Below are 232860 nucleotides of genomic sequence, written 5' to 3' on the forward strand. Positions count from 1 at the left end.
TTAAGCCTCTCGTCCGCTTTTCAGATGTCCTGTACTATTCAGTGCCACAATAAAATGTGGCTGCTCCATGAGAATAGAGCTCCTGCGGAAGAAGCAACTTCAGGAATGTCTGTTTAAGACAGAGGTGTGCTTGGGAAGGCAGGGGAGGGAGAGCAAGGGACAGGGACGTGGCTGCGGCCAGTGCTGCAGGTATTCGTGGCACCATGTTTCCCACAGAGGCCTGCAGTGTTTGCTACCCTTTTTAGGTGGCGCTTTTATAAACCAGTTTTGCTGCTGCCTCCTAATTGGGGGCTGGTGCACCCTCCTCCTTTGCAATGACTATGAGAAACAAACCTTGACCGGGGCTGTATACCAGCAATCACATGGGATGCTCTCAGACTGGGCCATAAAGATTTCTCACCCTCCAGCCCTGGGTTGAGGAGAGGGAGGAGCCAAGTTCTGCTCCCATCATCCTTTCCCCATGTATTTCCCCACTGCTTCCTTATTTACTTTTTTCCCCCTACATTTTTCTCCTTTCTGTTGTACGGTGAGAACTATTTCTGCTTGGTTTTATTGTGCCTTTCTTTCATAGAGATGCCTTTATTCAACTGTCATTATTGTACTCATCTCCTGTCCCTCAGCACACGGGGAAACAATCTCAGTGTGCATACTGGTGGACTTCCGCCTACCAGTCAAGTATTTTCAGTCAGTTTGAAGAAAAACACCTTATAATTTCAAATGGAAACATCACAATTTAAAAAATGGGAGAGGCGGGGAGGTGAAACGTACTTTCTTCTGTTCAGAAATGGGAGTGCTGTGGAAATTTTTTTACGAACTAAAATTCCATTTTTGGCCCTCTCTGACAGTAAACAGCTTTGATCTTAATATCTGTGCATTCAGCATGTCTGCAGGCCTACAGCAAAGTGGATATTTCTAAAATCCTTTTGAGGAATAACAAAGGGATAAGTGATCTCTATACATCCAAATCAGAATGTTACTGAATAGTGAATGTTATGAAGATTATATATTTATGCATTCTCCAGAGCCTGAGCCTTTGCATTGTGCTGTGTTATCTTGTGAACCAATTTGGAGAACAGGACCACAAAGCAGAGCTACTTTCCCACCTGAGCTGCCATTGAGATGATATTCTAATAAAAAAAGGCATAGGCTCGAGAGACTGTATGGATAGAATTTAAACCTTACCTATTTTTTTGTTAATATTTGACAGAAAGACACTTTTATGTCAATAAAAATAACTTAATTCTAAATCTCTCCACTTGTCAATCACTTAACATACTTTACATGCTGTAATGAACAGTGCCTGCTCTAGAAGTCTTTTAGGTCAGTGATAATACCCTAGCTGACTTCACTGGGCTTTCTGTGAAAGATTCTGAGTAAACTAATAAATAACAAATTAGTATCTCTGTTTCAGAAACACTAATTTTATTGGAATGTTGTTACTTGTTAGTCAGATCCTGAGTTCACAATTGAGTTCACAGTATCAGTTCACATTGAGTTCACAATGTCAATTCACGATTTCAACATTTAGTTAAAATTTTCCATTTAAAAGCACAGGTTTATGGCTCTGCTCTAGCTATGTTTACTTTTTACTTGTGCTAGGGAGCTACAGAGCTTGCACACTGGGCGTCCGCAGGCGATACCACACTATGGCCTAGCGTTGCTGCAGCACATGGTGTGCTGTGGCCATTTTCAAGATCTCTGGCTGTGAGATATTTCAAGGTGAGATGGGAACTGAGCAGGAGGCTTCTGTGTTCATTCCTGGTCATTAGGCTGACCTTGGGACTCTGGGCAGCCTTGTTGTCCCAGCCCTGTGCACTTGGAAAGGTTCTTTTAATTACCCATTACATCCTTACTATAGTGAAAACACAGCAGAAGATCCAGTTTAGAGAACTTCTGTGGCTAGAGAAGAATTAATTTGGTTTTCTTCTCGCAAATAATTTTACTGACCACCATTTAAGGCATAAAGCGAAGGCCAGAGCACAAAATTGGAAGACGGGTTTGCAAGCTGTTAAAGAACTCTGACAGATACTTACATCCGATCTTCTTTAATGTACACAGAAGAAGAAATGATGATAAATGTTCCATCAGCCATTCTGCTTACTGTATCATTTGGAAAGTGATTAATTTCCCATTTTCTTGTTATCTGTCGAGGGCTTATTGACACTGTTGGTGGCAGATGTTTTTTGTTTTAAAATCATGAAGGAGGTTGAATGATTATCCTTGCTGAGCCTTATGTTGCTCTGAAAATACCAGTTGAGTATGAGAAAAAGCAGTAACGTTAGTCACTTGGGTGTAGAATGGCTGACAATCAGGAAATTGAAAACTACTGCTACTATTAGATTGTAATAGCTCATGAAATGTGTACTAGACATTGAAAGGCAATCAAGTAGTCAGCATCATCCACCAAAATGCAAATTACCAAATGACGATGAAAGGAAATCAGATAACAGACACAAGGTTTTTCCTGGAGAGTAAACTCTGGACTTGAACAGAACAACTGGCACCATCAAGAAATGGAAGAGAAAACAGATGCATTGTCTTCTTATTTGAGGATTTTATCATAACCCACTGACTGGGCCCTTGGTCATCTGCTATTTATATAAATTATATTTTAGTAGTGTATAATGTAATGGCAGCATGTTGGATAGATTGAATTTTAATTTTCATCTGTGTTTTAATCACTGTGCAAGCTGGAGGTCTTTTATGCTTCAGCAACATTTAGCTACAATGTCTTTTTGATGTTAAAAAAAATAATTTCTTAGATCATACCGCGGAGCAGAGAAGACAGATCCCAGCCCCGCTACTGAATTCTTAACAAACAACTCCTGTCTGTCTTACTGAAGTTAGATGCGTTTTGAAAGAGATCACTTCTCCACCCTCGAGAAACTGGAAACAACGTCAAGGTCTGGCAAAGCTCCTGTGAGAACCTAGACAAAACATGTCCATGGTAGCATTGTAGGCTTTGGCTCCATCCTCTCTCATTAGAACAGAGCCTTCATTCACATAGCCAAGAATAAAAAAAGACCAGTTTTGGCTAGAGCAGCATGTCTGAATATCTGTATGCTTGCAGCCTTCTTCACTTGTAATAATCTTTGATGTCCTTATTGAAAACAAAATGAATAAATGGCTTTAGAGCAGTCTACTCCTTTGCAATAATCTTAGCATTGCTTTTTACCGAATTAACAATGACCCTCTTTGATAATTTATGTGCCTAGAAGAGGAACACAAATAAGACAGCTTTCCAGGTAAATATAATAGACATGACATTTAATATCCTGTCTTTGTAATTTTCAAGTTATTTTTGGTGCGTGTACAATAGAATATGTTCATTCACAGAAAAATGAGTGTGCTTGTAATAGAAAATCAATTGCTATTAAGGCATCTCCTACCAATCATTAGCATGTGAAGCTTCATTTTAAAATTAACAAAGCTGTTCCCAAGGGGAAGAATCTTAAGCAAATAACTGCTTATTTTTTGAAACAGATGGTAGCTTTTTGTGTCACAAGGTGACTGTTGATTTTAGCCATAATGACTGCCCACTTAGACTGAAAAAAAAAAATTCTTCATTACATTTTATGAAGTTTTCCAAGAGATGTGCCAATCATGATGAACTGATATTGCCCTACCCTGGATTAGAAAGAGAAAAGGGGAGAGGGAGGAGAAGAAACTCTACACCAGCACACACAGGACAGTTTATAGCTCTATAGTTGTAGCTTGTCATTTAAATCTCTATCGTATGGCCATGTTATTCTGGACAGAACATTGCCTCAATCTGTAATATTTCCTGGCTTGTGTTTGCTGTGTGCCTACTTACTCCGTTTCCATGCAATGTGACAGCAACATCTGTATTTGCAGTGAAGAAACCGTATACCATCTCCAGTATGGCTTTTCTCTGTTTAGAGAGAGGCTTGAAGCAAGCCTTCAAGAAAAAACTGCCCAGTCTGCTCTGAGGTGGGGTGAAACCTCAAGATCACAGAACAAGATCACAGAACATCCAAGTTCTGTTTTGTCAGTTTCTAGAGGTAAAATCCAGATGTCATATAGCAATTTCAATCTTTTTGTGATTACACAGGTTTTTAATTTGTGGTGTGAAAAATACTAATCCTTGTTTTCTTATGGGCTTGGTTGAGTAAGGAATTTAGCTTGCATAGTTTTGGAGTGGGTATTTTTTCTTTATAACAGCATATGATACATCTGAGGTTGTATGTTTTTGTGGCTAGTAGGATTCGACTACAGAATCTGAAGTTTATTTCATAGAATGACTAATGTGTGAGTTTTGATGTGAAATTTCTTTCTGTTCTGAAGAGTGCTCTTTTTGTTTGTTGTTTTTTTTTAAGCACTGCTAATATGAGACTTCTGTTGAGGGAAAAAATAGCATAATTTTTGCTTGAAGGCAAGAATATATAATGGCAATTTTTCCCCCTTTAATCAGAACCTTTGAGAGAACAAGAACAGCACATTGAAACAGAGGATGGACAAAGAGGAGTCAGAATAACTAGCGGTGGTAAGTTGCTTTCATGACAAGGATAAATAGTAAGGTACCTGGCTAAGGCCTTAAGAAGGGCTAAAGAATAAACCTGATGAGTCTTTCTATGCCTGAGAGGTGTAGAAGACTCAAGTTCATTTCCTCCTTTGGGATGTTGTCAACATGAGCCTTGGCAAGACACGTTGACTAATTCTGGAAAAGATCTACTTTCATTTGGCTTCTTGCATACACCATTCCACTCTTAGAAACACCATTCTCCTGGAGCCTAATCCTGACTCTGCCAAATCACAACCAGCTTTATTTTTTTACCTGAATCACCCCAAAGCACCTGACCCAGAAGTGCTGTTTTTTTTAGATAGGGTTGAACAGCTCAGCACCTAACTTAACCTAGTCCACTTGAGCAGCAGAAAGTAGCTGCTTCTCTGCCAAACTTATTGGAGCTGCTTTCACAGCTGTCGTGGACATAACCAGAGTTCATAAAGAACAGTTAGCAGATTAAAAAAATATAAAACATTTTGGAGGAGGCTCCAGGTGACATATGTCATGTCTCTAGCTTGAACCCATCACCAGTTCTGGTTTCAGTATCCAAAACAAGGTACTGGAAAGTTTGAGTGGCAGTAGTTTCTAGGTCTTGGTCTAGTTCTTGTCTTCTGTTTCCCATCAATAAATAGGGTCATTTGCCTACCTTATGGGATCCTACAAGGATAAGCATGAGATTGTGAAGCACTCAGACATTGTAGGTTGTAAGAGAGTGGCTGGGGAAAGAATATCTGGTTCCTATCATGTGTTTGACAGTATTATGTGGCCTGCTGCAGCTACAGTCCATACAAACTAAATGTGAAATTATCAGCCTTGCTGCCAATGGCCAGATCAGCATCTTTTCTATTAACACTTCTCTTCCTAGTGCTGTTTCCCAGTGCTTGCCAGGACATGTAGTAAGATTACTTTTTTTTGAGTCTGGATGGTCTGGAAGCAGAGTGAGGCTACAGTAATAACAGTGGGTGAGGTCTGGACATTGAAAAAAGAGAATGACCAATCCAGGTAGACAAGACTTGATTTTATTAATAAAATTTGTATTTTCCTCTTTGAGGTGACAGTTACAAACTTTGGTTCAAAAATAAAAGAAAATATGAACAGCAAGAAGTTGACTTTTGAAATCTCACTTTTACATGTATAAACGTGCATAAGAAAATACCAGTTGGAAATGAGCCAGCAGAAACTAGTACTATTTAATTTAACAATTTATAAGAAATAGAAACAAACATTTATTTTCAAGTCTTACATATATTATGAAAAATAATTACAAAAGGATTTGTGTTGTAAAGCTAAAATGTAATTTCTACTTCCAACTACCTGAATAAAATGTTCAGAGGGAAGGCCAAACCAAATATTTTTTGTGAGATTTGAATAGCAAATTGTAACAGTTTGGGTCAAAGACGGCTCTGGAGGAAGCAGTCCCCTCGTATGTTGCTTAGCAACTATGTAGAATCACATGACCTAGACATATTGCATCCCTGGCCTTCAGGTGAAATAACAGGAAAAAATAATTCATATTAATGGGATGGGCAAATATTGTATAGGACCATTCTGTGGAACTTTTAGTATCCAGTTCAGGACGCAAACATCCATCATTGCTTACATAAAAATCCAAGTAAACACTGCAAAAATCCATAAATAACTGTTTAGAATCCAGTTTTAATATTTATGCAGACCAAATAAGCACAATGGAAACAAATTCAGATGAGATTAAAAAAAAAAAAAAAGGAAAACTATATGACTAATTTATTTCACACAGATTTTTAACAGCTCTCTTACACAGAAGTTGTTTTTTTTTCTTACATATTTTCCCCACCCAAAAATATAAACTAGTTTATTTTAGGTATATACATGTATCTTATGAAATTCTGGAATTAGAAGAGAAAATAAAAAGTCTGAGGTATAGCACCATGGAACACAGCACGTTTGAAGGTGCTTTCATTATTGAAATTCATCATCACAGAGTGAAACCAGCAGAAAAGAGTTGTTTGAGTGTGCTGCTCAAGATCTTCCAGTTTTGCCACCTTAAGTTTTTTTGGCGACTTCAAATAACAAAGCTCTTCAACAACAATATATACAAAGGGATTTTATTATTAATCAGAAATGGAATTGGCTTCACTGGCAATTACAGCTTTATGTTTTCAGAATACATACACAGTATTGACAATGTAGTTTTGTAATTATAAAATAAGAGCCAGATGCAATTCAGAGACACATGCAAGTTTTGGAAATGGACAGAGAAATAACAGTATAGTACTGTACATAGAATAATTACAGTTTATTAAACACTTTCTTAACACCTCTTTGTTGTAATGGAAGGAGCACCATGTCGTTCGTTTTTTTACAGCACCAAAGGAATCCAAAGGGGGGGTGTTCCTAAAGTAAGCCCTATGTTGTCTGTCTGTGCCACAGCATCTTTGCAAAATAAGTTTAAGTCATGTGATTCTGGCCCTACAAGGGCAACAATTACTTTCTAGTTAAGACATACATACACAGCAAGACATATTTTCTATGCCATCCTTATTCAAAACTTGCATGTGGCATGAAGTGGGTTGGTAGCACCAAAGTGCAACATTTCTGTTGATCTGATTTTGTCTTAAGCTTAACCAAGGAAGCAGACAGGACCGACCTCAAATCCAAACTTCTGGTTCTGATCACCAAAGTCATTGATCATCACATCAACTATAGGCACTTGGTCTATTTTGGGTGTGTTGATTTCGATCACCGTCTTTGCATAGCCCTTTCTTGACTGTTAAAAAAGAAGCAAAAAAAAGCAAACATAGTTATATATCAGAGCAGTAAGCATGTGCTGTAGATCTTCATAGGTTATCTCTGAAGTGTAGAATTTAGAAATTATTGCCCCCCTCATGCACCAGATACTACAAACTCTAAAGTTTATGTTTTGTTAGGATTTTATTTTTAAAATGTGACATGGAATGTTTTTGATTTTAGAAAGAGATCAGCCCATAGCTTTTTGACTTACTAAAATAGGCCTACAAATGAAAAATTATCTAAGACATTTAATGTTTCTTAGAGAATTCTGAGTTCACGTCTATACTATTTAATAAATAATAATATTCTCATAGCAGTGTGCATGTCTTCCTTGTGAAGAAATCACTAATTAGCTCTGAAAGACAGAAGGAAGATTCATTTCCAAGAAGAAAGACTAACCATCTCACAAAATATTACAGCAGCTCTTTGGACATGAAAGAAAGTAGTAGTCTGACAGGACTGCCAGGTGATGCACTTAGAAACCAGGTTTGAAGGCACACCTAACAAAGGCTCTCTACCTCCTCTAAATATCATCCAGCCAAGTCATCATGTTAGTTATTAGGACTGCACTTCGTTCAGATGGTCTCTTATATCTTGCTGAGACCCCTTTCAGCTATGCCAGGGTCCTGGAGTTTAGATGAGCATCCAGGCTGGTAGATCTGAGTGTTCTCAGTTTAGTGACACAGTTACACCCTAAATCACTTCCAGCTCTCTCTGGAGCTCTACACTCACCCACTGTGGATAACAAAAGCAAAATAAATATGCAGGACATACAGAAAGGCTGACATGAAGCAGTTATGTATTAGAATCTCATTACTGAGAGGAGAAGACTTCATTTACCTGAGCTGCATCTCTGTCTCGGAGCCAGGTATATATCCTGGCACCTTCAGGTCTCTAATTCTCTATCACTGACTTCTCAGGAACTGCCTTCAAAATGCTCCCATATCAAAACCCCAAATAATTAATGAGGCTTCAACTGTCACTGGCTCCTTTGATGGCTTTGTTTCAAAGTGTTGTACAAACCATTGTGTTTCTGAAAAGAGGTAATGGTTGCTATGCCTACAAAGACCCTGCTGGAGAGGTGGTCAGAGAGCTGACGCATGTTTGGACAGTTCCAGGGGTTTTAGCTGAGCTAAGAAAGGATTCTGAAAGGTACAGTCCACAAACTTCACCTGGCTTTGACTACCAAAAAATGAGAAAAAAGTCACACATCAAACTGTGCAATTAATTCACTATATTTGGGTACATACATATGGCTTAGTTCATACATGCTTTTACTGTATCACTAAATATTCTGTCTGCATATGCCTTGATTTTGAGTATAAATATATTCTGCTGATGGGTTGCCTCCCCTGATTATGGTTTTTTGCTTCTGTTCTTCTCTTATTCTGTGCTCAGACTAGCAGATAGTCTAGTTTCAGCACATTGGTGCTGACAGCCTGTATCCATACCAGGTTTCTTCCATTTCTGTTGCTTGGCTTATGGGGTTTTTTTTTTGGTACATATATGAAAATTAAATAAGGGACTAGTGTCCTATAGTTAAGAATCTACTAAAAGGCAGTCTATTACAAATAAAGTGTTTAGAAAGCTTTTCTCAGAAGCTGTGAAAAAATGAATTTGTTTGATTTCTACTTTAATTGACAGGTTGGTTTGGTAAAGACTCTTCTGAACCTCTACTTACTGCACAGCCGTCGTGAAGAGCTTTGATGTAAGGATTGTTGTCATAAGACATTTCTTCATCATTTGATCCTAAGAACCTTAGCGCTTTGTCATAGCTGTCAGATGATGCATCATGCCAAGCTGCGGACTGATGACAGTTGTAAGTGAAATTTTGTCTGGCAGAGGCACTCAGTAGTTTAAGGAATGTCATTTGGACCATATTAATGGAATTGCCTTCAACATCCAAATAGGAAAGCTGGAAAATTGAAGAAGTTATATGAATATTTATCTATTTCCTTTGTTAAAATGTAAAACAAAATTATTGTTGACAAAAGAACCACATAACTGTCCTTAATAAAAAAATCAACCAACATATAACATTCTATGGAGTTTTAAAGTTCAATAAAGCTATGACTCAGTAAATAGATTTTCATGTAGCAATATATTTAGGATGAAGAGCTAATTATTTTAGCTTCATTCTAATGGGAAAGACAGGGAATTACTCCTACCATATAGTGTAAAACAGCAGAATCTCTTTGGGAATCTGTTTTTAGTTAATTATAGAGTTATGTCAGCCTGCAGTCTCATCTTTGCATACTCAGTGTATTTCCAGTTACCTAGAATGGGGCAGGGGATCTGTGATCCAGCTGCTTTACTAAGGTTCAGTGGTGATATGTGGTCTGCCAGAAGCCAGATCCTCACCATCAACTGTGCAGGTGACGATTGGGATCATTGTGGGACAGTACCAAGTGGGCTCCTGCTGTCTAGTGGCAAGAGGCCATATAGCTGCTCTAATATTTAGGGCAAAAAGGCTGGCGCTGAAAAGTCTTTCCATTATCTAAATATTTATAAAATTCCTTGGGATCTGTTGATCACTGATAACATGTACTTGATTTGTGAATAACTGTTACATTGCAGTGACAACTTACAAGTTTGCCTCGCTTAAATTCACTAAACCAAGATCCTGGATTCTCCTTTGGCCATGATGAAATTCTAACCTGTGTGGTAAAACAGCAGAGATAGAAGTATTTAAAACATATGTTAACAGATACAAAGGTTTTATGTCACCTGGGACAAATTTCACATCGGATAGTAAAGAATGGTTCTTTCTGAGATCTCAGCCTCTTTAAAGCTCTAAAATAGGATGTTTTTCTTGTATAGGATGCCATCAAATTAGTGACTTTATATGGAATCCAAGGTGATAGCTTATAAAGAGAGCTAGTTCTATTTAAGGGAGACTGTTGTTATCTGTTAAGATTCAGGTAAACTGCTGGTATAAATTGTTCCTGTGAAGAGTGTCTACATTAGAGTTTTCACTGGTGTTGATACTGATAGATCTCTCTCATTTAGGCAAGCTTTTAGAAAGCCTTCCTCTACACCATATGCCCCATCAGAGGTAATTTATAACAATGAGTGAGGATACTGTTAATACATAGTGTTTTACGTCTGCTTTGCATAGGTATAAATGAACAGACATAAATGAACCCACAAGAGAAACACGGTAAGGGTTTAGCTTCTAGGTGTCAAATGCTAGATTATGTACTTTAACTGGCTGCACAGCTATGTTGCATTCTGAAATACAACTTAATGAAACACTAGCAAGCAGGTGCATAGATTCCCTATCTAAGCAAAAGAGTGAAAATGCTGTTTGTTAACTCTGTGTACCATTTTACCACTTCATTCAGATTTATGCAAATTTCAATGTAATCAGAAAGACAGACATATGAAAATGTGACAGTGTAATTATCCTGTTTAGTTCAACAGTGCAACAGCATAGTAGGATCTGTTAACAGCCATCTGAAAACACAGATTGGTACTTACTCCTTCAGATTTCTTATCTGGGTAGATGCAAGTTTCCCCACCTGCTGTGAAATTGCAGTATACTTTGAAGGAGTCTCCAGAACAGCCCTGGTTAGGATCAATCCAATATTCCCCTAAAAGAAATGAGAAAATATTTGCCTTATATAGTAGAAATGGTATTTGGAAGATCCAGGTTTTACTGCTCCCTAATGGTCCTCCAAAGTCTGTAGCAAAGTTATTTTATCTGAATGATGAGAAAGCAACCCTTTCTTCTCTGCCTTGTGATTTGTTGCTGCTGTTGTTGTTTATGAAAGATAACACCGGTCTAATTTTATCTGCGTCCTTGTGGTTTTGTCTAATTTTACTGCAAACCATGACTCTATTGCAGGATGCTGCTGAGGTTTTGGAGGAACTGTGGAGATCTCAGTCTAGAGGAGGAAGGACACTATGTGGGAAACATACATTGCAGGTCTCAACAGTTTGGCCATTTCAGTATTTCAGCTAGAAGGATAATTTGTGCCTGTGGTGGTAGCACTCTCAAAAACAGAGCAGAGGCAGCCTTAGGCAGAAATAAGCTATAGCTTAGGTCAGAGAGCAAAATCTGGAGTAATTTGCATACCTATCTACATAAAAAGGTGGTTGCACAGGGCTTGGTGACGTTGTAGCTCACACAAGTACCTAAAGCTTCCATTGGGAGAGATATACCTCAAGCAAGGATGTTTTTTACTACTGGGTTATGAAGCTGCAACACTAGTGAAACTTCAGGCTGCTTTAGTTGATAAAAACATCTTAACTAATGCTTGGTTAGATGACATAGTGGGAAAGACAGTTAAAACTTGCATGAGGCTTCCCATAGTTCCAGCAGTCCTACCAGACTGGCACGATTGAGAATTCAGGCCCTAAAATGCTAGGGTGAATGAAGGCTCGGGATGAAAAAGAGAGCCACAGTCAATCCAAGGTCCATTAAAAATCAGCGCTTTTTAAAATCTACCATTCGAATTATAATGATGATTTCTGTGATGTGGGTCCTTATCTCCAGCTAGTTTCACAGCAGGACAGCAAATGATTTTCTAACACTACTATTCTAATCCAGTTTCAGGTAAATAGTGGAGGTTTCAAAGAGGCATGACAAATGCTTTCACCAGTTCTGTCTTCTGAATACAGGGCACAGACAAAGCATTTATGGTACTTTAAAATTCTATTGCTTCAGGCTGTATTTATTGAAAACAGTCTTTCCTACCTGTAAGTCTTGTCCCTGGAGAATTCTGTATTTTAATGAATGCATTTACTTTTATTTTAGCCAAAATAAGATTACTTTGATATGAAGAAAGCTCCAAATAATAAGCAAATACTGGTAAATGAAGAAGGTGAATGTGTTCTATAAAAAACATTCATTATTATGGAGGTACTGAATTGTAAAATATGTACTTTTCATATAGCACATACACTGCTTAACTACTCCTCAAGGCAACCATCTGTTTTTATATATCTAGAGTGAAAGCAATAAAATATTATTAACTGTCAAAATCTATTTTTCCTCCCATTTAAAACCAGAAAAATATTGCTTTGAACTGGGAAAAATATCCATTGCAATCGAAAAAAAAATGAAAGGATGAAAACTCTGTGAAGGTTGGCTTTCATTTAAACCTTTCCAGAAGGGTAAACTCAGTTAGAAAAAAAGAAGAAAACAGCAAAGAATAATTACATCAAGATAGTTCTTCAGAACACAATGTCTTGTTCATACTGCTCTGCATTTTATTAAGGTAGTACTTAGTAACATTAAACAGTATCAGAGAAACTTGCATGTCTATTTGCTGAATGATATAGAACAGTGGTCATGCAGTAGAACAAATTATTGTTTCTAACGCTAAAAGAATAGGAAATTTTTTGAGAGTCATAATCATAATTAATCTGATATAATACAAATGCTATTTTTTATTATTATGCTTAGCTAAAGTATACAGCTACTAAAATAATTCTCGTTTCTTTTAAAAGAAGCTATTAGCTATCCCAGCATGCTGACATTTGTGATTTTACTTTGCATTGATCTAAATAGCATCAATCTTTCATCTCTCTCCAGTTTGGATAGTTCTGGAAATGCAAGGCTCACCTTTTCAAACTATAACTGGTTTTTTTTAGCACTTTTTAAAGTTTTAAATCTAAAACCAGATCAGGTTATGTATTTAAATAATTTTGGCTTTTACCAAGACAACATCGCTTACATTTTCTAAACTTTTATACCTGCAAAAATTGATTTAATGAGACTGTATTAACCATCTAACAATAATTAATTATTCTGCCAAAGTATTTTAGCAGATCATAACTTCAGCCTTGTTTGTCTTTGTCATGCAATATTAACATACCATCTGGGAAGTCTGGGTGGCAGAGTTGCAAGTCTTTGCAAGTTCGGGCTGGGTTATTCTGAGTGCCCATTGGATACTTCATGTGTTCAATGTCTTGCTTCAGTGAATTCAATGAACCAAAGATCTCTTCCATGCCATCAGAATAATCCAGAATATTATCACCAGCATCAGATAACATGTAATCAGGAGATCTTCTTGTCTTTTTGGGTGACTGGATTGGCAGTGGCTGGATTACCTCACCTGGAGGACCCTGAGTGGAAAACAACATATCTGCTTACCTTTTCTGTTTGTTTTTCAGCTGCATAAATACACAGAGGAAGACCACAGAATGGGGCTTGGAGGTGCTTTGAATAGGCTTTCTTCAGATTCTTTATTTCTTTATTTCACGTATTTCCTTCAGATTTATGCCTATGTGCTTTGATTTATGTGCAGAAAAATATGATTGTAGAAGGCCAAACCATTGTTGTACTCTAAACTCTTCCCACTACTTTGCTGTTTGGGGAAGAGTGTGCTGCCCTCACATAAGTTAAGTGTGCAGAACTGACTTGCGATTGTCTCTTTATCCCTGGCAATTCCCTAAAGTAGAGGCATAGCCTATAACAAATGAAAACTGTGGATGTTTCTTATGATAAAACTTTAAAATTCCACTTGGGGTCTATAAAGCAATACTTTATTTCAAGAAATTGAAACACTTCATTCAGATTTGGACTGTTTTCATTTTAGATTGTTATGATATGAAAAAGAAATAGTAGAAACAGAAGAGTATTAACAGGGGGAAACCAAAATCATTCCATTTCCTGTGCTTCAATATAACACATAAAATAATTATTGTGAGGGGTTTTTTTTGTTTGCTTGTGGGGGCTGTTGTGTTTGTTGTTTTTTTTTTAAGTTTCTGATGGCTTTTTCAGTGCGGACAATGTATTTCTGTGTCTCGTGGATCTGTGTTTCCTGAAAAATGAATTTTCAAACAATCATTAATATTTTCCTTATCTGCAAGTTCACAAATGGTGTTTTCTACCCTTGTAAAAACAGGATCATCATGTCAGTGTAATGTGTATGCATGTCAAAGAGAGTTCTTACTTACTGGTGGACCAGGTGGACCAGGTAACCCACTGTCACCCTTTTGACCAGCAGGACCCTATAAAGCAATGAAAGAAATGCAGTGTTGACCATGCTACACAGTGTTAAAAAATAACACACACAAAAGTTAAGTAAAAGAACAAAAAATATGGAGGAGAACTACTCACACTGGATCCTTTGGAACCTTTTGGACCTTGGGGACCCTATGGGCAAGAACATAGAACTATAGTTGGAGTATATTCCACACAACACGGGAGTGTTTTGAACAGGAGGACTGGATGAAATTACTTACAGGTAAACCAGGAGGACCAGGGGGTCCGAGTGGACCAGCAGGACCAGAAATTCCCTAAGAAAGAATAAGAGAATACGTACAGAAATAAAGTATTCTACATACTGGACTGGATTAAAAAAATGCATATCTATGCCAAAAGGTAGTCCTACTACGCGTCCAACCCTGACGAGTATTGATTTAGGCCATTTGCTAGGGTCCAAAATAGTTTCTAAGTCTAAAGTATTATATGACAGTTTGAGTTTCTTGTAGTTGTTCTTACACTGCATTACTTATAGTCACAACTGTATTCCCCTTCAGATGGCTTGGAAACCTCACTTTTTACATAGTGCCTTAAAACATGACTTAATAACTAGGAGAAAGGAAGCTACTTTGGGTAGTGCAGTTAATAAACCTGATGAGATTTGTGCTGCTAGTTTTATCTCATCCCTAACTTAGGTGTATGTGTTTCCCTCACCTTCTGAATCACTCCATGATCTCGTTTTAAGCTGTTTAACTTCACTGTGTTTGTACAATGCCTAGGAAAGTTTCAACCTCTACTAGGAGGCTCTGGGTGTTACATGTTTATAGCAACTTTATGTCTCTCAAAAGACTAGAATATGTACTTTTGCAGGGAACTTGAATGAAACCAGAAGTATATTTTACTCACTGCATCACCCTTGGCTCCGGGAGATCCCTGTGGGCCAGGAAGACCCCTATCACCCTTTTCACCCTGTTCTCCTGGAGGTCCAATCAGGCCAATCAAACCAGGATGTCCCTAAACAAGACAGATGAAAATATAGTTAAAACTCTCTCTACAAAGTAAACATGCTTTGCAAACACACAAATTAGAGCTTTCAAATGTCATCACTGTTGCTAGATAACAATTAACCTGAAAACAAATTATTCTGAAAGCATATTCATTGTCGGTCATTGGCCTTTAGACTTGGAGATTATTTGTAAGCTGTGCCTGCTTATTCAGTGAAAGACATCTAAGTGCAACATAGTCCTTGCTGACACTGACACAGAAATAACAATACCTGTGGGTACAAGTTTCATACCAACTTTCACATTTAGATGCTATAAGCATATTACAGAGTTTCACATTTTTTTCCCCACATGTAATATAGCTGTATAAACAGCTGATCCAAGCACATACACAAAACCTGAAATTCACAATCATATTCATACCTTTCTCTATACAGTTTTTCTCTGAGAAACAAGCAATCAGTAAATTGTTGGGACTCCATTAGAAAATGCTATCCTCAGATGTCTCAATCCATTATTTCAAAAGAAAGTATTATAGCTGTTAAATATTTACATTTTGTTGTTTTAAAGTAAAAATCTTGAATACTTTTCATTTCTACTTACTTTGTTTTTGTAAAACCAACAGTTCTCTTTACATCCATGTCTTTGGGATTTTCATTGCAAGGAAGAATCACATGGTCAATATATTACCACAGAGGCAGTAATCTTTTTCTTTCTGTGTATCTCCAGGATATCAGATCTGGCTTAAAACTTCATGATTACTATTAAGGCTATGGGACACTGATCGATAGACACAGTAAGTTGTCTTGCTTTCTGATACAAAAACCTTAGTGTTTCTGCTAATTTTATACAAGACTTTTAGACTGGATCAAAATTACAAAGGCACAAAAAACAAATAAAGTATACCTTCTCTCCTTTGGAACCTGGGTCTCCTTTCAGGCCAGGCAAGCCAGGTGGACCCTAAATAAATCAAGGGAAGTAAGATTAAAATAAGTTTTAACATACTGCACAGATCATGTTTTCTTGAAATATTATTAAAGGCAGTGTAAGTCAAAGTACAGAGTCATTCAGTGGCTGATGGTTGTGATTGATGGCATGTGATTTAGGGCCCAAGATAAAGTTGAAATATATGTTTAAAAAGGCATAATGATGCTACTGTAGCATTTAAATTACTTTATAATTAGAAATCTATAAAGGATTGTATGATTAGAAATCTATGAAGTAGAGGGTCAACTAAGTTCTTAAAGAGCACTGAAAGCATCTAGTGAAGCAAATGATATTTAAAAAAATATTCAAATAATTTTTTCTTGATTAGCCTAATTTTGCTTGTGGTTACATTATATGCTTTCAATCATTACTTCCACCTTAATTGCTGTACCTTATTTTAGTTGCTTATTTTAGCCCTTTCTTTCATAAGACAGTGGAAAGTATCCTCTTAATTTGTTTTCTCCCAGTTTACTACAGCTCAGTAAGGTTTTTGCAGAATATAAATCAGGTTGCTTATAATAACTGCTCCTCAATATTGTTTTGTTGGAGAACTACCTCATATTTTGTTTCAGCACTCGGGGTGTTGTCTTGGGATTATGGTTTCCTTGACTTGACACCTGAAATTCCTGTATGACCATGAATAATGCATTTAAATCTATATTTTCTAAATATTCAAGTCTTTTCTACTCAACATTGCAAGCTTACTTAATGTGATAGATCACATTAAGTGTGCTAGCTCCACTGACATGTACAAGCTTATGGTCCTTCATCACTTTTGTAGATGTGATTAGTTACACAAATTACTTAGGTTTTGCTATACTAGTCTGGGCAATCCTAAATGCTTTTAGGAACTGCCTTAGTCTCTTTGGGCCTCCACTCCTCATTTGTTGCATAGGGATAATACCCCTACCTTGCAGAGATGTTAAACTGATACCTTTTTAGGTACTTACATGGTTCACATCATATAAGCAGCTTACAATTTTAAATTTGCACTTACAAGCCATCCTTTCTGCAGCAAAGTAACAACATACGTTACTTTATGAAACTGAGTAAGAAATGCTCTTTATTCTAAGTTTGATTTGCAGTTGTCCCTAAACATTACTCCATGAAGCTAGATTTCTGTAAACAGAAACATGCTGGGGCAGGAGACAGAGCCGTGAACAACCAACATAGGGTCAACAGAACCATTCTACAAGCCCTTCCATATTTTTGGAGTGGGTGTGGGGAGGGGACAACCCAAAACACTCATTTTTTTCAGGTGGTTCCAATTCCAATGTAAGCTAATGCTTAGAGAATCTATTGGAAAAATCCATTGCAGTGTTGCTACCTGGGAAACTACTACGAAGGATAAACACATTCACGTGGATAGGTCTTACTTTCTGCACATCCCTTGCAAAAACCACTGAATAATTGTGTTATAACTTGACACAAGCTTCTTTTCGCTGACAGTGGTTTTTTTTATCTTTACTGGGGTCATAAGAGCAATCCATTAAAGATACTATTTTACCAATAGTCAAAAATATAGCTGGATAGATGACACAGAAAAAGATTATATATGAAGCTTGTTAAAATCTCCTTGGTTTGTTTTTTCTCCAGCTTTTTTTTTTTTTTAAATTATTTTAATGCTTATTTATAATTTTAGAAGAATTTTGAGGGATTTCAGAAATCTTCTGAGGTTCATAGGAATGGCAGTGCTGGTTTTGTGTAATTTGTACAGAATGAGGTGAAGAATTCAGGCCATGCGGTACATATGCAAGCACAGAAAAGGCATTCATTTCTCAGAGGCTATTAATCTCACACTGAACATGTATGCATTAGGTGTAGAGCTGCTAGACTAAGTCAGTATCTCATCACTACTAGTCTCCTGCTGGTGGTGGACATCTGCAAAGTTATGATATGGATAGCAGTAGTAAGTGACCTTTTCAACCTGGCACAGAGTCAAAAGTGCCATAACACTTCATGTACAAAATATTATTCTGTGGGTATCCTTTCCATCTCTACTTCAGGGTATCATTAGATGCAAAAGCCTAGGCAAATACATAATTCATGAATGAAAAGTGAATTTTTTAAGCTTTTGGAATACAGAATCAGACATTTTCACCTGCAGTGTGTTGTGCTCTACTGCAAATCTGCTTTCATATTCTTCTCCTGATAGCAATCTACTGCGGAGGGACGGAGGGGAAGAAGGGAGAACTAACCTCAGCAACTTTTACGTACAAACTTTACTTTCTTAAAATCCAAAATAAAGTTTAAGTTAGAGCAATGCATCTAAAACAAGTTCTTGTTGAGCTGACAGGAAGCCTGTGCATTTGGGAGCATATAGTTCATTAATACTCAGCTTCAGATTTGAATTGAATTTTTAAGCTCTCAAATGTTGGAAAAGAGATCTTTTGATTATGTATTTGGAGGCTTCTGGTGACTGACATGTGGGAAGGGGATGCTTATTATTGCTGAATAATTGTTTATTGGCTTTTAGATTTCGGCACAGAATTGTAACTGAGGAGATCAGTTTTCAGTTCCCTGGTGCATTTTATTTGTAAATTGGGCACATCGTTTAAAAACTATGGTGGTGGCCCCATCATAAACTCTTTGGAGAGGAGAGTTTTTTATTATGGGCTTATTTATTTATGTCCATTTAGTAGAATGTTAAAATGAAGGGCAACAAGGAGCTATAGTGTAAGGTTTCGTCGGCACATTATTTGCTTGCTCATTATTGTTTTCTAAGGGACAAAGAAAATTATATGTAGGTGCCATTGTAATACCATCTATAATTATATACACAGAAGTGATCGATAGATATACCTATGCACCAGATCACTGTTCATGGGGGGGGTGGGGTGGGGTGTGTGGAATCTTTCTAGTGTGTGGGGCATAAAAATATATTTTCTGAAACTCGTTGCTTATAGGTTAAGAAATTGCATGTTTGGAACATTTTTGGAAAGGTAAATAGTTACCAAAATACTTTCACTCATGAAAGTGTTTCAGTCAATGAAAGAAAAGGCAGTTGCTCATGTTCACATATGCACATGAACATGAAAGATTTGTTTAGGGTAAAAGTCTTAATTTATGCAGCATTTCAGTTTAAATTCCCCATTTTTCCACTTTCATTTTTATATACTGGAAAAGTCTGATACAGAAATTTTATAGCTGATGTACAGACCCTGAGTTCTCACTGGGGAGGCAGCACTGCTCTTTGGAAAGATTTTGAGTTCACATATATAGCTTAAGTGCAAAAACTTTCAGTACTAAGGCTACCCAAGGACCCATATCCTTTGTATCCTCTAAATCCATATAGGAAAAGGAACAGAGGATTTCCTTCACACTTCCTACTCACAGCCTTCCTTTTCCCCTTTAGGAACCACATAATTTCTGAAGTAGAGGATAGCTCCTTATTGCCCTATTCTCCTAAAGTAATCTGATTGTATATGTTGGCATAGTTAATCTTCTGGCCAAAATAACAGAGTGGATTTTACTTAGGATGTGATAACACTACTTGCAAACTGTAAAATGCCTTGAGAGTGTAAGACTTGTTTATTTTTTTTCCACCAAACTACAATAGTCCGTGTTTTGTTTCGAAGCTTTTTATTCCCAATGTGTCACTCAAAACTGTGATAATAGAGGTGAACTCTACTTCAGTGAGTTTGGAGAGCAAGGGATACGAGATCTTTCCACTAAATTGGATCACCTTTGCTTGACATGTAAAGAATTAACCTGCTGGCCATATAGTTTAGATTTGAATTTCTCCACATAATGCTGAATAAGAACACCAATACTGTGCAACTTGTGCTCACAGTGCTGTTTTTTCAGCTTGTTAGAAAAAATGCACTAAAATAGCAAGCGTAAATAGAAGCAATGATACAATTTGATAATATGTCATCTATAAGCTTCCCTTGCTTTAATCGTGTTATTAACACAGAGCAGAACTGTGGTATGCCCTAGGTGCCCTAGAAACTGGGAGCTTGGTTCATTCAGACCCTTTTAAACACTTTGGTCATGGATTATATTTTCTGGTACTGCCACAATGAACAGACATGCTCGTTTTTATGAAACTAGCATGTTTTCTTCTTTGGTAGAAGTCCCCTTTTGGCCCGACTTCTGATTTAATTTTTTCTTTCTCTAAGGAACAGATATGATCTAAACTTTTACCCTGTGAATAATGTTTTCCTAAACTAGCAGTCAATAAAACCAATGGATGTACAAAATTTATGACTGCTAAGGAAACAAAATGGTTTAAGGTATTAAGCTTTGCTGATGTGGGGACAGAAGTAGATTTTTTGACTGTAAGTTTCATTCATTTTATTTTTATTTTTAATTCTATTCAAGGGATTTCAAGAATTGGGTTTTACACTGCCTTATTCCACCTTTTACCTGGTATAACTCAGCAGCGTTCAGCACAGCTGCCTACTAAAGGAGAGCAGTAAAATGAAGGCAGTCGTGTATCAGATTTTACCAGCACAGAAAAACAGTGACTTTGTGCTAAGAACTGACTTGAACATTCATTTTTCTGTAAATGCACAGACACGTTAATGGTATATTTTAAAGGGTGCTTCTTCTGTTTTGGCACTGAAAGGAAGGGTACTCACCAGAGGCCCAGGAGGGCCATCCTGACCTGGTGCTCCAGGTAGACCTTGTTCTCCCTAGAAAAAACATAAAGTTTCCTTTACCAGAGGTTATACAAGAAATGCAACATTTAAAATATTATTATATGCTCTGCTTACTTACCACAGGGCCAGGAATGCCCCGGAGACCCTCTGGGCCAGGTTTTCCTGCAGGTCCCTGTGGACCAACTGGACCTGTTTTTCCAGGAGCCCCTTCTGCACCAGGTTCACCCTAGAAAGAACATAAGCAACAGGTCAGAGAGGAAGAGCTGACTAAGCTTGGCACTGTAGGGGTATACAAGCTGTAAAGTGAGAGCAAAGTTTCCTCGCTCCATTTTTTAAAAGCTATTCTAAAACAGTGTTCTGCACAGGATGGTTTTCTGAACAAAATTTTGATAGCTTCATATAAAGATGTGGTGCCCGCAAAGCATGTTCATCTTGCTTTTCTGCAGGGGTGAGCTAATTTGGGCCTGCACTGGTAAGAGTCCACCATGTACTCCATTATGTATTGCTACTAATTCTGGGTCTTAATTTGAATTTTACAGTTTACTTATTATTACTTTTATAAGTTTCACACTCAGTGCATGATAAGCACTTTACTTTTCATTTATATATAGTTTACATTTCCATGCTCCAGAAAAAAATCTTGAATGTATTACCTTTGCACCTTTTTCACCTTGTCTGCCTTCAGCACCAGTTGCTCCAGGAGGTCCCTGTAAAAGATGGAGACTGAGCTCATAATCTCAGTTTTCTAAAATATTACCAGTGAAAAAATTCTGAGAGTGCAATTTCCTCTGTATTAATAAGTAGTAAATGTTAACAAAAGAACATTAGATTTCTTTCTTGACATTTTATTCACAGGATAAAAATCCTAATCTGTCATATCAGCTCTTTTTCCCTTTATAAATTTTTCTGGGATTTTAGAATATCTAAGAATATATAGAATATATAGAAAGAATATATCTCACCTAACACCTCTGATATGATGAGGTTAAAAACAAATAAACAGCTTGGAAAAAATCAAAAGGAAATCAAAAGGATATAAAAGGAAAAGAACAATACTAATTTACATATACAATAACAGTTTTAAACTTGCTTTGCATTGACTTCTGTCTATTCACTGTAGTTTATCCACTGATTCCAAAAGGGCCTGTCATTCTACAGTACACAGAATGGCATGTACTTCTTTATTCCCTAAGTCAAGGATGGGCTCAGTAAGCCTTTTTGGTTACATTTGGACAGCCAAAAATCCATACATGTCTTAATATTATCCAGTAAATATGAAAGAAAAAAAAAAAATCACATGACTGGAGGTTGTAAGGAATGAAATAGACACACTGACTACAAATAGGTCTTGGTATCAGGTTTCCTGCTATTGCTCTACAAAAGCTCTGTTTGACTAAGAAGATAGAACTCGGTACTGCAGAAGGACGTAGAGATGGGATAAGGTTCAGGTGAAGGCCACAAAACAGGAGTCGCAGTCATCTGGCAGCACTGTGACTACCTATTGCTGATGTCACCCATCGTTCATTTTCTTAAGGTTTCAGTGAAAAATAAAAACATATTTTTCTCCTCCAAAACATTACGGGCTGATTTTCAGGTCAGGGAATTAATATTCACAGCTTCAGTTATGAACAGAGCAGTATCTAGAATCTAATGTACTCTTTGAAAATGTTTCTCTTATATACACACTTAGTTTAGAAAAGAGGCACTCAAGATAATGGACCACCTGTTTTCCTGCAAGGTTAATTTTTAGCCTGGGAAATGTCTTTCTTACAAGTAGCTATTTCTTGCCAACCAATGAGCAGCTTACAGCAAGAGGAAAGAAAAGTGACTATGATCAAATGCAAGGTGATTTTCTGAATCTATAAAACTTACTCACTAAGACTCATCTGTTCATTAATGCAACAAGCCGTTTGTTATGTAGAAATTAAAAAAAATGTTCTAAGGACCAGCAACAAGAAAAATTCAATCACTTCCATTTATTTACTGCTTTTTACTTCATAACAATAGACAAAAAAATGCGGGCCCCTAAAAGTAAAGCACTAAAACACGTTCTTAATTTTACAGACAAGAACTGTTCTTCCAGTCAAGCATCTACCTGCATGCTTTGTGAGCTCAGGGCTTTAGAACAGTTTGACCTAACAGCAATTTTTTATACTAGAGTTGAATGTAGCCCAAACTTTTTATAGCCTGATATATTTCACCATCCACTACTATTGGCACATACCTTGAGCAACTCCACCAGTTTTAATTTAATTCCTGGAAATTTACATTCATTTTATAACTATTTACATAGAAGTATATTAAGATCATTCATTTGCTTCTGAAATTAAGCTTTCTCCAGGGTGGAACTGAACATCTGCAGTACTGTATGAACCTTTTGGCCAACAGAGATAGTTCAGGCTTTCCATCAAAGGTAATGCAAAATGAATTAAATTACCCACACTGGACTTCTGTCATTTGTTGTGGGTATCAACAGGTTGTTTTCTTTGGTATTTTTAAGAGCTGTAAGTGGTAAACGACTTAGTTTTACCTCTTCAAAATACAGAGAAGCTAGTGTGGTCCAATTGCTGACTCTTTGAAACAGGAAGAAATTTAAAACACTACTGTTCCAATAATCATCTCTGATGCATATACCCCTTGTGTAGGTTGTAACTGGTTGGGTGGATCGCAGTTTGCAGTGATAACAAGAAAAATGATTAGCAGGTCTATAAATAAACTCAGGAACATTTTAGAAACAGGACTTTTTTTTCTTAAATGAATTAATTTACATGCCCATTGTCTTTACTGCTTGAAAATTCCTTTTACTCAAGTTCCCTTATGGATGATAGTCTACCCTACCTAAGAAACTGAAAAGGGTTGAGTGTGGTAGTTTGTATTTGAGAAATATGGTCTCTGCATAATCTAGAAATGCAGCTGCAACTTGAATTAGCAGGGCTAAAAACATTGTGATCGCTAAATTACAAATACAATGAATCATGATTGCTAAACAAAGGGGGCTCATTCATTATCAAACAGTGCCAATGCTGCACCAAACACAAAGCAGCTAAATGAACTGCTCTTTCTAACAGGCAGTGATTGCTGGCATGGCACACACGGTGCTTCCACAGAGAAAGACTGCTAATTATTATTTATTTCACCTTCCTACACTTGAGTTGTTGGAGTGTCTGGTAAATTTTAACTGACAGAAAAGATCTCAATAACAATAATTTTAAACTAATGCATGGCTCCCCACCCTCACCACCCTGGCTACCGTGCTGATTTTTATGATCATTACACTTCAAGTTTGGACATACTGCCTGATACATTTTAGGCAGAACTGAGAAGACAAAAGAACTCATACAGAAACAAACTTGTCTTCAGTTTTTGTTATGTGAACGTATTGGACATTTTTGTCTGCTCTTCCATATTTCATAATTTCATTAAAATAATTTAAGCTGTTGTTTATAGCTGCCTGTCATCTGACTAAAAACATGATTTCCAACACAGAAAACTATTACCACATTTCATCAGTCTCTTAAGATAGGAACCTGCAGTATTGTTAGGTGTTCTGTGCATTTTCAATCAATAGAGAAAATCGGCTTAATTTTTAACTGGTGTGTGTACCCTGCTGAGGCAGCATGACGCCATAGCCAAAATGGAAAAAATCTCCTTCCTAGAAACACTTCCTTTTTTTCTAAGTTATTCAACTTTGTATATAAAGGCAACTAACCAAATAAACTTTTGCTTCTCAAAATGTAGAGGCCAGCTTTGTTGCAGTATTGACATCTGTTCTTGTATTGAAAGCAGACAGTATGCCCTCCAGTTTAGAACAAAAATGTATCCTAGTCTTGCACTTTAAATTCTGTCATTTTTAGATTGATATATGGAGCCTCACACGTATGTGATCTAGACATTTAATTGACTCTAATAAAGAAAACAGCCAAACAGCAGAAAACACAGCTGAAGGGCCTAGCACACTGAAAGATCGAGAGGAACATAAGCAAGAAGTACTACCTGTGTTGATTTTTATTGATTGTATATGTTATTTGTTTTAAGAATAAATGTTGTTTGATGGTGTCTTTTCCTCATGCTATATTTAACATTTGTCAGATAGAAATCAATTAGTTCAAACTAGAGATATTACCCAGTGCTCTATGGGGAAAAAAAAAAAAAAAATCCCAAAAGTATGTGCAAAGAATTAAGTTTCAGAAAAAAATAGTAACAACATAACTGTAGAGTGATTTAGTCTTTGTATCTACATTTCTAGATAAGCAGGCATTGGATCAGGAGGCCTTTTGAGATGTTCCAGTTCTCATTGATCACAATTCACTTATCTCCTACATTGGAAGGAGAGCTGGAAACACTACACTTCTTCAGAAACGCAGTCTTCACACAGTATGCTGTTGGTCAATACTAATGCTATTATGAGCAACAGGAAAGCTGTACAGCTGAGAACTCTCACTGACAAGCCCATAGCAATTTGTGAACTCCTTGGTTGTCTTAGATTGCTCCAACAATAAAGTTAACTTTATAACGCAGTTTTTGTCTTCAGAACATTTAAGAACACTTCGGAACCCACATCTGTCTGTGAGGTTGGCAAGTTTCATTCTTCTCTTTTTGCAGACAGAGAAATTCAGACGGCAATATAAATGTTTAACATGCATATAATGGGAAAAGAATTAGAAAAGGGGTTCCTAGTCCCAAAGCTGTACTAGACTATTTGTCTGTTCAGCTTGGAATGTAATGTACATACACATAATGCCTCAAGTTTTCTAGAGAATCCAGGCTGATTTCCATCAATGGAGAACTTGTCAAGGGATTTGATGATGGAAAGCCCACAGTGAGAGGAAGACGTCCTGATGAAGAGCAGCCATTCTCAAATCAGACAGAACTGGTAAGGCTAGAGTTGGGTCCTGGATAGCTAAGAAGTTAATTCAGTGATCTGCTGTGGGCTACTTCTACCAAAAAGCCTATTGTGCTGGATATTTTTATAAATTTAAAGTAAATATGACAGCCGATGAAGTGGTAGCCATTGTGTCTAGCCTCTGAAGTCTTGATTTGGCAAGGTCCTTAAATGGGCACTGAAATCTGCAAACTGAAACAAATGCATGTTTCCTAGCAAGCCTGTAGGCTATGTTGAATCAGGAATACTAGGAAAGTTGATCAATTTTTCAAGTAGCTATAACAGATTTCTTTAAATAGTATAAGTTTACTTTAAAAGTTCTTTCATTTGCATCATAAGGCTTTGATGGCTTAACATAAAAATATAATTTTTTGAAACACTATATTTAACTGCTGCTAAGCATTCTTCAGAAAGGTGATACAAAACTGTTAGCATTGGCTGACTAGAACTCTAAGTTTAGCAGTAAAATATTATAGTTTATTGCTCAAGTTTTCCCATCTATAGTTATGACAGAACATATATATAAAATGTATATTATTCAATTGATAACTTCGTTTTCTGTTTGACTTCAATAACAATTCTGACATGCTTTTACTTCTACACAATTCTCATTCACATTCTGCAATCAGTATTGCATTAGCTGACTATTTCTGCCTAAGAAAGAGTAGGAAATGCTTCTGAGTACACTCCTTTTATTTTAGAACTATATCCTTTTTGGGGGTTATCAAGTATAAGAAAACTTTTTTAAACCAAGGGAAATATGTTTTCTCCAAATCCTTCCAACATTTACTGCTATATTTTTGTTGTTAGTATCTTCTCTTATTAAAAGTTATAAACCAAGACAGAATTTATACAGAATAAAAACCTGTCTTGACTATCCCAAGTAAAGCAAGGTGTATATATATATTCTTGTGTATAGGAAATATTGAGCATAGTCCTTCACTTCATTGACAAGATACTGTTTAAAAGAATTACTATTTTTAAAATTCATTACAGGGCATTTTATCACTGAATTCAAAAATAGAGTTTAGTCAATACTAAACTAGTCCCTGAAAGTCTGATCCAATTAATATGTATTTTTAAATCAGTTGGTGTTTTGGGCATTGATCCTCTCTTGCACTGAACTGGAGAATCTGGTCTTCCATTTGTTAATGATAAAATCACTTCAGCTATGTTTCCCGTGATAGATTTCATAGCTCTAATTTTCTAAACAGTATGTGCACAAATCCATGCTAGATTTGCATGTGCAATTACTATGATTACTTGCACCATAACTACATAGATGTATAAAGCCTTCTGAGCATGTATTTATCTGATCTGGTACACGCACAGATCATTTCAGAAGTCAGGATCTGTAAAATATTAATTATGATTTAATGAAAATTTTAAAAATATAAGAATATATGTAATCACTTTGAGAGACTTTATCAATGACTGTAACAAAGTTTGCCCTTCGTAGATGATGGTTTTGGCCTATAAATATATATATTTAATCTAGTCATTCATCTGAATATAGGACTTCATTGTGAAGATACTTTCAGTTTTATAAGGGAGAGACCAGTGTATCTGTGGTATTAGGACTTTCTGAAAGGCAGTGGTGGAAATATTTTTTGAAAGAGCAATTGTTAGGTCTGAAAAGTAATATATTAGGGTACACATTTTGTGGATTCTCTAATGATCCATTTTTGTTTCATCCATAGATTTAACCTTTTATTTTGATTTAGACTTGAACTAAGTGGTCATTAGCATGCCTAGTCAATTTTACCTTTTCCGAGTAGGAATCGGGAACAGGCTTATTGTTCTGACATGTACTTCCTAAGTGGTATTTCTTAAAAGAAATTCACCATATTGCTTGTCCATGAGACCCTTGCTCAGTCTGCAAGGCTCTGGTACTTATTGTCAAAGCCTTTAGAGCACCACAGTAAAACAGTTTTGGTATTTGCTTATCTCACCAACTAATAGTAATCCTATTGCTGTTACCCATCAATACCTAGGAAAAATAGTTTATTCTTGGCCTTCACTTGCTAGTTGAATGTCACTGTAAGTATGTGTCTGTAGCTGAAGCCTCTTAGATACAATGGGAAAACTCTATGTCCTTGTCTTTCACTAGAATTTGCTTCCCAGGGAAAGCTGGGGGAACCTCTTTGTAACCGGCAATACTAGACACAGATTGCTCAAAACTCTGAAACCTGCTAATAAACATAATTTCATAAGACCAGGCAGTGAAACTGAGTTCAGGTCAGTTCCAAAATACAGGGGAAGAGGGGAATGAAAATGAGTAACAGAATAAATAAGGAGACTGTACAGTTGAGGAGTTCAAGGGACTAGATTTAAAGGTATGAATCCTGAGCTCTGCCAGCTTGTCATTTCAGAGACAGAAAAACAAAAAATGGGGTGGAATGTCGCTTTCTAGTAGTATAGCCAGAGCTGCACCTCCATAGACAGTGTTATTACTACTGAAATGGTATGTCCTTCTTAATCTGGATGAAAAGACACTTGTTAGGGCTTTCAGTTGAAATTGATTCTACCATAAAAATGCTCTTCATTAGTTTTCACCAGTTGTACGTTCATTCTGACAGCAAAGTATGAAGTGTTCAATCCTTCACTGTTTCTCTCTGGTATAATATCAATACAATACAGACTCTCTACAAGCTTGAAACATTCAGGTACTCAGGTAATGTAGAATCTGATTCTACAAAATGTTTTCTTCAGAATTTAGGAATGGGATTACTTGGCAATATTAAGCCATACATTTTCCCTAAATTGGAAATGTGTCAAGCCACAGGTGACGTGATATTTGTGTTTCTAAAGTGTTTTTTTGTCTAGGTACAATCAGATACAATATATCCGATCTGTTAGGAATGAGCTACTGCCTTTCTGTATAATAAAGCAGGAAGTTCTAATCTGATGTCAAACAAACATACTAATTGCTAATATTCAACAGAGACATATTTCAGTTCTAGTGATAAGGTTGCTAATGCTACCATAATCATTTACAGTATTATAAATGTTTTGCAAGTTGGTGGAGCAAATCGATTATTGTGTAAAATAGATAAAACTAATTAGGCATGTCAGTTCACTCAAGCCTATTAAATAGAGCAATTTAACACATTTTGTTAAATAGCTCTCACTTTACATTTAATGATGCCCCCTCCCTTGATTTTTAAAGTTTAAAAACTGCATCTAATTGCTCTCTGAAGCAGACCTAAAGGTTGATGCATCTACTACAGTTCTGTAAGTGTAACATTATTTACTGGTTTTGATTAGCTATATTTGTAAAGCCTGTGAAGCTTCAAAGACTTTAGAAATAATGGAATGGCTTCATAAGTTACAGAAATGTCTGCTTGTTAATTTTGCATGCAGAGGAGATGACATAGATTTGCACAAAAGCTGCATTGAAATTATTTTATTTCAGAGGCTAAAGACACCAAAGCAGACATATTCTTCCTGCTCCCTGCCAGAAGTCGGGTGCCTAAGGATGATGTCTTGTATTACTCTCATAATCACTCACTCCTATTAGCAGCAGACACTGAATTCACTTGGGTGAAAAGAAAAAGCACATTTATAGATAAGGCAAACATTCTTCCCTAGGTATTTTTGTTCCCATGTTCCATGTAGCCCATGTTAAAGGGTTTTCCCTGCTGTTCCCATTTTTTCATTTCTCCCATACTTAAAAGAAACTTCAAACATCATATATGAGTCTCACAACATGGAAAACAAGTAGCTGAAATTCTCTAGAACATAGTGTCTCAGAAAGAGAAACGTACAAGAGAAAATGAGAAATTACTTACTCTTTTTCCAGGTGGACCAGGTGGGCCAGCTTCACCTGAAGGACCTGGTGGACCCTGCAATGGAAAATTATAAGCTCAGTGGTAACAAAGGATAAAGTTAATATCTTTAGTAAATGCAACAAACATCTGCAATATGTTGGCCCCTTTCAATGGACAGAAAGTTTGTACCATAAATACACACAGAGAAGTATACCTGCTTATTCAACAAATCCTTTCTTAGGGTGGTTTTTTGAAATTTGTAACAGCTTTTGTTACTGTACAAAATGCAACCGTTCTATTTTTCTCTTCCTGATTGCAACAAAACATTTCAGACCAGAAAGTGGCTGCACAGAAGTAACACACAGTCTTAGCCTACTGCCTAACTCCATTATGAAGTTTTGTGCTTTCTCAGGTGCTGAAGTTGTTACTTTTGCTAAAATTTTTCACTTACATCTGTCAGTTAGCTGCCCCGTGGGTGGCTTTCTCTTGAAAAATCATTTGTGCACTGATAGCCATTTGGCTACTCCATCTTGGTAAACTCTGATACTCTTAAATATTTCAGGGTTGCTGATCAGTTTGATAAGCTTTTCTTCAGGAACACAACACTCTAAAAGTACTTACTGTTAAGTAAGATGTACAGATACTAACTTCCTGTAGTTTGCAGGTAAACCCAGTTTATAACTTACTTCTAAACATATGTTCATATATTGTTTGAACATACATTCAAAAATGCTAAAACATAGCATTTTTTATTTTCAAACTGTACTGTATAGGATAATTCCCTGATAATCAGAACTTCCAGAGCTAGAAAGAGATGTTCCAAAATGGAAACCCTATCTTTTTGCAATAAAAAAAATAAATTATAGTTTAATATGGGAATTACAGAAATATAAGAACTTTGATGCTTAATATGGGTATTGCTCAGACACTTCTTAGCTTTCTTGAAGGAGAAGCATCAAGGCTTTGCTTAATTTGATCAGGTCAGCTAGTGAAGATTATTTGTCTGCAGCATTCCTTTCTTATGCTCAGAGTTGATCTATTTTTAGTGCTCCTCAGCAGCTCCAGCACAAATCCTTAACACATCATTTGTTTCTACTTCTAAAAGAAATTGAGCTCTTGCTTCTGATTGTGACTATAACATGGGCAGTTGTATCTCTACAAGGAAATAAATAGATATTTTTCAGTATAATGGAAAAAACATCCATTTAGAAAATATTTTTAAGAGTATGAATGTATAGAAACCACTGATTCAGCAAAAGACACTTTCTTAGCATAGGAGAGAACATGCAGCTGAAATAAAATGACAGAAACAACTCACAGGTTGACCAGGATCACCATCTTCACCCTTCTCTCCACCAACACCATCTTGACCCTACAAAATTCACAGGAAAATAAACAAAATACAAAATTCAGCTAAATTAAGTAACTTAGTTTCATATACAAATACAAGAGGTCTATTTTTCCACAGAGCATTTTCCTAAGTTTCAAACTAGTTTTCAAAACTTTTTAAAGATTTCTAAACCATTTTTAAGCCTTAAGAAATATATGAACAGAAAAGCAACAGATCTTACAGGCAAGACCTCATCCCCAGACAAGGAAGAGGCAGGGTTAACTAGAATTTAGTGCAAACCAAGATTAGGACCTAAAACTGTTTTTTAAGTATACTTACAGCTGGACCAGGTTCCCCAGGGGGACCAGGATCTCCAGGAAAACCAACTGGGCCCTAGATAAATCAGGAAAAAAACCAAGGAATGTGTCATCCATTGACAAGCAGGTAGCAATCATCACAAATATTTCATAGAATCATTAAGGTTGGAAAAGACCTCTAGGATCATCTAGTCCAACCATCAACCCAACACCTCCATGCCTACTAAGCCTATTTTATGGAGTATATAATGAATTTAGTTCAAATGTAGAAAATTATATACAGTTCTATATGTAGCACAACTTCAGCAGTGCTTCACAGTGCTTTGTGTTAAAATTATTAAGCTCACTTACTGGGTTACCCTTAGGCCCATCATCACCTGGAGGTCCTTTAGCACCTGGTGGTCCAGCTGCTCCAGGTGGACCAGCCTCACCTTTTTCTCCCCTTTCACCTTTTGGACCCTGTAGAAAACATATGAACACAAAAATGTCATCTGGAAATTGAATGGCTATAAAAGGTTACAATGGCAAAACTGTTTTTCAGACCTGGGCAATGTTACTCATCAATGTTACTCATGTGAATGGGAAATTAGGACCTCAGCCTCAGATTGGAAAACCTGTGAATGTCAGGTCAAGTGCCAACATCTGCACCCAGTTTGCATCAATGCATTCAGAGAGAAAAACATGCATGTCAAAGTTAATACTTTTGGAAGAAAAAATAGGTACTTAGGAAGTCTTCAGCTTTGTCCACTAGCTGTTAGTACAAGATGTGGCTATAATTATAAGGAAACAACTTGCATTTTAAAGGTGTAAGTTCTTCACTGAAAGTTTAAAGAAAATGTACACAAGTACTCAAGTAATCTGATTAAATGCTTTCTAAAGTGAGCACTACAAGATACCTTAGTTCACTGTAATAAAGGTTAATAATAAGACAAACCCAAAATACTCACAGATGTTCCAGATTCTCCAGGAGGTCCAGGGTTACCAGCTTCTCCAGGTTCACCCTGTAAATGTGTGAGGATAAATTGATGAGTCATTAGGGAGAATATTTCTATGAATTTACTTCTGTTATTACATATTCTTCTCATGCTTATTCAAATGAACAGCTTACAGGAGCTGTCTTTTATTTGGTCTACCTAAAGGGGGTTGAGTTACATATGGTTTTGCGGAACCGGAATCTGAAATTTTAGAGAGAGCCAGGGAGACTAACCTTCCTTTTGGGCTTTGGAAGATCTTCCCCTTTATTATCCCATATATTGCAAATTTCCTGTTTGTCATCTTTCTTTCTAGTCACAGAAAAGCCAAAGAAGTATATTGACTGTGTATGTTTTTTCTCTAGAAGATACATTTTGCCTGGAAGCAAGTTTCTACAAATAAGAGCATGCTAATTGGAAATGTATGTCAATGGAGTGAAGGTATTATTTCTATAGCTACAGTTAGAATAAAAAATTATATAAAGAAAAATGTGAGGATAAAATAAGAGCATAACAGTTAGTAAAACTTTCACCACAGGCCACAAAGTTGTACGCTATGTATTTACTGGTGATAGAAATTGTTTAGTAAAGCAGATGGCTTTGAGGATGACACCATATGAAGAAAATCTGTGCAAGTCAAAGATTATACACTATTAAGTGAATGTTTAAGTTAATTTGGTCTCTTTTTGAGCTAATACACAGTACTGGCTCAAAGACTGTCTCTGCAATTGTTCATTTTAAAGTTTATTATGACTGATTATTTTCTAGCTCAGTGGTCTGATAAATAAACCTTTATAGAAAACTACTCCATTAGTAGAATATTTAGCTATTAGCATCACAGACACACAAATCTGTGAAAGGATAACAGAATCTGCTTTGTGATTGTCATGGAGTGCTGAGATAAGAACTATATATTTTTATTCCAAAGGATTTCTCAATGTAACTGCTATTGGGGGGATTTTTTTCCCCACATGTATATTTTTCCAAACCAAATGAACCTTGCTAATAATTATGCCTATAAACAAGAGTACTTCAGTGCTGAAAATGCATTTCACCCAATCCCCTCTACTGAACTCAAACACAGATTTGGAATAAATTTGTGTATCCTTCCTATCCTGTATGACCTGCACGCCCCTCTTCATTCTATGACAATTCAATTAATACAACATGTGTGTCTGTCATTTCCACGTGGACAGTATAAAAGTATAAATCATAAAATATGAATTTTAAACAAATCTTATGGTGTAGATACTGAACACTTTTTCATAGAAGCTAATGGCAGCACGATGACCTCACTGGATCCAGAATTTTGCCCAGTGTAAATATTACATTAGATGAATGGAAGAAGATCTGAGTACCCAACTGAATTCCAAAATAGGATAATTAACAGATTACCACAATTTTAGGAGCAATATTAAAATGTCCTTTAGAAAAGGCTCTTCTAAAGGGTGAATTTGCCTTTAGAAACTGTGGTATGTTTTATTAGACATACTTAAATTTGCAGTAATGTTAAAAATCAATGATCCCTCTTAGTATGTAATATTAATTTGCTTCTGTGATACAGCATTCATTATTTAAAAAAAAAAGTCTACTGGATACTTCAGATCAATAATCATTAAGTATGTTTTCTAGGAAAATTAATAATCTTCACTTCCTTATCCTCTGCACAGGGTTTACTGAATCTGCAGCGTCATTAGTATTGTTTTTTGTCCATGTCTACTATCAAGCAAATTAGATTTATGTAGCAACAGAGAATGAGGTCTGGAATTAGCAAACAAATTGATGTTATTCAAGTTAGTAGATATATTATATCTAACACAGTCCACAATATAGACCCCTTCAACAGTAGTCCCCATTGCAGGACTAACTAACTGAGTGACATAAGAACGCTAATTGTGCCAAGTCTTGCCTGACAAGCACTTGTGCCAGTGTAATCCCCTTCTAAGCTTCTCAGAGAGTAAGTTCTTTTTCTGCCTTTCTGCCAAATGATATTGTAATTTATGATGATTCACATTTGGTTTGTAATCCACTCTTTACCCTTCCCATTGACAAACACATCTTCATTTTATATCATGCAACAAGAGAAAAGATGGGTTTTCTCTGACATATTGACCTACACTTGGGGACAATGGGAGAACATTGTGCTCCTGGGATCTCAGGGGTCTCTGCTATAGCACGCCTGTTGAAATTGGCAGATGCAGGCAGCCTGTGTGAGCTCTGTGGATAGTAACTCCCCAAATAAGCAGCAGTGTGGAAGACAGCAAAATTGGAAGGTCTAGGAAATGTCAAGATGTTCCCCTTAAAGGGCATCTGTGAAAGATGAGACCAGTTAAAGTTTCATCTCACATTAATACTTTGAAATCATTGCTCTGTTAAAAAATGTGACTCTTCCCTGTATGCAGTCCTTGTTTTTTCTGACACTGATTTTTATATTCCAAATATTAGGAACTATGGACGGTTGTACTTGTTTTAGACAGCTGTTAAGGGAGTTAAACAATGTTTTGATAGAGAAGATTTGAGCTGATATATATTTACAGAGTGCATATTTATAGCTAAAAACTGTGCAATCTGTAGGTTATTGTGTGCCCTTGTCTTTCTTTGCATTTTTGGCAAGGATGGTATTAATTCAGAATCCGATGCACCTTCTCCATGGGAAATATCTCATGTTCTTTTGGGAAATAGATTTTATGATCTAATAACAGATTTATTCCAACTCTGGATTTTTTTTCCTCTTTTGTTATCAGGTTAGATCTTTTAAAAGTTAGTGTGGTCTTTCTTAGGCAAAGCCTTCCTCTGACAGAATTTCAACAAGCAAAGACAGGAATTCTAAACTACAGAGAGTCATGTTATTTCATGGACATGTCTAATTCTGAAAAACTCCTTGGATTAAGCAAGCAGAATGATTTGTATCAGGCTAAGGACAGTAGTTTAAAAGTCCTTTGTTTTTCTTATTATGACCATTTCTAGACAACTGTCCATACAAAGCACAGAGACAGAGAGATAGTGGATGGAAGGCTGCCACCTTTTGGTTAAATTCTGGGACGTGGTGATTTATTTTGTAAGAATGAGAGGCAACTTTGCAACTGACTGGGTTGTGAAAAGGATTCAGTTACACTTTCTCTCCTTTTTGCCATCCTCACAAAACAGAAAAAAAGAGAAAAATTGTGACTCTAGAAGACAATCCCTTTTCACATAGGTATGCATATGTGACTGTGTTATATATGTTATGGCTCTGTGCAGAGATAAATTTAATCAAGAGAGAAATTCTAAAGCTGTGCCAAATTTTCTGGGAGGGCTTACGTTTACAAGCATGTTGGAGAGATGGAGAAGGATGAGAAGAGATCACAGTCAGTGAGTCATGTAAAGTTCTTAAAAGTAATTTGTTAGGACAGATATTCAGGTAGCATAAACTGTCATATACACATCTTGATTAAGTACCTTAGCAATTGGCTGCACACAGGTGTGTGGAAAAATGATATGCACACATAAAGATCTCTGTGCAAACTTATCAGACATGTTTTTAAGCTTAGGGCCAGAATACTCAATTGATTTTGTCCTCTCACTTCTATCTGCAGTATAAATCAATGACTGATTAACCATGTAAACTATTGATTCCACTTGTTTACTGCATTGGACTCCTTATTAGTGTACTATTTAAAAAAATATTTTAGAATGATATAATAGGAAGGAGTATAAACCCAGATGAGTCTAGTGGTTTTCTAACATCAGACTTTTTCATATAGCAAAACAGGTTTAAATTCTGAGAGCCTACAGAAAGAATGCTTAGGTTGTGCAGACATTCATTTTGGATTACTCATTGACTCTTCCAGTTTAACACATGCTGTGGAAGGGAGAAAGGGTGGAAGAATGGCACAGTACTCAGTCCAGTTATCACAGATTAGCCTAAATTAGAAAGGCACATTTATATTGTTAGCCTTTCTGGAAGAGAAGTGTGAGGTTAATGTTACTTGCTCTTTTTCCTCTCTGTGCTGTAAATTCTTAGGTGTTGTAAAACATCTAAGGCCTAGTTTTGAGAAGTCATGAGCAACTTACTGGATGTTTAGAATACCAGCATGTTAGGCCTTCGATATCAAATTAGAGATAAGCATGTGTTGGTACATTTTGTTTTTCCACTTTTTCTTAATTATAAGCACAACAAAAAGAATAATCTCTGGGTGGAAGCTGGATTTAAGTGCTTCTGGTTGAGTGTAAGTCTTAAGACTTCTAGACCGCTCCATGGAGGTTACAGGCATTAATAATGCAAAGCTACATGCACATTTGTACTGCAGATGTCTTTGAACATTTAGGCGTTTGTGTGTGCAGCAGAGGAAACAACAAGCTAGTTAAAAATACATGGCACTGTGACAAAAATTGTTTATAATTTGCCAGAACATAAGGGGGCTTTGAAACCCCAGTATTAATGACAAAATATCTCCTAGTCTAACCATTCAAATATGAAAGTGAGCAAATCTATTTCACTCCCCAACAGTGACAGGGAGGACTCCAAAATGTTTTTCCACACTCTACAATCAGCACTGCATTGCATTACCTGTAGTATGATATTTCTTTCCTGAAAGGGATGCAGAGGCCAAAGCATGCTGACGTAATAAGAAAAACATTGGGGAAAATATATGTGGGAAGAAAAGGAAAAGAGAAAATGCATGTTTTGTTTAAAAGTGTGAACTGTCCTCCCATTGTGGGAACTCCTTCTGACAAAACAACTCTGTGATTTCTAAGCTTGCAGAACTCATTAAATGGAACTGAAATTAAGAAGGAAGGTGTCCTAAGCAGGAGAAAAACTGGCATGTACTAAAACTTGAGAAGGAGGAGGAAAGTAATTAGAGGAAATAAAAACTTCCAAAACAACATACTTGGAAGCTTCTCCCTGTGAATGCAGAGAATATGGGAAATAAGCAAGAGGAAATAAAAATTAAAACCAGTGATAAACAGTCTGAATTTCATGTTCTTGAATTAAATTACATGGGCTGATTATCACAAATAGGGATTCTAAATCACATAGAAGAGTCACAGGGAGAAACAAAGGAGTAAGGAGTTCAGTATAAGTCAATGTTTTTACAAAATGACTGGAATATAATTTGATCATGAAACAATAAAAATTAAAGAGGTGATTGAAACCAATGGCAAAATTCCTGTTGACTTCAATGGGCCACAATACTATATAAGGTGGGGGTTTTTTTAAAGCAGTGAATATAATGGGTGCTACCCTGGATGTAGCGTTCTCATAATAATCGTTTTTCTCAGTACCCTAGTGGTCACAGGAAGAATTTTTCTTCCCACAGTGCCCATTTTTTTCTGTATTCCACTGACATACAGACTCTCTTTTTCCAATAACTTTTTTGCCATCTCTACCAACTCTTACGTTCAGACATGTTTTTGGTACTCTTCCCAGAGAGAAAAAAAAAATCCTGCAGCTCTTCATGACGTCAAGCTCTCTTTTAAGACAGGCTAGAGGAACAATGTCACAAAATTGGGAGATTAGAGGGAATATCCTTGTTAATAATGCAGTCAAGCAGGAGGAAATAATGTTTTGTATGTCTTATGCAATTATGGGTAAAAAAGATTGAAGACACAAGAATGCCACTGCTACGAAGAGGTGTGTTGATGCTCAGATCCTAAGAAACAGGGAATGCAACGAAGCACTGTCAGCTTAAGACATGACAGTGCTACCATGAAAAAAATACGGTATAAAGTTAATATTTTCATCTGCTTGGGCTCAGTACCCTTTGATCTCAAAAGATGAAGAAAGGAGACAAAGTAGCATATTTTTCCATCAAGCCATATATTATATTATGTTATTCTAGTACTCTCTTCACCACATCCCAGAGCACTGTTAAGTGATTTATTTGACGGGCATGTAGAAAAAATCATGAAACATCTGAAGATTCTATTAAAAGAATAGTTTGGTCATACTGATAAGAAGTTGGTGATTCCTTTTGACATGGCCCTAATATAAGTAAGTGAAGGGTTATTTAAAGAAAAGAAATTTTAGCGACAAAACTAGACACATAACCAAAATTTTATGGTAGATGTCAACAATACTGAAGAGCATCATAAGAAAGATCTTTTGTTATCATAGAGGAACAAGAAGAACAAGAAGCTTGTGAGATACTGTAGATGAACTGCAGATTTTCTTTTTTTTTTTTTTTTGTTATTAGTCATACAATTGATCCTGGGAAAACAATGGCAACTTCCTTATCTTGTGAACAGAAAGAATATCTAAAAGCTCTGTGAAGCGGAGTGACATGCTTTTGGACAGTAATCAAGAAGAGGATCATGACAAATGTAAGGGATTTTGATTGACCTGGTACTTGAGTCATTACTTGTAAATTCATGGATCTGATGGATTTGTACTGGTACACTGTGTCAAAGAGAATATGTGGATAAATGAAAGGGAGAAGAAGTTAAGACTTCTGAAGTGCTGAAGTTCAGTAATAGTGTATGAGGAAGATGAGGGAAAAGGTACCTGTGCATTTAATTATCTGATAGGACAGGAAGAAAAATGGAAAACTTGCTTCACATTCTGAAAAGTTATTAATACTGTGAGCTTTCTGAAAAACTAGCAATACTGACATTCCTAGGGATGTCTTTTCTAGGATTCATTGACATCAGCGTTTCATTGAATACATATGATATTCTGTGGCAAATGTTTAAATAGTCAAGAGCAATCTACATAGTTTCTCAATAAGTTATTTATACAGTGGCCTGGAATATATTTCTATTCTCTTTCCTTCATCTTACGCTCCTTTCAAAACCTTCTTTCCAAATCCAAAGTTAAAGAAAAAATTCATATTAAATCTGTAACATTACAACAAAATGCTTTTAGGCTTACACGCATGATATGGCTGAGGTCATCTAACTTGTTAAAATAAACATAAATAGGAATTTCAAGAGACTCTCTTTTGAACTTTGTGTTTGCTCAGCATTTTATAATAGTTCACACTGGTGATTCCAATAAATCACACAAAAAAGCCATTATGTCTATTGCATACAATATTTTTGTTTTAAGAAAAAGGAAGATATTATTTGACATGTTCTTTGGGTAAGATATGAAATTTAAAAAAAACCCACCCCATATACTGGTAGGAAATTTTCTGAATAGAGAACTGAAAATAGCAATGAAAATAATTTTGATGAATGAATGTCATATAGCATCAGTCTTGAGTCAGGTTTTCAACCAGCACAAGTCATCCTCAAATCTTTGACTTTACTGGAACTGTATCTATCTGTATGAGGAACAGATACATATTGATGCTTCAGGTCTGCTTCACCTCACAGATATGTTTACCACTGATACATTATATAATAGCTTATATTCTTAACGTTCCAGATAGAGGGCTATATGATATTCTAAGCTACACCAGTATAAAGTGAAAAACACTTGAAGCCAATACTGTTACTGTAGGCATCAAACTATGTAGTTAAGGAAATCACCATAATCTTACTTTAATCCTTCACCTGAAAACTATGTCTTCTACTCCAAAGCTCTTTCCTCTGATTGTTAAATGTTTTTGTGATGTAAAATGTGAACTAAAAAGACCAACCATGGTAAATCAGCCATTAGGAGTATAGCTAGATCACTATTAACAATTACTAGGTCAATGAAGGATATTTCGGAACTGTAATATATCTACATAGCTCTGAAGAAGAATCAAAATCTATATTTATATTCCTATTCCAATGTTTTCTCTTACTAGGAAGATATTACCAACACTCACCTTTTCACCAACACCTCCAACAGAGCCAATTGAGCCTGGGGGGCCTTGAGGACCCTATAATGATAAAAGATGTTAGTTATCCCAAATATAGGTATTCCAAATATAGTGCTTATTACTGAATTACTGAGAGAAAAAAAAAAAGGTTAATTCTTACATCAGCTCCATTAGGACCCTGGGGACCTCTTGGACCTGGAGGGCCAGGTGGACCCTGTATCAAAGAGACAATTTGATATAGTTACAATCATAAAGAATAAGTCCAGTGGGGCATTTTTGGCCAATGAAAAATAATATACTCAATCTGTAGAGGACTTGTAATCTTCGCAGTGGTACAGAAACAGCAGGGCCAGATTGCTGTCCATTGCATGAGTTCACAAGGTGACAGGGGATCCAGGTTATACAGCACCTGAGCTGGAAATGATCTGATGCTTAGGACTCCTGAGTATTGGTTTCCTGCACTGTATTTTCCCTGCAGGTTACCTGCATACCCCTTCCACAGTGCAAAGACCCTGGAGTAGCTTATCTGTCTGGTAACAGCTATGTGACAGTACTGCACCATGGTGCCTACAGATGGGCAATAATAAAGCATCCAGGCTTGGCACAGGGTGTTGGAGGTAAATGTATACTGTAGATAGCTTGCATTTCAGTCAGGAACAGCCCAGAAGGCATTCTGTCAACAGTGTAAACAGTTGGAAAGTGTAATCTCAAGATTACCCAGAGAAACAGAGTAAATATAGCCAAGTAGTGTTTACCATCTTCTGCCCTGCAATTACCTGAAGCTAAGGTACAATGCCCTGAATTTCAGAAAAGCAGCTCCAAACTCTCTGGTGCAGCGGTCTCTCCTTTTTCTCTTTCTTTCCTGAACCTGCTTGCCACTGTCCTGTCTCAGACACACATAGCATCTGCTTTGCTACCTACTCTTCAGAGTATTTTCTCAAGTTACATAAATCTTGATATTAAAGACGAGGAGATAGATGTGAGAAAGCAAAGTAAAGCCCAGGGAGAATTTATGTTACACAAAATGTTTCATACTCAGGCACCAAATGCAGGAGTAGCTTATCAAATTGTGAGCTACAGAGAAAAGACAATAATGCACAGAAGATATTTGTGGCCTCCACAGTGACCAATAGGGAAGAAGTCTTACCATTGGGCCCACATCACCATTTTCACCCTTTTCACCTGGTGGGCCAGGCAGACCCTAAAACACATGGAAGAGTAAAGAAAACTGTGAGTAGGGTACCTGGAATGCTGAGTTATAAATCAATATGAAACAATATAAATCAGACCTACATGTGAAACTTGGAAACTTGGGGGGGTGGGGGAACAAGAAAACAAAACCTATTTGCATTAAAACAAAAAAAAAAGGATTTTTTTATATTACAGCTAGTGTATAGGTAATCCTAGGATGTTTAAACCAGGTGAGGTAGAAAATTTTTTTAAAAAAATCAGACACAGAAATGCTAGGGTGGCTGATTTTAAAAACACTGCCATCATTATCCAGACCCCAGGTGGGCATTTGGATAATTTGATTTATGCTGTGATACATATATAAGTGAAGAAAACATGACCAGTGCAGCACAATGAAGTGGTATGCAAAGATGTCTAAGCTACGAGTACTGGAAGCTGTATAACTGCTTTAGTAAGGTGTCCAGTGGAGGTAATAAATCCTGCTGAGAGGCATTGCATTGCGTTATGCAAACATATCCTGAGAAGCAAAGCGTCCAAGTTTGACTAGTAACAAACACCAAGAGAAGGAAACTGTAGCTGATGCTAATACTGATACCTAGTATAATGTTACCCCAGCTAGAAACACTGTCACCACTAAGCTGGGCATTCCTAAATGTAGGATCAAAGCTTGGCTTCTATAAAAACCAGATCCCCTGGACCTGGAGTCAATAGCATTATATTGACTTACATTGCATTAAGATATGGTTCTAAGTTTCACCTCCTGGGTTCTGCTACTTTCAAAGTATGTATCGTACTATAACTAACCAGATTAGAAAGCACAATTTGCCATCTTTGCTACAAAGCTGTATAAAAAAGTATGAAGTATAAACTTAGCCAAAACTATATCCATTCCTCAGCTGCCCTCCTACTTTGACACAATGTGAACAGTAGAAAGACTTCTCAAAATTCAGAGATATACCTTTTCTAAAAATGATGTATGTCTCTGTTGGCTACTACTGAAAAAACTTGGCTGACCTGTCAGTGCATTGTGGTTCTTGTGAAAGCCTGTTTACTCTTAGATAATCAGCATGAAAAAAGGCAGCTTTAGTTCATGTGGTGACACAGTGGTTTTTCTATATAATCCTTGCTTATTTTCAAAAATACTAGACTGTATTCTATTAACATGGAAGCCCATACCTGATAATACTATCTTCAGTAATATGTATTGATTACAGTATATGCTGAGTAGTAATGCCAGGGTTATGGTAACAGGTAGTTTTATTACTTTCTAACTTTCTTTGTGTTTACTTTTTGTAACCTTGTAATAGTTCAACAAATGAAATTTGAATTGACTTTAACCTTTTCCTTCACTGTGAGGAGTTTTAAATAACAATTTCGTGGCTAATTGTTCTAAAGAGTGATTAGAGCAGAAGCCTAGACTTGGACTAGATGACTCGTCTTTAGAGAGATGAATCTCACCTCAAATAAACTAGATCTTCCAGTTGCCAAGTCCACTAAGTTCTACCCCGTGAATATAAAAAGACATTTAGCTTAAAAGTTGAATGCTCAGCTCATTCAACTGCTCATTCAACTGCTTGCAGAGGAGGTATTTATGAAACTTCAAAGGCAATTAAACATTTACTTGATATTTCTGTCTTTGAAAAGACTTTGCAAAGCCATTTGGTGAACTGTTTCAACATGTAAAAACTCCAACTGATTTCAGTGAATCAGTATTTCATGCATTATTGGACATGGTATTTTGGGAGTCCTTTCAGTTACTTTTGGCAAGAAGTATTTAAATGTCATATTGTCATTTAATATTTCAAAATTTAAGTAAAATTGCCATAAATTGACTATAAGATAACATAGATAGGCCCATAGAGTTTTTCAGATTTTCTTTACTTTCAACTCCTTTTGTTAGAAAATTCCTTATTTTTAAAAATACTATCAAAATTAAATAGCAAGGAAATTCACAATTAAGGTAATAAATATTCAAAATTACCAATGTTCACTTTTATGAACAAAAATACCTTTTACTTAATTTCCAATGTAATTAATATCAGTAGAATTGAACTGGAGTTAGTGTGATATAGTTACCATGGAATATTATATACAAGACAGAGAAAGTTGTGACTCCCCAAGAGTTCATAATTACCATGAGAATTGCATTACTGAATAAAAGAAACTCCTGATTTCTCAATGGTACTTCAATACCATTAGCATATATGGGATCTCAGTCCATGGACCAACATATCAAATTAAAATCTTAATCAGAGAAATAAAATTCCTCATTTGAAATATTTCATTTGCGTAAGTCTCAACCTAACTGATTTTTATATTTATGTAGCTTAGTGCTCATGAAATTTAAAATGTGAAGGTGGACTTTATTGAAAAACATCAATTGAAACAGTATCCTAGATCTGAGAAAAATAACAAGGATAATTTTATTTCACTCTCTTTAAAATAGTAAAAAACTTATCAAATCATAATAAAATTTAGGAATAATTTTTTTTCTGAGTTATTTCTGAAAATAAAGATGGTTTCAATTTCAAAGGCAATATGAATCTACACAAGACGTGTTGGTGCAGTAATGAACTGTTTATCTTCATGGAGGTTTGCAATATTTTATAAGCTTCATTGTAAGTTTCACGAACTGCATTATGTATTAGAATTTAAAAAATGATAGGTACAGGTTAAGGTTTGGCTTAGCGAAAGAGATGAGTCAGTTCATGCATGGTGGATAGAAAGGAGAGATACTGTTTAATATATTCAAACACAATTGCTATAATTTTCCATTTTTTAAAGAGAGTATAGATGATTCATATTACAGCTTAATGCATGGATTAGAAATAGTTTCAAAGTGCTGTGTCCTCTAATGTTAATGACATGGAAATGAATCAAAGGTCCTAAACGTCTTGTTCTTTGTTTTGCTATATTTAAGCAAATTAAATTTTTGAAAAAGCAGGATTTTTCAACTGTAATTCTCTGGATGCAGCAGTGAGAAGCCTACATTTTACTCTATGCTTGCTTTGTGTTTTTAGACTCACAACAATTTTAAGAGGAAGAAACATGAAACTATAGGAACCTGCCAATGATGGCAGCAGTGTATAAGCATGATAGAGTTCTGCTAATCTTTCGGAACACAAGTAGTGTCTGTGATGGTATCACTGAGAAACACACTATGTTGCCAAAACCTATTGTGAAAAAACAGTAAATGACTAGGACGTGTTAAATACTGCTCCAGGTTGAATCTTTTATTTAAAATGTGTATCTCCAGTAAAAAGAAGTGCTCTTGTTAAAACAGAAATTGTTGGACTCTATAAATGAATGAGTTACTGAATGAAATTCTAAAGCCTATGGTAGCCAGGAGTTCAGTTTCAGAGCATCTTACCAATCTCCTTCAGCATTAAATCTTCTGTTTATGGATGAACTCTATGAATATGGGTTCTTTCAGTTCTTATTAACTGATGCTATCATTTATTTAATAGAAGACAATACTCATTCAGTTTCTGACACAGAAATTGGGGTTTTTACAGGTGGAGGGTAAAATAATAAAGGAATTTACCTGTAAGCCAATAGGGCCTGGAGGGCCAGGGAAGCCTCGAGGACCTTCATCACCCTTTTGCCCAAACATCCCTTGCTGACCTCTTGGGCCTGGCTCCCCATCACCTCCCTATTTGGAAACAGCGAAAAGCAAAAAAATCACAGGTCTGATAATAACAGAAAAAGCTCCACTGAAATCACTGGAAAACAAGAGGGCTCAGAATCACTCCTAATGTCTTTACAAATGCATGTACACCACCTTGATTGAATGAAATGTGTTATACAAACAGAATACCAGCATATGCCCTTGTTTCATGTGGGTCAAATAATACTGCATATCTCACAAAAATTTTCCCCGAATACCTCTTCTCTTTCACATCTGTATAAACATTCTAGCTGTTGAATATCTACATATTAGTAAATATGAGTAGCATATAGTTCTACCAGTCTTCATAGTAGAAGAATTCAAAGTGTTCTAAATAAAAACAAAAATAAAAATCAATCCACCTGGTATCAGGTGGATTTTAAAGAGATAATCTCTTTTAAATGCATCTGGTACCGAGCTGATTTTACCACTGACTGTCATACAAACCACCAAACAAGTTCACTGAAAGGATGGGCCCCATTTACTATTTACACTATTTAATTTTTAATAATTCCTTCCAATTATTGCCCTGCTGTAAATCTGAAATAAAATAACAGCTATGCAGGCTTACTTACAATAAACAACTGCATGTAAGAGGACAATGATAGAACTGTTAATAGTGATTTCAAATATATTCCTGAGTAAGGAGCATGCAGTTCAAAGAACTAAGTATCAGATGAGTTATGGCAAGACTGGGGTTTGCTCTGAATAAGCTACTTACAGCTATACCCGGAGCACCAACAGGACCCTGGAGACCTGGTGGACCCGGAGGACCCTGCAACGAGCAAACATCCAAAAGGAAAAGTTAGTGATTATGGCATCTGGAATGAGATTACAAACAAATATAGGGCCAACCCTATTTGCATGATCAAGGTCTATTAAGCATTTCTACATTTCTCCATAGAGAATGTAGCATTATTCACAAGTCTTTTCCATTCAGTACAAACAATCATTATTTGTTTATCCCTCAAAGACTCAGATTTGCACATCTATGATAGACTTAATACTGGCATTTATTGAAAGCACATTTGTAATGTTTCAGAATATTTAAAATAGATTCCCATGCAAACATGAATCAAAATGAAGCATCATGTAACAATCTATCTTTAAATGGAATGCTTATTATTTGGATTAGTTTTTATGAAATTGCAAATGGTTTTTGCAACAGCACAAAGCTTATTTTGACCTCCAGGAGACATAAAAAAGTTCTTGTTGAGCACTGGGATATCTTTGATATTAAGTCTCTTTTCAACAGAATGGCAAAAATATGTCTCTGAGAGGAACTTCTTAATTTTTTCAGTCTCCTTACAGAATAATAACTTTCTAAGTTATATTGTGCATAATTTAGAAGTCAGTTATGCAGATGTGATGTAATAAAGATATCTAACACTGAGAGTATGGGAATGCAAGATACTAGTTTATGATGGGGTTAAAATTATGCGCTAGGTTGAATCTGGTTTTTACACCAGCTAGAGAGATTAGACTGATAAAGAGTGACGCTAAGAAAGCATAAAACCTTACACCTGGCAATGGCTGAATTCTAGTCTGCTATTTCAGATTACAAAGAAGTTGTCTGCAGTTTCTAGGCTGGGAATTCTAATTTAGCGCAGAATAACACTTAGATTTAAAGACCTTGCTAGGGCTAAAATTATATTATTCTGTCCTTTATAGGGAGATTAGGAAAAGGGACTATTTAAATCTTGTAGTCTATTTCTTCCTCTGGGTTCTATGTATATTCTAGAGTATCTTATTTTCTAGGGAGTTTGAAGTGTCAAGCTATGTATTTTTTCTATTTTATAATTTTTTTTCATCACATACCTGATGGCAATAGATGAAGTAAAGCCTTTTAGCCTCTATGGTGACATACCTAAATGAAAGGACTCCTAAATGAAAGGGCTCCTGTTGACTGGGAGGGTTACCATGAGAAGGGAATTTAAAATGCATGAATTTAAAAAAAATCATATTGGAACGGATTGCTTCTACACTCTGCAGGATGCTTCTACCCACTCTTTCATTTTATGGGGCCCAGAACGAGATCTACACATTTTAAATATCATTTAAATACTCATTTTGATATAATGTATTGTTGGAAGGTACTTTACAATTGATTAATGAGAAGTTATTTGGACATGTGGCCAGACTCTTTTTTCCATTGCTCTGGAGGGCAAATGGAGAGATACTGATCAGAATCAGGAGGAGAGAATCTTCAGTTAATAAAAGCACCTGTGGTAGAAGTGGAGGTTTTGAAGCTCAAGAGAGGATGTACATCAGCAATAAAATTGTGCTGTCCCTAGCTAGGATATGGCAACATAGTATTTTTTTGTTAGGCACAGTATCGTTAAACCCCCAAACATAAATCCTTGTTAGTTTCAACTGGGACTTGAAGATGTTTCCAGCTCTCCTTAAATGGGAAAGAGGGATCAGTTCTTCTTTGCTCAGGGTCCTTGCTGTGATTAGGATCTAAATGCCCACCAAGGCTTTTGTGGGTGTCTAGGTATTGTCAATATCTATTCTTTATGTCCTGTGATTTCAGAACTAGGTACTTACTTCCTCTTCAGAATCTTTCAGAGGTGACCAACAAAGCCTTTCCTCCCTGCCCCAATATACATCTGTCAGCATGTTGAAAGGAAAGCAGATTTGAAATAAACATATTCTGAAATTGTCAGGGTTGAATGACTGCAACTGAGTGCAAATAGGATTCACTACACATGACTTCAAATGGGGTAACATTCACTTCAACTAAACAGGCCTGAACACTGAATCCTGTATTTCAAGGAAAATGTATTACATTTCCAAATGCCTTAAACCTTGAGACTGAGAGTACAGGATACATTCTCAAATGATTACGCTGCAGACACTTTATTTGTAAAGCAGGTCTGCTGGAACATGCCCAAATACATTAGTACTCACTATGGGAACTGTGGTCACAGTCTAATGCTCAGCATAACTAGCTATGCTAAAATGGTCTGAAATAGAAAAGTGCAGCATGTGTTTTTTCTAAATTTCTCTGATGCGGAAGCATCTCTAATGAAGAGGCATGTCAAAGGGGAAAACAGAAGGATATGCACGTGATCACATGCAAAGCCCAAAGTGGAACTGGACCATGACCTGCTTCCTATGCTTCCTCTGCCCTTTCCTTTAAATCCCAGATATTTCTGTGTACACAGGGCCTGTACTGTAATGAACCTCTAGGTGGACAAAGAGGAGCTGCATATATCTCTATGTATCCCACAGCTGGTTTACAACTACAATAGCAAATTGATTAAGATGGATTTTCAGTTAACGGGAAACAAGTCCATAGTTTGAAAACTGACTTTTAAAAATGTTTTAATTTGGTAAATTAATTCTACCGAGTTAATCAAAGCATTCAGCTCAGATTATGCAAGCGTAATTTTAGTTTGAAGCAGAATTTGTTTACACCTTGGTTACATGTATGTTTCTTGGAAAACTGGGGTTTATAGTAGAAGTGCTCTCTCACTCATGTGTATAATATTACATTCCTTGTGTTATCAGGATATTACAAATAGTTTATTATAGCACTTGTGATTTTATCTGTTAAAATAGGATTGTGAAAAGTATGTGTTTTCTGCACTGGAAAATGCAGAACTCTTTCTCACAAAATAATTGAAAAGGACAAGCTTATCCTTAAAAACAAAACAAACCCTTGTCATTTTTTTGCACATTTCGTCTCCACATTTTTTCCTATGAAATTATCATAAAACTGTGATTTGCTTGAATTTGTATGTATCCTCCTATAAAACATCATCTGATTATGTGTAAGCCAAAAATTTGGTGCAATTTTTAGAAGCAATCTACGTTTATGATCCTCTATAAGTTGTTAATCATAACAAGCACACAATGTTTTCAAGATAGTGAATATGCTTAGTTATGAATACCCCCCTATGTTGAGTTCTGAACTTTGCTAACTGTGAATATTGATGAAATATAATAATTTAAAAAAATCTTTCTGCAAGGAAAATTATTCAAATAAAGGAAATTAAGAATGTAAGGAAATTATAAGGAATATAAGGAAATTATTCAAATAAAATTTATCTTACTCATTCAGCAAACCAAGTTTCTAAAATTCAAATTATGCAAATAAAATTCAAATATTCAAGTCTATCTTGAAATTGAACAGAAGTGACAACAAACCTTTTCTGAATTTTTGGGAAAGAAACCAAAATCAAACAGAAGAAAATAATGCTAGTTTTATTCTTTCTAGCTTCAAATTTTACAATGGAAAAAGCTTATTTTTATATTTCTGGTCTCAAGCAAAAGACGATGTACTTGAACTTTAGAAATAATTTTGAAGACAAAAACGTTTCAAATTAAATCAGTAGAAGCCTGATTAGTCCTAAATTCAGTAATAAGCCTAGTGATAATATTTGAAAACTTGTATAAGCCATTTCATCTGAGGTCTTCGCTGTTCTGAAATGTTGCAAGCAGTTAAGTGTTCTCTCCAAGAACTAGATATTCTTTAAAAATTTTAAAACTATGTTAGTAGATTTCTCTACTGAGTCTTCATATTCTTCATCATTATGGCTAAGAAGCTAAAGCTGGGTATGTTCACACAATCCAGTCAGTGAACTTAACTTAAATACAGTAAGATAATGTATGTATATTCTTGTTTTCTCCCAGTTCAAATGTAGAATGGATGAATTAAAATGATATAGGAAGGGTGCTTAGGAATGCAGTTTACCTATGTACTTTTTAAGGATTCTGTAAACTCGAGAAATATGAGAAATACTAAATATATCCATGGCTCTATGAGTACAAACCTCTAGTGTTGTGTTAAAACTCAACATTATTTTGAAGAAGCATTTTGAAAGTGTGTCTTTGTTTCTGTTCATTGATGTAGCGAGGCTACCTGCATACTTCATGCATGAATACTTTTTATTTATGAAGAATGTAATGGACAAAGGATTTTGCTACTCACGTTTTCTCCCTTGTCACCTTTACTACCTTTCTGACCCGGTTCACCAATTTCACCCTGTAATTGAAAGTTAAAGGTTAAACTTACTGTTTAAAATGGTCTCCTTCACACTTAGCTGAAGTCAATATCACAGTATCTTTAAATGTTCCCTTTGATATGATTATTCTGTGTTTTATGCTGCTGCTTCAAGTGTGAAGGCCTAAACGGGGCAATTCTGCATCAATCAATAGTATGTCATATTAATCCAGATATTGATTGCTATACTGCAAAGGGCAACAAGACCTGGCTTTGAAGTATAGTGCAACTGAGCTCTAAATAAAGGAAATTGTATTCCTCATGTCACCTTCAATATGAACTTATAATAAAAGCACCCTGATTTACAGACTCATCTAACTGTATGTGACTGAACAACTGCTTCTCACTGTAGTGCACAATATTTCAAAACTTTAAAATTATTCAAATCATCAGGAAACCATGTCAGAAAAAAATGTTTTCTTTATACAGTAATAAAAGACAATTAAATTAAATCACAGAAAATACTCTCTGTGGGATAAATATCACTCATGCATCACAAAAACGAACCTCAAAGTCTTTACCTTTGCCCTATGCTAACTAACAGAACTGTGCTGGATCAAGCAAACATGCAAGATGATCCTGAAAGGTGCCATGTCCTAAATTCTGCCAGAAATCAACAGAATCTCTCTGCTGCGAACTTATTATTTTGACACTCTCAACATATCAACAGTGGTTCCAAATCACCATATGTTACTGAGAACATTTTATCTTACTCATTCAGCAAACCAAGTTTCTAAAATAGGCAAAAATCAATTTTGACACCATCTGCCTTGATTTATTTTGCCACAATTTCATCCTTGTTTCTTTGCCAGGATAAATGTTAGTCTACTAGTTCTTGAACACAAATCCTAATGTCCCATGGCATCTGTCCCTCAGACACCTGATTATAGAAGGGTTTTTTAGTTTTTTTGCAGTGGGTGGAGGGAGTTTGGGGGACACAGGGCTACGAGTTGCTTCATCACCATATTTATTGTGAGGAAAGCTACAACCAGAGAACTGTATTGACAGACCTTCTCACAGATGCACTAATACCAATTATAATGATTCACCTTGTCACCATCTTCTCCGGGAGAACCACTAGGACCAGCAGGACCAGGAAGTCCTACAGGACCCTGTACTCCATCACGTCCAGCTGGACCTTGAGGACCTTTTTCACCCTGGTTTTGAAGAAAAGGAAGTGATCCACATTATCACAGGAGACTAATGAAGATTTCAGTACGGGGATTCACGTTACCAATACAGAATTTTAAAAAAACCCCACCAAAACCAAAAAACAACAGAAAGGAAACTATAACGGGAAGAGAATGTATCAGAAAATTATACTAAAGTAATAATGGAAGCCGATGACAAATACACTTTTACTCTAATGCACAGTGGCTGGGTACAAAGTTTTAATGAAAGACTGATTTGACAAACTTTTTTATTATATTAACTCCCTGCTGTGATAATAACAGGTTTAACCCTTCTTGGTTGTTAGAAGGTATGACAATAAATGTTTTACTATTTACTTAATTGTAAATATAAAAGGAGAAGGTCAGGTATTCTGAGGGTATGTTTAATAGGCAAGTACTAGAGTGGGTAAAAGTAACATTCTGGAATGAAAAGTCTGTGATAGTTTTATGTGACTCTGTGATTACTTACCGGAGCACCCTTCTCCCCTGCAGGGCCTGGAGGACCCTGAGGTCCAGGACGACCTGGTAGCCCAATTGGGCCAGCAGTGCCTGCTGCTCCACGTTCCCCTGGTGAACCCTGGAAATAAAAAAAAAATTATAAGAGAATTCTGATTTAGCCCTAACAACTGTTAGTGGTTTTCATGACCCAGGTCAACAGAAAAGATACCTGTTATTCAGTGAGATTCCAGCTGGTAGAAGGATACACTTTCAGCATGTGTACAAGTAAAGAAAAAGGCTGAATGAACTAACCTAAAGTTCACACTCAATGGTTCATATTCAATACTAATTTTAACTTTTTTTTTTCATAAATACCCTTTCCTGTATTTGTTCATCATAATAGGAGTGTGCTTCAGCCTGTTTTCAAGAACTTTTTTCCCCTCTGTGTTTCCAAAATATATTAACATACCACTTTGATGAAAGAATATTCACCATATTAAAATACAGAACTAACCCACACCACAACCCAAATTTTTTGTCAAGTTTTGTGCTGTACATTGCTGTGTTGATTGGTATGTTTCTGCATTTCAATTCACCTGTGTAAAAATCTATTGAAGTGTAATGCCTAACTTGATGTGTCATACAGAGGAGGCTTGGATGTACAGGTATCTTTAGATAAGCACAGAAAACGTTAAAAATCTAATATTGCAGATTAAAGGGGAAAAGACACGTCCTATCTGTGGAAAAAACACTGGAATTGTGTATTCTAGAATATATTTTTACAGAGAACAATAGCAGAGAGGAGTAATTTTTACTTTAATACCAATAAGCCTCACTTTTAAATGAGTCATATCATTGTCATTACTGTATTCCTTTAATTGTCTAAATAAGGTTTTTTTTTTCTATCTGAAACTACCAAAGCATCCATAAGTGAAAATTTATTTTCTAATTCCCTGTCAGTTCTTTCTTTTGAAGCAGTGTAGGGCTTATGGCTGTTGCATAAAAAGCCAACCTGTCCTTTAAATATGTCAATCTGACACAGAGCCAAGGTCCATAACCTCTCATAATTTGAGCTGTGCCTTTATGGTTTCTGCTGGATTGAGCTAAGTAGACAAAATGGAGAGAGTGACTAGGTATGTAAAAATCTGCAGTGCTCTAAAAACAAAGAGGTACCTAGGGTGGACTAATTTTTTCCTGTCTTATTTATTGAACTTTCTAAGAATACAGGTGGCATATACTTTCAAGTAGTGCTGAAGGGGAAAAAGGAAAGGAAACAAGGTGTTCTGGTACTAAAAAACCTTGCTAAAAGGATACAAGGGAGCAGATAACAGTATAGATTAGAACTTCTACTCAAATAAATGGAATTTCAGAATCAAAATGTTAAATTTTGGTCTATCCATATTTGTTTATCATTTAGTCAAAAGCCACAATGTGGAGTACTGATTTTAAATCCTTTTTGCAAGCTGGGTTAATTTCCAAACAGTGATCTATAACCAAAGTCCTCTGTAACTCATAAGCAAAGAAATGGACACCTGTTCGGAGGCACATCACAGAAAGAAATGACAGGGAGCAAAAGACATTTACACTCGAATTCCTAATATCTCCTTGATCATACAGGCAGATTCTGACCAAGTATTCTTCTGTATTTGTGAAATGGATTCATGATAGCACAGGGGAAAAACTTCCTGTGTCTTGATACAGAGGTTAACTGCCATCTAACCTGCTTCTTCCTGTCTCTCCACAAGAGTCAACATGTGCAGGGAGACAGAAGCAGGATGCTCTCCTGGGTACAGGCAGAGCGTGGAGAATGGTGGAGCTTCTTTGTGCTTTTTTGCACCGTCACTGGCTGAGAACTCTGATAGAAAATCCAGCTTTGCCAGTCGTGATACTTGGAGGATATCAGGACTTTGCCAGTCCTGATACCTGAGGATTCGAGATGCTGTACATCCTTCCTGTGTCCTGTAGATAGGGCAGCATGGGAACAAAGACAACAGAGTATTCTCTTCCATTATATTCTACATACGAGCTAGTCTTGCGCTTACAAGTCTAATGGGAAAAACTATTTCACTAAGAGCAACACAGTTAACTTTAAAATTTGTGGACTCACTGGAAACTGACAAGCAAAGAAAGCCGTCCTCTCCCTCTAAATTTCTATATTTTCACAATTTTACAGCATCCTTATTTTCTGTTTTTTTTTAATAATTTACAATTTTTGCATCAATAGAGCACTGTTAAAGGTTTGTTTGCTGTATAGGAATATTTCTCCAGCTTTTCAGTTTGACACCTACAAGATAGTTTGTAACACTTTAAAGTTATTGATAATTTCACTTTTCCAACTGATATACTGGAAGTGGGTTGATACAACATGGAATAGATAAGTAATATGTGTTGTAGCCTGAGGCTCTGAATATCCATGTTTTTTTCCATGTTTAAGCAAGATCAAATTTGCTGGCTCTTGTAACACTGGAATTTTAAGATGCTTTCACCTATGAGGGCCCAATGTTTTGCTTTTATTCATGGCATACTTTTCCTGGACTGACCCTGTTAGCATAACTGGTACTAATTCCATAATAAGGTGCTTTTCCCTCCAGATAACTGTGGCAGAAGAGAATGCAGAGTGGTTGTTCCAAATATTTTTGCAAATTATCTCAGTAAGATCTAATTTTGCATGAATGTTCAAAGAAAGTATTTGTGCAGGAATCATAGATGACTTTATCCTTCCAGGTGCTGTTTTTTTTTTTTTTAAGTCTGGGTGGATGCGTAAGTTTCAGTCCTATATCTGTTATTTTACTTCCTAAGACTTCAGTGAATTCAGCAAGAAAAATTCACTGCCCTGGAGCCATACTACCATAGTCTCTGATCCTGTCAGCTCTCATAAGCTAAACAATTTTAGGTCATCTAATCAGTAGGATGCAAGAATAGAGAGGAAATAAAATCCAAATAGCTCATAGATCTTTCCTATATCAGACAGCAGATACAGCCAGTGGCCATAATTTCTAGTAGCTCTTTTTACTCAGCCAACTTTTCACATTTATCTTTGCATGATTTTTATTTGTTATACTTAAATTTCACAAGAGTTATGAACAGGAAGTACACTTGCTGTTTTAAGGATCCTCTCATTTCTCTGTAAGAATGGCCTCTGATCAAAGCAGAACACATTAAATTATAGTCACAACTCAGAAAAGCATTTTAGGCAGCTTCTTAAGTCTGTTCTCTCTTTCTATGTTTATTATCTTTTTTGTCACTCTGTCCCACTATGAAACAATCTCCTTATATTACTAAGCTCCTTGTTAACCTGTGGTCTTGCAGTGGTACTCACATTCTGGAATCTTTTTATTAATTTGTGGGGGGGTTTAAAAACTTTTGTACAGAATGGAAGTCTCATGCTTTGTCTTGTATTTCTCTTATACAGACTATAAACTCATTAGTAACCTTGTTTTTATCTCTCTTTCTGTGAAGAGATATGTAATTACAGCTATCGTGCACATTACATAGTAGCAGTAATACTTTTTACTAATGGTTAACAAAATGCTCAACAAGTGAAGATCACCATGACTGAAAAATGTTATGAGATAGAGGAAGATAGCTCCAGAGAGCTCAGTACTGATAATTGGGTAGCCTACAGCTGGCTTATTCTGAGTCCAATTTGGGCATCCTATTCGTAAATGAGCTAACAGAAAATGACTGATTGACATTCCGAAGAGCTTTCTCTCATCAGCATTCAGCATTCCACACAGTAGTATGAGAAGGGAAGAAAACAAACAGCAGACAAAGACAGAAGATAAAAGAGAACTGTTAAAAAAAAACAAAAACAAAACAAACAAAAAACCCACAACAAAAAAAAAGAAAAAACCCCCTTGCTCTGGAGTGCATTCATGCTTCTCTTTCTTTTGTCCAAATCCCTCTAAGCACAGTAATTGGCATGCACAGTATTTGGAGCAGTCATTTGTCTGGTATGCTTGCAGATGTATGCACTAGCCAAATAAAGCTTATAATTGACTATATATGCTAGTTAGAAGCAATTGGTATTGGCAGGGAATTGGAGGAAAATCATCCAGTGGCATGAATTCTCTTCCTATTATAAATGGCAAATGAAGACTCCATTATAATTACACTTCTGTGTGTACCCTCTGTTGGCTAAAAATAGATGGGAAAATATTTTAAGACTATTTGATGCTTGTGCTATAGCACAGTACTGTGAAAAAAAGCAAGCTATTGTGGTTTAATTGTGGCCCTTGCAGATGCAGAGAAACCCAGTATTAAGGGCACCTATGCATCTTTTTTAACTGAAAAACACTTTCAAGATAACAAGTTAGTAATTAAATATGAAATAGAAAAAAATCCCCCTGAGGACTTCTGGAATACTCTCAGGTCGGCTTGGTGCTGTTTGTGCCTCAAGTGTGCTTGCACTACAGTGAACTCAAAGTACATTGAAAAAGAAAACTGTTTACCCTTCAAACTCTCTTTCCAGTCTGCCATTCCTGCTACACTACATCTGTTTCTCAAAGACCAGAAAAACAATACGCAAAAAATTCTGAGCTTCCTAAGTGATTCTGTCTATGACTATGTTTACCTTAGCAGGAAGTGTGGCCCCAACAGGAATGGATTTATAAAGTGAAGAAGCAGTTGGTACTGTGCTCCTGACACCCATACTCTGTATTTCTGGACTATACTTCACAATAATTCTAGTCTGGCACTGAACTGCCATTAGCTGGTATGTATTAGAAGCACTCCTGGAATTTCTCTTCCAATTTAATCTCACATGAAAGGAATACCATTCATGAGCTCCAAGAGATCTCCATGATTTGAACAAAAGGATGGTAAATGGCGATGATTGAGACATTCACCTCAAAAAGGCTGTGATGTTTTGAACTAAAACACTAATATATAGACACCCTTTAAGAATTAGAAAACATGGATCATCTGAATTTAAATTCAAACACGTGTATTTCAGAATATGGACAACCATCACTAAATAAGATAGGTGCTTTTGCCTCACAACCTGATACATATTTATGAGAAACTATGATAGTAGTGGCACAGCTATCGTGAGCATCCTGTCTGGGAAAGTGGGGTGTGTTAAATGTCAGGTATGCTTGTGCTGTCTGGTTTGTGCATACTCAGAAGAGTTCTGGTTCATTGCACCTGAACTGTCTGCTTGAGAGGTTAGTCTAGCCTTAGGGTCTCCTTTAACAAAAAATGAAGACATGACCTTTAGATTGAAGAGACTATTCTGGTCTATGCTTTCTTGATTTTGATTCATCTTTTCTTCTAACAGTTCAGGTTCTTCAGATGGGGTGGGATGGTATCCCTTTTGACTCTCCCTCCTAGCTTCCATCCCATCCCATCCCATTCCATTCCATTCCATTCCATTCCATTCCATTCCATTCCATTCCATTCCCAGCTACCTGGTTTGGTGCCTTTTAGGAATGTACGTGTACTGCATGGTGTTAAGAAGAATTGTAAATCACAAATGCAAGTTCTTGATTTAAAGAACAGAAGCTTAAAGGCATTAAGAATTCAATAATTAATTTTAAGAATTCAAGTACCAAGTATTAAGAAATCAAGAAGTAAAGCTTAAAAGTGTGCTACAGCAGATCTTTTCCAATAATGTAGAAATAATCCAAAAGCAAGAACCTTTATAATACATTGGGTTTTTTTCCTCCCTGTTTAATGCATTCTAAGCTCAATATGAATTGCAGGGACATAAGAGAGCTTTATTGTTGAAATACATAGAATTTCAGTTCCTCCATTATTTTTTTGTCTAACAGGAATAGTTGTGCTGATTATTTTTTTACTTCAGTTGTACTGAATGAAAGAAATAAGTTGACAAGATGACTGTCAAAATCTACACAATTCACATTTGGGAATAACTGTACCATGTTTTGAATACCAGTGCAACCTTGTAGAACTTCCTTGCATAAAAAATGACAACAGAAAATAGGTAACTTTAAGCATATCCTACTTCAAATACCTTTCAATGGATAACTACCGGAAACTGAAGTGGAAGAGGCAGCAGAGGTATAAATAGTAAAAGTCCAAGCATGAAACAAAAATCTAAATGTAAACAATTGTTAAGCACAGGACCATCTAGAAAAAGCCTAGTCACAATACTCAAGGGAGAATAATTTACTGGTTTTGAGGAATTAGTACATATCACTGCTTTTCTCTCTATCATAATCATAAAGAAAAACAACTACAACAACACAAAAAGTTGGCAAATACATTTTTATGCCTATGTTGAGCTTAAAATGTTGAGAAGGAATATTACTCCATGTCATCATTTTACATAGCTGTTAATAGCCAAGCAAACATAATTTGTAATAGTTTCACTGATCCTGTCTATAGGCATGGTCCACACAAGAAGTACAGTAAAGGTAAAGTCTTCAAAGGAATGGATGGTTTTTTGGTCATCTCATCTTCTAAAATTCTTAAGTAATTGTATAATGCATCATTTCTTTACATATTCATAAAATGGTATTGTTAATAAGCCATTCTTATATTCTGGCATGATCTATTTTCCCATGGATTTCAATAGTAGATTGCAAGTTGCATGTTACTATTTTCCAAAATAAAGATTCTTTTTTACAATGCTCATCATACTTTCTCAAAGTTCTTAAGCTTGCTCTACAATTTTTTCCTTTTCCTACAGAATCTAAACTTTCATTGAAAAATATTTTTTTCAATGTAGATACTGTGGCAAAAATAATGGTATAGTATGCCTGCTGCTATATGATTCTCTGTACCAATTTCAAAGCACTTCAAAACAGGATCAAGATGTGTTCCCTTCTTTAAGTATGTTGAGGTCTCCAAACTCTGAGTGAAAAATCTCAATAGATTCTGAGAGGACTGTCTTCAAACTTTTCTTTTTTTAAGATAGCAAATAAATAAAAAATTGTAAAATAGTGGTGGAAAGAAATAGGCTATGTGACATTTTCCAACTATACAGAAATTACTGAAGATGAGTGGAATATTTATCAGTTTTATTCTTTATGTATGAAACATCCTGCTATCCCAATCTAAACAAAAAGAATCTGTTTTGCAATGAGTTAAAATGAATCAAAACTTACACATAGGCTCATATATGGTTCAAAATATTACATGCAGTAATAAGGGTGCAAAATAGTGATGCCACATATTTAAAAGCTAGCTTAGGCTATGCAGAACACCAGCAGTATTTTAAACATTAAATGGGTCAACTGTATAAATGAACTGCAGTTGTACAAAGGGAACACAGCTGTATTGGGTTTGTGTGGAAAGTTTTTGGTAGCGGGGGGGCTTCTGGGAGAAGATGCCAGAAGCTTCCCCTATGTCTGATAGAGCCAATGCCAGCTGGCTCCAAGATGGACCCACCGCTGGCCAAGGCCAAGCCAATCAGTGACGGTGGTAGTGCCTCTGTGATAACATATTTAAGAAGGGGGAAAAAATTGCTGCACAAAAGCAGTCGAAAGAGAGGAATGAGAACATGTAAGAGAAAAATCTCTGCAGACACCAAGGTCAGTGAAGAAAGAAGGGCAGGAGGTGCTCCAGGCGCCAGAGCAGAGATTCCCCTGCAGCCAGTGGTGAAGACCATGGTGAGGCAGGCTGTCCCCCTGCAGCCCATGGAAGTTAACAGTGGAGCAGATATCCACCTGCAGCCTGTGGAAGACCCCACACTGGAGCAGGTGGATGTGCCCAAAGGAGGCCGTGACCCCGTGGGAAGCCTGTGCTGGAGCAGGCTCCTGGCAGGACCTGTGGTCCCGTGGACAGGAGCCCACACTGGAGAAAGTTTTCTGGCAGGACCTGTGACCCCACAGGGGACCCATGCTGGAGCAGTCCGTTCCTGAAGGACTGCACCCTGTGGAAAGGACCTATGCTGGAGCGGTTCATGAAGAACTGCAGCCCATGGGAAGGACTCACGTTGGAGAAGTTCGTTGGAGGACTGTCTCCTGTGGGTGGGACCCTGTGCTGGAACAGGGGAAGAGTGTGAGGAGAAAGGAGCAGCAGACGCAACATGTAATGAGCTGACCACAAACCCCATTCCCTGTCCCCCTGTGCCGCTTGGGGGGAGGAGGTAGAGAATTCAGGAGTGAAGTTGAGCCCAGGAAGAAGGGAGGCTTGGGGGGAAGGTGTTTTAAGATTTATTTTTTATTTCTCATTATCCTACTCTGATTTGACTGGTAATAAATTAAATTCATTTCCCCAAGTCAAGTCTGTTTTGCCTGTTACCGTAATTGGTGAGTGATCTCCCTGTCCTGATCTCGACCCACAAGTCTTTCATCATATTTTTTCTCCCCTTGTCCAGTTGAGGAGGGGGAGTGATAGAGCAGCTTGGTGGGCACCTGGCATCCAGCCTAGGCCAATCCACCACAATAGCATGAGTCCACTATCCACTACCGATAGATTTTCCACTATGGAAAACCTCTTTCATCAATAACTTGTGTAAGTGGCAAGTATAGAGCAACAAGTAAATCTCATACCTACTGATAGCAGAAGGCTTCAGATATTCACAACCTTCACATTTCTTGAATGTTTATTAGTATGGATAATTAGTAGAAAATAATTATTGATCACTTTGAATGACATACACCTGTCTGCTGTTTTACAGACTGCGTTGATGAAAACATCACAGCATGTAAGGAAGAAAAAAGGTTACTATGTAATGCTGTTTATATTTCCATAAAATTATTATGTTTACTTACAACTGGGCCAGGTGGGCCTTGAGGACCTTCCCCTCCTTTCAGACCAGCTGGACCCTAAAAAATGGGGGAGGGAAAAAAAAGGCTCATCTCTTGCACTGGAAAGTTCAAGAGTTATTTTTGCAACACTTGTAATAGGAAGAATGTAAAAATCCAAAGACAAAAAACTGAATAAATTCCTTATAAAGCAAATGATATTTAACAATGTTGGATGCTTGATGTCTGTTCTCCTATTGCATTCATTTTTAAGCACTGTAGAAGGTTCCATGAAATAAGAGTTAATCCATTGTTTCTTGTATTTAGAAATATCATGTCAATTGTTCTAGTGCTTATATCATACCTGAGCACCTGGAAGGCCTCTCTCTCCAGGGAAACCACGAAGACCTGCTGGTCCGTCTTTCCCAGGAATGCCTTGAGGGCCTGGGTCACCCTTGGAAAGATATTATATTTTGATTAAAAAAAAAAAGTTTAAAATGCTTATGTTAGTCATTAAATGAGTGATGAAAATGAAATACCAGATCCTAGTTATAGTAATGATAAAAAAGATTATGCCCCCACCTATTCACCCACTAATTCTTTTAAGATTTTCATTACAGTAGTCTATCAATATAGTTAAATTTATAACCAGCTTTGACAAAATACAGTATTAGTTATAGAATATAAATAGTGAAAAAACACAGCAAGCCGTAAAAATATGTTTAAAGATACATTCATTAAAAATTTCAATGCCCATTTAAAATGGAAGATTGAATAGAATTACATAGTAAGTAGATAAGCAATATTTTTGTTGTGCCCCAATGGTGGCCAAAAAGTAAGAAAAGAGCTAAATTTGGTCAGTGAAATTCTGCCTTGTAGCCAGTACTACACATCCTACTTTACAATTGTACAATTGTAAGATGTACAAATTTCCACCTTGGTGTGAACATGTCATTACTATGTCCTTCCACAGTGAATGTGTGGTATATGTAAACTAGTTTTTTATTTTTTATTACAAAAATACTAATTATTGGCTCAAGAGAATTCTCATTATTTCAATGGAAGCAGACACAGCTCTAAAATTGGAATCTTCTAGTCTTCAAAATCCTTCTGGGTGAAACATGCTAATCATGATTTTATATTGTATGTTCTGATTTTATTCCATATGTTCTGCAAGATGATTTGAACTGTGAGACTGTCAGCAATTTATCTGTCCCTTCCATTTTGTTCTGCAAAGCCACAATCATACCTTAGCACCTTCTTTTCCTGCAGCACCTGGGAGGCCTTGTTCACCTGGTGGGCCAGGAGGACCTGGATGACCTCTTTCACCAATTGGGCCAGTCTCACCAGTAGGACCCTAAGCACAAAAGCAGAACTTCAGTCACCTCAAGGTATTTAATGTCATGGGGTGGGGGGGGGGGAGGGAAGGAGAAGCGATTCTTAATATCCAGCTGTTATGAGTATCTGTTATTAAACAATATTACCATTGGTTAGCATACATTCCTCACCTTCCCTCCAGGCAAAGCTGACTTACAAAATATCTTTGTCCTATAAAATAAATCTTGCATTGCATTCTGCCTGCAGACATGTCTGTACAGCTTCCAAAGAGTGAAATCCTGACCTTGCTCCTTAAGCAATGAAGCTTTAAAACACAGTGTGTACCCACGTATGGGAGGAGGTTACAAAAAGGACACGGGAGGTAAACACTGTGTGTAGTGTTGTTTTTCTGAATAATATGAATTGGAAGGTAGGAGAGTTGAAAGTTATCTCTTCAGATTCACTAGCAGAAAATTTTCACTGAGGGAATTACCTAAAAAAGCTCATGTAATCCAAATGCTTGATTTTGTTGCAAATAAGTAAGATTAGATCAAATGAAATTTTGATAGTGAATCTCTCCACAATCTAAAAGTGACAGAAATTTGGCCTCTGACAAGAAAGTCACATGTTGTTCTTTCTAAACTATTTCATGGTAGAGAACTCTGCCTTCTTGACTTCTGTAAACCACCAACTTCATAATCACATGAGGAAAACACACAAAAAAGGAAGTCGAAAGGTAACCCCAACATTTGCATATTTTGTGGAATCACTAATGATTACTAAGTACACCTTTCTAAAATTGTTATGCATCATTTGTTACAAAAGTTAATATAACCATCAATATGATCCTTTTAATACAACAAAAGCAACTGCCTTAGCCATAATATAAACATTAAACATTGGTCTTCTGAAGTTAACTATGAAATTAAATTAGGTACCTGCGGGCCAACAACACCACCAGGACCAGGAGGACCAGTTTTTCCTTGAAAACCCTGTGAAATAATTATAGAATACTATGTGACCCAGGACAAGATATAGAAGAGCAAAATTCATATCTGGGCTGAAGAAGAGAAATGTCCATGTGAGAATGACAATGAACATGTGAGATGTTCCATGTCACACATTCCTTCTCTTCAGGAAATAAAAATGAGAAATTCTTTTTTCCTGTGTATACTTAGAAGTGAAATACTGATTAATCTTTCTTGTCTCTATCAGTTCAATCTCTCTGAGGTGGTACAGCAGTAAAAATTCCAGTCAATTTTACAGGTCTCTCTAGGTGAACTTGATTAGGTGAGTCTGAATGCATAAGTGATGCAGCTAAAAGACAGCTGAAAATGCATTTTTACATATATACATTATGAATCATAAAGCCAGACATACAAATGCTTTTTAAAGAAAGACACAGATGGTGGATTAAGTTGGAGGGGCATTAAAGGGGAGGTTAGACAGAAAGAAAATGAACAGAAATAGAGATCCAGGGAAGATTAAGGTTATACAGAGATGGTAAAAAAGGCAGCATGAGTGCCACAAAAAGAATGGTGTTAATGAGAAATTGATATGATGGCAAAAACTGGGAAGCAGAGAACAGAAAGGAAATGTTTTTGGGACAGTTTTTCAGAACACTGGCAAATTTTACAGAATTTTCATTTTCTAATCCGTGGTCCCAGACTTCTGTCCAAAATTAGCCAATAAGCTGAATGACAACCTCACTTTACAGTAGCACTGTTTAATGTATCTTTGAAAGGTGCTAAATTATTTCTTTCCAATATTGGAAGTGTGTTGCTGCATAAAGTTAGGAGAGTGTACTCACTGCTGTATCACATCTAGGGTTCCACATAGTATCCCCTGCCTAACAGCCTATATCTGTCTCCTATTCTGCTCACCTGTGCAAAAACAAAGGTGTCATCTGGCCCATATTTCTTATAAATGTTGGGCCCTGCTCAGCATTCCTCTGGGCACACAGTCTCACTGACAGTTGCCCCATTCCATCAGATCCAGTTTAAGCTTTTTTTACCTTCCTCAATCTGATTCTCTTCTTGCTGCCAGCCAGACATTTATCATGGTTCAGATTGGCCCATAACTGTTTAGGCACTCTCTCTCAGACCTCTGAAATGATCCAGATTAAAAACAAATACAAAAGTACCCCTTTGCTCTAATGACTGAAAATCAGAACTGCTACAGATGGAATCATTCATGTGTCCCTTCCTGTACACAGTCAAAGCTTCTTCTGAAGCCTATTCTAAGGAAAGACAAAGGAATGTTGAATATTACCCATTTCCTGAAAGTACCTTCAGAAGACTTGCTATTACCAGGTTTGCAGAATGCATTGATACTTTGCAGTATATTCAATGATTCTTGATGCTAATGATGGTTTTACTACTCTGATTTCTCTCTTATGTCACCAGCTTATCTATTCCTACAGATTCAGATTTGTAAAAGAAGTAATAAGCAACGGAGATTTCAGCAGCAAATACTCAAGATGATCTGAACATCCCATGGGTTCATCTAAAATATTTAGTATTAAAAAATTCACACTAACGTCTCATGCCTGTGTTTGTAAGTGCCTGATTAGTCTCCATTTTTTTGTTATTTTCTGTGAAAGAAAATTTAATAAAACTGTTTATTGTAGTAAGAAGGTCCTTGATTAATTCTAATAGATGAAACAGTTAGTATATTTCTATTTTATCCTTTCACAGGCATGAAACACTAAATTCTTGCATAACACCAGACAATCTAACAATCTCTGCAGCTGATGCCTCCTGCCAATCTGAGATTGATATGACTGAAATTGATAATCACTTCTAAGGAGGAACTAGCTTAATATTTGTTTTCAGTATCTAGTTTATTCCTACATTTATATTCCAAATTATTTATCATGATATTATCATTCCTATGTCTAGAATTTCAGCAAACAATGGCAGTTCTTCAAAGTGCATATGGCTTACTGGGGGAAGAAGCTGTAGCCTTTTCTCCACTAATACTTACCTCAGTTGCTGTCAACATATGCTTATTATTCTATAAGCAAGCTGCAGAGTGCAATCTGGGAATCTGGCTCTCTAATTTGTTAAGCTTGAGTATGTCTCTCAGCCTAATCCCCTAATTGTTGTAATGCCTACATGCACCACTGAACTTTAATGAGATATACGCCTAAATAAGAAACAGAATTCTTAAGACCCGGATTTACCAGTGAGTGCAATGAACGTTTTCTGATTTATACATTTTTAAAAAATCTGGAATGTAAATATTCATTAAAAAAAAAAGTCAGCAAGTCTACTTTTTGTTTTTTAAAAAATCTGTTTTTCTACCAAAACATATACATGAGAACCCATGGGGGAAAACTATTTTTAAAATAATTCTGGCCCAAGTATACATATAGACAAGGCAGAAAACAATGCTAATGAAAAGCTGCATTTTCTCCTAAGTTACTCAAGTTTTATATCAGTCTAACCCTACTAAACCCAAAGGGGATACAAAATTAGAGAACCATAGTATTGACTGAGCCCAGAGGGACCTGGTCCAAACATCACACAGTAGCAGAGTCCATACTTTCATTGTATTTTGCATCTTTCATTTCTAGTCATGAGTGAAATCAAGAAATCATAGAATCATAGAATGGTTGAGGTTGGAAGGAACCTCTGGAGGGCATCTGGTCCAACTGCCCTGCTCAAGCAGGGCCACTGAGAGCTGGTTGTCCAGGAATATGTCCAGATGGCTTTTGAGTATCTCCAGGGATGGAAACTCTGCAAACTTTCTGGGTAATCTGTTCCAGTGCTCAGTCACCCTTTCAGTGAAAAAGTGCTTCCTGATGTTCAGATGGAACCACCTGTATTTCAGTTTATGCCCATTGCCTCTTGTCCTGTCACTGGGCACCACTGAAAAGAGCCTGGCTCCATCTTCTTTACACCCTCCCTTCAGGTATTTATATACTTTGATAAGATTCAACCTGGGCCTTCTCTTCTCTAGGCTAAACAGTCCCAGCTCTGTCAGTCTTTACTCATAGGAGAGATGCTTCAGTCCCTTAATCATCTTAGTGGCCCTTTGCTGGCCTCTCTCCAGTAGCTCTCTCTCTCTTGTACTGAGAAGCCCAGAACTGGACACAATAATCCTGGCCTCAGCAGGGCTGAACAGAAGGGAAAGATCACCCTACTGCAGCCCAGGATACTATCAGCATTCTTTGCCATAATGGCACATTACTGGCTCATGTTCAAATAAATAAGAATAAAGGGAAAACAGTAACTGTGCTTTTTCTTATCAGACTAAAGAACAATTTTGAGCTTCCTCCATTCTAAACAATGATTCAAATTCATTCTTATGGTACACAAGACTAATCTTTGCAACATTGCAAAGAAAAAGAACAAAGAAGTAGTCAGTAATGTTTCTTTCACACACAAAAAAGCCACTATCATTGCAAAGCATTACAATGCTACAGTAGTAGCAGAAGAAAATACAGTTTTTCAGAATGATGTGTTACTCCAAGCTCTGTGCTCCTCCTTCCAGCAGTGGAAGTGACTCAGCGGTCACTAACAGATTTCCAGTGAAGTTGGAACCCAAAACACATTCTACATGCTGAGAAAATTTCTCTCTAAATTCATTTATGGCTTTCTCTAGCTCTAAAGAATCTGAGTAAGAATTTTACTTTATTTCAGTGGGATATGAGTAAGGTTTTGGCACTACAGAAGTAGAGAGTTTTTTTAAATAATTCCATTAAAACTCTTACATGTTAATTTTTGCATTTTGCTGCCAGAATTTACTCATTGTGATTCTTAGGAGGATTACATAGGATATAGTTTCAAAATTTAAGATTTTTTTCACAGGTTGAATAATTCCTGATCCTACTTTCCAAAGCTGTTGGCTTTTGAGTTTCCTAGCTGCTTACCATTAATAAGACTTTTTATTATGTTATTATCTATGTTACATGGCATTCAGTGAGAAAAGAACCATATAGTAATTGCCTGACAATTCCTTATTAAAAGTGAGATCTGAGTATTAATGTCTTTTACTTCTATTGACTATTTAAGCTCATTGTGATGTTACTAACTGGGCATAGCAAAGAATAACCTCACTCTTGTAGCATGGAAACAAAATAAAGCTTTCTCATGCCTAACCTACCAACCATAAGAAAATTACAGTTGTATAACCTCTTAGTCCCAGCCTCTTCCCCTTTTCTCTGTTGTCTCTGTTTCTCTAGGTTTGATCACACAATCATGGCCTTTGGAGGTTTACAACACTAACACAGTAGAGTACATTTACTTACAGTCTCACCCCGCTGTCCTGGGTGCCCAGGCAAGCCGTCTTTTCCAGGTGGCCCCTGAAATTGTAAAATACATAAATCAAAGCATTTCTTAGCCATCCTTAATTCTGAAAAAAAGTGTGCAATTAGCTGCAAGAATCTCTGATCTCTGTTTTTTCTAGACTAGTCTTCAGTACAGCTTAACTGCTCCTCTATCAGCTAACTATGATTTAAATAATACATTTTCCTTGTGTCCTCCCTGATGTATGTATCCATTGCAAATGTTCAAAAACGTATTTCTGTAAATTCAGAAATCGTGGAAAGTCCCTATACTTCCCTTCCATTTTTCTTTGCTTAATGACCCAGTTAGCACAAACTAAGCATTACAGGACTATTTGATGAAATTCAGGTTTTGGCATTGGAAATAAAAATAACAAATGTATGGGTGAAAAAAATCACAGGTCCTTTGATGATTTTGTACTTACGCCACATGAGCAAAAACACACTAGAAGAGCAGTATAACTACTTCAGGCTGCAGCTCAAATGTGCTATTGCTTGTATACATTTCTGCTACTAATGAATGTCTCCTTCCTCTTAATTTTTTCTTCAACGAATCAATTGTTAAAAGAAAACATACACCAGCAAAGTAATATTTTGCCTAAACTCAGTCTGTCACCTGGACATTGGCATCAACATACTAGAAGACTTGCAGTTTAGTATATTATGCTGAATGTCATATGAGCTGCACCAATGATCATTTTGAATATGTAAGTTCTTGTCTTAGCCTTAAAGCTCAATAAGCATATTTGTAATCGATACATAAACCATCCCTTAACTAAATCTTCAAATACTAACTTCAGAAACATTGTATGAAAAATAACATTCCTGTTGTTGCACATACTTAATTAAAAAGATACTTACAGGAGGTCCCTTTGGTCCAGGGAATCCAACAGGTCCCTGAGGCCCTTGTGGTCCCTAGTATAAAGGCAACCAAACACATAAAGTTTTACTCTGGCTGCCGTGACACTGGATTGAAAAGTTTGCTTCAATTATAAAATATATGAACTTCAATTATAAAATATATGAACTCTGCAGATAACGTCTGGTTATAAGTATAAAGCCTCAGCTCCACGGCCATAAATATTGGTAGCAACAATTCACATGCATAGACATTGGAGGGGATTTCCTGAAACCAATGCTGCCTGTGTAGGAATGCAGTAAGAAAAAAGAAAAAACTACTTATATAAAGTATGTCTGCATCTGACCCTTGAAACTGTGCATAATAAAGTAGGAATCAACTGTGATAAGAAACATTGTTTTCTGTGTTGCATAAAAACATGGGAATTAATTAATAGTCTGTGGTCTTTTTAACTTTGAGTCCAACATTCATCATTGGCAGTTCTTACACTCTGACAATATTTCAAGACAGTAGAACAGTGCAACCTTCCAAATAGAATAAGCTTTCCAGAGTTACCAGGGACTAAATACAATATTCTTGCCATCATGAAAAATAGTTGTCTAAAGTTGTCACCAACCAAAACGGAGGCCAGCTTTTAAAATTTAAAAGCTTATCAAAAGATTTTTTTCCTGATTAGTTTTTAGTGTGCTAAGTCAAAGAGTAGCAACCTGAAAAACCTTATTTATTCTACATGGTCCCACAGCACAGCCATGTACCCTAGTCATATAGTGCAAGACTTTATCCTATTCTACTTGGCATATGATGTCTGGTTTTGCTAACACATAAGCTGTCAAAATATGTTCGAAATGTTGGTTTGAGGTTTGATGCAAAAGACTTGAAGCAGGAGGCCACATCCCCCAAATTATGCTACCCTTTTGCTCCTCTGATAAAGTGCCAACTGTTTCTGAGTTCCATAAGCCTCATTCCTTAGAGCCCAGGCTCACTTCCAGAGCATGGCTTCCTCCTGCAGTATGTGAATGTAGCTGTGGGAGAGGATCCCTTGCACCCAACCTAGGAGAATTTGCCCTTAAGTGAAACTTATTCCAGGGTAGACTTTGATTATACTGTAATACTAAATCTGAGTCAACTAAGAAGTGCTAGGTAAAGGAAGAAATCTTTATGATCTTACTGCACTATCCGTCATTTTTATTATATCTTCCAAAACAGGTGTAAGGTTGTTTCTGAAACCTCCATAACACACAAATATGTTCCATATGAGGGTTTGTTTTTTTTTTTCATTCTGCTGTCTCTGTGAACAAATGACCTTTCCTCATTTGCTTCTGGGTATAACATAAAGCATAAAGTTTTCAAAAAAATTGAGGAGTTTTATAGAGGAAAACTATTAAAATTGACTCAGCTACCATACAAAAATATGAAAGAAATTGGTGTCTCTCAGGAATTGGGTTATAAGAGCACAACTCAAAGTTTTACTGTTAGTTGCACCTTCTTTCTCATAAATTCCCACTGTACTTTGATTCCCACATCTTGAGGCTTTTTAAGGAAAGTAGATTTGCTTTTTTTTTTTTTCACAATATTGTTTGCAGATTTCAAGCCACTAGACTGATGGATTATGTGAGAAAAAGCACTAGAATACTAATAGCATGTTATCAAAATTACATTTTCTTTTTTGTCATTAAATTTCATTTTAAAAGTCGCTACACAGGACAGATTATTTAATGTTTACATGTCTGGTACCTGACATAATCTCAGCGGAGTAGAAATGACAGTTTTATTCTTTGGCTGAAATTCACCCCTACTGGGAAGCAAATAGATACCTCACAAGTGATATGAGATGTGGTGCTCTGCAATTCTTCATCTGTTCACTCTAATCAATTTCTCTCCAGGGATGCCTTCATCTTGGATTGATCTGCTCATCGTTTTCAGTCCCCCCACAGCTTCTCTTCCTCATAACCTCTTGGAGCTGTCAGCAAACTCCTCCTTCACAAGGCTCTGCTATTCACCTTCTGGTAGTCTGCCTCTGATGTTCCCCCTCAGTGTAAAACAACCTACAGTTCCTTCCTTGGACTATGCCTAGTTGTCTACATCCAACATCCTAGTTAACTCATTCCTCTCTTGAATCGCAGCTTCCTGCCCCTGTGTCTCTCTCTTACTTGCCACATCATTCCTGTTTCACCCAAACTTTCCACTTATTCCCGCTGTCCATGTTCCACTTGGTACATTGTATTTTGCTTGATATAGAGGTACTTTCAACTTCTTACTGTTGCCTTCCTTGGAGTGTTGCCTTCCACATGTACTGGCTACGGTCTAGTCTTCCAGTCCTCAGCTTTCCTTCTGTTCTATCCTACTTCTCCTCCTTACTGCAAGAACCACTGTCCTGCTCCACTAACCAGTCTCTTGGACAGTTAAGTAATAATCTGCTTCAGGAATGAAAGAGCTAAAATTATGAGTATGGAAGGTTTTTAGTAAACTAAAACTTTTGTTTCCAGTGTACTGGGTATTAATTTTTTTGGCATATGCTTTCACGGCTTTCAGTCAAAATGAAAGGAATCCTTTTCTTAAGCAGAAAATGTGACATTAGATATGCAGGCATGTGCACTCCTGTATGTGTGTATAGCAGACAGATGTTTATTAACACTGTACTTGCTAAGGATAAACCAAACAAAACTAACCTTAATTGCTTTCTGCAGACACACAAACTGAAAATTTGAGATTTCTAGCACACAGTCACACTATGCTCTTGTTATCATTAGTTTTATGGATGTCCTTATCTCCAGTAATCAACTCAATCAAACCATGTGGTCTGATCCTATGGCATTTTTCCTTTTTCATTTTGTTTAGTCATTCTAGCAAAAACAGTTTGCTGTTCTTAAGCTTTGCAAAAATACTTAGGCAGAAAGCACGTCCACTTAAACTATCTGAGTTGGTTTTCAAGTGCTGCTATTACAAATCTGATTTATTAATATTGTTTTTCTATATACTGATGTGTAATGGGCTGACTGTATATTGGATTTGTGTATTGATTGGTAATATAACCGCAAGCAGAAAATTTTATGTTAGCAAGCACAATAGGATTTCTCAAGCATGCAGAAAGTAGGTTGAAGGGAATTCTTAGCTGATCAGAACAAAAAAAATCATCTGTTTCAACAAAGAAGCTTCTGGAGATGGCTTGAGTGATTTGTAAATCCCATAAACAAGCTGTACGCTGCAGTAAATGGGGCATTCTTAGGAGCATAGGCTGGTAAGTACAACTGTAATTTGCATGGATATATAGAAAATGCATGGATATAATACAAAGTGTGTATGTATTCTCTGCATCCTATTTGTAGAAAACTGAGCTAGAGATGAAAGAAGCTTTCAGCAAATTTCAGCTACCTCATTCATAACTTTGCGTGAAAAGCATCATTGGAATTGAGGTTTTGTTAGTTCTGGTTACTCTGGTTGAAGAAGGGCAAAGACACGAGAGGGAGAACTAAAAATAAAACAACCTTCCCACCCTCAAAGCACGCTGCTACATAGTGGGAAAAACAACATGTACATAAATAGCTTTCACATACCCTTTCACCTGGTGGGCCAGGAGGACCATCATTGCCTGCAGTACCCTAGAAAGGAAAGACAGCATGTTCAAAGATTAGACCTCTATTTTATTTAAAAGAAACAGCCTGTAGCCTATCTATACAGTGTGCTTAACAATTACCTTTGGACCTGGTTTGCCAGTGGGACCTCTGGGACCTCTTGAGCCTCTTGGACCCTGTCAATTTAACAGAGGTGCACTTGAGGATAATTATTGGATACTATAATCAAATCCAAATAATTCTTCACAGTGTAGTGGAAACAATTAATATAGGAAAGCCTCTAAATTGCAAAGGAAAAGTACATACTGTTGGTCCTCGCTGTCCTCTGGGGCCTGGTTTGCCATGTAATCCCTGTAGAGAAAAGTTCACAGAAATCACCTTAGCAGACACTGTATTTGTGAGATAAAGGCTTTTTTTACTGAAGTGGGGGAAGAGTGCAACTCCCTTAGGTTTAAATGTTATCTTTAAATATCTACTTTGCATTTCAATTTACAGAATCGTGGTCCTTGATAAAATTGATTATCTTTCTGAGGGCACTGGGACTTGTAGCTAAATGTGCTAAATTTGCTTCAGAGTCAGATTCTGTCATAGGCATTAGAACATTTTAAACTGCTTTAAAATAGTAGTGAAGATGGCACACAACAAGCAGAGTGCCTCTGCAATAGTCTAGAGGACTTGGCATCATTTCCAATGTAATAATAGCCTTGAAGACAAAGTTCCCAGGTTCCCATGGACAGCTCCACAGGTTAATAGACCAAAGAAAGGGCAAGCCTCTTTTTTTTAATAACAGAAATAGGAAGTGTAATACCTACCAGGATTCTGCACACTTGCACAGAGATACAGAACTTGCCAGAATACTAGCCCTTAATTTTTTTCTTCAATATATCTCCTAATCATACTCAACAGATTTCTTTCCTTAGGCTTGGCGTTAGTACTGCTGTGCATCTAATGCAAAGAAGCTTAAAATTCAATAGAGTATTCTTCAGGTAGAAAAAGAAACCTGATGACTAGTACTTTCTAATCTCTGAGGTAAACACAACAGCAACAGAAAATCAGCAGAGATGTTTTAGCTTTTATTGGAAACCAATTAAATGCACACACCTGTTTTCTTGAGGGTTTTCTTGTGTTTTTTTTTAATATTGATTTTATTTCACTTATCAAAATAAAAATTATGTGCTGTTCTTAAAGTGCTACACAGCTTGTGAACTTCTCAGGGACAATGACTGTCTTTCCTAGTACCATGGTAGTATAAAACACACGATATCCTTTTAGGCAAGATTAATAATAATACCTGATTCACATTGCAAAACCAGCAGTTATTGTCTCATTGATGATCAGCATAATACTTAAGTGTGCATGCAGTTTGATGGTATTAATTACATGGTAAGTACCCTAGCTGAATTGAAAGCTTTATGAAGGCCTGATAATGGATCAAGACAATTAGATTTTTGTAATTTTAAGAGTGCTCTTTGATGTTATCATTTTGCTTGTTTTTTTAATCTGATATCTTGATTAGCAGTCATGTCTCATTTTTCCCAACAAGGATGAACTGAACATTGTTTTATTGCTTGTGTCTGTCTGTAACAACATATCTTAGCTCAAATAATACAAGAACAATTTAAACCATACATAAGCAACGCCAATGCAATTGGTTTTCATATATTTCATCTTCAAATCATGAATTTCTGCTTGCTTTTGTGCTGCAAATTAAAATGGATTGTTAAGAACAATGACATACATTACTTCAGTTTGACTTTAAGTTGCTATCATCTATGAATTCTGACTCATCCTCTTAATTTCATCATCTTTCTAACAACACGTTCTGCTATGTTCAATTGAGCTTTAGAGACAACAGCACAGTGACCTTCTTTCTAACCTATATTTAATTTTTACAGTTTGAAGAATATGCATAACAGATTTTCCCTCACCTGCTTCAAGTAAACAAAGCAGCAAAAGCTGTCATTTTACATATATTTTTTAATATATGTAATAGTACATGTTCTTCATCTTGTCTGGTATATTTTGCATTTTCAAAGCCCAGCCTATAAAGAACTTTGTGGCAAATCAGAATAGTTATGAAATACAAGTTGAATTTCCTTGAGGGTAAATTGCATGGTAGTAGGATAATTCATGGGATACAGGAAAATAGTCCTTGCCAACTCACTCAGCTATACTGTCAAAAAAGGTGCTTCAGCAAAGGTGATTTCTTGTCTCTTTTTCAGATATATAATTGTGGTAGCATATGTAGTGAGAAAGTGTCTGAGTCCCTGTATATTTAGATTAATACCTTAAAGAATGAGAACTAGTGTCTCAGTATGTCCTGTTTTACATAACTGCAGAGGTTCATCTTAAGCGTGAAAAGCCTGTTTTTATAGTACTTTAGATAGTAGCTTGTATCCTTAGGTTTCAGTGACTTCCCATAGTACTGAGTTCCTAGAGTTAATTAAGTGTCATGCAAGCATGAATTATCATACCCTTGCACCTTTCTCTCCATTGGCACCTGGAAATCCTGGGAAACCAGTTGAGCCCTAAGTAAGAAATCAATGCAAATATCAGAGGATATCAATAGCAAAACAGTAGTATAACCAACATTTAATTTATATGTAAAGCACACCTCCAAAGTCATGTACATTGTACACGTCAAACTTGCAAGTGTGACAGCTCTGATGAATAGCTGCAAATTAACTTACCATAATGCCTCAAGTCCAGAATGCATTAAAAAAATCAATGTATAGAATGGACATTATTTGTCATCTTATTAAACAATAAAGTATACATTAAATCTGCACCATTTTTAACAGTAGGAAAGAAATTATCAGTAACAGCCCACTAGAAATAATTGTATCATAATGAAGAGGAACAAACAAGGCCTTGTTGCCTCACAGTATAAGAATTCTTTTACAAAATAACTTCATTCAAAATAGTTGTAAGGTGTTGCCACATCTGAACAGTGGTCCTCTATTCACTTTACTGAGCTGTAAATTACTTCAGGTGCTTTATTCACTGTAGGCTGACCACCGGCTGGTTTCATTTAACTGATACATGCAATTTGTACATGTGCTTATATGCTCATCTTGTAAGCAGCATTTATGGGGAGATTGATTCTATAAATAGAAACTGCTTCCAGGCATTATTCCTGCTTCTTCTTTTTTCTCCCCTTTCTTCCTGCTAACTGCCCAGTCTAATCTGAACAGTACTATTCTTTATTTCTGGTATACAGGTCCAGAGGGACAGCAGACTTGTTACCTGCCAAGGTGTTAATTTGTCATAAGGGACTTGGGGTCAAAGAGGTGATAGACATGATAAAATATACTTTTAAGTGACTAGAGATGAAAATCAAAGCAGTGTTTGGTTTGGTCAGCCACTAAAACTACTGGCCAGACTCCCTCCTGTGATAAAGTATCTATATCTGTGCAGCTTGCTATTAGTATTTCAGTGGCAAATAAAATGCATATAACAAAAACTTAAAATAGAATTTCTTGGTGCTCTTCTTTGAAATGTCAGTAAGTATTTTTTCCTGTTTTCTCTTTTTCTTACTTATGTTTTCCTTTTAATGAATCTTGTTTCACGCAGTCATTCCAATTATCCATTAATGACTTAGGGGCAGTACAACTTCACTGACACTGATTCTAATGAAAACCTGATTGATATTCACTGGTGGGAGAAAAGTAAAAGATTTTCTTTTCATTTTTTTTCTTCCTTTCTTTCTTTCTTTTTAATTCTTCACCAGTTATAACTTAAAATGTGAATAAAACTGTGAAAATCTACTCTGTGAAGCCCAAGCATGTTCTTTATAATTAAAAGGCCAGATGAAAAAATGAACTCTAATGATCAGTCATTAATAGGCATGACTTGGTTGTAAACATCTTATATATACAGTACTTTTTGTAATTGTGTTATTCAAGAGGGACTGGACAGGGGAAAAAAATATAGTGAAAATTATCAGATAATGGCAGTACTAAGAACAATTCTCAGAAGAAAAATAATGAAAAGTAAGTAAGTGACAACAAAAAGAACAGTGTGAACCTTCTTGACAATACTGGGACAAGATTTCTTATTTGCTTTACACAGCTAATATGTTTTTCTGCTGCTTCTTTTTTTCTCTCTCCCTTATGTTAACTTGAACTGGACTGTGAATAAGTTTCAAAACAAGTCTCTAGTGAGCTGATGTATTGTAGCTGTTAACGCTCTTGCTTGGAAGTTTAAGTGAAAAATTAGAAGAGCAAACAGTGAATTCAGCTTGAGAACTATTTTCAATTTTAATGTGATAAAAATTTAATGTAATGAAATTCTTGATCAAGTCTTTGCTGAAAAAAGAATCAATCAACTTTCATTTGAAGTGTTACATCATTTTTGTTCTTAGAACTGAATAATGTAAAACCTATGTGATCTTACTTTTCAAAAGACTGTTCTAAAGGAGAACAAAAAGACAGACTGAAATCTCAGACATTTGAGTTAAGAAACAGAAGCAAAAAATCATGTCTCTCAAGGTGAATAGTTTTCATGAATACTTTCCATAGATGGTTTTGATATTTTTCACTAACGCAGAGTGTTCAATGAATAAGCATTCTTCAGGTAGTTCATTCACTTGACTGAAAAGGGCTCAAGTATAGGCCAGAGTCAGAAAAACACTTTGCTTAGCCAGCCAGGAAGTTGTATTTCTTCCAAAAAAATCATAATTTCTAATTTGAAAATAAAAATAGATCCCAAAGTAGAGCACAGTTGAGAGTTTTACTGCAGGTTGATTGTTCAGCTGTGTAGAAAGGGTAAGGGATTCTTTTACTTGCAATATTTCCCTAGATGAGTCATCTTTGAGACAGTCTGGAGATGCAATGTCTCCCTAATGGTCTCCTCTACACTGGGAAATGTCTGTAGAATTATGTTTTTATACCATTTTTTCTTTCAAATTAATTTAGCGTGCCCATTTCCTAAAGCTGTGTTAGGATGTCCTTTTTAAAAATATGTTTCATAGAAATGTTTAAAAATATAAGCCTTCACTTAAACCAGAAGCCACCTATATAGTTTTCTATTGCAATCAAAACATAAAATATAGCTGAAGGATAGACGTAGGCATATGAATCAACTAAGGTTGAGTTTTGTCATGTTTGTCTTAACAGAAGCAAAAGGAAAACATGATGAAAATTGTAAATTATATGTTTCAAAGAAATATGGCTTCTTCTGTGGAAGAAGCAGTAATGACACAAACGGAATCCTCGTACCATACAGAAAATCCCCATCACTATCAGCATCCATTTAATGATCAATATAGTGCTCATTCTCCTTCAAGCATATCAGCAGTTCCTTCGTTTTCAAATTGCTTAATGCATGCCAGTCTGATGCTCACACAAAAACACAACTCATGAGAGGACAGCAAAGGTTTGAAGGCAGTAGAGTTAAAAAGAGGAAAGATAGTGCTCCTTAAAGAGCCTGCCTTAGGGATCCAATGCTTTTAAAGATTTTACTTCAGAACATGATTGTCAAGAAAGAAAAGGTGAAAAATGGCCCTTGCTTTGATGCCCACACCCTGCTTCCCCAGACCCACAAATACAATAACTGCCACCGTGACTAATGTCAAAGCACATATGACATTATGTGCATATGTGTCAAAGCACATATGACATTATGACACAATGACAGCTCATTTGCAGCTCACCTTTGGACCTTGTCTTCCTGGATATCCTGGCAATCCGGGTACACCAAGCTTACCCTGCAATAAGAAGGCAGTGTTAAATTTTATTTTACCCTCCTTAGTAGTTCAGCAAACTTCTATAGAAAATATTTTTTCCACAACTTAGAGTGATGATACTTCATGGAATATAATATTCAAGTAAATAAATTTCTCATTTTAGCTATTAATCACCAGTGGGCTTAGTTCCCTAAACTTAAATAAAAATTCCACTCCAATGAATGAGTTCAGCAGAGCCAATACCTCAATGTCTTCTTTTTTTCACCCATGAAGTGCTGTGTAGTGATGTGGGGCTGAGGTCATTACATTATTAATATTCTCTAAGAAATCAGTGTGTGTTAATAGGTTTAAGTGAGAAGAAATCCTTTTTAATTTAAACTATGTGATGGCTGCTTTGTTTTCCACAGATTTTTCATGAATAAGCATTTGAAGAATCAACTTTTTTCTTCAATAGTTCTAAACTGTTTGAGACCATGATAAATCATACCCCACTGACTATTTGCTGACAATAGATTTGTCAACAAATATTTCCACCTTGCTATGTTCAGAAAGGACAACAGGATGAGTAGTCTGATCAACACTGACATTAACCATTCCTAGAAATGAAATACAGTACCCTACCCCATTGAGTTGGTCTCTTCAGACCTCTAGAGGATGAATGATGGTTTGCCACTTTCAAAGGCAAGGGAAAGCAGTTTCAGTCTTTGAAAGATGGGAACTCTGGGGAAGAATTTGCCTGTTTGCCTATTCTAAACACAGTCCACATTCCAGACTATCACATTTTGGAGAAGATCTCAATGGAAAATATGTGACTATACAATATAATATGGTACTTTGCAGTAACCTTAGACAAAGAAAAAGAGGAAGGAGAGACCTGTATGGGAAAGAAAAAGAGGAAGGAGAGACCTGTATGGGAAAGGAAATTTGCCAAAATAAACATGTCAGTTCTTAAAAAATGCAGTACATGAATAAAGATGTTGTGTATTATCATATTTATGTAAGTGCATGTGTCTGAGAAATTATTAAAGAAGAATTCTTTGATTTATGAAAATAATTATAATGCTGCCAGTTATGTGCCACACTGAAACAAGCTGCACACATTATAATGATTGAAATGTTTTGCAGCATGACAATGCATCAAACTCTTGCCAAATTCACTGAAAGTTTTGTGCCTGATTTTATGATTAAGCAAGCCCAGTTGCCTAGGTTTTGCGTCTGGATACGGATGGTTTTTTGATTATAAGCTCTTTTCTGATATGTTCCTCATTTTTTTGGCACCACACTTGGCATTTTCTTTACTAAGCAAATCCAGCCCTAGACCTACTTGGGAAAGAGAGTTTTCTTATCATGGGATCAGTTGAAGGTAGAGAATAGAAGACTACTCTGGTACTTTCATTACTATGGAAGAGTAGTACCTTTGCATTAAATAAGTCATAGGAATGACAAGGGAATAGGACATTGATAACTGGTCTTACAGGCACTTCCCTAATATTGTGGGGAGATCTAAGAGTTCACAAAGATTATTCTAGTCTTTGTGCTGAAATAAGTATCACAGGACCATCATCATAGAATTCTCCTCTGACCCACTCTGTTTTGGCCAAGTATCCCAGAATATCCACAGAAGATGATTGACTTTCAATGGGCAAGAAAAGGTATAAATATTTGTAGAAAAGGGGAAACTTTGGGTCTACAATTCCAAGCCCAGCTAACAGTGTTATCAACACCAATAATTTTTTCAAATATCTTCTGATATTTAGGACTTCAGATTCTGGACTTGTGAGACTGTGAAAGTCCTATATATGTCATAGTGAAGAAGAAATGCTTGAAATCATGAACATTCACATTGAGTAATTTGAATAAGAATTAAAAATAACTCGAATTCATATTTAAAAACTAACAACTATAAAAAAAGGTTTATTTTGTTTTGTTTTGGTTTACTTTGGGTTTTTTACTTAGGTTATAAAGACTTGAGAAACAAGGATTATTTTGTAGATGTCCTCAGTCAATTAATTATTCTGCAGATATCATGACAACAATACACATTTTTGTAAGATTCCGAATATTCTTACATTTTTGTCAGGTCAGCGTTACTGAAAACAACCATTGCCATGAAGCATACAGTTCTTTCTGGAGAATGCAAATATATTGTAGGTGAAGATAATATGACCCTTATTATACCAGATTGTTTTGCTGATCTAGTTAAAACTGTGTATACTGGCTTTCTGGTGTGAACTCAGCCTGCATTCATGTAGGAGAATTGTTTTGAGTTTCTTTTTTTGTATGTTCTTTGATTCATGACCTAATGAAACAATTCAATGACCTAATAGCTGGTGAGACATCTTGCAAAATTGTGGAGAATATTAATTAACAAATAGTTCCCAATAGTTAAGTAAACCTGAAAATAAATCTTTTTTGTAATGAGTGAACTGAGGTTTTGGATATATACTTTTCTAAGAGTTTATGAATGACATTAGGCTCAAATTATAACCCTAACATCTTTCTGAACTTCTACTAATGACATACTTGCAAAAAGTAGCAACTTTTGATGAAAAGAGAGTTTGTTCCCAAGTTTGCTGAATACATTTTTTTCTGCCTGGCAAAACTCTGAGCTGTGAACCTTGTTACCTTTTTAGTAGTACCACATGCTTATTAAGATTTCAATAAATACTTTCAAAGACTTTATATAGAAAAAAAGACAGAATAATTAATCATGATGTCAGATGGGATGTTGCTGGAAAATACTAACTGTTCCTATTTTAAAGACAGCAAAAGTGAGAAAGAAATGTAAAATGCACCTTCTGTGCTGTTCTTTTCATGACAGAACTAGCATTAAAGCCACAGTTACCAAAAAATTTAAAGGGAAATATTTGCACTAGTATCTTCTCATTTTTGTGAAATATAGTATACACATTTCTGAACCACCATTTTTGTTTTATTTTATTTTATCATTCTTTCCCAGTTATCCAAAATGCCACTGCTGAAATCACCTTTCTTTTCTGATGCTCTCACCCAGTGAAATATGGTACCTGCACATGCATTCCTCAGCCTCCTTTCCTCCTCCGTATCAATCTCAAGTGTTTTTTGTTGAGGTCAGGATTCTACAGAGATTTGTACTTATCTTTGTGTTTGTTCTCTCCTGTATTTCATATCACCCTCCTTTTTTCAGTCATCCCTTTTAACAGCCCCTTTCACTTTTGCCAACCCTATTTTGGATTTTTATTCAGGATATGTTTTCTGTTTAAAAGAATCTTCATGTCACAATTTGTCATAATATGACTGTGAATATTAATTCACTCTCCAGCAGCATCTTTATCCTCCTTTGTGCCCAACTATTTTCTTTGCATCATATTTTCTTTAGCTGGTGTGCACTGTATGTGATTTGGGATAAGAATTTAGCTGCCTTACCTGCTGAGGAAGTATTATAATGCCTTTTTGTATACTTACAAAATAATGATTCCCAACACTTGTTCAAATGTGAACTCCAGTGGTCTGCTGTAGTAGTGTCTCGGTAGTTACTGTTCGGTAACTAAAGATTTTGCAGATCTGGAGGCTTGGTTTTTTACTGATGAAGATCATGGGCTCCATCTATGTTATGAGGCAATGATATGTTTATGTTGATATCTGGCTACTGACCTTTTCCCCAGCTGGACCAGCAGCACCTGGGTCCCCAGATGGACCTGCTCGACCTTTTGGACCTTCTGGACCATCTTCTCCTCGTGGACCTGGCTGACCAACTTCTCCCTAAAATACACCACCTTATAAATATGGAACAATTGCCTTTATGCATATATTAGAGAGACTACCTACAGTTACTTGAAAATAAGTTTTCAGTAAATGTAAATAGAGATTAGAATCATAGAATCGTAGAATTGTAGAATCATAGAATCATAGAATGGTTTGGGTTGGAAGGGACCTTTAAAGGTCATCTAGTCCAACCCCCCTGCAACACGCAGGAACATCTTCAATATCAGGTTGCCCAAAGCCCTGTCCAATTTCCAATTAGGAAAATACCACTGCTTATGTTCATTATATAAATGCAAATACATATAAATTAGGCACTGAATATTACTTTCACAAGTGTAAGAGCCCAGTTGCCTTGCCTTAAGAGAGCTGCATTTGGAAACTGCGTATTCTTATTTTTCCTTCCCTAAATTCTTGTGAAGGCACCAGTCCATAGAAAGAAAAATGCCTGTATCTAAGTACTTATGTGGATACCATCTTCACAGTTATTTATGTATACAGACAACAGATAGAGGCCAGGAGCCTCTTGTGAGAATTTTTTTTAGAACCTCCACAACACTTCCTATGAAAGGAAGTAAGTGCCCATTGGGCTAAATAAACAACATTTTGGCAGAGATCTGCAAGATGCTAGGTTGGAATGGAAACATCTTTATCCTGGATAGATTAATTTTCCTCAGGCAAATACTGGAGATCTTGGAATCTGGAAAAGGAGATTCCTTAGGAAGAAGCTTAGTGAAAAGGATATTCTCACCCTCTTTATAACTGTGCCATTGTTGATTCACAAGAACCAAATCTCTTCCTCAAATCTGTGCATGCACAGGGAATAGAAATAATTTAAGCTACTAGCTTTTATTTTACTTTTGGTTTAAATTTGTTTGTTCACTTCAGTGATCCTTTCAAAATAATAACACTTAAACTTTTTAAGAACATATGGGCTCTGAATAAATGCTTACCCGGTCACCTTTAAGGCCCATGTCACCTTTAAATCCTGGAAAACCGTCTTCACCCTAAAAAAGGCAGAAATGAATGTAACAACTCTTAGTAATAGAGAGGATTTTTTTTGTTTTTCTGCAGACAGAATAAGAAAATATATTCACTACAGATTAAAATAATTTGCATAGATCAAGTGAGAACTTCAGACACCAGAAAATCTAATATGACTATTGCTATTTTAGAGAAAATATATCAGTGCACTATACAAAATAACCTTTTAGTTTGAAAGTTCCTAATAACAGCTGTTTAAAGCTGTTTAAAATCTGTTTAAAGATAGAGACAATATAAATCTTCTGTTTTATTATGAATTGTCTTGCAAAGTCCTTTCTTATCTCCTAAGCTTTTTTTGATTATCACTCTTTTTAATAAGGTCATCCATTCAATTGACTAAAAAATTGGTGGCAAATTATTCAGTGTTATTCTTTTTGATAGCAGAACCCCCCTTTTAATTGATTTTTCTTTTAAATTAGTGTCTTAATAGTATCATGAAAGGAATAAAAAAATTGGCTGGTTGTGACATCTTAATTAAAAAAAAGACATATATTAATGTTCATAACCTAAAAGAAGAAGTAGTCATTTCTATATAGTAGTTCAGTGTCCGGCAATACTCAGCCCTGCCTACTCTCATTGGCTGACATGATTGAAAGGAAGTAGAAAAACCAATGGACATTAAGATTGAATCCATATACAGTGGCAAAACAGGTGCACATTATTGTTATTCCTAGTAAGAATTACTTATTTGCTGCCTGGTAAATTCTGGCAGAGAATTTACTCCAAGCATTTTAATAGGTCTCCATGCTGAAGTACAAGCAGACAGTACTCAGACAAATTTCACTTAGACCTGTATGAGTTAGTTCAGATACAAACAGAAATCTCCAGAGTTGTTCAGTGGAGTTGTTCATGACTTGCTCTAGCATAACTGATCAGCTTTTGGTTCCCTCTTTCTTAATCTAACTCATCATACAACTACTGTTCAATATCCAGACAACAAAGATTATTGACTGCATTTTTATCTGATGCTTAGTTATATCCTGGGAGCAAAGGTCTTTGTGATGAATGAGCACATGGTAAAATGTTTTACTGTGATGCTGTTAGTTTATATGCTGAAGTAATACTGCTGACTTAGAATCTGAGCAATATTTGGACTGTCAATAGAGCCAGGAAAGAGTGATACTGTGCTCCATGTTACTGAAAAAAACCCAAGAAAGGCCTTCTATTTCATCTTCACTTTGAAAAAGAAGCTTGCATTTTGCATTCCTGGGCCCACAAAAGCTTTATCTTCTCCTTGATCAGCAATTGAGACAGATTGCAAGGTTAAAGCCATTTTGACTCTGTTCAGAAGTAGTCATGCTGCATGCAACAAATAACCCTAGAAAGGGTGATAGAAATAGATTTGCTAGTGGTAAACAGCTCAAAATAGGTAAGGAGACATTGAAATTAAGAAAAAAAAATAATCAAACAAGCAAATATAGTTTCTCAATAGTATGTGTTCACGTAAAAAAAGATGAGGTAACCCATCATGATTCATTGAAAAAAATATACTAAAAGCCATTATAAAAGCAGGTTTCCCATGCTTTCTAGATTGTGAAACTAAGCTTTATATGGTCATCTTATATAGCATAAATTAAAATTTCAAGATGGTTTTTCTTAAAATTTAGAGAGAGGTGAAAAAGGCAGAGTGCAGAATACATGAAAAAAGCTTTAGTTGTAAACGTTGCTCAGTTATGGCCATGGACAGTAATAATTATATGAGAACACTTTGCAACATATCAGCAAGGACTGACCATGTGCCAGCTACTGACCAATGGTTGCCAAATGAACCGAAACTTTTCTTTAGCTTTCACAGTGAGGTTCCAGCTATTGAGATCTACAAGAGGTTGATTTTATTCCATGTAGGAGGAGAGAGCTGAATGCTCTATTTCCTCTTCTGCTGTTAACCAAAAATAAAATAGCTAAAGAGTTCTAGTCACATTTACTGGTCAGTACAGAGATGGACCTCCTCTGATATCCCTGGGACCCTTCCAGATCTACAGAGGCTTTCCTGAATGATCAGTTTATTTATTTCTGTCTCTTACAGTGCTTTGCCCCATGTAATGGCATCTGAATAATTTCAGCAAAAAGGGCCTGTGTAAGAGACCTTTAAAGCACTGTGAGGACAATCTATGAAATATCTTTGTGTGACCTTTTGAGGTATTCAGTAGAGTTCAGTGTCTTACAGCAACTGTGAGATCAACTTTTAGGAACACAGAAATATTGTGGAGATGATGCTCATCAGTATTAATTGATACACACACATATATACACACATATATTAAGCTTGTTTATATGTGATTCCTGTATTTTGTCCTAGCTAGATATTAATCAATCAATAAGGCGCAAGAAAATATGTTTTTTTGAACTGTCCAGTCTCCACATGTATTAAACACACTCTTTTTCAGCTTAGATTTAATGAGCAACTCTAAAATGAGTACTCAAGACTAGACAAACTGTGGTTTAGGAAAGCCTGAAAATGTGCAGCAACTCTTGGCATCTGAGCCTGAAGGAGAGATCTCTAGTGCTAAAATCAAGGCTTTTTGGCAAGTTAGTCTTCTGCTTCAGAAATAGCTATATATATATATATACACAGTAGCCACCAGAGCCACAAGGCTGAATTTGCCTTTGTGGTCAGGAGGTATGACTGATGGTGTTTGTTATCTGTCTCTCATTCTGAGTGCTGAGGAAAGTGGGAATTTAAACCAATACTGGCTGTAGTTTCAGCTACTGCAGACCATTAGAAGTCAGTAGAGATCGCAGTAGTTGATGTTTGCTCTAGTAAGAGCTCTACGTACAGAATTAATGGTATCAGGGGATGTAAAAGCTACTTCACATTCATATATATGCATCTGACTGGGGCTGTCCATCACTTTGGCAAAGCCAAAGATCTGGGACAAAAATACCTGGAACCTAGAAAGCCATTGGAAGATGTACACAAAAAATACAAAATCTAGCCTACAGCACTATCAAAACAGATAAAATAATACTATTATCACCACAAATCTCTCTGATGCACAAGCTTCTCAGTATCCACTATAGTATCTATTAACAAAAGAGAGGACGTCTAATTCTCTAATTAACAGTACCTTAGAGAGAAGTTACTTAAACTGGTGTGAAGAGGATCCAAAACCATTCTAATAACTGAAGGTTTTATATTCACTTTGTACCAGTGTAAATAACCACGAAGGTCACTGATTTATGAATTGGGCTTGGTATGTCCTTAGGGTAAGGCAAAAATAAACCCACTGCTTCAAGAGAAAACACAGTGCAGTGAAGGAGACAGAAGATGTTGCACTGAAATAAGGAACACAGAAAAAGGGAAAGGAATTAAATGCAGTCAGATTTACCTTTTCACCTTTGGATCCCTTGAGACCACGGACCCCATCAGCTCCCTAAAGAAAGAATATAAAGAATTACCCACATGCATATATTCAAACAGGGGTGGGGAGAGGAATCCAGTAATTAAATCCTACCTTTACACCACGAGGACCTGGATAGCCAATGGGACCCTGAGGACCTGGAGGCCCCTAAAATACATTGGAGTAAAGAACCTTTGTTTGTACAGTACTTGGTTAGCAAGCAGTTCTCTTCTGAGTCTAATCCTTGTTCTTTCACTATAATGCAGCAGTCCTGTGTGAGACATCAAAATAACACTGGGCTGCCTGGTGCTAAGAAAAGTCATGGCATCACAAAGCACCCTTCAATGTCACTATAAAACTATTACTAAAATTATGAATTTGGCTCTACTTGTATATTTGGAAAACATCTAGCCACAATATAAATTATCTGAAACAATGGTAGTTGGAAAATGAAACAAACAAACAAAAACAAACAAAAAGACACCAATTAGAAACCAGTGGTGTCTTACTGGAGAAAATGTATATGTTAATTATGATGATGACCCAAGTCAAAAGTAGAGATCAAAATAATGGTAATAATAAATATCATGGTCTTTAAAATGAAGAGATTCCAAACCTGAAAGCTAAAAGGCTCATGGTGCTATCAATACTGATTGGTGTCTGGATGCTGTTATTTAGTGTTTGCTGAGCATTTTAAAGATGCTTAATTTCGATACTATACAATCTGCTGGCAGTGTCTGAAGAAACTAAGTTCTGTAAACAGTGGAAGCAAGGAAGCCTGGAAACATATGTATCTCTATCTGAGGCTGAGCTACTTTGTTGATTTTCCGATGTCGGAGATGGACAGATAACAAAATCTTTCCCTAATGGGGCCATTGATAAGGTATTTTTCCCCTTTCCAATTGTGTCTTTTCACAAAACCTTTAGACTGTTAACATCTCTGAGAAATAAAATTTTCTATCAAATTTGGCTGAAATTGATCAGTAAATTCAAAAGGCATAAGGAACAACTGACAGGTGGTCACATACCTGTACTTCCAAAACATAAATGCTCTGTGTAAGCTGTATTTTCTTAAGACATCAGGATAAAATCTACAAACCTCTAACAGATAACAACATTTTGGATAAATAGTAATATGCTGGTGTCAGTGGAATTGTACTTTCTGAAATGTCCTTTTCATTCATTCATCCTATTTATCCAGAATACAACCTTTTAGTATTGCCACTGAAATCAGTACTGCAACTGAAACTGATTTCAGGTGCTGTAAAGGGTGCTATTCTGGATAAATAAGAGTCAATATTGAGCAAGCAGGACACTCTGAAGAGCCCCAAGACCCTTCAGTGCTTCATAAAGAAATAAAGAGATTACTTTTCACTGTCACTGACTTGAAGGTGACCTGAAAAATAGAACGTGTATGCATGCATTTGTAAATCTTCAAAAATAAGGTCCTGAAGAACCCTAGTGGGTACTCTATACAATGGAATTGTAAACTCAAAACTATTTGCAAGTTATCTATATGAAATGTGTGCAACTTTTATTGATTGCCATTCTGTCAACTCCACAATCAGTTTTACTTTAAAAGAGTAATCTCTATATTACTTAGAATCTCTATAATATTTAGCATATAATAAATATGTTTGCCTGCACACAGATGCTTTGAATGTGTCATGGGTTTTCTGTTATCTTCCTAAATAGTTCTTGGAGCAACAAATGTGTCACAAAGCTGAAAAACTGCCAAAGGTTTTCTTGAAAGCTATGTAAATAAATGGAAAAGTTTTAAAACTCACCAATGCGCCTTTATCTCCAGACTGACCCTCTTTGCCAGGATGACCCTGATTTAAGAGAAATGTAACTGATTTGGAATATACTCATTTTTTGGTAGTGACATTTTATCATACAACTACACTTATTTAAACACTTGACTTTAGGTCACTAATCACCCTTCTTCTGTATTAGAACACACACACACAAAGTTTTGAGGAAAGATTTTCATTTTAATACTGATTTAATTTACATAACAAAGTAAAAGCTGGACAATAGTTATGTTAATGTTTTTAGGAATATCCTGATCACCCCTTCTGTTTAGTTAATGTTTCAGCAGTAAGAGGTTTTTAATGCAAGACAGTCTCAAATTTGATTTTGAAACAAGCAGGGTGATTAATATTACAGCATGAAGATATTCCTAAAATTATTTAAAAGATTATGGAATTTATTGCAGAAGCCAATAGAAGGCTGATCTGGTTTTAACAGTCTATGTCTTTGTTTTAAACTGTGACTTGCTTTTAAAACAAAATAAGTTTATGTCTTAGTCTTTGTTCTATATCACTGACATTAATACTACAGTGCTCCAAACATTAACCGATCCATTGTTTTTCTTTCTTACAAAATTTACACTAAAATGCTGCAAAATTTAAAGGCAATTTAATGAAACTAAAGCCTAACAGAAGATTATTGTTTATGAGAATCAGTCAGGAATCCTTTTTCTACTGATGTTCATCAGTCTTATTAGAGGAGCATAGTAAATCTCTAGTTTTGCCAAGTATGTGGTCCCACATAACATGTAGCCAGTTACTAAAACCATTCATGTTTTGGTGTCACTGACATCCCAAAATGTTTTCAGAGTGTCAAATATTATATGACTTTGATATGGCTGTTAATCTTATATGACAAACCCCTGGTGCTTATATTCAATTTTCTAGCCTTGGAAAACAGTTTAAAATATATTCTTTATTAAAAGAATTATTAAAATAAAAAATATTTGATACTTGCTTACCAGTGATTGTTAATTTTCCTTTAAAGTGTTTGTCTTACTAACACTGAATATTTGTTATTTGTTTTTCAAAACATACATTTCCATTGTTTAATCCTAATCTCCTAGAATATGCTTTCTTCTGTACAAAATTTTAAATCTCCATCCAGCATCAGAGGTCTCTGTAACATTAAATGACTTTAAAAATGCTGCTATTAAAGAGCATATTGGTATCCCTTTAGATGTCCAGTAATTCCAGTACAATATACCACTTTTAACAATGTCTTGTCTTCAAAATAGAAGGACATTTCCTCATATAGAAATGAAATGAAATAGCATAGGAAGACTTTTCCTGATCTCCTGAAAAAATGCTCTTGAGCTTTCACCTGATCTTAACACAGATATCATGGGAGCAGTTATAAAGCTCATTGCAATCAGGAAGGTACTGCTTATTGCCTTCAATCACTGGTGTAATTCTGTGGTTGTAAATAGGTCATGTAAATTAGAATGGACTTAGTTTAACCTGCCTCTCCTGCCCTTCCTCTGAACAAACCTACGTGTGCATGAGGGAGATAATTTTGGGTAGGTGTACTGGGTGTGGCTGGGATGGAGTTAATTTTCTTCATAGCAGCCCATATGGTGCTGTGTTTAGGATTTGTGACTAAAAATGTGTTGATAACACACTGGTGTTTTGGCTGTTGCTGAACAGTGCTTGTACAAGGTGGAGGTTTTCTCTTTGTCCCGTTCTAACCCCTCAGTGAGAAGGCTGGGGGTGGGAAAAAGCTGGGAGGGGACACAGCTGGGACAGCTGTCCCAAATTGACCAGAGGGATATTCCATACCATATGATGTCATACTTAGCAATAAAAGCTCAGGGAAAGGAGAAGGAAGAAGGGGACATTCATGGTTATGGTGTTTGTCTTCCCAAGTTACCCTTATGTGTGCTGAAGCCCAACTTTCCAGCAAGTGGCTAGCCATCTAGCCACTTGTTGGAAGTAGTGAATGCATTCTTTATTTTGCTTTGCTTGTGTGTGTAGGTTTGCTCCACTTATTAAGCTGTTGTTACCTCAACCCATGAGTTTTCTTGCTTTTGATCTTCTGACTCTCTTCCCCCATCCCACTGTGGGAGGAGTGAGTGAGTGACTGGGTGGGTGCTTAGCTGCTGACTGGGGTCAATTCACCACAGTAGGGATGTACATCAGGTACAGACCTGTGCTAACACCTGATTATCTCTTATGGCATTTCCCCCCTGCTTTTAAGGTTTAACAAGATGCAGATTTTAAAATAATGCTTAGGTTTGGAAATCAATATTGTTCCCAGCATGCAGAAAAGGATAAGGGGGAAGGTTCAAATGTTTAGACAATGATTCAAGATATAGACTTCCAGCTGGACTACCATTGCATATTAACATTCTCCATGAAAATGGTACTTTGGTAGGTAAAAGAGATATTGTGAGAACCCTGGGTACAATTCTGTATTTGTAATATAAGCATCTATGCAGTGAAACCCCTGCAGTCAGTTCTGTTGTTCTTATCCTAGCAAAACCCTGCTAAAAGTCAGGTTTAATAACAGCAGATTTAACCTAAAAGAAAAATTGTAAGGGAAAATGGCATGGGGAGGAGAGAGATGGTCTGACAAATCACACTGACTGTCTAATGGATCTTGGTGATATAAAAAGATGATGTTTTTGATGCAAGAAAACTGCTGTGTATGAATGTCATTATGAACAATGATTCCATTTAAGTTTAATGCCTGAACTGTGAGCAATCCTACTCAGGTGGTTACAGTCTCTGTTCATGTGAGTGAATGCATCCTCAGAGCTATGCTGAATTCCTTAGTGATCACAAGATTCTAAAGTTTGCCTTAGGTCTGTCCCAGTGTACACGATGAAAGAAGAAGCCCAGAGATGTAATATGCACCTTAGGTCAGGAAGCAGAGAAAGATCTAGTCTATTCTATGTATTTTTACATAGAAAACAAGTGGTGAGCATTTTTACAGATGATTTGCTTTGCCATACTGACATAGTAGGACTACAGTGAAACAGTATCTAGTCATTTGTGTGTCAGTTAGGTTATTTACACATCCCTGCAGATGTTTCAGATGCGTTTCATCATCTGGGACCACATTTTAAAACCCCACAGCCATTTTTAGCAGCTGCTTCAAAAATGTAATTCTCTTAACAGCTCAAATGATACAGGGGTTTTAGATGGATTTTATAATGCTCTTGCCAGCTAGGACTACCAGTGCTTTTACTCTGCATTTTCTTTTTGCAACACAGGTATCCAGAAATATTTATTACTTGGTAAAAGTATTTAAACAATCAAGGGATGAAATATTTGGTTACTTACAGGAGGCCCATCAGAACCAGGAAGGCCAGGAAGGCCAGGCTTGCCTTGAGGTCCCTAAATGCAGTAACAGAGACACATCTTAAGAACAATAGCGAACATTCTATCATTTGCTAGGATGAAGGAGGATCATCCTTGCTGAGGACTGGTATGTCCTAAACCACCAAACTACTTTAAATCTTTTTAGTATTTTAATCTCTGTTAAAACAACTGGCGAACACACCCCAGGTGTAGAATAGCTATAAGAATAATAATAATAATTAAAAAAAAAAAAACAGGAAAGAAAAAGTAAAAGAACCCCCACCCATATCCAATACATTTAACTCTAAGAGCCAAGGATATAAAATCTAGTTATACCTAAATCTCTTGATATGGATCTCAGGGATAAACCAAAAATATAACAAAATTAAGCCCATAAAGATACTATCATACAATATATAAGCGCAAGGCCAGTTCTTACAATCGTTAGCCAATACAAATCACTCATATTTTTCAATGAGGTGCTTGCCTGAGAACAAGCTTCAGGAATTACCCTATGAACATGCACACACACAGTGCAAGGTGGGAAAGAATTCTCCAGTGTAAAAAATCAACTATTATTTGGAATTTCAGGAACGAAAGGATTCATCGTATGAAAGATACAAACAAGATCAAGAGGCAAAGAGTACAGGTTACAGAACCCCAGTGGTCATAGCTGAAACGCATGGTACGTCTTTGTGAAAGTCTCTGGAATGCGTATATTGTGGACCTTGCCTATTTTGCTGGAATAATACTTCTCAGGCACACAGGCAGGTAAAAAGCATGTATATTGTTTCCTGAAATCTCCTTCAATTTCTTTCAATTAAAGTATACACTAAACAGTGACAGGAAGCAAAGTCAGAAGAATCAATAGAGCAGGAATTCAGCAAAAAGGGAGAAAAGTAAAATTACCATAAAATTCAACAGTGACATTTTTGAAATTAACAGAAGAAATGTTTCAAACCACAAGAACATTTACAAACAGATCAGGAAAAAAACACCAAGTGACACTACAGTATGGCAATTACACTGCAGAGTTATGTCAAAATATAATCCTTGAAAAAAGAGAACAGAATCAGACTTGAGTAGGTAAACCTTTGTTACAAAAAAAAGATTAATAGAAATAATTTTCACAGCTTCCTGTGAAAGTAATTAACATATAAGTACGCACTGTTTAATATTGTAGATGGGATTCCGAAGCTAATAACAGAAAATTAATCCAAAATAAAGGGAGGAAATTATGCTTGTGAAAAAGTGTATATGAGAGGAAAGCCAGGCCTCCATTGGTTATTCATTTACTTGATGATTTCAGGAAGATCTTCTAATTTTTAGATCTTAGGTTACTATTCTGTAAAACATAGCAAAGCCTTTAAGCACATAAGCAAGTTGTTGCACAGAACTGACTGTGAAATACCAGAATAATGCTGTAACTTACTTTTTCACCAGGAGGTCCAATAGGACCTTGCGGACCAGGAAGCCCCTGTTAAAAAGAAACCAGTGTGAGAAACCAGGGAGAACAATATACATACATTCACCCTACTAAAGGTCCCTCATTAATCTGTTTAAACACACTGGCAAATGTAAGTGGCTTTTTTTCCCCCTTATGAGTTAGATCAGGAGTTTTGTGTGAGCCTTTTGCACAAGCCACTATTCTGGCAGTAGGTCTGTAACAAGATCCTATTCAGAACCCTCCTCCAGGTGTGGCCGTTCCTGCCACATTCCAGGAACACTGAATGAGTCATTTTTCTCCTGAATGAAAAATCCCTCTGAAAGCTTACTTGAAAACTCTGCTCCCACTGCCCTCGGCACATTTGCAGCATTATTTATAAAGTCCTTGAAGCTTTATCAGTTTTGCACGTGAAAAGCTAATCTTTTAGTAATTTCCATTTATTAAACATTTGCTGCACATTACATTGTATTTCGTGAGAGTTATTTTACACTTACTTGTGGGCCTGGGATTCCTTGCTGACCAGGAGGTCCTGGTTCCCCTTGAGGACCCTACCATGCAAAAAAATACCAGGGCATTAGGTTTGCATTTCTGCACTACAGATCTTCATTGTCAGGACTAAAAGGAATACAAACTCATCTTTGTTCCTCCCTCTTTAAAGTCTACCACCAGCTTTCTATCCAGTATGATATTTTTTCATGCTAATGAATACCATGGCCCTTTCTTTAATAGAGAGTCACAGCCCACACATAGGACCTAAGCACTGGAGTCCATGGTGCTAAAGGAGCTTGAGAGAAAGCATGGTTAGGCCTTTTGGTTGAAAACTAATGGAAGGCTTCTCTTTCGTGTGTAAGATCATAGTGAATCTGAATATCTCGACAGAAAAGTTTAATTAAATGGAAGGGATGGCATAGTGGCAGGGACAAGACAATGTGGAAAGGATTCTTAGAATATGCTCCCTTTTTAATTCCCAGCTGACTTACTCACCATGTTTCCTTTTGGGCCTGAAGGTCCATCAACACCTGCAATGCCCTACAACAAACAATATAAACATGAGCAACTTTCAGCGCACTTCTATTTTTCTTCTGGAAATTGCAAATACGAAACAGTTCATACGTACAGGTTGTCCAGGGGGACCAGGTGTACCTCTGGGGCCCAGTAATCCCCGTGGACCCTGTAAGAGAAGAAACACTTATTAACACCTGCATGACCTTCTTTGAACAAAGAGAGGCCCAGGAGCAAGACTGGGCAAGGAATGTCATAAGGAGTAGGAAGGATGAGGGGAAGGCAGCATGGGGGTTGAGAGAGAAAGAAAGAAAGAAAGAAAGAAAGAAAGAAAGAACAAAAGAAAGAAAGAAAGAAAGAACAAAAGAAAAAGAAAGAAAGAAAGAAAGAAAGAAAGAAAGAAAGAAAGAAAGAAAGAAAGAAAGAAAGAAAGAAAGAAAGAAAGGAAAAAAGGAAAAAATTCACTGAGAACAGATTCTCCTGAAGGCCACCATATGTCTGAACAGGATGTCAGTGGAAGGGCCAGCTTTGATTTAGCCACTGTATGGTCATTTCAGAGAATGGTAGGAGATAACTATTTATATTTCCTGATGCAGAACATTGGCACAGCATCTTCCACTAAAGTTTCAGCTGTGTCTTGGCCTGAAGGTCTGACCTGAATAGTAGCATACATGTTTGTATTCCTGTCTTTAGAAAACATGATGGTCTGTCATACTCTATACTTCTATTCTAAGTAGTATAGAGTGCTTTTATCTGTAGTGAAGATCCAATAAGCAGTGTTTTTATCTGTAGTAAAGATCCAATAAAAAATTAAAAATTACTAATAATTTTATTATAATAAATGTGAGGCATTCTGGAAGCCAAAATCAGATTTTTTCCTCTTACCCCTAAAAAATTCCACAAAAGACCAAGGGCTATTCTCCTAAATAAGGTGAGCAAGATTTGGTCTATAACATGATCTTTTGGCTTTATACTATGTAAATGAAGATTACTTTTCATCATTTGTGTCATCATTCATGTCACGCTGCTAAAGTAGGCAGGACTGAGTCTCCAGTCTCCTCATGTACGATATCGTCACAAATCACTAACACTCTGACTCTGTAGCAATTTCTTCCTACTTTGCGAGTAGGAAGCAGTACATCATACATTTAGGGTAAAATTCCCCTTTCTGAGGCTTGAGTTCTTGCCTGCAATGCAGAACTCTGCTCTGCAGTGACAGCACCTGCAGAATTCCAACTGACAGCAGTGGAAATTCTGTATGTGAAACAAGTGTAAAAATACACAATGAAGCACAGTAGTGTGAAAAAAGAGGAGAAGCCAGGCCTTATTTTCTAATAAATAGAAGTTTGGAAAACATTTTCAAAGCAACAGGGACTTGGTTATATTCTCATGTATCAAGGACTGCAGTGACTGATTTTACACAATAGGATAGAAAATAGCCTTTGTGATTCTGGAAGTTGTGTATACTTGGCTGGATATATCCCTGCCTTAATTCTAATCCTGTAAGTAGTGTTTCACCCCTAACAAAACTGTTCATTTGTTTGCTTTTCAGCCAGAATCAGTAATCTCTGTATACGCACATACGCAGTAATTTTTATACCTGGAATTCAGAACAGTTCAATAGAAAGGAAAAAAATCTGTGAGTTACTTTTGTTTGTAACAGAAACAGAAGAATAAGAAAGCATTGCTTACAGCTTCACCTGGGAGACCTCTTGGTCCAACTTCCCCATCTTCTCCCTATTTTTGTATAAAGGGAATAGAAGTTTTAGAAAAAATGAACATGTATCATGACCATATTCCCATTACATGAGGATTCACTCTAGATTTTACTGTATAAACAGCAACTTACTCTTGATCCATCTTCACCAGGTAAGCCAGGAGGTCCCTGTGGGCCACGGTCTCCCTGTAGAATAAGGAAAGTCATTAAAAAAATACATCTGTTGCTGGCAACAATAATGGATGGGAAGGGAAATGAAAACAAATGTGTTAGCTGAAGTCTGATGTGTCAAAACATGTCTTGACACAATGATACAAATCTGTAGCTTATAGTACTCAGTAAAGTATTTTATTACATTAGTATACAAACTAATGAACATTATTGAAACAATGAACTATTTGTGTTTGTAAAACTTCACTCTGTAACTCTTCTTGGCCCCAGAACACACATAAACTACTGCTACAAAAGGCAGTGTTACCCGCATTTTTCTTTGTCTCATTGGCACCTTCCCGCTCCCCCTACACAATGTGTTACTGCCAGTAAAATAAGGCATGTATACATGGGTCAGAAGTTAATAAACCATTTGCTGGGCCGTGGAATATACATGGTGAAGTGCACTGACCACCTTTCAGAACCACGCACCCTGGCACCAGTCATTGAGAGCCTTGGGACTGATTTGTCTGAGGCTTTGGAAGGCAGCCAGACTTCCACACTTCCCCTCAGAGGCTGGGGCTTTTCAAGTCTATATATGCAGAGCCTCAGCAGATTCTGGACCATACTTTTAGGATTTATTTTTCTTTCCCCATTTCTAAAGAGAACTAGTGTGCTGCATGGCTCAAACACCACTGACTGACCTCTTTCTGGGCAGCGGGTTTTTAGACTGTGACTTCCTTCTGGCATTGGACAACAACCAAGTATTCATGCTGTTTTCCTTAATTTTATCAGTGTCTCCAAGGAGCCTGACCACTGCTGTGGATCCTAGCAGAGATATATGGAGTCACTCTTTAGTGGCTCTATTCTTTACGCTTTCAAACTTTCCTAAGGAATTTTAGCTAACTTGCTCTGTTACCCCAGAGCTATCTAATATTACGGATGTCAGGATTTTATCCTACTGCCTTTCTGTCCTCTATAAGTTGGAGTCAGCATGGGAGAGAATGAAATTCTATGAACTGCACTTTCATACCTGTAAGATTAATTAATATAGAAATTTCTATATTTTGCTAAGTTTTGGAATTACTCAATGTGATCTGCTGGTAGAGCATGTGTTTTTCTACATGCTAAATGACACTCCTGAAAGATGATCTGTGCTCTGTCTTCCAATTAATATCCAGGTGAAGATTGACTTAATTTTTGAAAAATATTGAAACAGTTCATCCCCTCAAGGGCTACCTTTCTTGTCTTGGAATCACATGGCACTTAGAGTTAGTTTAGGAGCTTGTGTCCTGGTATTGTCATGCAGTAAGAACAAAACTTCCTATCATTATCAGCATTCTCAGTTCTTCAGTTCACTAATTCTTTCCTTCAAATGTTCTGTTAAAGCCTGAATTTCTTTTTCCTTAGACCTTTTCTTGTAGTATATAGTGTCTTGTTTTTATACTGGAGAAGAGTTATGCATCTAGTAAATCTAAATAATAAAAGTTCAAAGTCATAGATATTGAGGCTAAAAGGAATATTACACCATGTGGTCTGACCTCCCCTACACTGGAAGTCAGAGAATCTCATCCAGTAACTCCTGCCTGACAACTTGTGTTTGACAGTGGCATAACCTCAGACAGACATCCAATTTGCAACTCATAGTTCAACTATGACTAATTCTAAAAGCAGTCCTAAAACTTCTACTCTAAAGTTATAGGTTTTCAACATCAATTCTCTTACAGCTGAAATATAACTACAACAGAAAAAGTGTTTCTGTTATCTTTCTTTCTGTGCTCTTTATTGCAAGCCAAAGAGAACTGAATATTTGCATTATATACTGTCAGTATGTATGAATCTGAAGAGCTACAGCTATCTGATCTGGCTTTGAATTGAGCTGCTTTCAGAAAGATCATAGTTTGCACTTTTACAGAAGATTTCTATAGAAACACGCGAATGCAGTGATTTTTAAAGAGTGGGATGAAAGAAATTATGAAAAGAAGTCATTATTTTCATTACTATTTTGCAAATTACAACCCAAACGTATTCTTTTATTTTAGTTTTTTCATTTGTTTAGGAAATCTGAAACGAATAGAATACTTGCAAAAAAAAAAATTAATTTCTTTATGACTTGGAAGGTCCCGCAGACAGACAGTTCTAGTATTCCAGGTTGGAAAGCAGACACACGTTCCCTGACCGAAGCAGTTTCTGCTCAGCCTTCAAAGGGTGAAGTGGTGGCAAGAGCTTAATGTCTAGCGCCCTCTGCTGGTCAAGCTGGATTTCCATGACGTGATGCGCTGACTGCTTTACACTCTTTAAGTAAAAGGGAATGATGAAAGAGGATCAAGACATTTCTGTTTGACACTAGAAGTTCTTTTCCCATTGCAAACAGAACTCAAAATAGTATCTTTAGATGCTATTACATAGAACTACATTACAGGCCAGTAGCCAAGACAGTTGAGATTTTCTGGGAAGCGCAGCAAGTGCGCTAACCCGTTGAAAGGTGAGAGCTATAATCATTCCTTTGTCATCAAAGTTTAGCACATATGGGAATGGTTCTGTTGACATTCCCACTCACTGTTTCTTTTACGGTGCATTGCACTTACCAGGACAACAGTAAGGGAGGTACATTCAGTAGAGTATGTTGTTACTAGCATCTACATTAGGGGTATAATTTAAAGCAGAAATCCCCTGCTGTGATTACTTCTGCACTTTGTAGGGAAAGATGCAGTCTCATCCTACAGATTGGTATGACATAAGGAGCAAGTACATTAGTTGTTTTAGAGATTACTTCAAGTTTTCCTAAGTTATCTGACCTGACTTTGATCTTTCTTTAAGCTGCAGTTGTTGGAATAACCCATGCTAAACAATTCAGTTTGCAATTCAAATATTCAAATGCATTTTTTGAGGAAGCTTCTCAGCAGGTTAAAATTTGTCATGCTCCTGATACAGAAACTTCATGCTAATTTCCTTTTCCTTTTACTATTTCCTTTAACAATCACTTTAAATCCAACAGGCAAATTCCTTTACTAAGAAAAATTGGAGCAAAACCTAGCTGAAGATGTGATCTGAATTCTGAAAATATATTTAAATCATTAATATATAGATAAGTTGATTGATTGATATTACTAAAATGTTTAATGAGGAATACATTACCTGACAATATAGATATTATTCTGTAGTGTGAAAAGCTGACATTCTGTTTTAACTTCCCCTGTAGTTCTTAGTGATATTCTTAATGAATAGTGCATTATTTCTGTGATGGTATCAATTTGTTGTTGTATAAATATACATGTTTTTCTTACCCTGTTACCTTTGTCACCAGGGAGGCCAGGAAGACCATCAAATCCTCTGTCACCCTAGGAAAGAAGAAATCACAGTTTTAGTAAATGACTATTCCATTCTGTATTACTCTGAATAAATTGTGCTTTCCCTCTAAAAGTTAATTTTTACCCTGGGTTGTATGTACACTTTTGTTATTGAATGAAACACATGGAGGGGAGCACGTAAATCAAACTCATAAAATTTGCTTCTATGCATTAAAGCAAGAGAAGATGCCACACCAACTTTTTCACTGTGCTGTAATTATGCTATTTATAAAAAGAAGTCTACATTGACATGAAAAGCTTGATTCTAGCTGCACTTTGCAGTTGCAAAACTGACTTTACTATTATTGATACTCTGTAACTAGAAACTGACTCAGAGGGATAGGAATCATGTGCCAAGAATGAAGTTACTTCAAGGTCAGACTACTAGCCATTACCATTAATTACCATATTTTAAATGGATGATTCATTCTCAGCTCTTGCATCTGACCCAGGTATCTGAAACCCCAGTATTTTCACTTGAGAGAAGAATTTTGGGTTGGCCTGGAAGAAACTGTGGTACCTGCATAAAATCTGTCTAGCCCATTCCAAGACTGAAATAAAGCCTCAGGTCTCATTATTATTTACCTTTGCACCAGGTTCTCCTGGCATTCCTCTGGCACCATCAGCTCCAGGACGTCCCTGCAGAAACCCAAAGGGGCAAACATTTGAAAATGCAGTGGAATCAGTTATTATTTAAATATATTTAAATAGAAACTATTTACCCAGAGCAGGATTGATCCATACACTACCTACCCTTTTGCCAGCTTTTCCACTTGGACCAGGGGCACCTTGAACACCACGAGGACCCTGAATTTAAAGAGTGTAATTCTTAGAATCACATTCATGTCAGCAAAAAGCTAGTTAAACATCTCACCTTAAGAACAAGATAAGATTTTTTTATACACAAAGCTGCATTTTTTCCCGGGAGATGGATTCTGGTTTCCAAATTCCCATTAGTTTTAATACAACATGGGCATCCAAACTGGCCTTAGCACTACCAATTTTAACACTAGTTTTCACGAGATGGCACTATACATGGCATAATTGGTCCTTTTAACACAAAACCTTCTTACATTCTTTTCATGGCTTTGAAGATCTCAGTCCTGTGGTTTGAAAACCCTTCTTCCTCTCATGCCAAAATTATTTTAGTCACATAATAATTATTTGATGAAAACTAAAGAGTGCTTATTTCAGATCCCTAACTCATACATAAACATGAGTTGTGCTGGTAAACAGCTCACATGCGGTCTTAGCTTTACACAGCACAGTTTTAACTAGATGGAGACCAAATTACCCCAGACTGAAAAACCTAATTCCACTTTTCAAACATATGTAACTATCACTGATGACTGTGTGGGCATATGTTTCTGTAGAAGCTTTCTCATCCCCCAACCAAATGCATCTTCTTCAGGTGAAAATAGCAATGGTAAGGACTAACCACACAAAAATACTGAGTAGGAAGAGAAAAAATACTAAAAATGTAAGTAAGGAAACTGGAAGACTGACCAGCTGTTCAGAGTGCTATTTTGTTTAATTGCTTTATTTTTCTTCTGCAAATATCCATGTGGAGTTTTAAGACAGGCACTTAATAATGTAGAAAATCCATGATACCACTTGAGATCTGGCAAAATCATTGTTCCAGAGACTCCTATCATGGTTTCTTTAAGAACCCCCTATTAATTTTAGGTTTAAGCTGAAAGATTTCAATGTGTTTCAGTGCTCTTTAATATCACTGCACAGGAGCTGATATAATAGTAACCTGAGAAGAAAACCATGCATTGATTCCTAAAGACTTATTCTTGCTATGTCATGTCTTTCTTGAAAATATCCAGTTTAATTACCAACTAAATTCAACCTCTTTCACCTTATGAGATCTGATAAGATCAGAGCCCAAGGTCATACAATTGCAGACTGACATATTTAACAGAGAAAAGAGCCTGAAGTGACAATATTAAAACAGGTTTTCAACTGATGACACTCTACCTGTGATAATTGCTCTTTGTTATATCAAGATTGTTACTTTCATATTTCAAAATGAACAATCGAGCTATTGCATTTAACTAGGATAGTATTGTAAAAGCTATTTTTCTTCAATTGCACGCAGAAAGCATATAATTGATTGATTTCTTCTAAGCGATATGAATGCATTTTCTTAAAGATAAACAAGCTCAAGCATAACAGGCAATATTATTGTACCTGAGGACCTGGTTCACCACTTTCACCCTTGGCACCTGCTGCTCCAGGTCCACCCTTGATGAAAAAAGCAAAACATATGGTGTAAATATACAAAAACCTTTTTAAATTAATGTTACTATCTATTTCTATACATTAATTACAGGGAGAAAAAACAAACAATCCCTTATTCATTAGGAGGTGTGAATTCAGCATTTGAATCTGCAGATATACCCCGATATATCATTGTCTAGACAGTGGGCCTAACTGGGCCAAAAATCTTTCTATTACCAAAGAAAACTCCCATCGACTTGAATGGGATCAAATATAACCCTTTGTTCTATATTATATTTGAGAGCTAAATATGGGCCCAGTAAAAACATAAGTCATGCAAACAGAAGTGCATCTGCTGTAGGGAAGGCAACAGAAATGAAAGCCACCTCTTTTTACCTTTATCTATTTCTGTGTTGTACAGAAAATAACAGAGTCTTGGAGTTCAATCCAAAGACCATTATAGTCAATGAAAAATACCCTGCCTAATCTTGTCATGAACTTCAGTGATGTTTTAATCAAGGTATTTGTACATCTGGCCCTGAAGAAGTGGAAAATCTATATAACTGCATCCTTTACTATCGTTAAATGATGATACAGATTTTCAGAGTAAGTTGTACTCATAAACAGACCTAAACCAGATCTTTATCCAGGGTGAGACACTGTACATCTGTGGCAGAACTAGTCAAAGTAAGTTTGTGTTTTCTTAACAGTGGTCTCACAAAAATAGACAAAAAATCTTGACATGCTCACATAGAATACAGGCTCAGGGAAGGAACATACTGGAGTTTACTACTATGGGCAAAAGAATTTTTGCATTTCTGACCTTGAAACAGGTCATGACCAAATGTATGTATTTAATATGAAATAAATCTTGCAGACCTTGGAAAATTGATAATCCTCCTATATGCACCATAGCGACCATTCAAAGAAAGAACTGGTCTCATGGCTTGGCTTAGTGCTGAGTCTAGCATCCTGGAGTGGAAAGATTCCCACTGACCTTGAACTTACTGAATCAAGTCCTAAGCAAATTGAAAATCAGATCCTGAGCTGGTACTGGCAGTGGAGAGAACAGTGGCTTTGGTAGGTGGTGACTGTCTGTTTGGGTTTCCCTGTTGTAAGCTCTGCTTTTAATTAATATAATTGATTACATTTAATATCTGTAGGCAGAAATTTATTTTTTATTCTATGTTAATTAAGCATGTGAACTCCAGACTCAGCTGAAGCTAGACTGGGGCTTTGACAGTCCTATGTTTAAGATTTTTAATAACTGATATGTTTCTAAATGTATCTTATTGGCTACTAATAATTTAACAAAATACAATTCATATTAAGAGTAAAAGCTCCAACTATTTCATTCTTAGATAAGCTGGGCACACAAACAATTGACACACCAAGAATCTGTAGTTGCTTCTGGAACTGTAGGCCAAAAATGTTGCCAGATCAAAGAGTTGGATTTCTAGAGCCTCCTGGTGGCTTAGAAGCAAAACAACTATTAATATTACTCATTCGTTGAACTTTGCATACAGAAATTAATGACGGCTTTTAAAACATGAAAGCATGAGTATAAGGCCAGGTTATACCTCAGCTAAAGGTATACAACCCACTGTCAATATTATACCAGTCTTTACAAATGAATTCCATGCTTACAGCAGTTCTATAGTTATTTTGTCTATATAGAATGAAGGTTATCCTGCAGGTCTCTTGATTTAAATACACTTCCGGAAATAGTGTATTAGGTTGTTAAATAGACCCAAAATGTTTGACTATTTGTAAGTATTGCATACCTAATCATGATCAATCAGGAGTCTGTGAACCAAATTCTCTGCTTAGTAGCAACTATTTACTTGGAAGAATTACTCTAGAAAAGAATTGCTCTTGTATAGGTCTGCTTAAAAATATAAGTAAAGTCCAGTGATTTCAGTTTCTGGGGACCAAGTGAGATTCTGGTGGGATATTTAGCTAAAATTTACCTGAAAACAGTCAATGTCACCTAGATAAACAGACTGGGTTCATGAGACTGGCCAATTTGGAGCACAGCATAATCTGGAATAGATTTTTTGATGCTATATGAAGATGAGGCAAAGCACTACCAAGCAAACCGAGAATACAATTTACAACAGTTTTAGTATCATGTAGCTTTCAAGAGTCACTGAAGAGAATGTTAAGCTGCAAGGATCAGGGAAGAACATGATCCAGAGTATTCCTTATGTTCCCTAAAATATTCCTTCAACAGTATGTAATTATCTTACATCTCCCTGGGTTATCTTTGTTAATAAAAGTGGTCACTGGAGGGAATAGCAGCAACAGCCACTGAGGCAACCTTTCACTTGCATTGTGCTGCTATAATTATACACAATGAGGTGGACAATAATCTGGCCAGTATTTTCTGTTGGTAGTAGTAGGATGCTATATTCATGTTTGTCCATCTGCCTCCTGCTTTCAAACTAACAGACACTGTACATTAAGGAGGGTGAGGATGAGAGGCAAAAAGAGAAGGCTGGAAGGGGAGGACTTCATTGTTACTGTTCAGCTATGGGCTGTTGCTGAAGTATCACATTAAAGAAGGAAAGAAGTGCAAAAGAAGGGAAAGGAACCATATTTCTTTCATATTTATAACTTTCTTTCATATTTATAACTACAGTCTCACCACTTCTAAGTTATGACCAAATCTTCACAAATGGGATGAGTGGAAGGAAACTACTTTGGAGGAAAATGCTATTGCATCCTGAGGCGAGGAGAAAAACAAGTGGCCTCCAGCAACTTCTGTTGCTGTGTTCTCTGTATGCTGCTATGGTTGTGGCTGAGTGGCTTGCTGAGCTTCTTACCTGGTTTTATGCTTTCATTGTGAGTATTGTTCTTTTAAAGTGTTTGTAGGGATTACAGAGGCAAATCTATTTGAGATCAAGAAGTTGTTTTGCATGTCATCAGAAAAACTATTGTGTTCCATGTACAGACTTTGTACAAATATTAAGCTTTTTTAACATCCACATGGCTATTTTCCAGATCATTCGGTATTAGCAGTCAAGCCAAATTCAGGACTGAAGAAAAAAGTACAGTTCTTTTAGAAATCTATATGGATTTTAATTGCTTATAGGAACGCCTCTTAAGAACTTTCCAGATTCAGCTTAAATAGTGAGCCCAGGTCATTCTGCACACTCTTGCTTTAGTATCTCCTTCTGTAGAGTTCCATATTTACCACAAGAAATTTTTTAAATATTATTACAGACATGACTGACTGTAGAGGCATATGTAGTTATTTATGCAAAACTATTCGCTAGTTTTGTAAGTCTACCAGTGTGCTCTACCCAAACACCCCAAAATCTACAATAAAAATTGATTTAGTATTCAGGTTGCATTGCAGACCTTGAAAGAATACAAACTATGGCTTTAATTATATCAGTTTCTTTTCAAATAAAATAAGTACAAATACAGAGGTGTAGGCAAGGCCAGAATGAGATCCATGGACTTGTGTTACTGTGTTCTTAAACCTGTGCCCCTCTTTTGTTTACATACCACAGGACCTGGTCTTCCAGTGAGTCCCATGGGACCAGGTGGACCTCTCATAGCAATCTGAGAAAACAAACAGAACAAAACAACAGGTATCAAGAAAAAGCTGCCAGCCAGTATACAAATTCTATATTAATACAATTTCATAATGCATTAGCAAACAGCCCCCATCATTGACTCAGTTGTCAATAAAGGTAACTACTGTGATAAGATGATGCTTAGAGCTCTTTACTTCACATCCTGCATGATATAAAATGGAAATTTTTTTGGAGCTGTACCCTTGGGGCAGTTTTGTTTGCAGGCTCCTTGTGCTCACCCTAGCTTGCTGAAGAATAGCTTGTGCTTGAGCTTCCTGAGCTGAGATTGTTGGGCCCTTCTCACCATCTCCACCAAAGCGGAACTGCAAGTATCAAAACAAGAAAAGGATTCAGAATTTATCAAATTAAAACCATACTTGTTATTCACTGCAACATACTTGTTATTCACTGTAAACCACTTCAAAGACACCGGGTCTCAGTGTTTAGTTCATTCCAGTAACTTCCGAAGACTGCTGCATTGAGGCCACTGGATCAAGCATGAATACTAAGTCATTAGTAATAGTTTAGAACTGAAGTGCAAATCTAATCCCTTATGAGCAACACTTTCTTCATTTCATAGGATTTTGTTTTTCATTTTGTTTGCTTGTTTGTTTGTTTCAAAAAGAGGCCAAAATAGACTCTAATTATCTGCAAAACCTCATTAAAAATATGTATCAAAATTAATTAATTCTCTGTACATTGGTAGCTACCCACAGAAAAATGTAATTCAATTTAAGGCAGACTTCAATTTGAAAAATGTTTGGTATCTAAAATGAAACAGTTTTGTGTAATTTCTGACGATTTCAAAATAAATTACAGAATAAAATGTAAGTACTCATTGCTGCACTCCTGCACTGTTATTGCTCATGAAACTGCTGGCAGAAGCTTTGCAATGTTGCAGGGACACTAAGCTGCAACAAGAAGCACAGCTTTCCAAAGGTATGGCATAGGCACGCTGGAAATCAGGGCCATGAATCTTTCACTCCTCACAACATTTTGTTCAGTTTGCCTACGTGCAGAGTTGACATGGTAACTGAGGTCTTTCTCCTGCAGTCATATCAGAATGGAAGGATTTTTTTGGAAAGTCATGGAAAAGTTATTGCCTTAAGCCCCCACAAATGCGCACCTGACTTTTTCTAAAATGAGAACTATCAAGCCTTCTATCATTTGAAAAGAGGCCAGGTGGTTTGTAGGGATCCGCATAATGTGGAATCAACGACACTTTCAAAATATTTTTCCACGCAAAAGTGCCTAAATTCATTGTCTTGTATCTATTGAAAAGGTGAACCCATTTGGATGAATTCAAGCCCCATGCATGATGATGAAGAGCCACACATCCCACAACAGGTGTCTCCCACATGTTACTTGCTGTTTTGAATGTCTCTGTGACAAGATAGTCTGCCACTGCTAGATTCGATTCCACCTGTTTACCAGGATGGCTCTCAAGCTAGTGAGCAGGTCATCTGTTATAAAAGAATAGCGGTTTCTCAGTGGGGTTTATAAATGTGGAAAAGAATTCTGGATGGTGGTTAAACTACTAGGCTGGAATTTGGGAGATCTGAAGCCAGTTCCTTCCTTACCGAGAAATTTCTGGTTTGACTTGGTAAATCACTTGCGGTGATATTCACTGTCATCTAAAAATAAAGCTCCAAAGTGACTGATAGGTTAAATATTAGTCCACGCTTACTACCTTTAATGGAGCAAACTGAGACAGCAATTACAGACAGAAAAATGATTTGGGAATAATTCCCCTCAGGAGTAGTGGCATTTTTCCATCAACTAATTATTGGTAAACAAATATTTCTGTTACACAGCCAGCTGCGATAACAGAACTTGGTGCAAGCATGAGGTCAAAAACATTAGCTTATTTTAATAAACTTCCATTGATTTTTTCATAAATGGAAAATAAACTTTACAGAATCATCCTTTCCTCATTGATACTGATGGAGTTCTGCCTCCTGTATCAGAACTGCAGCAACTATAGCTCCAAGGCTTTTTACTTACTTTACTTGCCAGAAATACTGTCCCTTCATTTACAGTTGGTTTATCAATTCTCTGGGATGGCAGTACTCATCAGAGCTTTCACATATACACCTACACTTAGGAATAATGAATTCCATGCATATAGTACTTTTCATACCACAAAGCTGCAAGATACTTTAACAGCTTTGGGCTTGTTCCTCCACCTGCTGAAACAGATGGTGTTTTGCTTTGACTCCATTGGGAGCAGAGCTGGCTATGTGCATATATTTCTATTCAAAGGATGCACTGACTCTTCAAAGAGGACACTGAAGTCCAATTTTAAGCATGGAATGCTTAAAATTCTCCATGTCAAGGAGACTTGAAAGCACACACGCCTGCTGGGAGTACATGCGCTTTGTGCAACAGCAAACTCCTTGTTTAGGACATATAGTAGCAAATAATAGTTACTGTTGAAAATATAAGGAGGATTTCAGTGAGTGTAATACATTCACCTAGGTTCCAATCTGGCAGCCATGCAGGAGCTAAAACATATGTTTTGTTTGAGGGAAAAAAGGTACCATATGATCTTCAAATGCTCACACCATACAAGAAACTGTATCATCTCTTATTCCAAAGACAAAATCAGATTACAAAAGAAAACACGTATACATTTCTTGAAACACGCTTCCTCTTTTTGGAGGCTGGCTACCCTGTAATCATAATACAACTTACCGGCAACATTAACATGGTACCTGGGGGACCTGCTAAACCATCAGCACCAGGGAGACCAGGGCGACCAGGGGGACCCTAAGAGAAGAAAGGGATGAGAGAAAAAGGGATGAGAACAAAACGATAGTTATATAAGATAAACCTTTTGAGTCATTCACACACACTGACACCTGTATTCGTAATGACACACTTGGAGGTTTAATGTTCTCTTTGCAAATGGTTTGGGAATGTTATTCTTTATTAGTGAGGTAATTAAAGACCTGAGTTTGGGGAAGACATTCAGCAATAGGGAAGAAAACTATTCTCTTTAATTATTTTACTTACAAATTATATTAAAAAATGGAGTTCGGAGTACCTAATTACAGAGGCTCTGCTCATGATTTCATAGGTTGGGCTGAGCTGAGACTTGCATTGTGTTCCAGTGTTTGCTTTATTTGATATAGAGAACTAACACTGCTGATTCTCTTTAAACCCTTTGAGTAGGCTTAATTTTCAAAGGCTACGTAAGTCCTGCAGCTATGACTTGAAATCTGTTTTTTATGAAATCTAATTCTCCCTTACAGTTTAAAAAGAGCTAAACTTTTTGTGTAAGGTGGAGTTGAAGAAATGTACCAATGTGTGTACATGATGCTCACGATTATTGATCCAACATGCTGCATAGATAAATATTGCTGTTGTGACAACAGTTAGATTTAAAATTGCACCTTTCCTCCCAGCAATTTGCATGCTGCATTTTTACTAGCTGAAGCTGTCAAGGGCAGGAAGGACCTGCATCAGGAGTGCTCATTTGCCTGCTGCATGTCTGCCAAACAAAGTACTCATTCACCAGAACGACTCTCTGCAGGGTTGCAATGACAGACCAACAAACATCAAACTGTCTTAACTGGTTCCTTCTGCTGCTCAGGAGTTGAGCACAACAATGGGAAAGCTGATCTGAAAAATTTTGGTGTTTTTTTCCCTCTTCAAGAATTAAGATCAGTAGTCTGTTACTAAGTCTGTTTGAGCTCTTTTTTCAAAAAAGCCTGAAGCATCAAAAAATAATTTCTTACTAATAACACGCTACAGATAAATCTTAAATTGAGAATTATTACTAATTCAGATGTAAAATATTGAATAAAATGTTGTAATTATTAAAAAGAACCATTATATATCCAGGCAATTTTGAGTTAAGGTTAAAAAATAGAAAAATAATTAAATGCATTTGCGCAGTGGCTTTATGCCATATAATTATGAGTCTTTGTGAAGATTAGAACTGAAAAATTAGATCAGAAGATGAAGATCAGATTACTGAAGATGAAACTGAAGATCAGATTAGCTTTCACTTTCTTCTTTCATTGTACCATTTTATATGAGGGAAATTCATCCCTACAGTAAGTAAGTAAAAGTGGGGCCACTTATAGTCCTCTCCAGAACGGCATGTTCGTTCATTTCTCAATTGTCTTATACCCATTATTAGGATTAGAATGATATAATAATTTAGTACAAAAGCTGAAGCACCATAGGCAACTACAAAAAGTGGTAGATTTCTCAACTAATTGTTCTGTAGTTCCAACATTCTCAATTATTCTAGGTATTAATGTGGGCTTTTTAAAATTAAGCAATGTGCTTTTCCTGAGTGGTAATTTTCTCAGAATGTTACTTTTCTAAATTTTTTACCTACGATGAAAAGTATTCATAATAGTTATAGCAAGAGCTAGAGCCTTTATTCATATACATTGATTGTTGTTTAAGTAAAAACCCAAACCTGTCCACATATGTTTAAAATTTAAAGTACGACATGTTATTTAATTAGGATGGAATCTGACAGCAGAATCTGGTTGCAGAAATCTGTATTGTTCTCATGAGTTTGGTAACTCATTTCTACAATTATTTATTTGTGTAGTGTGTCCTTTTTTATATAAAACATGAAGTCTTTTCCATGACAGGCACATGATGTGTTTAGTCAAGAATTTCCTTATGATTAATTCAGTAAGCAATTAGTTAAAAAACTGAGTATTATCAGTAGTTATTGCATTACAATGTGTTAAAATTCCCATTTTATAAGTTCAAATTCCAAAATATGTTGTTTAGTTGTTCTGTTCTTTCTACAGGAAAGAACTATGAAAGAAGTGTGGATCCTGACTGACTATCAAGGTGAAGCATTGTTGGGATTTAACATTATCTCATTATTCACTGAAGCAACAGCATCTTATCAACACCTTCTATACACAAATACAGCATGAACATGCTAGACTCGTCAGTAACCTATCACTCATAAAACTCAGAAAAGTTTTTTTGTAGCATATTTTCCTCAAATAAATATATTTAGGCTGTTTCAAAATTGTGTTAGTTGTGGCAGTAAGAAAAGGCTTGTGAGAACACATCAGGCTAAAATAATAGGTTAAATTTCAATTTTATTCATGATTGGATAGGGTTCTCATGAAGTATGTTATTTAATATGATAAATAAATTCTGCCTAGCTCTTCTAAATATTATTGATCACTTTCAATATTTCCATGTGTATTTTGATTCTGAAGAGCTTGTTTTTCTCTGTATCTCTACATGTTATTGCTGAGGTAATACTGATTTTTTTAAAACTCATTTAAATCCATATGAAATATTTGCACCTATTGCTTTCTTATACTTTAAAATAATTCACATCAAAACAGAGGAATATAGACAAATAGGAACTTAACTTTTTTCCTGTATTTACAGTACATATTTCTACCACTAAGGAAATGTTTTTCCAGATTCTCAGTTGATTTGCTCAGCTGAATAAATCAGCCTCAGTTCCACTGAAGTTTCTTAACCTATGTGTATATATTTCAGATCAGGATCTAACTCACTTACTCTTGTAGCAATTAGTGCAAGACATACCATGAATACCCAGGATAATCTGCATGCTGACTTACCCTTTCACCAGGGTCACCTGGAGGACCAACAGGACCTTGTAGACCTGGGGGACCTGTAAGACCCTATAGAAAATGAATGACATTATTATGCTGAATGATGGCTTGCAGCATTTTTGAACTATTTTTTCTCTGGAAAGTTATGTTGAACGCATATTTGGATAAAATAATTTATAAGGCGGCATACTTTTTTGTCTCACAAAGATTTATAGTCAACATTCAAAAGTTTGATTTTCATGTGCACTCAGCTTGTAGCATGCTGTCACTGAAAATGCTGGAGATGATCCTTTTTTACTCCCTTCTAAAAACGCTCAGTCCAATATACCAGTTGGGAACTATGATAAGACCAATATTAATTGCATTAACTCACAAATACCAAAGCACAGTGGGAAAATCAAAGGCAATAAAAGGAAATCATGATTATTCTACTTACAGCAGGTCCTCTTGGTCCCGGTGGTCCTTCAATGAGCATACCCTAGGGCGGGATGAAGAAAGATACTAAATTGGCCGTGTCTTGGAGAAAAACATAAAACATCTTTTTAGCTGAACTACTAAAGTTAATATTTCTTAGTGTTTTGATAAACTTCTCTGGGGATCTTCTCTCCACAGTATACCAGAATTGGAATCTGAATTGCTGTGTGGCTTTAAAAGTGAGAAAGACTTCTAGGCTGGAGGGATCTCATAGTACTTGATTAAAATTTTTTTTTTTCTTTAATGCTGTTAAAGAATTTGATGTTAATAGCTCTGGCTATTTCTATGTTGTGGGTCTTATAGCACCTCCTAGTTCCTTTTTTTGAGTGCAGATGCTAGTCCAAATTCCAGGTCATGGTAAGACCTACAAATACATGATCCTCACTTGTACTTGGCTTTCCGTAGGAAGGAGGACTGGACAAACAAGCTTGAAGGTAGCTGTAGTGAACTCCAACAATGTTGGAGATGGGCAGTGGATACCTCTTCAGTATTATGGATGTAAACTAAATGTATCTTGCAGTGGTTTAAAAAAGCTGTGTGTTTTATGAGCTAACACGCTCTGAGCTTCTTCACAGATTACGACTGAGAGGTCACAATCTTGACTTGTAACTAACTTGTTCAGTATTGTAGTCCTTTAACTTTGGTGATCAGTAACTTACTTAACCAAATGATAATCCTGGGATAGGGATATAGAATTAAAAGGGAGCTTTTGGATCACAGAATCCAGACCTTTGATATTTAGGTAACAATGACACATCATAGTATTTTATCAGGCTACAACTTAAGCTAATTTTTTCACTTCATATTTCTGTACCTAATTTTCTATAAAATAAAAACCAGATTAAACTTTAATTTCTATTTGGGTCAAATACATATTTGAAAGCAGTCCTTGAAAATTCTAGAAGAGCAAACCACACTGGCATTCAACTCCTACTAGATATTATAAATTGATTATTTTTTTATAATCTATGTCTTCTATTAAATTCAGTTACATTTTAATTTCTAATCATCAAGCATGATGCTACAGTATAACTCTGTCCTACTGTAAAAGCCACTTAGTTACTATAGTACTATTTAAAGATGAGAAAAATTCTGTAAGCTACTGATCCATTACTGTGCTTATGACCAAGTTGTAACCTCTGAAGAAAGTGTTTAATTAAACTTTTAGCAGTTTGATTGCACCAGCACACGTTAAACGTACAAGCATTTATTTAACTTCTCAGAGGGACTTCCTTGCCCTTGTTGAAATCTGTAGTTACAGTGTTACCTGCACCTAAGTTGGAAGCTATCTCTGTAGGTATGTCCAAGCTGTAGTTACTAAATGGCCTGAAGAGCAGATCTATGCTCTGTTTTCCTCTGCATAAGAAGATTCTCCTTGTTTTAAGGAACATGCAGTTAGCCCTTTGTCTAACTGAAAGAGAAGGCTGAACAGGCTACTGTCTGTTACCACTTTTACACTGTCCACACTGCAGGTGATTGTTTCAGAGATCATGGATAAGGTTACTGTCATCCTATCATGAACAACATGGTTTGATAATGATGTATCAACAGTGTACATACGTTATATAGTGCTAAAGAAAAACTCACGCACATCTGTACTTACAGGTTCAATCACAGCTGGTTCTCCCTTTTGGCCTTTTTCTCCATAAGCCCCATGTCCAGTCACCTGGCCAGTAAAAACAGACCCAAAAATGAAAATAAGTAGAAGGTCTAACGACCTGGTAGAATAAAGAACTGCAGCAACCTGTAACTGAAAGCTAAAGCTGGAATTGATCTGTGCTATGAAAAAAACATCACAGACACAAACCATATCAATCAGAAATATTTAATACATGAGAAATGGAAAAATGCAAAAACTGCATGCATACTTTTCAAATTATTGGATATTGTCCATTTGTAGTTTTTCCAATGAGATGTAATAGTTTGCATCCCATGGTTTGCATTAGGACTTTGGACTAAGAATCTAAAACTTCTGTGTGCAAGTCACAAAGTTGTTTCTTTTCTTATTTGAATGGATGTATTCTTGGCAATTAACAAGGATTCTTCATGTCTTTCTGAGTTAAGCAAGCCAAAAGTAAGCTGGAAAGAAAGATCCCTTGGTCCCATATGGACAGTACCCTTCAAGCTCCTAATTTAATTTATTAGACATCCACAACATGTAAATTAGTCTGAGAAGAATCTGTGACTTCATGGCATAAATGGGAAAGGAGTTAAGTGGCATGGTAAACTTTAAATAATATTTCATGGATAGCCAGTTATGCCTCCTAACTACATGAATTAGCATCAACTGCAAAATTCTTTTAGGATCAGCTCTACAGGAAGTTTTGGGTTCAGGGTTAAGGTAAAAGAAGTACCTAAAACAATAGGTCAATAACACACGCTAACGGCAGAACACAGACAGATTCAAGTTTCAAACAAAGAAAAAGAAACTGATTTTTTTTTCAAACCAGGAGATATGTATTTTTCTTCAGAAGCACCTCTCTTGATTGCAAACATATCCACTGCAAACTAGACATTAAATTCAGCTCTGATCAGATGAAAATTTGAAATGCTTTCTTTTATTTCAGTAGAGTGATTCCATGTTTACACTAAAATAGCTGGGGATTTGAAAATGTTAAGGATAATGTTATAGTATTCCAATATAAAATATTTTGGAAAGGAAAAACAGAGATACAAAATCGTGGCTTGTGCATTTTGTATTGATTTATAAAGGCACAGATCTCACTAGTAACAATGCAGTATTTCATAAATATCATGTAGCAAGAGGTATAGATAAATATGTTTTATTATATTAATGAAAATTAGTTGTAAAAAATTACATCAGGTCTCCATCTTTGGAAATATTGCCCCTTTTTTGAAAGTTTCCATGTACTGAGTACTTTTCATCTTGCCTTTTTTATCAAAGGTGGAACTTCACTTGTTCCAAATACACCCATATGTCAAAGGAAAATGATATGATATGTCTGGTTCAGTAGATGAGAGTTGTAATAAAGCTGGCACAGGTCAGAGCCTGGGTTCTAATTCAAGCTTCCTGACTCCTTCAGCTTTGTAGCAAGGCATTTTAAGTTGAAATTTAGACCAGGGGATAGAGTCTACACAGTCATTTGCTTAATGCAGGCACAAATGGTGCCTTATGGGCTCTTTGCTTTGCAGATAATCTGACCTTTTCTGTGTCATTCTGCCACAGTGTCCCCATCTGTGCTAGAAGGAAAAAAGTAAGCTTGTATCACATTGCATAGATAAGGATCATTAAAAAATACAATGACCCCAACAGGGTTTAGAAAGGAGTGATAAATGAAATACCCAAGTATGGGTTTCAAGGTTGGCAGAGAAAAGCAACCTCACAGCATTTGCTGTTATTTCTTGGACCCTTTGTAAACTGAAGTTTGGAGTTTGTGAGGAGAAAATAAAGATAAGACTGAGCAAATACTGCAAACAAAATTCTTCTTTCCTACTATATTCAGGGCATTCCCAATTAAAAATCCAAGTGGGAATTAATTTTGCTTCCAGTCTTAGTCATACTAGTTTTCTTTGCAGCTTCCACAGTCCAGTAAACTGGTAAATGAGGATCTTGGCACAACTAAAGGAAAATTAAAGCCTTGCTGTCAAGCCTGTGATTAAGTCAGAGGGAAAGAGAGAGCTATAAAACACACAAAAAAGAGCATGATTCACAGGATCCACCATGTCATCCTATCTTCCTCTATATATATTGAGCTGTTAAATCACTCTTGCAAGGTCATAAACCTGTCACCATTGACTAAGCTTATTTTCATGAAAGGGTTCAGACCTTCACCTTCCCACTCATGAATATTCTCCTTGGAAAGTAGCAGAAGCCATAGGATTCTAGACACTTATATGCATTTCAACTTCTTAGGGTAATCATATAAAAGTATTAATTACAGTACTTGCACCTGCATTAGAACTTACATTCTTTCCAGCTTTAGCTCTAGTTTAGAAAGATTTTTAAAATTGTTCATTTTATCATTTATTTTTTGAATTCCACCTCTTTACTTTCCCTCCCATCTTCAACCCTCCCTTAGTCCCTTCACCAAAAGAGATAAAACCCCTGCATTTAATAAAAATAAAAAGTTCAGGATTAATAAAACAAGAGGATGGGCTTGATCCAAAGCCTATCAAAAGTGAGAATATATCTAATATGTACAAGGAGCTCTGGATCAGGCTCTGTACAGTCCTGAGACCGTACAACTACAAAAGAATCGCTAAATTAAATTAATCTGCGTTATGCTTTCAATCAACTTACGCTCGTTTCTGTGATATCAGTCTCTGCAGGAACACCTGGACCAAACTCCTCATTAGTGGAATCAGTTGGTTTCTCTTCATATTCTTTATATTCATAAAAATCATATTCGCCTAAATCTCCATCTACCAGCAGATCAGATTCACTGAGGTCTACTCCTCTGCTTCCATATTCAGTTTCCTCAGTTTTTTTATCATAATCCTCTCCAGTTATGTATTCTTCAGCAAATACTTCTTCAACAGGATTTTGCTATTCATATCAGTAGCAAAGATTTGGGAATAGGAGGAATACGTGAGTTATTGTTAGTGAAGCAATGTAAGCATATGCTGATCCACCATGATGACTTGTCAAAAGAAGAAAGAACAGTAGAACTACAGCATATTGTCTTTTAATTAGAGTCTGAAGGAATGGAAGTCCAGCCTTTCAGAGTAATTAAAAGATCTTTGTATAAGTAGTACAAAGAAGTAATGCTTTCATATGCTTTTTTTTTTATTTCCAAAAACTGTGAATTCAATATATCCAGTACGCTATGTGTACTGCTTGCTTAATGTTACTTTAGAGCCAAATATAGCTAAATTTACCTGCTTGGTTTCACACTTACAAGCATTCATGAATGAACATATGCACTGCAATGAGCAGTGAATAAATTCAGACCTTTTTACAATAACAATGTACAGGAAGTGCAAGCATCACTTTAGTTAAGCCCAGCCTTCTTTATTATTTTCTGTCTTTATAGACACATAATACCAATGCTGAGCTAAATGATTCAACTTCTTTTCTCTTGTTAATGATTTTGCAGTTACCACTCAAAAAGCCATGGTTCACGTCTGTCACAGCAATTTATATATTTTTTGGCTGAGACAAATTCCACCTACAAAACTCAGACTAATTTTAACATTTCTGAAATCTAACCTTTCATCTTCAAGTATGTTAACTGTCAAACCAAGCAACCAACTTACAAGCACCAAAGCAGTTTAAAAGAATGCTATATTTGAGATGTACAAAACCATTTGTGAAAAAAAGAGGATTGCTTTATTCTGTCACAGAGGTCTCTTGAAAGGATAATTTTGAAAGAAATCAACGTTCAGATATTGCTAATATGAGACAGCTATTCTAGATGGTCAGACAAGATGAACTAGTATGATCTTAAACATATATTAAAATGCTAATCAACATCCAGAGTAATTAAAAATATCTTGATCTAACCGTGACATTAAAATATATTTCAATTAAAATAGAAGGCTGGATTCTGATTTAACAGTTGCCTAATTCCATTAGCTACAGGACTATAACTTTTGCTTATAGCTAGAGTAAATGCAGATCTGAACCAATTCTAAGCCAAATTTTGCCTTTATGCAGAACTGCTCTCACTAAGGAAAGCATTTAGCACTTTGGATCTACCTCATAACAACTGTACTATTGTACTATTGGCCTATAATTGCCCAAGAAACAGAATGATTTAAATATGCCTCTGTTGATCAACTTGTGAGAAGTAAACATGACATTTAACACAAGAACAGTTTACAGTAGAATGAGTAAAATGCATCTCAATTCACCTTCACCTTCCAAGATACACAGGAGCCAAAAAACAAATGGGGAGTCTTTTCCTCTTTTCAAATGTTCAGGGGTGGGGGGGGGGTTTGTACATCTTTTAAGCAACATATCTTCATTTTGAAAGGAAAATGTAAAATAAAAATGAAAAAAATATTTCTTACAATCAGCCATCATTTTTCTAAAACTAGCATTAATTAATATGCAGACATATTAATCAGCACTGGCTTTAGATGTAGTAATCTTAAAATAATATTTAGGCTTGTCATTGTGGCTTTCTAAAAATGTGGTTTCTACCATAAGTCAAAATAATAATTTTATCTTTTTTTGACAGTTCAAAGTACAATGTTTCATAGAACCTCAGTGAAAAGCAAGTAATTTGGTTTTGTTAGCTGAAGAACTATTAAACTATTAAAAGGAAATGATGGCTTCTGACTCAACTTCAATATGCTGCTATGGTTGCAGCCATTCTCTGTCTTGTGTTAGGCTTATTTTATGCAGCATCTTAAAAGTTACAGGAAAAATTAGAGACTTCAATTCCTCTTAGATTAGGAGGACCATGTCTAGTATTTAACCTAGTTTATACTAGACATAGCTCCATTCACATCCACACTGAATGCAACAATCCTGCATTTCCACAGCATATATCACTGAATGATTTCCAGAATCATGAACTCTGCAGTCTAAAGATTCAGCAGATCTCTACAGAATTAATGGGAGTTCTGCCCAAGAAAATAGTAGGTTCTGATATTGGCTGAGAAAGCATAAAATGGCATTAACTGCTGTTATGTATAGATATGTATATTTACACAGACAGACATTCGTCCTTTTAAAATGTGTTTGTGCTTTTTAATCATTCACACCTGGTGGGCAAGTATTTTGCCTATCATTTTCTCAAGAGTCCTTATTACCTCATTTGCTTCAGTAGTTCTAGAGGGAGCTTCTGTCTGGGGCCCATAGTCATTTTCAGCTATGCTGTATTCTTGAAATCCATCCACAACGTTTGCCTAGTATTAAAGAAAAGGTACATTATTAAAAAAAAATCCTGTAGGAAAAATTCAAGAGGTATCACTTTTATTCAGGTTATGGTATTAGCCAGGCGTATTCATCTATTGGGGTTAGGTATATTTTTTCTTATTATCAGAGATCTTCCAGTCTTGGCCTGGGAAAGATCTTGATTATTTCTTGGCTACCTTTACCCCTAGTTTGCCTTTTGTTGCTGCTTGATAACTTTTCTTCTTCTTGGATGCATATTTTTCAGATTTTTTTGTTGTGGCCTTTTGGAGTTTGTCCTTTGAGCTAGCGGCCACTGTCCTCTTCTTCTTTTTGACCATGGCTTTCTTTTTCTGCAAACGTTATGAAAGATGGAATGGGAAAACATAAATAAAATGTAAAGAAAATTGAGAAAGCAAGAATGAAAGAAGGGTAACCAAATGTGAGATGAATGCTGTCAGCCGTGAGACCTTCCATCTCTAACTGAAAGCAAGTGTTACAGCTACAGAGTAAAGAAATGAGTGAAAGGAAAACATTAAGGTTATATACAGAAGACACAAATTGACAAACCATGTGGTAGGGGACAGCTGGACACCACACAACAAACAGATCAGATTCTGTTACCTCTGTTTGTGCTACTGTCTCTTCGAACAGTGGGGGTCCCTCTGTTACAGAATCAGTTTCTTTATAATCTGCATCCCCATACTCATAGTCATATTCGATAAAATCTTCTGGTGTGTACTACATTGCAAATGGAAAAATATCAGGCATTCCCATGTTAGTGGTAGCAAACTAGATTAGCAATACTGGAAAGCATCTTAACCTTTACTTAGCAGTAAAGCCTAAGAAAATTAAGATAGTATGAACAATTCAATACAGTTATTCATTTGGGGGAAAAAATACAATTTCTTATTTCTTTCAAAGCACAATACAAAAGTAATAAAAAAGCAAGTAGTAGTGCCAGGAAAAAACTCTCTTTTATTGGACTGCACAGAAGAATCAACTATAATTTGGATTTCTGGGAGCACCAACTGACCTTTGTGAAATCATATATTTATTTAATCTTTAAATTGCAAATAATGCCTCTTTTTACCTATACTTTTTTACCTGTGTTTTTTCAGGTGACCAGCAGAGTGGAGTGATGCCAATATCTGACATGAATAGGGTAAATAATTTCAGATACAGGAAAGAGGTCACAACTCACAAATAACCATGGCTATCCTCCTCTTGTTTGCTGGAGAGTTCTCAAAAGCAGGGCAGCTCCATGGTACATGTTGCCTAAGCAAATGCTTCCCTGGTATAATTTCATTTGAAGGTCAGATCCTTAGCTGCTGTAAATTGCTCCATAGCTCTGTATCTATAATAACTAGTATCAAATGAAGATTTGGCCCACAAAACTTTTATAAGAGAAAATGGGTTTAGAATTGGCTTGTGTAATGTTGTGAACATGATCTAGGGAGCCAGGAACTCCTGAGCTGTAATGTTGGCTCTGCCACAAAGATACTGGTCTAGATATTATGTGCACCAAGTACTACTCATCACGGCTGAGAAGAAAGGGCAGCTTTAAACTATCTTACCACTCCTGTCACGCTTGAAGCTACAGGAACTGGTTGGTCCTGTAAATTAAAGCAGTCTCATGGCTGCTACCAATTCTCTTTACGTCCCCAGGGAGCCAAAGGAAGGTGGAATTGTGGCCAGAATCCGGCCAAGTGTCTGCTTTCCCTTGTTTAGGAAGAAATATTCTAATGTGCCTCATGTGAGCTAGCCACTTCTGAAATCTCCTTTCTCCTGTTATAAGTCAGCATCATTGTCTGTAAAATGAAGACAATATCTATTTGTTTCATTAGATTGCTGAGAAGATTAGTACATTACACTTCCAAATGACTCTGAGGATTCACAGAGTTCATAAAGACCATCAGCATCAGAAAGAGATTGACATTTTATAAGAAATTATAAATGAGATTAAAACAGATATCCATATTCCAAAATATATTCTACCATGTGACCAAATTACTGGTTTAACTGTTTTCTCTGGCAAAGCCTTTTGATACAATTCTTGTACTTATGATCTTAGTGCGCAGAAAATACAGAGAAGTTGGTTTCCTCAGGAAGCATGAGACTAACACTGAAAGGCCTTAATCACTTAAAAAAACCACTTTACATGGGTTTCTGTTGCTTCACTCCTGTGACACCTCAGAGTCCTACTATGAACAACAGCTTTTCTTAAAAAGAAGATACAGATTTTTTAAGAAGTCAGATGCTTTTTATTTGATTGTCCTTTTGTTTATTTCTATACTCATGCACATATAACTTGGTTAGTCATGAGATTTGATAAACATATAGAAAGAATGTAACATACTTTTGGTAATTGTCCAAAACTATATTGCACATTAATAGAAGAACGTCAAACTGCACTTAAATAACAAAACATTTATCATCTTAGGTGGAGAATATCCTATCTGTGAAGTATCTTGGTGCTTTATATCTGCCTGTTCTATAAAGTAAGCAATGCTTTGATTTCATCAGTGGTATCATTGGCATTACAGAAATACGTTGATTCTATGTATACTTTTCAAAACCAGCAGCATTTTAGACTTAAACCTGGTAAGTAATATGTGATTATTCTCTCCCTGTTCAGTAAATTAAGATTCAGCCCTAATCCCAGTGAAGTCAATGAAACATCTTTGACTTGTAAATGGTATTGCTCAAGGGCCTCATGAACAGTGATGATACATTTTTACAGATGTGTAAATGTATAAAAACATGTTTTCTGGCTTGTGCAGTTTTGGAAATGCAACTCAATACAACTTGCTTCTAATGAAGTATGCCACTGACATCCAGAAAAGGAAACACAGTGGCAAGTTTCTAGGGGACAATAAGCAGCCACATAAAGGAAGTGAAGAAAAGAAATAACCACATGGGTCACAACAGCCATTTTGAAACAGTTACAGGAAAGCATTGAAATTGCTGTAATTCTTTGGAAATTATAAAAAAGTGTGCAAATGCATAAAATCTGATTTGCTTATCTTCTGTCAAGAAGTCTATGCAAACTAGGGTGACCTACAAGGAAAAAAAAAGTCTTTAGTGGAATATACCTCTTCAAATTCAGTCATTCCACCCTACCAGTGACAACCCATTACATATTTTTAAATGCTTCCTCAGCCAAACAACATGAATCAAATACTCTGATATGTAATTTTTACTGGTACCAAAACAATAGACACTACCCATGTTAAATACTATCCAGTATCTTAAGGGATAAACGGAGGAACATTTTGGAGAGAATGACTGCTTCTTTAGTTGGATTTAAATTTAAATATGCTGTTAGGAGTTTGTTTTAATAACTTCCAGACACATAAATTCCTTTTTAGTAAGCATTGTAGACCTACTCTGAAACTGGAAGCATTCATTCCAGCATTCATTTTGACCAATTAGAATTAAAATATAACTGTGTTGCTCAGTAGTATAACTGTTTTTCAAATCTCAGTAGTATGGCTTCCCTCAAGGTAAGCTGAATGGCTGTGCTGAATTGTGCCAACTATGCGACTAATAAAATTATAACAGTGGGTTACAAAAAGTTCTTCAGAGGGCACAAACTAAAGAGAAATGTTGACTGGAAAAAAAAAGAAAGGAAAAATATCTGTGCCAAGTATGTTAGTATTAAAAAAGAAAGTGGTGAATAAATTGATATTTATGCTAAGATCTGCCAGAGGCATAGTTTGGAAAGCCAGACATTTATGAATGAAAACTAGAAAACACTCATACAAAAATGCTAAAGTATGTGGAAAGATCTATTGCATCATGCATAATCACACAGAAAATACTTTACTTTTGGGTATTGTGCTTCACTCATTTCTGTTAAAGAAAATGAAACTTTCTTGACATATGCAAAATATTATCATAAATACAGTGGTACAGTTGGGTTGCAATGATATGCAGGCACACAGACAAAACCAACAAGAGATGAGAAGTGGGGAATGCCAGTTTCCATGCTGGAATCAGATTACTGCCAAGCAAGTGAAGATCTTCTCCATGGACTTTTTTTCTTCCTTTTTAAGAGCACAGTATCAGAGGGGTATTACAGAAATTCTTGAACCTACAAGCTAGGACATGTGGCCACCATGCCGAAAACATATTCAAATAGTTTCTAATTGGCAGTACTTTGTAGTCCCCCTGGTACAAGGGGGACAAGTGGGAATATACAGTAGCCCTAAACTTCCTACATAGAAAGACCTTATTCTTAGCAATCCTTCCTTTCCAGGCATTTCTTTCTGAAAGACCAGCAACCCTAGTCTTTCACACCAGCCAATAAACAGAGAGAATATGTTTTGTACTGTACTGCACAGGTCCTGTCGCAACTAGTGAAATATAGATGCAAAATCTTCCAGGTGTATTTCCTGAGGCACAATCTGTCCAGATGGAGGAATGAATCTCTACACCCCTAACTGGTGTAAAGATGTATTTTACAAAGATGATTTACTCCACAGCATGATTTTGTCAACTCAACCTGATAAAGGCTATTCCTCGTTTTTAAGATGAGACAACAGGACTGGTGAAGGACTGGCCAGTTAAATGAGGACTAAATTGACAAACACCAGGAACAGATTTAATGGAGTGAATAATGGTGCTTTAGTCACCTGCTGTGAAGCTGGCAACTCACACTTACTCTGCCATTAACAGTCAAGATTGGATATGTGGCACATATCCCTCTTTTTCTGGAGCTACACAACTACAAGGTCACCTTTGTCAGATGACCAGAGACAGAGGTATGACCCACTCAGTTTGAGGCTTCAACAAACCTTGAGAAAAATGCCTTCACATTTTGGATGCTAACATTTCTGAGTGCAAAACCATGCTATCTCAGGCCTTGCTATCAGTTCACAGTAGTTGGGGAGTTCACAGAAATCTGTCATGGTTGCACTGCTAATCAAAGGAAAGAGAATAAGTAGACTCTTGAAAATACAGCAGAAAGCATCTAGAATTTCAAAATTAATTAATGCAAATGGAAAAGTATCTTCTGCCACTTTCTAAATTCAGTCAAGTCTACTAACTCTAGCAAGAAATCAAAGCAGGGAATGAAAACAAGTATGACAGAGATGAAGAGTGTAGTTGAAGAGAGCATCATTTGTTTTGTTAGCTATATACCAAAGGAAGATACTACTGGCCAGGAATGCAGCCAGAGAATCAAGAAGCTGGAATGGGATTTAAAGGGGCATTCAGCTTGTGGATCGTTCTGATAATCCTTCTATGGGTACAGACTTAGCCAAGTGCAAAAGATACCTGTACAGCATTACACAGCTGTACAGCATTACTTCAATCCTACTCAAGAGATCTGTCTATGAAAGTTTACCTAAACCCTGATACTGCTAGATAATGGGATGGTTAGAGATCTGAGATTCGCCAAGTGCTCATAGTAATAGCAAAATATATAGAACTGTATTAACTTTCCCAGTGATTTCCCGTGAATATAAAAAAGATTGACTCAAAATTATATCTTCAACTTGGACAATAGCTGGAACTTGGTGAGGGATTTCAGCTAAGAGACATCAGGTAACACATACTTCAAATGTGATGCAATCTTCTGTTGTTTTTCTTTCTTCTCTTGTAAGACCACCAATAGTTACAGAACAGCCATTCTTGTAATGAATATTGCATATGACTGTTTTCTTACAAATGAAAGGAAGAATAAAACCTGCTGTTTCTTGATGGGACAAAATCTTTCCACTATGACCTCATGCTTTCTTTACCAGAGTGATTATATTACACTACCCGATCATCATGCAATTCCAATTAAAGAGATGAACTGTTTTCTTCATCAGATGAATTTTAGAAGCAGGAGATCAGCAGCATGCAAGGCCTATTTCAACTGTGGAATGACTTAAATATTCTGAAGACAGCCTTACTTTGAAAACGGCTTCTTCTGCTGCCCATACTCTAAAAACCTACCCCCCCATTCCAAGATGTAGGTTTTAGCAATTTTTGCTTTACCTTTCCAAATTACAAGGAACTAACAATCTAAATCCTAAACCAAAGAACTGTCATAAGCTCAATTTTTCCATTGCCTAAAGATTATGTTAAATCATCTAGCTAGCTAAAGAGGCAAAGATGACTTTGAAACATTCTAGGCCCACTAACACTTTACAAAATGCCACAAAATAAAGGATGCCAAGCAAAATGAGAGTTTTAAAAATCAGATGCAGTAATGTAAATAAATGGTAGTAGTTGTCAATCCTAGGGCAGAAGGAAAGTTAAAAGCTTTAAAAGACGGCCTCTTCTACCACATAGTCCTTATATTGTTCATAAAAGTGATAAAAGCAAGGAGACAAAAGGACATAAGAACAAAATCTTCAACTTCCAAAGACAGCCTCTGTCAAAAGGAGAACAAGACAGTTAAGGTTCTTTATTATGTTAATTGCTTATAGAAAAAGTCTATATATCTATGCAAAAAAAAAGAGACTTAGGAAGATCACTATTTTTAACACCTGCTGTTAGATAACTGCTATTCTAAACATGACATTAAACATGAAATTAAACATGAAAATAACTATCTTTCTGTATTCTTCAGAAAGCTAGTCTTTCTGATCAGTCAAACACCTGAAAGGACACTAAATTAACATGGCCTGAAAGGATGCATGAGGCCTCCAAGTCGGCATATTTTGGGAGCCACTGCATCTTTATTTTACCAAGTTCATTTCATTAAAGGCAAACATTTCATTTCTTCAAGTAATCCATTAGTTTGGGATAGGTCCAAAATAAATAAAGCAGAGCTCCTTCGGGGAGCAATTTCTTCAGCAGAAGTCAGACAGTGTGATTTATTGGATTGCAGAAGAATCTTCCAAGAGAAGATCTGAAAGCCTGATAACTGGGTCGATTGAAAACTAGACCTGACAACACTCCAGAAAATATACTGCCCAACATCAAGGAAGAAGAAGACTGGCTAGGGCTTTCCCTGCTCTAATTTCTGTGAGCTGGCCAAGCATATGTGATTGAACTGGTACTGAATTTAATACATTTCCATTTATAGTAGAAAGGGTTTTGAAAACAAGACAGAGGCCAGACTATTCACAAGCTATTTATAAGAAAAGCACAGGTGCGTAACTTCCTTAGGAAAAGTAATCCTCATAATTTTAAAGTATAATTTCATCCCCACATTTGATCCTTAAAACCTAATTACACATTCAGCATGAAACAAATGTAATGATTATTGAATTAATCTTAAAGCTCAGTATAAAAAATAACTGTGAAAAAAACAGCAGAATAGAGCAAAAAGCTTAAAATCAACAAAATAAAAGACCCTCTTCTCCCAAAGACACTATTCAGCCAAATGGCTAATTTGCCACTATGTTCATGAACCCTGCAATGTATCTGAAAGGCTAGCACCAGCGGCTCCACAGTAATTCATCCTATCATTTAATTCTAACATTCAATGAGTTACAAGCCCTTGAGATACATTGCAGAGCTCATGAAGATACCATATTGTTAATGATCAGACTTTGTTCTGTAAAATTCTACAATGGAAGGATAACAATCTAGTATAGAGAACTCATATTTCTCACTCATTTCCTCTCCCTACTTCCTACCAGTTTACTTGTTTGCAGCTCTTTGCCCCTTAGTTTCTCTGCTTTCTCTACAGAAAAACCTTCCAGAGTTTGCAGGCCATAGGAAGATTTTGCATGGTAAAATGACTGTGACACTAGACTGAAATCATGCTAATGCACTATTCTAGTTACTTTCTAAAGTTCCTGGCCAGTTTCTTCTCCACCTAACTCTCTGTATCCAAAAGCTATTTAATTGCACCAAACGTTCTGAACTCTCTAGCAACCCTCCTCTGACAGACGACAATAACATGCAACACTTAATGAATATATTTCAGGATACAATATGTTCCTTAAAAGGTCTGACAACCTCCTCCCTGTTGTAAATCAAATACAATGACTTTTCTTTGCTTGGAATTTCTGAGAACTGAGAATTGTGCTCATCAAGTAATTATTTGGTTTGGTCCGTTTAGGAAGTACTCTCTCTCCCTTGCTGTGTTCAAATTTGAACATTTTCTATACTCAGATACCCTTTCTTTTTCCTCCAGAAGCAACTACAGATTCAGCACAATTTTTTAAGCAACTTCTAGGAAACACCTTTTTGGTGTAATGACAACTGCTGAGGTCATCACTCTCTACTTGACAAGTTCTGGAGATTCATACCCAGCTCTTCACAAGCAAGAACAAGGATGACTGATGCATTGATGACTTCATGACAATTAAAGCATGTTGTGAAGGTAGAAATAAATGATAATAAACAACAGAGTAAAGTGTGTGGATATTACTACTAATCTACTACTTTCCCATTGTCAAATTTCAGTCTGAATGACACTTAGGTCTGATGAAGTTGGGAGAAAACACAGAGGAATAAAAGCATTCTGTTCAGAAATGTCACATGCATCTCTATTAATGGCTCAGCCTGAACTGCCCACAGAAAGCCCCACAGTTCTGGCAAACAGCCAAATTCAACAGATTTTGCAGAATCTGTACACAAAAGGTAGTTAAAGGTTAGCCGGTTAAATAAACCTTGTTTAGACATATATCACAGTTACTTGGATCCAGAAAGGGACTGATATAATTAAAACGGAAGTGGAAATACAGCATCCAGCTCCAAAGCTTATATCTTGAAGTCCTTAGGTCACTCCTGCCCAACCCCTTATAGGAAGGGAGAGGTGATGGAAGAGGATACAGGAGGTTGACCTTGGTTAGGTAGGAGAATGGCATGGGGATCAGGATAGCACAGCTGAGTAAGCCTGTAGAGAAGGGTAGAATTTAAGGTATGTATGTCCTCCCTTTGTAGGCTGGCTAGGTCTATGTCTTTATTCACAGCTTGCTGTTTTTGTGAAGCCCATTGTGAGATGCTTGATTCTTCCTGAGTGTTATTTAGGGTAAACTCAGCACTTAATTCAGGGATGAAGGGACCCTGCAAGTAAAAAGTAGGCATTGAAATTCTCTCTGTTGCATCACCCAAATCGCAATTTAAATCTGATGCTAAGGTAAAAAGAAAATGCAGCAAGAAAAAGAAAATCTCAATGCAGCACTTAAGTTATCATCAGTAAAGACACTTTGGTTATAAATCGGTGTCCAGTAAACCTACATATGAGAGCAAAGTCAAGGTCTTAAGGTCTTGAGACAAACCCAAACATTTTAAAAAGCAAATATTGGACTCCTGATGTTGGGATGATGTGACATGCACCCTCAGGCTAATTTAATTTAACATATTCCATCATTTTTCCCACTTTATGGTTGGTAAGTTATTTTTAGTCTAGATGAAGTCTCACACCTTGCCCCCAACAAACACATAAACAATTCTACTAGCTGAATTGGAAAGATGGCATAGGGTGGAAATGAGTACAGAAAAGGAAAGGACTCATTTAAGCCAGCACTGCTATTGAAAGAAATGCCCAAAAAACTACAGTGTTGGGTATTTGATTGTTTGCTCCTTTGCAGAAACACTACCTAGAGCAATGAGGATTACACTCAGTTAAACAAAGTACTTTTGCCTTTAAACCTACATCATCTTAGACAAATCTTACTTTCCAGATGTTTCTTTAGTGGTCTAAAAATCATCCAACTTTTCAGAATAACTCTATTCCCAGGCTGTGAACTTGCCAGGAGGCTACGAAGGTGTGCAATATCGAGAAATCCTATTCAGCTTCCTAGGTGCAACTCCACAAACATAATTTACTGTTTCACAGATGAAAACCAACCACTCCCTTTGGGTTTTGTAGTTAGTGCTAGAAACACACATTAATAGGCTCTGCAATCACATAATTTGTCTCTTTCCTCTAAGCCAAGTATCAGTTTCTTATTCTGGTCTGCAATAATTCAAAGCCTCAGAGATGTAAGGCCAGAAGGGACTATTAGATCACCTTGACTAACTCCTGTATACTTTCAGACTTCAAAACTTTTTACAGTCACCCTGTAACTGAGCCAACTAAAGTATAAATGATATTTCCCAAAACTTTTAGAAAGGTATCTCTCCTTGGCGTGAAGATATCTAGAGATACACCATTTTGGTCATTCGTTCTTTCATTCCTAAAAATTTTAGTAGATCTTTTCCTATCTGAAATTATCTAACTTTCTTTCTTTTCTCCTCCCCACCCATTTGTCTGCAGCCAGTATTTTCTTTTTGTGAAGGTTCTTTGCATATGCAAACTGAGCAACATTTCAAGCTTTTGTCATTACTGTGGACAAATCAAACACATTAAGTTTTCCAATTTGCAAAGTTACAATTATGTAGCTTTTATTTGAATAATTTCCATTTTTGCAATATTTGTTTTAGTGACTAAACACCAAGAAGGTACGTGATGTTCCAGTATATGTTTCAACCAACAACATACAGAGAAGTAATATCGCATCTGTATTCTTATTCCTTTGTTTACAAACCAAGACATGCACTGCATTTTTTTGCCAGTTTTGATTTGAGTGCTCATGTACAGACTGTTTCCCTACTTTAATAACCCGCATCTTTTGAGGCTACTGTCCAACAAATATTTTCAGCTTCTACTGGCTTAAGCTGACACTGAAAGACAATCCTGCCTAGCCTTTAGCCCACTGTTCTCTCTTCCCTCTTTCTATCACAAGAGTTTGTGTGAAAACATGGGACATCAAACCGGGAAATCAATCTAGCTAAACAGTAATATTTTTGTGTTGGCTTTCAGCTTGATTAGTATCCCAGTTTGGTAAATCATGTACCCCCAAAATTGCTTTCACTGATATAGCGGCAGATGAGGCCCACAGGTGGGGACGATCTGCTGCACAGAAAGGTTCTTTTGTTAATACATGCAAGCAGGCTGTATTGCAGCGTATATTTCCTAGTTCTCTGTTTGCCCTGCATATCTTTCTTTTTCTTGTATGTGTGTAACTTTGCCTTTAGTTGTGTTATCATCGTTTACTGCTCCACAATATCATGACTGACAAATTTTAATAGCATCCATTTTACACTCATTTCTGCAATGCTAGCACAATTCCTAAGAAACTCTATTAAAAAGTTATTTCAGTGATAGCTCTAGGTTTATAGTAATTTCTGAAATAAGGCAGCCAGATTTGAATCTGTTTGTCAGGTACTTTATCTTTGCCATACAATGCCTTTTTTTTTTTTCATTCAAATATCATATGTTGACAAATCAGAAGTTTTATGAAGGTCTAAGTCTATAAATTCTATCAGATATCACTATCAAACTTGTAATCTCAAAACATGCAGTCAGGCATTTTGAAATCGTTGTTTTCCATATAGACTGGCTGTAATTATATTTTTATCTTTTAACACCTTATTTAATTTTGCAATCAACAGTTTAAAAAAATCAGCATTGCTATCTTCTCTAACTTCTTCCAGTAACTAAATAAGACTTGTTTCATTCATTTCCTTAAAATGAATTATCTATGTGATTTGATAGGCTGCATCTCAAAACGTAACGAAGTAGCCTGCATTAACAAGCTGCTTTTTTATCATTTAGCAGATAATTCTATAATTCTGGGCAATTCAGTCAGTCATTTATTCTATTGCATATTCATCACACTGGTAGTATTGCTCATGTGATTATTTCAGATTACTATTACACAACATGTTGAAGAGATCCATTGACTTCACTGGGAATATTCATACAAAGTTACACATATAAACTCATGTATAGCAACAAGGAAATTGTGTCTTAGTTCAGAAAGCAAAATGATTCAATCACCACTCAGACCAATAAATGGAAGCAAACAGAAATGGCAATTCTCAATTTTTTTAATCTTTTAGCTCTTTTCCAATTTTTTCAAATTCATTTAAAAATGTTACTTTACAAATTAAGATTTTGATTTTACTTTTTTCTCTGTAGCTGCTCCCACAAACTATATGTGTTATCACAGGGCAAAAAAATAGGCATTAGAAAAACACATTAAAAAACACTAACCCCAAGAGCATTTTTGCAATGGCTGCTGAATTTAACAATAAGATATTTGCTGACTCCAGTGGCAGTTCCATTAGGCTGTAGATGATCTCTACTCAGGATGCTCAAGGAGAACAGTGCCAATTGTTTGATTTTATGGTTCCCTTTCTTTGTTTGGTGCTCACAGACTGTTTTCAATAAATGTGCAGTATATAACTGGGAATTCTATATGATGAGGATAACCATATATGTGCACATAGTTTTTATAATTATGATGAGGCTTATTTTTCTTTTGATCTACAAATAACACTAGCTCTCAACCGATGCTAGTGTTAAACAGCTTTCATATAGTATAAACATAATATTTGACAGCAGGAGATTTAGCTAGTCATCCATTATGGAGAGAATGTAATCCCTGGGCTATTTTATTCATATTCTACATCCTTTAGAAACACTGAATTACACGCTAATAATTCACCAGTAGTCATTGCTAATAATCAAGCACAAGTATTCATTCTTCTTCATCTTGAATAGATTTTGAATCTACAGTTTGATCCCAACTAATTTTTGTGGACTCCAAGCCTTGTCCACATGCATTACACTAAAGGACAGGAGCCATCATTGCCATCAGTGGTGGCCAGAGTAAACAAATATTTGCAGTCTCTCTAAGCCATGTTAACCCCTGCTTAGGAGGTGATGTGAGTTTGGAGCTGACAGTACTCCCAACTTAGTTAAACCATTTTAAGTATTTAGATATATTCTTCTTCAAGAAAGAGACCAAGGGATGATTTTAACAACCTCTTCTCACAAAGATGAGTTTATTAGATTGACTACTCTTCAGTCTTATTTTAAAGCAGAAAAGCACTAGCCTATTCAAAACCTTCCAGGTCTTCACACAGGAAATAGAAAAAGAATCAGAGTGCTAAGTCATATAGCAGCAAAGCCCAGGAAAGTTCCCAAGCAAGATTTCAAATTTCTTTGAAATTTAATAATGAGGAAAAAAAATTAATTTGATTTTGCTATCTTTTATTTTCTTCCTATAAAATATCAACAATATGCTTTCAGCCTGTTCTATTTTGGAATATAGTGCATGGAGATCCACACAGCCAGGCACACAGACAGAAGGTCCTACATGGTCCTCATGAAAAGACCAGACTCCATACACTGTAAAGTAGTGTAAAGGCCTCTGCCTATCTGTAATTGACTTGACACATCTTGAACTATACCTCTGATGCAATGGATGTGGGAGTCCCTTTGAACTAAGTTCTGGGCTGTATGGACCTTAATTTTCAGTCAGAATAGAATAGATAGTAACAACAAATAAAATTATCATCTATTTAGGAAAAGTTGTGTGTCAAAAGTGGCTCAAAGCAGGCATCTGAGAACAAGTCAGCAAGCTTTTAATGGTGATCTCTTGAGCAATCAGTGACAATAACCAGTCAGATCACACACAGCTGAGTGCATACTAACTGTCCAGAGCCAAGTTCAATTAAGACTACATTTTGCAAAAGCTTTCCACTTTACAGTGTTTGATGCAAGCATTTAGAATGTGTACAACAAGACATACAACTGCTAACCCTCAGAGGTCTAATCTGAGGAACTATCTTGCGCTCAGTGAATTACTCAGTTCATGGCTGTGAGAACTGTCTACAGTGACAAATGGTTTCTGTAAATATTTTTTGTGCTTCTGGGAAAATTCCGACTGTGTTTTGTCCCTGTTAATATTTACCTGCTACAAGTGGAGCTGGCTGAAATAATTTTGTGTGTACGTGCATTTGTACACTGGACACAGCTCATGAGAATACCTGGCATTTCTAGCAGAAGCAGCTTACAATTGCAGAATACTCATAGCTCCCATATCTTTCAAATGTGTCATTTGATGGTACTCAGCATCAGTGAAATCATAAACATACACAGAAAGAACAAATAGGTACAACTTAACAAACTCATATTGCTATCATTCCTTAAGGAATTACAGTTTAACTTTGTTGAGCATGCTGGTTATTCAAATACCAGTGTGATAGGTTCCTTCAAATGCTTGACATAAATGACTGAATAGCAAAAATTAATGCACTCCTGCAACATTCCTCCTTCATATCTAGAACAATGCATGCCATTTAGCTGTAAATGCTCCTTGGGCAACTTGCATCCAGCACAACCACTAATGTGCAATAAATCTAGTAATACATGACTGATTACTCACCTCATCAACTTGAGGATCTTGAGCCTGAGCAGCATTGGGCACTGGGGAATCACAGTCTGGGCTATAATGCTCACAATAGTCATATGCAGCTCTGGGGTCAGCTATAATCAACAGCTGCTGGATGTCACCCTGCAGTAAAGCATATGCAGATTAAATAACAAAACCAAAGGTTGTCTACATTTCATCAGAAGTACAGAGTTTTCATTCAGAAAACAAAACTGGGCACATAATACTTGTATTAGATATTATATTAACATTTGTGGTTATAAATAACATATCTACCTAATTTCTGCTGCTATTCTAGAAAAAATCCTAACTATTGTTCACACGGCAGAACAATGCAAATTGATACCAAATGGACTAGGTGCAAAATTCTGGCTTAAAATGCTGTCTGGTTTGGAAAGGAGAGGGTGGGAAGGTGTAACTCCTTCTCTGTTATTTTCATGCTGTTTGTTTACTTCTTCACTGGGAACCAGTCTAAATTCCTAAGATTTAATTCAGGGCACTTCCTATTACCAGCATGCAGCTCAGCATGCAAGTGATCAACAGTATAATTCTAAGAGTTTGCATCACATCTGTACTCTCAAAGAAGGAACAAAATAAAATAAAAAAGGCTGTACCAGAGTCACAGTTACTGGAATAAAAAATAATTAAGTAAGCACCATGTAAATACACACTATAGAATCTGTTGAAATCAAAATTTTAACAGCTAACAAATGTTATTTTCATCTCTATTCCCACATATCATGTGTAAAAATATCACAGTAAAGAGACCCTCTGTTCTGGATAATAAAAATGGCTCTGCTGAGATCCCCTACAGAGCCCTTGTATGTTTATCATTTTCCACAGAACTTTGTCTGGTATCCAGTGCATTTCTTAACATAGTGGTACCTTTTAAACAGCATTAGGTAAATTCCTGCCAACATTTCCACTATAAATTTCCTCATTCAGGAGCTTCTTATGCTGCCATAAAAATAAGTTTGTTGAAAATTGGCACATGTTCTTGGTCAAAATCCATTAACTTCAATCTCTCACTATTTCCCCAGAAGAGGGGATTTTTAAGCTTTTATATACTTCTAGTGTAATTTTATTTTGTTTTAGCAAAAATGGGGGCTAAGGAATAACTTTGTTAGTATATCTGTGCATGTTTTGTCTTTAAAGAGAAAATATCGTAATTGATGTAAATGTACAACTGGGAAAATTCACAATTATCTCAGTTTTTCCAAAATTGCTTTACATCTCTCAGAACAGTAGCCTTTAACAAATTAACAAAATTGGAGAATATTTTTAAAAAGTAAAAAAAAATCTGTAACGCTCCTTCTTTTCAAAAAGAAAAATCACCGAAAGAAGCAAAAAACCCTCAAACTGAAAAAAATAAAACAACCTTCTGCAATTTTCCTAGTTCTACAATATTTTTTTAATTTATTTAACATAAAATATGAAATACTTAGTTTCTTAGTACATAATGGCTATACATTACAAATCTGTTTTTTACAATACTCTCAACTCATTTTAACTTATAGACTCATGTGTGTCTTATTAATTTAGAGTTGGAATATTTTTTTTTAAGCTTCCAGAAATATTAGAAGTTCCCCTGCCAGTGGTTCTGGACTGTCTCTTTTATTTTCCTTAGCTTACGAATGCTTCCCAATTTGGACATCTTCCTACAAAACCTGCTACACATACAGAGAAATTCCCCCTTTGATTCCTTACATGACACCCTCAAGAGTTTGAGTGCTTTGGGAGGTTTTGTACAGTCATTGTCAGCTTGAGCTATGCATCCCTCATCTCCAGCAAAGTGTTCCCAAAGTGCTCTGCCCTTCCTCTTTCATCAGCCAAATTAAAACTAAGTGAAGCAGAGGAATAAGTTAGAGAGAATTAGCAACTGAAAGATAAAAGAGGTAACTCTTTTGGAGCAACCATTAGAGATGGATGTGCAGAACCCCTGCCCTCAGCCTGTTGGCTCAGGTTTTTGTCTTGCTATATGCCCCTGAACATGCATGGCTTTCTGAGATGCCCATACAGATCACCATGTATACAGTATGCCACCTAGTGTGAGTAATCATAGAATCGGAATCACTAAGGTCGGAAAAGACCTCTAAGATCAACTAGTCCAACCATCACCCCAACACCTCCATGCCTACTAAACCATGTCCCAAAAATGCCAGAACTGCTCCTGAAAGTACTGCTGTTTAGTATGATATGCTAAGAGAATCCAGGTGGGGGAATATAGCCAGTATTCTGGAGCTTGCTTTGTGCTGATCTTGAATGTCATGGAATTTTGGCACTGGGTTTTATCAGATTGTGTGTTTGCAAGAAGCACTCAGCATGCTGTTACGGCTTGGCTTAGATATTCCCAAATTGGTTAAAGCTGTTCATGATCCATTGACTGTACTTCCCAGCCCCGCCTGTCTGCCTGTCATGGGTCCACATAGAAGGAGGCCCTCAGAAGTCTTGCACAGTATACATAAATTGCTATTGGCTATTCATGTGTGAGAAGTTTACTGAGGAACTGATTGATTTTACATTTGGCATCTCAAATGTTAATTTTCTTCTTTTTCCTTCAACATCTGCTATAAAAATATTTCCAGTAAATTATCATTTTTCTTTTTCTATTTTTTGTTTTTATTTTTCTGTCTTTGCTAATTAAATGGCGTCTTTGAGTATTTGGATGTGATGTATTGGCAGTGCTGTTTCACTAGTCAGTGAAGAGCTTTCATTTCAGATCAGGTCAATCATCTTAGCACAAGAAATTCCACGTACATTATTGTGGATTTCATTATTGTGATTTAGTTATCATTCTAAGATATTTGTTGCACAAATCTACACTCTTTCTCTCTGAGAATTTTTCACAGAATGACTTCAGTCTTCAGAAACACATTCTTTGATTTTAACTGCTTGACTTTGTGAGACTGAAATAGAATGTTATAAAGTTATTTGCAAATAAACTACAAATAATTAATCTGGCCATGCTTCAAGACCTGGAGCCATAAATTAGGCACTACCTGCACAAGTCCCCAGAACTTTAAATGAAAATATGGATAAATGGGGTCATGGGTTATTAACAATTCTAATAGTTGGTCTCTGAAACAACACTAAGGTATCTAAATGTATATGCATATGTGCATAATATTGTTCTTATCTGAAAATTGCAGGAAAAAAGGAAGTCTCAGAGGATAGAATGATGAAAGCAAGAGAGGGAGAACAAAGATGGGGAAGGAGACAGGAGAACTGAGTAAAATTTACAAATACACCTGAGCATCCTTGAAGTACTCTTTAAAGTGCATAGAGGAAAAAAAAGTACAAAAAGCAGCTGTCTATATAGATTAGTTCTATTTCCTCCCCTATGAAATTGTCAAGGCCACCTTTGTTGGGAAAGACTGCTCAGGCAATTTCACAAAGTTCATAGATGATATATAGTGTGTTATACAAGTCAAATGTTTGATATGTCTGCTGAGCCAGTCTTCCACCATGATTTGATGTCAGAGGTAAGTGGGATGACAGTAGAAGGCAGAGGCAGAGAACTTGTGGTGAGGTATCACACAGATATACATAGCCACTTTTTCATCTTATTACTTGTAATGATGTGCATGCTTAACTTGCCCCCAAAAGTGCTAAAAGCCTATTTAGCACTTAGGAAGAAAAATCTGCTGCCTTATAATGAATTTTTATCCTGGATAACACTTAATACAATGTATTTTAAACAGTGTTTATCAGATATTTAACATTACTTGCACATTAGGGATGAGAAAGCTGAGAGCTAAGTCTCTGCCTTAGTCGCCCAGAGGTGAGGGGGAACATCCAGCAAGGTATTCAAGCATACCTAACATTAAGCATATGAGTAGCGCTCGTAAGTAAAACGGATCAATTTGGAGTCTTAATATTTAGTTTGGATCATAAATACTTTATTGAAATAGACACTAACTTATTGTCAAAGCCAACATGCAACTCACAAAGTCAATGCATAGTTGAGTAATTCATGTCAATATGGAAGAAAAATAGTTAAAGTCTATGAATGTTTTAATTTCTCTCTATTTTGGGAGTGTGCTCATAACTAAAATCAGAGGCTTTTGAATTAGCCTCATGGTTATATGAAAAAAGTTACCTGAGAATCATAAAATATCTTTCCCACCAGTTATGCCTAGCATGAAAACATGGTACAGAAGGATTACGTCTGTAGCACTGTCCTAAAAGGTACTCTAACAAATAAGCTACTCGTTGCAGAATCCTCCATAACTATTAAAAGGAGTTAATCAGATCTGAGGAAATATTTGCTTCTTTGTGGCACGTCACAGCAAATGTGGAGAAACCAGGCTACAGAGCTACAAGGAGAATATGCTCAAATCAGTTGAATGCCTGCCTTTTGGAACAGCTGCATAGACATTCATTCCAATTAACTGTTCTACAACAAGGAACAGCTCAGCTAAGAATGAGAAATGTGTGGTGAATTCAGTCATTGAAAATTCCTCTGTGAATCTCACAGACATTCCACAGTGACATTCTAGAATAAGTAAGTTTATGTGTATGGATTTCAACTAATCTTCCAGGATTAGTTGAAAAAAACACCTCGGTAAGTAGTAATGCACAAGGTGGGGTATCTGCACTGAAAACATAGCCTCTTGATATGAAAACAGTTTGCAACACTGAAAAAATACAGCGTTGACTAACAAAAAAAGAAAATGGAGACCCAATTTGCAGGAAAGCAGTAGACTACCAAGTTCTTCCAATTTTACTGACTTCCTCTTGATGTAATTATTGCTTTAGTTAGCCTCATAGTACTAATCACTATATTTGATTCCACCTTTTGAGAGCCTTTCTTAGATTCCATAGCACAAAGAGGAATAAGGGAAATCTCCAGTTAGATATGGTGTCAGATTTTGTCAATGATGTAAATCATCGAGGGCCTGAGAAGTAAGGAATGAATAATTTTATCATTATAAGCAATAAATGTTAATGGTTGCTTATTGTTTTAATTGTGACTTCATAAAAAATCTTAGATATTGTTTCTTCTTGAAACATTCTCTTTTCCTTTTAACTATGTAATCTTACTAATGCTTTCTAAATATGGTGTATTAGAGAAGTATAACCATAAAGTAGTCCATTTATAGTCTATTTATCAGCTAAAAGTTTCTATCATTGATAAAAGACATCTCTACTACCACCTGCCAGCATTGTTAAAAAGGCAAAAGTGTGAATTCTTACAAGGCTGTAAGGGCACTATATGAAGGAATCAGTGCTGAAATTACTGTTTTTTTCCAGCATTTAAAATTTTATGGTCTAGTTCCCTAGTTCTACAAGAACCTCAAACAGTTCAGTTGTAGAGACAGATTTTTGGGATATCTCTTTCACAAGAATCTGAATAAAACAATAACCTTGCCAGGTGAAAGTGACCTTTGACCAGGAAATAGCAGGTACGCATTACTTTAGAAGCTCTGCGGACCCTCTCCACAGAAACAAACTTCACAAATTATTAAAAACATTAAAAAAAAAATTTTTCAAAGAACAAGTGATCTTGGTAGTTGCACAACAAGGATGCTACATAACAATGTGACTGGATCAGAGTAGAGAACTGAAGTTTTAGTTTCTTATTGTAAAATAATGAGATTTTCTAGAATGATTTCATTTGGAAAAAGCTTATTGTTTTTTTTCCAGCTTTACAAAAAAAAAATTAATGAAAAATAATGCAGCAATTACTCAAAGGTCTAATTTTATATATTAGAAGTTCAAAAAGACTTTCCACAACTAGAGTGGGAGGGTTAGTATTAGCAAAATACCATCCTTCTGATTCATGTTCTGGATAAAATGAGTACCTCTTATGTGTTTATAAGGATAATTAGATTTTAAAGATGACTACCTAAATGGTGATAAAAGCATAACAAAACCAGTGCTAGGCACTATATCAACTCAGGAGAACAACATCAATACCTTTCATCTTCATATGATGGCTAAAGCCTAAGAATTACAAAGTGGCCTCTTCAGTAAATCAATTCAGCAGAAACCCTAATCTGTGTATATGTGCCAACTTTCTCTAATTAGTTCTGTGACAGTACAACTATAGGCTCCAAAGAACAAAAGTCTAGACAGCCTGGATATTATTACTATAGAATTTAGAAGAACCTGCTGCAGAATTCATTTAATCTTCCTGCAAAGATTTGAGGGATTGAAGAATTCCAGGGGCCTTTAATATAATATTCCATCACCCAGGCCCATTGCATAATATAGCTAGAAAAAGATATTTAGAGCCTGCCAGACTGAAGCACTGTAAAAGCAATAAATTGTGAAAGCAGAATTTTGTACAGGTCAAAGTTTCCATAGAAATCAATGTCTTCTTGATTCTTTGAAACTCCATGGTTATAGTAGTATATATTGGTTGGTTAAGAAATAGGTTGATATACCAACTATAAATTTTAACCTTCAAAACATAGCTGTTCATGGACCAAAGTCTACTGCAATTCTTGGCTGAGAGATTAGATTTTATTATAATGCCTGAATATACAGTACGTATACGTAACACACACACGCAGACACAGACACACACATGTGTGTGACCAAGGACATCCTATTTTCTTGATAAAAGACCTGCAAAACTGTTACATTGCCATTTATCTTTGAAACCACATTTACAGCTGTTCTTTAAAACTTAAATGTATTACACACAATATTAAAAGAGGTGATAATAAATTCTATCTGTAAAATTTGCTGGAGCTGATGTAACAGGCAGCATTTTTTAAGTCCAGGTTGTTAATTTTAAATGTAATTACGAACAGTTTAGTTAAATGACCATTCCTTTGTTTCTTGGGATTATTCCTTGAAAATGAACTTGAACGCCAACGAATTAACAGAGCTTTGCTTTCTTTTTCTCCCCCCTTCCTGCTTTCAAAAATAAGGAAGGGAAACAAGGAAAACAGAATTATTTACTTTTGTTCATTGAGTATAAGTTTGGAAATACTATAAAAAAATAACAAACACCAAATCACCATTCTTTCAGATTAAAAAAAAGGCAAAACAAAACAAGCCAAATAGAAAGCTTTTGTAAAAAATGCTAGTTTCTTATTAGGTGCTTCTGAAATAGAAAAATTGTTTGCCTTGCTTTTATCTTTTTTGTTTGGTGGTTTTTTTTTCCCCTCCCAGTGCTGGAAGTTGGCCACTTCTCTGGTGTTGATAGCTAGAAGGTTGCTTCTAAATATTTTTGCCTGGAACCTATTGCATGTTTTGGTTTCTGTCCCATTTATGCTAAACATTACTTTTTAGTTTGACTGACACTAAAGATTTAGTGCGTCACTAGCAATTACTAAAGGCGATATGTAATGGGAATCATTTTGGCTACCTCTACACTAGCTAGTAGTGCAGCTCAACAGGACAGTATGAAACAGAGGATACTGATGACACATCATTCACACTACATGCCTTTGGGGCAGTTTTACTTTGGGCTAGCTTCCCTATTCTACTTTAGCTGTACAGCAATTTTGGTCAGTCAGTAAAAGCTCTACCCATTCTGCTACTGTTACCTTCTTCATGGAGTATGCACACAGAGGAATGGCCTTTCTGCACTTGCACACTTGGACTTTCCATGCTTAGAGATATGTGAGGGATGGTTACTTATCTGAAGTGATCTGTAAGTAAGTCATATTTCTGTCAAGCTACTATCACTCTATCTTCAACTGCTCGCTCAGGCTATTTAAAGTAATCCTATGTTGTACATAAGTGTATGAATGCTTTTTTCATGAAAACAGGTTAATGCCTAGCATCAAAATCTAAACCCTTTATTAACAAGGATTACTGCAAGGATTTAATCTCATAAACTCTGTGCAGTTAGAGCTTTCATTGCCTTTAAATGAGAGTCTTATATACATCAGGTTTTGTCTTCTTGTACTCATTTACAGCACAGTGCCTAAAAATCATTGTATTGGTCTAACATGTGGGGAGTTTTGAAGGAAAAAAGTCCCTATAGGGAAATATCTGCATAAAGACTCTGTTAGTTATTAACTCATTATAAAATACTTATTATAAAAAACTCTTGTATTGTTCACACCAACAGTTCTAAATGAGGAGTGACAAATCCTTAAAGCTGGCAAAGAATAAAAAGATCCCTGCTATTTATCAAACATTTAAGCTACAAACATATTTCAATGGATACTATTCAAAATTCTTTTACTAGGTGCTACGTACCAGTGCACCAGCATCTGACTAATTTCTTCTTGTTTTGTTTTTTTTTTAATTTTTGTATGCTATTGTAAGAATTGTCTTCTTTGCAGTAAGCACTTCCAAACCAGCCCTTCTTGCACTATGTATTTGAAAACACAGAAGAGATTAATTTCAAATGACACATGTAAAAGTTTGAGGTATACTGTGTCAGTCTTTCATAAACAAGCATTTACGAATTAGTCCCACTGATATCAATGGATCCACTTCAGTGAGCAAGTGCTAAATGAAGGGCTCACAATTTGGCAGTTAGTAATAATACAGTTTCTAGACAGGATAATTTTAATATTTTTAGACACATTCACAGTTTATAATTTGCTTCTCAAGCATTTGTATGCACCTGATGCTTAATGCTTGCTTGTATTCAATATCCTGTTTGTGACATCGTATTGATTTCCATATTAATTGAGCATGATGTCATAAAATCTCAGATTAGCACTTACATTCAGGAATGAGCAGCAGGCAACTCCAAATCAGAATTTCCTCATATAAAACACACAACCCCCCCACAAGATTTGGAAAATACTTAAGATAAATTTTTTCTTGCTTTTAAAGCTAAAACAGAAGATTTTTCTGAGAGCACTACTAAAAAATGCCTCTTACCTTTAGCACCAGTAGGTAAACTTACCAAGGAATATTATTTTTGTTGAATATACAAAAATAATAATTCTGTCCCTCATCCCACCTGTTGTGGTTTAGCCCAAGTCAGCAATTAAGTACCACACAGCCGCTTGCTCACCCTCCCCCCGGTGGGATGGGGAAGAGAATCAGAAGAGCAAAAGTAAGAATACTCATGGGTTGAGGTAAGAACAGTTTAATAATTGAAACAAACAAACAAACAAAATTGTAGTGAGAAGGAAAACAACAAGAGAGAGAGAAAGGAACAAAACCCTGGGAAAAATAGTGATACCCACCGACTGATACTCACCACCCACCAACTGATGCCCAGCCAGTCCCAGAGCAGCGATTGCTGCCCCACAGCCAACTCCCCCCAGTTTATATACTGAGCATGACGTCATATGGTATGGAATAGCCCTTTGGCCAGTTTGGATCACCTATCTTGGCTGTGCCCCCTCCCAGTTTCTTGTGCACCTGGCAGAGCACAGGAAGCTGAAAAGTCCTTGACTAGTGTAAACATTACTTAGCAACAACTAAAACATCAGTGTGTTATCAATATTATTCTCATACTAAAATCCAAAACACAGCACTATACCACCTACTAGCAAGAAAATTAACTCTATCCCAGCTGAAACCAGGACACCACCGGGAGTGGAGGGTGAGTGAGAGGCTGTGTGGTGCTCAGCTGCCGACTGAAGCTAAACCATGACAAGACTGAAGAGTGCTCCACAGTTCCTGTGATCAAATAATTGTCTTACTATGACTAAAAACATCATTATTACCAAGATGAAACAGTCTTTGTGATGTATGGATACAATATGCTATGAATTCCAACAGGTCACTATACACTTGGGTATTTCTTCTTTTGTGCTTCCTACACGTAAGCCCATAAAGGCATCAAATGTCATATGGAAAGTCTGTCTTATACAGTTTTAAGTCTTAAACACTTAAATATAACGTCATGGCTAAATAAGTTCATTTCTGGAATTGCCTGCACATAGAATAAGACACACTGAGTTTTGTGTTTCTTCAGTGCCTGTTGTGGTCTCAAGATACAACAAGGTTCACAACACAGAAATACTATGAAGGAGAGCCATGGAACCACCAAACATCACTCTGTGCTACCACGAATGAGATAAACAAACAGAACATTTAAGACACAACCAGGAGACTCTCAAGCAGGAGACAAATTTCAGGGAACAGCCCCAAACTTTAGAAATTTTAGCAGCAGTAGCTAAAGGATGGATAAAGTCTTGTTAATGATACAATATGAATGATGTTTAGAGAGTAGAAAAACATGACACAAACTCAAAAAGAACCAGATTATGTTTTGGTTGGCCAGACTTTGAAGGACACATATCATTAAAACCGTATATGGCACAGTGCTTTGCTTAAACTTTGAGGGAAATTCTAATTGCCTATTTTCAACACACACATTTCGAGCTAAAGATTCAAATAACTGAACATAGGTATAAATGTACCCATGGTGGCTGTACAGTAAAAGATAAAGCAGAAATCTATCCCAAAAGATTGTAAGCTTTTAATTTAAGTAAGAGAATTCAGACTACATCTAAACCCCCAGCAACTACAAGAACACCCTTACAAGAATATAACTGATTTCTCTGAATAAAGCAAGAGAAAAGAGGTGCAATCAGTTAAATAAGGAAACTTAATCACTGAAGGAATACAGAAATGTACAGTGATGTTAGAAATGGTAGAAATGTTGCTGTTCTCAGTGCTGAATGTTAAAATTCAGCCTGTAAACTGACTTTACAGACAGCTGCACGATTTCCTTGCGTGTCCAAAGAAGGGCAACAAAGCTGGTGAAGGGTCTAGAGCACAAGTCTTACAAGAAGCGGCTGAGGGAACTGGGGTTGTTTAGTCTGGAGAAAAGGAGGCCCACGGGAGACCTTATTGCTCTCTACAACTACCTGAAAGGAGGTTGTAGCGAGGTGGGTGTTGGTCTCTTCTCCCAAGTAACAAGTGATAGGACGAGAGGAAATGGCCTCAAGTTGCGCCAGGGGAGGTTTAGATTGGATATTAGGAAAAAATTCTTCACGGAAAGGGTTGTCAAGCATTGGAACAGGCTGCCCAGGGAAGTGGTGGAGTCACCATCCCTGGAGGTATTTAAAAGATGTGTATATGGTGCTTTGGGACATGGTTTAGTGGCAGACTTGGCAGTGCTAGGTTAACGGCTGGACTCGATGATCTTAAAGGTCCTTTCCAACCTAAACAATTCTATGATTCTATTCTATGATTCTTTTGTGAGTCCAAAGCCATCTTTCTTAGTGGATCTCAGCTTGAACTGACGCACTGACTTGCCACATCAATGTAGGAGATTTCAGTGAAAAATATGACAAAGGATCACTATCTTCCTTTTTTATCCTTCAACACATGACAAAAACCCTCAGAGAAAAGTATTTTTATTTAAGTCATAGTAGCAAATTCTGCTAAAGTTATATCCTCATGACCATGTTGACTTCATATAAGTTTGACTTCAAGAAAAATGTAGGGTTATTTTTCGGGTTTCTTCAATGAATCTGCTAATTCTGATTTTTAAGTACCAACTTCAATTTCCTAAGTATGCCTTCATCCAACCTTACTGACTCTTCCAACAGTCTCTAACCAAAAAATAATTGCATTCTACCACATTCCTTCCCATATCTTCTTCCTCTATAGGGCTTGAAAGAGTGGAAGGAATTGTATATACAACTGCAGTCGCTATACAACTGCAAAAGGTATGGATGGAGGAAAATATCACTGAGAAGGAACTGCTAAGGTAGGAATTATTTTGCCTTAAAATAGTTACTCTTTGTCATGACTCCAAGTTTAACCTTTCTTTCTGAGTGGCTAGTAACCATCATGACAGAAGAATGATATAGCAGGAAATTTTCAGAACTATCATTTTATTTACCCCTTAGATAGCCTATGCTCCTTCTGTATTCCCATGGGAATGGTCTTAATCTCTCTTTAACAAAATTTTTTTTGAGGATTAATATTTAAAACTGTTTAAAATATAGAGGACAGATATAATATCATAATAGTCAACAACTTCAGAGATGAAAGGCCCCTCGCATGCTTCTCCATTATTCAACATGTTACTTAATGCAAATGATTAAAACAAATATCTCCCTTCATACACATACCATCAACCACTGTACTTATTTTCAAACAGCTATGCACATTTGTATAGCATTTCAGCACCTCTGCAACTTCAGAGAGGTCCTTTTATTCAGCAAGTGCATTGAGTAAAACAAACCAAACACCAATGTTTAGTTATTGTGCACTTCCCTCCTTGACAACTTTTAAAATGGTTACAAACTTTGCAAGAACAAGCCAGGGCCTGTTGCCTTAGTTTCTATTAGAATCTAAAATCACTTGTAAAACACTAACAAAATATCAGTTTATCTAGTTTTATTGCATTTTTTTGCTGAATTTTTTTTACTTATGTATATTAACATTGCACATATTTTGACAATTTATTGCCAAATACACATATTATGGGACTTGGTTTCTGACCTAAGAAAGAAGTACAAATTAAAATTGAAAGTAATTATCCCTTGTGGAGACTAAAAATCCTTGTCCCATCCCAGATAAGGCATCTGTGGAATTCATCTTCAAACAGAAAATAATGTCCCTCAGATGTGCAAACTGTATTGGGGACTACAGGTAAATTAGGCTGTGAATACCTATCATATCATACTGGTTGACCCATTAAATCATCCCAGACATTTCCCCATTCAAAAGTCTCATGTTTCCTCATGTCCATGGAAATGAAAGATAACAATGCCACAGTATTACACTCAAAATTCTTATTTCCTCTCTTGATACCTATGCAGCTTCTCAAGCATATGCTCTGCTTAAAGCTAGGATTACAACTCTGGTCTTTTATGGAGCACAGATGTTCTGTATATGAAATAAGTTAACTACTGATCTGTATTTTCTTATTTTTCAGTTTTAATTGAAATTTGACAGTTTTGACTGTTGCATAACAATACTATAAAAGAAACTCAATAGTGTAGATTTAGAGAAGCTTCATTATTAGCCTGTAAAAATAATCGTTGACATAAGGATTCTACCTAGAAAGGCCTCATGATTGGCAGTCACATACTTCCTTAGAGGCATTTTACCCTTCCTATATGTACTTCTTGGCCAGTAAATGATGGAAACATATATGTCCTTATTGCCAAAGTATGCTCCAGTTACTGGAAAGAGCAGTAAGTGGGATAAACAATATAAGGGATTCATATTACACAGAAAACTTTCCAGGTCCTTCTCCCCCTCTCTCAAATACTGTTAGCATGCACAAATATCTATAAAAGTTTAAGGGAGACAGAACTAAAATGATTCAGTATAATACTACTCCACTTTCCCAGATTAATTCTCCTAAATATCTCAGGTATCTCAATATTAGGCAGAAAACCAAAAAAAGCAAGCCCCTTCCAGATACAACATAATCTAAAGAACAGAAAAATGTGTCATATCTTCCAACAATAGAGACACTTCCCTGTTTTACTTCTCTTTTATTTCAGCCTATCCTAACAGGTTCTATAAATCAAAGTTTCTACATTATACCAGCTTTTGCCCTAAAAAATTTATTCTGATTTGCATTAAGCACTTCACTCAACACAAAATCACTCAATTCCATTTGTTCTGTATTGATTTTTACCTCAAAAACTTCTTCATCCAGAATCCTGGTTCCAAAGACAGTGATGCCATTGGTGTCCACAACCGTTTTGTCACTTCTTTCAAGTGGTTTTGTAGTTTTTTTGTTACAGTCAACAATCATCGTCACACTTTTTTTCTCCACACTAATAGCTACTCGATGCCACCTTTAAAAAAAAACATAATTCTACTGTAATTTATGTTTTTAAAACTAGGTCATTGTGTTCTTATCAACACAGTTTATTGCAGATTGTACACCAATTAAGTCACAAATAAAATTTTAAATGTCTCCATTTATTTCCTTCTTTCATACGTACACAAACGTACACAATGTTTTGTCTATTCTCTATATAACTTCTGTCCTGTAGTACAAAGGAATCTGATCCATAGCTCATTGTGAATATCCTCTATAAGATGAAGTTCAGGCTGACCTTCTCTGAAGCTTTTACCCAGAGAACATTAGTAAACTCAAATTAGAAGCAAGTGCACTGTTTACATTTTATTAGATTGAACAATCTGACAGCAGATTTTATTTTTATGAACGTGTTTGATTTTCCAAATTACATAAGGAATTACTTGTGCATATATATATAATCCAGCAGCTTATTCTTTGTTATTTACATTTTACTATTTGTTCTCTGTGATCAATCACCAAAATTTTACCATGTTCTTACCATTTGAATGTATCCTATAGCTTTAGAGATTTTTCAAAGATGTACAAAAGTTCCAACATAGATGCTTTTCCAGATACATATACTCACAAATGCTTGCCAATATTCCTGCAACAATAGCTTTGCCTACATAAATATTCACCAAAAAGTGAATGAAGCGATTCAGAATACAGACAAATGATTTTATTTTAAAGACATCTGAGAATCAAGTTTTGTACAATTTGCCCAACTATACTATGTTCTTTATGAGACTTCATTATCATGAGAGACCACATTAATTTAGTGAGCCTCTCTGCTATGACAACTTAAATATTTAAGAGCAAGAGCAAGCCACTCCGTAATCTAACATGGAGCAAAACATTAAAGAATCTTTGACACACCAGGGCAAAAAGTGTCAAAGTATGTCGTATTAGTGACTGGTAAGAGGAAGGCTGGAATCAAATTATTTTAGTTGGCATTTGTGGCACCAAGGTTGTCTAAATCACAGAGACAGCTTCGATCATTGTTGCAAAGAGCTTCTGTATATCAAAAGGAACACCTCAAAGCTAATGGAATCTGACTGCTAAACAGTATCACTGAGCCAGAACTCTAATTCCATGTTTTCTCTGGAACATGGTTGAAGATTATCATTATAAAAGCAAACTGTCCATGCATCCTCAGGCACATTACACTGTTTACACTTTTTAAATATATCTCATTTTGAGACGACGATTGTTGTCCTAGATCCTTCATAAAATAGCTGAGTCAGAAGAAAATTGTCGGTCTATCTTTTGAAAGCATGTAGAAGCTGAAAGCATGAAAACATAGCTCACTGTGGATAGGATTGACTCCAGTTGATTTTGAAGTTGTATAGTCTCACTGCAGGAAATTGTACCAAACAAAGTTTATTTTGATTTCTTCATTTTTATCAGTTTCTCAACATTTTGGGTGAAATTCTGAAATCTATGTTACAGCTTTGTTATTGAGAGGAAGTCAATGAAAAAAAAAAGTTTGCTGCTTTATTTTATCACTTCTTCTGCTAGGGAAATGCATCAGATTTAGGTTTCATGGTATAATTCCATTCTCTGGTAATACAAGTGCTAGAAGACAATTACTTTTTTCTTTTTTAATGCTTTATTGCTTTATAAACATATTTCATTATAATTGAATTTTTGCCTTTCCTTCTCTACTGATTTGTTTTCTTTTGCTTTAGTAAAATTTCATTCTGTGTATCTCTGAAGACTGTGACTGCTCTTCCTGGACAGCAGCACAATAAATTAAAAGCCTTTGAAAGAATGAATGTCCATTTACAAGCACTAGAATGACATTCCCAGAGAATGATTGCTTGTCTACAAAGGGAAGTTAGGTACAAAAAATTAACAACTGCATTAACAACAAAATAGGTGTTTGAGATTAATTGCCTTTACTGAGGGTGCAGTATAAGTCCTTGCACCAGTTCAGATTAATTGTCCTGCTTATTCTTCCCTGATTTTGTTATATATAGACATCTCAAACCATCTTATTTATCTGCTGTTTTGGTTCAGGATAGGAGAAATTCTATGCTGTCTTGTCAACTTGTCTTCACTCTGCCTATCACCTTCAAATGGACAAGATAGCCCTTCTAGTGAGACTATTCCTTGAGTCTTTTTGAAAAGAGAGTTTCTTTCTGTATTGCACAGGAAGAATCTTCATAGGTTTAGTTTTAGTGGGTTTAACTTCTATGACTATTTCTTCACTCTTGATTTATAGAAATAGCAAATAAGAAAGGTGGTTTGGCTTTATTTGTAGCTCTATACACCATTTGAAGCTGGAAGGTTTTCTGCTGCAAAGGTTCTCTGATTTTGTACCACAACAGTCCAACTAGCTGGAAATTGTCTTACTGATTTATTTAAATATTTAAGATAACTGTTTGTAAAGACCATAATCACCTATACAGTGGTCTGTGGTACTATTTTTCATCTTAAAATTTTACACTTACTTGCCATCAGCAATGTTGACAGTTCTGAAAAGAGGATAGTCTTCTGGGGCAGGTTTTCCATTTTGGTCTTCAAACAGGAAGACAGGGGATCTACCAACTTCAACACCTACTTGCTGAATTCCTTGCTCGTTGTAGACAGACAGAAGGAAGGACTGGATACCCTTTTTAGGTTTTACTGTCATTAATATTGAAAAATCTTCTGGAAAATCTCCACCTGTAAACAAAGTGATATATACAGTTACAAATTCAGAAAAGATGAAACCATTCCTTAAAGGTTTACATTTTTCTATATGCACAGAGGATCCCGCATACAAACTGATGGGGTTTTTTAATTCTCAAAAATGAATACATAAAAAATTACACTAGAAAAACTTTTTATCTCTTTTTTTCTTTCTGGTCTCACTTTAATTCCTGAAAGATACACCTGAATGATTCCTAAAAACAAGACTTGTAAATCTATTGTGAATTTATGTTATAATACAATATATGCAAGAACCATGATAGTTTCACATTCATTATTTTTTCTATTCATCTTCTTTTTAGCAATCTTCTAATTTAAAAGCATGCACTACAATTTCACTCAACAAAATAAGTACCTGTATTATAGCAAATATGTTCCAGGAACTTCATCTCCCTTGATAACCACTTGTTTTAGTTTCTCTCTCACAATATGTATTTGAGTCTTTCTAGAACAATATTGTGCATGACATTGAAAAAATACATAACTAGTTTTATTTAATAGGAGCTTTAGGCAAAATCAAAGAACATTTAATTTTCATTTATTCCCTGATGCTTTCTCTTTGAAGTAGACATTATATATCAATCATTCTTTCAACCTTTACAACTAAAAATAAACAAAATTAAAAGTGGATATAGCTTGTTTATAAAGGAAGGAGTGAGGTTTGTACTCAGTACTGCTCCTGTTGAATTTGGTGGTAAATCTGCATTTCACTTGATGTGAAAGTCTGTTAGGCTTAATATCAAATGAAGTGTAAGACTGAGATTCTAAAATTCAGAATATACATTGGATCCGTGTGGCTTCAGCTGCAATTTGACATGCAGGAAATAGAGGGATTAGAATCTAATCATAATGTTGGCAACGAATATAACTGCAACTTTTTGTGCATAAGAGTGAGTAAAATGTTCTTAAACATTTTAATAATATAATACAATAAGTTTTAATAAAATAATGTTACATTTTTGTAATGAATAAAAGTATGTAAGACTTCAACATTGAAAGCTGATTTAGGAATTGCTTCTTCCAATGGAGAAAATATAAGATTGTTTCCAAGACAGGTCTTGTGGGGAAACTCTTTCAGGATTCTATGCAGTCTTCCATGAAGACAAGCTATTGATGGCATAACTCTTTAGTTACAACATGAAAACAAAATGCATAAAATCTTCATTGCTCTTTAAATTACATACTACTCTTCTAAAACAGAAAATCCCTAGTCTTACACTTATTATATTGTCTGCTGCAATGTTGTTTTATGTGCTTTCTGCAATCTTCTTAACTTTCTCTGTAGAACGCCGTTGAAACACTGTAGTATTATAGACCACTTTAGGGCTTGTTTTGAGATCTTATTTTGAAGGGATCAAAGCTCAATAAATAGGAAGCATTTCATTTACTCTGGTGAACCTTTGGTCAAGCTTTTTAATGACAAAACAAAGCTGCTAGTTTACAGATTAAATTAAACTGTGTGTTATACCTTTCAATGTCAGAGTAAACAGATGCTGCACTGTTAATCTGAAAGATATGTTGAAAATCCTTAAGGCAGGTGACACTAATTCAGCTAGCGTTGGCATGTGCTCTTCAAACAGATAACATCCTATGAGAAAAAAACTGGGAGCTTTCTAAGGTGACTGAAAATGAGTCATGTGCCTCAGTTCAGTAGTTTCTGTTATCACTGCTATGACATAATATTCCCAAATGTTTTATCTTGCACTTACATTGTGTAATTATAAGTAAATTTCCTCCAAACACAGTTTTGAATGAAAAAGTAAAAAAATGAATGACATTCTAACTTGTAAAACTTTATGTATTGCTGTGTATATATAGTTCTTGGACACATACCTGGAATAGTTATCAAAATCTTCTCAGATACTTTTAAATTTCTTGTTTATTGGTATGGTTCTATTTGAACAATAACCAAAAATAACAATAACAATTGGAGGGAATATCACTAGAAAAATCTTTGTATATGTCTGGGTTGCCATTCCTGTCATTCCTATATGCTTTTGTAAAAGATAACTAAGAGCATATAAACAAACAGTACAACAAAAATCTAAGTGGTTATCTTTACAATTATATAATGCCTTCCTGTCGGTGAAATCAATGCCTATTACATTCTGGAAAGTTGGTAAATATTATTAGACCCATTTTTAAAAGATGGCTATATTGATGCTCCCAGCTTTTGCCATTCGTAGCTCCCTTTGAGCTACAGTAGCTAAAAGATACCTATACTTCCTGATGAGTTATATAAGTTAGATGAAAGCAAGCATAGGGTGCATTACAACTTGTATTGTTTACCTAAAATGGTGTCTCACAACTCGGTCTTGTCTTAGATATGTTCTGTAGTCTTTCCACTACTATAGAGCACTAAGAAAAAGGGACATAATCACTCAAATATCTTCAAGAATAATCTCTGAAAAAGAAGGATTTCTTCTTTTTCAGGGTGGTGGGGAGAGGATGCCTGTTCCGCAAGATTCAAAAGGACGTAATTACCATAATAACCTCCAAAAAATTGTTTCTAGGTTCTTTACTGAAGTAGAGGATAGCATGACATTTTCCTGTATTAAGCAAAGTTTTGTGGCTTCTTTTTATACTGTGAGCAACCAATGCTTTTTATTTGTCTCCTGCACCCAGAAGTGTTGTGACAGATTGGTAAAATCAAGCAAAATCATTCCAGTTGTAAAGCAGAAACTGAAAGCATTAATAAGAAGAGTACCTAAATTAAGGCAGTCAAAGGCTATAGAAATTTAGATGTCAGCCAACAACATGAGGTACTTATTTGTTTTGGCATTCAAGAATCACATGAACAGTTATAACTGCAGCTGCCAGATCTCTTTATGCTACTATTTGATTCACGAATAAGTTTGCAAGTCAACCCAAGCTCTCAGGCTTCCAGCTCTAGACTCGCAGGCTTTGATTTAGCAGACGGTGCTTGTACTGTTCTAAACTTTAAAAAATATCAGTGATTCCAGGTCGGGTTGATCTTCTGTCCAGTTGTATTTGAATGCTCACTTAAAGTTTTTTTTGTACCACTTGGCTTCAATGACGCACATTGCAAAACTCAGAATATAAAGGTGCCAACTTATTACACAGTGCAACTTGTGCAGTTTTTCAATATAATGGATCATTTCTGCATTTTTTAAAGAAAGAGCAGCCCCTATTCTGCTATCCTTACTTAGGTGTAAGTAGTAATTAATTACACACATAGTCACACTAGTATCAGCAAGACATTATAGACTGTAATGTGCCATTCAGTGACTGATATTTTCAGCTGGATAGCTCTGTTAACTATATGCAACTTAGTTGAGAGGATATATCGAAAGCTGAAGAACTGTGTTAAAAAATAATATAAATATTATATCTGTAGTGAATTTGGCTTTGATCTTCTTCCATGAATTAAAAAGTAAACTGATGAGTTAAGTGAACACGTAAGTTATGCTTGAACTGTGTATAGCTGTTTCCCATGGTGCTCCAGGAATTTAGTATTACTATAAAATAATGTATGTTTCCCCATTTTATAGATCTTGGATGATATCTATATGATTGCTATTTTGAAAGTCAAAAAAGAAAGTCTTTTTCTTTGCCAACATCTAATCTGTATGTTTATGGACAGACTTGTTCAAACTCTGCATGATGTATCAAAGCAGAAAAATTAAAATGTTCCATAGTTTTGGTTTTTAATATTCTTATTATAATTTTCCTCAACAGTTCAGGTCAAGTGACAAGTGACAGCAAAATAATGGAATAAAAGTCTCTCCTCAATATCTAAAGAATCTTTTCCAAAATGTGATTATTTCATTTTAGAGAAATTTGAGAGAAGAAGGAATCACATTACCTGCTATCCACCACTAGCCTTGTTTAGTCCCCCAAATACCCAGATACTCTTAGGTAATTTTTAACAGATGGTGCTTCTGGGAACGATTTTGCAATGGCCAACCACAACTCATTTCTACCAGTGCAGCATTACACCAGAAAGTACTGCTTTTAAATGGACTACTGAAACTGGAGGTAACTTGCCAAAGCCACCAAATAAGCTTTCCATCAGATAGCATCACGGAAGAACAGGTAATATGACTTACAGGCCAATTCTGCCAGTGACACAGAATTTAATGAAGAGCTTTATAACCCAAGCCAATGAAAACTGATTCATTCAGTGGATAAAGAGCATGTCCTGTCATTCGTATGCAGGCCCAACTCTAGGGATAACAGAAGTGTTTTGTGGTACTGATGATGGACTACATGTCGTGCTTTAGATACCATAAAAGCATAGGCAGCAAGATAATTTACCAAAGTAATAGCTTTCTGACAATCTTACCTGGGTACAGCTGCTTTGTTGGGGCACTCAGCTGTGCAGTTTTTGAAACTCTGTAGGCGACATCCGATCCTTTTGAATCCCTTCTGTTTGTGCAAAATCCTGCTGTTCTTGATACTCCTTCTGGTGAATTGTGAAATTCTAATGCTTTTAGCACATCAACGGGTTCAGCTGACAAAGGAAACAAAAATCCCAACAAAAAAAATTACTCATCTTGCATCTCTACAGTATGCAGCCTCTAAAAAGGATATTAATTTCATTGCAAAAGCATATGTGTAATCATAGCAGTAGCTGCATCCTATTTTGATTTATTGCAGATTACTCCTACACCCGAACATTATTTTAACAGGATTATTCCCTTTTAAATATTTGAGTTCATCCCATCCAATGTAATTGTTATGATCAGATTTTCAAACTACTTGACTATACACTGAAAATCACTGCTTCCCAAATGCAGAGAATCTTGGTGATTGAAACTTACAACACATTCTTTTAATGAGTGATTTCTAAGAAGTGGAACTGATTTTAAAAGTTTGCACAACAGTTTCAGAAGCATTCAGCTACTAATAATCTGCTATCAGAAACTCGTCTGTTGCTACCATTAAAATATATTCTGATTACATATGACTGCTTTCTCAGACACAAAGTGATAAGGAAGAAGCTAATCTCATCTCTCATCCAGTCAAAGAAAAATGTACCTGCTTTGCCTGCAAGGAGTGAATGGACTGAATCACAGTCTTTCATTATTTCCAAGTTAAATTCAAATTGACTTGTTTTGTACTTTAGAGCCCAAGTACCATCAGGTTGCATTTATGCTCCATTTCTAACAATTTAAAGCTGAAATCCAGAGCTGCTACTGCACTGATACTGATACAAAAAAAAAAAAAAAATATATATAAATATATATAAAGCTAACAACAAAGCTTTAATCTACAGAAGTTCACCATGGCAAAAGGGCCAAGTACTGAATGGACAAGCACTTCAACAGAGGCAGTGAGAGAACACAGTTTGCCTACTGCATATCTTTTCTCTTAGGAAAAATTAAGGTGTTCATTCTCATACTCCCTACAGATCATGGTTTCACTAATTTTTTTTTTTTAGTGGAAACAGAATTTCAACAGACAATTTTTTCACTGGCACTATTCTGCAGTTTTTATGTTGGGAAACTCATAATCACTCTTCTGGAAAGACAAAGTTTTACGTGACTTTCACAGTTAAAGCCGAGAAATGTGTTTGGTAAATCTGACCCTTCTTCATGTCTTTGAACTGCACTGTGGCATTAACTATAGCTAATTTATTCTCTGTTATTACTTGTTTTATGTGTCATCAAATATCAACTCAAGGCCCAAAATTCACTGTGTGCGAATATTCAACTATTTGAACAACTATTTGCAAACAACATGTGAAATAGTGTAAAAACATAGGCAAAGTGATATTCTAATTAGAGTCACTGATGGAAACATCTCTACCTTCTTTTCTTAGTATTTGTACAGTTCTAGGCAGTGTTACTATTTTTTTGTTGCTGTATATTCACTATCAATAACAGATGTGAACAAAATTAAGTTTAACGAGCGCATCCTATTCATCTCCTGGTACTGCCAAATATGAAGAACTCAACTTTGTGCTTAAACCTATCTTTGAATAACACCAAAAGTATATTATTTAAAAGCAAAACCTGAGGTTTTCTCAGTCAGCCTGGAATGCACATAACTTCTTCTGTCTTAAAATATATTCACAAGAAAATGCTTGTGAGCTTCTTTAATCTTTTTTCACCTCATGTAAATTCTCATTTCCTTTTTCCATCAGATCGTGTTATCAAATATAAACCCAATAGCCAATGTTTGTTGCAAGCTAATACAATTTGAATGAATGCTACAGTATACACCTCAATTTACTTAAAATCTACATATCCTGCAGATTCAAAAAATTGTATTTAAACATTCTCAAAAGAAAATTTTCAATAGTGTGCAAATTCTGAAACATTAGTCTTAGCTGTCTGTTAAGTACTGGTTAAATAATTTTAATGGATATAATGTATTTTCTATAGGTATTCCACACAATTCTAAAGTTACTACCATACTGAAGGAACTGCCACACTTTTTTTCTGGTAACTGATGTCTATTTTTGTAGTACCTATAAAACCTATAAACTATTTATAAATATATATATAATATGTATATAATATATAAAACCTATAAACTATTGAACCAGTAAAGTAATGTAGAACCAGTCACTGGAAATATTAGCAAAAATTCCAAGTTGCTGTATAAGTCAACCACTGCTACATTCTTTTTTCCTTTGCTCTTTTCTATAATTTGTACCAGATTCTTCATTATTTTTTAGAATAATGGCTGTACTTTGCCTGGCTGACTGGGAGAGTATTCATTCATAAACAAGATTATTCATCACTCCCCGCTAGTTCTGCTGCTAAAAAACTTCCAGACAAGAAACAGAATAATAATAGAAGAGAACAATCTTCAAACCACAAATTCCAAATAATTAGAACAAACATTTTGTTAATAGTCCATAGATATTTATTTCTGCAAACTGTGATTCACAAAACGTAAATAGCAAAAACACTAGTCAGTTTATAAGGATTTCTAGAAATATAGAAATGACAAGTTATATGAAGTAACTTATGCAAAAAACGTAATTAGTCTATCTCCAATGATAACATGGCTGACTTACTACTTATAGATCACAAGTAAGAGAAACTGCTTCCCTAATTTATATAAAAGATTTCAGATAGCCCCTTCGACCAATAGTTAAAAAGTAAAGAAGTTCTTTAGAAGTATTTAGATAAACCAGGCAGGAATGTATAAGATTTAATATGCTTCTTTACAAAAATTTGCTTTTGATAGAAACCTACATATCATTCAGTCTGTGAAATAAACAGACTGAGTTTGTGCCTCTTCCTCATAAATGTTTTTGCAACATTCTTGTGTGTGTCATTATTTAACCTGAGCTTGAGTCTCATCAAATGCTCAGATTAGGATGCAACTAATCCTATATTTCAGCTGGGAGGCAGCAGGCCTGGAATTGTCCTCACAGCTGCTATTGCCATCTCCCAGCTGAAAACAGGGCTCACTGTGTAAAGCACTTCTCCCCTACACTCTTCCCGTGTCATGCATAGGGCTACCATATACTGGGGTTTCTGCAGAAACACCCTCTTTTTGCTAGTGGAAATTTTGTCTCAGTGAATTTCAGGATGTTTTTACATTTTCTGGAACTATGGCAACCTAGTTGGAGAAAGTGTTCAGTAGCCCTGACCAGGCTGCCGTGACATTAGTCTCAAAATTCTTGATGAGCTCACTGTGCGTGCTCAGATGATCTGCTCAAGGCCTCTACAGAAAGCACTAGACGCAGTTGCTTTCAATATGCCCCAGAGCACACGCATGTAGCAATCCAGTCAAAAATAAACAGCTCTTGAAAAACAGCAGTGCTTAGATCCTAATGGCTTAGAGGTAACCTGTTTGAAGTATGAAGGATGATGAGAAGTCCTCGCACAGCCAACACTGGCCTGCTTAGAAGACCAGGGCAGAGAGGTAGGAAGACAACTCACAGAGTCAGGGAAGAGCATAGTCTGGAAGCTATCAGCTGAAACTGTGGCTTCTCTCTGCCAGTTTCTGTAGGTTCTGGAGCGCTCAGTGTCACTGTATCCTGGGAGCTTCAGCTCTTCCTGCCTCTTCTCTAGAATTCTACTCCCACACAATTTCTGGGAATGGTAAGAAATAGCCAGAAACAGCACCAGTGCTAAGGCCATGCAGTTTGCCAGCTTGCATGGTCCACAAATTAAGATTACAGCTTGTATATATATGGGGCAACATTAATGTAACCCATACATTGGCAAATCTAACGTCTCTCACAAGAACTTCCTTACAGCGCATAAAGCAGCTTGCCTAAATGATTTTACCTTCTAGTCTAATTTCCTTGGATTTTTTTCTCAGAAGAGAAGTAAAGAAAACTGCTGTCCTGGTTTCAGCTGAGATAGAGTTAATTTTCTTTATAGTGGCTGGTACGGGGCTATGTTTTGGATTTGTGCTGAAAACAGTGTTGATAATACAGAGATGTTTTAGTTGTTGCTGCACTAGTCAAGGACTTTTCAGCTTCCCGTGCTCTGCCAGGTGCAGAAGAAGCTGGGAGGGGGCACAGCCAGGATAGTTGATCCAAACTGGCCAAAGGGATATTCCATACCATGTGACGTCATGCCCAGTATATAAAGCTGAAGAAGAAGAAGGAAGGGGGGACATTTGGAGCGTTTTGTCCTCCCAAGTAACCATTACACGTGATGGAGCCCTGCTTTCCTGGAGATGGCTGAACACCTGCCTGCCCATGGGAAGTGGTGAATGAATTCCTCGCCTTGCTTTGCTTGCATGTGCGGCTTTTGCTTTACCTATTAAACTGTCTTTATCTCAACCCACAAGTTTTCTTACTTTTGCTCTTCCAATTCTCTCCCCCATCCCACCCGGGGGGGAGTGAGCAAGCGGCTGCATGGTGCTTAGTTCCCAGCTGGGGCTAAACCACGACAACTGCAAATTAATGATATAAGATGTAATGCTTTCGCATCCTTACAATTTGGTGCTAAGATTTAAGATGGGAAGGAAATAACCAACAACTAAGCATCATGCAAACAACTCTGTTCACCAGTTCTTGGGGTGCTGTTAATTCTCCTTATGAAACTTAGACATCAGCTTTGAAAACTCAACTCTGTTTGCCATGGCAAATTTGACAAAATACAAGATCCAGATCCTGAAAGTGGGTCCCTTCATGCAGATGTTTATGGCCACACCGCACTGCTGCTTGAAGGCCACCTCCTGCAGGCGAGCCAGACAAAGCCACAAGATAACCCTTTGAAAAGAAGCCTGTGTTCATCAGGGCAAGCCCGCATTTTTCAGATTAAGCTCTCCTGAGTTTCAGACCACAATCAAAAAGCAAGTTTCCACTGTGCTGCTTTTCCACTGATAGAAAACCAACTGCAGCGGATCATTCTTCTCAGTAAATATTATAGTGCAGAGTTCAATAGCGTATGTCCTTGATTCATAAAAGTTCAGAGAGACATGTACAACTTTCACTGCCACTAACAGACTATACAGTAGTAGCCAGAGGAGAAGTGCTTAAAAGTGCTGGGATTTCTGGAATGGCAAAAGAGGATTCTTCAAAAATCCCCTTTTAGAAGACAGAATTGTGTGAGATGGGAACCTGAGTGTCCTAGTATCTTTCAAGATACCAAACTGTTAATCATTTAGCTCCAGCATAAGTTCCTGGTTTTCAAAAATAAAGGAAGTAAAGCACAAAAAAACCCCTTAGTGGTGTAACATCTCAAGACCTGAAATAACTTGTAACTTGCAATATTTAAAATTGTAGAGCCAAATTCTGGTCTTCATTACTGTGGTGTGACTTAAGTACATCCATTCACTTAATGAGCTTTCTGTATTTATAGTGGTATGGATAAGAACATTTGGTCCAGAGCATTTCATATTAAATATAACTCCAAAGCCATATTTAATCTTCCTTTGCTTTCCCTTCAGCTTTCTTCCGTAGGAACTAAATAGGAACCTTAGGGGAAAAAAAAGACAGACTGACAGAAATATAATCTTCTGAGCTACTTTACAGGGTACTAAAATATGTGTAAAAGCATGTTAACTAAAAAGAAGAAAGAAAAAGAACTTCTGTCAGCATATCTCTGCTAGAAATTAAAATGATTCAGTGGAGTTAAGTAGTTGTAAACTGGATGCTAGATCACAATTTTACACTGCCAGGTCAGGACAGAGTATCAGGGGTGAATTACATGAGGGAAGCTTCATGTGTTTTCTTTTTTTTTGGAGAGGAGGAAAATGCATATAAAAAATGACTTCCAATTTTGGTTAGCATTTTCAAGCCTAGACTTCCTATATATAGAACAATACCTCTATTTTAAAGGCTATGACAATGCATTCTATTCAATTAATTAATAACCACATCTTTTAAAAATATAATGCAATTACAGATTGAAAAAGAACCTCTGTAAAAATCTAGACTACATTTTGATCATATATTCACAGTTAAAAATATCATAGCTTTCATTTCATTCCACAATCTCTAAATTGAAATAAAATCTGTGATCTATCATTCCTATTAATACTGATATTGATACTACACATATGGGTCAAATTCTGTTGCCTTTATATTGCACTATACCTAACAACTACTGCCATTGTTCAATGCAATTTCTTCTGGAGTTAAGTAGAAGCTGGTGAAAACAGCAGATTCATTTCTGATATGTTATAATGTCATAAATATAAACAGCACTTATTATAAAAGATCAGAGGACTTGCTTCCTTCACTTTGACTTCCTGATACATTTGAGCTAGAAACTATTATGTAATATGGCTCTCCCTTTCTCTTGGTGGAAACCTTCCATGGAGGAGGTTCCCAGGTACCATAACAATATAGGTTATGACATCAGAGAAACGAGGGGCTGAGAAACTGTACAACAATGCAGAAACTGATGTCCTTTGGACACACAGTCTGTGCTGATTAATTATTCAATATGTGACATCAAGCCTCCTTGTCTTAAGGATGACCAGTTTTCAGTATAAATGCCTAGCATTTCCACATCTTTACGGGAATGCTTCTTGTAGGTGACCACATAACTCTAGGTAAAAGGATATACATTACAAGACAGGGACAAGTTGTATCAGATGCAAAAAAATTTGCACTGGAATCATCAGGTCTGGTTCATAACATTGGATTTACTTAAATGCAGATGGTAATTAAATGAATGGTGTTTAATCATACCTTCTTAGTTTACAAAACATATCTCCTGTCTGTAACTGAGATCATGGCAAACTTAATATCTTAGTGATAGGCAATAAAATGTCTTGTTTGTGCTTCAGCAGCCACCAATAAATTCTGCGTTGTAATAAAGCCCATCTGACCCTGCAAAAGCAAACTGTACAGAACACAAAAAAAGATGGATCAACAGTGCATCAAATGGCAGCAATGTCGTCTTTGGAATTACACCAGCAGCAATCATTTTGGATAAAAGGGTAAAATCTATACATATTATCTTTCTAGCTACAATCATGTTGTAAAGTTAATTATCTTTATTTTAATGACTTTGCATTTATGAAAATGTTTTTATTTACAACAGATGCTTTTTTACAATTTTCTAGCTACTGACCAACTGCAGCGATGATCCAAAACCCAAAGAAGTTCTCCATATAGGCTTACTCAAATCACATAGGTTTACTCAAATCACCCTAACGAGTGACATTAATGTAAATGCTAGGTATGTAAAAGTTAGGCCATTAACACACACTGAAAATAGAGCTGTATTTTTTCACATAAGTAGAATGTTCTGTCCCGTTCACTCTAAGCAGCTAACGTGTATGTGCCAATAAATCTACACTTAAGCATATGAAACACTTAAGCTCCTGTTTCTTAGCATAAATATCAGCTTCCACTCACAGTATCTTACTAGTAATTTAAGTCTGTTGCTGTCACAAATCAATTGACAAATTCTGTGTCAGATTCATTTCATGATAGAAAATGACCTGGATAGTCTATTACTATAAATTTTTTTTATCTGCAGAAGAAAAAATTTTCCACGTACTTGTGAGTGCTTCCTCAGAAATTCTTTTTGACCTATATAGGCTAATTGGTTATCAGACAGGTTTCTAACCATCCTTTCCTACCTAAAGCTGTATTGAGAAGCAGTTTATGGGTCAATTCCATGAGCGGCTGCAATTCCCCACTACTGTGGATCTCACTCAATATTTCATGTCTTAGATCTTAAGAGATCAAACATCTAGAGTGATCCTATCACAGATGCATGCAGTGCTCCTCAGTAGACATGGAATACATGCAGATTGAAAAGATATTATTCATTGAATTGAGAGTTCTTTTGAGTGAATTTGATTATTCCTTAAGAAATAACCAAGGAAGTCAGAATGGACAACTGTCCTTCTTATCTAGAAGATCCTACATCTTGAGTTTTCTTGTATTCTACACAGAACATGGTGCAAGACACTTAGAAGCTGCAGTGAGAAATGAATATGGCCCTGAACTTTTTTAGATAGGCTATACCAAACTTGACATCTGTTCTCTTTCTATGAACTGTACAGCAAAGCACTTTTAGCTGCAATTGAAGGTGCTGGTGAGTAAGGACCAAACAGTTCAAGACGGACTTTTACTGAAGATAGGGTATACAGAGGAAACAATCATCTGCATTTTCAGAAGGAAGGGCTTCGCTGTCAGGCCTCAAAGTGAAACTCTCCAGGACTGACAGGAAAGTGACTATGGTGGCAACTTCTGGCTACAAAATTCATTCCCGTAAGAAATTGTTCAGGGGATGACTCATTTAGACTAAAATACTTTTATTTCTGTTCAAATTCCTAATAAAGCATAGAAGTTGAAATCCTATTATATTTAGATTTTGGTCTGGTAACTCCTGGGTCTTAGTCTCTTAATTTTATGAGAGAGCTCAGGCACAATGATCCTTCCCTATTTAAAGGCTATGTTCACCTACATAATTTACAAGATGCTCCCAGATTGCATGCTGGGGGATATACTTTAAATGCAAATAATAACAAAACTCAAGGGAAAAAAAAGAGCCAGTATTCTTTACTTTACAGATATACCTAAGCAAACTGAGTGTGCAACTCTTTGCTATGCTGTTAATAACTTTGATAACTGTGGCTTTTCCTTTTTCAGATATAATAAACAGTATTTTTATAATAAAGAGTATAATATATTTTTCAGATATAATAAACAGATAACTTTTTGAGTTCTTATAATTCTTCAGCAATGCCCTTCTTTTGATTAATGTGAAAGTGAAGATTTATCAGTGATGACTCCACAAGCCTGTAAGAGTTACAATCAATAACTTGTAATTGGTGAGATACAACCCTGGAGCAGAAAAGAGCTTAATTTGCCCCAGTAAAAAGAATTATCTGAGAAATTTAGGAAGACTAATGTTTCTAAATTACTATTTTACTTCATATTTTTCCATGGAAATAGGTTTCATTCTGCCAGTAATCTGTTCCAATGGAACCACCACAAAACTAAAACTTAAGAGTGCTGAAACGTTAACCTTCAATTCTAAATGGAGTGGTTTTTTTAAAATTTAGTCCAGTTTTATTTCACTGTGACAGATCATTTAAGGAGTATAAGCTATTATGGCCTGGTAGGCTAAAATATGTGTATTTGGTGGGTACTGATGAAGGGACTCCTTATATTTGTGGATAAGACTTTCAACATAGGCTACCTATGGTTAGATTTCTAGATATATATTTAGGAACTTAAATAGAAGGTATTGGCTGCTCCACAGTTTTTTGAAACTATGCTACCTATTAAAGGCATAATAGCCTACAGTTACTTAGTTTATTTACTTTTCTTAAAAGTTTGAATTTTCATAACTGTAAGTGCTTATTCTAAGGACTCTCCATGTATTCTATAGGTGGGTAAAGATAAAAACGACAATGAAGGTTTCTAACTGACACTCATTAGACGGTCCAAGGCTTAATGAATGTAAGAGGTGAAAATATTTTCATGAACAAGAAGAACTCATATGAAGGGGTAACTAGTCTTCAGTTTCTGCTGTTGACGCCTCAGAACAGTGCTGTCAGGCCAGAAAAAGGGAGAAATGTTTTTCTTTTAAAAACAGCCTTAAATACAGATTGTGTCAAAGTTCTTCTACATAGGTTTATTTTAGCTACCATTTGTCAAGCTGTTTGAGCAGTTCTCCTACTGTGAAACCTGATAACTTTTCCCCTCCTTGCATTCCTTCTCCCAGATTATTAGTCCAGTTCCTTATTCTATCAACAATTAGGAAGCAGTTGAGTTTACCAGCTAGACCTAAGTTTGCTAGAGCAGAAAGAGTAATAAATGCTGCCACTTTGCCAAATTATCAATAAGGAAGTCTTTACCAGCAGTGTTAGAAACTGGATTTGTTAAACAGTTTGTTGACCTTTAGGATACGATACAAGACATCTGTTACTAGAAATCTGTGCTATTTCTAATGTGGCAGGAATATTTTTATTCTTATTTTTACCCTTATACACTTTTACTTATTGTGGGCAGGTATGATGGATATCTTTTAAAAACAGAAATACATGTAATTATTATTATCTGTACTTATTAATTTACTGTGATCTCTTAAGAATTAATACAGGAGTAAACATCCAGGAGCAGGAATTCAAAAGCATGTTACGCCCAAAATGCTTCACTGAGCTTCCCAGTTCTTAGAAAGGACTCTACTACCTTCCCACTGCAGACTCTAGTCTCTGTATCCCAAGCAATGATTTCCTACAGTTCAGCCATAGGTGTGTAAGCACCAGAAAAGGATCAGACACTCTTCTGTCCTTAGCATTTCCTACTGGCTAGCTCTGGGCAGATCTGCACTTCCTCAGAGGCTTTTGGGATTGGCAGTCTGAGAATCGCATGCCTCCCAACTCCCTGCTGAGAGCCCAGACATGTAACAGAAGACTGTTCTGGGAGCAAGCATCAAAAGCATCAGTTCTGCAGTGTCCTTTGTGAAGGTTCCAATACTTTTCATAGATGTTAACCAAAGGACTTTACAGAACTGGATAATATGAACTCTCTGTTTTGTGAGCTGCAAAACTGAGTTACAGACCATCTTCCAGTTACAAAAATGAAACCAATTAAGCTGCCTAAATTAATTACACAGTGCTCCTGAAAATCAAGCTTTTTTTTTCTAGGCACCTAAATACAAATTTATGAGATTTAACTGAATATATATTGCCCCTGTATATATGTCTAGAGACATACTTCAAGGTTGTTTTACCTGTGAAAAATTTTCCTACATGTTAGCTGTTAGATGAATTGTGTAACTGGGATCTTGGCTGGTGACATTTTTAGAAGAAGGTGTTATTGCAGTGCTTTCATATGTAATGATTATAAGAACTAGAGATTATCCAGATGCATACAGGAATGCTTTAAATGGCCTATGATTGACTGTTTCACCAACAGAGGGCTTGTGTGAAACTGCTCAGAACTGGCTACTTCTGTTTCCACACCAGTTATTTGGAAATTTTTAATTGACTTCCTATGCTGCAAAATCTACTAAATACATAATAGTATTTCAGACAATAAAGACAGTCTATGCATATATGGGATGAATTTTTGATACTCACCAACTACTAACTATATCTCTTTTTAAAGACAGTAAAAAAGAAAAATAAACACCAAAAACCCAATTAAATCCCATATTGAAACGAGCAGAAAACTTGCCTATATACAACTACACACTCAGATCTTTAATAAGGTTAGCTTGCAGGCTTATTCACTTACCGGAAATATTCAGCAAAAAATAAGAATAGTTCTTTCTGGTTTTTGTTATGTTGCACAACTCTGGAGTGTAACCTAGATTTTGAGACTGACATTTCATATTTGCTTTATGTATTTCACCACAAAACGTGACTTTTTTATTACTTACAACCTTCTTTGAGACTAGATAGGTTGTACTTTTATCACTCGTTCAGCAACATTGACTACTATCAAGCACTAAAGACCTGATCCTGATTCCATACAATGTTTCACTTGTTACCCACAAAAGATTGGGCTAGTTCATCATCTGGTGCAGACCTGTATTGATCCATCAGTTTACAGTATTTTAACATCTGTCTCAATACTTCTGTGGAGTTATTCCTATTTTACGCCACAGCAGATTATATCAGAACTGCAGTCCAAGAGTCTAACTATGTTGAGGCCTCTCCTAAAGATTCAAAAAGTTATTTTTGTACAGACAGTGGAGACAGTACTTCCAACTGTGAAAATCAGCAAAACAAGTATTAAATTCTTGGAGTATCCTGTTTCTATTACCATATCAAAAAAAGACACAGTCTAAATGGTCACTGCCACAGGAAGAGACAAGGTGTTCCCTCAGCAATTAAATATGAAAGAAATTGAGCCCACTTAAAAGCTTTGTTGATCAAGGTATTTGTTCAGAAATAACCCCAATAGACTTCAAAAATATCTTCTAATAAATGGGAGTTTTCAAATGTGGAACATTTGTACATTTTTCAGCTATAAACATAGGAAAAAAGCAAAACACAGCTAAGGACAAGACTTATAAATGGTGCCATTTAAAGTAACCCTATTTAATTTGATAAACAACTAAAAGATTTTTTTAAATCATGCAACTAAAACCTTTTACCATACTTTCACTGGTGTCAAAGGTATTATCTCCCTTTTGATGAGAAATGCAATGAAATCAGACCCAATTCTGTATCCTACTGATATTAGCAGGAATTCCACTTAAGCAGACAACAAGGTTGTAAAACCTTGAATTTTATTTTTTTATAAACTATGAATGTTTGATAACCTATCAGATTACTACAATAATTTGAGTAAATACACGGGTAAGGGGCAGAGTAGGTAAAACTTAGACTACAGTAATACTTTAACAATGTGACCATAATTTGAGTCATAACTAAGTTAATTTGTATTATAGACAAAGCTTAGCTGCCAGTGACATTATTCATAGCAGGATCAGGATCTTCGTTTTTTAAATCATATTTTAGAATATATCTTTCAATCTGCTTTGCAGCAAACACTTTCCTTCCGTAATACCAGCTCTGCCAAATAACTTCTATTTCACATACTGTATGCATTAACACTTTGACATACAGTGAAGTCCCAGACCTAGAATTTACAAAGGTTTTTACAACCCCTTATGTGTGATAATGTGCTAAAAAGAATTTAAGTTCTGCCAGATTCTACTACTATTGTAATAACAGGGTCAACAATTAATCCTTACATTTACAGTCTGTAAACTTGGTATTTAATACTGAGTAGTACAGTTACAAGCCCTTGCAACACGCATGTGTGTTCACCTAATTCCTTTCAAGCCACTGCTCTCTATTGTGTCCATCCAGAGGGCAAATCTTTATCACTGCATGAGACTTCACATTCTTAGAACATTAGAGATTTCTCCCAAGCTCTGCTTAATTTATTCCCCCCTATTATCAACAAATACTCAGAACAACAATAAATTAACCAATGCTGGGAGGATTTCTTCTGAAAAGAAGCAGAGAGCTCTACAGAGAAAAGAAAAGCAACTTCTTAATCTTGCTGGCAGATGGAAACCCTACTGTTCACCACTGTACAAAACAAATCCGGGAGAGACATAATTGCTCCAGTGTGTTTTAGGTATAACTTCACTTCAGTAGTAATGTCATGGGTCTTTTATTATGCTGCAACCTTGTTAGAATTAAGGGCCCTATTTGGAGGAGACCAAATAGGAGACCAAATAACTTTGGGCAAGACAGTTGTAAAACTGAGTATGGCAACTCCTTTCCTACATTTTACTGCTACAGATACCAATTTTACCAACAGTGTTTTTCTTCTTTTTTTTTTTTTTTTTAGTAATCAGAAAACACCATAGCACCAGGAAAGGTTTTATATCAAAGATTTTTTCTAGTGACATTCTAATAATAGGTGCTAGGCACAGAGATTATTTCAAGCCAAAACCACTTGGGTATTATATATGTACTTATATACAGTTACATCTCTTAAGATATACACAAAACTGAAGTTGAGAAACTTCTTTTCTGCAGAGCTTGTAAAAAGACAAAGTTTCCTGCAGCATGAATAGTCCTTTCTGGAATCCTTGTGAAGTCTCCTAAATTAAATGCAAAGATTCACGCTCTAGAGAATCTACAACACATACCAGTCATTTTGCTGTGTTGGCTGTCTGCTGCTGAAGTTGAAAGAATTATTTTACCTTAGAAACAATTAAAAAAATCTAAATTATATAGTAAAACAGACATATACATGCAGGTGTCTCTTGCACTATACTGGGACCATTTCACCTGCTGATCCCTGGGACTCCGAAAAACTTCAGCTAGGACCACTAGCTGAATCTAGTGAAATCACCCTTTGATTTAATCACTTTTGCTCACTTTGTGAATACTTATCTGAGAAAACCCTGTACATCCTCTGTTTCTGAAGGTTAATGGTGTTTTGTTAAACTATAATTAACACACAAGACTATTTCACTGTAAAATAAAGGAACAATGAAAATGTTTATATTCTTTTTCAACCTTATAAGTGAATTGATCAGTTAAAATCAAATGTGCTTTACATCACTAACAGTTCTGAGAAGAGATTCATACTTTTCTAGTTTAAAACACCTTTTTGTACAGGTTTAGACTAGCCAGATACATTAAACAGTTTTCATTCAAGAAACAGATCCATATCTTCCCAGTGTAAGTTACTAAGCAATTACAAATAAGTAACAGTGTTAAGTGTGCATCCACAAAGAAAACTCTCTTTTTGCCATCACTAGTGGGCCCAGTTCTGCATTCCTTCTGCACTTAGAACTCCCAGTAGTTTCCAAGCTTGTGGGGGGCAAAGCATAAGGAACCTTTGTATTTCCTAAGATGACTCTAAAAAGTATCTATTCTATATTAGACACAAATCTACTCGTCACTTAGACAGAAGGTCCAAAGTGTATTTCCTATATATAGCTTCATAGCCTTATTTTCAGTAAGGATTCTTAAATCTTTTTGGACTCAGATTAAGAGCTGGATTTCCATTTGCTTGAAAAAGCTTATAAATAATAAAAAGACTGATTTTTCATTTCTTGCCCATGAAATTTAAATCAGCATCACAATAGTGCATTGATGCCAGGCCCTTACAAAAAATTTATAGTGTTGAAGCCATGCCATTTCGACTAAATGAGTTTATTCATTCCAAACACATTACCAACAGATTTAGTATTAAAGGTGAGGAAGGGGAAAGGAAATCAAAGGATGTCTTTTAAAATACTGGATTTTGTTTACTTTAGCCAAGTCATAAAGCAAAAATATTTTCTAAAAAGAGCTGCTTAAGAGCTGGTGGGCACTGAGCTGACCAAGTATGAGTCACTAGTTTTCCCATTCAGTTGCTTCTCACTTCTGTAACTTTTTCTGGCTAAAGAAGAAATAACTCAAGAGCCCAATCAGATCTTCACATCCCCTTTCTTGGTACTATGAAAGACACCTCATACTTCTCTTTCTTTTTTGTGTTAAATAAAGAAACTTGAAAAAAAGTCAAGAATTTTAGGAATCTTTTGAGGTTTCTCTACAGAGAATGGATTCTGTTGTCTTAAAAAGAAGTCACTGCTATATGATTAACACTTTATATGAATACACCATGTAATGTTCTTCACATAGGGGTAGTTTATGAAAAGGCAAATGAAGAATATAGGATTTAATTTAACAGTGTTTACAAGGGCAATGATTCATATTTTACCCAGGATTTTCATTTAGTCATATTGTTTACCTGCTGTAGTATGCCATTTTATTTTATTCCTTGGTATTTTCCCTCTCCTACTTTCAAATATGAATCATGATGTCCTATTTTATCTTTTAACTACTTTAAATAAGATTAGAATACATAAAAGACGATTCAGAAATAACTCCCTTGTACTCCATTAGGGAAATTAGGTCAAATTCTACTCCCTCTGTAGTCAATGGAAAAACTCTTACTGACTTCAATAACAGATCACACAGCTCCCTGTAGTTTCTAAGCAAATGGCATACTGTATTTCAGAAAAGTTCAAGACCTAAGTTCTTTTCAGAATGCTTCTACAAAGACAAGAAGCCTGTAGTTGTACGTTTCTGAAATGTCCTTTATACAGAAGACTATAGGAAAAGATTTTTGATATAGCTTTTTAATTTTTAATACAGTTACCAAAAACAAATTAGTCTGCCTAATGTTGCCGAATATATTTCAGCAAGTACCAGATAACTTCTGTTGATTTTTCCTGGGCTGCTTGGGTTTAGATTTTCTTTTAACTTTTCATTTGCATCCAAGCCATTATGCAAAGATAACCTACGTAAATCCTACTTAATTAAGTCAGTTCTACTGTGAATGGTCGCATGAAAAGTGGCATAAGAAATCTATCATGCCTTTGCGGACAGTATTGCTTCTTGAAGAAATTTAGTTTTGACATAGTAATGAGGAACCGAATCCTTGAAGCTCTGCGAGGTTAATTCACCCTGGGTGTAACTCCACTGGAGTCCGTGAAATGGCAACAGGGATGAAATTTGACCCCTACCAATCCCTGTCAGAAATGGGGCCAGCAGGGGGCAGAAGCCCTGATTGATCTGACACCGTCAAGGCTGTGCCCAGGTATAAAGGGCTTGAATGGAAACTGATCACCTTACTGTGCTCCCTCTAGGACGCCTGTTGATTCAGAAAGTGGGAATTCAGATCGAGAAATACCTCGTTAAAATAATAAATGCATAAAAAGTAAACCTTTCTTTCCGGAGAGCTAAGCCCCTTCATGGACGTCAGACCCACAGAAAAATAAAAACCTCAATTCCAGCCAGATTGGCCTCCAGATGCGCCTGCGGGCTCCGGTGGGAGGGAGGGATGGAGGGAGGGAGGAGGGAGGAAGAGGCAGCATTTCCACCGCCGGTAGGAGAGGAAAGCGCTGCCGCCACCGGAGATTACACACTGCAGCTCCGCGAATGTGCGAGCACATCTCAAAAAGCCGGAGCGCCTCGCCGGCGCCCAGATGGGACGGCCCGGCGGGCGGCCGAGAGCTGAGCCGTGCCGGGGAGCAGTGCGGAGGGGAGAAGTGCGGGAGACGAGAGAGGTGGTGCGGGAGGGGGGCAGCGATTCCTTTCTGCTGAAGCTGCCGCCCTGCTGCTTGCCTCTTGTTCCCACTGCAAGTCGTCCGCGGGCTGCACCCTGCCCACCAGCTCCACGGACACCTAAGGGACCACTCGATCCCCCCGGGGAGGCTGCAGAGGGGGAAGGAGGCTGGGGACGGCGCCCCAGCGCTGACACCGCCCGTGCGGAGCCCAGCGACCGTCAGGCCGAGCCCCCCGAACCCCCCCCCCGCCCCGCCAGGGCATCTCCGGGCCCGGCGCTGCGCACACCACCTGCGGGGCGCCGCCACCGCCGGGAGCTGCTCTCCTCAACGCCTGGCAAAGGGCCCTTCAAATATATTTTCTCCTCCCCTCGCGTCCTGGAAAACTTTTTGCTCACTGAAACCCTTTGTAAAGGGAAAAGTAAAAAAGCGGAGAATGGAGAAAATCAGAGCGGAGAGCCTCCATCCCCCAACTTTCCCTTTCCTCGCCCCTCCGAGGAGAAGGCACATACTTGTCGCTCCTTTTCAGCCAGAACTTTGTAAACTTTAGCAGAGTAACGACTCTGTAAATTCCACAAAACTGAAAATCGTACGCACACTCCACAAACCTGAGTTTAGTGCTGGAAGAGGAGAAATCACTCTGTTCAACAAGTATTTCTTTCATCTTCCCAGCCCGCCAGTGCATCCCCTTTACTGCATTAAAACCACATCCAAAGTTAACCGCAGAGGCTGAACGGGAGCCATCCCTCCGCGGCACCTGGGAGGGACGTCCCCTGCCCGCGCTGCCAGGGGCTCCCAGCGGGTCTCCGCGCCCCGAGATGGCCCCAAGCCCCTTCGTGCCCCCTCGCCTCCCCAGCAGCGGGAGCCGCTCTGACAGGTTTCCTCCGCAACGCGGCCCCAGCCGTGCCCTGGGTCCTTCTCGCCGAGGCGGGGAGAGAGGCGACTGGATTCCCCGGCTTCCCTTTGCTTTCTTACCTCCTCTGACCTCTGCAGCCCGGAGGATAGCGAAGGTGATGAGCACGGTTACAGCCGAGTCCCAGGGCCACCTTCTCGTTTTCCACCTTGTGGACCATCTCTGCATCTCCATGCTGGGCACCCACAAGTGTGAATTAAACCCGGGCGCCTTCAGTTTATACCAGCTCCGTCCTTTCCACTATATTCCCAGAGATGATTTCTCCTATAGAGCCATACGTGATATACCAAGAGGGGTTTTCTCTCTCTCACCCCCCTCCCTCCTTCTCTGCCCGGCCCTTCGCAGGCCCCTCCGACCCGTCCTCCCTGGTGCCCTGCCTTCAGACTGAAGGGAGATGAGGGGCTTTAATCAAAATGCAAAGAGCGCCGCATCCCCCTAAAGGCTTCATCCCGTCAGAGGGCTGGGCGAGAGGCTCCCAGGGCCACCCCTGGAGCCCAACTGACAAGCCAGCCGCCGGGCGGAGGCCAATCGCGCGGCTCCCCCGGCCGCCCACAGCACCGCCCTCCGCCTCGGCGGCGGCACACCGGCCGCTCCGCGGCCGCCAGCAGCCCGCCGCCCCGCCGGCCCCCGGGACGGCGGAGAGCGGCCCTCCCGAAGGCGCTGGGGAACGGGGAACGGCGCGGCGGGAGCGAGCCGGGGGACGCCGCTGGGGTGTCCCGTCGCCAGGCCACCGCTGCCCCCGCCGCCCTCCGCCTGCCCCACCACTGCGCCGCGGGCCCCGCGCCCCCGGAGCATGCGCGGTGCCGGTGGCGCCGGCCGTGGGTCCCCTCGGAGCCGAGGGGCGGGCGGCGCGAAACGGGGATGCGTGGGGGGGCCGGAGGGATGGGCAGGGGGGCGACACTGGGGGCAAGGGGAAAGCAGGGGAAGGGGGACAGTGAGGCGAGGGGGGATGTTTGAGGGGAGAAATGTGCGTGAGAGGAGCCGGGGCCCTTCGGGCACCCCGAAACTCTGCCTGCTGGCGTTGGTGCGGCGGCAGGTCCGGCCCCGGCGGCCCGTAGCCCCTCACACCCGCTCCCAGGCGCAACTTGTTCTCACACACCCTTGGGGGACCTCCGGGGACTTCGCTTTAAGGACGCTGTAAGAAAGGAGGGAGCGGGTGATGAAGAAAGAGCCCGCCACCAAACAGCCGTCCCCATTCCCCGCCTCACCACATCCTGGAAATCGGGGAGCAAGGTTTCACAGCTCCTCCCCGAGAAACCTCCCGTTCTGACTCGTGTCCCGCTATCCCACTTGCGCAGCAATCCGTGACGGGGACCGACCTGTAGGTAGTGGAAACTTCTGGCAGATACGAGTCGTGCAGCAGCTCCGGTCGAGATCCTCCGGAGGGATCAGGTTCTGCCCTGTCTCCTCTGGGAAATGAGAGAAAACTATGGTCGCATTTTAGTAGAATTGTATATCAAATTTTTAAAATTTGCCTTCATTGAGCTCATTCTACTTGAACGCCTTACAGCAATTAATAAAGATACGGTTTATCCAGAAAATACACGTTACGTCAAATTAAATTTCGGAAGTGTATTATCCTTTTCTACAATATCTTACATTTTACTGCACTGTATTAATATACCTAGCTCTTTCTCTCCTTGATTTTCTGAAATAGTTGGTATCATTGTCATTAGATTTACAAATGAGGGGGCTGAGGTGCATAGCACAGTTACATCTAAGCTCCCTTAAATGCTGTGCATTGGGTGCTGTTCTATGAAGGGATAAATAAGGTTATTCTGGCACTTCCAGTAGTTAGCCACAGTACACCATGGAGCACCAAAATGCTATGTCTATCCCACTTTTCTGTATCAAAGCTTACTCCTTCAGAACTGGTCTTAACAGTTGTCTGTCTTAAACCCTAACCACGTACAGGTCCCCAAAAGTCAGGAACCGATTATTAGTACTATTATTGTTGCCCTACCGTCTGTGTTGTTCTCAATCATTTACTAGATGCTTCCTAGAACAGATAAAGTTAATTCCTTGATGTTTCATCCTCCTTCGTTACATCAGTACGTACTGCCAACAGCAGTTTATTCTTTTTACTTAATACTGTGTCATTGGAAAATCTCATATGCCATGAAGTTTCAAGTTTCCTCTTGATGCTTATAATTTACACATCTTTCTGTCACCAGCATTCTTGCTGTTTCCAGTCTCTTATCACACGTTGCCTCTCTGATGGTTTTTTTTGAGCCTTCCTATTAGCCTAAATGAATACAGCTAAACTGTATCCTAGCAAAAAAGGAAAATTTCTGTCTCTGCCCAAGAGAGGGAATGGAAATATTTCAGATAGGTGGTGAAAAAGAATAGGTATTCTCACAGTGTAGAGAATAGTAATTTAACACAGTGCCCTTACAGTTATTTAAATTTTAGGAGATGTGGTTCAGCCCCAAAAGTGTCAGTGGAAAGATACCCACTGATTTTTGTGGTCCTCCATCAATCCAAAGCAGAACAAATAGGACAAAATGCTGAGTTTTAGATCCCCACAAGGCATTAGAAAGAAAATATATTAATCCAGCTGAGGTAGCATGCTTATATTAATATACAATTCTGTATAATTCTATATCAATTCTAGTACCAGAACCGCATTTTTTTAGAGCTAGCTCAGTTATTTTTGCATGCCAGCATATCAAGCCACACAGACATGTAATAAATTACCATCAGATTCTGTGGTTACAAGAGAAAAGTTACATGCCGTTTAGGTGAAGAACCACATCTTGCAGCCTGTCAAATTCAGTATTTAAGGACTATTGATTTTCATTTAACTGATTTTTCTTAGTTATTGTTTGTAATCTTCTTAATTGCCATGATGGTGTCCAGAGTGCAGTAATTGCAGTCTAGGTGCAGTGGAAATATGTCGAAAGATAGATAATAATTTAGAGCATGGATAAGCTTTATGAGCGCCATAAAATTATTCTTAAAAGGTTATTGGTAGAAAATTTCAGCACTTAGATGTAATTTCAGGAATCTGAAATGTAATTTCAGGAATCAAGAAATGTTTCTTGAATCTGAAAGAGTGTTTAAACTTGAAAATGTTTTCAGAGAAAAACAGAAGAGAAGTGAATAATGTTATTTTTTAAATCAGCTGTGATCCACAGTGGTTTGTTCTTTCCGTTGGCTTTCTTGTTCCTCATTACTCTTCAAGACAGTTTTAGTGGAAAGAAAGACTAAGCACTGTGACATTCATTATGTTCTGTCCCCAATACATCAACTCTGGCAGATTAGTCCACGTTTAAATATTAGGAATTGCTCTCTTGTATGTACACAGATGGGTCATTGTTGTATTTTGGGGCAGAGAGGGGGAGGGGTTAGGAACTATGGAGAACAGCATGTTTCCTTGGACCACTATAGCTTACAAGAAACTCACAGCAGCAGCACTTTCACATTCTTCAGACTATAGGCACTGTAATGAAATGTAACTGTAAATGTGATGTTCTTTGGCTGTCTTGCAATCATTCTGTGTTTTTCCTAGCATATTCCTTGACATCAGCAAAAGCAGGAGACTTCTATCTGTATATAAAAGGGTCATTTCACTGGGAATAAATAATGCACTGGAAGGAAGAGTATGCTATTATTGTTGGTTTCCATGTATCTCAGGGACATTGAGTTGGCTTAAACTACTTTGTTTCTAGCTTCACACAGATGTTGATGCCTTCTAAAACTTGAACTTCTTTCTCCAATTCTGTTCACAGCACAGAAGTGAATATTGCAAAATAAATGGCTGTCTTAAAAGTCATCGCCCACTGCCTTCTCTATGACTTTAATTCTTTTGATTTATGTAGGTGGGTATTTCATCCTTGTCTCATTTCTGGTGCAGATCTATGTTTTCTAAGAGTTTTCTGTTGTATGATTAATACTGGGAAGAAAAGTGAGTTGTACTGCTTCAGTGAAGTGAACACTTATAAAAAAAGATGTTTTACAAATGGAGATTAGTGGAATGATCTCTGCTAGGTGAAATGTTAATGGGCTTATTTTTGTAGTTTTAAAGGGAGAGAAATATATCAACACATGCATATAGACAAAATAAAGGACAGTGTTTCTTTCCGTGGTTCTGCCTTCAAGAAGTGTAATATACCATTTGCTACTACCAGTAATAGCTTACAGCTTCACTGAGCTCCCCTAGTTCCATTATCTAAGGTTTTGAAGGATGAAGCCATGGCTTTCTCTGTGCCTCACCAAACTCTTTGGGCTAGGGAATGGCTCAGTGTCCATTGATTCTTTCTTTCAGGTACCCAAGAATTAGGGAGGACAGATGATAGTAAAAGAAATTTGATACAAAACAGCATAGTTCAGTACTCATTAGCTCAGGTACCAAAAGACTACAGAAACATTAGCATTACTATTTTTTTCTATTGAGAATGTAAAAAAGCCTCTTCAGTTGACACCGGCAAAGCTGGAGTGGCTGGATGCAGCTGCACTGTGCAACCTTACACAGCTCCAAAAGCAGGTCTGTGATGTGGCTGCAAATTGGGTGCGTATTTGTGGCTGTATGTATATTGAAGGTTCAATTTGTACAGTTTCTGGTGAAAAATTCCTTACATTTTTAAACCGAATGTGCATTAATTGGAGTTCCTACCAGAAACACCAATGTGAGAGATTAAAACTTAGTGTTAAGGTTAGAGTTAGGGATTTAAAGGATTAAATGACGTGACTGCTGTTTGAAACAGGCAGTCTGCTGATTTGGGAAGGGGGCTGTAGTTGGTAGGAGCTTATACCTCTTTTGCTGCAGGGGTTTATCCCCTTTTTGTTAATATGGTTAACGTTGAGAGTTAAAAATGTAAACCATCAAAATTGCATCCTGTTCTTCAGGATCATGAAGATAACAGGTTTGGATAAAAGCAAGACAGTAACCTGTGTTATCTTTTACTTTAGGGATGATCCCTCATAAATAAATAAGTGTAGTCCTTCTGCCAGAACTTGGTTGATGGAACAAGGGATATTTTCATCTTTAAAAGAGTTTGACAATAAAACAAAGGCTCAAGTCCTCACCTAGAAAACCAGGAAAATTAAACTTCTTTTGTGCTCTGAAAGTGAATTGTGGATAAGGTACAAAGAAGATAAGCAGAATAACATGTGGTACACAATTCCTAACTAGAACCTTTTCACAGTCTTCTCCAAATTCTTCTCACAGTTTTCTAGGCAAATTCTAGGCCAGTTGATTGCTTCCTCCTTTTGCAGTAACATGTAGTTTACAATGTAGGATTGCCAAATCTTTCTGGATAGCGAGGCCAGATTCAAGCTGCTACTGGTCCCATTTGGAGCTGCTGCTTTTCTGGTAGCTGCTTGTCTCTCTGCTCCCAGTAGCCATTCCTTCCTTTCCCATTGTCTGCTCCTAAGTCCTCCTCCCTTTCTGCATCTGGCGTCACTTCCTGCTCCCCTCTAGAGTTCTCTGGGAGAGAACATAAAGGATCATGGTGTTTTTCTTCAGTTTTAGGACTCACCGGCCAGGTTTCATAAAATTAGCATTAGGATAGGGTTAAGTCAGGGTTTTGGCATATGAAGTGTAAAGATACTAGTTTTTTGTAGGACATTAAAATAGGAGGGAAATTTCCCTCCTATTTTAGGAAGGAAATTTCCCATTTCATTTGGAAATGAAATTATCAAGAACTCTAATGTGGATCTAACAGTTCCTCCAGAAGCTTGAAGGGGCCTGGGTCAGAAAACCTATTACTTCTTACAGTTTTATACTATAGTACATAGCCCTAGTCTTTCCATAATTTATATATGAGAGGTTATATATGGGGTTTGGTCACAGTCTGGGAAATTTTCTTTTGGTTTTGAATTTGGATTTTGTAGACTCTGCAGAGATTGCTGTTGATAGAAACCAATACCTGATGAAGTCTCTCCCTGTAGGCATTCATGTCCCTGTTAACAATAAGAAAAGGGAAAAGATTTGGTACAGGGTTAGGGCTGAGGATTTTGAAGTCTTAAGAAACTATATTGTTCCTGGACCCTACTGACCCTTGGAGATAGTAATTATATTGATAGAAACCTGTGCCCTGAGCTGTATCAGTCCTATAGGAACTAGTAGACTATCTGTTCAGGAGGTAGATATACAGTTAGGTTTAGGCTGCAGGTTTTAGCAAAGAGCTCAGGGTATGATACCTTTCTACAAGTTCCCCCAAAGTTAAGTGCGTTGGTAGAAACCATTGACTAATATTGGCTTTAACTATGGGGGTTACTCCCTTATGTGCTAGTTAATTCAAGATATAGTTAGTGTTCAAGTAATAGTGTTAGGGTTTGAGAATCCTAACTGTCCTAAACCCTGAGTAATGCTCAACTATGAAGGACTGCCAAAGATGAGTAGCAGGGAGGTATTAATAGAATCTGATGTACTGTGTTGCAATTTCCTGTAGAAATTGGTGTCTTTCCTAAAAATAAAACTACTATTAGAAATGAGTTTAATGGTGATACTTACATTCTAAATTGTCACAATTTCCACTTGTATTTTGAACCTGTGGGAAACAAGGAGATAAGACGGAGGTAAGCATTGACAGAAGCCAGTGCCTTATACCAATTGATAGAAAATAATGCCTTGGTCTCCTGTAGGCTGAGAATAAGTCTAGTGTTAGGCAGAGGGTTTAAGGCTTAGGAGAATAAAGCATCGACAGGTAAAATCATTTCTCATAAATGCAAAAATCTTGGCAGCAAGCTTTGTGCTAATGTAGTTAGCAGCCAAAGCTTTTCGTCGTTTTCTTCCTCAAGAGAAAATAATATTTCTACACCAGATGGAGAAACAAGCTAAGGGTCTATATTTTGTTTTACAGTTGGAATTCATTCTCTACATCTGAACAAGACTTTTGTTACACTTGAGGTTAGGTTTTTTAATATAATGTGTCTGCATCCCTGAGTAATATTCTATTCTGCAGGGTCCCCTGCAGGTAAGCATAGAAACAGTACAAATGAAAACCAGAGACTGATGTTGTCTTATATTACATCAGTAGGTTCCTATGTATAAATTAAAAATTAGTGTTGGACTCTGCAGAGGTTACAGAGGTGAGAATTGGTCAGATACTGCTAGAAGCCTTATATTGCCTTTTTCTCTGTCAGTCTCTGTAGGAATACTTGCCCTGGGAGAGTGTTGTTAGTGTTTAAAACAGGTTAAGGGTAGGGTTTGGAAATGGGTGACTAAGTATACAGAGCATACCTTATGGTAGAATCTACAGTGTTCCCAGAAATAACAATTAATAAGACTCAGCTCATATGAATAGAAGCCATTGGCTTTTCCTCTAGTAGTTGATCCTGAGTTATTAATAATGCGAGAGTTAGAGTTGGAGGTATAGGAATTTAGGATTAATGTTTGGGAATCTTTAAACTGAATCTAGTAAATAAAATGGGCCAAGGACCATTCTGTGGCCCTGAGGTGTCTGATCTTCTGGATAGCATTGAGATTAGATCTACTATCTAGAATTCAATTTATTGCTAGTCTCTGGAAGGTTCTTAGGGGCAGGAAAGACACCAGTGATGCTACAAGCTGATGCCATTTGTTCTCTTTCAGTAATGATTTACTGTCTTTCAGGTTAAGATTAGGGAAGTGTCAAGACCCTAGTTCACCATCAGTTTTTACAGATCTGAAGAGTTAGGAAAGTTGCTGTCAACAGGAGCAGAGGTTTAGGTGAGGACTCAACAACATAATTTATAGACAACCCAGTTGATTGGACCTAGAGATACAAAGTGGTCTGGTATTGTCAAGATCCAGTATCTTATTTTCACTTTACTATCTTTTTTGTCTGCCAAGCTTATATACAGTTGTCATTAAGGTTACACTACAAAAGATGACTTTCAGGAGACTGGGTTATTGCTGGGAAATATGAAGCAGCTTATTGCTATCAGTGGCCAATGCCTTGTTTTCAGGACTGGGTATAGTGAAGGTTAGGGACAAGATTGGCTTGAAGATTAGGGTAGAAAAATAGTATTTTCAAGACCCACACTTATAGCCAGATTCTGCAAAGCTTGCAGGAATAGGATGTTGTATGGAATCAACATGAGCTTATATTCTTTTTGATAACCATACATATGCGTATAAAATTAGGGGTTGGGGTGGAGTTAGGAGGTATCATTTGGGAAATTAAAACTTGAGCATGCTGGATAATTATTGGATTCTGCATAGCTCATTGAGATAAGAACAGCTCTGATGTTTTCATGGGCCATTGTCTTAGTTCAGATATGGTGTAAGTGTTGCCAACAGATTACACCTACGGTTACAATTTGGCACAGTTTGTAAGATCCATCACCTTGCTGCAATGAAAGTAATGGTTAGGATTGGGGTTATGTTTAGTGCTTAAGGCAATAAAAATTTAAGAGTCTTGCTTCTCCCAGACACTGGAGGGCTTGCTAGTGTTACGAGAATGCTTAATCTTTTGTTTTAAGTGCTGGTTACCTAGCTATTGTCGTGTTTTAACCCCAGTCAGCAACTAAGCACCACACAGCCATTCGCTCACCCTCTCCCTCACCCCAGTGGGGGAGAGAATCGGGGAAAAAAAAAGTAAAACCCATGGGTTGAGATAAAGACAGTTTAATAGGACAGCAGAGGAAGAGAAAATAATAATAATAATGATAAAAGAATGTACAAAACAAGTGATGTACAATGCAAATGCTCACCACCTGCTGACGGATGCCCAGCCAGTCCCCAAGCAGCGATCGCTGCCCCCCGGCCAGCTCCCCCCCGTTTATATACTGAGCATGACGTCATATGGTATGGAATAGCCCTTTGGCCAGTTTGGACCAACTATCTTGGCTGTGCCCCTTCCCAGCTTCTTGTGCACCTGGCAGAGCATGGGAAGCTGAAAAGTCCTTGACTAGTGAAAACATTACTTAGCAACAACTAAAACATCAGTGTGTTATCACTATTATTCTCATACTAAATCCAAAACACAGCACTATACCAGCTACTAGGAAGAAAATTAACTCTATTCCAGCCGAAACCAGGACAGCTAAGTATTACAGTTGGGCCTGAGAAGAAATCACTTGGAGAGCCTGAATTATCAGTTGATTTTGTGTGAGCCGCAGAAATAGTAATAGGGGTCAGTCTCTTAGTTTCATGTTTGCTGTGGTTATGGTTGTGATTTAGGAAAAGAAGGATGAAGAACCCTCCCAATGTGGATTCTCTGTGCATCAAAGGGAGAGGAAAGAAACTGGTGTTATCAGAAGCTAATGCATTATTTTCAGTTTTTCTGTTGGTTTTGTTTACTTAGTCACAATGGAGATCAGGGTTGTTTGGAAAAAACTTGTTTATTGCTTGATTCTGACCTGTCTGTGCAGACAAGATGAGGGCATGTGTTGTTTTCTTGAGTCCTTTACCCCCTTGCTACTTTGATGCACACCTCCATGTCACACAGTCATCTTTCTTCGCATGTTCTACTCCTCAACCCTCCTCTTTATCAGTGTGCATCTGTATTGTTATATGAGAGGAAAAGTAACTGACTGCATTTACATAAAATCTTGCCATAATTAAGGAGAACAATTTTTTCATTAACTTTGTTCTTTTTGTTTATAGATGTAGTCTGTCAAATTTTTAATTCTCTGTGAAGGTCCTCCTTTCTTGCTTTACATAGCCTTAATATACACAAAAGTAAGCACTGGTCTGATGCTGATATGGATGACCTATTTGAGGAGCTACAGCATATGGTATGACTGGGACATTAGTTTCTCTGTGGATTGTGGATCCGTAGGACCACACATTTGTGAATGGAAGATTTTGTGACTGGAATTGTTCTGGGAATGTGCTATGTGTTTGGCCTCAGGTTAAAAGAGAATGTTAAAACGCTGTCAACCTATGCAGTTCACTGAAGAAAAGCAGCAATCACTATCCTTCCTGGTCTCATTGACTTTGTTGGATCTTAATCTTGACTGTCTTGTAGAATAGTCTGATCTTCCTGCACCTCCCTTGGTAGAGAGAAATATATTGCTGAAATAGCATTTTACAGCGTATAAACAGCACAACATTTCCATCCTGTTCAGCAAGCAGCAGGAAGTATCAAGTATCATGCAGCATTGCCAGCTCAGCTTGGTAATTTGGCTGAAGTTTTGGGGGCTTATTTCAGCCGAACTCCCTAATCTTTCAACATTCACCTACTGATACTTTATACAGAGCGCAGTGTAATTGATACAGCAACCCACCATTCCTTTTTCATTTGCATGGATTTCTTCTCAGGATCATAACTTGTTGCAATCATAATTATACTTAATTCAAGAGAAAAAAAAAAAATGTGAGTCATTAATATAAAGTGTAGTATGTCCCTAAAACATGGCATATTAAAGATACCAGAATTTTCCTCATTTAAGACAACTGAAAATGAGACATACGTGTTTGATGTAGGGATTAGTTTCTCAGTTTCTGTCTAGTTTTTAGATATTGCCATTACACTCCAGAACTGTCAAAAATCTACATTTTGATTGCTGTTTCTGAATTTATTCAATGGCCAACAAAAACTTACCTTTAATTATAAGTCTGTCGTGGTTTTGCAACACAACACTTTCAAATATTTGCCTTTAATTGCTGCTATCTAATTGGTTCCTTCATTCATTTGTTTTTACAATTTATCTGGGACTTCCTTTTGCTTCAGACCAGTTGAAACAGATACATGGGCTGGGGGAACTAACAGGGGACAGTTTGGACGGGCTCAGTTACTCTCATTGCCAACTGTTTATCTTATTATCAGACAGAGTCTCCCTGATCAGTTTGCTTTAATCAGTTTTGTTCTTGAAACAGTGGGCCAATATCTACATACCACCATGCATTTTTAATTATGACTTGTGACAAATTAAGAATGCAGATGTTTAAGTATAAAAGGCCTCTTACAATCCCTGTTCTGCATTGTTTTGTGGCATTGTTTGTATTGGGGAGTACTGGTGGCCTATCTAATACACAAGGAGGCAGTACAGGCACAGACTAATGGTCTGCATGTGTCACACACTTGTAGCATGCTTATTAGTTTCTGGCAACACTAATGGTACCACCCTCACAGTTCCTTTTAACTTGGGGAAATTAAGACAGGGAGAGAACTAAGAAGGTGAATAGCTAACAGCAAATTAATTTATGCCTAGTCATGACAGTCTTGTATTTCCTCTTCCTATGCATAGACACCTCGCAACTGAATCACTTGTTAAAGTATTTTGGAGTAGAATAAAAGTTTATCCTGTTCTATAAGAAAGAGAAAACACAGGTAACATTTCAGGCAGGCCTTCTGCCTCAGGTAGCTCCCTGTCTCATGCCTGCCCTCTCACTTGCCCAAGTTTAACAAGAGGAGGTCAAAAACATGATGTGTATATAAATAAATAAAAATAAATGAAAAAATTCATTAGTATTTTATCATTCAAGAAATATTTAAGTCCCATTATATTTAACTCATATTCCTCCAAAATAACACATCCTGTCAAAGGACTCACAGTGGTCGTCAAATGACAACTGCCTTGGAATATGAGAGTGCTGGCAGACTTGTTCAAATATTTCTCATTATCCACCTCAGTTCATAAAATAATGGCCATTTTAATAGTACTAGCTGATGAAAACTGAATCGCATGCATTATCATGCCATGTAATAATTCTTCGTTAGACATAATTCTATATTTATCACAGAAAAAAAAAGAAACCCCTTTGAGGAAAGTGGTTGAGTTATGTGTAGTAGCTTTGAAATTAAGATATGGCAAAGTTTTTAATTTGATTTCGTGCCTTTTGATTGTTTAAGATTTGAAAACTGTTTAGGGCTGACCATGCCCTTTTGAAATGTGATGCAGCCTTCAATACATAAGCCCTATCAAAGTCTTGGGGACCAGTCCCAGGAGGCCAGTGGGCTGTGTGTGTTAACAGCAGTTCCCAGAGGCATTGAGTAGTTCATGTGACAGGGAATAATGAAACAAGGATTGCACTAAAACTGCCAAATTGCCTTGAGCTTCCATCCACGGGCATGTGCCTTGAGCTTCCTGTCCATGGACGTGGATTTCTGCAGAGCACATAATTCCTCTCTCAAAGGCAATGTATTTACATGTTTTTGTGCATTTGTATGGATGTTGAAAAGGCAAGTCTCTTGAAAATATTATTTTAATCATTGTTTAATGTAGTAAAATTTGAATATTTGCATCTGATATTAGGACCCACAGAGGAGAATGTAGCAGCTCTGTGAGAATCACAAAAGAACAAGTAAATGCAGGACCAGCAGAACACCTTTGCGTACACTTTATTTCCTATAACTATTTCCTAACTTTTCTATTTGATGATATCTTGAAAATGTGATTCACCTTTTTTCTGTATAATGTGTGTTATACTAAATGATCAATATATTGATTGCTACTTCATTCACTCTTAGTGGTATTCATCTCCCTTTAACACTTTAAAAAACATATCAAACAGGTGCTCACAATGCTTCAATAACTCTACTGCAGTCTGTAATAATCTCGGCTGCCCATATTTTGACTTTTTTCTCCAGAAAGTGATTATTTTTTAGTCAATACCATGAAAATTATTAACTTTATCAGAAAAATGTCAAGTTTTTCTTTGAACATGTATCTTCAAAGCAGCAGTGGGTGTCCAAGCCCTGCTGTCTGCCAGGCACATTGCCCAAACGATAAAATAATTAGATTCATTTGTAGCCAGTCTGGACTGAAGCAAAAAGTAATGAGGTCTACTAGCAGAGTGATAGTTGAGAAAGACGAAAACAGTAAACTGGAAAAAGATATAATACATTCTTAGAAACAAAATGTGAAACTTTATATTAAAATCTAGCTTAATTTATTAATATTAATTTCATGATATACTATAAAATAGGCAATAAAAAGATAGGAATATGAAAGTTCACATTTGGAATCTTAGTTAAAGAAATGCAGGTTCCATTACATTGCTTCTTCCACTACTATATTATTCTATGAGTTATGTGATCCTGACACTCAAGATTAAAGTACTAGGCTACTGATTATTGAGTTATCATAATAATAAGTAAATTTCATACTAGATAACAATCTTCAGTAGATGCTAGTGGGTCCAGAATTCAATTATTTCAGTATTAAATTTGTTCTGGTAGTTTTCACATAGTTTATGAGAATGTAAATATTTTGCTTATTTATATACTGAAAATTCTACGGGTGTAATGAAAAAAATTTTGATGAATTTATACATAATGCCTCGAGATTAGATTGCTAAAGCAAAACATCGATCAGAATAAAATCTGAACATTTCAAAATGTAGTACTGTCAAATGACTATAAAACAAGTTGCAAAATTTCTGAAATACAGTTGGCAAAATAATGAAGATTGAAATATGCCTATTTATTTGTACTGCTGTCAGACATCGAAACCAGGAATCACTTCTCTGTGCCAGGTGCAGTATTAGTGTAGATTCTCAGTGTTCAAAGAAATCAAGATTCAGATATGCTTATAGCATCTACAGTGTATGTTTGCAGATTCTGAAGTGTAGGAGGCAATGATTACTCTATTTTATGCTAAGGATTAATTTATTGTATCCAGATTGATTCCAGATGATGACTGCAGTAATTTTCCAAAATTTATTATATGGTTTAGTCTTCTAATTCGCTACCAAATTATAATCAGATATGAGAGCGAGACTGAGAAATTGAGAAAAAAAAAATATTTGACTCCAAATATTGATTATTTAGCTACCTTGCTGTCATCCCCAGATTGCTCAGAATCCTTCAATCCTCCTAAAGATAGACCTTAAGGATCATCACATTTGCAGACAATAGTCTTTTCAAAATTGGGCTTTGTTATGCCAATAGGATTGTATACATCTGTTTTTATTTTTAGGTATGTAAAAAGCTCAAAATTCATTCCAGATGATATACAGCAATCTTGTCTTTTACTTTCCCCTAGGTAAGAACATCCAGCCTATCTTAACCATAAATACTGTTTCTGTTCTTTATTTATTCCCACATCTGCAAGCCAGCTATGACTCTGATCCTTCTATTTTGGCAGGTGCTTAATTTTTAAGTATGTAAGTATATCTGTGTACCCCATTGGGGTACATCTATATATATATATAGATAGATAGATAGGTATATTTTTCTCCACAGGACTAGTTCCAACTACTACAAGGTAGCTAGACATTTCTAGAACTGTATGTAAGTGGTGGTTTTTTTATATATGAAAAGTGGAATCAATATATATTTCTTGGGCATCTGTATGGTGGCTAAGACACAGATAAACTGGACTGATGTTACTATTATTTTCAGTTGGAGGAGAGTTGAAGTGGATGAAAAAAAGGGGAAAAAAAGGATGATTAGTTCACTGTAGATACTCTTCTGTTGGACCCAAAATGATTACGGTATTGAAAAACCTGGAAAGACCTATAGGAAGGGGGAGTGAGAAAGGCTTATTTCCAGTGCTCTGCTTTGGGAGAGAAAAACCACTAAATGAAAATGGATGTTCAGTCTCCATCATTCAGTGATGCCTGTGCTGCTAATGCCCAGGGAAAGAGATTGATGAAATATTGATGCTAAAACCCAGTAGAACAATCTCAGATAGTATCTAAGATAAGCTCCAGTCTTGCAGTTTTAGCTTTTGAAATAATCCTTTAAATTCCTACAAACCTATGGTAAATTGCACCTAATTGAATAGGATCAGAATTTCCCACATTTTAAGATATTGAGACAAGTGTCTTCATGAATATAAGCAAGCATAACTATTGACTTCAGTGGATTCATGTCAGATTATTAGAGCTCCGAATTTGGCCTGTTTGCCTTTGGAGCCTGAAGTGAATGTTTTGTGAAGGACAGTGTTGCAAGAAAGATGCATTTTGACAGGAGTGAGAATAATGAACAGGCAGCTGGAAATACCTGGGCATGTTATGCTTCTTGGCAGACTTCACAAGCAGTAGAGCTGCTGACTTCGGAGTTGCCTGTGGGTCTGTCACTTTGTTCATCTCTGTCAGGGCTGATTTTTCAGAACTACTTTGTCTCCAAGGCATCATTTCCCCGATGGCTTACTTTAGCCTGTAAGGAATTTACATGTTATCATCTGCTTTGAATATGCCTTAAATTCCCAAGAAAACTCTGGAGCTGTTTCTTTATTAGAAAAAGTAATGGGAAAGAGATGGTAGCTTGTCATCCCGTTATTTGTTTAGAAACATAATTTTTGATAGTATATCTTTATGATATGTTTCTATAACTCACTGGACTTACTGTTTTTGAGAAAAAATAATTTAGAAAGACTCATGAAATTACCCTATAAAATGAAGCTGCTAATTTATTTAATATTAGTTGCCTTTACACTATTAGTCACATTGTGAAATTTAATCTAATACTGCATTGAGAAAGAGGAACACAATGTTTTAAAAATTGTGGTGATTGAGAGAGCAATAGTACACTGTCACAGCAGATATTCATAAAATTTCAAACACCTACATTGATCAGACAATAAAAAAAGGAATGAAAGAATGCACAGTTTGATTTCAAACATGTCAAGCTAGTACAGTCTACTAACTTTGAAACCTGACCACAAGTTTGCATTACCCACTTTTTCTGTTTAATTTCCAGCTGTGGGAGCCACAGGAATGGGCTGCAGGCATGGGAATGCTGCTGCTGTCCCTTCAACAGGGAGTTTCCCTGTTCCTGACTTCCCCTCCCCAAAGGCAAAATGGTCTGGCCTGTAAAACAGTGGCTTCTTTCTATGCAGAAGACAGCAGGAAGAAATGCAGGAATTATTTTGTTTCTGAAAGATTCCCCTTAAAAATGTTCAGTGCTTTGCTTCCTCTCTCACTTGTTAGGTCTCTCACTTCAAAAAATGTGTTCATCCTCATTTCTTAAAAACTTGCTGCTTTTATTTAATCAGATTAAAACTGTGTGTTCAGAGGGTCATAATTTGGTAGATAACTCAGATCCAAGGTTTTCAATAATTTGTTTGGAGAAGAGTTAAGTGTCAAGAATTAATAAAAATTAAAGCCCGTGCCAGCCTTCCATAGGTCTATGCCAAACCTATGTTTGGGGAGTTAAAAAAAAAAAAAAAACCACAACCAAAAAACCCCCAAAATTGGCAAACTGTCTTAATACCAGTAAAGGCCATTTCATGGGAAAAGATGACCTGTCTCAAAAAACAAGCTCTGCCCTGCTGTTCCATCTCCATTAAAGCATTGTTGTCTGCAAGAGAAACATGCTCTTCTATCCATCCAGCAAATATTTGAGCGTGAAATTAAAAAGTCTCATTTTAAGTGAAAAGAACAGACATCAGTGAGCTCTGCTTGATTAAGCACATGTTGAAGGAAAGCCTTGTGGAGCTCTACATATGAGAACTTCTAAGGATTCTCCACTGCCGTGGTACTGCCAGGAAGCACAACCAGGGAGGGCTGAGTGGTACAGGACATCCTGCTGCACTGAGAAAGTAGGGAAGCTAAATTCAGCAGTCACATAATTTTAAAGTTAACAATTAACAGTTGAGCACTGTTTTTTCATCCATGGTGTCATGGAAGGTGTATTGTGTCACTTATTTGATCACAGCTTATTGTGTGCAACATTTTATAAAAAGGTGAAAATAGGCTTAATGAAGGATTTATTCAGTTCAGGTGAACTTTTCCAAAGGTAGGGGATGGTAGGGCTTCCCTGAAAGTAGTTTCTGAGTGTTATGGGCCATGCTCAGCTGGCAAAGCTTCTGCAACTCAGTGCAAGCAGCTGGGGAGTTTGCAGAGGACCTGGGAAATTCTCATAAGAGGCAGGGGGCAGCCATATAGTTACACATGAAGGGACAAGGAAAGTCTTCTTAGACTCTAAAAAAAGGAATGCTGACTTTGTAGTAATCCAAGAATTGAAAACTGCTGGACCTGGGAGCAGGATTTGGATGTACAGGTTCTAAGGGTAGGGAGGACATTGTTTAAAAAATGTTGTATTTGAACATGTCTCTTTCAACAGATTTACATTTCATCTAGTTGTAAAAGTTACCTTGTTCCAGTTTGGGTTGTACTAAAACCTAGCTTAGGAATTGAAAATGTTTATCAGCTTTTGAAGTACCAGTTTTAAGGAAAAGGTGCAGATAGTTCTGCCTTAAAGTCCTGGCTTGCTTACTGCCCTGTCACACAGGGTTGTAAGAGCAGTGCCCTCCAAGGCAAATATGTTGATGCTTGTGGTGAAGCTAAGCTGGAACTGTCTCTTCACCTGATAGTTAGCATATGGCTGTTGGTATGGCTATGATGAATTATGGAGTCATGTGATAAACTTCACTTATTGTGTCTTTGTGATTTCACCTGCATTTGTCTCTTCAGCCAGCCTCCCACAACATGCCTGTAACATTCCAAACCTTTGAGCAGTCTTAGTCAGCTGATTCTTTCTTTAAATAAACTGCCACAAAAATTCACCTTTCCCACCTTCCCTATGCCAGCTGTGGTGTTTCATCTCACAGTTATGCTGATGTGAAGTCCAGAAGGGCAATGGTCCATTTTTGACCAATGTTGAATTGCTTTGAGTCAGTCTGTTAGAGCAAGAAACAAGCAGTGAAAGCTAGAACTAGGAGACTGGTATCATTAAAAAGGGGAAATTACACTGAGTTAATGAGTCCTGAGATGCCAGAACTTAAAGCCTAACATTCTTATGTAAAATAAAAAAGATTTGGTTGCTTTTAAAAGCAACCAATAAATACAACTTCTCAGTTATACTATTTCTCTTCTTCCAAAGTATGCAAAATGAGACTCATCAGAGTAAGGCAGTCTGTTTTGCAGTCACAGAAATTTTAAAATATAACTCAATTTAAATGTTTTAAGTTGAGGAAAATATCTAAAAACGCAATATGCTTTCTCTAAAAGGATATATATCTGTGTGGCTTACCATGAAGTTTTTATCACTGTTAACCCCAGCCAGCAACTAAGTACCACATAGCCACTCACTCGCTCCCCCCCAGTGAGACGGGGGAGGGAATCAGAAGAGTAAAAGTGAGAAAACTCATGGGTTGAGATAAAGACAGTTTAATAGGTAAAGCAAAAGCTATGCACCCAAGCAAAGCAAAATAAGGAATTCATTCACTACCTCCCATGGGCAGGCAGGTGTTCAGCCATCTCCAGGGAAGCAAGCCTCCATCACGCATAATGGTTACTTGGGAAGACAAATGCCATCTCCCTCTTCCTTCTTCTTCCCCCAGCTTTATATACTGAGCATGATGTCATATGGTATGGAACATCCCTTTGGTCAGTTGGGGTCAGCTGTCCCAGCTGTGTCCCTTGCCATGTTCTTGTGCACCCCCAGCCTACTCGCTGGTGGGGTGGGGTGAGAAGCAGAAAAGGCCTTGACTCTGTGTAAGCACTGCTCAGCAATAATGGAAACATCTCTGTATTATCAACACTGTTTTCAGCATGAATCCAAAACATAGCCCCATACTAGCTACTAGGAAGAAAACTAACTCTATCCCAGTCAAAACCAGCACAATCACTCATCACTGGGCCATAACTGGTGTAATTTGGCTGTAAATCCTGCTGTGGTGAATCATATAGACTTAACTTCCTTTCCACTCTGTGTATCTAGATACATACTGTATAATAAGTATTCAGAAACTGGTGGTAAAGAAGAAAGCTAATGACAAGCTTGAGTTCTCAAACACAAATATCTCTAAGAATTTTAATTTAGAGCATAATCTCATCCTCATACCAGTTTTACATGGTTGATTAAATAGACTTAGGTCCATATAAATCATCAATAAGTGATATCAGAAGCACATGATTTGGTGTTCATTAACTGAGGTTATGCTATTAATTTCCTCATTATAAATCTAAGAAAATCAATATTTCATAAATATAGATTTTTTTTTTCCATATATCCTTATCAGGATGGATTACTATAACCATATTATGAAATTTTGTGTTCCTTGCCAATATGTTACTCGGAGTCCTTTGCCATTGTTTTTTGACAGGTGCAAAAATGGGTCATTGTTTACTGCTTCAGTATTGTATTATTCAACAACAGTCTTAAAGGGTAAGTTAATTCTGTATGCTTATATTCCATATTTTCAGTTGCATTTTCTTAAAATTTACTGGTTTTGTAATTCCTATAAATCACTGCCATTTTACATTGGTTAGGGTAATGGCAAGAGGCAGGCGAACACTTCTTTTCATAATTTTCTAGCATTTCAATTCTACTTTTTCACAAGGAGAAAACAAACAAAAATACCAATGACATATAAAGTTTATTACCATTTGTTCCAAAATTATGAAGAAATAAAAGATTTGGTGACAAAATGGAAGTTGTTCCTGGGCTCTTTTCTATTTTTGGTTGTGTTGTTTTTCCTGTTTCTCACTTGAAAAATGGTTTGTGGTGGAGGAAGGGAAAAGGATACAAAAAATTAAAAATATCTACCTAAATAATATTTAGGCAAAGATGCTATTTCTATTCCAAAAGGTTTTCAGTGTAGAACATCCATTTAGATTTACTAGTATCAGTTTCCCCTTTGCTAGCGTTCTTCAGTTACTAACACTGAATTGCATGTTAAATGAGCATTTTTAATTTATCTGTAAAATGACAGAGGAAAAATTGGTTCAGATTTATTAAAGGTACAAGTTAAAAATTAATTGAAAAACCTATTCCTAGAAAATGGTCTCATTCAGAATTAAACTGTGTGCATAACTAATGTGTTTTAGAAGGAAAGTGACTTAAATTACAGCTAATTATGGAGACTAATTCTGAATAAATTTGTCTACTTAGCCTTTTGATATGTTGTTTGCAGTGCGATTTTGAAAATTAATTTAGATTGTTTTCCCAAGTGACCCTGTAAAGATTGACTTGGATGTAGTTCTTAATCACTAGTTTATTCCTATTACTCGGGTGGTATAGAAAATGGACATTCTCTGTGAACTATCCACAGTAGAATCTGTAATTTTTTTTTTATTCTGCAAAGAAAAGGTTCAATTTCATGTCTGAAAATAACTAAGATAGTGGTGTTAATAATCCTATATAATATGAGATTGATAAATAATTTGAAACGTTAGGAAAATAATTTCACAGTAACAAATGTACAATTGATGATATTAACTGGTAGTATGGGTTTGATGAACAAGCAGAAAAGGAATCATTATCACAACATTGTTTATCTCTGTAATGTTATAATATCAGAAGAGAGGTAAGCAAATGCTTGCTGTAGCTGTAGTCCCCTGTTATAATTATGCATAAAAATATATAAAATAACTAATCCAGAGGGACTTTCCAAGTATTTTTAGAACCTTAACTTTTTGCTGTCATGTTTGTGGGGAAAGCTGAGAAGAGATTTGAAATGTATAGATGAAGTGAAACCATAGCAAACCATATAGCTATAGGCTGACATTGTGAATATTTTCTAAGCTGGGATAGTAATCTGCATTTGAGTTATCCCTATAGGCATTTACAGTAATATGATAAGGAATAAAATAGTAGATTCTTGCCTTGTTAAGTAGTGGTGAAAGCAAGTAAGACTGGGTAGTCTTACTCGGGAGTCTTACTGGCCTAGCAGGCTTTCATTCAAAGCAATAAAGTGAGGGTTCTAAACTTGTATTTTAGTAAAATGCCAAATAACCTAATTTATAAATGGGTAATATCAAGATTGTGGATTGTTGGAAAACCTGCCTAACAAACTGGACAAGTTATTTACTCCCTTTTCTAAATCTTAACTGGATTTCCTTCTCAGGGCTGAAAAATATTTCAGCCACCATGTTGCATGTAAATCAAGTCAGGATCTGCACCCCTTTGACTTCTTGCCTTGGTCTTTCTATTCACCTGTGCAGGATCTGAAGACTGACTCATACTGTGATTCTCTAGAAAGCAGAGCACATATCTCCCTTGGGAGTGTTTAAAATACAAGTCACAATTGTGTCTGTCAGTACAAATAAAATTTCTTTTATTTGCTGTCAGGCAGGCATCCATCTAACCATATACTTAAACTCCAGTTACAGTTGTTAGTATCTCTAGGTAAAGCTTCCCAGCCCGTCCTGGTATTGTGAAGAACATGAAGTCATGGCTGATTTAAAAGCATTTTAAATAAAATAGATACAGCTTGCTGTTTTCTGTCTTTCTTCTTCTGTTACTGAGCAATGTTCTTAAGTAATTATTTTAAATCATAAATTCAGGCTGTAAGACTGAATTAGCTGAATGTTTCAAGCATTCTGCTATTTCATCTCCAAGGTAATGATTTCACAAATGTTATTTTTGTGGAACACACTGGCTTAAATTTGAATGTACAAAGGACTGTTTCTATAACCTTTCCTCACGTTGACTTGTACTTCCACATTCAACTAGTTATACTTATGCCCAGAGTGGGTATATATTTAAGTTGGAAATTGACTTAAAATAATACTAATGACCTGAAATGGGAAGCTTGGATTGTATAAAGTAGTTTAGTCCATGAAAGAAGATTAAAATGGCAATGGGAGAAGGAAAATGTTGGTAACTGAAATATGGAATTAAGAATTGGTCATAGAGAGTATGACCCGTTTACCAACAAGAAAGAAGGAAAACCCATGATGAATTGCTTTAGAATAGGGTAGACCAGCCATTTTCTGAGAGCTAGTACGATAGTAGATCTGTCTTCTGGATGACTAGAAATGTGTTTTTTATGGCACAATTGTTTTTTAGGTATTTTAAAGGGAAAGCTTTGGTTTATTTTAAGTTTTTATGTAGGGTAGTACACAGACAGCCACACCATACTGTATATAAGGCACATGGACAAAACAATACACATTTGAAGTCTTGGTAAACACACTATCAAATCTACACATAGTTGATTCATTTAGAATTTGTTGCTGGGCTAAACATAGGGTCTCCAGCTTCTGAAACAAAAGCTCTGTTATGAAGCAAAAGAAACAGCTCCCTGAGCTCAAGCCAGCTGAGTTTGTTATATTCAGTCCAGACTGCTTTACAACCAATAATTCTTCTAGTTTATATACAGTACCCTGCTATTTCCAGAGGCATGGTTTTATTTGACTATCCATTCACCTAGGATACAAGTTTAAGTTAAACTTGATGGTGCCAAGTATGGCAAGTTGATCGTATACCACTTTGATATCTCACTTTACAAAGACAAAACAAGCATTACCAAGCTCTACAATTGTGGTTTACCAGACTTACCATTAAATGCAGCATTTTAAAAGTTACTGTGGCATATCAAAGGAATGTGATCATTGAGATGCACAAGACCAAAATTATAGTGCCAGAATCATATCATTATGTACTGTTTCCTGCATTTTCTTTACACTGTCATGAAACATAAAATGGATGCTACAAAACATAGATTAACCAAGAAAAACATTAAAACATTAGGAAAGTTTTGAACTTGTCAAGTTCCTGAACTTGGCAGGTTAAGAAATTTGTAAAACCTCAAGAAAATTTTAAGTTTCATAGATATTTTTAACATTTTTTTTTCTTTAAAATGCTAATTTCTATTTGTGGAATGAGAATTAAGCAAGGTTAATTTGGTTAATACCAAATTAAATATATGTAATGCCTGGCATGAAAGTAAAGCAACTTTACACAAGAGTTGTAACTAAGATAGGTTACTACTGATTCCCTGTATGTCTCATTCTAGCTGAGGACATGGGAGCAGATGACACTTCAGTGCTAGCAGAAGGGCTTAGATATTCTCCCACACTGGCATGTGTTGTTCTTAATCACACAATAGGGCCATTTTCCATTCTTCCCCCCTTTTATGTATTTTGATATAGCCCTATCCCACAGAAGTGTAATGTGGGAGAAAGAATATGACAGCTACCCACAGAGACTCCAACATAGCAACTTTTCTCTTGTTAAAGGAACCAAATGAGACGCAGTGTGGTTTTCACAGGCTGTGTTTTGAGCTGGTGTCACATGAGGGAAACTGGTGTGTGGAAACATGAGGGGGCAAAAACTCTATCTCCCCTCACTGTCTGTGCTACGAAAGGATCTAATTGTCACAGTTGTGTCAAATCTGGGACAACAATCAACAGCTACAGAATAGCCCTCTTACTGTCCTTCCATTTTTGGAGAGAATTGTTTCCTCCAGCTGCTATGGGCATCTCATTAGTAGTTTGAGGTGTGAAGAAGTGTTGGCATTTAGGTTTGTACAGTTAAAATAATTTATAAAGTGCCTTTTTTCTCTGTTCTTTTTTAAAAGTACATCTCGGATGAGTTCAGTTGTTTCTGTAACTTAAAGATTGTTCCAGTAGTCCATCCTCTGATGTAAAAAAAAAAAAAATCTTCTAATTTGCTGACTACATTTATTCATGGCTAATTTATACCTATTTTTTATGCAAATGCATGATTACTCTTCTTGCTTCCAGCCACTCATTCATCTAGTGTATTGATAGAAAGTTATCGTATTCTCTATTAGAATCAGCTTTGGGAGACTGAATCAGGTTGTATTTTTAGTCACGTCTTGTAAAAAGAGCTCTCATTTTCCCTGATGCTTCTTTGCATCCATTTAATTTTGAATGCATCTTTTAAAAGAAATGCTTAGGGTCTTTAGGTGAAAGCCTTTACCTGGAATACTTGTGCCTTATAGATAGTTTGATAATATATACTGCTTGTGGTTTTTTTCTTATTTTTGTGTTATTTTTGTTATGAAACATCCTTCAGAATGCATTAAAAAATTCATAGCCTACTGTAGCATCTGTTTTCAAAGGAAGTGAATTGTCTTGAGCCAAATTTCCTGGTGCAATGCAAGTCTTGGATACTTTTGCTGTCCTCAGCAGATTTTTTGTGGGTTAACAAAGTATACCAGAGGCCACAGTTTGGTCCCACATATCTTATTCTTCTGAACCTTTCAGGTGTGAAGGAGGAAGCTATGCTACAGGTTCCCAAAAATATGTATTATTCCATATTTACTAAGATTTGCTCTCAATTTGCAATATACTTTACAAATGTGTAGATTATAAAACTCTAATCCCATTGGGTTTACACTTCAGCTTCATTAAAATGCAGAAATTAATTAAAATCTGAAGGAAAAAAATGCAAAAAATTGAACCAAGCGTCCAAAAGACCCAGATGTCTTTGGACATAATAATAAACTAGAGTTAAAGACCTTGCTTTTGGCTTAAATCTCATTAATTCCTTTCACTAGGAAGTACATATTTTAAAACTTTAGGATTTTTTAAGGAAAATTTCTGATGAAAGGATGCTTGCTTTGCTGTGTTAAGAAAAAAATTATACAGAACTGTTCTAGTTTCTATGATTATTTACAGGTACAACTGAGAAGACATTTATTAGCTATGTATTAAGTCTGAATATGAGAACACTGAATGGTTGATACTTTACAGGGGGGAGGGGGAAACCCCTTCATCCATGTCATTCCCAAGCTACCCCAGCTGACAGTTTGAGACAGCTGACAAACCAAGTGCAAAGACAGGTAAAAACATGGCAGATGGTAAAAATCTACTTAATTATTGTGTCAGCCCTGTTGTATGCTACAGACTTCACTTTTTGAATCATGAGCTGACTGTGTCAGGCTAGGCGCAATGAATTTATTACTGAAATGTTCTTTTTAACATCAAAGACTAATTATTTTTAACTTCTAGCTTCACCCACGCTATTCTTCAATATTTATTTTAGTGAAATGAATAAAGAGCAAGGATGAACTATGTAGTGGACGTACTGCAGTGATATTTGAAGAGGAAATATTTTTGATAAATCAAAAGGTACTATTTAAGAACAGTATGTTATTGCCTCTTTTGCTATGTTGACTGATCTTAGTCAAATATTGTAAAACAGGCTATCTTTAAAGTGTTGCATGAATTTAAAATAAACATACTACATTGGCACATGGATTTGAAGAATCTGTGAGAATAATTTCTATGAAAATAATTGATTTTTAAATATACAATGTGTATTATATAAAGAAGAAGCAAATACTATAGAAAAATGGGGAGGGAAAATAAATTTATACAAGTAAAATAAATTTCTAGAAGAGACAGACATGGGGAAAAAGGAAAGAGCTAGATGATAGATACAGAACAAGAAATGAGCCATTTTGGGCATTCTTTCTTTGACTTCTTTTCCTTAGTGGGATGCAAAAAAGACCTTAAAGCAAAGTGTACTATCTGTATCTAGTGTCAGTACTGATGCAACATAAATACCCTGTGGCACCTTTCAAGGAGTGGAAGAGATACTTGCTTTATGTAGCTAACCTTTTTCAACAGAAAAGATTGTAGTTTCTCAATTGTTTCTGAGCCAACTGGTGATTGTACAATAATAATTTTGCATAACTACTACATCATTAGTATTTAACTTAGTACTTTATTATCCGCATGATTCAATTGCTTTCATTCTTAAATGTAGAGCATTTTGGTAGGGTTTTCAAAGTTGATTTAGAAACTGCAAATACTATTTTCTTCAATATTTCTTCAGGACTGTTTTATTAATAGCTACAGCTTCTTTAGTCTTTGTGCCAGCTCCTCTTGAATTACTGAAATTCCTTAATATAAATCAAGGCTTTATCACCTCAACAGGGCAATTTTTCTTGGCCTAAAAAATCTGAAACCACAGCAAACATGTAGATTCTGCAGACACTAACCTGTTATGAATAACTTCCTTTGTCCTTGAACAATTGGAACAATGTACTATAGCTAGAGCCATAGCTGGCTAGAACTGAGCTAGACAAATGACAAGTCACTTCAAATACTCCCAGCATTAAAATAAATTAATTCTTTCTATTAATAATCTAATAATTTCATTCACTCCTGTATTAAAAGGTGACAATTATTTTAACCCACTGATTTACTGGTATGGATTTAGTCTCATCATGGAAACAAAAATGTTTTTTTACATTAAATCACAACATCAATCATAATCTTACTTCGAGAATAGAACAATTCTATAAAAAAAAATATTGTCAGCCATTTGGTTCTGTTTCCACATTAAAGCTAGATCCATCTCAGGTATTTCTGTTCATAAAAATGGGATTGATGCAGGCAATCATCTTGTTGTCTTAAGGAGTTAGATTTATGGTATACAATGCAGTAGTGTCTAATTTTGTGCCTACATCATCATTTTTTCTCCTGCTTTATTCATGGTAAATGGTCATGTCTCTTGTGAGTCTAAATGGCTTGCTTTGCAAGGCTTGCCTTCTTTAGCAGTTTGTATTGTACTCTCTTCCAGTTGTACATTTAAAGGAAAACACCCCTTGCTTTAATATAGCATGTTTTCATAGAAGACATTCTGGGACTACCTGTTTCTGTTGCTTTCATATTTGGTAGAACTTCAGTAAATGGGAAATATAAAACACTGCACTGCCTCTTTGTTCAGTTAATGTATTGCTTTATTCATTAGTGCTATTTGCTAAAAACTGTGACTTCATCCTTTAGAAGGCATTTTAACTGATAACTGCCTTTCATACTTGGTTACCTTGCATCTACATATATTCTATACATCTGTGCTTTTTCTGTGGTTTCTGTTACTACTGTATTTGCGTCATCTAATTTAAAACAGACTTTCAGCTGTTTTCAACTATAATGGGTTTGTGGCTTAGTATGTGAAGTAGAATTGACTGCACAAAATGTGAAATTCTGATGCTAGACATTCCGGCTAGGTCTTTATAGACAGGAATGTGCATTTGTCTGGGCAAGCATTATAGTCCTAGGGGTGCTTAGCTCTTTTAGTGACAGCCTGAATATGTTGAGGTCATTCCACTAAAGAGAGAGAGAGAGAGAGAGAGAGAGAGAGAAACCCACAACAAAAAACCAACCAAACAAAAAAAAACCCCAAAACAAAACCAAACAAAAATCCCCCAATCCCCAAAGACAGAAGCATTCATTTTAAAGAAGAGAAGAAACTGCCTTGGCACAGCTCCAGCATTTGCAGCGTAAATCTCACACAATACAAACTGTGGAAAAATTTGTGAAAGAAACGTTGAAAGGAGAATAAAATCTCTTAAGCATATAAAGCCCTGAATACTAAGTAAACTGTACAATTTAAGAGAAATGTTTACTAGCAGGGGTAAGTCCTACTAAAAGAATCTCTGAAGCATAGATGGCTCCTAACCATCATCTACTTCTGATACTTAACTGTATCTGCAAAGGAATGAAAGCACATTAAATCCACAAATCCTCTGAAAGTTTTTTACATTTTAAAGCATGAGATAGCTTATCCCATTTTCCAGTCCCACCTCCAGTTTTTGAGAAAGCAAATACTTCATGTTGCTCTGGTAGTGATGAGCACAAGTCACTAGAACAGCCACAAGAAGTTCATAGAGAGCAAGCTGTTAAGCTGGAATTGTCCCCATGGGGAAAGGATAGTCTCTCTAGACAAGGTTAGGAGAGAATGAAGAATGAGGGAGGAGAAACTCCCACTCCCAGGATAGGAGAGTGAGATGAGAAGGAGGAGTTTGAACTCCTCTCTAACAGAAGCTTCTCAGGGTGAACTGATGGGAGTTATGACTACTGAAAGTCCAAGCCTTTTTATTTAAGTTCAGGTTTCAGAATATAGAAAACGTCTTCCCTTCAGCCAGCTGCTAAGAACCACCTCCTTCCTCTGCTTGTAGCAATTTCAGTATGCCCTGTTATGGCTTTGCATTCTAGAGCTGCCTACAAACTCTTTGGTCATCATTCCCAGGGACAGGAGCAATTGAGCAAAACCCACCCGACGGACACAGCGATATGCAGCATGACCACCCCTTCCATAGGAAATAAGCTGAAAAATACTGCATTCCTGATTCCTGGCCCACACAGTGCCAAAGATCTTATATTGCCAACTCCTCTTCTGTTCTCCAGCAGCCTGGCTATCTGAATTGGTAGGACTCCTCTTAGCAACACCCAAGTCCTGGGCCATTAGCAGGATTTTTCTTAGAGGCTTAGAGGCTCTCTGCAGCTATGCTGATGACTCCACTCATCTCCTGGAGCAGCAGGCACAGCGTGTGAGATAGGAGAGAACAGGCCATAGACTGAAACTCCAGTTTAGAAATAACTAATTTCTGTCAGTTTCTGCAATGTCAGTTTTACATGTTGGACTCTGTGGTTAAAACAAATGATGGGCCATTCATGCCCCTAGTTCTTTTAAATAATGGAATGGAATGAAAAAAGAATAGCACATGGTTTAGATCCATTGCTATCACTGGCATAAAACTGACTTCCAAAGTAATGCATTAACTTCATTTTAATTGGATTTTTTATGAATAAGGAGACTGATTTTAGTATGAACTCAAATGAAAATGCTAAGAGAAAACAGAGCTCATGTTTATATTGTATTATACAGCAAGGCACGAGGCTCCTGAAAGACAGGAAACTGTTTGAATTGGTAATTCTCAGTTTTTTCCATTCTGAAACTCTGTCTCCTCCCAGGACCCTTCTTGTGTCTACTCAGGAACTAGAGAAGATTTCCTGTCTATTGAGGAAGTGTACAGTAGCCAGAGGCAGAACAACTTACAATTTAAGAGACTTACAATTTAAATACTGTATGATCATTGAAACAGCTGGATCGTGCAAATTCCTTTTCTTGTATCTCTAGAAAGCACTAGGATGCTTTTGTAGCATTTGCATGCAATTATACAAAAATAAGCATGGCTACACTGTGTCAGATCCAAGATCAATCTAACCCAGTATCCTGTCCCAGAGAGTGGCCAGGAGCAGAAGCTTACAGGGGTGTAAGAACATCTCCCAGTGCACTGTCCCAGCTTCTAGGGATCTACTGTTAAAGATTTTCTAAAGTGGAAACATCTTCATCATCACGTTTGAAAGCTCCTGACAAACCTATTTTACACCAATTTCCTTAATTGGTTTTTGAATCTATCTATACATTTGGCATTCAAAATATTGCAGCTATGAATGCTGCCATTTTGAGATGCAATATGTGAAAGTGTTTCCTATTTTTAACTTTAAATCTACTGCCTAATGACTTCTTCAGGTGACTGCCAGTTTTTTGAATGATAAGAAACAGTAAGAAATAATAGAGAAAGTGGTCAGGAATTATAATTTCTATTTTTTTATGTCTAGAGCAACTCATACCAAAGCTGAAGAGTCTTGATCTTTTAAATCTATCCTTGTCCAGAAGCCATTCCATAATTCTGCTTAAACTGGTTACCTCGCATCTACTTAGTGTGGTACTGAAAAATCCTTTTGTGAAAGGTGATCACTAGTAGCAGTGCTCAGATGTGTGTGCTAGGGATCTAGTCCGTGTTTAATGATTTTTTTCTTGTTTGTTATCTCATTCCTATTAATTTTTAACTTGCATTTGTCTTTTTGTCAGCATCTGAGTACTGAACTATAGTTTTCAGAAAATTATCCAGAGTAATTCTAAGATCTCTTAAATTTTTGGTAATAATTTAGATCCCAACGTGTTATCTGCATATTTAAAATACTATATTCAGTCTGAGAAACACAAGTTTCTTTACAAAGGCGTAAGTGTTCTGCCACCTTTACACAGTGAAATCACACTGTAACTGTGTGTGTAGAAGGGGAGGGTTGGTACTTAACACAGAGCAGATCTCACATGTCACAGTTCTTGTGAGCACTGCAGAATGTGCATTGCAAATGGGAACTATGTTTTTCTAGATGAACAGTTTGAAACCCCTCATACTGACTGCAGATTTACTATGACTGCTTTCTAGTTTTGATTAGCCATGGAAAATATATATTGGTGTAACATGCAGTTAAGAAATTTAATACTCTTCCCAGGTTATCTAAAATATTTCAATATGTATAACAGAATTTTTGTATGCCTTTGTGTGAGAGAAAGCTGTTGAGAAATCAGTTTGGAAGTTTTCTGTCAAAACATTTACTATGAACTCATACACGCTTATAAAGTCTGCTTTCTTCAAGAGCTAGTTAGGTGTTGCTATCTTAAAAGTACTATGATATTACATCCTTTTTTCCATATTTGTCACACATTTAAGTAAGAAAGACCCAAGTTTTAGAAAAAATGAAGGTGTACATGTTTATGTACCCAGTTTATGAATACATGCATCAAAACTGAATCCTAGTCTAATAATTTTCTGCATACATACTACAGTTAGTGAATTGGTCTCTTGATGTCAGTAACAAAGAAATATGTATTATTGTAATCCTTAATACTTAGTGTTTACCAGTAGCCTACTTTATGATCTAACTGCTAATTCCTAAATTATAAGCATTACAATAATTCTCCTTTTATTCAAGCCAAAGTTACTATGCTTAACTAGTAAGTTTCTAGCCACATTTTCCACTGTGTTAGCTACATGAAAATAAGGCATTTTTGTAAGGCTACATATTTAGAGAAAATGCTACAAAATTGCCCCTGTATTAATAGAATCCAGAGCATTCCTTGGTGGTGGCTCAGCACATTACCATGTGAGTTGCCTGACCTTGAAAAGGCATAATTTGATCTTAACAGGTTTCCTGAATTCTCTGGTAGTTACAGAGAACAAGTGACCACAGTTCAGCTCCTCAAGCAGAAAGCTGAGTTTAGAACCACAGTGGTGCTGACTTATACGTTTCTGAATTTCAACAAGAGAAGGAAAATTCTTTCTTGCAACTGAGTCTGATTCTAGTGAAGAGTTAGAAAACTTAAAATAGCAAAGTGGTCCCAGATGGAGATTTTTTTTTTTTACTAAAGGCTTCTTCAGTGGTAGAGCTGTCTGTCAGCTTCAGTAGATATCTCTGTCTAGGGTAAAGGCTGGATAGTGTTGTGGTAGACCCAATGGGAATGTCAGGCAAACACTAGAAAGGGCAACATTTGTACTCTTGAGCCTATAAAAATTAAACATTTAAGAAAATACCTTCAGTATTGTTCAGAGTTGTTTCAGCACACTGCTTATTTTCCTTGCTAGATATAAATCTTAATTATGAAGGAAAGGAGTGATATCCAAGGAATAAATTTCCCCAAAAGACAAAAGAGTTAATAGAAGGTTGGAAAGCTTAGAATAAAATAACTACATACTTCCTATCAGCTGCTTTTAAGCAAGAGAATGGAGTTCAAAGGCCACATGCTGATCTTGGCTACAGCAGGGCAAACCCAGAGCGGCTATCTCTGAAAACAGTAGAATTGCTGAAGATTCACATCAGCGTGAATAAAACTAAAATTTAGCCATTAGAAACTTCATTATGAGGGAGTGTATACTTATCCTGCTAAGTTTATTTCCTGTTTCTTATATCAGAACATTGTTAAATTCTATTTATAGCTATTTCTGCAGGTTTCTTAAGTTGATGTTTTTTTCTTGACTTGCCTTTGTGTCTAGCAGCATAAGGGTGGTATGCTATTAGGTTTCGATTGTATTTTATTTAAGTAATGATGGTTTTTGGATTAGTGAGATGATGTGAAGTGGTATTATTAATGGACATTGACCAGTAACGAAACAGAGCTGCATAGGCAGATCTCTTGGGATAGTGAGGCAAAAGTTGGAAGCCTGCCTGGAGCAGAGGAGGAGTGAGCCTCACCAGGGCACAGTACATAAGATGTCTCTGGCAAGCGCATACAAGTAGCAGCTGAGAGGATTTGACAGACAAGCATAGATGGCAGATACCATATCTCCCACAAGGATAAACAAACAGAATGCCAAGCAGATAAACATAAAGATATGCAGCTTTAATTTGAAGGAGAGCTGATGCAGATCATTTCTACAAGGATGCTACACACATGTGTCTATTTCTTTATTACTTGCCATGAAGCTGACTCTTCCATGAACAGATATTACGTAGAATTCAGAAAATAAAAATCTAATAACTTTTAAGCAAAGAGTGTAGGACAGAGATCTCAGTTTAATTTCTAGTGAAACTTGTTACTTTTACATTGAAATGAATAACCTATGTTTGGAATCATATAGAAAGATTGGTTATGTCTGCAGCAGAGGAGATGTATGATGTATGGACCCAACTCCTTTATGCTCACTTTCTGCTTTATTAAGAATTAACATTAGAAATAAACAGTTTCTAATGATTTAATTTAAAATGGATAAATTGAAAACATTATATGTAATTATATGTAACAGTTTCAGCAGAAATCCTAATGGGCTATCATTAAAAAACCATCAATGGGGAGTTTCTTAACCTTCAAAACACAGGTCAAATCTTTGTTTGAACACCATACAGATGTCAAACATAAGGAAAAGAAACAAATGGCGATTGATCCCAGTCTCTACCATAAAAATTAAACATCAGTTCTAGGTGAGATAACTAGCATCAAGACAGTGTCACTGTCCAGTCAAAGTTATCCATGAGAAAAGAAGCAAAAAAAACTATGTAGAGGCATACCATGTGGAAACTCCTGTAAACATAATTTCCAGTGAGGTGGTGAATTGCATGGCTTGGTTCATAAACTTGTTAAACAGCTATGAATGTTACAGTTTGCTTGCATACATGCAGCTGTGCAGCCAGTCAGAATTTGGGTGTAAAAACCAATGTTATTAAATTATATATTTTGAATATACTTGTAACAAGCTGGTATTTTGCAGTAAATTCTGCTCTCAAATGGTACTGAAAAAGAAAACTTCTTTAAAAGTCTAATCTTCAACTGAATGTATGCCTTATATTTAGAAAAATAAACATATAAACCACTAACCTGATTATTTAATTATTAGTTATGGAAACAATAAATATCAAGGCACTCACAAGCAAGCTTCTTTACAGCAGACTGACCTTTGATTCCCATCAGACTGTCAGATGTTTTTGCTGTTTACACAACAGTAGGCTAATGGTTTTGGACACCTGGTATCCACTTTGGCACATCTGAAAAATACAGAAGTTGTAGTTTACTTGTGGTCTAGCTAAGAAATGTGCCATAACTGGACCGGCTAGTTATTTACCTCATGACATTACATCACAGAATTTGCTTATCAGGATGGTGTTAACAGTTTATCTCATGAAAAAAAGATAACATTAATTTAAAAAGAAAAACTTTTAAGTGTTTATTTGCAATGAGAAGTTTTATGGTATGTATAGTTCAGGTTATGGAAATATCATTAGTTAATCTGCTGTTCAAAAATACATTATTTATATTATAGATTTATTTTTTGACTCAGTAATTGAATTCAGTCTCTATATTTGATATAATAAACCTTCCTGAGAGAAAATGAATTTTCTGGGTTTTTTTTTAATGAAGACTTTAACAGTTTATACTGAGAAAAGGTTTCCATGTGATTCTTTTCTGGAAGTTTGCTCTAGGTTCCTTTTTTGTGTGCTCCTCTGCTGAATAATGAGTTACCACAAACTCCAAACTTCACGTGTTCATGTGAGCACACACACACAGATGCATGCACACAGTAGTATCTTCAAGGCAAGCCATATTTGAAATGTCAGAATTAAACTTGTAATTTATTTCTCCCAGGCATCTCAAAATGCTGACACCACCAACCACAGAGGAGATGAGTAAGAGTGGATGGTACATGAGAGTGAGACTGAGGTTCCAGGTTATAAGAGGAATGTACTTAAAGGGGGCCTATAGGAAAGACGGGGACAGACTTTTTAGCAAGGCCTGTTGTGACAGGACAAGGAGCAATGGTTTTAAACTAAGGGAGGGCAGATTTAGACTGGATTTAAGAAAGAAATTTTTTACAATGAGGGTGGTGAAGCACTGGAACAGGTTGCCCAGAGAGGTAGTGGAGGCCCCATCCCTGGAAACATTCAAGGTCAGGTTGGATGGGGCTCTGAGCAACCTGATCTAGTTAAAGATGTCCCTGCTCTTGCAGGGGGGTTGGGCTAGATGACCTGTAAAGGTCCCTTCCAATCCAAAGCATTCTATGATTCTATGAATGTGCATAGGGGACAGGGCCTGGTGTGCAGGAATTTTTTGTACTGGAGGTTTACACGGATGGAGGTGGAAACAGAGCTCTAGGGCAGTCTGCCAAAGGCCAGTGCTTTAGTAAAGAGGCAGGTGGTTTCTCTGATATTGCCATCTTAGCACTTTGCAGGGATGTTGGCAAAGACCCTCTGACATTTTCTTCCTGATATATTAGTAAAGTCACTGGTAAAAGCTGTGCCTGCAAAGAATCAGATATCTAACTGCACTGGTGAGGGGTCCTCCCCGGACTGCAGGGAAATACAGACTCTGGCACCTGGAGCGCCTTCTCCTCCCCATCCTTCTCCAACCTTGGGGGTCGCAGGGCTGTTTCTCACGCTTTTTTCCTCACTCCTCCTCATGTTTGTGGTGTTTTGCCCTTTCTTAAATATGCTTTCATAGAGGCACTACCAGCTTGGCTGAGGGGCTCGGCTGTGCCCTGCTGTGGGGCTGTTGCCGAACTGGCTGGAACCGGCTGTGCCCAGCCCTGGACCTCTCCTCACAGAGGCTGCTCCTGCAGCTCCCTGCTGCCAGCACCTCACCACAGACACCTGCTACAAATGTGAACTTGGAACTTTCCTAGGAACATTTTTAATTCCTGCTAATAAAATCCTCCAGAGAGCTAAATAGAACTTGTAGATATCAATGGAGAAGGGAATGGATGAGACAGGCAATGCAAATTGGTTTCTCTTTTTGTTGTATGATTAGGATGAATAGAACCGTGTCTGGGAGAATAACGTCTGTGAGTAACTTTCAGCAAGACTCCCCCTATAACCAAATATAAACCAAAACCTAGCAGCTTATGATTTCCCCTGTCCTTTTGCATATCTATAATTCAGTTCCTTTAAGGAAACTGGAGACCTACCTCAAGCTGTCTTAGCAGACCAAGCAAGGCTGCTGGGAGGATGGGGAGGAGGAGGACATGGCATGCTGCTGGCAGTCGAGGCGGGCTGGGGCAGAGGAAGCCCTCCTGAACAGGACTGTCTGAGCCCCTCTGGGACACTGAGAGCAGCTGTGCCAGCTTTCCACAGCTCTGGCAGGCATGAGATAGACAGCAGTGGGCAGCCATAGCTGTCTTTGGCTAGGCCTGGGTCTGGACTCTGCGCCCTGGACTAATGTCATCTGCCCTTTTGTATCTTTGGGGGTTTCTTAGGTAGAAGTAATTAGCTGATTTAAGACTTAATGGTGAAAATGTGGTGGTGTACTGGTTTTGACTGGGATAGAGTTAGTTTTCTTCATAGTAGCGAGTATGGGGCTATGTTTTGGATTTGTGCTGAAAACAGTGTTGATAACACAGGGATGTTTTAGTTACTGCTGAGCAGTGCTTACACAGAGTCAAGGCCTCTTCTGCTTCTCACCCCCCCCCACCAGTGAGTAGGCTGGGGGGGGGGGGCACAAGAAGCTGGGAGGGGACACAGCTGGGACAGCTGACCCCAGCTGACCACAGGGATATTCCATGCCATATGATGTCATGCTCAGCCCATAAAGCTGGGGGAAGAAGAAGGAAGGGGGGGACGTTTGGAGTGATGGCATTTGTCTTCCCAAGTAACCATTATGCGTGATGGAGCCCTGCTTTCCTGGAGATGGCTGAACACCTGCCTGCCCATGGGAGGTAGTGAATGAATTCCTTGTTTTGCTTTGCTTGAGTGTGCAGCTTTTGCTTTCCCTATTAAACTGTCTTTATCTCAACCCACGAGTTTTCTCACTTTTACCTTTCTGATTCTCTCCCCCATCCCACTGGGTGGGGGGAGTGAGCGAGTGGCTGTGTGGGACTTAGTTGCTGGCTGGGGTTGAACCATGACAGGTGGTGTGAATTGCCATCAGATCTGCATGATGTGCCTGGTGGGGTAAACTATGTTCTTTGGAATATACTTCACAGCAAAACAGATATAACTTCAAAATATACCCCAAGTTTGTGAATTCTCTCTTTCTGTGCCTAATATAAATAGAAACACTTGCATAAGATGTGGTGGGTGCTGATTTTATGCTTTTTCTTCTACTTCTTGTCACTGCTTGCCCAAATGAATGTGACAGAAAAAAGAACAAAGCAGAGGCAAAGAATTGCCTCCACTAGGAGGCTGCTCTGTCATCTGTCTGCTGTTTTTATTACTTGTTGCCTTTGGTTTCATTTCTTTTTTTATTATAATAGAGGCAGAAGTTCCTAAGGAGATGAGGATGCCTATGCCGTTGAGTGGATGTAGATTTGTTATGGATTCTGGAATTCATTTTTGGCATTTTGATTGGTCAAGGATTATCTTAGTCTGGTTTTAATTTTGCAAACATATACATTGACATACAGAAGGCAAATAGTGGTCAATGCCAGATGCTTCAGAATTAAGTGGGAAAAGCTGCCTCATGTTTCTAATTACATCTTAAGTAAAGCATATATGTTGGAAAAGGGACTTCTACCTAAGAACTGAAATTAGAATTACTACCATTATAACATGAGGAAGAAGATGGTGATAGTATTGTTGATTTTTAGTGTGACTTATAAGTACAATTCTGAAAAGACAAAAGGAGGACAAACAGGCTGGGTCAGAGTTAGCTAAAAGGGGAAAGAAAGGAAATGGGAAGAGCAATCAACAAATTATATAGTTTATGCACACATCTGCTTGACTCATTCTGAGTAACACATTTCATGAGTATTAAGTGAAGCCAAAATGAGAGCTTTGTAGATGAGTTCCTGGAAGTTACAGCATGTACAGGACTCAAAATCTGACCTGTGAAGTTGGGATATGGTCACTAAGTACTGGTTAATATGAAACCGGAGTTTGGGGGTGCCCACAATAACTTATTTCTGTATTTTGTAGAATCTGTGTTCTACTGGTGGTACTTTAGAGTAAACTTGCTTGCATGCATTCACATCTTTTGAAGCACGTGAAATCACAAAGATCTGAGATTTTCTGGACATTACAGAATATAAGGGAGTTTGGCCGCTTACCCGAAGTGGTTTTACTTGAATTATAAGATGTTAATACAGTCACTAACATGATGTGCCTTAAATATATAGGATAGAATACAATTTTCAAAAGTATCCAGCTAGCCAACTAACTTGAGCCACATTTTCAAACCTGATTAAGGCACTTATATTCCTTAGGCACTTTGAATATTTTGCCTCTGGGGCAATTTGTGAAATATTTGGCAGAGATCATTATAAATTCAGAATGCAAAAAATGTTGATTTGTAACCATAAAATACCTATTTGAGAATATTATTGTATATTTTTCTTTTTGTTTCGTATTATTATTCTGTTCATCACAGTAAGTGGAAGGATTTTTTTTTCTCTTACAGTCACTGGCATACAGTAGTTATTCAGCTAACTATTGGCATATGTTATTGAAATAGTTGCCCAGAAGATGACCTGTAGACTAAACAAAATCTGTGGAATCTGTTGCTCTACTTAGACAAACCAAACAACTGGTACTTAAAAAAGCAACAGGTAGCACTATAGTAAGAAGTTTTCTTAGCCTTATTTCTTACTTGGCTGAGAGGAAAAATTGTTGAATGAGTTGCGTATGGGCCACATAATTCTCAGTCCCTGATTTTGAAGGTAATCCAAAACCACTCTTCCATCTTCTAGTATTGTTTAATTTTGGCAGCAAAGTGCTTCATGACTGTAGTAGTCACAGTGCTGCAAATATTTAACCACTTGAATATACTGCAAAATTTACGTGAGGCACATGCTTAAGTCGCAGGTATAATATAAAATGTGCTTGCAAAAACTACAGGCCATCTAAAAAATATTTAACATCTTGCCTAGGATTAGTGTTGACCTTTCAAGTAGGTGGGATAAATGGGGAAGAGGATCAAGTCAGAAATATTCCAGAATTCAATATTTTGATTAGTAATTCTGGTAAATTGATTTTGTTTGTTTGTTTGTTTCAATATTATGATAACACAGAGGTATAGAATTTTTAAACCAGTTCCTTTTGTGGAGGCAATCTTGCAGATATATAAACTCTCTAATCTTAGAAGTGCTGTGTAGTGCAATATTTGCTAACTCACTTCCTTGGTGGGGCAAAGAGCATTCTGCATCGGAAGGCTAGAAGTTTGCCATCAAATGTATGTAATGCAAGTGAGAAGATGCAGTTTGGGACATGAGAATGGAGAATTTAGCATGTTGAGTTTGGGTTTTTGTTTCTTTAGAAAACTTTGGCCATATTTAGAAATTTAGAATGAGATCTGAACCCAGTGGGGCATGCTAAAATCTAACTAATTCATTGGAACAGACAGGAACAGACAGGCTTTGGCTGAAATTTCTTTAAACAATGCTAAGTAGTTTGACAGCTGTTTCTGTTCCTTTAGCTGAGAGACCTCAGAAAGGGAACGGGCAATAGGAATGGCTTAATAGAAACAGTCATGGGTAACATTAGGGATAAGTGATCAGCAGAGTTGCCTGAGACCTGCAAGCTAGATAACAGTGAATGTTATCCAACTTCTAGGTACAGTCAGGGTAAGTCTCATGACATCTGTCCTTCCATGTTTCCTGCCAGCCTAGCACCAATGTTGCCTAACGGACAAGGAGGAATGGACCAGCTGGTACCCTTCTACTGGACTTGTTTTGCTCCAGATGAACTGTGAAGTAGCAGAAAGTAAACAAGGATTTTTAATTCACAGCAGTTTAAAGAAATAAGTTTGAATATCATTTGAGGAATCATTCCTTGAAGACAAAATATTCTTAATTTTTGTAGAACACTGCTCATATGTATACTGATGTGAACGCTTTATCTAAAACCTTGGCTCTGACATGTCATTTACAACCTATGAAGTCCAAAAGTTCTCTAGAAATATGACATCTTGTTTGAGTGAAAAGAGGAACAAATCTCTGCAAATGAGGAAGTATTCTGTGCCACCAAGGAAATTAAACGAGTAAAATAGATTCTTCCAAGAATTTAGACAAAGTCCACAACACTTAGGTGTAAAGATCGACAGATATTTACTGTTAGAATCTTAAAGTAGTTCTACTTCTGTTTTAAAATCAGACCTATCAAAAGTGAATTACTCCTGAGGTTCAAGAAAGGTCCTACAACTCACTCAGAAGGAGGCTTTGTGTAGTGTTGGGGAAAAACTATGGAGTCACGTGTGAATGTCTTCAGTTACACTTCTTGGATGCCCAATCTTACTGTTTCTTAAATTAGAAAATAAAGGGGTTTTATATTTTTGCCTCTCCTTCAATATTTAGGAGATTTCCTTCCTTTTCCCACAGATATCAATTTTCCTTGTTCCCCCATTTATATTTATAGCTTGCTTTGTGGGCCATTTTGGCCTTCTAGCTCTGGAATCTCAAAAACTATCATGAATTCTGTTTGATCCAAACCTATATTTTACCAAGGAAATACTTTAGCTGAAAACGTTTGCCTGGTGATGATTTTGTAATTGCCTTCAAAATACTCATAAAGCACTATTCTTTTGCTCCTTTTGTTTACTCATTTTTGCCAGGTGATTGGAGCATATAGAGGCTGTTGACTTCCCTTGTAATGTCCAGCTAGTTTAAGTTCCAGAGATAAAACAGAGGTGAGGACTGACTTCAGGTGAGCTCTAAGTAGGTACCTACCTCAGACAAAACACCCATGTCTAGTCCAGATTCCTGCAAAGCCATGCTCATTGCTGCTGCAGGTAAAAGATGTAAAGGTATGTAATGCAGTAGCTGTTCCAATAAGATTTTCTTCTTACAGCAATAGCTCCCTCTACCTCATCCACTGGCAAGATCACCTCTGGCTTGTTCACAGGGAAGCAAAACTTTATTTTCACTACATCTGTGAAATGCCTTTAGCTACTTCTGAAAAAGGAACATTATGCCAGCTGTAGACTGGAGGTCTACGAAGTGGACTCTGGGGGACAGGAAAATAAGAAAGGCCTAGGAGGGAATGGTGGCTCTTCTTCCTTCTGGGATGTTCAGAGGTTTCACAAAATGGGACGCCACTTGCTCGGTTCAGATTTTGAATTCATTACCAAATACTAAGTATATGCACTTTTATTATTCTGTGCACAACCTTCTGTGCAGATGTAACTTAAAAATTTTAAAGGGTGATGTGGAAGATTCAAGTGCTGCTGGTTAACTTTCTTTTATGTAATATTCTAGGTCTATAGACTTTGATACATGATAGATTGCATTTTTTGATAACTTTTGCGATGCACTGAACCTGAGTGGTCTGTAGTGGATTTATTTGCATTTTATATGCATTATGGCAGACTGATTACCCAATTTTATGAATCAGACTTCCTCTCGGTTTGGAACATCTGTGATTTCACTAGACTATGTTCAGGCTACTATATTTTTACCTTCATATTTCATACAGTTAATTAGATCATCACATAATGGTTTATGCTGACATTATTCTAATTTGCTTAAGCTCTTCCATATTACTTGTTAGATTATCCACTGGGACATATTTTTAAAATGGAGCAGTACTTTCTGTGATCAATACAACTGTTTGTTGAAAACTTAATTGCTTTTTTCACATTAAATAAAATCGGGATTTCCTTCCACTTCCTCCCCTGAATTTCATAGATGCATTCCATATACAAAGTTTGATTAAGTTCTACTAATTCTTTGTGGGTCATTTGTTTATAATCTTGAATCTCATATGGATCCAATATTTACGTTTGAATACTACAACACCTTTCCTCAGAAATGGTGATTCTTCCTTGCTCCAGCATCAACTATTAGATTGTTCTGGCTGCTAAACATGCTGCTTCTGCTATTTCTGATGTATGCCTTCCTCAGAAATCCCAAAATTTAAACCCCAAATTTTCAACTTTAGGAAAAAATGTAAAAAAGAAAAAAAAAAAGACTTCTGGAGTCTGAATTTACTTGCTCATTATAAATTCTCACTTTGTCCCAGTAAAAGATGGATAGGTTTTGCATTAGCAACTGCGTGGAAAATGAAATGGAAGTATGCTAGAGTCTTCTCTAAATGTCTTCATGGGAACAAAAAATAAATGTAACCCAGAAAGTATTTCTGTCAAGAACCAATAGCATATAATTAGCAGCCAAAGTGTATAAGAGGTTTCCCCTGATATATATCTAGCTGTAAAGTACTGACTTCTGTCTGGAAATTCCATTTTATTATGTAATATATTTTGGAGCAAATCAGCAACTATTGAGCCAAGACGCAAGTGCTACAAGAAGTGGAATTTTCATTACTGCAAAACCACTGCTGTATCTTTCAACTGCTTTAAATAAATCACTGAAAGAAAAATGTATGAACAAAATCTGGTACTTAAAAATCAATTTCCATAGTTTGCTGCGTGGCTATTTCAAGTACATCTAAAAGTGTAGTGTACCTCATTGCAACAAGCACTAAGCTAGACTTTTTAGGAAGACAAAGCATATGACCTTAATTGTTCTTCATTTTTCTCCTTAGAACATGATTAAAGATTTAAGAATTCCAGGAATGAAGGTTACTTAGTTCCTTCATGTATTCCCCTGTCATTTCCCTCCTGTGAGAACCCAGGAGAATCCCTACTTTCCCTTTTAGAATGGCACTATAACGCATTTGGTACAGAATAAAGTTAGTGACAAAATCTTATCAGGACTTAACTTTTTTTTTATTTTGCTTTACTACTGAGTATATTGGTCCATAAAGTTGGCAGACAGTGAAGTCAGTGTATATTTTACAAAATGCTTATTTTTACCTTTACAGGATTCTACTTTTTTAGGCTATAGAAAGATAAGAATTTGGAGACAAAGCAGAAAACATCTCTATAGTTAGGAGTATGTCTGGACACAGGCAAGTGGCGGACATGAATATCACTAGTTATAGACTATCCAGGCTGTGCTTGTGCATGGGCAGGAGGTGTGAAATATGTTAACCAGGCAAAGAAATGGGGTATGTGTCATGCTAACTCAGGCCTGCTAACTTCTGGTAATGAGTCACAGATGCGTACACAGGAAAATTATGATGATGATCTTAAATTATCAAGCAGAAGTTTCAGATGTGAGATTTGGAAACCAAGCTGAATTTTGTTTCACAGATTCTCTGGTTGTGCAGTATAAAAGCTTAGATTTACAATTCCCAGACTTTATCAATTTCATGCCAAACTCTGACTGGAAGTTGTATTGCATCTTTCATGTACTGTTTAAGGATTCCATAATCCAGTTTGGGGGTAATTGTATGATCTAATAAAACATAATAAACAGTACCCAAATAGACCTGACAAATCCTGAGAAAAATAAATGTATTTAGTATGTGAGAGAATATCCAATTGCTACTAGAACGCTTTAGTAACATTGACTAATAAATGTATTAAAAGCAGTATTTTTTAGAAAAATTAAACTTGCAAAACCCAGGAAAGCTCAACATATGATTCTTACTGCAGAACAAGCTTGGTCATGCTTACCCATTGAAACACCCATTTATGAATAATTCATCAAGTATCTGCAGGTTTTATTGTAATAACATTATAATGGACCTAGTAAAACTACCTCATTAGCAGTGTTGCTAAATGTAGTGATGGCTTTTTTGCACATCTCTTGATATTCAGTGTTAACTCCCCTGAAGATAAGTTTAAGAATATATACATACACTGTTCTGTAACCTCTCTCAAAGAAAGAAAAGCCAGTTAAATTGATAAAAAGCCCTATAATAGTTAAAGATCTAGCCCCAAGTTGTTCAGGAAGGCTTGAAAAATCTGGTTGTAATAAGAGAAGGTGAATCTATTGGAGAAGGCTGTCAGTGGAGAAGCTTTCAGAAGAGGAACTGTGTCCTGTGAAAGTCCCTCTCTACATAATGTTAATGTGTGAATAAAAGCAGATATATCTTTACTTAACAGCAAAGTTGGTTCTATTCTGTCACTTACCAGAATGAAATGGTGCAATTCTAGTGGTCTCTTGGTCACGAATAAACTCCCATGCCCCATGGACTGGATTAGCACTCAAGATCATTATCTTCCTGCTTATGTGTTTTGATTGTGGTTGTTAAGTTGGGCTATAGAAATGATGGAGCCAGACTCTTCCTAGAGGTGCACAGTGATAGGATGAGAGGCAATGAGCACAAGTTGGAACATGGGGAGTTCCAATTATTAGATATTAAGCAAAAAGTTTTTACCAAATACTGGAATATGCTGCCTAGAGTGGTGGTGGGATCCCTATCTTTGGAGATAGGCAAGACCCAACTGTACAAGGCCTTGAGGAACCTGATCTAATTAGACCTGTTTTGAGCATGCGGTTGGACTAAATGATCTCTGGAGGTCCCTTCCAAACGAAATTCTGCTATTATCCTAGACTTAAGAGAGTACAGACCTAAAAGTGGAGTAATTCTTCTTACTGAGTAACGTTTCAAGCAGGGGGTAAGTTAGCAACTACTGCGATAGTGCTGTAGTGTGCTGAGGCACTGTGAGCTCGTTTTACTCCATCTTAAACTGATGGAGCCCCACTTAAGTGTGAGTTGCAGGTCACATTCTGTGAAGAAATAGCTATATACTAGCTTTGTGATTGTTGATTCCTGTTCAGGAGAATACTTTCCATACCTATATATGCATTTGTATTTATGTATGTTATCTAAGGCTCACACACATTTGAGTCCAATCTTCTTTTATTATGAGGTCTGTGACAAATAAGGCTTGAGCAACCTAGAACATTGTAGTTTGTCTCTCTGTCCCAAGGGAGGAAAACTACCAGTTCTGAATGTACCATGCAATCTTCTTTTTTTGTCAGTGTCATTGGTGTTACAGCTAGAAAGTTCCCTTGCTGCAGATTAAAAATGAGCTGTCTGGTCTTATATGAAGAGCAACTTACTCCCTTGCTTTTTCAGCATGTTTTAGAGAGTGCTTTATTGCACCTTTTCCTCAGTCTTCTCTTTAGAGAATAAATCCAGTTCTTTCAAGCTTTCTGCACACCTGAAAAGCTTGTACTTTTTCTCCCTTCTGGATCCTCTCCATACATCTTACATGAAGGGGGTTGTCCAGAGTGTGATACAACCTTCTGGCGAAGTCTTTTCTTGTGTTCTGTAGAATGGAAGGATATCATTTGGTGTTATGTCCGGCATCCCTGTCTATACTCCAAATAGGATATGTCATCTTCAAATAAAACTTTCTCAAACTCTTTGATTTAGGTTCAGTCTGTGATTTTTAGTGTACTTGCTGTTCTGAAAGCCTCTCAGCTCAGTTCAAGTCATTGCTTCTCTGCATCTACCTGTAGCACTTTACCAATTTAAATGTAAATACAGTTTGAAGTTGTTTCTTAAGATTAATCTCTGTTAATTTTCAAGGCATAGAAAACTGGCATTTTCAGCTGTGCAAGGTAAAAATGCTTTGTATTTGTGTTCAGAACTATAACAATAATGTCAACTCTAATTCCCAAGGCAGCTTGGGTATTAGAGCTGGTTTTGAATGCCATCAGTGAAGGACTTGCTCTCCTGGCAGCCGATTAAAATTTCAGTCAAATCAGAATGAATCATGTCTGTGACAGAGAATTGGCATAATCTAATAATGTGTGTTGCCTTAAAATACCTCTTAATGATGAAGGACCTGTCTACAAATAGAAGACCAATTTCACTGAACATAGCCTAAAAAATGTACTTTAGTTAAAACAATACAAATCTGCATGCGAGTCATCTGTAGGATTTTGTTTTGACTGTTTTTACTATGAGGTAGTAGTATTTGACTTTTATCTGCTAGTTTTCACTCATTTAGAGCTGCATTCAGCTCTATATAATATATATTCACTTCATATAATTAAGTAAATGAAGATTTTCCCCTTTTCTTTGGATGAGCTGAATGAAGTCCTTAAAGGGAAACATTTATTTTGGGGTTCTAGCTACTTTATCTGGTTTTGCACATTGAAAACCTGATCTAGTGGAAGGTATCCCTGACCATGGCAGGGGGGTTGGAACTAGATGATCTTTAAGGTCTCTTCCAACCCAAACCATTCTATGATTCTATAAAATGACTAGAGAGGATTTTTAGCAGTAAAACTCCACTTTAAACGTGACAACTTGCTTAGGCCCTAAGAAACCCAGACATTCAAATAAAAGATTAAAAAGCATACTGCAAGCCTTGCATATTTCTCTAAAGGTTATCAATCTGAAAGTTGTCATATTTCTTCTGATTAGCTTTTGCATAGAGGATCCAGAGTTTGTTTCTTCTGATAATCCAATAGACAAAACTAAAATAGCTATGCTTGCAAACAAAGACTTCACTTTGATGGAATGCCAACATTCATTGTAATTTATAGTTTGAATTTAAGATTACTAGTTTCCCAAAACAATGGGCTGTGTCCCAGAAGGACGTTGTTATCAGGCCCTTGTTAGTAAATGGCCTTACAGTATGTAAGTGCTCACGTTCTCTTTTTAGGAGTGTTTATAATGTCTTACAATGCTGTGAAATAACATTTCATAAAAGTAATGTGACAGAATTATTAACTCATTATATATTGTAGTAACTTTATGCATTTAAAATACAACTTTAGAAAAACAGTATATGTTGAATAATCACAGAAATAATTTCCTTTCTGATAGTGAATAATGTCAATAGCTCTGCTTGTTGTCCTATTTCTAGTAGCAAGTTGAACGGATGTCTTCCAACCTACTGCATAATTAGTACATATTTTCAATTTTCTTCTCCTGACCTGCTATCCAGTTCTTAGAGGAAGAAAGAAAATGAGTGAGAGACCTAACAGCATAAACTTCCAAATCTGTAACAGGAAAGTAAAATAAATATGCAAAATTAATCCCTTTGGGCCCTAGATCCAATTTTCCAGATACAAGCTCCACTGGAATCCACTGGTACCACTGCCAAGGAATTAAGTTCCCTTGATATATTTTGTTTACTTATCCAACTCACTTTGATTTTTTTGGTCTAATGTGTTTGATTCCCCGCCTACTGAAAACATATCAGCCTATTTCATTTCTAAAGACAAACCAAAATAAGCACCCTAGCTGCATGGGCAGAAAACAATCAACTTAAAGCACTACCCTCTGCTTCTCTTTTATGCTTTTATTTTTGGCAACAGTAATCAGCCAGCCAGGTAAAATGCTATGGGAGTTGGCTGATGCATGACCTCAGTTATCATCAGTCTCTGTGTCTGGTCAGAAGTGCAGTGCTACGACAAACCTTCGTAACCCTCTCAAACACTTGCTGAACTTTTCTTGGGGCAGGGATGTGGTGGATGTGAAAGGTTGTCTTAGTAGATATAAAGAAAATGAGACAAAGACTGTAGTTCCTAGTATGTACAACTCCTTGTGGTGATGCAACTGTTTCTTTCTTGACTTTTGAAACTATTGTTCCCCATGCCAAAAAAACCAAAAAAACAAAAAACCAAAACTACCAAGAAGCCAACCAACAAACAAAAAAAGAATACTTAGGAAGTATTTCTGAAAGAGCCATACTTGACTCCATAGCTGTAAGCTGCCAACCTCTTTCTTGATGGGACAGAGATTCCTACTGGCAGGAGAGCTCATGTTTTTTCAGCTTTACCTTCTCAAGAAGGAAAAAAATTTGTGGTGCAGAAATCAGACATTAAGAGGGAAAGCTATTCTCAAATTCTACCTGAGCAATGCAACACTACCTGTATTTGTAATAGAAAGTTGAATAATGATGCTCACTTTCAGCAGCTATATTATCTGAATTGATTTTTTCCAAGTGCTTGGAAAAGCAAATTCTGTGCATTTTCCTAGTGAGCTAAATAGTAATACTCCTTGGAAACTAACTTTATGGTGTTCAAATGCTAATGTTTGCCCTTAGGGAAAAGAAAACATCAATTGTTAAAAGGAGATGTGAAATATATTTGACCTCATAGTTGCCTTCCACTGGAAGGAGCAACATTTTTATTTGAATAAATGAAAATCAGTGATACATAGGATAATTGTTTGAATAACCAAATTGGATGTATTTACAATAAAAAAATTCTGTATCTTTTCAAGTTAATTTTCAAAAAGCTAGTATATCAGAACTTAAATTGAAAATGTCAAGTGATTTTAATATGCCACTTGTGAATGCTGAGGAGGGTTCATTTTAGCTGTTTATGTAACACTGAATTCATATTTAGTCATATGTAAGGGAAGCTGGAAATTGCAGACAGTGATCTAAACAGTTAGGATTTTCTGAGAGCTGCACTTGAATGGTTCTTCCATGAAGAACAGACCCACAGACCCCAGCATCAAAAGTAGGAAGGAATTTTGCTTTATAAGAACAGTTCTTATAGAGAAGAGAGTCAAACTGCCTCTGAGCTCACTGCGATATTGCTGGTTCCAGTGCAAACGGGGACTGCTTTCTTCCCAGTGAATGCTCACGCTGAAAAGCAGCCTGGTATCCACCAGCAAGATGAAGCCCTTTCTCAGGAGTTTATTCCTCTAATACACCAAGTGGCTCAAATTAAGTTCATCCATAGGTAGTGTAGCTTGAATGAATTTTGTTTGGAATAGATTGCCCAAATAATCAATACAGTAAAAGACCTAAAATAAAAGTAGTTGTAAAATGGCAACTGAAATATGAATGGTACAAATAAACTCGATAGTGGAAGTAGACACTGGTAAGGCTTGGGGTGCTGCTAAATGAGCAGTGTTGTATTGTGTAGATTGGGCTGGACTGACTGACATAAAACTGGCTAGCAGTGGGTGCTGTGCTGTTCTCTTTATTGACATGGTTTCCTGTATAGTGATGAAATGTACTTTTTATTAGATGAAAGATATATACCTGGTATATGATGTGACATCATCACAGAATTCCTTGTATGATAACTGACTAGTCATTTGTCCATTCGGTCCAAAGAAATATTCTCCCACTGAACAAACAACAGATTTCTTAGCTTAGTGGTTCACTGGAATATGGAATCCAGCTGCTTGAAATTTGAATAGTCAAAAGCAATATTGCTTAAACCACAGCTTGTGGAGTATTTGTGGGTCAGTGGGATAATTCCTGGGATCTGTGATACACTAATAGTGATGCTTTTTCCTGGGAAGCCAGCAGTCCCCTCCTGTCAAGTACTGGCTGCAGGTCTGGCTTTATGGAGGAGGCAGTCTGGCCAGGAGGCAGTCGTGGGGCTCTGGGGAATGGCAGCTGTTGGGAGCTGGCCATGGCTCTGCAGCCCATTTCCAGGGCTCTTTAATTGCCCTGGCTCTTGCAGCCCATTTCCAGCCTCTGTCACTGTTGGCCCAATGAGTTTTGGGTGTGGGCTGAAAGCAGACTTGGGGCAGATCTGTTGCATATTGATTGTACTGCCCACAGAGCAGCGTGTGTCTCGCACACTAGCGTCATACTAGGGTTATAGTCCACATACTAATAATATGACTATGTCCTGCCTGCTCTACCAGAGAGACTAGTTACCACTGTTGAAATGCAAGGTCTATAGCTTTGATTTAATTATTTACCTCAATTGTATTTTTTCCAATTAGTCTATTTTTCTCCAAGAAAATACAGTATGATAATAACACTATTGCTAATCTGTGATTCAGTGGACACTCATTGCTGTAAGACTGAATCAAAAGCTGTCTAATTAACCCCTTGAATATTTTGGAGTGTGTTCATGCATAGAAATTTGAGTATGGGTGGAGTAATCAAAATTCCTGCTGCCCTTTATTCTGGGATGAAGAGCAGCTTAGATGTTAAGTCACCACATATCTTTGCCTTGCAACCTTTTGTTCTTTATTAGCAGAGAATGACATTTTTATCCCAGAGTATAATTTCGTTCCCAAGGTTCAGGCCATTCAGATCAGTCCAAATAGAAGCAGCAAGCTGGCCAAGAGTACATCTGGAAACAATGGTAAAAGCAGACAATTTCTGTATGCTGAGCTATTTGGAAGATCTGAAAGTTGAACAGAAAGGGCTCACACCTCTGATGTTCCAGTAGAGTAGCAAAATGTTTGAGTTACTCCTGTAATAATACCTACCTCTTGGACTGCTCTCAACAGCTGGCTATTTATGTTCTTTTTTGTTATTAAACTTTTAATCACAGGGTACCTTTCTAATTAGAGTAATTGATCTCTTATATGTCTGTATGACCCTACTCTGTTCATTTTGGGACATACAAATGCAGCAAGCCAACCTATGAAAATAATGCCCATAACAAAAAAGTGGTTTCTTGATATGCCCTTACAGCAGCCAGTTGAACCAATTCCATCCTTAGCTTTAGTGTAACGAGAGACTATTTTTCTAGCACACTGCTAGGCTCACAAATCCCAAGCAATTTAGTTATATCATTACAAGATCCCAGCTTTCATACACAATTATATATAGCTTTTTTGTTACGTTGTTTAATTTTTCCCCAGCTTTTCTGAAAGTTAGTCTGGCAGGCTGCCCTCTTGCTACCTCTGCAGCAGAGACCATTTTTTTTCTCCTGGACTTCACAGCAGAATATGCTGATCTAGGGTAGCTGAGCTTGTCTAAAGCCTGAGCATGGCAATTTTATGATGTGTTTAGCCAGTGCCACTCTGGTGCCCAAAACCTGACACTGGGCTCTGACTTTGGGTCATTACACTCATGAAAAGAGGCAAGAGAATTCTGGAGTACCACACTTCCTTTATTTTGCAGTCTTGCTCATTCTCACATGCTATCCTCTCTTTTTATTCCTAAGCTTTTGTGTGATGTTTTTTAGTGTACTTAACAGGCCACTCTCAGGCAGAAGCACCTGTCTTTTTAATGCTTAGTTTCAATAACTTCAGATTCTTCAGTGCATTCTTCAAACGCATCAAACGTTTTTGTGCTCATCAGGAAGATGGTTAAAATCTTAGAGCTGGGGGAAGGGTAATAAAGGTAGAAAAAAATGGCTGCATTTTCTTTAGTTGACTGGAGAGTGAGAATGTATATCTAAATCTTATATTTTTCTCTCCATATTGCACCCATTTACCTTTGGGATCTTAATTTCCTTCCTGCTTCCTTTACTTTCAGTTCTGCATCAGGGCTTCATTCAGGTCAGTATTATATTTCTAACAGAAAGAAAGGAAATAATTCTGCAGATTAAATGATCCAAAGAAAAATATTTTCATACCCCTCATGTTGCTATGTTTATAGATGTTATTATAAACAGTTTTTTATTTTTTTAACTATCTTATACTGGATCTGCATAATTATTATTATAGGTGCTTGAATAATTTTAGGTCATTACTTTTTTCAGGATATAAGTAACTCTTCTGCAGTTTTATAGAGCATACGTTGATGTATTTTATTGTTTTTTCATTATTGTACTGCCATCATTAAAAGTTCCCTGTGGGATAGCCACAGCTCCACATTGTCTTTTTCTTTTCCAGATCACTTCAGTGTTTTTCAAATTCACTGTTCAATCCAGTGAACAGGATTTGTTAGCTTGGCTTTACTGAAGTTTAAACTGAAATCAGATTTCAAAATACTAATAAATGATTGGCCACTGTCCTGACTGGAGGCCTGGCTAGCCTCTTCTGACATGACTACTGCAGGTGCCTTTCCCTCTTGACTACTCCTTTTTCTGGCAGACAGACTGTTCTGCATCAGCCCTTCCCATTTTGCTTTTTTGCCTGTTTAAATCCTTAACCTACATTCCCTATTGGGCCGTAACACTTCATTACTTCTGCTTTGTCCCAACACTGCACACTTGGCTGTTACGCTTTGCCCAGATCAGACTGCTGAGAGAAGTGCAAAAGTAACAGTTCAACAGTCTATACTGAAAATTACACACTTGGCCACTTACTCAGCACTGCTTATTTCTAGCTCTTCTGTTTTGACATATTTTACTTGTCTTAATTAATGTTTCATAAGGGGAGCAATAGAAGGGTTTTAAAATTTTTCTACCTGAGAGGTTATCTGTTTTCACCTAATGCCTGAGTCTGAGCTGGCCACTATTTTTCTCATGAAAACTTACTCCAGGGTAAGAAAACTTACTCATGAAAACTTACTTACTGCCAGATTCTCTCTTGGCAAACATCCCACATTAGTCCCCGTTTTTCTCATTTAAAAAAAAATAATTAAATTAATCAACATGAAACATTTCACATAAATTGTCACACGCTTCAGGAATCACCATAACATTTGTTGGACTGTGCTATGGCAAAATGGTTGAAGGAACTTTTATAGCAGAGAGAAAGAAACCAGTAAAAGTAGATAAGAAGAGGTGAATGATGGGGTTCAGAAACTCTGGAGGGATCATTCTAAGGAAAAATGACTGCCAGAAAGATACTTTGCACACAATTATTTCCACACATTGGATATTTGACTTTACAAAACTGACCTGATTAAAGAACACTAGTAGCAGGAGGATCTGAGAGAAGTGGACTATGCTAGTGATCGTGTCCAAAAACTTACTTCACTTAGTACTTCTGCTCATCACAGTCTGGTCTTCCTCTCCTGTCCATCATGGTTGTTCATGATATTTTTTTCCTGTTTAATGTAAATACTAATATTGGTTGAATAATCTTTTTGCTCCTGGGAGGACAGCAATCTGTCAGGTACAGGCATGTTACAAGTAGAGCCACCTGACAAGTGATAACAATGTTTGATTCCTTTTTAACTTTTTCTCTTATTCTGAACTCCATCTCAGCTGAGCTTTTCCCCTAAAAGTTTGTGGTATCTTTTAAGTGCCTTTATTGGCTACCTTCTGAGTTCTGTTTGTTTGTTTTTCCGTAGCAGACTCTCTGCTTGGAGATCCTAGCTTTTTCCATTCCAATTACAGTGTAAACAAAGCCCTAGAAAGTTGAGTTTAGCCGGTGACCAGTATTTGTTACAAAGTCAAGAGAGTGTGCACCCAGAGTCCGGACTAGTCATCCTGGAGACATCATCCAGTCTATGAGAATAAAATGATTGTAGAGAGTCCAAGAAACATTTTAGGATGTAACTAAATAACAGCACTGAACTTGGTTCCTTTTGTAATTTAGAAGGACTCTAGCAGAAAGAATAATTAAATGTTTTTCAGTGTTTGATGTCAGTCATTAAATAGTGAAATTCTGTTGGATTTCACAATTAATCTAACAGGTGGATGAGTATAACAAGTATAAATAAATATTATTGTTTTTTCCCTACTTAGGGAAAATCATAATAAATTATTATATGGTTCAGTTAGCTAATGTGAGTAGTTCAGATAAGAGTTTAAAAGCCCATGAAACTGAACTGTACTGTCTTAGAGAATTTTACTTTTTAACCATGCTCCTTTGACTTACTTCATGCTGGCAGATTCCTTGTCATAATTAAATGTGCTTTTTTATGTGTCCGATACAAAATAGTTTTCCTTGGTTAAGTGGCAAAATACAGCTGTTTAAATTTCTCTCTAGTTCTAATTGGACCCCCTGAGCTTTGCAAAACTAAGGACTGTGACTGAACGGATCTCATTTCCTTTTTAAAAAGGTATCAGCCAACAGGATACAAAATAAAAGGAGCTCAATAAAGAAGTCTTCTTTTATTAACAGAGATTAAATCCTTCCTACTAAAGTCAAGAGTGAAACTCCCCTTAACTTCCAGAGGGGGCAGGATTTAATCTCAAGTGAAAGTAGGATGTGAAACTTGGATTTCCCATTGGCTTTTGTCCAATCTGTGTCTCACTGGAGGTAGGCACCTTGCAGTTCCTTAACAGAATACGATGATGTTGCCAGCCCAAAATTAGGCAGTATCCAGACTAAAATTAATTTAAATTATACTGAAATTTCAATTGTTTTGAGACACATTTCTTGACATTCAGATGCTTTGATTAGTGTAGCGTCTGAGGGATATATAGGTTGGTAGGGTGGTTCTCAGGTTCTATTGAAGATCATTCTGCCTCTGTAAAAAATACCAGCTTTGAGGTACAACATAAATCAGTTATCACTTCCTGATGAAACTGATATATTACTAATTGTAATCTGGGTAAATCACATTTTTATTTGTTAGATTCATTCATATTAACTATGTAAATGAGTTCACAAACATTGTAATAGTGTATTTTTTACATGATTTAAAGACTAATTTTAGTAAATTTGAGAGATTTCTGATAGAGGCAATACTTCAGATGCAATTGAAATAAGCAGTAGTCAGCAGTTTTGATAGTTAATGCACAGAGATACTCAGACCTGGAACTCTTGCACTGAATTCTGTAACAATATTTTGCCTTCACAGGCCTTACGTGGCATCCCATGTTGATCCTGGTGGGAAATAAAATAAATCTACATAGATACGTAGCACACTGACAATAAATATTTCCAATCTGTAAAAATAATTTCTAATTTACCTGCTGCAGGATGTTTCCTATGTCCAAATGCAATGTTTTACGTATTAAAGTGATTGCTTTAGCAGAAAATGTAAATCCATGGAATGACTACTCTGTATTACTGGGGGTATTCTTTCTAGTCTCTAGAGTGTTATGAGAGAGATCCAGACACGTTCATTTTGCTGTTGGACCCAACAGTTTACATTACAAGTGTATCTACCTCCCTAAGCAAAACTGTACTCATTGTATAACCTATTTGTCAATAAGAAAGTATGTATTTCACTTTTCCCCTTATGCTAGAACTTTCACTCTCATAAATCCTTTAACAGTTCTTTTCTGTGAAGTTCATGTATATTTAATTAGAGTGTATATCAATTAAGAAATACGAAAGAAGAAGAGACTGTGTTGTGGTCAGGCAGCACTGATCTGTGCAAAACTTATCTACAGACTGGGATCTTGCAAGGAGCTAAAACAAGGCAGGTTCCATCTAAGCACCCTCCAAAGGCTAACTAATATCTACCAGCAACTTTAAGGTTTAGAGCCAAATAAATGTGTAACATGAATTAAAAAAAAATCCCATTTGCCTTTCCTAATGTTAGACCTCTCAAATTGGACCTCACTGCACATGGTCTTAATTTTTAAGTCCCTACCTGAAACAGTTTTTACCTCCGAATTCCCCCCAGCCCATCTTGAAGAGTAAACGTTGCATTCATAAAATGGTTGATTAATTATAACCCAGATATAAAATGCATGTAAAAGATAGAGCAAAACTGAATGACAAATGTTGTTTTTTTCATTATATCCATGCCTGCGTGTTGTCTCCTTTAACTGCAAATACATGGTGGTAGGATCCCTACCATTCCCATGAGCCACTCAATTGCTTAAAATCCTTTCACTACTGCTGAAGGATGTGACATGGTCATTACCATCAGAGTACATACTTGATAATAATCTTATGTGAAGTGGGTGAACAACAAATAGCTTTTTAAAGCAAAGAAGAAAAAAGATTCCTAGGCAGAGAAATACAGTCTTGTTTCTCACTCCTTTTGTTTAGAAATGGATAGTAGGAGTCCTAAAGGACAAAATATACATAATCCAATTTTGAGGACCAATACGTGGTGTTGATAGATGTGCTGAGTCTACTGACTTTATTTGCTGGCACTAGTATTTCATACGCCTTTCAAGCTGCATTTACTTGCCACCTTAGACATTAAGGCAAAGATATGTGAGCCAAAATCTGGAGATATTTAATACTGCAACATCCAAAATGATTATTCAATCATTATTCACTTCTGGAGATGGAAACTGCTTGCTCCTTGACCTTTAAAATAATTCATTGTGGCAAGCCAGCTGAATCTAGCTGAGTGTGAATGCAAACATATATCTGTATTTAATAAGAGGATTCCATCAGTGTTCCCAGAATATCATCTCCAAAAATTACATTTTTTCTGAAAGAATTTATTCCTCTTAAAAGTAATTTTCTCTTTACTTGTAAAGTAGGAAATTTTCAGGTGGTGCAATTGGTAGCTCTCAATGAATTTTTAGTAATGAAGACACCACTTTATATATCCAAGAACAAGTTGAACAGCAGTATTTAGTTACAGAAATTGAAGGCTTTTTTTGGTGGGCAAAAAAGGAAGACTGGAACTGGACTTACACAACATGTTGTGATTAGCTGGCCCAGAGCATCAGTTATATCTAGAGCATTTTTCTCTTTTTTCCTCCCTCAAAGCTGTTTAATTTGAGTATGTTAAAGGGACAATAGAAAGATGAAAAAACTTTTCTTTCCTCCTTCAGGTAAATGTATTTTCATGTCTGAGAATCTATTTATTGATTATGTTGATACTGGCAACAGCAAAGCCATTTTTTAAAATCTTCAGTATGTATATATATCATGATTAGTACATGAACTGAGTCCAATCCATTTCTAGAGTTATTTATGTCTCCTCTTATGGGAAAATGAGTAAATAAATGCAGACATGGGAAAAACTTGTGGTAATGTGCTCCTTATGAATGCATACTGGCTTTAAAATAATGAAATAAAGCTATCAAGGCAAACAGGAAAAGTAGAAAAGAACATAAAGAAATTCTTGTTCTTGTATTCGTATATAGACGCAAACGTCTGAGAAGCTGAGGCCTTACCAACATTCTTGGCAGTAGCAAGTCAACAGCAGTAGTTGCAAGGCAGGAGTAGTGCCCGCACCCTTTATTTCCAGCCCCCTCAAATAAATCCTTAAAATTATTCAATTAATCACACGTTTTAACAAGAATATATTGCTTTTGGAGAATAAGTGTTTTGTCTCTGCAAATTTGGAGGGGATTGCTGACTAAGTGATGTGGATGGCTGTTTTGTCCTTTCTATAGCCAGCCTTTGGAACTGAACAGGCATCAGAGCGACCTGCTTCAGCATACCTGAGCACTAGGGTAAGAGTGGTAGGGACAGGGAAGAACAGACTTTCTCTTAGTTGCTACATATTGCTTGCGTGCCATGGGAAATTGTACTGGTGAGTTACTGACTCAGAACTAAGGAATGAGGCCAGTGTGTGAATTACAGTTTGCCTATTGAGAGAACGAGCAAAAATTCTTCTAGTTTGCAGTCATGCTTAAACCAGAATTGGCTCCATGCTATTCTTTCTTTTAATTTTCCTTCCTTTACAGTTCCATGTGTGTTTTTTACATGTATGCAGGTCTGCTTACTTTGTGGCAGAAAGCTAGGGCTGTAAACTCTGAGATAAGACCAACTTTTTGTTCTGTGTTTGCACAGTGATAAACCCTGTGGGGTCCTTCTTGTTCATTACTTTACATAAAGTCTGGTCCTGAAAAACAAAAGGATAAATAAAATATTTTTTCACTTTTACTCACACAAGCAACCTTTAACAGTGAAGGTTCTCCCACAAAAGGCAACGGAGTCCTATACATGATAAGGAAGATTTGTAAGATGAGTCCCTTGAAGGTAGCACTTTCACAACACAAACTTCTGCAGTTTGCTTGGACAACTGATGAATGAAGGAAATTACCAATACGTGTTTTCCATGGTGTGCACACAATATGTATTTACCTGTTTGGAACAGGTCCAGTTTTGCCACCCTTACTGTATGTCAAATTGTACTTCATTTCTGAAATACTCTCATTAATTTCAGGACTCCCTTCTTACAAGGAAGGGACTGACTCAGTGAAAAAGTGGCAGGAAGTGAGACACTGATGGGCTCTTTAATTTTTTTTTATCACACAGTAACCCTGGAATAACTAGACTTAATTCTTAAAAGCTGACAATATTTATCTTGTGGAGAGTTAGGCAGAGATTTTTCTCCTGAAGCTGTCATGTAGCCCAGCTCTAGGTGTGTTGGAAATTGTTGTGATAACTATGGAATATAAGAAGGGGAAATAAATCTACTCTTTTATTATGGTTTTTTTTTCTTCAGACTAATCCAAAATATATATCCATTCAGAATAGAGCTCAACAAATATTGAAACATGGAAAAAAAAATCATTCCTACCTAATGATAATTCAGAATTGAATACTCATACCTTTCCCCCTGTTCCTCCAGCCCTTCCATTAACTATGAGATTAGGAAATGCTTTATTCACAGCCCAGTAAACTGCTGAAATGTTTCACTATTTTAGCTCTCAATACTGTAGTGAGAGGTATTGATTCAGAATCCTTAGCTATAGCACAATATATATATTTTGAACTGTTCAGGAGCTTTTAATAAATTTTTTTTAATTTAAAAATGCCTGTTTATTGAGATCACATCTCATGAAGGTTTCATTAAAAAAGAGACTGATATGACTTAATATCTCATTTGGGGAAAAAAAGATTAATGTTGTTTTTTCCCCAGTTCAAATCCATGTTCCTTTCACAGTTTAATCTATTCTTAGTGAACAGACCCTTTTCTGAATCAGAAACAAAAACATGCTCTTTGATCATGTAGAAGAGCACTTAGATTGCTGCAGAAGTCACCTCCTTCTTCTATGAATAATTAGATTTTTCAAAGCAACCATTTTCAGAGCTTTTTGGCCAGGGAACCCTTGTTTGCTGTTCATACCACACTCCATACCAGTATTAAATGTGGAAAAGGAAATACTAAGAATAAAAGAATTCTGAAGTAATTCCAGAGTGGAAAAGGAAATACTAAGAATAAAAGAATTCTGAAGTAATTCTAGAGCAATTGGGTGAGTCCCTGTGATTCAGATGAGCTAATCTTTGTACGCTTCTATAGACCTGGGCATGCAGAATTCCCTGAGCCTGCCTAGCTTCCTTTCAGAGGTAACAGAGGGGACGGGCAGTAGAGATCTGTAGTGTAGTTTGGTAGATAGAGACTGGAAATGAGGGCTATCCCCCACTGCTGGGGAATCAAGCCATGGTGCACCCTTGGAGAACTGTATCTTAAGGTTCAGCATAGAATATTTTTCCAGAGTATAGGCAAAGTTAGGAGCTTTTTCTGTGATTACTGCTCCACAGTCTGCCCCAAAGTCATTCTTTAATAAGTAATAAATACTTAATCATGGAGCTGATATTGAGAGAATACTGAGGTGGGAGAAAGATTAGCTAAAGAATATTCTTCTAGGCAGAGTTAAAAGGTAAAGGAATTATTTAACGTGAGCAAAAGTACAATAAATTTTCTCTGAGGCACTCACACATATGCCTAACTTCAAGTATCTCTGCAATTTCTTCTGTGATTATTAATACTTTTTTCAGAATCACAGTTCAAAAGCCCATTATTAGGTTCTATCAAATAACATGTTCTAAAAATCCATTAATTTTCTTATTTGTTTAATTTATATGGTAGCCACATTTAGAATCTGAGAGTCCGTTCTTGCTATTTTTTGCTCTGCCCAAAAACACAAATGTTCCTTCCCTCAGGAGTTTGATTTAGATGTGGGTTCTGGAGGCATATACTGACTCTAAATACATCACTGGCAATTTCTAGTGGTAGCAGCATTCAGGTGAATAGCCCTATGGATGTCAGTGGTATTTTTCACTAGAGTTAGAATCACAGACTCAGACTTCTTGAATATTTTATATATATTTCAGGCTCAAGCTCCCTTTTGTAAATGTATATTATATGTCCATTTATATGTTTAAAGATTATTTTTTCCAACTGAAATCTGTGAATGTTTTACCTGAATTAGCCCAGTGTGCAGCTGCTTGGAGTTAGCTCACAACAAATGCAGAAGGCAGATATAAATCTTAATTCCTGCCTTGCAGACAGTTTACTCAGAGATGCAGGGAGATGCCTGGGGCAATTTGGGATTTTATAATCCAGAGATAGGCCATTCAAGCATAGGTACCTTGCAAAGACCTCATGTCTAGTTCCTTTTTGCAGATGAGCGAAATGGTAATAGTACTCACCTGGGAAGTGAGCGCTTTCCCCCTCTTTTCCTGAGTGCATTCACCTCCTTGCCTGCCTTGCAGGGGATGCACTGCCAGTCCATAACCTATTCTGTGCTGGTGCAGTCCTCCCTCTCCAGATGGTTTTCTGAATGTTAGCCTATGTCTGTTTAATGGAAAATGCACACCTGGTCATGGCAATGGGCTCCAATATCCACATCTCTCTCTTGGGAATATACATTTGAATCCTGTCAGGCTGAAGAGGAACCTGGTTGGAATTTCATGGGCAAATAACTCAATCATTAGGTAGTAAAAGGGAGGAACAACTTTTCTTCCTTCTTTTGCTTTACGGGTGACATTTAAAAAGAAAGTGGGGTGGGGGTGGCTTTTACTGCAGCTTGGCAATTTTCAAAACTCTTGTAACGCAATGCTTGAAATAAGTTATAAAGCAGTTACCTGCATCTCATGAACATTTTCAGCTCTTTTAGGTCATTCTATAATGCAAAACCCTCAAGTTGAGTAGCTGGGGAACTGAGATCCATATATAGGAAAAGTGTCTGTGTGTCTGTTTTGATTTTGTTGTTTGGTTTTGTTTGTTTGTTTTTTCCTTAGGCAGGGCTTTAAGGGGGTGGGGAAGGCTCTTTGGCCTTCACTTCAAATAGGTGAACATCTGCTGTAACTCTCAAAATGGATGTATATATTTCTGTTATATATTTCTGTGGCCGGTTTTGTGCAGTAAGTATATGATTATGTTGTACTTCATATTGTAATCATCTGTATCCTTCTCTACTTGCAAGAGAACGCCTTTCTCGCTTTTTTAACATTTGTTCTTTCATAAACCCACAAATGACAACCTAAAGAATAACTAAATATTCACTCTGGCAAACCCAGTGCTCTTTTCATGAATGTCGTGCCTTTTGCATTAGAACATCACATGGTAAAGTGGCTTTGTGCTGAAGGACTGATGCATGTCTAATTGGCAGAGGCAGCATTTTATACAATGTTTAAATTAGAAATGGTTGGAAATTTCATGCGACAATATATTCTCAATCAATAATGCAGTGTCTACAAACTAGACTTTTTAATGGATGTTAATTTTTTTAAGTTATTTTTTTTCTGATGAGGAAACTCAAGATGAATTCAGCTCTTTAAAATCTGCTTGACCCAGATCGGAACTTATTATTTCTGACCTGAATTAAACTGTTATTTCAAAACAATCTAATAAACCACATAACTGTGTTGCTCTCAGTACATTGCTTTGAGTCTTTATCATCTTAAATAGGACTCCCCGGTGGCCTATAGTTCCCATAATTTATATAAGATCTGCAAGATGCTACTTGCAAATATTAGTACAAGTACTATATACTAGTACTACTATACTAGTATATAGTGTATATATATATAAAAGTATATATATACACTAGTGTGTATATATATAAAAGTATATATATACACACTAGTATATATATGAAAGTGTATATATACTAGTATATAGTGTCTATATATATATATTTACATATATAAAAATACTAGTACTACTGCAGATATAATGGTGCAGTATTAATTTATTAATTTAAAAATTAGTCTAATAAAACCAAAACATTTCAGGCCACTTTTGCAAGCTGAAAAAAACCCCATTCAGTTCTAGGAATATCACAAAAATAACATGAAAAGACTAATATTTCGAAGTTGATTTTTTCAGAATTGCCATTTTGAAGCTATTTTCTTCTATCTATATTGAGATGGAGCAATTTAGGTGTTGAAATGCTGGAATTTCTCAGGTGATCAAGATTCTTCGTCTCCAATTTTTGAACATTGTTGCTAACATGCGAGATCTCAAAAATTCAGTTAAAAAGGAAATGCAAATTGCATCAACCATTATGATGGAATCTGTATGGGATACGCTTATAAACTATTTGACAATAAAGGAGTTTATTAGAATAAAATAATTACTTAAGGAAATAAATTCGAGCACTCAACATAGCAATTCCTTAAGAAAACCAAGCATGTGCTAAGTGATAGAAATACGCCCTACAAATCCTTCCATGAATTTTAATAGTTATGTATTCTGAAAAAAGAGCTTTCATTAATTTTTCTTCCAAATCTGTTATTTTTATCACATTTTACTTTTATTTTTATTTCACTAGGTAAATCTGAATATAAATACATACCTAAATGGTATGTCATACTGAAGTAATTATCCATTAGGTGTAGTACAATTAACTGAAGGAGAAGAAAAATATATCAACAAGACTAAATAACCAAAGTATGGTACATTTTGAGTTCAGGCCTTTATTAGGTGTTTAATCACTTTGAAAATGTCAGGATTCTGTATTTATTTAAAAAAATATGTTGGCCTACAGTGTTTCTAGCAATGTAATCACATTCTTATACTTCATCTAAAGGGTCTGCAAAAAGGTGCTGAAACATTTCACTTTTGGGTAAAAATATTTTTGTGATAATTCCTTACAGAAAGAAAAGTTTCTCTTTCCAGTTTTCATACTGGAAGTTGATTATACAGTAGATAAAAAGAAAGGGTTTTGGTAGTGTCCAACAGAAAACAAGCATACAACTGCTTTTCAAGGGATGATGGGATATTTTGCTGCCTTTTTGTGCCATTGAGAATGCTTCCTCTGACTTACTCAACTAAATGTTCAATACTCCCTCACAGAACTGGTTTCTATGCTGCTCTTACTTTTCTGAACTTTCCAAGCTAAGAAAATAGCTGCTAGCAGATGCCAGTGCTTATTCTAAATTTTATATGGTTTGACTTATGTTACTGATGAACCTGTTTAAATAGCTTTCCATGGACATTTAATCAGATAAAGAGAAACAAACCGTTACAGCCATATAAAAATTCAAAATCTGTGGGGAACTGAGAAGTGATTTTTTTTTTGAAAGACCTCCTCCAAATCAAACAAATTAATGGAAAGATTCCCTGTTATTGCTATATGCCAAAGTTTTTGACAGTAGGAGCTCAAGTAGGAGCACATCATGAACGCTTCTCCTCACTGTACCATTGTAAACAATATTTTTAACAAGAAGAGTTATTCTGAAATAAGTTAAGCCTCAAGAATGCTAATCTACTTCACAGACATACCTATTCCTCTAGCTCCTCTGACTCCTGCTGAAGGTGGTATGCAGATATATGTTGTAGCAGATGATGTGCAGTTCAAGTAATTGCAAGCTTCTATTTGATCTTCTAGAAGCAGGAGACTAGAAAACCATTTGTTTGTGGTTTAGGGGATTCAGCTTAGAATAAATATAGAACTACACCTTTCAAATCTACAATTTTCATCGACTAACCTTAGCTAAATGTGAAGGACCACTTCCTTTTTCAAGTTTAATATTTAGTAACCAATAATTTAATGCCTAAAATGCTCTACTAAGTAGAAATACAACTCTATGCTTGCATTTGGCAAGGGACATTTAATGCCAGAAAATAAGCTTGAGGGAATTCAAGGTCCTGTGGGCCTCTCAAATGAGCTTTCCAAATAACACCAAGTAGACATGCAGTTTTGTACAAACAAAAACAAAAGAAACCCCCAAGTCTTCAAGCAAATAAATAAAAAGACTCACTTATGAAAGAGGAAATTGACATGGTTATACCTAAAACTTGGTTGTAGTTGTCAAGATATATGGCCTTTATCCAGGCTGGAATTATAACTTTGTATAGCTTTGGCACATATTATGAAATTAGGCTAGCCGAAAGATTATGTCATACCAGTCTTCTACTAAGTCATATCTTTATCATAATATCTTTAGAAAATGAAAAATGTAGCATTTGGAAAGAATGGAGTAATCAAAGTATTCTATCTAAACAGAAACCTGGCAAAGAATGAGAATGGAGGTTGCAATTTTTCTATCACTTGGGAAAGCCACCCAAAATTATATGAGAAAGGTATAACATATCTACTAAAAATGGTACACAGAGGAGAACATTAACCATGATGGTACGGAACTGCACAGTAAAACAAATATTTGAATTTTAAGAGTTAGTGGATGGGCTAATAAGGGAATTAAAGTGGAATTTTAATAGTGACAGTCCTACTGAAATCCTTTCCTTTGTACTTGTCCTTCTGACAGGGAATTAGAATTCCATTTGTGTTCTGTCCTCATTACTGCAACACAGGAATGTGAATTTTAAGGGGTATCTTAGAATAGTGTTTTGCAATTGAAGAGTTGAAAGAGCATCTACTTAAGAAATATGAACTGATCATAAAAACAAGTGATAATTGCTCAGCAGAGACCAGATTTGTTTGTAATAAGAACAACATATTAAAATGGTTGTGAAGCACAGCAGGTATATAGCAAAGCAACCATCTACAAAAATGTGTTGTAAGCATGATGAACTGTGAAATACAGAACTACATTAAAAAACATACTAAGCAGCACTAATCGGTGCTGCTGCTAATAAGTTAAAATGGCGGAGTTCTTTACTGGTTTCTACAAATTAAAATAATGTTCAAATAAAGCAAGAACGAATGATAGAAAATCCTTGATAAAGTCAAAGTGCCTTGCAATCATATTGTTTTGAGAATTAAATGACATAAAGAAATAGACGCGGTAGATTTGAACAGGATAGGTTTATTTTGCAGAGCAGAAGGTTGTGCATAGTCTGGAGTGTAACAGATGGAAATGTGTGTGAAGATGAAGGTATGTAAGTGGAGGTGTATGGAGCAGATTGTCAAACACTTTGCTAATTACTTTACAGAAATATTTAAAAGACAGGATAGCAAGGAGACAGTATATCATACTGATGGATTACCAGTGCATCATGAATGTACATGCAACTGTGAGCAATAGTAAATTTGAGTTTATCTGTGTATAAAAACCATAAATCAAACTTCCCTTAGGAGAACATTAGAAGCTGCTGAGGAAACACATTGCAGTTGGCACAGTTGAAAATGTGATCATGTGTTGGCACAGTCAAAATTATTAAAGTTTTGTGAAAAAGGACATCAAACATTATGTTACAGTGTGAGACCCTCCCATGTACAAAAGTTTGTTAGAGAGCTGATTCTCTATGTCCCTTGACTATAAAATCATAAGAACACCACTCTTTAATTTACAACAGGAATATTTAGCTTATACGTCAGGAAAACTAAGTAGGAAATCCCAATTAGGAAAACTATTAAGAATACCTTAATGGGAAATAAACCCTACACCAGGCTACCCTTTGAGACTTAACAATCCTTAACATTTGGGGATAAGGCCAGACAAAACCTCATTCTATGTGTATCTGATAATGTTTCATTGCACTAAAGGGTGAGTTCTGCAAGGAAAATCTCTTACACTTGTATGTTTCTGTGAAATGAAAAGTGCTGAGCAGAGCATGTTCTGAATGCTGCAAAACTTCAACTGTCTTTGTGGTAGGTTTATATTTCAGTGGTTTCTGTGCAATATTACTTCAGCAGTTAAGGATGCTATACCTAATATTTTAGAGATGGTGGATGGATTAGAAGCAGTAATGGATGACCTCCAGCTTTCTTCTGAAATTATCAGCAACAAAAGAACATGCTAATATATGACAATGAAAATAACCCAAAGGTACCCCATGTTTCACACTGTTGTACCCTGACTGGTACCTGAGCAGTTTGCTTATAAAATCAAGAGCAAAGAAGAGCATCCAATTCCATATGGATTTCAGGATATGCCAGCTTTCGTTTGGTTTTAGGATATAATTTTGTTACTGTATTTTTAAATATTGCTTACTAGATTGTGGCAAAATACTGGCTTTGTATAAAGGTGTTCAGCCAGACCCAAACAGTGTGAAAGCTAAGATGCAAAGGAATATCCTAGAACACAGAGATCTTTCCAGCTTGTCAGGATAGCTAAACAAACTCATTCTCACTTTGTCTGAAATAAATCTCATTCAAATTGTTCTTTGAGCATAGCGCAGAATGGCAATGGGATGACTCACAAGGTCTCAGAAGGACTTTCAGTGGAGAGTCTGAAGTACTGATGAGCACAGAAAAGACCGTGAGATGCAAACTTACACACAATTGAATCAAATGTGAGAATTGCATTCAGAGTGTGTGGAAAAAGTCTTGGAACTGTGATTGAGGGAGAATTCATATGAAGGAGAAAAGCCATATTTGGAGGTTTTTTATGGGATTTTAAGATAATATTTTCAGTGAAAAGATATAGTGATATAGTTGAACCCTGTGCCCTCCTTGTGAAAATTTTTTCTTGGCAATTATACCACTGTCTCTCAAACCAGAGAGCATCCTGCAGAAAGGGATGTGATAACATTTGCAGCTGTGGATGGTGTAAACCCATAGGACAGTGCAAGGTGGAATTA

General features: G+C 36.7%; 1 protein-coding gene and 1 long non-coding RNA gene across 4 annotated transcripts; both read right to left on the reverse strand.

The window, feature by feature from the left end:
* Positions 1-5522: 5522 nt before the first annotated feature.
* On the reverse strand, positions 5523-168997 carry COL11A1 (collagen type XI alpha 1 chain). 3 transcript variants are annotated; one of them, XM_072868974.1, is made up of 68 exons: positions 168577-168997; positions 151020-151187; positions 146473-146686; positions 143849-144011; positions 130360-130488; positions 116870-116986; positions 116452-116598; positions 116164-116259; positions 113705-113950; positions 111047-111109; positions 109406-109447; positions 108976-109038; positions 106088-106162; positions 103633-103716; positions 103323-103379; positions 99780-99833; positions 98337-98390; positions 98169-98222; positions 97521-97574; positions 94216-94269; positions 94059-94103; positions 92482-92535; positions 92349-92393; positions 91859-91912; positions 91350-91394; positions 89900-89953; positions 86591-86635; positions 84918-84971; positions 84792-84836; positions 81372-81425; positions 80311-80418; positions 76645-76698; positions 73466-73519; positions 71298-71342; positions 71114-71167; positions 70974-71018; positions 67422-67475; positions 66525-66578; positions 62209-62262; positions 61203-61310; positions 60318-60407; positions 59981-60034; positions 51331-51438; positions 50739-50846; positions 49618-49671; positions 45403-45456; positions 44559-44666; positions 40971-41024; positions 39984-40037; positions 39830-39883; positions 32070-32123; positions 31474-31581; positions 31145-31198; positions 30794-30847; positions 29497-29550; positions 21477-21530; positions 20942-21049; positions 20803-20856; positions 16139-16192; positions 15135-15242; positions 14489-14542; positions 14364-14399; positions 14201-14254; positions 13117-13366; positions 10775-10887; positions 9883-9951; positions 8976-9209; positions 5523-7271 (listed from the first exon to the last, which is right to left on the reverse strand). In XM_072868974.1, exons 1-68 carry the CDS (start codon positions 168686-168688, stop codon positions 7125-7127), a joined length of 5568 nt encoding a protein of 1855 aa, XP_072725075.1. In that variant the 5' UTR covers positions 168689-168997; the 3' UTR covers positions 5523-7124. The 3 variants fall into 3 exon arrangements, with proteins under 3 accessions (XP_072725075.1, XP_072725073.1, XP_072725074.1); XM_072868972.1 differs by lacking the exon at positions 116452-116598 and having other exon boundaries at positions 168577-168996; XM_072868973.1 differs by lacking the exons at positions 116452-116598; positions 116870-116986 and having other exon boundaries at positions 168577-168996.
* A 4649-nt stretch (positions 168998-173646) lies between these two features.
* LOC140654994 (uncharacterized) lies at positions 173647-186608 on the reverse strand. The gene is made up of 5 exons (XR_012043598.1): positions 186508-186608; positions 183337-183492; positions 174972-175008; positions 174385-174418; positions 173647-173942 (listed from the first exon to the last, which is right to left on the reverse strand). It is a non-coding gene; the product is annotated as an uncharacterized lncRNA (long non-coding RNA).
* Positions 186609-232860: the final 46252 nt, after the last annotated feature.

The sequence above is a fragment of the Ciconia boyciana genome, chromosome 7, assembly GCF_034638445.1.
Source record: "Ciconia boyciana chromosome 7, ASM3463844v1, whole genome shotgun sequence".
Classification (NCBI taxonomy): Eukaryota; Metazoa; Chordata; class Aves; order Ciconiiformes; family Ciconiidae; genus Ciconia; species Ciconia boyciana.

Bases quoted from the DNA above. Each gene is read 5' to 3' on its own strand.
- COL11A1 (XM_072868974.1), bottom strand. From the start codon at position 168,688: ATGGAGATGCAGAGATGGTCCACAAGGTGGAAAACGAGAAGGTGGCCC. The intron at 109,039-109,405 runs GTAAGTAGAATA...CATTTTCTATAG, and splicing joins CGGGACCAAGAGGACCTGCT to GGTCTTACAGGTCCCCCAGG. The intron at 15,243-16,138 runs GTATACTTTATT...TGTCTTGTTTAG, and splicing joins CAGGTTCCAAAGGAGAGAAG to GGACATCCTGGTTTGATTGG.